We start from the raw sequence: 288,358 nt of genomic DNA on the forward strand, positions 1-288,358 counted from the left end.
GTGACCAGTGCTGGAGCCTAGCTCCACCTCTCACAGAAGGAACAACTCAGCTGATGAGCCCTTTTAATGGCTATGGTGTCAATAAGGGCTAGCAGCTGAGGCTGCAGGGCTGCAGCACGGGTGGCTTTGGAGGCTCTCACACTGTGTCTCACCTGTTTGTAGTTTACTGCCCGTTTCCATGGGCAGCAGCAGGATCTCATGTCTCCCCCCATCACTGCCACCAGACCCGAGGTGCCTCAGGCTTTGCAGAGGACCCAGGAGGGCACTGGGTAGAAGCTTTGCTGTTGGGATCAGGGGGCACAGCCTGACTTTGGAGCATGCAATTCCCCTTCATGCTACAGAGCATTTTGGACACACCAGGATGGCAGGAAACACCATGGCACGTGTTCAGGGCTTTTGATTCTCTTTCAGGTCTATTTTCAAAAGAGGTGTTTACCACCATTATTATCCAAGTGAACTCAAACCCTGGAAGCATGCAGGAGCATCTAGGAATGTGTGCCAGGAAGAAGGGACTTACAACAAAACTAGTTTCTTTTTAATCTCAGTTTTCTTCTCTTTGCACTCTGTGGATTTGTTTGACCCATTCCTGACAGAGGCATAAAGCCTGACATGAAGAGTATATGTTATGTCAGTATAACATGTCCAATCATCAAGACTGTGTGAGCACCAGCCCACATCTTTTCTCATGCTCAGGCTCCACAAAATGCCTGCTCCAATATTTTTATATGACCAGACTCAAGCACATATGCTGCACAGTTGCTCCTACATGACCAATAACCTGGAATTCAGGGCACATAAAATATAAGTCGAGTGGAGTAAGAAACTTCGGCCCTTCCACATCCAGAACAACTTGTTCATGGCTAGTCCTAAAGAAAAAGAAACAAAACCAGGCACAGCACCTACTTTTCTTACTTTTTATATAAAATAGACATTTACATACATTTTCTTCTGCAAAGACTTCGAGCATAACTCCTTGATGTGAAATCTAGCCATAAATCCCACCGTGAATAAAGCAAAGACTTTGCAAATTCCTGCATCACTGACATACATCCAGCTGCTGCTAAGAGTGAATTTATTTTGAAAATATTTCTAATCCACGGGCTGTTTTCTTGTGGTTTTGTTTTTGTTTGGTTGGTTTTTTTTCTTTCTTAAAAAGATATGCACAGCTAATTTAAAAAATTAGATACAGAAATAAGAACCATATGAACAACAAGCAATGCAAACAACTTCTGCATGAGAGGAACACGCACCGTGACATCCACTTCAGGCAGAGATTTCTACAGTAATACAGTTGTGTTACAGTTGTAACTTTTACAGAGGATACCACTGGGGGTATTTTCCAGAAGAAAAAATTCTCAGCAAGTCAGTACAAACATGGCAATGAACTTTTGCACAAAGTTATCAAGGTTACCTGAAGCAACTTTGCCACATTAAAACACCAGTGAATGCCAAGCGCTGTTTTTTTTCTTTTTCCATTATTTTTTTTTTCTCTTTTGCTGCTGGGTTTAAATGTACATGAAAGCAAAATGGTGCATTTTGAAATTGCTGCAAGAGACTGAAGGTTGGGGGAAAAGCCCTCTAAGGGCTAATTTTTTGAAAGATTGTGCATAATTGCATATATGAAAGATAGAAATTGAGCACTTGGTCAACTTAATCACATAAAGATTGAAGAGACTTAAGCATACACCAGCTGTTTCAATGAGCTGGAGGACAAGTGGGGCACAAGACCATATAATAATATTCTAAATTGCTCAATTAATAAATTAGACTGACCATTATCTTCTTTCACCAAATATTGTACACCGTATCTAGCCTGATTTCTGTAACTGTAGAGAAGCTTTCATAGTTTTTAGATCATTTTAGGGGCATCCAGCCTCCCCTGCAAGTTAGCCTCTTTATTTTGAATTTTTTTGATGTATACATCTTTCTACCCCCATGCATGCAAGCCCAGCCCCTTGTCCTCCTCGAGATCTCTGGAATGAAGGCCATTTGCACTGCTGCATTCACTTACTGTTTGGCCAAAAGAAATTGCCTGCACATTTGTAGGAAAATCTAGTCCAAGGAGTCCATGAGAGAAAGAAAATACCCCCCACTGCATCATTTATCCTGGGGAACAGAAAAGGGATGGAAGCAAAGAACACTGGAATTTAAATAAGCAATAAAATAAAATGCATCAGCTGCAAATATTATCCATGGGGAAAGGAAAAAGCAACACAATTATTATGTTTCTCATTTAGGATTAAAATGTACAGTGAGTACATGAGAGTCCTGTCTAACCAGCTTTCCATTAATTCTCTGCTTTAAAATTAGTGAGCACTGAGGTTTATCCAATGCAACTTGCAGAGAGCATGAACTCTCCTCCACCAGGCAGATCTGCAGCCATTTATTAATCTGCACTCTCTTCTAGCCATGCTGAGCACTGGAACTGGTAGAAAACAATGTATTTATAACTCTTTGTTTTAGAAGCTGTGTGATGCTGGAGGAAGAGAACATTTCCTATGATTAATTAAGATAATATAAAGTTATCACAAGGTAAGTTGCTTGATTTACCTTGCACAATAGCATTCCATTTTGGTGGAGGTAACCCATTTCATATCATACTCCATTCTTTCCCTGCAATAAACCTTTGACATGATTGATGCCCTGAACAAACACAGGGCTTCAGCATGGGTGCCAACAGGACAGGGAGTCAGTTCAGAGCTTCACAGGGGTTTAACTGCTTTGGTAGCCCATGGTCTGAGCCATTCTCCCAATCTGCTGCCAGTTTGCAGACTCTCATCCTGCATAGATGGGGTATAAAGTGCTGGTTCAGGAACGTGGGGTTCATTATTGAGCTCTCCTCACTCCAGAAGTACAAACCCAGCTCCAAGATGTGGAGAGCCAGCCCTATGGCATGGAAATGTAAACTCCTGCAACTGGCAGTAAAATCCCTGGCTATGTTATCAGCCTGGTTCAGGCAAGTGGATATGCCTTGCTTTCCAACCAAACCACCTCCCTTACTGGGGCATTTTTCTCAGTTTTCTGTAAGTAACACAGTGTTGCACACATGGTAATCAATCCTTCTCCAGGATCTGGGAGGGGAGCATCCAAAGCTGTATTACACTTCTACACATACATGAGTTTTAGGAGGTCAAGATGGCTTTGATCAGGTTTTAGGACAAGCAGGAGACAGTAATTTCTACCAGGTCTCTCAGGAAAGACAAACTAAGATTTATGCTGAAGTTAAAAACATAAAACTAAGTCTTCTCCCTCACAAAGCATTACTATAAAAAATACAACTTCTGTATTTGAAAAAATATGTTTCATTGGCCACTATTTAAAGCCACAAACTGCAGTGAGGCCTGTATAATATATAGTATTTATTTAATATATCTCTTGAGGCAAAGTTTATAGTTGATACACATTTTTAAAGGAGGCACATCTACCCCCACACTACCCACTGACCTTCAGCTGGCTGCTGGAGCACTCTGCAGATGTCTCCTCCCTGGGGGGCTTTGCATGGTACCACTGTCAGGGCAGCCCCAAACACTGCTCTGCCAGCCCCCAAATTCACTGCACCATGGCCAGCCTGGACACACAGGCCTTTGGGAAGCTGTCCCAAAGACAGGCTCACCTTGGGGACAGGCACAGAGCTTTCTGGTCCAGGTACCTCTGAATATCCCAGCAAGAAACCATCTATGACCTTGCAATGCATGTTGGGGATCTGAATGCTGTCAGAGGTCACTTAAGCTTTGGTGTCCCCATCCCATGGGACTGTGCTGGCACGATGCCACCTCCTCCAGGCCATCCTGGCAGCCCAGGGGTGTGCAGATCTACCATATGCATGGCAGCCAGCAGAGCAGCTGCACTGGGGACCTGCAGAAAGGTCATTTCAGCCAGTCCACAGCCAAAACAGCTGAGTGAGAAAACAAGAGAGGGGTGCTGACCCAGCCCCAGGAGCTCAAACCTGCCCCTGGCCCCATGAAGTGAAGTAGGCTGCTTGGGCTGGGAGCAGAAAACTCAACAGTGAAGCAACTTGCTTATTCTGATCCCAGGGTTCCCCTGGAAGCTGGGTTGGAGGGAGAGCCCAAACACTCGTGGTACCACCTCTTGCCCCCAACAGTCTTTCATTTCTGTAGCTGTAGCTGTAGCTGGCTGGTCTCCTTGGCCAGTGGGGACCATCTAGCTCAGTCTCAGTGGATGCACAGCCATGGTTCTGGCAGGACCATAAACCCTGGCAGGGCAGACAACTGCACCTGTGAGCTCCAAACACAGTTGGAGTCACATCAATAATTCCTCAGTAACCTGACCATCACCTGTGCAGACAGACACCAGGCCTTTCAAAGGAAGCCAGCAAAACCTCCAGCACATAGCTGAGCCATCCCACTGAGGGAACTTGGAGAGTGCTGAAGTGCCATGGCCAGCTAAATCTGGGCACCACAGTGGTGCCAGGCTTTTCCTGACAGATGGTTTTTTGGGCATTGTACACCTACCTGAACTGTACTAACAATGCCAAACCCTGGGCTGCTGGCCACAGTCAAGCTCAAACAAAACAACTTTTCTAGCAGTTTAGTGCTGCAAGAGGAACAAACTTATGACCGACCCTGGTGTCCAAACCCAAAGGCAGGAAGCAGATCCCATTAATGCTCCCTGGGAAACTGGTGCAAACCCCGTTGGAAGCAGCAGAAGTGCTGCTCTAGCAAGGCCAGTATGGTCCAAAGTGCTCTGCAGCCACTTGACTTAGGATCATGAGAGGGAATTATTTCAGCACGCCTCACTGGTACTCCCTTTTTCTAACTTCAGACAATATGAGTCACAATGCCCAACCATGTGGCCAGCTGTGAGGGATATTGCCCAATTCATATAAACCAGAGAAAATATATTAATTATTTGATTATTATAAGTTAAATAAATAAAGCTCAAAAATAAAACCCCCAGTTCTGAAGAGAATTTGTTTTCCCACAACAGTATTTAAAAATATAGATTTATGACTGATCAGCTATAGGTCATTTTCTGTATCTCTCAGGGGAGTGGTGAGAACACTTTGACCAAGTATTTTGTCAGTGTTATCACCATGATAAATGGGCTTTGTCCCTGTACACCCATAAAAGAGCCTCCTTCGTACCTTTCGAGGCTAGGAAATGTTCCCTTATCTCCCTGTGGTTTTACTTTACCTCCTATATTGATTAGATAGGTTGTTTTTTTTCCATACTGGGGACTGAGCAGGAGGACAAGTAATCCTAGAGCTTCCCATTACCTTTAGATGCTTCAGTTTTTTTCAGAGTAATAATTATTTGGCCTGGAGGGAGAGGGCAAAGGTTAAAGCTATATGATATTTGACAAAAGTGACATCATGAACCTGAATTACTACAAAATTATTGTCTAATGAATAAAACATTCAGGCTAGGTTTTCCCTCAAAGGATCATCTGTCCTACTTGTAGAATCATCCTTCTGATTCTGATAATTAAATAGTTTCCCCTTTCTTTAGAATAATTTTCAAGTCCCATTTAGAGCTGTAAAAGCGACCACCATTTCCTCAGCATTAACCCCTTGGAACCTTTTTATGTGACCATTATGACCATCTTTCCTGTCTGCAGCACTTGCAATGAAGCCCATCATGGTGGGCTCTACATGGATGAGGTGAGCCTGTGTGGAGGAACAGGAGGTGCTACTTCACCCCTGCTGCAATGGATGAGTGCTTTGTCTCCATGGTTTCCCTGGTGACAGCCACAATACTGAAGGTACATGTCCCACCCACACTCCTGGTGTGACTAGAACAGGTTCAGCCCAGATGTAAATCTTGATTAAAGGAAGGTTTTCATTCATGCTCCAGCACGTCCCACAGGACCCAAGGATCCCATTACCCCACAGGATCCTGTAACTTTGATTGAACCTAAGCATGCGTTTGAATTTTGCCTTCCGTAATTCTGAGTCCTGTCAAAGCTCTTTCAGCATCCCTTTGAGCAACAGGCTTCCACCACACTCTTCTCCAAGGGGCACGAGTGTCCTTCTGCTGGTGACTGATTGCTATGTTTGGTCTTTCTCCTGGACTTCTTGAAACCGTTTCTCCAAGCGATCCAGTTTGGCCAGATTCTCCTTCAGCAGCTTGCTGTTTGGAACCAGCTGCAAGGCTTTCTCGTAGTAGTCACGGGCAGTGATGTAGCTCCCCTGCAAAGAAAATGAGTGGCAGGTCTCATTCACATTCTACACAGAAACTTCGTTCCAAGGGTGAAGTGAAAAACAAGATACAGGGGAAACAGAGTTTAAAAAACCTGACATTGCTGGGTTACAAAAATACTTCTTCTTTATGAAATAGATCACCAGGTGCTGTTGACCTAAATTTGACGAAACTCACACAGAAAGAAATAGATTTACATTCTTCCGTTATGTTGCACCAGAAGAGTTAATTTTACTCAGCAACAGATAGCTTAAGGACACCACACAATGTGACTCCTTAAGACTCAAATCATAATGATATGCTAAAGTATTCAAAAGAATAAGCAACCACAGGGTAGGCTGTCTATTTCCATAATTTTATGCCAGCATTCTGCATTAGACATCTTTATTAAATTAATTAGATAGAGAAGAACCTTAAAAGTCAACTCACGGTGACATTTTTCTAAGGTAGGTCAACAACTGAAGCAGGAAAGCTTTTGAGAGGAGCAGGTTGCTCCTTGCAGCCTGCACTCTAAAAATATGAGATTTCTTTTACCAAGAAACCTGTTTGGGAACTCTAGCTGGGTGAAGAGACTTCCCTCTTTTTTGGATAAAATATGTCAAGGGACTTGCTGTTCACAAACATACAACTCTTGGCAGTCTGAAACCAATTTAGCTCCTGTGCAGTAGTGTCTGCACCTGGCAGCATAAGGAAAACAAAACTGTCATACCTTGATGTGCTCAATGCCTCCCATATTCATCCAGGCCTGTGCTTGGTCTGGGTTGAGCTCCACAGCCCGTTTATAGCTCTACAGAAACAGGAAACATTTCTAGGTTAGGAGTCTGACTCTTCAAACAAAACCAGTGCTGGAGGGGAAAGAGAAACTCAGTTTGCTCTCCTGAAGCCATTCGGAATGGAATTCCAATTCTTCTCATATACAACGCACAAAGTGAATTTCAGGTTTCTTGCAGAAGAGGCACAGAATGTGCTGCTCCATGGCTCAGTTCATCTCACAGGTTTTCCCTGCCAATGTGTGCTTTTCCTGCACTCTGAGAGGAGCCACACGTGCCACGCTGTCCCTGCTCCCTGCACCACTGGGGTCTCCTGCACATCAAGGTGATTTCCTTAGGCAGTGCCAAGCACAATCCCTGCCAACTACAATCCACGTGTGTGATTGCTCTTTATCTGCAAGGCTTTAATTTGGAGCTGGCAGCAGACTCTGGTAGAGCCACTTGTGTGGAGGTTTCACAAGGACCTGAGGGCAGTGCTTTCCTTTCCCACTGACACTGAGAGTGGGAGAAGCAGCAATTAGGACCTTCTGGAGTCTGTCAAGCAGCACTGTTTTTACATTGTCACAACAGGAAAGGATTTTCAAATCAGGATTAAACATCTTCAGGGATATTGAGAATATGCAGAACAGTCCAATTAATATTTTCTGAATCAGAAAATAATTGAATGGTTTGGGTTGGGAGGGACTTCAAAGATTATCTACTTCCAGCTGCCCTCCTAGAGGTAGTGACACCTTCCACTAGACCAGGTTGCTTCTGTACTATTATTAATGCTGACATAATTTCTGGGCTATCAAGCATCCTTCTTCACAGGATAAGCCAACCTCTAGTTATTAGCTTCTGAGGTGAGATATAACAACATGGTGAGCTCTCACAGGTCCCCAAGCTTCCATGTGAGCTACCTGGAGCTGGTCACTGACAGCAGGAGGGGCTGGAACTGGATAGAGCAAAAGTGAATCCCACCACAATTCTGTACTTAACCTCTCAGAGCAGGGAGTGGTATTTCCATACAGGAATAAGGAAAAATTTGCAATTGAGTCTGGTAAAGTTAGCTTCCTCATAGCTTTCTCTGTACCAGTGATAGACTGAGCTCCTAAGGCCAACAGCAGCCAGGGTGCATGCACCAGGGAGTTTCACACACAAGGAGCAAACTCCATCTTTTAGCCTATAAAACCACCACTAGGTCTTAGAGCAGTCATACCTCAAAAGCCTTGTCAAGGAGATTCTGTTCTCTTAGCTGGTTTCCTTTAGTGAAAAAGAGCTCTGATATGACTTTTGGATCCTTTGGTTTTAGCTGAAGCGCTTTTTCTATAGCTTCAAGTGCCTGTGAAAAAGCAAGAGGACATTGTGTGCCTTCCATTCAGTGCCTTCCCACTTCCCATTCTTTCCTAACCACTATGGACTACCAGCATAAGAATCATCTTCCTCCATCCCTTGTTTGCCCCACATCTTTAACACACAGGGAAATGAGATTTTTAAGTGCCTGGGGCTGATGGGCACTGGGGCTGACAGCAGCAGGAGGTATAAGTGATAAGAAAACCACACTGCTTAGCTTCAGTCTTAATACATAGATAAACTGAAGGTTTTAGTGAAGAAATAATCTACTCAATGTGCGCTGAGGCACGTGACTTGTCCCCAGAGAGATGGAGTGTAAAACTCAACCTGAGCTCTGTGTGTGAGCCCTTGGGACAAGGCTATCCCATGCCACGGTACCTTGGCATAGAGCTCCTGCTTGCTGTAGATGGCTGACAGGAGGCGGTAGCACTCCAGGCACTCTGCATCCTCATTAAGGATGTGGTTCGTCATCTTCTCGGCTTCCTTCGTCCGCCCCATCATCGCCAGAACCTGAGCCTGTAACAGAGCCATGTTACCAAGTGTTACACTCTTCACCAGCTGTCCCAGGGTGGTGTTATGATGCCTGTATCCCTGATGCAGTTCCTTTAGGAGACCCCTGGGGAGTCCCCAGGAGGCCCCCTAAGCTGTGCGTTCGCTGGTAGCAGCAAGCAGGCAAGGAGACTCCACACAGCTTCTGAGGGTGCTAATTAGGTGTGGGTTTACTGGGGGTGCCACCCCTGGGAGCAGCATGGTTTCTGAGGGAGAAGGGGGAAGAGGAGAGGGAGAGAGGAAGAGCATAGGAAGGAAAGGGCCAAAAGAACAAAGGGCTAAGAGAGATTCTCGTCTCCCCCACACAGCTTAACAGGGAGATTCAAAGTGGGTGTGGAATAAGCCTTGGGCCAACGGGATTACAGGTACACGATACTCCAGGGGAGGATTACAAACTTAGAATAAATTGTACATTTTCAAGGGATGAGACAGAGCATACCATTTAACTAAAATGTAACTCCACATATCCCCAATCAGGTGTTCTGTTTATGCTGGATATTATATTCTGTGTCTTCAAGACTGGCTGAGAGCGAAGGAAGGGAGAAGAAGAGCACAGAATTTTATTATCAGGGACTGAACTCACTCCTCCACAGTCTGCTGGCACACTGTTGTTGTCTGAGCACGGACAGGGCAGAACACCATGCTCCTTTTGCTTTTTAGTTAGTTCATTAGGTTAGCTAACTGAGGCAGTCCGAGCTTTCCCTGGACTGTTTTTCTTTCCCTTTTCTTGGAACCATTTGAACTTGCTCCAGACTGGGACCCCAGGAAACACCGAGAACACTTTGCAGCCTGCCAGGGCCTGCTCTGCAGCCTTTCCCAGGGCCAGAGGGACTGACAACAGAGCGACCACCCACTGGAGAGACTTTCTGATTTTGTCATCTCTTCAAAGCAGCAAATGAGTTTTGTCATCAAGTATTGATCATTTTGTGCGCTGGGAAGTGCTGTTAAATAAACAGGTTATTTCAATTCTCTACAAGGAAATTTTTCCTGAACCAGGTGGGGAAAGGGGATGCGTGGGTTGGCTTTCTGGAGGGGCCCCTTTTGGAGGTTTTCTCCCAGATTTTCCCTAAGCCAGGACACCAGCTCAGCCCTCTGCCACTGCCCTGACCCTTGCTCACCAGTGCCAATCGAGTGTCCTTGCTGGAAGGCTGCAGCGCCGCCGCCTCCCGGTACACCTGCAGCGCCTCCTCGTACCGCCCCGTGTTGTAATACAGAGCCCCCAGCGGGGACAGGATCTCCGCCTTCCGCGACACCTTCAGCGCCCTGCGGGTGGGGAAAAAGGCAAGCTTCAGGGTCGTGCAGGAGCAAAGGGCAAGAGCGAGGTGGGCTTGTGCTGGGCTGGAGAACCAGAGCTCTGCACCATTCCAGCCTGGGAAGTTCCAATTCCCTGGGGAGGGATCAATGTGCTCACAGCAGTAATCCCACTAGCCAGCAGAGAAGGAGAAGGAGAAGGAGAAGGAGAAGGAGAAGGAGAAGGAGAAGGAGAAGGAGAAGGAGAAGGAGAAGGAGAAGGAGAAGGAGAAGGAGAAGGAGAAGGAGAAGGAGAAGGAGAAGGAGAAGGAGAAGGAGAAGGAGAAGGAGAAGGAGGAGAAGAAGGAGCCACCTTCAAAGTGCCCATGAGCCTGCAGCAAGGGTGGGCATGGTTGACAGCAATGAAACATGGGCAATGTGAGCACAAATCTATATGCCAAAAAGAAGGCAAAAATACTCCCCCCCAACCCATCCTGCTGCATATCTGGAGTCAGAGCCTGACTGCTGGAATGCTGCTGGGAAGGGCCATAGTTCCTAATGGTGCCAAAGGTTTGCTGCTGAGCTGTGCAGCATTTTTGGCTGTTCCTGGTGCAGCAACCACAGACCACCTTCAAGCAGGCTGGGAACTGTGGTAATACAGCCTGCTCCTGCCACCAAGAAACCTCCAACGTTATCATCAGAGCATCCCCCATCCCAAAGCAGCAGTGTCCATCCTGGGGGCTTGGGAATAGTCCAGGGAAATCAACACTGCCTGAGCCCATGCTGCGTTTCCAAGCACTCCCCAAAACCAGCCACATCTATTTCAAAAAGACGGAGAATGAAGGGAGGAAACCTCATGCATGCACTGACAGAAACTCATAACAGAAACACTTTAGCAGAGACAAGGCATACAGGGGCAGGGGGAAACCCTCTGTCTCCCACCCCAAATCCTCACCTCTTGTACCACACTTCAGCCTCTTTGTTCTGCCCCAGGGAGCGGTGAAGCCTTCCAAGGTTCACCATGGCCACATGGTGAGCAGGGCTCAGGAGGATGGCCTGCCTGTAGTGGGACATGGCTCTCTCAGGAGACCCTGGAGAGGAAAACAGCCATTAAACCAGAAAAAAGCCCAGTGCAGCAGAAAAAACCTGTCTCAAACTCAGCACCCGGTAATGTTCTGGCTTTCTTTCTTGTATTGCTCTATGCATGTGTCCTGGGTGACTTTATGATGCTGGTATTATCCCCATTCGTCTGTTTAGCCCAGAGGTAAGTTTTGCATCTTTAAGACCTTCTGAGAGTGAAGGGGGAGAGAGAAGAGGTGCAGAGTTTGTTATAAGGAGCTGCACTTGCTCACCTGCATCCCTCTCACAGACTGTGTTGTCTGCAGATGGCAGGACAGAGCTCTCCTTTGCTTTTAATAAGTTTTTAGCTAGCTGAGGCAGAGAAGTTCCCTGGACTGTGGTTTTTCTTTTTCTTGGAACTGTTTAAACCAGCAGAACACTGGCAGCTCGCACCTGTGATCACTGGGCCGGGCCTGGGCCATGGCATTTCCAGCACTGGAGGGAGTGATAACAGATGGGGTGAGCTGAGCTACAGCCCACCAAGGGGACTTGCTGAGTTTGTCATCTCTTCAGATTGGCAAGAGGTTTTATTGTTTAATATTGTTCATTTTTCGTGCTGCTGAATGCTTTGACTGCTAAATAAACAGTTTTTTTCCACTTTTCTCCAAGGAAATCTTTTCCCAAACCATTTGGGGGAGGGGCCATTTAAATCTGCTTTCTAGAGGAACCCCTTTGGAGTTTTTCTCCCAAATCTGCCCTAAACCAAGACATCATGGAAACATTTTGAGAAAGAAATCCTGCCTCAGCATGCTGAATCTAAGCATAAGAGAAACTGCTATCCAAACTAAGATTTAGTCCCCAATACTCAGAGACAATCCTCAGAAATAGATTTTCTAGGGGTGAGTTTTTTGCAAGTTAAGGATCCAGTCTCAACAAGATGACTCCTGACTGAAAGCACCCTCTTAGTCATGCAGCAGTGGGAACACAAACCCTGTGCTAAGGACAGAGCCCACCTCAGGGAAGGGGCTGGGGCACATGAGCCATCTCCTGGTGGAGCATCCTTTTCACCCTGGCCCACTGGAGAAATGGGCAATGAAGAATGAAGAACAAGCCCCCCAGTATTCCCCACACCACCACCAGAACTGCAAATAGTTTTAGCTCTCTCCAAACAGAGATTATTCCCTCCACCTCTGCTGTGCTGCTGCTCTGAGCTCCAGCTCAGTCTCTGTGTATTGCTCAACAGGACTGGGAGTAGCCGCCAGGGAGCAGCTAATTCCCACTCTGGGCAATAAATCCCAGAGCAGAGGTGTCCAGGTGGTTATTTTGGAGTATGTAGGCACCATCTCCGTGCTGCACAGGAGCCATTGGGTGGCACTGCTTCGCTGTGTGAAAATGTGCAAGGCTCTGCAGCCCATGACATCACCAAGACCACAACAAAACACAAGAAAAAAGAGAGGTGCAAGATCACTACCCCAATGCATAAAGTTCTACTTTTAATAATGTGTTTTTATTTAGCTAAATAATGGTAGAAGTATAAAGTTCCAGCATTACAGCAATGCAAATACTGCGTTTTTAATCCCAGGGCTCATTTCATTGGCTTGCAAACTCCAGACCAGATAATCTCCTGACGAAAACCAATACTAAAAGAGCTTTGTCCACCAACAAAGCTTTTCAGTGAGGGCATTTTTTTAAACTGATACACTTCACAATATATTTAATTCCATTTCAAGCTGGAAAACAGATCTCAAAAACAGCCGGTGCATGTTGGGGCACTAAACATGCTTCTGCGGGAAGTTTGTTTTCATACCTTCACAGATCTAGTTTGGTTTTTTTTGAGACCATCTATGCAACTTAAAATACACACGGGCACATCTCAGCATCTCCTTTAGGAGTGAGGGGAACATCTGTGGAGAGGTTTAGAAGTGCTGAAGAATCACCCAAGGCTGAGGACATGTCATTCAAGGTACGACTTTTTCAAAACATCCAGCAGCAGCCTCAATCTTTCCCCACCACTGAGCAGGCAGATGTTTTTGAAAATTATATCTACAAAACATCCTGGGAAGCAGCTGGGCACGTACTGCAGTCCCTCAGCCAGGCAGCACCTCCCCTGCCCAGCACACTGGGGTAATGTGCATCATTAAGGGAGACACACTCGGTGTCTGTGACCACTGCAGAGCTGTCTGGAGCTGTGGCTCCCCAGAGCTGGCACTTGCTGGAGGCTTTCTGCACAGAGCCCTGTGTTAATTGGCGTGGAGCTCCACAGCATCTCCCTGTGCTGCTGGCACAGAGCACAGCCGGTGACAGGCTCAGCAGCAGCCGCTGCCTTCACGCCTTGTCATGTCTCTAGGAGGGTTATTGACACATCATGCCCCACGTAGCAAGAGTCACTGGGATTTTTTTTCCCAGTTGTTTGTCGGTGGGGAAGCGTAGGAGTAAACCAGGAAATGATAGTTTTGACTTTGGCAGAGTACAAAAGTGCAAAAAACCAGAAAGTGCTCTGCACTACATTTGAACCACAAATTTTGGCAGGAATAGGACAGTTTATCTGGGTTGGCAAGCAAAGATGAGTACAATATGAGAGGGAAATTACTTATGAATTTTTATTATTTACAAGCTTGAATTTTGCCAGGGCCCAAGTTCAGAACCTGAACTCTTTTGCTAATGCCACAATGCCTCTTATGATTATGAATACTGCTTCTGGTTTTGTATTTGTTTCACACTGGTTCTACAGAGGGGTGATGGCCAATGTCAGCTCAGGGGCAGAACAGCCAGTTGCATACTGACAGACACCATCATCCCTTCTTCCCAAGCACCACTGGAACTGGGCACATGTGATGGGGAAAGAAGGGGTGGCAACCACACACTTCAAGCCTACACTGTTTCATCATTGAGTCTTGGCTCTGCTCTGGAGGGACCACAGTGAGACAACAGTCCTTTTCCACTAGTCATTTGCCAAACTTAGCTTTGCTTATAAAGCTGTCAATAAAAGGTGGCAATTAAAGTGACGTTTCTGTTGTTGTTATGTGAATGCCAGAAAGTGCCAAGGAAGTTGGACGGGAACCAGGAGCCCAGGGAAAAAAGGATGCCATTACAGAGCTCCTCAAAAATCAATTCACCTTCACAGTGTATAAGTGTATAAGGTTTTGTGTTCACAGATGATTGTGGTTTAAAAGCCATGTTCCTTTCTATAGTGGTGGCACTCAAGCCTTACAGTCAAAGAGCTGCTTTGTCACAAAGTAGGGCTGCACGTGCTCCAGAGACCATAATGATCCATTTGTGTGCCTGTGATCTGATTTGATGTGGCCATGTCTTGCTGGGAAAAAGGCAGTACTGTCAGGGTGCTGCCCAGCTCACACTGAAGAGGCCAAGTGCCTGTGTGAAGATGGTGACAAACACTGAAGGGAGCAGCAGGGCTGAATGAATGCTCCTGCTGCACAGTGCCTGCACTCATTACAAATTCCAGTGTGCTGTGCCCTCTCAGCAGAACAGGGATATTTATTTCCAAGCTACCATGGAGGCACATCTATTGCCTTGGAAGCTTTTGACACCCTTTTAGATGTGTACTGCTGAATAAAATAAATCAAAGCAAAGCAGACAGAGAGGGAAAAATCCCGTGCTCCCTCTCACTTACCGGTATCAACCAGGAAAACACCGTAGTTGTTGTGCAGATCAGAGCTCTCTGGACAATTCTCTATGCCAGCCTTATAGACCTCCTCAGCCTCCTTGAGCCGTTCCTTGAAAGAGAAGGAGGAGCCATGGCAGAAAGTTTGTCAGCACCTTTTGCTGCACACCTGCATTCTGTGACAGCTCCCTCACTGCAGGGGAAGCTTGGGGAGTCCACACCCACACCACCTTCCAAGAGGCCAAAATTTTACCCCATAGCATGGATGTGTTACAGCTGCCATCTGGTATCCCAGAGCAGTTCAGTCAGCTTTCCCCCATGTCTTTGCTACCCGTGAAACACCTGGAAAAAGTGGTGCCTGTGCAATGACATTGAGTCCCCAGCTGGGTAGGTACTCAGCCAGGAAAAACACAACAACAGGGACGGGGTTGGTTATTTTGAGAAGTATCTGTCATCTGGGAGTGGATATGTTCTAATTTATTTATTTAATGAGCATCTCACTGGCTAACTTTTCCCCTCTGGAGCTCTGCTGTTCTTTCCTTAATCAGTGATTCCTTAATCAGTGAGGAAAATACAAGGAATGAAAGCTTGCTGTATGTGATGGCTAGGGAGCGAGTGCAGGGGGATAAAGGAAGCTAAAGAGAGAGGGTGGTGAAAGAGCAGGGAAATGTGACAGATTCAGATTAAAACCAGCTATTCTCAGTGTGTGAGGTGGAGTTCACTGGGACTGATGGGACATGCCACCATGCTGATTCCCCAGACGCACTGAGTTCCATTTTGCATGGATTTTCAGGGAGGTTTGCTGGCTCTGAACATTTCTAGAAAATATAGATCTTTTCTTTAGGAACACCCTGCCTACAGACAGCATCCTACTGGCTGGGTTCTGTCTAGCCTGAGCTACGGGCAGCCTGGTTCTGAAACAACAATCAGATTTCTCCTGTGGATCAAAGAGCAACTTAAAAAGGTTTCCACTTCCCTCCACAGTCAGACCACGTGTGCCCATTGCCTGCATGCCCACCAGCAAGGGTGCCTTCCTTCCCCCCTACTCTCAGAGCCTGGCTGCCAGCTGTGTTTGTGGAAGGAGGCTGTGAACAGAAGAGACAAGCACAGTGCAGAGGGGTGTCAGGCGAGCCTCCAGCACCAAGGATGCTTCTCTCAATTCTTCCCCTTCCACGGAGCAGCACAGCCCTACAGCAACAAACTCCACAGCCTCCCAAGAAAGCAAAATCTGCCAAGTGGCTCTTCACTGAGGAGAGCCTGCAGCTCCCACGCTTGGGACTGAATCCACGCTGAAGTAAGAGGCTGGTCCGCTCCCAGCTATGGACTGTCCTCAAAGCCTGCAAATGCCTGAGCCTCCTGGGCTTTCCCTGGATTTAAAATCTGTACCTGACAGCAGCTTTTGCTCCACAGCTGCTTAATGTGAGGACTCTTTTCTCACCTCTTATTTCAGAACTGGAGAGCTGGAATAAATTGCACTGAAAGAGGATGACTTGATCAGAGAATCATACAGCCTGCCACAGTTAAGTCCCTTCACATTTACATGATAAAGGTCAGCCAGCAAAAAAGATAAGTGTGCAATAAAGCACAGAAACACATTTTTAAAAAGTGCTTAACTTTGGAAGTTTTGGATAAATTGATGTGAATTTGACAACATTATCCTGCAGAGTCAGGAAAAGTGTAGTGATCATCAGAATTGACTAAATTGAAGAGCAATTTTTTGTGCATATTTTCTAAGATTTATATCTTACTTTCTTTTCCTCTGCTTTTAATTTTCAGCCAATGAAAGCAACTTTGTATGCATGTATGTCAGCTTATTTTATTTACTGATCATAAACCAAATTTTTAAAGCAAGGGAGGGCTGTGTTAAACTAGATTAGAGTGTTCCATGTCAAAATATTCACCAATATTGAGCATTCTAGCACTTTTATGGTGGTTGCATTGCTTTTTTGGCACCTAACATCCTGACCCTGCATGCCTCAGGCTCATTGCCCAGTCTAACAAAGTGTTTGCATTAAGAACAGTCAGAAAGTGGCAAGGGTGGAACCTGCTATTCCTGCCAGAGCTTTCCCTCCTCACAGCCTCTCCTCTTCTTAGCAGAAATAGAGCTCCAAGTTCATCAAGGCTAGATTCTCATTAACACTTAATAATGCCACTCCCAGACTTTCATGAAACATTCATCAACCTCACAAAACTCAAAAGACTGGCATAAAAAATGTATGAGATTTTTATGATATTAAAAAAATTATGCATATGAGAATCTTTCAGTTGAACTCCAGGGTTTTAGGTCTGTTTTTTTGTAAGGCTCAGTTTTTCAGTTTGGTCATGCCTGAGTAGGCTCTCCTCTGCAGCTAAGTGGGTTATAAAGTTTCTCTTTCTAAGAAACACACACACAAAATCAGTTGAAGCTAGGGCCCAAGTAGCACAACATGATGGATGAAACTGAAGCTGGGAAGATGGGAAACTGTGGGGAACCAGTGTTAGAATGTTGTGAAAAAAGGCAGCAAAAAAGTTTGATTTCTGTTACCAGCACCACTGCAGTGATCATAGAAATCAAGGAAAACTGCAATACATTGCAGCTGAGTTATAGTTCCAAGCAGAAAGAACAGCCAGAAAGGCAAGCATTTATAAAAGGCACAAACAAGCCAAGCTGTTCCATACAATACAGCAGTGGTTTTTTGTCAGCTCTGGCTTCAGAATCAGCTATCAAGGAGAGAAAAGGGCAATTACATCAAGTTACAGGTTAATTCCTAGGCATCTGAACCATTCCTCTTTGCAGCACTTTTAACAGGCATAGGAGGCAAGGAACCATAAAGCCTATTTCAGATTCACCCCCTTTAATATGGGGGGAACGTGCTGTGCGTGGCTGTGCACCCACCAAGACAATCCTGGTGCTATTCTCTGTGTCCCTTTTAGCCTTAGAGCAAAGCTGGAGAAGCAGAAGTTGTCATGGGCACCTCATGCAAGTTATTTTAACATGGCATTTAACATTATTATTTAACCCCCTTTCTATCACATCCCAGCAAGAGGGATTGTCACCATGATATTTTCTGAAAAATCTCTTTGCCAGGATTTCTTCTCTTGGCAAGATAAGAAGCCTCAGCTTCTCCCTGTTTTGCTCCTTTGGAATGTGATTTGGAGAACTGTTCACCCAGCATGTGAATTGTTTTGACTTAATGGCCAATCCCAGTCCAGCTGTGTTGGGACTCTGGTCAGTCAGGAGTTTTTATTATTCATTCTTGTCTAGCCTTCTGATGTCTCCTTTCTCCTTCTATAGTACAGTTTTAGTATGTCATTTCTTTTAATATAATATCATATCATATCATCATATCATATCATAATAAATCAGCCTTCTGAGAAACATGGAGTCAAATTCTCATCTCTCACCTCATCCTGGGGACCCAACACCACAACAAGGGACCCAATGGTGCCTTCTCCAAAGCTCCACTGTGATGCCATCCTGTAATGCCTGGCCTCACAGAAACCCCTACAGCTGTCACACAGGCTCTGGGCCACAAGGAGACACAAATATACTCCTTGGAACTTTTAGCCGTTTTGAGCTAAAAGTTTTTATTGCTCAGACAAAGAGGAAAATACAAAACTGAAAGAAATGAGCTCCTGTCATCATCCTTTGGGCTGAAGATGCCAAAAGTTCTGCCTGTAGCCCTGGAGGGTGTGATGCTGCAGCTTCCAGCCACGGGCAGCAGCAGCAGTACTGTAGGACAGATCCTGGATGGATGTGTGAGGCAGGAGGTACACAATCAAGTAGGCATCTGCTGTGGCTGAACATGAGAAAGCGTTAGAAGTCTGCAGAAAAATTGCTGTTTTCTGAGAAAATTGTACTAACTATCTTTTTTGCTTACCACTTACTCAAGTCACAAGAGGATGAACAATCCATATGTAAGAGAGATGAATTATTGCTGGACTTACTAATGGCATTTGCTTTGGGCAGGAGGTCTCGGGACTCTATAATGGTTTTATTGCTCTGCTGACCTTGCAATCAATCATTCTAATTAATAATTTCAATTAATATTAAAACCTGGCAATAGTGCAGAGGACTCATTTCCTATACTTGCAGGAGACTCTTCACTGATGGGCTTATTCAAAGCAGGGCTACCATTCAACAAGGCTTGTCTTTAAATTCATACACCGTATTTCGAGATCCCTGCAGGTAATATTGATAATATTTAAAATTCTCTTAAAAGGGAAAATAAAATAGAACATCTTCCAGTAATTCACATACATCATAGGTGAGTTTTGCAGAGTGCCTGCATCCTCGAAGAAGATTAAACAAGACCTCTGCCTATAGTTTTGCTGAAACTCATCCCCTTCCCTTACACAGAGAAGATTTCACTAACCAGAATAATGGAGAACTGCAAACAATACCATTTTGCTTCGTCTGTACTTATAAGAAAGCTTCAGCCCCCTATGCTATGGAACAATTTGATCTGAAAAATGAAGGAGGAAAAAAAAAAAAACAGTTTTCAAAAGGTTTGCAGAGGTGTGCTGGAGCTGTGCAGTTACAGGGACCTTGTCATCCACCCCAGAGCCCCAGCGTGGGACCACAGCACAAAGCACAGCATCCCTCACCTGCTGCTACAGGTGTGGAGGGAAGGAGAGCTCAGTGCTCCCAGCACCTCCATGGCTCCTTCTGAACTCAAGGATTTTGTGCCTCAAGTTCTCTTTCCCTCTGTGGGGACAGTATTTCACCTCACAGGGATGTTGTAGAAATAAATTATCTAACTAGAGCGAGTAGGGAGAGCCTGAGTAATGAGCGTGGGGAACAGGCCTGGGATGAAGTGAGTAATCCTGCCTCCAGAGCACAGCCTGGGCCGTGCACAGCAAACAAGGCCTGGAGGCACCTCAACCACGAGGTTAAATAAAATATTGAGCAGCCACTCATTAAGAGCAACATAAAGCCAGGCAGCCTTCCCACCTCCCTGCTCGTGATCATCTGCCATGGTAATCAGGGGCTGTACCCTGTCTGTATGTGTGTATGTGTGTGTGTGTGTGTGTGTGTGTGTGTGTGTGCAAGGGGCAGAATCTGGGCTGCAGAGGCCACCTGGTGTCTGACAATCCCCAGGTCTGGAATGATTTATTATGCAATCTCCAGGCTATCTGTGTAGGCGTGTGTGTGTGAGGGGAAGCTCGCCTCTCCTGCTGTCACAACATCCAAGGTGCAATGGATGAAGACTTCTCCACAGAGGCAGGGAGGGGATTTACTCACAACTTCAGCAGTGATTTAATTCAGAGCCACACCATGTGGGTGTAATTACTCACTGAGTATGAGCTGCCTCCCATCCTGGAAAAGCCATCTGTAGAGCAGCCTGAGAGCTCTGTGCAGACAGCATGGACCCACGCTTGCCACCATGGGCGAGTTAGGCAGAGTGGGAGGTGCAGGATGGGCTGTGGCAGCAGTGCAGGGCTGGGAGGGGCAGGAGGGGCTGTGGCAGCAGTGCAGGGTGGGAGGTGCAGGAGGGGCTGTGCCTGTGGCAGCAGTGCAGGGTGGGAAGCGCAGGAGGGGCTGTGGCAGCAGTGCAGGGCTGGGAGGTGCAGGAGGGGCTGTGCCTGTGGCAGGAGTGCAGGGCTGGGAGGGGCAGGAGGGGCTGTGCCTGTGGCAGCAGTGCAGGGCTGGGAGGTGCAGGAGGGGCTGTGCCTGTGGCAGGAGTGCAGGGCTGGGAGGGGCAGGAGGGGCTGTGGCAGGAGTGCAGAGCTGGGAGGTGCAGGAGGGGCTGTGGCAGGAGTGCAGGGCTGGGAGGGGCAGGAGGGGCTGTGGCTGTGGCAGCAGTGCATGCACACCAAGGCAGAGGACCCGAACCATCCCTGTTACCTGTTCAGCCAACAGTGAGGCCAGGCTTGAGTAAGCATCTGCAAACTCTGGGCCGTACTTAATGGAGTCCCGCAGCAAGATTACAGCTTCCTCCTTCTTCCCTTGGGACCTGCAGGAAGGAGAGAAAAAACCCAGAAAGGAATATTCCTGTAAGCACTTGTTTAGGTTATCCCACTGATTAACTACTTTAAAGAGAGTAGAAGTGCCCGGCTTGCCCTTTTCAACAAAGACTAAATGATTCATTCACGCCTCCTCTTCACAGTGTGAGCACCCAGCATTTCCTCAGTCTCCAGCAGCTGGGAAGACAGAGACTTTAATGAATCGGTACAGTTAAGTACCTGAAGGGAGGGCACCGAGAGGATGGAGGCACTATGATCAGGGAACAGGACATTCCCTCTCACTTCAGTAGGCTGGAGACACTGAAATCCTTCGCTTCCTTTACTAAAACCTTGAAGAGTCTCTGGAGTTCCTAGGCAAGTGCTTACAGATCCACTTGCAACTCCATTATTTTAAAATTAAAATATCTCTAAGTTAAATCTGCCTGGGATCTCTAAATAATTCCTTAGCAAGTCGATGATTAGGCCAGAGTTCTGTCCTTCAGATCCTAAGGATTATGAACAGAGACAGCTGAAAGATGGCTGTGCTGATGAGCTAGTTTTTTTCCTAGCATTGGTCTGCATTTATTGCTATGGAAAATGGAAAAGGTTTCCCTACCAAAATTCTTGGGATGTTTATTTATTTGAGCTACAATTTCTCCCCTTTGAAAAATGAGAAGGTTTCCTGAACAAACATCTAAGGATGTTTAGCTGGGCTGAAACAACATTTTCCTTGTGCTGGGCGTACCAAGAATACGAACAGGAGGGCTTAGAAAAAGAAACAAAGGGCTCTGGGGAAACAGAAAATATGTGAACACCTTGCTGCTTTGGCCTTAGATTTCATCTGAGTGGCATGGTCAAGTAACCAGATCTTGTTTATAAGGTGCAAATTTCAGCTGATAATATATGTGGCTTTGCAGATATTTTCCCTTTCTAGTTGTGTAGCTGGAAGAATATTTTGCCTGTGCATTAAGCTAAGTAAAACCAGTTGTGCTAGTCTTTTTCTTCTTCCAGTGCTGTTCCACATAAATTACACGAATGAAGCAAAAACAAATAAAGAACCACTTTTCTCCTACACTAATTAAAGTCTAGCTAGCTTGTCAATTTATAAAACTTTGGGATCCCTTGGCTGGAGTATCATGCCACATTTTTATAAATCAAAACCAGATGACTGCTTAATAAAGGTATTGATGTTTGGCAGAAAATGTAGGAAAGGCCCACTACAGAAATAAAAGGATGAAGTGATCCACTCAACAGCAGTAAAAGTTCCCATTAACCACAAGCATTCACTCTGAACATGGGGCAGCCCTCTTAATTATTCTTTTATTCCAAAATGGCCTCTTTTTTTTCTCCATTTGATCCAAGAAAAATGTTTGTCTCCTGAAAGAGGGGGTAAAGAGGGAAAGATTATGGCATCTTTTTATGTGACTGACTGAATCACATTAAAAAAAGCAGATCCAGTAGTTTCTCAGAGGGCTTAGGCCTGCAAGATACCAAGTGCTCTGGCCAAGCACTTAAATGTGTACTTAACTTTTATGCATGCAAGTTGAAAATTAATTACTGGTTGAAGTGCTTTCCTGGCTCAAGGCCAACACTTTGCAGGATCAAGGCCATCTCATATAAAAATCTCCTGCAATTTGGGAGAGCACTGAGCATTGAAGGAGCAGTCCAATACACTAATTTACCATAAACTGGGGATCTGGAGCAGGAATAGTTAGGTAATGTACATCTCCACTGTGATAGAGAGAAGAACAAATTCAACTGACAGGAGCAATCTGTGACCATTTAGTCCAACTTTTTACCCAAATTACTCTGTTTTACAATGCCCTCTATTGACTCCCCCTCCCACCTGAGCTCACAGCCTTGCCTCTACAAACAGCATGCTCAAGCTGAAAACAAGGAACAGCTCTTTCCACTGAGAGCATCTCTCCCATATTTTTGCAAGTTGGAGAAGCACCAGGTTAAACCACCCTGCCAAAGCCTGGCAATGCACAGGGCTGCTAGCACTGGAGCAAATTTCATGTGCAACAGAGAGCAACCTAGGAATTAGCACTCTAAAGGACTTGGTAACTTTCATATTTATCTTGAGAAGTTATTGAGACTGTACTGAAGCCAGAAACACAGAAATCAACAAAGGCTCCACAACTGTTCTGAACAAAATTTTACAAGGATACAGCAAAGCCAGAGCCAAACTCTTGCAGAGGTGCCCAATGACAGGACAAGAGGCAACAGATGCCAGAGTAGGAACATGGGACATCATAATTAGATACCAGGAAAAGTATTTCTCACCACAAGGGTGGTCAAACACTGGAACAGGTCACACAGAAAGATTGTGGCATCTCTGTCCTTGGAGGGATATAAGATTGATCTGGGCACAGCCCTGAACAACCTGATCCAATCAGACTTGCTCTGAGCAGCTAACCTGATCTCCAAATGATCTCCAGAGACCCAAGGTTATAATAAAAACCTAAGTTATTTTTTCAATCTACTACAAAAATTAGACTGCCAGAGTTCGTGAGGATTTTTAACCAGAGTCTCCAATGTGTATCGTGATACTGAGGGATAAGTGCAGCACTTCATGAGACACAGAGTATCCTGCAGAGACCATTCAGTTTCACTGAACATCACCACTCAGTTTGCTTCTGAAGGAAAGGAAGGAACATTTCACTAGCTAAAAGGTCTTAAATCTCAATACATGTCATTTCTATCTGACCATTTTCAGCTAGAAAAACAACTGTCCATCTATCTATCTATCTGTCCCAGACAGTTCCACAAGGCTGTGTCAGCCCACTCACATCCAAAAGCCTGTATCAGAGAGGGCAGACAGTCCTTCCTCTTCTGAATAAATGGCTTTGCTCAACTGGGACTAAATCACAACAACAAACACTCAGGACACGTTGTGTGTTTCTCCACATCCAGAAGAAAATCAGACCTTTGAGTAAACTCAAGATTCAGTGGAGATTGTTTCTAGGCATTTCATTTTCCCCTTGAAAATGAAGCCATAACACTCTCAAAGCATGTGAGGCCTTTCTTCATAAGGAGCAGTGTACTGGATATTGCAGTGCTTTAGGTGTGGATTGATACAGTACCACAAATAAGAAGGTCTTGTCCATTATTCCTGCAACAGAAAGCTGAGATTGATATTTATTTCAAACGTTCATAATATATTATTTCTTGTCTCTTTACAGAAATACCCACAGCCTATAATTCATGAGGTATTCTGAACAATATTTATCTGTATCTCAACGAACCTGAATTTATACAGAGGGGTCAAATACTCAAAGCACAAGCCAGCAGCATCAGGCTGCTCTGTGTCACTGATCACACAGACCATGAAAGCAGAGAGATTTCTTACTTTTAGGTAGACCATCTTCTAGGTCTATTTTAAGTAAGAAATCTGCCAGCATTGTTTAATTATCTGCTCTCCAATATTTATATTAGGCACAAAAATGATGACATACAACTTTATTTTAGGATAAGTAAACAAAACCAGAGGTTTATTCAGCCATTACCCTGCAATACTTCCTGAGAACATTCATCTTCTGGCACATAGCTGTCTTCTTTATGTGCAAACAGAAAATGGAAACATCATTTTTCATCTACGACTTCCACAGAAAATGACTTATAAATCCCACCCTGTGTCCTCAAAACAGTTTCAACTCAAGTTTAAATCACAAGCAATGGATGCTTAAATAGCTTATTTGCATGGAATAATGAAAGGCAGATTCCTACATGGCAATGACAAGCCCATCCTTCCAAAATCCTGGACTTCCCTTCTCCCAGCACTCCAGAAGAGATGAAATCTAGGCTCTGCCATCAGAATTGCACACTGTGAGCAGGGATGGGTACAAGGAACTCAGCAGAATTCAACTGGGAGTTCCCCACGCCAGACAATTTCATTCCATGTCCCAGTAGAAGCAGTGCTGTTACTGGACATGTCTTAAGTGCTGCACGTCTGTCCTCTCCTGATCTGCCCCATGCTCTGAAGCCTTTGTAAAGAGGACAGAAAATGCTTTCATTGCTTGACCATTTATCTTCTCTCTGATGTATGTTTAAAAATCAAAACACTCTTCATAATGTTTCATAACACAGCCAGAAAGTAATATCTGTCTGTAATATTCTGCAGATTTCCATTTTATTTCATTTGTTACCCATATTATACTAGCATTTAGTGTCTGCAGAATACTGGCTGCCATATATAGGTACATTAGTATATATATGAAAGTATATATATATATTGTAAACACAGGTAGAAAACATAAATAAAGACATTGTTGTAGGAAGGGAAAATGTGAAATCCCTGCCTTGTACCTGTCTGGTCACCTCACAAGGTACCTGATGCTCCAGCATGGCTGATGTTCTTTGCTAAGCTGCTGGATCATCTAGGAAAGGTGCTGGCCAAAGGGTTTGGGATCCTATTTTAGAGGAGACATTCATACAGGATCTGCCCATGCAGCACCTGCCTTACAAATGTACTAAATCCTGCACTGTGATCTCCACCTATTTTTTAGAAGGTTTTTTAAAACTGAGCAGGGAGATGAGGGCACTCAGCTTCCAATACAATTAACACCACTGCTGTGTCAAGATGCACTACATTGTTTTGGAAGCCTAAAGGATGTTTAGACAATGGGAGCACATGGATGTGGGGAAAGGGCAGGAGGATCCTGAGTGCTTGCTTTTGACAAGTTTAGCACAAGCGTCACACACATTTAACATACTGCAAAATGTGGCACCACAGAAAGATGCAGAGCACATACAATCCATCAGGACACACAATATCTTAGGCATCACAAAGTGAAAAACATGACATATTGCACAGAAAACAAACAGCATTTCTAAGACATTTTCCCTACATGTCTCCTTTGTGCTTTTCCAGTGCAACGAGTCCAGTTTTTATCCATCTGCTGGGTCATAAGAGCCCTTTGACAGGCCAGATTTAAGCATAATTGACATGAAATGTCCCAGTGCTTCTTCTGGCTCAGATCCTTTGTATTAGTATTTTATATTTTAAAAAAACCCAAAAAGTAACAAAGAATAATAACTAAAGTACACATGATGGATTTAAAAGACAATATGTATTTTTAAACACCATTGCCACCTAAAATTAATTTTAATCAACTAAATTTGATAAATAATACAAAGACCTTTCTTTTCTCTTGTAACAAGACTGTACCACTTTCATTCCTTGTATTTCCAGTAAAGCACTTACCTACTTTCTATTTAAGATTACTCCTTTCCCATATTCTAACCTCAAACCAATAGGTTTACTTGTAATATTATTCTGATAATTTCTCTGCTTCTAGATAGACCAGGGAGTTCAGCAGCCCACCTAACATCATTTATACAAATCCACACACAAAGTTACATTTCAGGACCAGAAATACCAAGTTTTAATGACACAGTGCCACTTTAAAACCAGTCCCACACTAAGCCTGTCACAGTTTAACCAGCACTGTCTGCTTTAAAAGATTTACCAAGACCTATTATCAGCAAAATAAGGGCAGTTCATATCAGAAAAAATGTACTTTTACTGCTGTAGTTTATGCACTTCTGTCAGCAAATACACTGCAATATCCTCACAAAACCAAGGACCTTTTTGCTGGTGCTGAACAGAGGTTATTTTACTTTTTTTAATTCGACCCTTTACAGATCTTATCATACTGGCTTCTTGTACAGATCTAAGTTTAGTCTTTAGATGTGGTTAGTCAAATTAATTTGCATGATTATCATTGTCTGCTATTCTCCTTGCTACAGGCTGACACTCTAAATAACGAGTGAAGTAATGAGCTCACCAACTTGTTTTTAACCATCCAGGGATGTAAACCAGCCTTCTCCTCAAATCCAGACCTACCTGCTCTGCAAGGAAATGAACTCTGCTGCTCTGAACATCTCAGCACAAAGTGCTTATGCCTAAACTATACATATACAGCTAATGAGGAGAAGTGGGAACTTGAAGAGAGGGATTTTTTGGATATGTGTTATTTATTAGCTCAGCATCTGATGCCTCTTTGAACAATACAGCTTCCTCTCCTGGAAATGTTCACACATCTCCACCAGGATGGGGATCTCAGGTGCCTAGCTGGGTTTAAGCAACTCATTTCTCATGCCTGGAACAAATGAATTTCCTACAACTGGAACACGCTTGTGAACAGCACCTGGAGTGATATGGCACAACGCAGAGATATGGATATCCACAGTAAACCTCACCTTTGTGCCAGCACTTTTGGATGGCACTAAGAAATGACAACGTTTCTTCACAAGCTGGCAGAAAAAAACTACTTTGGTGATGTGTGCAGGGGCAACGTGAATTTTCTTGGAGCCACACCTGCACTCAACTTACTTGAGCAGGTTGCCAAGGTTGAAGAGAGCTCGGTTGTGCTGGGGGTTGAGCTGAAGGGCCCGTCTGTAGTAGTCCTTGGCCTCCACCACGTCTTTGGTCAATGTCCCCAGGTTGTTGAGAGCACTTGCGTGACGAGGGTACAGCCTGGCAAAATATGGAACAGCAATGAAAGTTACAGATGCTCATTCATCTACAAATAAAGCTGATGTGGCTGACTCTGCCACCGATGCTGTCTGGCACTCAATAGAGGGAAGAATGTCAGCCAAAAAACCCTGTTTTCCCTTAATTTGCTGCAGGTCAGATGGGATCCTGAGGACCCTTTTCAACTCCCAATCAGATTTCCTATGGTTCCTACATATCTCCAGGGCAAAATGGAACATTTGGAAACAAATGCTTGAAATTGAACAAATTGAAAACCTATTGTACCCTTCAAGCAAAAGGCATAGTGAATAAAGCAGCCTGGATGTTTTTATTCAAAATGCTTTTGCAACAGGCAAGAACTGCCTTGTCAAAAAATGTTTCTATTGGAAATATGTTTTGATATACACAAAATCCAACACAACACTGTTTAAAATTATTTGTTGGGTTTTTGAATTTTTTTTTCACAGTAAAACTGATAAAAAGTGCAAAAGGAAACCTGAAATCAGCTGTTGAACAACGCTTTCAGGACCAAGCAAAATGATAAAAGAATCTGGAACCAGACTGCTTAAGAGTATGATTTCTCTAAGCTTCTTGTAGCATTTGGTTCAGTACAGTTCTCCTTTTATCTGACCTGTTGATCTTCACATCTGCCTGTTTCAGTTACATCACTGAGCCCAAAGAATCTCTGTTAAAATCCTCCATTAATTAGGCAGCAGGTCATGGTCCATTCAGCAGTTTAAATTCTCAAAGTTCTGCTCCAACATTAATATTTTAGTTTGTAGGTCTTTTACCAGAAAACTCCAGAGGTGGAAGTGATCCAGGGCTTGATGAAAGCCTCCAGGACCCTTTGTGTGATAGGTAGGTGAAAACTGAGGGTCATTATGATAAGGAAATAAACTTTTGACAGATGTCCACAGAGATCCCTGGAGACCAGCTGTGTGAGAAGGTCTGAGGCTCTGAGACCAAGGCATCTGACAGTTCTTTGCCTTGGGTCCCTGATCATGGGAAAGTGATGTGGAAAATTACATTAAAAGTAGTTGGCCATGAAAGCACAGGGTGAGAAGCATGAGAAGGGGCATTTAAAGGTAGAAGGGATTAAGATTCTACAGTATAGCCTGACTAAAGTTTGCAATTGTTTTTAATCCAAAACTTTCCACTGTGGGTTTTTGGATTTTTTTTGCCTGAAGTTTTTCACTATGTCAGTTCAGCCCTAGGATTTTCTGTGCTTAAGTACCATGAATAATTTAGCATTTTATACACTGCTGCAACATTTGTATCAGTCACATTTTCACTCCACAGCTCATAAATTATTTTGGCAAGGTCTTATTTGGGGGTGAAGCTGGAAGCATTCAGGGGAACTCGGGGAGAAATGGGCATGAACCACTAACAAAACCAGGATGTTTCCTACCATTAAATAAGAGAAAAGCCTGAAGTCCTTTTTTCACCTAGCAAACAAGGACTGCAAAGCCACACATTTGAGGAGAAATTGTTCAGGGATGCAGCCATGTGTTTTTCAAAAACTGGCCTGTTACAATAACAGGCAATAAATGTAATGACCATCACTCATAGCAAATAATGACTGTGGAGCGCCAACATCCCTCTCACACAGGGGAGCATCCTGCCTCTCAGAGGTCACCACTTGGGCTACAAGCCCTCAGGTGCACTGCCCAGTGTCCACACTCACCCCCACCACCTGCATTCACTGCTCCAGTGACTTGGGAAGAGACCCCTAGCTGAACTTGTCACAGAGAAGCAAAGAGGAGTGAATTTGTGGTGAGTTGCAGTTAACATAGAAACAGGATCACTTTCCTTCAGTGTGCCTGATGCATTTTGGGGTCACAGAGGCTTCCTGTGCTTGGAGAAGCACCAGCAAAAGAAAAGATGATGATGAGAGTGTAGTGTGGAGTCTTGATCTTGGCCCTCAAAAACATTTGTCATCTAGTCTAAGTCTCCCCAGGTATAGCAGGCTGGGAGAAATGCTTTCCAGAGCAACAGCAGGGGAGGAATGGAAAGGGCCAAGCTGGCTTGCTCTTCAACGCTTGGGATGCAGCTCTGTGATACCTTGACCAGAATCTTGAACATCTTAGGGCAAATGACCATGGGCTCAGTCTTGTTTCCCATTTCCTCCAAGGGATTTTGACATTGTTTTGGACCAAGAAAAAGGTCTGGGAGTTACATTTTTCAGCCTTTTTTACCAGATGGCTATGATAAAAGTGTGCACTACTTCTGTCAGTACTCACACATAAAACAGCTCCAATATTTGACATGAAGTCACTTGAGTTACGAGTGGGCAAAAGGATTTCAAACAATTCTTGGTAAAGTCAGAAACAGATTAACATTTTACAGCCCTAAACCTGATGGTTTTTCTCTCAAATGTCCAGAAATTAATTCTGCTCTTGGCCTTTAGTGCTCCTGTGGCATTTTAGGCCCAGGAGATTTGCTTGCACCAATCTGGAGTGGAATGAAAACTCAAGATTAAAAAAGGGAACAGATTTCACCTTTAAATTGCACAGTTCTGACCAGCAGCTCCATAAATACACTTTTGAGCTCAGTGCTAAAACCTCTCAACAGCAAATCACAGGATGCAAACCCGTCTCCCATGTATCCTGGGCTCTATTTCTTGTGTTTTACATTTATTCATTACATCTCATTGCCCTTTCCAAGAAATGTAAGTGAAAACTCAGAACCTCAGTAAGCACAAATTACCTGCTTAGCATCTGGCCTGAAGAACTTACGACATCTGCAATTTTACATGTCTGAACAAAAGTTAAGAGAAATTCTGACCACTGCAAGATAAGATGGTGGTGTTGGGCTTTGCTGCTAGGGTTTAGCTCTCTTATTTCTCTCCAGATATTTTATTTGGAATATTGCTTTGTTATGGTGGCAGATCAAGCTGCCATTTAACTGAGTTCAGCAGAACAATCAAGCCTAAGAGAGCATTACCTCTGGTAAGGTAACCAGCGCCCATGACCATCCACATGCTCTTACAGAATCATTGAATCATTGCATGTTTTGGGAAGTGAAGGACCTTAAAGACCATCTGTTCCAATGCCCATCCAATATGGGCAGGGACTCCAACCAGACCAGGTTATTCAAAGCCCCATCCAACGAGGCCTTGGACATTTTCAGGAATGGGGCATCCACAGCTTCTATGAACAATGTACTCCAGAGCCTCAACGTTCTTGCAGTAAAGAATTTCTTCCTAAAATCCCATCTAAACCTGCTCTCTTTCTGTTTATGCTGCTTTCACACCACTCTCAAATAGTTCCCAGGAGTGGTCCAGGCCTGAGCCCAGATCAGGGCTTGGTCCCAAAAGCCAACTTGGACTTGGCCACTGTCTCTCAGAGGATACAAACATTTACTGAACACTTCCAGGTCAATTTATGCCAGTTCACCTCAGGGCTAGAGAATGTGGACCAGATCATTTTTTTATTTATTAATATGGATGTTGAATAAAGGACTGACAGCCCTATTTAAACTGCCCTTTGTTCAGGCAGACCCATTGCTGTTAATAACAGTTCCCTGGGAATGAAAACACAGCAGAGCAGTCTTGTGGCAGGATTGACACAGGAGCATAAAACTTGACCACAAGTTACCAAATGAAGCAACATTCACTCAAGAACTTTCAAAGTGGCTCTGCAAGACTTGCAGATACACCAAGCTTGTTTGCTTTTGCTGCAGGTGATTTGTTGTTGCAATGGAGGGAGACACTTGTACTTCTCCTGTTGTGAAGTTATCAGGAGATTGCTGCTGTTTATCAAGACTTCTGGAATTGATCTCCACGAATCCTGATATTCAGCTTTACCTTGTTTTGGTTGCAAGTTCTCTAATGCAAACATTGTCTCTTCCCTATTTTTCACTCATATGAAGAATGTATTTACTTAGAAGGGTTAGCAACACATACCAAGGCAGGAAGGTTTCCAATTAACCTGGAGTCTCTTCGTGCCACAATAATGACAATACTCAGAATCCAGACTGTATTTTATAAACCATCACTCTGAAGACACTGGGATGCAAGAGATCAATTGTTGGAACATATCTAGCTTGTTTTGCAACTTCTCTCAAGAAACAAAGCTTTCTATCTGGACATATATAGGGCTGTGTTTTCCCTGCCACTACCACTGATAATAGTAACAGTCTGCAAGCAATATCCTTCTTGCTATGCATCTGATTAGGTAGAAATTCCTCTAGGCTTCACCTAATCAAATGCAAGTGCTGCATTATTTATGAAAGAAAGCTGAATTTCATTAAACTTATTCTACAAGTAGCAGTTCATGTAAGAAATCAGTTTATCCTTTCCTTTAGAAATCAGAATAATTTTCTTTAAAAATCTACATTCAAGGATAATTATAATAGAAGTCTTGAAACAGCAAAATTATGGGAAAGCAACTCATAAAAGTATATTTTAAAGCAGATGGAGATTTCATTTCTAAAGAGAAGACAAGTGGGTTGTTTCCTTGCTGTAGAATGAATAATTCAAATGGTTCCTCCAATGCTGTATCTGCAATTGTCAGAATAAATTTCAGCAGCCTTCCCTTTAACTATTACAGGTATAGACTGCACAAGAACTCCTGTTAGTAATTATCCCCACTTCTTTTAGATTAGCAAAATTCCCTCTAATACCACTGAAAAAAAGCCCTGCTGACTTGCACAGTCAAGAGATTTCCAGTTTCCCAAGACAAAACCAGGTATAAAACATATGCAGTTAACAAAATGCTGATGACCATTTATTCTGCTTTTTCATTTAATGCCACTATTCCCTGAAACATGAGGGTTTTTGAAAAAAATTGGAAGGGCTTTGTTTGGCTCCATATCTGAATTACAAGACAATTACAGAAAGAAGAGAAAGGGATGAAATTTGTTGTCATGACTGCAACCTATGATCCACCAGGAATTTTAATTCTTTTAATTCAGATCGAGAGAGACCACTTAAACAACTGGCAAGCTCTGCTCACAGTCCTGCCTGGTCTGGTGCCAGGGGTATTCAGGGGGAGGAAGGCATTAGTGTGACAACTACCCACTTGCTCTTAAGAGCATTATGTGTTTTTTGTACAGCCACTGCTGTGTGGATAGCAAGCAGCAGGGGATGGGGCCAGACTAGCATGCAATTAGCCTGGAAAACTACCATGGACAGCACAGAAAAAGCTGCAATGTCATCTTTCAGGGGTCTGGGCAGCCCCCTACAACCACTGCATGATAAAAAAGGGTATTGAAAGCAGCCCAGAGATGCTTCTCAGAGCTGGGACAGCCCTGACATGTCACATGAGGGTGACTCTTCCTAATGCCCCAGCCCTTCATCACTCTCCAAGGGTAGACAATAAGCCTGTTGAAAGCACATTCCCAGTGACTTACAACATGAGTTCTTATAACCATTATAAAACTTGTAAGCAACTCTGGTCATCATTAACTCAACAGCCATGCCATGGCAGCAGCAGGAGAAAGACAAAAAAACTGCCTGCACCATCTTGCATAATATTCAAAGGGAGTCCAAGCATATTAATTTCTTCTATAAATTAAAATAATATGTGAAAAATAATAAAAAAAAAAAACATTCAGTTGGAGAGATCTAGTGTGCCTGGTTTTTGTTAACACATCTTTTGATTAAATAATGCATTTAAACTTAGCACTCACAGAGACCACACCACCATGGAGGCAGCTGTGGTAAGTCAGACCCCTGTGCTGCCCTGACAAAACAGGCTGTGTTACCTCTCTGTGGCAGGAGGAGAGGAGAGCCTGAAGAGCTCTGGGCCACAGCTCTCACCACTCCTCCTCCATAACAAGAGGACATTTCCCTGACAGCCACTCTTGGCTCTCCTGGTGCCCCTCCAGCCCTACCACAAAGCTCAGCATCCATGGGGCTCCCTGCAGCCACATGAAGCACAGGGACTCAGGCCTTAATTACCCAGGCTCAATTAGTTGCTGGCAGCATGGCAATTTGCTTTTAAGGCACATTTTGCCCATTCCAATATATACTGTAATTATTGGCATTGTTTTGCCAACTAAAGTAAGAATGTTATATGAATAACGTTTCTATCTGTGCCAAGTTTTAATACTGCCCATTTTATATTTACTCCGGCATACTATTACAAGCCAATTTTCCAATTTTAATATTACATCACACTCATTTTCATGTATTTATGTAAGTTCTCAATAAAGTTCTATGTCAGGCTGAATTAAAACATGATCTGATGTAATTCTGAGACCAGTCATCCTTCTGGGAACAATTCAGCACTGGCAACAACTCAGGTCATGGCCTCACGATGGTACACCTTGTTTCAAGAGCTGCTCTACATGATGTGGAGATGTGGATGGCAGATCCTGTGTCTTCCTCAAAAAGGTTTTCAATTTGCAACATTTTAATTTCTTTCAAGGAAGGAGAGGTGATCCTGCAATATCAAACAGCAGCCGTTTTTTTTTTGAAGAGTTCTAGTAGTTGCATCAATGTTTCCTCAAAGGCAACACCCTTCAGCTTGGCAGAAGATTTGTGGCAGGCTGGTATTTTTTGTATTTAAAAAAGCACCGGGAAATCCTGTTGAAAATCAGGCAAGTGAGAGATCTAATGCTTTCAGGTTCCTTTGAAAGCCTCAGGCATAATCTTCTTCAGTGAAAGCGTGACAGAGCAGCGAGACTGGCGGCTGTACACAGCACAGCCCGGAGCTGGGAATTACATCACACCCATTTCCACACACTCAGCTGCCAGGGGGTCCTCACACAGTGCCAGGCATAAAACAGGGAGTGACCCCATCCCAGCCTGGTGCTGGGGGCTCACAGGGCATCCCTGAGCAGCACTGTGGGTCCTGCTGCGTGGGCCAGCTCAGCTCCTGAGCGAGGGAGGTCCTGCCCAAGAAGTCAGTGCAGGGTCATCCCCAACCAGCAGCGCCTCCAGCAAGACCTTGATCTAACCCGGGATCTCCAGCGGCTGACTGGTATAAATAGCAAGTGCTGAATCACAGCCAGGGATCAGTGGAAGGAAGGAAGGTCCTGGCTCCATGGCTTTGATGCCTTGTGAAGGCTGACCTTGAACAGAAACTAGGCAGAGCTAAAGAATAAAGCAGGTATTTATTAGAAGGCTCAATGGATACACCTTGGGCAGCACAAGAGCCCAGCCAGGGCTACACCCAAGATGAACCCCAAATGGTCACCAAAAATGGATGACCGGTCACGGGGTCTCACACTTTTATCAGCTCTGGTCCATTTGCATATTGGAGTTAATTGTCCAATTATAGCTTAGGCTTAAGAAGTCCCATCTTTCTTGTTTTCCTCTCTTCAGTCCACGTTGTTTCTGCTCTTGGGCCTGAAATCTGGATCATTTGTCCTTGGTCCCCCGCTAGAGAAGGAATTGCTTTGTCTCCCTACTCTGTGAAGAGAGCTCACCATCCCCCAACATGAAGCTCAGAACTACACACTAAAGCAGCACAACATCTGAAAAATATAAAAGCTAAAACATCAGCTTCTCCCCCTGCCCATCAGCCAGGAAGGTGCCCTGCCACCAGCAAACCCTCTCAGGGTGAGCCTCCCAGGCTAAATTGCAGAGCACCCTGATTTTGAGAGAAACCTCTCCAGGACAGAAATGGGGAAATAAAAGAGAGAAGCTGAATAGATTTAATCTGTACATTGACAAAAGGCTAGTGAATTCTTGACATCCATTAAAGAAAAAATACCCCCAAACCTACAGCAATATCCAAAAGCATGCCATTCAAATAACCAACCAGTAGCACACGAAACAATATTATAACTTATAACTTTTCATTAGATTTTCAAACTTGGGCAGGGGTAAAGCCTGAGAATTAGAGTTGAGGAGAAAAAACAGGATTTTAAGTCAAACAACATCAGTGCTAAATATAAATAAATAAAATCCCTCCTGCTAAACTTCCATGTTTCCTGAACTGATGAGGCAAAACAACAGGGATGAGGTTATCCAACAGGGCTGTCTGCTTATCCTCTCACATAAAGAATTTATGCAGGATCCACGTAAGTCCTGAAAATCCCAGAAATCTCAGCACTCCCAAAGCCCAGCAAAGGACTAATAATTCACAACATGCCTGACTTATAGACAGTGTGAACAATGCAAGCACCTCCACAGAGCCCACAGAATCTTCAGGGACCCCACAGCAAACAAGAGACCATCAGGTGAGCCCTTCAATCAAACCTGGCATGAGGGGATACAATAACAACACACTCTCACCAAAGCAGATGGGGATGGAATCACCCAGGTGCCACGGGAAGCTGCACAGCCCCACACTGAACAGTTTTCATCAAAACAAGGACAGCAGGCTAAGAAAAAAGCAGTGGCTGTGGGAATGAGTAATCAACCCTTGGATTTGAGGTTATCATTAGCCAAAAGTGAAAGGTAGACTTGAACACGTGCAAAATACAGTCACAAGTTTCTCTCTGCACATCCCACAGGAGAATCAAAATAGATGCCTTGTCCCAATAAGAAAACATTTTTAATTAGGGGAGCAGTTTTCATTACCCAGATTATTTTTTATCAGTCCCCAATACATAAGAAGGCAGAGCTTTGATGCAGTTCTGAGGAAGGCTATGGAGTTGTCATCCTCAGAGATGATGGGGGCTTTTTCCTAAGATGATGTGTTTGAAAAGCCAGCAAGTCCTTGAAGGGCAGCACGAAAGGACCTGCATCCACAAGACCCCAGGTGTAGGAAGGGACTCCACCACCTGTAACCATCAGTGTTCAGGGCTGACACATCCATCTGTCCATCCCAGCAGGCACACCCAGCTCCTATGGCTCTAAATGCACACACACAGTGTCTGCATCAGAGCTCATGGTTGCACTTATACCAGTTCTGTTTCCAAGTAAATAAAAGCCTGTGCTTTGATCATTATTTTGTCAATAAAAAGCAGAAAAACTGAGCAGAGCTGGAGCAGCCCTCAAAACAGGCAGGGATTCGCACGTTATAGAGAACAGGTTCAAAAGTAAATTACACTCACTGAAGTAATTTGGCCATTGTCCCATGCAATGTGTTGTAAAGGTCATTAAGTCTCTGATTCAAATTACAAGGCAGCCCTTTCGGCCATCAATCACCATTAAAACACTCAACAATTCTGCCCAGCTTCAGGACAGTCACCACATCCCTACACAGTACTTCTCAAGCCCACTGTCAAAGCTCAAATCAGAACACCACAAAGATATTCCCAACTGCTTGGACATGAATCACCTCCAGCCCATAATACCCACTAACACAGAGTATTACATGAAATCTCTATGAAGATGTTCCAGGTTTGCTCCAAGGGCCCAACCTAAGTAACATCAGAGTGTCAGAAGGGCACTCATGGTTTTGGGAGCAAAAGCAGCCACAGCAAAGCAGCAAATGCACATTTTTTACTCACTGTAAAAACAGGCTAACAAATGGTGCTGGTATTTTAATTCTTCCCAGAAATAAATCACAGATGGTATCCAAGGCCACCTGCAGTCCACACTGAGAGGCATTTTAAAGGCAAATACATTGACACACACACATAAAGGGCTGTAAGAACACAATTTTTTTTACTGCATGGAGAGTGCAATTTAACAGAATTTAAACAACCCCAGATACCGTTGATTTAAGACATATAAAAACCCAGCAGGAGGGTATGTGGGAAAGGTTAGGAAGAAACCTGAGTCTCCCTTACAGCATTAGGGCTTTATTTCTAAAGTGTAGTGAGGTGAAAGAACAGCCTTGCTCTTTTTCTTTTCTACCCATTCCAGCAATGCTATGAACCAATTTTGTTCCCTCAAATGAGGGATACAGATAAGCTGCTTACACTGTTTTCCCTTCTCCATCTAGCCTGTGTTTGAGTACTAACCATGATTTCCAGATCTTTACTGATGCCACAAACCAGCATTCCCCATTTCCAGGCTGTATGCAATGCCCTAAGACGTATTACTTGCAAGCTCCGCGAGAGCCAGACCACACAAGCTACAGGACCAAGTGTTTCCATAATGGTTTCCCTGCCTCCTGGCCCACTCTCTCCTCTCTCTCATGCCTGAACAGCAGAACAGCTCCCTGAACTACAAAGAAAACCAGTCTAAGAGTTCCTACTTCCCTCCACCAGAAGATGCCACAAGGGGGAATGAAAGTTTCTGCATGGCAGGCGGGTGCCCTTCCCGCTCTGTTTGGTCAGCAGCCTTTGGCAGGGGAAGTCCAAGGGGAGCTTGTGGCTAGGAACCTGTTGATGGATGTGCACACACAGAGGTAACACTGCAGCACTCTCAGGTACACACACCAGTGCATTTATGTAAATAAATCCACAGTATCACATTGCACAAGGTGAACACCTCCCGGTGGACTCTGTACTGTCAGGTATGTTTTAACATCCAGAAGGCAAACATGAATTTTTAGATGATGACCTTTTTCCAGACACAGAGATGGAGCACAGAACTACTATTAGCATGTTTATTCACCCAACTCCAGCAAGGAACTCAGCAACTTCTTTCAGCCCCACCCGCTGATGCTCACATTGATCTGCCTTCCATGGGAAGCACTGCCCTGGAAACAAACACAGAGGGAAAATGCTTTGGGAATTAAAATGTTGAATGAGTGCAATTAAAGGAGGTAAGGTGAATCATTTTTCTCCCCTCCATTGTTAAAAGGAGATTGATTTAATTGATGATGAACGTTCACCAATCGGGTTTTAAGGCTCTGCTGTTTTTCTCTCTCTGCATGTCAGCCCATGTGCATTGCTGAAGGGCAATATGACAGTCTCAACAGTAACATCAAGCACATAAGGCTGGGGAAAAGCAGGACAAAAGCTTGGTAACTCCAAACACAGCAAAAACGTCTTCATTAGCACATCAGTGGCTGTGGGACAACATCAGAGTTGTTCTTCATATTTGAGTGAGGTACAACCTCATATTCTCACTCACAAATGGGAGGCAAGTGGTGAGATAAATTTCAGATAAGATCAGCCCTGTTTGATGTCCAGGAGCAGAGGTTCTCCAGAATTCCTAACAACAGCCACAAATCTGCAGCAGAAGCAGCAGCAAGAACGTTAAGGCCAGCTTTCAGAATAGCCGTCTCACATCTCAGATGGGCTATTTCTGGCCTTTACTTTCTGAAGGAAAAAACCCCAAGGATCTCCTGGAGTCACTACCATATGTCAGGCAAACCAGTGAAGCAGTCTAATCCAGCAGTGTGTTTTTCTTGTTTTACTGTAGGTAAGCTGAAAGGTTTATAACCCACTGTACAATTGCTGAACACCAGCTGTTTGTCGGGGCTGTTTTACGGGTAACTCACCTCTGAAGGGCTCCATTTCCATTCCCCTTTTAGGAGTTACTTATAGGAAGAGCTTTTCCTTCATATAAAGAATTTTTGTTCTTTTCATTCTCCCCATTCTCCAATTCATCGTTCTCCGTTTTTGCATTTCATTTCAGTGTTCATTTCCCCCACTCTTGGAGAACATAATTAGATTGCACTAATTACCCAAGTCCGGCTAGGTCAGGGTGTTGTGTCACTGGCCTCTGGGCTGGGCTAGGGAATGAGTTTTCTGATGGGCCACCTGCAGTTGTGGTTGCTGGAACTGATTTCCAAGTCTGCCTTGGAAACCTGCCCTGCAGTTCCACTGTCAGAGAAAACACATTATTCTCCTCCACCACTTTTCTGCCCTGAAGCTAACAGAGGTACACCAACATTTGCCAGCAGCCAATCCCACCTGTCTCTGAAAGCAGGAAAGGGAGCAGTTAAAGCACTGGGGATCAACTTTTCCAGGATTTAGTACCAATTGCTAGTATTTCACGAGGTAACCTGTGTGCACTTCAGCATCCTTTCCCACAGTTACAGCTTCCCAGGAGGAAGGTGTTGCTTTGCTGAGCAGATACTTGGCACCCAGAACTGCTGGCAGAGCAGGGGCTCATGGAAGTGTCTCTTCTCCTTGGTGGAGCTGCTGGAATGGCAAAGTGCTCACAGTTCAAGCAGCAGCGCGCAGACTGACAGGATCACTTTTTGTTTACTAAACAATTAAACTCATTCACCAGAGATCAAGCAGAGCTGCACTGTCATTTGGCACCAAGCTGGAATAGTGGATGAGCCATTACCCACTGAGGCAATGCAGCTCTCCCTTTCCTATCTCCCAGGAGCTCCCAGGCAGCAAGCCATGTTCTTATCGACTCCATTTCCTTATTAATTCCCTATTGATCTGCTCACTGAGCACTAGGCAGAAATAATATTTTTATCTTCTGTACTCTTGGCTGTGCTGCCATTGGATTGAGAAGCCTCCTGAGTAGCTTGGGTTTTCTGTAACCTGGGGAGGATGGATCCACCCACACTCACTGGAAGAGCAGGCACTCAGCGAGGGATACCTGTGGGAAATCATGAAAGCTTGTTGTGAGAATACCTCAGCTGCTGGTCTGCCTACTCCCTGACATGGAAATTTACTGAGTGGTAATTCATCTTTCCAGGTCAAGCCAGTGGCCAAAAATACCCTGAATCATCAAATTCTGCTCAGGATATTACAGCTACTACTTCCTTCTCTCTAACGATGGAGACTGGTCTACATCAGTCTGTGAGGATGGGGAAACAGCTCAGACACAGAAGCTGTCTTCTGTGATACCTGGGTATGCTCTGCCACAGTATCCATCTGAGGCTGCCTGTCCACACCCAGCAGCTTCTCCACTGCTTTAACACAGCCACCAAATGCAGGCACCAGCTAAGAGAGGCTGCAGGGCTCACACACAAACCCTGGCACTGCAGAAAGGGTCTGACCGTCTGAGGGGAAAGCACAGACATCACAGAATGTAATTCTCAACAGAAGAACAGAACAGTGCACTTTTAACTTACACTGTTCTGTTGCTCATTACACCGACCTCAGATAATTTCCCTGTGTCAGAGGGGGGAAGAAGGAGTAAATATAAGGAAAATGTAAGTGCAGAGATACACTGTGACAGGAAAAGTAGTGCAGCTTCCCAGTGATGGAGACTTCCAACTCCTGGCCTGCGCTTTTGGGTCAAAAAGAGAATGTGCAAGGTGAGTTTCACTTTTCCAAACTGCCAGCTAATGCTGAAATTACTGAAGCAAGTTGAGTGGTAGCACCAGTGAGACACCAAGCACCTAGAGAAGTGCAGGGGCTCTGTGGGGCTCCCAGCCCCAACAAGGCTTCAGATGCTCTATAAACACCATCACCATGAACAGTGCCCTGTAATACAGTGGAGAAAATGTTTGCAATCAGTTCTCAAAACAGACTCTTTCATAATTGAAATACTGCAGAGCAGAAAACAGCATTATAGTTACAATAAATGGGTGCTGCTGAGTTAGAGAAGATCTTTTGTCTGCAAATCCCATTTACACAAGCAGAGGCAATGGTGGTAGGAGCAGTTCCGTTACTCTGTGCACTCCACCACAGGGCTTGGGTAATTTTTGTCAGTCCCTTTTCTTTTTAACTTGCAATGGGCTTTACCAGTAACTTGGAAGAAGTTCAGAGACTAGATACAGGAATACCTGGAGGACTCCAAAACCTTGTGATGCTGAAAAAACCAGCACCTATCAAGCAGCAGGTTAAGGGAGGAGTTCATCACTCTACAGAAAACAGAATTTTGGTAAAGGAATCTTCAGTGTGGCATTGAAAGGTGTAAACAAATTCAATGACTGGAAGCTGGTGTCAAACAAATCAGTCTAAAAATAAGGGAGGACATTTTCAACAGCCAATGTAATTAACCTTCAGTACCATTTACTGGTGGTTGCGCTGGATTTTCCATTGCTGGAAACTTTAAAAAAATAGAAGGCTTTTCTAAATGACTTCCTAAATGCCCAGCATGGCAAAACAGAACAGGATGTTGCTCAAAAAAGCTGAAAATCACCTTCACCCAGGTTCAGTCCCTCCTCAGTGACAATGAACTCCTGTCCTCACAGGTCAGCCTGGGTGGGCTAGGAGCCCTTGGAGAGCTTTTATCATAACCCTGTCAGCTGGCCAAGAGACAAAACATACATGTAATTTCTGGAGTTTTCTGTCACATCACATGTCAGGAAAGAACATTTCTTCCACCTCCTGGCATGCCCTATGGAGCTGAGCTCTGCCCTTGCTGTCCATCAGAGCCACTCTTCATCTTGCCTGTCCTTCCCAAACATGCTTCTATTCCTGAAAACACTATCTGTGCACTCCATGCTTGCCTTCCCTTGCCACCATGCCATCCCCCCAGCCCTTTTCCTTGCATTCACTCCCCAGAGGGGCTTGTCCGTTCTCCCAGGTCCCAAGAACCAGAGGGGAGAGGTTTGGGGATCTGGGGCGAGCTGCTTGATGCACTGAGCACTGCCTGGGGAGCAGCTGAGCTGCATGAATGGGAGTGGGAGGAGGAGGAAGGGGAGGGAAGCTGCCCACAGGGAGTGACCCCCTCTGTGGGTAAAGGGAGGGTCCTCCACAGGTACCACAGGACGTGTCCCAAATTACAACCCAGCCCTGGGCCCTGATTTACCATTCATCTACAAGCAAGGCAATTCATCCTGCTGCCTCAGCCTCCCCCTGAGCAGAACCTCAGCAATGATATCTGCCCAGTTACTGCACAGGAGCATTTTCAGGATCAATTAGTTTAGCATTCATGCAAAGCTCTGTGGACAGAAGCCTCAACACAAGTAGTAAGTACCATTATTGTTACTGCACTTCAGATGGCTACTGCACTGACATTTTCCAGGCATGCACCATTAACAATTTACAAAGATAAATGGGCCAGGAACCTGAAAATGCATTTAGGACAACTACCTCCTGCTTACCAGCATACATTCAGCTGTGTAAATGACACCTCATCGCTCAACGTGTAGCTATGGTAACATTTCTATCTCATGTACTGAAGTGCACACACACACACGTGGAGCTGGAGGGAAGCCAGGCTACCTCATTTCATGGCACACAAACACCGAGCCAGGGAACTTTCCCAGGCTTCCAAAGCCAAGCTGCTCCCCAGGAGCCAGGGATGAGGAGCAGCCAACTCGCCCCATGCCTGCCAGGAAGGAGAAGGGTTAACAGCAGCAGCCCCCCCAGGCCCCTGAGGGACTTACTTGAGAGCAGTTTTGTAGTGGTAGATTGCTTCAACACTACGGCCCTGGTCTTTCAGAAAATTGGCATAGTTGTAGTGCACCTTGGCGTTGTGGGGCAGGGTTTTCACTCCTGAGCTGTGAAGAGGAACAGAAGCAGGACACCATGAGCAGCCAGGTTACCCCACCCTCCCCTGGGTCCACCTTCTTCTCACAGTCCCTCCCTTCTCCTGAAAAACTTGCTGGCAATCCGAACACCTCATCAACTCCTGTGCATTTGTACCAGCACAGCTCATGTTTTAACTCCCAGCTTGTCCCCTGTGCCAAGTGCCCCAGGCAGACATAAATGTGTGGCAGCAATTCAACTCATCCTGGTCGCTGTCACTGCAGGCACTTCCAGCAGCAACACTGCAACGCTCCCTGTGGCCAGAGGCTGCTGTATTCTAAAATCTGAATTACTGAACCGAAAGACCAAAACCTAAAGGGTTAATATTTAGAGGTAAAACATGTAGTGCTTTCTAAAAACAGGGTCCCTGCCTAAACCTGCATGTCATGAAGCATCTTACAAAAATCTTGATTTAAACCTGGCACTGCAGATACCAGAAAGAGGGTATCTTTTCCATGTTCATCAGCCACTAGATGGAATGCATGGCATACTCCAAGTACCAGCACATGTGTACTGCTAAAGGCTGAACAGAGTGTGCCCAGGAGGTGAGGGCTAATGGGGACTCTAACCCTTAGGTGGCAAAATAACACTCTGGCATTATAATACATGACTGAGGATATCTGGATACACAGCCACCCCATCCCTCCCCTCTGTCTCCCCTGCCACGTGTAGACTGAACTCAACACTTGGAATTAATAATGAGGGCACAAAGACAAAAGCAAGCATATGCTTATTCACTTAATTGAGAGCACAGAAAGCAAGGTACACCTTACACAGCCAGAGGAAATGCTGTTTCAAGGTTAAACAGAGAAAGAAATCACAGGAGCACGTACACTGTGGAAACATTTGCCCTGCAAGAATCCAGAGAAGCCAGTGCTCCGTTTAATGGGGGAATCCTTTCCAGCACATAAACAGGGGCTCTCTGAGGTAACAGGAAATAAGGATGGATGAATCTGTTCATGTAAAAGCAGACAAAGTGTTCTTTCTTGCTCACAAGCAGATTCCTGACAGCTGCTCTCTTTTCTACTCCCAGCATCTCCAACCCTTCTACCTCAGGTAGGAAAAGCAAGGACTAGAAAACTCCCAAAAGTTGCTGCTTTGCCTTGTCTGCCTCTCCTGTTTAACTTTGGTTAGCATGGAAGTTAATTGTAATGCGACAGGGTCACAGGCAGCCCCTGCTGTGGGGTGCACACCCTTTTCAAGGGAAAAATGCTCCCAGAGCTGGAGAAACCCTTTGAGGGGGATTTCACTGCAGAACAGCACTGAGGAATTGCTGTGGCAATTATGGTATTCTTTTGGTTATCTGCAGCCAGTGGCATCCAGCATCACTAACATCACTAACACCTACTTGTGAGAGCTTCCAAAGCTTCACCCACAACTGCCTTGCAGAGTTCAGCTCAACACAGCCACGGTTTGCCTTCTAAAATTAAAAGTACACCTTGCATTTGGCTTCCTAATCATCAGGAATTTCCAAATTACTTACTGGGAGCACTACAGGAATAAGACATTTTGTGACTAATCGCTGAATTAAATCAGTTAATTGATGCTATTCTTAAGAGAATGATTTTCTATATTAGTTTTCACAAAGATATACTGCACCAGCAGCAAGTAATGTGTGACTGCTATGGCTGTGTTAATTTCCATTGGCCTTGGGAGCTATTAACTACACACTTAGAACCTCTGGGCATTACTGGAATATTAATTCTTATACAGAGAGGGTTTCATTACATCAGCATCAGTGTTACAGGCAGAGACATGGCACTTGAAACTGCTGCTCTCTGAGAGCTACGTGCAAGGAGCTGCTCTGCCTACAGCCTCTGCAGAAACAGAGCAGACTGAGCTAACAGTGAGGAGTACATTACACATGCACCAGCACTTCAGTTCTAATGAGATACAGTTTTAACAGCAAGAGACATACGTTTAAGTATTTTAATTCTGGACTGTTTTCCTTTAAGTAGAATTTATCACTAATTCCGCTGGTCCTATTTATTAGAACATCACTAATAAAGCTTTTTGCATCTGTGTGCTTCTGCTGGTGGCAGGGGTGACAGAGGAAAGCCAGAAATGGGTTTGGGTTCTTAAGATGCTCTCTTCTGCATCACACTGACCTATTTATTCTCCTCACACGGGTAGGAAGGGGGAATGTTTAATTTTGCAAATGCACGTAGCAATGACTGAAGCTGCTTGGAGCCTCTGCACTGGGGGAGGCAGCAAACATGGCACTGGAACCAGTGGGGAATTTTCAGGAGAGTTTAGGAGTTAACACTCCTGCCAACTGGTTCCTGACCAGTCAAGAACGCTGTTTGCTCATTGACAGAGGAAACAATGATGTCCACAGAGAAAGCCAAGAAGGAAAGGGTGGAGTATAAATAACAAAGCAGAACACAATGTTTTTCCATTTCTGCTTCCCACAAGCTCTCAGTCTCTCACAATTTCAATATAATTTTCCAGTGTGCTTTTCCAAACTCTCCTGTTTCCCTGTTCCCCAGCCTGTCACACACATGCCCTTCTGAAAACCTACAGCACCGATCTGGCCCCAGCCAGAAACAAGCCCACTGACACTGGACGTCACTTCTCCAGAGGATTTCCTTCCCTTCTGATTTCTACGACAGCAGTAAGCAACAGAAATGGAAAATAAACAATAGGCAAACCTTTTTACGTAACACTTCCTCCCCAGGGAAAAACAAAAAGCCTATTAGCCATAAATCAGGGAAATTAAATGCCACTGGTATTTTCCAACCTCAAATACCAGCATCATCCAAATTCCACTTCAGTTGGAAAAAAGCCCTGTGATCCCCTCTCTTGTTTTCCTAAGTGTGTGTTCTGCTCTGCAAGGTGACTGGGTGCAGGGCTGAGGCTTCATTGATTTTCTGTGATATCCATATGAAAAGTGCTCAGTTTAGAAGAACATGAGACCACTCCTGCCTCAGCAGGAACCCCAGGAAATCGATGGTGTCTCCTCTGCTTTGGGAATCATTATCATCAACAAAGATTCTCTACAAATTATTCTCTGGATGACACAAACAACCACATTCCTTAGCCTCCTACCCTTGTACTGATTTCACAGATGTCTGTGTTGGGCCATGTTAAACTATCCTATAGAAGATGCCCAAAATGCAACAGGACTTGCTCTTTTCAGCTCAGCCAGCTTTCAGAATTAACAAAGTAACACAGCAGTAAATGCCACTTTGGGGCTGGAGCAGTTTTTGCAAATTCCTGAAGTCGGCAGACCTGGCTTGGGAAGGAGAGCGGCTGACTAAGAAAGCATCATTTTTGTACAGTTCCTTTGCTGGTTACAACTGGGTTTCCAGGACTGTCACAAACATGGGCAGCGCCTGCGGACGCTTTCCAGGAGCAACAGGAAACATGGCAGCTTGACAAGCCTGGAAAGGTCAGTACAGAGGATGCAGAGATCAGCCCACAGCTCTCCCCTCCCTCTCCCTGGCTTTGGACATTAACACTGACCACAGTTTGAGTCTGACCTTCTGGCCTGTGCATTCACTCTAGAGGGCAGTTCCTTAAATAATTAACAAGTGAGACCTCCCTGATCACCTGCCAACAAAGTAAGACAAACTGCTTGGGGCTTCTAGAGATGTCTTGGAATAATATGCCTCAAGTATCTCTCTATGTATTTGGCCACTTCTGATACTTGTGGTTTATTTGCTGCTCATTCAGTCCTTGCACACGTGCTTGTGCATACATGTGGGGATGCATCATTTCCTCAGACAGCAGCAGCCGCCCCCACACTGCTGCTTTCAGCCAGCACCCAGCAAGATTTCTGCACCCACAAAACTTGGTCCCTGGGCTGAAGACTGAGTGGCCACAGTGGTCCAGAGATGGAAACAACGTGACACAATGTCAAAATGGTGTCAGTTTTAAGAAAGGGATGGAATGGGGTACAAGCACAAAGCTAGGAACACACGGAGTACACAAACATCTCCTGGACCAGCATAGAAAAAGCATATTTAATAGAACAGGCCTGTTAAAGCCAAGGGAATCAAGACAGATCAATCCTGCAGAAACAAGCAAACAGAGGCACAAAAAGTAGAGGTGAAAGGAAAAAAAAAAACTGAGAGGAGGGAAGAAGTAGTAATTAATTAAAGCAGCAACTGGAGAAAGAAGAATGAGGAACTACGATTGTGAGTAAAGATTCTCCCAGCACACACTTCTTAAAAAAAATTCAACACACAGAGAATACCAAGTAGGTTGATAATGTCTCCTTTCCCACATCTGTAGATTTGCTCTGTATCCTCCTCCTGTTCTGGCCATTAAAATTTATTGTTGTTTCACATACCTCCATCCACTTCTCCCTCCTCTCCTCATCAGCCTCCTCCTTCTTCCCCACAGGGGAGATCTCTCACTCCTGGAATGACATTATCTTCTTGCTATACTATTCTTCTTTTGCATTTCCTTCCCATCAACAAGGAGGGTCTTACCACATTACAGACTTGTGAGAGATGTGTAACACCTATCAAAGAAGATCTTAAAAGGACAACAAAAAGACCAATAAGGGTAAACAGCACAGTGAAGACAGCTATGAGAAATGAATACCACTCTTTAAAAAGGAACAGCTACAGAAGGAAAAAGGAAAAGGGCATAAACGTCAGCCAGTTAAACATAAACCATAATTAGGCAGACCAAAAGAGATTTAAAGAAAAACTTGCTAAAGCTATCAAAGCTAATAATGGAATACATCAGATAGAGGAAACCTGCCAAAGATCCCCTAAGGCAAATAGATGATGGAGGTCTAAAAGTAGTGCTTAAAGAAGAAAAGACCACAGCAGAAAAGCTAAATGGATTCTCTGCACCAGTGCTGCTACAGGGAAACTGAAGGAGCTGCCAGATAGGAGCCTCTCCTCACAGGGCAAGACCCAAGCACTGTCTCTGACTGAAGTGGCAGTAAAAGAGGCTTTAAAACAAATCAACACCCAGAACAGTTATGAATCCATTGGGCCTGGTAGAATGCATCCAGAGGAAATCAAACAGGCAGCTATTAGCTGTGGTAGGTAGCCTGTAATTTAAATGAGACGGGCACTAGGGGAATGGAAGCTGATGAACATGACTTCATTTGGCTCCAGGGAAGGGATCTTGAGGGGGAAACAGACCAGAAAGTGTGATTTTCACTTCAGGTAATGTGGGGAAAACCATAATAAATCGTAATTCTAGCACATTTCTTGATAACTACAGTCCAACAAATAATTAGCCTTGCACACTGCAGAAAAAGTTATTTGGGAAGCTCTATTGGTGTTTTATAGACTCAACAGGTATGTACATGGTATTAAAACTATGGAAAGCCTTTATAAATATCTAAACATAGCCCAGTCAAAATCACATACGCCAAAGTTGAGCGCCTAAATGCTCAAAAGGGGTTTTTTTAATATTAAATCCCTCACTAAAGACTTCCAATTTCTTCAAGGCATCATGGAGTACGAGGGGAAGATCCTCTCATGAATCAATACTGAGCTGAAAGGCAGCAAGCAAAGAGCATGACTGTGTGAACAGTTTTTACAGCTAGAGAAGAGCACAAGCAGAGTTCCAGGAGACATGCAATGGCACCCGAGCTACTTCAGGTGCTCACAAAGGATCTTGAAAGGGGAGCAAACAGGAGGGGACACGTTTGCTGATGACACCAATGCGAATCATACTGCAGGAATTAACTACACCTTGTTGCAGAAGGATCTCACAGTGTTTCAATACTGGGGAAAAAGATGGCACAAGAAACGAAGCATTGGTACAGACACAAGCATCAGAGAGTGTGTACACACACCCTCTAAATCTGCACACAGATTGATGGCTAAAAACCTGGTGTTTCCAGTCACAGTAGGTGTCATGGAATTTGCATTGAAAGTGCTGTGAAATTATCAGTCACTGCTTAGGAGAGGTCATAAAAGGCGAGCAGAGTATTATGAACCAGTAGAAGAAGAGAACAAAAACCAGAAAACAGTCCTATGTTACTGTGCTGCAAAGGTGGTTCTGGCCCCTTTCTCAAAAGGATGGATTAGAGTATGAAAGTATCCAGAGAAGACTGACAAGAGGAATCAAAAATGCAGAACAGTTTCCATGTGAGGGGAGTAAAGACAGCTGACTTCAGCATGGAAAGGAGGCAGCCTTAGGTGAGGGCATGGGGCTTTGAGGCATGGAAGTGCCTTTATCTAAGTGACAAGCTGATGGCTACTCACAACTCATTCAGCACACCAGAACTAGGGGACACCAAACCAGATAATCGGGCAGAAGGCTCACAGCACACAGAGGGAAATCTTAGTGTGCACACTCTGTAATTTAACGGCAGAGCCCAGCGCACAGGATGCTGTAGAAGCCAAAACTATAAATAGATTTGAAAAAGCAGTCAGAGACATTATGGAAGAAAAGTCCATCAGTGGCTGTTAAGAGCAAAAATAGCAAGTAACTCCTGACTCAGGAAGTCTTTAAACTGCAGATTACTGCAAGCTGGGAAAGAACTGGAGAGAAGCATTATTGTTGCTGGCCCCGTTCTTACAGTCCTTTTTTCAGCAGCTGCTACTGATTGCTCCCAGGGGCAGGCCAAAATACGAGGTGACCCAGCAGGAATTTAAGAGCACTGCCATCCCCTCCATAGCCTGGGGCAGACCTCTCTCCTGGTACTGTCCCCAAAAGTCCTGAGCTGAAGAGGAAACAGCTCAAGCTAAGGCGCTGAGCCCTGAGTACTGCCCTGGGCTACCCCAAGTCCCTCCCTGGAGGTAAAGGTGTGCTAGCTCCAGCGCAGAGCTGCACTGCAGCAGTGGCATGACCTTGGAACTGGCAGTAAACAGTCACCCTGCTTTGAATGGAGGCTGGAAGGACAAAATTCCATTTGTACCCAATTAAGCAGACATAACCTCATCCCTCTCTTCTGCCACAGACCTCATAGCACTCCATATTGTCCCTAGAATGCTCCTTAGTAGAAGGAAATGTCCTCCTGTCACCCGCTACAGTTTGACACCATCATTCTCAAACCTGGGTGACCACAGCTGTTCCCAGCACAACACCATATGATGCCTGCAAGCCTGCAAATGGAATTGTCAGATTCCCACCTCCCCTTCAGTAAGAGAGTGGTCCAACCTGGAAACCCTCCTGCTTTCCTCCAAGTGGCCAGGTTTGGACTGGAGGTGTGTCCCACGGGGATTGCTGTGTGAGTCCAGGCCAGTCACCCCTGCTTGAACAGCAACCACTGTTTGAGGGAGCCAGCAGGGAGCTGAGATTGGCTCAGTGGGTCAGAGTGTGCAGTTCATAGTGCCCAGGTTGTGAGTCTGATCCCATCCCTCTAAGGGCCATTCACTTAAGAGCTGGGCTCAATGGTCCTTGTGGGTCCCTTCCAACTCAGAATATTCCATGAATCATGCCGAGGGGAGAAACCCCAACTCCAGATTTTTTAAAAAACAGCCCCACTACTTCAGTAGTGTTTGCTGAAGACCAAAGGGTACACATAAAATAAAAAAAAAAATCATACTTTCAGTGCTGCATAAATTAAACTTTGCTCTGGCCAATAAGTTAGGAAATAAAGCTCAACCTGTGTGCAGATCACCTGCGTTTCTGCAATTACTTCACAATTAGACAACTGCTGAAAGCAGCTGGAGGCCAATGCAATACATTTTCTAGCAAAACACAAAATGAAACAGTCTGTTTCAATGCAAGAAAATACATAAATGAGGCTGTTAACAGAGCTGTTTGGAAAAGAGTAATCAAATAAAATGAAATATGGTACATTAAGTTTGGCACTTTGTGGCATTTTATTTTTGTCATTAGAACATTGCTAAAGAAATTTCAGTATATTCAGCAGCGTTACTATGGCATTCTGGAGTGCTGCAAAAAACTTTTGCTATGTCTTTAGAAACTAAAGCGCAACGCTATCAATAAATCTACAGAATCAAAGTTATTTAAAACCAGCATGTCTTAAAAATGTGATTGTCAGAACCAAAGTTTGTCCATCAGCACGTAAACTGCTGACACCAGTTTTTGCACAGTTATCACACCACAGAAAGTGCTATTTTACGATAATAAAAATGTTAATTAGATCAATGCATCAATAGCACAACTTTTTCTAAAGAAAACTATTCCATGCAACAAACCTACTTTAAATAATATAAAAATGCAAGGATTCTCCTGTGGCCACTCCTACCTGAAAAGGGATTCTCGTGACAGCCAGATTTCATTCTGTTTCACGGTCTTCCAGGAGAAGAGCAGCAGCAGCAAAGCAAAGAGGGTTGGAACAGTATTTCTCCATTTATTTAGCCACGTAGACAGCTTTTTTAGACCATGGACAAAAAGGATGCAGTACCCCATACTGTGGGGAAAAAAAAAAAAGGAAAGGCAAAATGCACCTAAAGTTATATTTCAAGTGTCTGGTTTATATGCAAGACCATCCACTATTGCATTTATTACACAATTACAGGGGATTTTTGGACTAATGATATTTTCTGGGCTAACAAACTTCAATTCAACAGCAGTTTTCCTCAAGTCACTACACAATTTCCAAATTAATCTAAATGATAGACCCGGATGCCAAAAGTACAGTCACATACATAATATAACCCAGCATAATGGTAGCTTACACTAGCCACAGAAGGCAGCTGCTTTTCTGAACAGCAAGCTAGGAAAGCACCATGTAATAACAGTAATACTGAGCACTACTGGAGCAGTGTGGAAATGACAGGCATTTTAACAGGGGGAAGTCTCCAAACAATCCCAGTGGTGGCTGCTATTAATTCCAGTTTACAAATTGTGAAGCTGGGGCAGGAGAGCAAGAGCTGTAGTCAATGCTGCTGCAGGAGCAGGTGACAGAGACCACCAAAAGGCAGAAGTGCCTCTCTGGGTCTTGCACTTTTACATCAAGGCCAGCCCAGAAGATCTGAGATGTGCTGGCAGATCTTCCTTGCTGCCCTCCCATGAACTGACACACAGTCATCTCCAGCCCCCAGCACTTCCATGGCTCTCCATGCATAAGTACTGTGGCATTTTCACAAGCCAAATTTGGACTGAAGTCTTACTCCTGAATAAATTTACATCAATTCAGTAATTATTTACCTTGATTCAAGGGTTATGTTAATTCCTCCAATGTCCCTCTGAGTTGGAAATTCCGTGCTTTTGCTTGCTGTACTTTGTAATTGCTAATTCTACTTGTAATTTTTCACAAGGAATTTAATTTCTATTGCTCAACAAATTTCATTAGCTTATCTAGAACTCTTCAGGTTTCTCAGCAGCTGATTTAGTGTTAGACTTAAAGCCTATCTTAGTCCAGACAGCTCTCCCTGATGAAATAAGGGAGCAGAAGGCTCTCAAATTACACTTGTGGACAATCACTAAACAGGGACAAAAGCCCTTCCCAAACACTGGCACCCCTTGAACCCCAGCTGAATCCACATTTAAAAGCAGGCAGGCTGGAGGTAGAGAGATCATTGCAGCTGCCCACACTCTGGCCAGACCTTTACGGGCTTTCCTGGTCTGTACAGAGATGTTGGAGCAACTTCCCGGTGAGAATGCTACGAGGTAAGAAAAACTAGGAACAAAATTCCCCTGTCAGAGGTGACCTTGCAGGCAAGCATGCAATATGGTGAAAGTCAAGAGATCAGAAAAAGGAAAATTATCCATATTTGAGGAGCTCTGTGTGTGTTTCTTGGCATGGTTTCTCTGCCCTCCTGGAGAGCTGGAAACATTGCTATCGCTTAGGCTTCCAAAGGATGGAGAAGGACAAGAATTCTTCCTGTCATTGAGGAAAAACCTGCCTTTGTTGCATGTACTGATTTGCACCACTGCATTGCCTCTGGCACAGTACAGGTGCCTTACAGAACACTGAGAGAAGTACAGACATATGGGGCAAACCCAGAGACAACATCAGATCTGCTGATCATTCAGAACTCCTTCACTGCTGTTTTTGAGTTCTCCCATTCTTCAGAAGTGGTTACCTGATATTTATGTCAATTATGCTTGCATTTTGCTGTAACATATTTCTTGTTGTACTTGTGCTGTTTTTTCATTAACTCTTTTGGACATATTTATTGCACCTACTACAACCAACATTTAGAACTATAGAGAGGTTGATGCCAAACAATCCAGCCTTTATAGTTATTGAACCCTACTTTAAAACCTCTGAAAAGCTAATCTCAGTAATAATCCCTCCCTTTCCAACAAGAAATGCCTCAAAAGCCTGCAGAGGGTTTTCACTCTGCTATTTTGCCTTTCCTCAATTTTGTCCTTCCCTAGGAATTAATTATCTGAAATAAATATTATTTAATTGCTTTAGCACAAGGCATTTTCAAAGTAATTTCCATATTCCTTCACGTATTCAAGAACAGACTCTTCCTACAGAAACAAAAATGCAAAAGTCAATGTCTTGGTATTTATGTCAAATCCTGTCCCAGCTGTTGGGAATTTCTGCCTTAGCAGCAGTACTCGGTCTGAGGCACAGTCAGCATCACATTACACCTCCTCCACATCCCAGGATCTGCTCTAAACAAAAGAGAGTATCCACACCAATGCATTAAAGCATCTGTACAAAAAACATAATGATATTACTATTGTTTCCTAGTTCCTAGCTCCAAATCTGTCATACCTTACTTCACTTGTTTCACACTTTCTGTTCACAATTTCTGTGCTGGGACTGTTGTAGACCCAACAGTCCCAGCACAGAAATTACCTTTATCACAGTGACCATGACATTTTGAACCAGTGAAGCACCAAACTCGTGAAGATGGAGCTGCTGCAGCAGCAACCTGCCCTGACGGTCACTGGACCTGGAGAGCCACCCCCACCCCACCACAGGCTCATCCCCAGGTGCAAGTTCATCCCTCTTCCCTTGATCCCGACCTCACCAGGCTTCAGAGGAGCCCTTTGAAGCTGCTCTGACTTTTATCCAGCCAGCAGCAGCCCAAGCAGTTGTACCCTGGTGGAAAGAGCCCGTGCAGGTGAGGCTGCACTTGAATGATGAAGGCAACTTGCCAGGTAATGCCTCCTATGTGGTTAATTCTGCTGTGACCCTGCCACTGCCTACAAACACAGAGAACATTTCAAACAGATTTGCTTTCCTTCTCAGAGTGATGGGGGACTTGACTCCATATCAAATCTTACCACTGCCCCACCAGGAAATCAGGTTTTACTCACACACACAGGAGAAAAAAAAATAAAAAAGAAAATGTCTCAAAAGAACCTTTCATCAAAGACTTGTTTGCTGCTTGAAAAACTTACCCTTAAGTACTACATTCCAGACATCTGTGTAGCTAACTGCATATGTATTGAGGCTGCAGAGCTTTGGGTTTGGGGGTTGTTTGGTTTCTTAGTTACCTCTAGCATTTGCTAGGGAGGGAACCATTTCTCCTGAAGAGCTTTTCTCTCAGCCTTGCCACACAAGCACTTTTCTGAAATACTGTGTAGCAAAACCAAAACAATAGGAAACAAGCAAAATCCCCAAACCACTTTCCTAAATCCATTTTCCACATTTTCCACTGGATTATTGTAAAACTGCTAGGCTTTTTTTTTTTTGGCTTTGTAGGATAAGCAACTGCCTGCTACAGCAGCAAGAAGTCCATGCCACCTTGGTCCCTGGGGTCCTGAGAAACAGCCTACCAAGTTCACATGGTAGTAGATTTCATGTGGGCTCAAAATGAGCATGCATAACAGGAGAACCTGTAACGCCAGGAATGCCATGAGGCAGCAGAAAAGCTGGGCAAATGGACAAACAAGCCAATGGTTTCATGATTGCTCACGGTTTCAGACTCCTGCAGTATTAAAGTGGCACTTTAGGCATGTCCTAAATCACAGCAAGGGCTGAGGGGCAGGCAGCCCAGCAGGGAAACCCTCTGTGCTACTGCCATGTGATGCTGGCAGACTGCACACAGGGAGCTGGGTAATGGCACGTTTTTGTCTATCATTTCTGTGGTTTGTTAATATTGTTCCACCTGTAAGGAAGCAAAGTGATAGGAGGCACAAGCAGATGGGAATGCAGTGGCACATAGACCTTATTTCCCATGGTGCTCTGTATGTACTGCCCTATCAAAGCTAGAGCCAAAACAGCATATATTTAATATTTGCAAACACATACTGGGTAATTAGATTGCAAATTCAACCTTTCCTTTGGCCATTACAGCTCCTTTCCCAAGGCAAGGCTGTTCCTGATGCTTGCACACAGCTCTGCTCTCTGTGGATCAGGTTTCTCCCTTTTTAGTAAAAGTCAGGAATGGTTTCACTGCATTTGGCTCTTGTGGTGATGGCATTTTATCAAAGCCACATGTGCCACAGCCCTGGATTATCAGGATGCTCTGCTATAGCAATCTGCCTGCAGCAGAAACCATTCTACCTCCTTCAGAAATTGCTTGGAGACCTGCTGCTGTGGAAAACCCCTGAAGAGCAAGGCATGTTCTAGTCATGCTTTCTGCTGCATTTTCCAAGTTGTGGCTCTGCACAGTGCACAGTCAGAGCAGGCTGAGAACTGAAGTTCTGAGAGAACCAGCCTGGACACCAGCAGCTGCAGTTCCAGCCTCTTCCAACTCAGCCAGGTAGAGCTGTAAAAAGGAGTTTAAAAAGGGTGGGAGAAACTATGCAGAAAAGATGCTTTCCTCACACTTTTGAATGGTAATTTTGTGGATGTCAAATCTTGTGAGCTATCTACTTGGGGTTTTTTAAAAACTGATTTAATCTCAACTGCACAAATGTAAACTTGGAGTATATCCACTGATTTCATCAAAGCAGTTACTCCAGATTTCATAGCTCAGCCTAGATAAGAATCCAGATGCATCCATGCATACATATCAGTTTGGGAAAGAGTTGCCTATAAGCAGCCTGTGGAAGCATGGAAGAAACACTGCCATGTTCAGGGGCTGCTAATGCAACAAAAGGGATTATATCAAAAGTATACTGAGACCAGAAAATGCACTTGGCTTCAACATTTCACCCAGGAGGCTCCTTCTGGGCTGCAAAACTCCTTCTTGATTTCCAGCACTTATTTAAGATGACTCCCTTACCCTCCATAAAAATCAACCCTCACTTCCAAGCTGCTCTGAGGCAAGTTTAACCCTTGTGCTCTTGACTAAATGCACTCTGCTCTGCTGCTGCCCTTCAGAGAACAGCAAGCACAGCCCTCCAGAAAGGCTCTGTCTGCTGCCAGCTCCAAATGCTGAACACAAACATTCAGATTCTCTCATTATTATAGCTCCCCACAAGTTTCTAAGCCTCAGTACCTCACATATATGACCTGGCACAACACACTTCACATGCTCCTAGTCCCAGCTAGTCCAGCTCTGCAGCCTGAGCAGAGCAAAGGCACTGAGAGGAAGAGGCAAAGCCAGCTGAAATGCAGCTTGCAGGCAGGGCTGTTGCTGCAGGGGAAAAGACAGTTCATCCCTGGAAACTCATGGGCTCTGCTCACACTTCTCTAATGGAGAGTAATTGATTGCAAAAAGCACACTTGGCATGCCCTGGGGGCTGCTCCTGCCTCACTACAGCAGTCACATGTGGAAAGGAGTGCTGGCAAAAATGAGTGTAGCCACGATGGTTCTTTCTGCCCCAAAAAGCACTCTCAGGCACACAGCTCCAGTGATGAGCTGTGCTGGCAGAGTAGCAAAGAAGCTGCTGTACGAAAAATGTCAAGTTTTTCAAGGTTGAGGCTGTTCGGGCCAGAATGAATTCTGGCCTTTTTAAAAGAATGTTTCCATCTGGAAATAAAGTGCACTTGTATGTGCATGCTAGGTTGCACTTGGGTCATAAAACCATAGGAACATTAAGGCTGGAAAAGACCTTCAAGATCATCAAGCCCAATCTTAGACAAAAAAAGACGAAACAAACAAACAAACAAAAAATTTTTGGATCACCCAAAAGATCCAGAAACTCAGAAGCTGTGGCACTTCCTGCAAACTGGATCACCTGGATTGAAAGCACTGTGCTGGGTCAGTCTCAGACCTGGGGATGCAGATGGGTGCACATGTAGGGTTTTGAGTCCTCAAAATCCCCCAGCCATGAGAGCCCATGTGCTGATCTGGAATAACCACACTGCACTGGCCCAGGTTTTCCAGAAATTCAGAGAAGTTTACCTGGCACTGCCAAGTTTGCTGCTGGATTGAGATTTTGCCTCGCAGCTGCTACAAGGATAGCCTAAACCCAGCAAGTTACAGGCTAGAAAATGTAACAGAAGTGCAAGGATGGCCTAGGTCAGGTCTAGTTAAACTGCCACCATCAAGTGCTTTAGCAGGGTTTAGATCAGCACTATTTATCCCAAAAAGATGCTGGGATGGAGAAGATAACCAGTTTTATGGCAGATAAACCTTGATGTCCCAACTCTCAGATGGGTGTCCCCTTCCAAAGGGGCACTTCTAGGCTGCTCTCCCCAGCCATCCTTTTTGTTGTCCATCTCCTTTTGACTGTAAACTTCATCTTGTGTTGGAGAAGTCTTTTTGTTTCTAATATTTTTGTGCTGAATGTAGTTTGTTCACTACATTCAGCACACCTTGGGTTAACTATAACAAGGTATTTTTCACAGGATAATGTGAGTATCAAAGTACCAAAACTTGCTCAACCAGATGGTAGTAGAAGGGAAAAAATCTGTTTAACACTCATGTTTTGGACTAAATGTCCAAAGATAAGGAGGATGTGGGGGTGTGCCTCTGTGCCACAGAGTAAGCCAGCAGCATTCACTGGCGCTGAGTTTTGGCAACAATGGGAAAAGCATTGTTCAAACTGCCTCTCTCTCACTAAGGCTGACACGGAATTGATATACAATTTTCTTCATCACTAGAGGTTTTAAAAGACTTCAGGAAGACCATCAAGATACAATAAAAATCCCACTGGAAAAAAAAAATCTCTACAGCTCAGAAGTATCAGTGTGACAACCAAGAACCAGCAAGATACTTAACTTATTCTGAGCCTGCTGAATAAAATACCAAATTTTCACAGGAATTATGTAGGCTTTTCCTGGAATAAAGTCTGCAGGTCATAATACAAAGACGTAGCAAACTATAAACACTGGAAGAATATATCTAACTTGGAAAGGTACCTTATGAGTTAGTGCTAAGACTTTGTCACTGGCTCTAAATTAAAAGCTATGTAGGCCTGTATTAAAGCTACTTAGACATGATCAGCTAAGTAATCAAAATGATTTACCTATACTAGCAACATGATCCTCTAGGCAGAACGTGATGTAATTAGAGAAAATGCAGGAACTTTTCCTTATTAGAGAGAAAATATGGACTAGAAATTAATGATTTCACTAACCCTTGAATAGCTATTCAACATTTGGATGCATTTCCCCTTCCTTCCAAAAAGTCACGTGATAAACAAACCCCCTTCATTAGAGTGTTTGAGTCCAAGATTTCACATCCAACAGATTTCTACCTGAAATATTTACCAGTAATACAGAAACCTTCCAGGTTTCTCATTCTATATGAAATTTGGAAAGAAAACTATTTATAAATGAAAAATCTGATATAATTCCATGTGGATTCCACAGAAATTTCCCTACATATTATATACTTCAGTGGAGATGGGTCTGTATGCTACAGTTTTAATTTAAATACTGTCATAACTTCTGGAATTCCATAATAGGAAATAATTTCCCATACAGCTCTATCACAAGTCTCCAAAAACTCCAATAATATAAGAATATTATCTATTAAATTTCACAAGGCATCATCTTAAGGCCAATGTATTACCTTGTAAATAGGAATTACACTTTTAATCAGCATGCCCAAGTAGATTACTTCCACAAGATGACATTAACCTATTATTTTTCAAACCAGTATCTTTACCTATCTCTATTATTTTCAAGAGCAGAATAAATGCATTTGAAGGTTTTCCTTTAGGTTAATCTATCACAACAAAACCAGAAATCTTTCCACTATAGCCATTAGTGCCCATAACTCCACAAAAATACAGCTTTTTCCTGTACATGCCCAAAACACAACACATTTCTCAAAAGCATGTTTTAAATTTAGTTAAAATAACACAATAACAGCAGCCTAGACCAAACATGCCATGAGCTCATCTTTTTCAGCTTTGCAGAACCATTTCAGTTTTTATTCCTACATCTTTACTGCCTTTTGCCAAAATATATGGCACTGGCATCTCAGCATTTCTTGCCTGCATTAACAGAGGCTGGCTGCTTTGATTTCTCCTTGAAGGGTTTTAATAGGGACAGGGCAAGCCTCCAAAGGCAGGAGCTGAAGTTCGGACATGCATCTGCAAGGTAGCTGCTCACAGCATTCAGCCTTTAGAAAGGAGTTATCCCTCATTAACTAATGAGAATTCTCTGCCCCTTTTGAAGGGCAGAGTGCAGTTATTATCCCCGTTTCACAGATGGGGAAGCAGCACTGGGGTCATTTGCCCCAGCTGAAGTCCCAAGCACCTCGCCTCCAGCCACAAGCCATTTTTGAGTGCTGCTCAAACTGACACCCTGCAGGGGGACAGAGGCATCCCTCACAGCTGGGGCTGCACTCTGGCCTATTGCCATCACATAATGGTCTCCCATTTCACTCCCAGTGCCCTCAGGTCTGCACCTGAATTACAGGGAATATAATCCAGTTCACTTCTTTTGAACTTTGGCTGCCCCGTGGCCCCCACAAGAACGGCAGCAACAGAGCAGGCAGTGAAATCATGTCTGTTTCAAGTAAATGGAACAGGTGTAATTTGGATTCCATATACAAATCCCAAATGACTTGTGGACTTAACGTGAAAACTGGCAAAATGCTTAATTGTGTCATTGAATTGAGATCAGGGAGAAGATAAACTGGCTCCACGGAGCCAATGAGACTTTCACTGCTGACTTCACTGGGTCAGTGTTTGACTCCAAATAAAAAGAGAAGCTTCTGCTGTAAATCAGATGATCCTTTAGAGGATCTGATCTAATACTGAAGGAATTTGGAAAGGCAAACAGAAATTCAGCTCCTGGTGAACTTGTAGCTTCAAATGACAATAAAGAAAGGAGTGGCACAGGAAACTGAAACCCCACTGGTCTTTAGGAAAATGAAGATAATATGGAGTACATGACATGCTCCCAGGAGAGAAGCACCACTGAGTCCCATCCTCAAGTGGCTGCCTTGTAAGCACTGGGCACTTCTGCTCAGAAATTATCAGGTTCATAAAAGTTACAGATGATTCCACCACGTACCAGGTTCCTTTTTTTCCCCCCTCCAATTACATAAGTTACTAATGTTTGGGATTACACCAGCTGGAAAAAATGCTTTAGCACAAAGGATTAAAACATGGTATGTTTTATGCCTATGCAGAGGCAAAAATTCATATGGTCTCTGCTTTGCTACAGCATGAGGAAAACTTTACCATGATGTGTTAATTTCTTGAAAAATACAAGTGTGCTTTTTCCTGGGTGATGGCTTTCTTGCAGATTTTTAAGATAGATGGTGAAGCAAATGCCATCCTGTATACAGCAGTGATCTCATCTCCCAGTATTGTCAATTAGGGTTGCAACATCAACTCCTGATATAGTGAGGAGCTGGCAAAAAAACCTGACAGCAGCCTGTAATTGCCTGTGCTGGGAAAGAGTAACTGTGCACCCTGCAACCCACTCACTGCAGTATCCACCACGAACAAGTGGCCATAAAAGTGGGGCAGGCACCACTGGATTGCCTATTGCTTTCAGCAAATTGGAAATAACCCATGGAGTGATGTTTTGGTTGATTTGCTGGTTCATATGAGGCTCTGAAAACAGCTAAAGTTGTCCAGCTATGACACAACAGCTCAGGCAGGGGCCACCGCTATCAGGGTAGCACTGAAAGATGAGGCAAACACAGAAATTGCTCTGGTAGGAGAGGTCTGATCCCATGAGGTGAGGGCAAGCCCAGCTCTGTGGGAATGTCAGTAGAGCAGGCAGCTCCTGGACAGCCCAAGAGTTTGTACTGCTGCTCCTGTTCCTGCACACTAAAGGGCTACACAGAGGAAGAGCTGCTGCTCCTGCATGACTACAAATTGCTCAGGACTCAGAACAACTGCCTGCCCTCAGCCATCCTGCAGTTCCAAACAATTATACTGTCTGTGGGGTTCAGAGCAGATTTGCATTGACATTTTCAGGAGGGGAGAAAGCTGTAATTTAAGTCTTTCACTGACTCAGCTTTTTAAGTGATGCCACTCTGTAAAACTGGCATAGAGAGCTGTATCCTGTTCATCACTCCCTAAGTATTTTGCACCTTTTGCCCTCCTGAAAACAAGTTTTCTCATCTTACACACAAGAAAGAACAAAAACCAAACAAAATTAAAAGACAATAAATTGTTTTCCAATAGAGTTTTTCAACTTAAAGTAATACTATTATTAAAAATTCCTAATTTATACAAGTAAGTGTTTGTAACATTCAAATGAAAAATAAATACAAGAAATATTTTCTCCAAATACTTCTGTTTAGCTGAACACAATTAAAGAAAACATTCAACCATTCTGACATAGTTTGTATGCTTCTCCCCTGAGGCAGGGCTGCAGACAGAAGAGGAATTGTTCCAAATACCCATCAATCCCCAGAAGGCAAGGCCCAGCCATATAATTAGACACTGAACAAAAGGCTTATTTCTTTCTTCTTTCTATTTATAATATCTTTTACATAAATCCTTGGGTCCTTACTTAACTTTTATTGAAAAGAAAATGCTTGACATTTTCCCCAGGTACCTGCTGAGCACCACTGAATTAGGACTTCAGGTTGTGACACACATACTCCACTGTCCCATCTGTAAAAATGCAAGTGCCACATCCATAAATATCAATAAAAGGCTATTGCTTGAAACAGAGAGAGGAAAGTGCCTTCCAGCATAAGCCCAAAACCATAGATCACCAAATCCTCTGAATCTCTTTGAGGACTTTTGTCTAAATAAAACTGCATGGCAACCTCTGCCTTGCTCAGTTTTAGAGACTGAAGGGCAAAGGATAGGAAAACCCCTTTTCAAGATGTAACTTGAGAAAACTGCTACAGGCTGTTCTAAATAAAGAACACGAGCACTTCCTTAGCCATCCTTACTAAATTGCCATCCTCCCGAGGGAAAAAGCAAAACAAAACAGAATCACATTGTTTCTGTGTTGCCATAGTCATGAATGTTAGCAGATCTCCCCCTCACCACCTCTGCAATTTTGGACCTGGAGGATGCAAGAGATGCTCAGCTCTTTCCAGATCATTTGGCATGGGAGTCCCCACCTTTGCCATGCACTTCCAGGGTCTGCCTTCCCTTTTCATGCCAGCTACCTGCCAGCCTGGGCCAAGAGCAAAAACCAAATGTTGCAAAGCAGGACAGGAGTGATCTGAGCCAAATGTGAGATCCAGGGACTCTGACACAGACTTACTCCAGATTTAATCCTTCTACCTCAGTCTAATTGAAAAAAAGAAAAAGCAGCAACTATCAATCACCTACTTTGTAGGTCATATATTTGCAAAGCCCTCAGGGAGATGAAAAGCATTATACAAACTATATGCACACATGTTAACGCTGATTAATTTTCTCTGTGCAAACATACCCTTTTTTCTTCTTCATTGCCCCTCCTCTCATTATAATCAGCAGCCTCATCTGGAGGAGGATGAGGAACTGCTGACAGCTGAAGTATTTTCTGCAGTTGTTCTTTTGAGATTCAGATACACAACCACTCAACAGCCCTGTGTTCAGCTGACTGTTTCCTTAATAGCTTTGCTCTTTCATGTGTTTCCTCATTTTCTGTTACATGAATTTAAAGCAATCTGATTTCCAAGTTAATTTGAAATGATGCAGGATCCATTAGTTGAGGGTATCATTTGCAAAATAACTCTGAGAGAAAACTTTCACTCACTATACTTTCAGGTGTACCCTCAGCTAACAAAGGCAGGGCTAGTGATGTGAACCAAGTCAGCAGAATTTAACCTAAAAAGCCTGTCTGTGTACAGAGGCACAGGGATACAGCCTAACTGCATAAGAGCCTTATAACACATGCAATAGCTCCTCCACAGCCTGAGGTTTACACCAATGAGCAGCCTTTTTATGACAGTGCTTACACCAATGACAATCAGAATATACATAGCTTTTCAAAAGACTATCTGTAAGCGTTTTTCTTAGGATGTTTGGATGTACAATTCCTGAGGAATAGAATTTAAATGTTTTGTGGAATAAAACTTCTGTTTCAGTTGTCACAAAGTAACCCGGGGTGAAACTGAGGACTTCTGTTTTGTCATCAGCTCTGCAATGGCAATTCCCATGTGATATAACAGAGGCTGGCCCCCTGCACCAAGGGTATAATTGGGATTTCTAACTTGCAGCATCCAAGACACAGCATTCACTTATGGAACAAACTATACTGGCAGGAGTTTCCCAGAGCTGCTGGGGAATCTCCCTCTTTGGACTCCAAGCTGTTTGCACCTGGTCCCAGACAACTGGTGCTGCTTGCCCAGGGGATTAGGACCAGATGACCTCCCAGGTCCTTTCCAGCCTCAACCAGCCTGTGTTTCTGTCAAATGGGCAATGGCCTGGTGCTTCTTGGATGAATGGCCTCTGAGTGCCACTGCAGCCTCTGGTGTGGACACTGTGGAGGTGCCACAAGTGACACCTCAAAGCTGTCCCTGCATAAAAGCAATCGGAAGAACCCAGACAGCTGAAGTGACTATTGTTAGAGGCTGGAAGCTGAGGGGAAATTCAGAGCACTGGCTGAGGGATGGAGAAGTGGCTGGATTTTCCTCCTCCTGTTCACCAAGAGCAAATCTCCAATCTCAGATGTGTATGCAATCAGTAGCTTACAGGCAGGAGCCCATGTGCACATCCCACAACTGAATCCAGGAGCCTTTTGAGACAGCAGAAGTCTCCCTTGTATTTACTGACCACCTAATGGAGTGGGAAAGCTGAACAAGAACCCAATAAAAACATGACAGGCTAACTTTCCAGCTGCTGTCTTGAAGATAAAGTCATTAAGGAATTTAATTTGATAATGCTACCAAGAAAAAGAGTCTTGGAGGACAACCCTCAAGAAACAACACCTCGTCTCTGTATTGAGCTGTGTCAAGCACACAAAAAAACCCCCCTGTGTTTAAATAGAAAAGCAAGGATTTGGAGTAGCTTTGCTCCTGCCAAGCAATCTGCTCTCAGCTGACTATAAAATCTCTCATGCTGTAACACCAAAACTCCCAGGCAGAGAACACACTGACTGGCAATATAACGTTTGAAGTACTTAAAAGGGAAGAAGCAATCATGCCTGCTTTCAGAAAATGAGATGGTGGTCTCATTAGCAAAAAAATTCAATTGCAATAGTTACCTCGGCATGTAAAGGACTCGCTCTGCCACCACAAATCCCACCCTGAAGAAGAGGTTGCTGGCTGGGATGAATGGGAAAACCAGGAACAACAAGCCAACCAAAACTTCTTTGTGTTCCAGTTTCTGCAATAATACAAAATTAAACAATATCAACTAAAAAAATCCAACTTGATTCACCTCTAACTTTTTTGAGGGTCATAAAAAAAGCAACTTAGATTAACATTTGGCATGTTTTTCCATTTAAAAGAAATTTTTACAAGACACTAATCTTTGATATTTATGCACTCCTGGTGCATCTAATATGCCCAGAAAGTGCACAAACACTACCCACTGTGTCTATTATTACCCTAGGTATCTTTCCCAAGGTCAGCTCTACCATATGCATGGCAGAGCTATCACCTAAGATATAACCCATACTGGTAATATGTAAGTATAGAGCAGTGTGAATGTATACATTAGCATGTCTATGACAGTGTGACTGTATGTAAATACACAAATGCATATCACATACACACAGACTGCTGTGCTCAATCCTAAATGTTTATAGCAGAGAAAAAGCTGTCCAATCAGTCACATTTTGTGTAAAGAAAACCAGCCCCAAGTGACACATTAATGCAGTCATTTTATCTCTTTCAAGGAAAATATCTACACTTGAAATGATACTTTTGCACACAAGGTCTCCACAGTCATACAGAGTCAGAAATCTGAGACATGCTGTACGCTAAAATTAATGTTTTTCACTTGAGCTCAGTTAATGCCCTCCACTTGTACTCCCTTTAATGCTAGCTGACTCCTTGAGGAGGAATGGAATTACCACGTGCAATTCAAACCAAGCGTGACCGGTGGGGCCAACCCGGGGATGCCCTGGCCACTCGTCCTGCCATGCAGAGACCCAGTTCTCCTGAGCAAGCTGAGTTTCAGGTTCAGCTCCACCCCAAGAGGGTAAATCAGCTCTTGCCTCTCAAAGGATGACACCAGGATAGAAGTGTAGCTTTAGGCCTGTTCAATCACCCAGGCAGACATCTGTGCCCCCCTGGCTCAGATACTGCTTCTCACTGTCTGCAGACACCCCGAGAAGCTTTGTCATGCTCAGAAACAGATGCAACCAAAATCACTTAATGGTTGCAGCACTTTCTAATTGTTGTGGGCAATTTCTCGGTTTTGGAGAGCAAATTGACTTCTCTTTGCCAGAGGGAGCTACATTTAGAAATGTTGAACAAGATTTTTGAGTAGAGAAATGGAGTCCAAGCAATGATGAGGGGCCAAGTAGTTCAAATTGTCTTGCTTTTGCACAGTCTGCAGCAGCAGTTGCCACTGGTCCAGAGAGTGGCTGAAATTCAGGAGTCCTACTACTGAAATATATTCATCCTGTTCTGTGGGAAAGACAACAAGTGTTTTCTGTGGGTACCAAAAGCAAGGGTACAAGTCAGGAGGCTCTGATGTAGCTTTAGAGGAGCAGAACCACAGGATCACATATAAGTGCATGGATTTCTCCTGGCTCAAAGAGGAATCATGAGGCAGAGAGAGGAGCAGAATTCATATCTCCAGACTTCTTTACCAATATGTATTTTAAATAGCACCACAGTTATCTATAGTACTCCTATTATCCACTTTTTCAGTATCTTGGATTCACAGTTACTAGTGCCTACATGCAGTCACAACAGCATCTGAAGTACGTTATTCTCAGAGCTGAAGGAGACATCAATCCATAAAGATGATGAGCAGAGGTGCCTGGTAATTACAGCAGAAAATTGAATTTGGGGAAAAAAAAAAAAAGGATTAAAAATTTCTTCTCAACTCTGAATCAAAATTACCAATTCTAGCTCAACTTCAACTTCCCTCCCCACCCAGAAATGGAAATATACTCCATTTTTCTCCTGACACGTGGCTCTCCCTTCCCACTTTGGCTGACCTGATCATGGTGCCCATCTTCTGCTACCACTCTACCCCAGGGGTTTGACACTAAGGACCAGGAGGCACAGCAAGGTGTGTTGGGCCTAAGGGAGTGCCCTGCTAGCAAATGCAACATTCTCAGCCCCCAAGATACACATCTGCTTTCGAACCAACCAGCTAACAATATTCCTCTAGTTGTTGATCATTAAATCAATAACTGGGAAAACAATCTCTAGTTAAACATCTCTAGGAAGGACATGGTGTTATTCAAGGCTGCAGCACTGCAGATAAGCAAAGGAAACTGAATGCTAGAGAAAGACAAATAAAACTTGTACATAAAATGACAAAGAGGAAAATGTGGGAATTAGCTCAGCTGAAGGATCAAATGGTTCTGCATGCCCTTTTTCTCCTCAGAACAAGTCACAACTCCATGCTAATGCCATTGAGGGCTGCCAGCTCAGTCCCTTGGGCAGGGCTCAGAGACTGGGAGCCAGCACACACAAACCAGCCTCATGGAGCAGCAGGTCCCTCCATAGTGCTCCTTATTTCTGAAACAAAAAACACCTGGCAATGCCCTTTTTAAAGCATTCCATTAAGGCAGAGGCCTTTGGGAAGAGCTGGTCCTCAAAGGCCAGGCTTCAGCTGGTTTTGTGCCACGTGGGGCTGTGCCTGTGAGCCACTCGTGGGGCTGCAGGAGCAGAGGGCAGCAGCATCCCCCATGCAACACAAGCCACGGGAAATCCCCTCCCGGTGTTTTTTTAATAAAACAAATCCAACCTATACATAACCTGTTACATTTTCCTGGCAAAGAAATAAAAAGAAATATTAGGACCATTTCTTTGGTTTAGCTACTTTGGTCATATGATCCCACTTGAGATAGCTGAGGTAAAGGTGTCAGAATCAGCATCTTCCAGGTGCCCAGAGCAGTAGTAAAAGCTTTTAAAGAGTAATAGGCAATTTGGTTTGTCTTCCTTTCTCCTTAAAATAAAATAGCTAGGACTAGAAATTATAGATCACTGCATTCAGAGAGACAATTCCTTTCCTCTTAAAGACAGTGCTTTCTTTTGGAAATACAAAGCTTGTCTTTCTGTCACTGTAGTCTCTGGTGGGGGGGAATCAACAAACACATTTGAATTAACTTCACAATGATTTCTCTTGTCAAAGACAAACAAATTTCAAATCAAAATACCATTAATTACAGTAAATAGCTTGGTGGGAGGGAGGAGGTTTGAAATTCACATCTAACTCATTACAATTAGGCCTTCATTATACTGTAGCAAAAAGCCCCACCAATAAAACAACAAACCAAACCCAAACTGATTTTAAAAAGAGCTTTCTTTCTTTTCACAAACTTATCAAAGCACTAAAGAAAACTATTTCTCCCAAGGGCAATGCAAAAAAAGTGTCCCACTGTCTCAAACAGAATATCAAAGAATCACTCCAAGGTCAAACATGATCAATACAGCAACAAATCTCAAAAACTGTTTCCTTAGCAATTTGGGGGAAAAGGAAGAAACTCTAGAATTTATAACTGAAGAGATCTTTCCATTTTACATGTCAGACATATTCCATATGCCACTAAAGCACAAGTCTTCTATAAGGCAGAGCCCTCTAAGTGTGAGTGCAGGAGGTGCACAGATCACTTCAGCATAACTGCCATAACTGTGGGCTTGCATAAGTGAATTCCTTACTTGTTCCCTGGAGGAGGCATGGTCTGAGGTGCCAGATCCATGAAATCTGCACTGTGCTGACAGGACTGATGTTCACATTGCCTGGCACCTCCAAGGACTGAGGCACTGGAAAGCAGAGCTGTGAGCACAGCATTTCTCCTGGCTGGACTAAGCTGCACCTCAGGGAAGACAGCAGCTGGGCAAACAAATCCAAGTAAATTCCATTCTGTTCTACCTCAGAATATTCTGAAGGTGTTTATACATGCTTGCCTGTTTGATGGAAAGGCAATCAAATGGGTTTAATTCCTTCCTCTGCTTTTTTTTTTTTTTTTTGAGAATGAGACAAGTGTCACCTCTCCACCATTTAGATCCAACAGCTCCATGGAGTAAAGATCTCCTTCCTACCAAAGGCATCAATCCCTGTGACAGTGAGCTCTGGATGGCCCATTGCAGACAGTGAGATGTTCAGCTTGGAACACCTGACTGCATGTGCAGAAAAGCTGCATCCAGGAAAGCTGGTAGTGCACAGCTGTACAAAAGCAATGCTTGCTCTTACACATTTTCACATGCTTCCAGGCCTGGGAGGTAAGTGCATTATCCATCCAAAGAGACACAGAGACTCAGAGAAGCTGCATGACTCTCTGCAGACCACAGACAGAGGATGACCCTTCTTCAGCTTATTCCTAACATCCATTTGTAGAAACCTTTAGTGCAGACTGCACACATCCCTGCCTCATCTATTCCTGCTGTTCCACTCTCTCATGAAGCCACAAGTGGCTCAGCAATGGGACTCCTCACCAGCCTGCATCAAACCACTGGCAGCATCTCACCTGGCAAGAGGTCAGCATCTGCAAACACCCACTCTTGCACTTTCCACATACACAGCATTAAAGATAAAAGGGATGGTGTAGAAGCATGTCAAATTCACTCTCCATTCATGCATAAGGTGATAAAAAGAAAGCATTAAGCTAATCAGGAATTAACCCTAGGGATTGATTCCTTCAAAGGGAAAAAACCATAAATCTCTGTGGTTGTAAAGCTGACAGGAGCTGTGGGTGTTTCCAAGTCTCACCTGAGTGGAGCACACACAGATGGGCCATGGCAGAGCTGTACCATGCTCCGTGCACCATCAGCATGCTCTCCTTCAGGACAGCAGCAGAAACCTGGATGGGACACACACATCTTTACCTACTGTGACCAAACAGCAGGGCACTGTGGAGCTGTGGTTATTTCACTCAGCTGCCTGTGCCACTTCTTCCAAGTGAATGATGCCAAAAGTTGGGGGTGTCAACAGATGGTCCGAAAAACTCAAGCATTTGGTAAGCAAAAGGTAATTTAGCAGCTTCAAAACTGGCTCAGACACCTGTCTTAATCAGCTTGCTCCTAGAAAAAGAGCTACCAATTCTGTAATCACTACACTTTAATAGGAGTTTTATTTTCTCATCTCATTAAAAAAAAAAAAAATTAAAAACCAGCATCTTCAGTAGCACCAGCAACTTGAATGCCAGGCTTAGTAACTCACTCATTTCCTAAAATAACTAAATTTTTCTTGGTGATCATCTAGTTTTGATAGAAATAGCCATGGATTTCTAATGCTATTTTGATAATCACTGCTGACTGTGTATTAACTGCCTGACACACTGACACTGACACTATTTCAAGTATTTGGCAGCAACAGAAACTACTTTCCAGTTCACCAGCTGCAGCACCTCTTCAGGAACTGGTGCACAGGCAAACATACACCAGAAAGTGAAACATGCAGTCAGAATCTGAAACCAAAACCCTAGAAAGGAGCACTGGCTCCCTCACCCAGGATTATCTGAAGAGAAATCCTCAGCACACATCTCAGACCACCCTAACAAGATCATTCCCTCTGTTTCCAGAAGGAAAAAAGTCCTGGTCTGTGCCAGGTAAAACAGCACGGATTTCAGAAATGCTGAAAATGCCTAAAAACTTTACCTGCACGAGAATTGTGAGTGCTCAACACCTCTGGAAATCTGACTTTCAATTATGGAATTAAAGCAGAAAGCAGTCCTTTCCCATTCCCATAACAGGGCACAGAAACATATCCCATAATATTTCATATTTTATATTAGCATCTCAGAGTAAAATTTTGATATCTATTATTTTCTTTTTCCCTGTAGAAGTCAGCTACCCATCCATTCAGCTGTGTGTTTATGGTCTTTCTCACCCAGGTTTCTGAAATTCCCTTAAGATATAAACTCATTTTCCCAATCCTTAATCTCTGCAACCTCTAATTCCACTTGACAAGCCCATTTGAGCAGGATGAAGAAGCACACAAATCTTTGAAAGCGAAGTGAAACATTCCAAAAGGAAATAGGAAAATCAACAAATTGCTCCAGGAATTAGAATAATCCTTTTCACCTTGTGGTTGCTTTTCCCTCTTCCCTTTCATTCTGTGACTGCAGGCTGCTTGACTAGGTGAGGAAAAACAAAAAACCAAAACAGGTAAAATTCAATGCACAAATTTGCAGTACTTAAAAGCACAACCTTTGGAAAAGCAACTTGGTTCATGGTGAATTTGCTCTTGAGAAGGTACCACGGAACAAGAGGAGCCTAACAAAAAACAAAACCCACACAGTACCTTGGCACCCCAACGTTTAACTGAGGCCAAGTAGCCACAATGAACAACCATTACCCCTCCCAGCTGTAAATTTCTTACTCCTCATTTCACCTACACTCTCCTGCTCACCCCCACTACTGTGCCATTTCAAAACCTTTCAGCTCTGAGTGGGCCTTGAAATACTAACTCAAGTCAGAAGAAGAAAATGGCAGAATAAAAGGAGTAATTCAGCCTTAATATGCTGAAAATGGCAGACCTCCCTGCCCCCGTGATAATTACCTAGACCACGCTGCAGGCAGTAAGAGCCCATTTGGTGAGATGCTGAATATATTCCTAGGGAGCCAAATCAGAACTGCTTCAAGCTGTGGTTCTATTTACTCTGAGCACCACGCTCCAAACCTGCTATTTCCAAACATCTACCGAGCAAAAGAAAATCCGACGCACGAGGTATTTGACAGTTCTTGTGGCTGCTTTTTTAATCCAAAACAGCAGCCACACACAGACTAAGGCAGCTTTTCCCTTTAGCTTGAGTCTGTCAGCTGGCACAGAGAGCTCCCTGGGAAGACTCCCCTGCTCCTGCCAGCCCCACCAGGGACCCGCACACCGCGGATGCAGCACTCGACAGAGCAGAAAAGCGGTGCTCAGTGAGCTTGGGGTGCCTGCAAGGGGCTCCCCCTTCCTCCAGATTTCACTAAACACTCTTTCTGGCTTATTACTCTCTCCCTGCAGCAAATATTAACAACAGAAGCAGCACAGGAAGAAACTCGCTGCAAAGGATTAAGAACATCAGTCCTGACCTTCTCTCTGTGTGGAAGGAATTCAAGTGGCCCTCAGGAAAATGAAAGCAGGATTTATTTTAAATGGACCTTTTATGGAAATGACTGTGGTTTCCAGCTCGTCAGATAGACTCCATCAATAAATAGCCTTATTCACCTTGCTGTGCCTTTGAAGCAGGTATTGTTCTGGAAGTGTTGTGGCATATAAATTTTGCTAGGCATACTTTCTAACTATGCTGGTACTGCTGTAGAATATTATAAAAGGCAATTGTTCCCCAGAAAGGTCCATAAGCTGTGATTTATTAATGAAATGCCAAACCTGGGAAACGAGGCAAAGGTCTCATGAGTGCAGGGTAAAGTAAATAGCATGACAAAATACACATAATGAGTGCTAGCAAAAACAACAGAAACATGCACACAAAGAGAAGATGCAAATGCATTCCTCTCCTGGATGGTACTGAACGTTGTCAGCCAAGAAATTTAGTCTGAAAGTCACTGAAGAATATGCTCAGATGCTATCCACACATATAATCCACCAGATAAATGGCAGTATGATGCCAATTACAGCACGAAATAAAGTCATCACAATATGGTATGAAATGCCTTGTCTTGGCTAAAAGCACCATGCAGGGAAATTCAAAGAGGCAGCATCACCTTTAAAATTAGATCTGAAATAAAAAACAACCAACTGTAGCATATGAGAGATCAGGATAATACATATGTCAGTCACATGCCATGAATATAACCTGAAAACCATCACAATTCCCTGTACCATATGTAACCACATCACATAGAACAGCCAAGCACGTTCTCTAAAATGTTATAGAGCACACTAGATGTATTTTTATTTAACTGATGTGAAATGTTAGTAGCATTCCCTCCTCGGACATGAGCAAACTGCTGCTCACCATTATGTGCTCCTGCTGAAGGAGCAGAAGGTGCTGTGAACCACCAGAAGGCACGTTTACAATGCTGGTCACGAGTACAAATGTGTCAGGGCTGTCAGTATGAGGTGCAATACACTCCCACACTCCCCCAGATTGCCCAGGTGCAAAAGCCACTGCTTCAAGGCAGTTTTCCAGATCACCCTGCTGAATTAGCCCATTACACACATGAGTTTTCCCACTATCAGCCCTCCATATGTCAGGTTCCACAGAGAAAATGGAATCCCACCCATCTTGTGCTCTGTACACATACATTCACAGCTAAAACTATGGACAAGCTGCTAATTAGGCAGCGACCTAAAAATGCCATGCAGACTGGAGCTTCAAACATCTGAAGGGTCTTCCTTTCATGCTCATTGAATTATTATGACATGTCAAAGAAATAACTGTCATCCTGATGATAATGCCAAGAACTGTCCTCCCTCCAGTTCACCAGGTGCTCCCTGGATCTTCCAGCAAAGAAAGGCAGTGCCATGGGCCCTTGGCTACCCCAGTGGCCTTCTGAAGCACCAGATTATTTTTCTGACCTTGTGACTGGCATGCTTGACATCCACTGAGAGAATGCCTCATCCATTTCCTGGCACCTTTGTAATCCATCTGGAAGTCACACCACAACCACTCCTGACAGCCAAGGCTATCTCTGACAATGAACAATAAATAAATGTCATCCTCTTTTCCCAACTATTAAAATTCCTCCAGGATGCAGGCATTTTCAATAGCACCCCCAGCCTTTGTCACATTCCCAGCACACTGCTTCAAGGCTGTGTGAGGACGTTCACTGCAAAGAGTTGAGCAGAACAAGTCCTGCTTGGGGAGTTGTCCACAGGGAGCTCTCCAGCTGGTAAGTGAAAGGGATTCACGCTACACAGGAGAAACAACCCAGAGAATGGAAGTTATATCCAGTTAACAAAGCCAATTTTTTAAGTGACCTCCTCATTTAGTAAAGAGGAAGACAACCGTGAAGGTGCACAAGCAGGATGAGAAGGGAGGCCTCTCTCTCCAAAGAGATTGGATGTCGCTACAGAACACGAAAGAACACAGGCGCACACCACTGCTCCAAGGTGAAGAACAAAAAGGAAGTTTATTTCCTGACTCCAACATTTATAGCTTTCTAAAAGTGACAGTGGATTGGAGGGTGACAGTGCCACCTCTCCAATGCCACTGGACAAACTAACAGTCTATCAAGTCTCTCTTCCTCCACAAAGGAATGCAAAACAATGTGTTATCTACAGAAAGTGTGTGAGAAAGTTCTCCACAAGAATGTCAACATCAGAAGGCTTAGAAAATCCTAGAAAATCAGGGTGACAATTGGAGAGCTGCCTTCTCTTGTTTCTGCAGTTTTCATCAGTAAATTCCCATCTAGTAACAGACATGTTCCAAGGAAAGCACCCATGGGTAGAAATCTTCCACTGTTTCTTCTCTTTCTGAGGTATAACAACATTCACAAAATGAAACAAGAAAGCTTTGTGCCTTAGATGTCCTTTATCAGCACCACACATACACACCCAACAGAGTTATTACCCTAATCACAAACGCCAACAAATTAGCCCTGGTTAAAATTCAACGACAACAAAGGCAGAAATCCAATCCATGCATTCTCCAATTACAGTCCACACAAAACATTCTGTGAGTCTCCTGTGAGTTTGTGTTGTGGATGCACACACATCACCTCTTGCCACTGAAAATCAGTTCAATGTTCACTGGACCAATGTCTTCACTGCTGCCAAAACAATTTCTAGCATTTCCATTCTTTGTGCTGCAGAAAGGAAAGCAATGGTGCCACTGAGAATGAATATGAGGTTTCATTCTCTCTTACCCCTGCACACCTACACTCCAAAGAGAGAGGCACACAGACTGCATGCCTGTTCACTCTACAATCATTCCTTAGGAAATTGCAAGCTACCTCTTCCAGGTGAGACCTTGCAATGAAAAAGGAGAGAAAAATGGCTGCTAAGACTGTTCTGTGTGCTTCCAAAAGAAAGCAGAACATCTTACACTTTACCAAATGTGAGAAATCAACTGATATATCTTGTGCTGCCTCTAAGTTGTAAAGCACTGAGTAATAGCTTGTCTGGGGCTTGACTGAAGGATGGTCCTTCCTGGGGGAAGCAATGCCCTATAAAAGGCCACTGCTGCTGCATTTGGAAAGATGCTTTCCTAAGACCCTAATACAATGAATTGTGCCTGCAGTTCAATGCCCTGAACTCCCCTCTCCTTGTTATAAAAGGCACTGTTTGAAGTCAAATGGCATCATTTATTTCCAGGAAAAGTGCTGCTTCCTGTTTGCTTTACTCAGTAATTCATACCACTCAGCCCAACACAACCATCTTCATACCACTGAATGGCAGTACCACAATTCAGAAATCGTGGGAGTTGTTAAAAATAAAACAGAAAATAGCATCAGAAATGTAGGATTTCCTGAAAAGCAAAATATTTCCAATTATACTTCTAATTATGTATGCACATATGCACCATCCCTCAAAGTGCTCAAGTACAGGCTGGATGGGGTTCTGAGCCACCTGGTCCAGTGAAAGGTGTCCCTGCCCATAGCAGAGAGGTTGGAACTGGATGGTCTTTGAGGTCCCTTCCAGCCAAACCCTTCTGTGACTCTGTACCAAGGGCTATGGGGAACACATCCAAGGTGGTCCCCAGGAACCATCACCATGGTTTGCTGGTTCACAGCAGGTTTGCTGCAGGCTGCAAGTGCTCACGAGAGCACTTTGTCAAGATGGATCCAGTTTTACTGGATTAGATACAAAAGCAGATCACTTCAGATCCAATTAATTCAGTGTTTGGGGTTTTCAAGGATAAGCACAAAGGAATCTTTAAGATGAATTTCAAAGCCCAAATTCAGTGCCCAAATTTCAGTGCCCAAAGAGTAAAATTCATGTTGTTTGACATTAACAGTGGTCAAGAGCAAAACTGAACTTCTCACAAAAAAATTACAACTTGCAGTTTCAAATCAAACAGTGGTATTCATAAATCCAGACTGAATTGTTTTTTTAAAAAAGTAATAAAAATACGATAAAATCTTTAAAGAAAACCAACAATATTAATCCTACATATAGTTCTGACAGCAGGAGAAGAAATAAAAAGCAAACAAAACTTCAATGAACATGGAATAAGATTTTTCAGAAGTCTTCAATACTGGGCTAATGAGAATTTTATCATTAACTTTCCTGAGAACAGGATTAGGTCTAATACAAACAGTTCTGAATATTTCTAGCAGTGAGTAATGAAGGCAGGATGAATATGAGATGATGTACAACTTGCAGGTAGAACTGGTGAATACCTAATAGGGTGTTTTCCCATATTTCCCATACAGCATCTGTGAATGTATTATCTAAATTAATAATTCTGCAGTCTCAAACTGTTTTGGTTCATTTTCTGTCTCTTATCAGGAACACAGGGAAGACTGCCAGAGTAGGCTGAAAATGTACATGACCTGCACATTTTAGCATAACAGGTATTAAAACCTGACACCCTTCAACTATGCTTTTCAGCCATACACACATTTAAGGAAGAGAAACTCTTGTACTATTTCTAAAGTGACTACTGACACCTCTCTTAAAGAACCCTCCACAACTCAACTGAAAGAGAAACAGCTTGTAATTCCCTATGATCCACAAAAAAACCCTTCCATGGAAGTGCATATCTGACTTCTGACAAGGCTTATACAACCTCACTCACTTTGTTGCAATATGATTAATGGTACCTCTGAAATGCTGAATTGGGAAGTATGGCTTACCAACTGTATTATTTACGCTAAAGAACAATTTCCAGGTCATTTCCGATTTCCCACATTCCATTACTCTGCTGACAAAAAAAAAAATCTCCTCATCAAGATGTATCCAATGTTTAGGGTTTAGAAGCATAGCAAAAGTGTAAACAGAGGAATCGATTTTATTTTCAAAAGGCTCTGCAAATGACAGTTCCCAGTCCTGTTTGAAGTAAGTGACAAAAAGCTTAATGATTATGGGAGAGGCAGAGATGCTTAAAAACTTCAGTGGGGTTTGGATCATTAACAATAATTGAATGCGGGAGTCCGGGCCAAGTTCTGCCCTCAAATCAGACCAATTAAAGACTGAGACATTCAGCTACAGAGACATTTTCATCAGTTGAGCTTGCCTGCATTAGTTATTACTGGAATGATTTTTCACCTCACTCCAATGCATTCCAGAGGAAAACATGCGCTTACCAACCATCTCATCTGAAGACTGGGAAACAAAAGACTTTTTTATTTTCTTTTTAGGTTGTATTGCACGGCTTTTGGTGTTACCTTGAACGCAGCAAAGCAGTGTAGGCTGAGTAATGTCATCACCAGCAGCAGGAACAGCGTGGCTAAGTTCCTGACATCCCAGATGGACTCGACCAAAGGGATGCTGCCCACCTGCCAGTCGTAGCACAGGGTGATGGGTGCCAGCAGCAGCCACGCATTGAAGGCCAGAAGGTAGGAATAAGTTAAAAACCTGCAAATGAAAACAGGTCATGTAATACATGGAATGACTGCCAGCACAGGGAACATCGTCCTTTGGCATTTACCACATGCCACATGGGAGGAGGAAACAACAACAACAACAAAAAAAAAAAACAATCAACAACACTGCACCACGAGGCAGCGCCACACCTCTCTGTCAACAGAGATGCTGCCATAGGTGAGGGCCACTTTAACAAGTCATTTGAAGAAATAACATCAGATCAGTAATTATTTACATGGTTTCTATGCACCAGACTTTGGAAAACTAACAAAACTTCAACTCCCATTTGAACGTTAGATTTTTGAAGTGACTTTCTGCCAGTTTAAACAATAAATGAATAACTACACAGGTACATACATATATATTGAACTTCTACACACTTCACTGCATCACTGCTGCAATACAAAATATCCCTTTAGCTGGGTTTAACTTAAAATTTAGGATTTCTTCTATCTGCACAACATGGAACAATTAAAGTCAGACCATTTTCTCTTTGCAAATCAAGGAACAGGGGGAAAATACAGAAGAAAGGAGGGACAGAGTGATTCTTAGCTGATGCCATCACAGTCTCTTAGGGCTGGGGCCAGATTGCACGAGATGTGCCACAGAAGTGATGGGGAAGTAGGGATTTCAAGTTGTTGTAATCTTCAATAATTGTTATTCTCAATAGAGAGGAAATTAATGGGGAATGGAAATGGGGAAAGTGCTGCCCTCTGGGAAGCAGGGCTTTCAAAGGACTAAAAAAGAACAGCATGTGTGCCACTGGGTTAAAGAAAACAAGAAAAAAACCAAATCAAACCAACATCCCTCTCTGCCCCAGGCTTTTGCTTCTTGGCATCTACTTGCCAAAAAGTGCATCTAAAGTTGAAACAGTTTTAAGTACAAGAGACTGTAGATTGATTATTCCAGTAATTGTGAAGTCAACCAAGTAAAACTGTGACAGCATTCAAAGAGACAAACCCATCCTTTCTTGCAAATGGAATAGTCCACATTGTACACAGCACCAAAAATGGCAAATACTCAAAAAAAGGGAAAAATTACATTCTATCCTGCATAGGATTTCTTCCATCTGAGCCTGCTTTGGCAGCTGTTATCACACCCAGTTGCCATGGCACCTTGCAGGTTTATTAAAATGGTAACAAAGGATGGCAGAAATGTCAAGGCATGTAGACAGAGGACTGTCTCACTTGCCACTTACAAACATGGCCCTTTGTGGTCAAAATGCAGCCCCTTACAACAGCACTTACAACATCAGATTTGTGGCAGGATGGTAGGACACTGAAGCTAAGTGTGACTCCAGGCAGGAAGTTCCCAGATGGGTGTTGGGCCCTGAATTTCTGTGAAAACATATTTAAATAACTACAAAGTGAGGGTATCAGTTTCTCTTCTCATCCAAAAAGCAAATGTCTCCAGCAGCACAGTGACCCAAAAGCAAGGAGGCTTACTGAGCTGGAATGTGTCACTGCAAACAGTCACAGAGGCACATTCTCATTTTCCCACAGATCCTTCTAAACTCCCCATTCTGGGAAGTGGAATATTCCCACATTTTTAAGGCTTTCAGCCATTTGATACACTTCTCTTCCATCCCCTGCACTTTCCTCACCTTCCCACCCTGAGGTACTAAACAAAAGGGAAAGAAAGAAAATCAATCTTCTCTTAACAGAGGCAGCAATTAAAAAGCCAGTTTCTATTTAAGAGAGCATCCCTCAAAAACATAACCTAATTTTGCTCAAACGATTCTTAAAATTTTGATTGTTCACTCTTCCTAAAGAAACAAATGCGTTTTTTAGTCACCAACCCTTCAGGCACACATTAAAGAGAAACACAGCAACACAAAATCCTCTGAGACTTAATCACACCGAGGCACTCACTCGTGACATTATGTGTGGCCTGACCCACCTCTGCTCAGCCACAATAAAACAGACTTCTCCATCACCCTCAACACATCAGCTCAGAAAAGGCTGCCAGCATTTATTTACAGCTCCTTACTTCAAAGCCAAACTGAGATCCATTTCTGGCTTTATTGTTAAACAAAAGCAAGTCTATTTAGATGAATGTGGATAATGTCATGGCATATGATATTGTTACTACAAGTATGTACATGTGACAGGATTTCCAGAAGCACTGAGTTAGTTTGGCACTTGATGCTTTAGGAGAGCCCAGGTTTTGGAGGGAGTGTCCTTTTATGCCCTGGCATATATTAACATTTTCAATAGGCATCACAATATTCATACAAGTTCATATGCAAACCACAACACACACTAGAAAACCCTTCCCTGCTTCCTCAGACTGGGCTGCTGAGTAGGAAGGAACAAGATGACATTTGGGATCTTTGCAAACTGCAGCACTGCAGTTAAGGACAGACTAGCTGCTTTTCTGCATCTTCACTGATAAGGCAGGAGCTGATAGATCCTTACACAGCACAGAATAAATAAACAGTTTGCTGCCATAACAAATTGAGTCCATTTAATTTCAGAGGTATTCAGAATAGCCAGATCAGTGTGAGTTAATGCATTTCTGCTGGAAAGGTAGGACAAGCTGCTGTTGAAGATGGGAAGACAACTCCCGGCCACGGACTGAGGAGGACAGGTTTGTAAACAAGTGTCTATTTCCAAGTGCTTGGGAGGTTTCAGTCTTCCTCGGGAGCCATGTGCACAGCTTGCTCCCAGAGGCAGCTCCCAAAGGAGAACAATCACTCCATTCCACCACGGCAATAATTAGCCTTTAAATACTCTCTTCCAACAGCAGGGAAACATTTTAAAGCCTGTGACAATCATCAGCACCAGTGCACAGTCAGGTGGCTGGCCTCTGCAGACACCCTCCTGGAGAACCCTTGGCCACCTCTCCTGGCCGAGCCCGAGCTCCCTCTCTGAAGGTGCACGCGACATCAGCAGTCACGGTACCCGAGAGCCATGGAGGCACTGCCTGACTCTTGGAGGCATCCAAACAAAGCCTTCAGCAGGCTCTGAGTCAAGCAAAAGTTTGGATATGCCTTCAGCATTGGTAGCCTGTCCTTGAACATGATGGATGGCTGTATAAAAGAAAGCATTTATAAACTATCACTATTCTATGTACTAGGAACAGAAAAATAACAAGATGCTAATAATAGTTACTGACAATCCAGGGCTGCTTTTTATTTATGGCTCTCCAAAGCATATGATATTCCTTCACATCTCTGTGGTTCTCGTATCACAAGACTAAGGAGAAAGCTAAACACAGGAGAAAGTTTGAAAGAAACCTCTTACCAAAGCCAACACCTCAAGGAACTAATTTGCAAATTTTGAAAAGACTTGAAGATTCTGAAATCACTCCAGGAGCTAATTACATTTCAGCAGCCTACCTGCAAATGGCAACAAGAGTATTTTCTTCTAATTAGTTGACTGAGTGAATTACATTTTAAATTAATGATCTTCTTGATATTGCTTCTGTGTGTCTGCTAGAATTCCAAGGGAGAAAAATTCCTGCCTGCCTCCCACTCTCTCAGTTAATCCCATGAAAATCAGAGTATTACTGGTGAGGTGACTGCAAGATTCTGCCTCCTAACTGGCAAACAGTTTTCCCCCAGGCCAGGTAACAGCATTTCCATTGCAGCAAATTTTTTATTTGCAAATTGAACATGGAAATCCACATTTCAGTAGGTTTCAAGTGTTCTTTTCAATTCTCATCGTCTCTGGCAGGCTCAGAAAACCACAGTTCCTCCTGAAGGTAGCCAGTGTTGTCATGGCAATCCAGTTTGTTTAGTTGTAATTTTTTTTAGTTTAAGTGTTCTGTTGCATGCTTTGAGATAAATACAGGATGACTCATATCTAGAACTTGTTGCAGAAAACAACTATCTGAACTGATTGTTTCTGCTGCAAAAATGAATGCAAAAGGGTACTACTCAAAGCCATAGCAACATGACAGGAAAATACTTGAGAAATTGTCTGTTACCCATTGCTGTAATAGAGACTAAGGAGCTTGGAAAAGCCTTCATCTCAGCTCTGCCAAACCCAGGCAATCAGAGCACAAGGAATGTGAGACTAGGTAAAAAAAAAAAAAAAATACAAGATTTATATAAATTTATGAGGAGTTTCCTGTCTTTTCTGATTTTGGAGCAGTTCAAGCTTTCTCCCCACAGCACCCAGGGATTACAGATTTCTTTCTAAAACTGTGCTACAAGAGTGATCACAAAGCTCTGACCATGTCCCACCACAGCTGCATGGAAAAGTGGGAGCCTATATGATAACAGTGATTTTATTTTATTTATTTATTTATTTATATTATACATATAATTATAGACACATATGTTATAGATTACATGTATATATATAATAGTGATACTATTTTTTCTATGTGAATACTGTGCTGCAACCTACCAGCCACTCAGACCTGGGCCAACCCATCCCATTCCTGGCAGACAACCCAACCCACCAGGACCATCAGGGTACCCACCTGCAAGTGAAACATTTCCCAGCAGTGGATTTTAGCAAAGCAAAGGCAAACCATTCTCCTGGGTGGGGAAAAATGGACCTGTCTAGAAGGCAGGTAATAAGTGCACTTAACTAGTACTTGGGGAAAAAAGAAGGGGAGGATCTTTCTTTATGGGGGGGGGGGGGGAAAGGTGGGGATCTGAAAAAGAAGCAGGAATACAGGTTTTGCCCTTTCAGAAGTCACAGAACCTGTGGTTATGCTCTTCTGACACGACCTGCACACTGCCAGGCACTCAGGGAGATTTCAGTTCACTATAAGGGTAAGAAGAGCTTTTTTATTAGGGAAAAGAGCTTCTCATTTGTATTAACAGCTGAACTGATTTTGGCTCAAGGCTCTCTTCATCCTCTTACAAAGCCCTAAACCCAAGTGTGTTTGACAAGTCAGTTCACAATAATGCCCTCCTAGGACACATGTGGCTGCAATTATAACCAGGTGGTGGTATTTCAGATATTGCCTTCAAATTGTAATATTTACACTCCCCCTAGGGAGCTCCCAGTCCAGTCATACCTTCCCACACGAGTTTATTTTTCTGCTCTGTATATTGTCAGCCTTAAGATTTTCTTTTGAGAGCCGTAGAAGAAAAAAATTCCCACTCTGTCTATCCAGCTCATTCAGAGATAGTGGAGTAAACTACACAAACAAGCACCAGACAGACAAATTCCATTTAACATCCAAATGGGAGTATGAGACAGAAAATTCTTGTAACTAGAAAAGTACCTGTGTATTCCCTTTCATCAAACCTTCTGCATTTAGGGAAAAGAGCTGCCAATCAGTAGAGGACAGGAGTAGGAAAGACAGATAGGGATAAAGAGAGAGCTGCAGCTTGATGAATAGCAAGGTAATTCCTCTGAAAGGTGGGCTTGTGTGCACCAGGGACATGGGGAAAAGCAGACATGCTGTCTTCTGTAGCTACACAGCCTGAAGAGCTTTACTCTGCTGAATGTCTCTCTCCCATTTGTTTCAACTCTGGGGCTAAGAATCTGAAAAATACTGAATTCTCTAGGAGAATTTGAAACAGCCTGTGAGTTTCCAGTGAAACCCAAGCCTCCTGTCAGAACCTCAGTGCTGGAAAACCTGGGACTGACCTCACAGTGTTTTCCCTGTGTGCTGTGGGTGAGGACATGCCTTGTGATCACACCTGACCCTCAGCTCCTCACCAACAGCAGCACATTCCAGAGTCATGCAAATTCACCAGCAGAGCCCAGCAGTGGGCAACTGCTTCAGAAGAGGATCACTGAGGCAGCAGCAGATAGAGGGTTCTGAGATCCTCAAGAAATTAAAAAAACCAGACCTCATAAACCCACTGGGATAATGTTTCTGAAAATGGCTCACTGTATCCAGAGCATTGCCCACCCAGTGCTGGTAGGAGCCAAAGGGATGTTCTGGGCACGCTGCCTTGCCTCAGAGCCTGGCCACTCTCTACCCCTTCTGTGTGGAAGTATTTTGGAAAGCAAATTCAGATGCAGACTCTGGCAGGGAAGGCTTGTTGTGTAACCAGCACTTGCAGCAAGCACCACAGCCTATTGAAATGCCTATCAAATCCCAGAGCAGCACTGCCAGGGTCTGCTCATCACACCAAGAACACCTGGATGAGAGAGATGCTGAAAACTTTCCTGTGGCTCTGGGAGCACCACCTTCTCTGCAGGGTGGCCTTAGCTTTGGAGCACCATCTTCCAGCCAGGCCTTGCCCAGCTCTCAACACCCACTGGAATAAAGACTGCAGTTTACACTTCATGCATGTGCTGTCTGGCCCCTGGGTAGGCATGAGAGCAATTTTTACCAACATTGCTGCTGTCCCTTTTGCTAGAAGTGATCCCTGACTGCTGGGTGCCTGCAGGTACTACACGTAGGGCTGAGCTTAAGCACCTTTGAGCACATGACAGAAAGCACTGACAAACCAGGCAGAACCTCACCACCCAGCCAGCGTGTGCAAGCCTGGCTGATTAAGAGCTGATATGTCACAGGGGTCTATTTTAATGCTATTTTCTCGCCTAAGGTCCATGAAAACTCCATATCAAAGTAGTTGCTACACTTGACTTCTATTTCCTTGGCAGAACTGGCTGGCACAGGGACCCATTTTCCCAGCACAGGTCCATGGTTTCCCTCGTGGTAGTTCATTGCCTTTGAAGTTACAACTGGGATGATTAAATGCATTGCTCAGAAAACAGTCATAAATCTCTGTGAAAAGGATTATGTGCCAGTTTTTATGTATAAGCACTTCTTCAGCTTTCTGCAGCACTGAATTCTCATTTACCTGATTGAAACAGCAAAGCAATACAGAAAGCCAGCTTACAGAGAGAACAGTTCAACCACAGGACAATGTTATCTCAAGGCAGTCCTAGCAGAAATGCATTAACTATTTAAGGAAGCACCACAAATAACCTGCTTCACGCCCAGGGTGATCAGCCACCAGAGATCACAAGGCAAATGCCAGCAGAAATTAATATAACTTGATTCCCAAAGACATAGATTTTTTAAAAAAACCAGACTTTTAATTAGAAATTACAGGCAAAATTCAATCTGTTTCACACAGGTTGAGACATGCTGCACAAAGGATTTTTCCCTTGTCTTGCCACAGTATTGGTAATAAAATCTGTTTATCCAGAGGCCTCCTACTTCTTTCCCCTCAAGAAAGGCAGAAGAAAAAAACATTGTGCAAAACTTCTGAAGCATGTCAGCCCTCCACTCAACACCCTCCTGACTCTGGAGCTGCACTTTTGGTACACTGTTTACATAAAGCTGGGTAGCCCTCAAAACCTTTCTAGTTGCATTCTCCCTCAAATTCTGTCTGATACAAGGAAGAATGTTTGAACAGAGGTTTGGGATTGGTTTTTCTATCACAAATATTGCTTACCCATTGTAGATTTTGAGATCAAAGTTTGTGTTCTTTAAGGTAAGGCCACTGGAGACAGTAAATCCTGCAGTGCAAAACAGCCAGGATGGACAGGCTTCCATGGCAGGGCTTAGGAATAGCAGAATTCTTCATTTCTGCCTCCACTGAGAAAGGCAATGACAGACACATCCCATCTTCTCAGACCGCCTTTGCCAAGCAACACATTGAAGGCCATGGAAATGTGGCTCTCATTTCTGCCTCTAAGCTTTGAGGTATTTGGGAATATCACTGGTAATTTTAACAATAGTAATTTAGTGAGCATGCTGAACAGATGACTGTTTCTGAAGACTGAAAAACTGTCATTATTTCAGCATATTATGCCCTTTAATTGTTAAATAAATCATTATCTGTCTACTTTATACATTTGTGTTGTCCAAGAATGGAGACAAGTTACATAGAACACAGAGGCATTTTCTAGGGCCAAACTGAGCCACATCAAAGGTCTATTCAGCAGTGACCAGAAGTCCATGCCAAGTAAAGCATAAAATATGATAATTTTCCCCCAGTTCCTAGCTGGGGAGTTGGATGAGTTGGAGTTTCTGAGTTGGATGTGGTCTCTCCATATTTAGTAGCCTGGATTTCTTATTTCAATTTGGCAAATCTCTCTTTGACCCTGCACAAATGTTCAGCACGCTCCTGGTGTGCTGCAGGAAGAAGCTCCCAGCCCAGCTACCTGTTGTGTGTCACTTCCTTGGCTTGCTTGGAACCTGTCTCCTCTCAGATTCCTTTGATACACCCTAAGTCCTACATGCCCCCCTCCACCCCACAGTCATGGATGCACAGACCTCTCACACCCCCAGTCCTGTACTGTAGGCTGTATCAGCTCTAAGGGATCACAGATTCTGACCTCACAAGTCACTGCTTTTTCAACCCCCTAACTGCCACCTAGTCCTAATGGTGGCCCCAATAAACCCTGCCAAAGTTACAGTGCTCCACTGGGTTCATCCTGTGCCAGCCCAGACCCCAGCTCCACATCTAACTTCATGACTTTCACAAAGGCTGCCACACATTTCCAAACTACTGTTTTTCTTTTTTATTCCACTGTTATCAGCCTTCCTTCTAGCTCCACAGAGCTGGCCAAGTCTCAGCATAATTTTCAACTCTGTTGAAAAGCATAACATTTACCCTGGCGAGACATGCACAAAAACCACATTTCCAGCTCAAATAAAGACAACTCTTTGAAAACAGAAAACTCCCATTTGTGACCTAAATAATCTTCAGAGTTACAAAACAAGTTGCCCACTGCCTGAGACTAACTCTTGCTTCAACTACAGTAATGATATTACTAATCACTTCAAGAGCCCTACCCAAAACTGATCTTTCTTTTAGTTTCTGGTCTCAACACCAAACTTAGCTCTTCCACTGCCTTCCTCCCAGTACAACCCAACTTGCAGTTAACATCTTGGCTTCAGTGCTGTATCCTAATTACTGCCTTTAAAACCTTGTTAAAAGCTTCCCACACCAGTCTTCACATGCTGCTGCCACTGTAGCTGTCCCAGTTGAGGAACACACCCTGCTTAGGAGCTTCTCTGAAGTTGGACCACAAACACAAATCCTCCTGCAGTATAGTAGCAGGACATCCTCCAACTGGAGAATAACCTTCAATGAATCAGTGATTTCAGCAGGCTGAACAATTGCTTTGTTAAGCCATACTATATTAGACTACATAGTAATACTATACTATACTCTATACTAAAGAAAAACCCGTGACCCCTTTCAGACAGTCACGATACAGCTTTGAACTAAATGGTCAATCAGTCCAAACAACCATCACCAGAGTCCAATTAACAATTCACTTTTGGTAAACAATCTCCATAACACATTCCACATGTGCCAAACAACAGGAGCAGCAAATAGAGATAAGAATTGTTTTCTCTTCTTTCTCTGAGCTTTCTCACTGCCTTCCCCAGGAAAAATCCTGGGGAAGTGGTGCTGCTGCTCTCTGTGAAGAGAGCTGCAACCACACCTGCAGCCCTCCTCTGGACTCATTCCAACAGGTCCATGTATTTCCTGTGCTAAGGACCCTGGAGCCAGATGCAGTGTGCCAGGAGGGATCTCACAAGAGCAGAGTAGAGGGACAGAACCATTTTCCTAGACCTTCCTGGAAACCACACCTATGCCACCTGAACCTTGCTAGCTCCACCTGACATGCCAGTCCTGCATTTGGCATGTGTGGCACAATGCCAGCTGGGCAGCAAGAGCTCCAGCTTTGACCACAGCAAATCTCAGATGAGAGTTTGAGTCTGACAGAGGAGGAAGGACAAGGTTTGCTGCCAATACAAGGGTCAGAAGGTGCATCATGGGCTGTCAGTTCCGAGATGGTCACTGGGTCTCAGTGCACCTGCAGAACTGACACTGAGACCTGCTGAAGGGACAGGTTTCCTGAATGGAAGATAAAGCCTTCTGGGTAAATTGGCTAAAATGAGGATTAAGATCAAGCTCAACAGAAATGGAAGAGCTGGGATAATTAAAGGCTTTTAGAACCCCTTCAGAACAGTAATACTGCTTTTTACTGGAATGGATTTCCTTAATTAGGTTTGGAGTGGGTAGGTGTTGCTGGACTGCAGGTGAAGCCGGGGCTGCTGCTGGGGCCAAGGGAGGACCTCAGCCAGCAGCACTCTGACTTGTTTTTCCTAAGGCTGTTAATAAAATCCACAGTGCCAGTGGTAAAAATAGTCACTGTTTCATACTCCGAGAATGACTTAGCTTTTGGGTTTAGAAAACCCTCCCCGGTCATTACAAGAGGCAAAGAGACAAACACGCAAAAAGAACATGTGCAGCACAGAAGAGGTAACTGAAATTAGGCCAGGCTCATTTGTGACCTGGTGACCCCCATCTCAGCATAAACATATCAAAAAGAGACAGCAGCAAATCCTTCATGCTGTGCTGCACTGAGTCTGGGATTAATAACTCCACCAGAAACAAACACGTCAGAGCTTTCCAAAGAAGACAATGTGCTTCCTGCAAGCACTTTTAGCCTTGATGGCAATAGGAGCTGTTGCCACGTTATCATAAAAGTTCCCCAAATGAGATCCAGTCCAATTCTGCAGCAGATATTAAATAAGGATTGCTTGATCTTAACCTGTGTCTGAGCTGCAATTTCACTGCTGGAATGAGGATCCAGCAAGCCAGAACTGACACATAGGAGGACTGCTCCCTTTTTAATCTGAGACATCAGGAAATTCCTCCAGAAGGCTCCAAAGTGTCTTTCAGTAGCTAAACAGAGCAAACACTTGTGGCCCATCCACCTTCACTGCTCAGTCACTGGTATTACACCAAGAAGCATGGTCACCCCCTTTTTATACAAACTTCAACTGAAGCCAAAACTCTGCATGCTTCCATCCCACATCTCAGGAGCAGTCAGTTTTAAAATTTAAGACTATGCCTCAGTTACTGGGCTTTCCAGCCCTGTTATCAGGCAACTAAACTTCTTTGGGCTAATAAAACTTCTTTTATTTTTTATAAAAATAAGCACATATTTTTCAGTAAGAAAGCACCTGTAATACAACCCTACAGGACCTGCAATGTGCTTTAGGGCTCAAATAGTTTTGGTTGCTTGCTATTCCAATAGAGAGAGAGCAATAAAAACAACTAAGTTAAGGCAATACAACAGATTTTTTTCATTGTCATCTGCAAACCATTTTAGTGTAGGAAAATGTAACATCAAGATCACAGTTTTGAAAACTTTTGTTTGACTGCTGTCATCATACCTCGTCAGTAAATACGGTGAGAATGAGGCTGGATTGTCCTGCTCTGAAAACATTGGCATGGAACCTCCCATTATCCAGAGGCGGAAATAAAGCACGAGGATCACCTTCAAAGAAGAACACCTCAGTTAGCAATGCACCACTAAGGAGAGCTAAGGCCTCCAGCAAATGTTTTGTTGTGATAGCTCTCCACGCTGCGCAGAGCCAGTCAGCTCAGCACTTTAGGCAAAATTCAAGTTTGCCACCTTACACAGGGTGAGAAACCTGCCAACCCTCAGCACAGAGCACACTGTGACTTAGTGTGTCCCTCCTTCTGTCTGCCTTACTGACAGCAACTCACACATCTCAGTACCCACCACAAGGGCAGCATTCTCAAGGACAAATCTGTCACTCTGCTGCAGTGTAGACTGCAGAATTTTGCTATTGACCTCTACCTAAATGCAGAGGGGAAAATCATGGGTGATGTCTTAAAAGTTCTTATCATTTATCCATGCTGGCTTAGGTGTAAGGAGAAGCTCCATCAGTGCTTCTCATGCTGCACAATCCTAATTCCTAGAAGGATTTCTGCAAGCTGCCACTCCTTTACCTTTCTGGTAACCACTTGTCAAAGGACAAGCAAGGGGATCTGGCTCCTGGAGCAGCACAGGGAGCTGCACACCCAGAACATTCCCATGGAAGTGCTTGTTTTCTCCTCTGCAACATGTTGAGTCCTGTGTGGAGCACATCGAGCAGCAGTTTTTCTTACGACTCTTACCTGCACTGGCATTAACAGCATGTCACTGACAGGGCAGCCCAGGGCCACAGAGTCCAATGTATTTAGGGCAGGAAATAACTGCAGATGATTACATGGTTGCAAGGGCAACCGCTATAAATCAAAAGGTTTGAAGTGGAAACACAGTAATATTCTTGTTTCTGCGCAGCTGAAGTTTTCTAGACTAATTCCCAAACCTAACTTTGTATTAAGATCTACCACGTGAGCTTTCTGAGTCTTTTGGGGCACCACTATGCATTGTTATTCCCACCAAAGACTTGGAGAAGTCCATTCATACTTACATAGCTTATGACCAAGGCAGCTCTCTTCAAAAAAGGCCTTGCAGTATACAAGAAATTCTGGTTGTTATTTGCAGTCAGGTAGCTGAAATACAAGAAAATAAATGTTTGTTGAAGTACTTTGGAACACTAACTCATTTTTCAAATGGAGAAAAATGTGTACATTGATTTAACTACCCTAAATACAATAACAATGACATCACTCCTACTCTTCAAAGGTCTTTCCACATAAGTAAAATATTGAGACTAGTTCAAGTAATCCACCCTATAATACATTGCAGTTTTGCCATCAAAATCTGGTTTTGGTGTGTTTTCTTGGTTTGGTTTTTGTTTGTTTGTTTTTAAATCTTAAATTAACCCCTTAATCCTCAGAAAAATCCCAGGTGTGTCTCAGTGAGATTGCTGTCTTCAGACTCCCAGAAGACTAGACAGAGACATATTTTTAAAAGGTCGCCCAAACAGAGCAATTCAATTTTAGACTATGATAAAAATGCAAAAACTCCTTGTTCCCAGCTCTCTGCTCAGTCTCTAGAGAGGAGAATAACTATCTAGCAGAACTGATTCTAAGCATTTTTGGGAATGTATTCTGCACGCTTAAATTTCATCACAAGCCTGCTGACAAAGTGCTATGATAATTAATTGCACAAACACACACGTGGCATACTGTTGTAGGAATGTTCATAAAACCCTTCCTGTTTCTCAATGAGTAAAATGAAACTGTATTTGGAGCCAAAACTATGCATTTATTTTAATACAGAGTAGAAGCACTTGCCAAAGTCTAAGGAACTTTCTTACTATAACAAACAGTGCCACATCCATGGCATTAATTTCATGATAATTCTTTGTCTATTGAACCTTACAGATGCTCCATCATTGTAATAAAGCAATGGCGAAAAGAAATACAGAAGAGACAACAGGAATATTTTAAGAATATGGTAGGTAAAAAACTATTGAAAAAAAATGACAACTTATTTTAAGAAGTTATAAATATCAAGTCAAAATAAATACAGAAGGAAAACCTTTGCAGGTTCTTCTGTATAACATACAGTCAGTATCAGGATACTCTATTTAAATGATTTACAAAAACTGTAGTTTGTATTGCAACACCTTCAAGCAAGCTACCTTTCCAAGCATGAAATCCTCATATGTTTCTCCTGTGAACATGGAGCATATAAAACACATCTTATTTCCTCTCCAAATTCCTTAAGACAGTCTATCACCTGATTGCTTCCACCCTTCAAGTCTTTGAAAAAACAAGAGTGAAGCACTTCCTAATGCAGCCAAGAGTCTTTAATACCTGGGGTTTTGTTCAAATTTTCTAAAGTAGGAAGTTTGCAAGCCTGGTCACCATGGCAAGATGAAGAAAAGATTACACTGCAGACAAAAAGCACCAAGGCAAAGCCAGCAAGAAACAGAGGCAGCATTTACCAAGATGAAAGAAGTACATCTGGATGCTCTGTACAAAGGAACTGCTCTTCAGAAAGCTTTCCCTAAGTGCCATGCCTAAAACTAAGGAACTAAACCACACAGCATAAAGCAAGCCAGACAACTTTCAGTCTTTGGAGTCTACTTACTGTGAAATTTTGACATTTAAGCACCAAACCTGACTTAAATGTCAGACTAGTCTACAAGGGCTGAACGCCTCAAAGTGCAAAGTTTCTGGAGTTCCCACTGATTTTAATCAGGCTGCAGCAAGTACAAGGGAGATGAAACTAAGCCTTCAGCTTTGTCTCCCCATGAAAGGTCAGGTTGGCCTTCAAGTGCTCACCATGGCCCAGCTCCAAAGCCCACCGGAACCAAAGGGAAAGCCTCTCACTGACTTTAACAGCATTTGGACCAAACCCCAGGCTTTTGTCCCCTACTGGAACCCTTTATGAAACTCAACCCCCCTGTGATTTGCAGCAGGAAGTGTTTGGTTGCATTTTGTTTACATTTTTATGCGTGGAGAGAGGAGAGCCCTCTATTCATCACACTGCCTGACTCTTCCAGAACCTGTTTTCACTCGCTTTTACTTTTAACTCTCTGCAACACTTCAGGCAGGAATTTTCCATTACAAATGTTTGCTTTAGGTAGAATTATTCTGGGAGAAGATCAAGCAAAACAGTTCAGCTCTTTCTCCAAGGCTTCAGTTACAGACAGAGGAGCACTTTTATCAGTGACAAGAAGTCTGCCAACTTCATCCTTGAGAAGCAGCATCACCTCGCACCAGTGACCCAAAACTTGTGAGGTGGCCCTCACCTCCAGGCTGTGGGTTTGCTCTCCTCTAGAGAGGACACCTGTGGTCACATAATGAGCAATTCAATTAAAAAGTGAAACTTTTCCATTTTGAGAAAGCTGCTGTCCTGAAGCCTGTCTGGAAACCACAGAAGATAGCATGGTTCAATGCTCAGCAAGCCTGCTCTCCACCCACCAGATCGACCCGCAGGAGTGGCATGAAGGGACAGGTCACACTCAGTGCCTCAAAGCTTTAGAAGAACCACGTGGTTCCCAGAGCACCTTACTGGGCTACCACTTGTGTCAGGGAAGGTAGCTAGTGACACATCTCACATCTGGTTCAGGTGAAAGAACACACAGTTTGTGTAATGCAACCAAATGAACTGCAAACGAGACCTGGATGAGGAAGTTTGTTAAATGTCAGTGACACACAGCATGGAAAATGCAGGAGCTTTTTATATGCAAAATTGCAGCAGCTTTTTCCACGTAAAACCTCAGCTTGCAAGCATATCTGAGGTTACACTGAACTTTGCTCAGACAACCTTAAGATCAGCCAAATCTCTTAATTTTGTATTTAGCTAGGAGAAGCAAAGAAATTACTGTTTTAACAGTTAAACCATTTTATACCCTTTTTTACAGCTGTCTTGTAAAAAGTCATTTACCGGTCACATTTCCATACATTTGCCAACCTCTCCAGACTGCCAAATATCCCTCTGTTCATGGGAACCACTCCCTACCACCTGCTCCACCCCAACCAGCACAACTGTGGTGCCAAAAACATGCCAAAACACACACACACACGTGCATTCACTCCCACATGAGAGCGGGTGTGGGACACAGTTAGGGAAAGCGTGCTGATGGCAGCACCACACAGCAACCTGCTGCCTCATGAGTGTGTGAACATTTCAAGGTGTGGGTCTTCCAGCTCTTCCTAAAAAATTAAAAAATTAGAGGAGAAAATCCAGCTCATCAGGTTCACTAAACAAGTGCAAGAAGAGCCCATTTGGGCAGAGGTTCCGCTTCCTCTTCATGCCAGCTTTCCCACAAAGCAACCCAGCTTGTAATTGCCTGCTTGCTCTCTTTAAAAAGCCTTTCAGGAATACTTCCCAAAGCAACCAGAATCACAACAAACAATAAATCCAAGAAAAGCTTAATAGTGCAGGGACTTCTCTCGTGCAGTTCGAGCAGAGGCCAAGACAGATATTTGGCAGTCCCAGCTTCCTGAAAAGCACAGCTCATCCTGGAATCAGTTACATCATCAGTGCCCTCTGAGGCTTTATAATTGAAGACAGCAGGGTAGGTGGCCCAGTAAAATTTAATATGGTGCAGTTTATAGGAACATACACTTTGCTGGTACCAGATGGACTCTGGGTTAATCAAAACAAACTCCTCTAAGAAGCAGGCAGCTTTTTTAATTTGCCTGTGCCATTGGAGGCACCTCGAGCTTACAGAACAGTGAGAGGCAGCTCCTCAGCTGCTGTTCATTGCCACGGCTCTGGGAGCTACTGCAGACCACTATTGGAAACAGGTTTATCCCACACTGCAGCTGACTCAGCCCTGGCATAAAACGTCAGCTTGCTCTGTGCTCTCTTTGAAGGCTTTCTCAAGGGAAGCGAATAAACAATCAAGATCTGTGATGGACTCTCCATCAGGAATGTCTAAAAGACCAATATAAGTTTGCAGCAGAACAAGTATTGGTGTATCAAGAGATTGTTTTGGCCAGGTCACTTCACTCTGAGAGGATCATTGCTCTCATTTATACTCTGCTTAGGAAACAAATCTACTTCCCAGCAATGGCCAGAGTTTTGAACTAGCACTTTCAAACCCCAAATAGTACAGGAAGATATTGGAAGGATGAATAAAAAAGCAAGGCTGTTCTCTTATTCCTAATTCTTGATAACAATAAGAAACCTCTAATCAAGAACATTTTTAAACTTAGAAGGGGGTATTTTAAGTGCATGTCAAAGCTTTAGGTCATTGACAGATGCACACCTAATCCTAAATCAGCTTGACAGACTCCCCTGCTGAGAATAAGCAAGTTTTGCAGGAGCCACATTCTGTCTACAGAGACCACCTTACCTTTCCTACTTAAAGAGAACTTCCTTATCATCTGTCCAGACAGCTGCATCTTTTATTGGAGAAGCATCTTTTCCACCTAGATCAGCCTATAGTCCTCCTTGAGGACAGCCCTTGAAGAGAAAGTGTGTGTGTGTATGCGATATCCCAGGGAGAAAACAAGAATAAAAAATCCATCATGGAATAAAAAGAACTGAATTAAAAAAAAAAAAAAATCAATATATTCTACCACGTCTGGATATTTAACTTGCTTAAAGTACTTGTCAATTCAGGGAAATAAAATACCAGTCATAGCTGCAGGTTTTGCAAGGGAGAAGAAAAGCCCTCCTGCTTCCTTCTTTATGGGTAGTCTTGACCTTGCCCACAGCATGTGTGTGGCATCCTTGCTCCTGATCTCCCTGGAGAGCCTTAAACCCCAGCTACCACTGCCCACGCAGACCTAGATGCATAAACACACACAAACAGCAGCAGTTTTACTGACTCTTTGGGGAGCCATGGAGAGGTTTTATGAAAGTCACAACTGTTTTAACTCATTTTCACTGATAATGTCATGTTTTCTTTGTGTACATTTTCGATTGTGACCGTATTTGGAATTCTTGCTGTTTATTGGGTTTTTGGGGAAGGCAAGGCCAGGGCATACACAGCAGAGAAGGTGATCCCACTCATGGCTTTTCCTTATTCTTTTAGGCAGTACATACTTCATTCTGTGTGGGATGAAAGTAGAGGAAGAAAACTGGGAGGAACAGGGAGAGGAGGAGAGAGAGGCACAGTGAGGGATCAGGAATAGAAAGAGAAAAAAGGAAAGTAGCAAAATGCACTTAACAGATCAAAGATGTGACTGAGAACATGAAAAAGGGTTTCTCCTCATACCAGACATTCCATCCATGCAAGGAGGAGACGAAGCGGAGGAGGGCTAACAGGAAAAATAAGACCTCATCAAAGTATGGCCACCAGATCTACTAGATCCTGGGAAACCAAAGCACCAAGCCTGCAGTTCCAAGTTTTCATTGATTTCAGCCATTTTATTTCCTCTGCACCACACACACCTGAGGCATAGGCTCATTTTTACCCCTCCTAACCCAGTGAAGGGCTCCTATTGACATATTTCAAGTAACTACACTATAAGCAGCACTGATAGCAGCTTTGGCTGCTCCCCACATTGAGCTACAAATCCCTATTTCCAGCTGCTTGTGATTTAGACAAGCTTTATTCATTCAGGCTTAAAATTTTCTCTTCCAGTAGTTTATGTTAAGCTGAAACTGTTTTCTTTCTCACAAGTATCAGGAAAAACAGTTTGGCTTTTCCTGAAAAAACAACTGGGGAGATCTGCCCATGTTGACCAAGTTCTGAAACCACTTTTTTGGGAAAACTCAGTGATTCCAGTTTGGAGCAGGGATTTTTTTTGTTTAGTAGAGGGACTGCAGAGATGCTGCTGGTTTTGATTTCAGTGACAACTGACTGTTTCTGGGCACATGACAAGCCATGGGAAAAGATCTCTACTTGCAATGCTCACTTGAGACCTGCAGCAATTCCCCAGGCTCTCCAGCCCTACCAAACACCATGTAGAAGGAGCAGCATCAGACTCTCCTGGCATTGCTCCTGCAGAGCCATTGAGGTAGGAGACTCACTCCTGCAATGCCTGTATCTGGCCTGGAGACCATTTGCTTGGACTGCAGAGGGCTGAAAATGTGTCTGAAGAAGAGGCTATGTGAGTATGTGTTACAAGGAAGAGAGGGGATAAAAGGAGAAGAAAGAAAGGTGGGCACAAATGGAGGGGTCACAGACATATTTTATGAAAAACCCTTTCCTCAGGATTTTTTCTCCTGAGAAGCTGAGAGGCCTCAGAAACAAAATGTAAACAATGATTATTTGCTGCAGTGGAATGCTACAGGTGGATCTGTGATTGGTCTCATGTGGTTGTTTTTAATTAATGGCCAATCGCAGTCCAGCTGTCTCAGACTCTCTGGTCAGTCACAAGATTTTATTATCATTCCATTCCTTTTTTCTATTACTTACTAGCCTTCTGAAATCCTTTCTTCTATTTGTTTAGTACAGTTTTAATATAGCATTTTCTTTAATATAATATATATAATAAAATAATAAATCAGTCTTCTGAAACATGGAGTCAAGATTCTCATCTCTTCCCTCGTCCTGGGACCCCTGCAAACACCACCACAGAGGGGAAAACAGATGAGTCAGGAAAACATATATGGCAATATTCAGACCTTTGCTGCTGTCAGAGATCCAGTGCCAGTATCCAAAAAACCTGCTACCACTGGAGCTCCATTCCCTGGTGTCCCCAGTGAGCACCCAGGAGCTGCACTGAAGCACAGGGAACAGGAGAACCCCTGCTTTCCCCAGAGCAGCTCCACTTGCAAAAGCAGCTGTGCCTTCCCTGAACCAGCCAAGCAGGAGCAGATGAACCCAAAGCCACAGAGGACTCCAAGAGCCTGACTGCTGCCTTTGTGGCTGCACAGGGAAGGTCTGGCAGCACTGGAATACAGCTACCCCCAAAGCACAGCACCACGTCCATGGATCACACTCACTCTGCATGCCCAGGCTCAGGAAAGGGGCTGCTGGCACAGGCAGGGAGCACAAGGCCTGCAGGTACCTAAAACACTCCCTAATCACAAAAAACTCTCTTACCTGACAGCTTTTATGGGAAGAAAGGAGGAGGTTATCCTCCTCTCATGCACAAGGCTCAGTTATCCTGAGTGTAAATTATTGAGGCGTCCGTGGGAATCAAGTGTCCCAGTAAAAATTTACAAACAAGCCATAAAAGATGTGGCAGCCTGCTGCCTTGCTTTGATGCTCTCTGTAAAGGGTTTCATGTCACTAAACACACACTGATCCAGCTAGTTGTTAATCTACAGAAGGAACCATGGTAGCTTTAACATTATATGTGTCAATTAGGGAATTAAGGATATAACTTTTTTGCTGTTGTCTTTGACAAGGATGCCAATAAGCAAACATTAAAAAGGAAAACAACCAACCAACAAACAAACAAAAAATGCAGAGAAAGGGCACAGAAATCAATGTCTGTGAGACTGTCACTGGTTTTGGTGATCTCCTTTCTACTCCATGCATCATCCCTAAAAATGGGATAGGCACTGATGAGAAGCATAGGGGTAGGTAAGAGTCAGCTGGTCCCAATCCCAAACCTGAAACAACTTTTAAAGGAATTTAAAACATTTTACTGGCACAGAGTTTGACTTGAGGAAGGAGGGGAAGAAAGAAAATGTTTACAGGCAAAGCTGCTCTCAATCAGGGCAAATGTTCAGTTGTGGGTTGTTGGTTTTTTTTCTTAAGTATCTTTGCTCAACTGAATTATAAATCATCAATTTGGGTTGGGTCATCCCCCAAAGAAACCTTTTGAAAATGCTTGCAGAGGCACATAATGTTTTAGCTGTGAGAATTTCTGGTAAATCAAGTAGAAGGGGTAAGCAAAAGTCTGGTTTCAGAAGGAAATATGGGCACAATTTGCAAAGAAATGCAGGGAGAAGATCACCTGGAACCACTGGGAAATGTAGCCTGAAGAGCATCACTTTATTTCAAAACCTACTTGTTTGGAATTTTTTAAAATTCTTACATAATTTACTTGTAATCTGAAACTACATGTAAAATGCAATTTAAATCCGTATTTTGCACTAAATCAAGGACGGGGGGAATCAGGCTTTCACAATTTGAATCCTTGACTTTGAGATACCAGGATGAAAAGAGGAGCACCCATCAGACTGCTTTGATGGGGGAGGAGGAACTGTGGACCTTTAGGACACTAAAACAAATGTGTATGGGGATATTGGTCCCTTTTCCAAAAACTTTTCCCATCCTTGAGCTACCTTAAACACAGCTTGCTGCATGGCAGTACTAAATACTTCAGAAGGAAGGTATTTCCCTTCTGGAAAACTCCTAATCTGACATTTTCTCTACTCTGTCCCTTTGCTTCTGTCAGATTAAGTAAAGCAATCTGTAAATATGCCAAAGCCGTCTTTAAATACAAAATATACGGTAAAAAACTCCAACCTTCCTCACTCTTTTCTCTTAGGAAAAAGTCTGCTATTTTTAACATCCTCAAAAATAGCTTGTTCTTTTTAAACACGAATGACTTGAGTCTGTTAGCAATATAGTGAGAATCAAAATAACATTCTTCTGAGCTGATATCCCTTCAGAGAAACTTTTTGATGTTTGCAATCAAATGCAACTCGATGCCAAAGTTTTACTGCAACACAGAGAGAATCTGAAAGAAAACAATTCAAACATTGGCAGCCAATTACTTCTTTTGTCAGCAGCCCAGTAAGTAAATTGTGCCTGTGCTATTCCTGTTGGCATGAAATACCAAACACTGTACTTCTAACAACTTTTATCTCTGTTGCTTTTCCGTACAAACATCTACAAATCCTTCCATTCTTCAAGTTAAAAATGGACTGGTTCTTTCATCACATACATTTGTGGTTCAGTTATGACAGGGTTCATCTGTGAAAAATAAAAATTAAAATCTGCAATAGCCGGTAAAGATTAGTGGCTCACTTTAAATGGATTTCCTCTGCAAAGCTATTCTTTATATCTCATCTAAACAGATAATAAATGGTAAAAGCCAAAAAGCACATCAATAAAAAAATAATTCTGAAACTTGGCAGAATTATAAAAAATAATTACATTTTATCCCATTTTGACCATGATTCAGTCTCATCTATTGCCAGAAAAATAAAACCACAAACGTTCCAGTCTTCTTTAAGTCGCTAAGATATATTCACTTTGAACTGCCTTGGCAACTTCCAAAAAATAAGTAGTAGCAAGAAAACAACAAGATTTTGTAGTCTCCATTTCCACAGAAGTGGGCTTAAATTCTGAAATTTAAAAGCCTGGCAAGCATGAAGGATCCTGCACAGTTTCTCACGAAAGTTTATGGAATATTGCACTCAGCCAAAAATACAAGCAGCTTCTGCCTTGGGGATTTTGCCACAGCCTGTAACACACCCCCAGCCTTTTGCAGGATGGGCTGGAGCTGACAGTAAGATCACCTTCCCACCTGGCTGAGAGCCTCTGCTCCAGACACCCCCTGCCAGAAGCACATCACCCACCTGGCTAGAGGGAAAACACACTGGGAACTTTGTTCAAGGCTTGTTACCTTCCAATGCTGCAGCAAAACCAGTCCAGAGACTCCTGTTTGATTCACTCAGAGGAAACAGGAATTTGCATAAAACTAGGAGATTATTTTTCTTCCCTTATTCTTCTTTAAGATTTGCACTGCATATGTTAGATCCTATTATTAAACACAAAAAAAAAAAAAAATAGCCCTTTTTGAATAACTAAGTGAAAAGTACCAGCCAGCATGGATAAAACTGCCAACCAAGAAAGACAGAGAGCTGCTGTTATTTCTGTTTTTGAGTTATTGATTAAATGTAACATCCATAAAGCAGCCATCAGAATTGCTATTCCACATGCATTCCTAGAGAAATAAAGACTTATTCCAAGTGCCAATCACATACACTCCTGTGGTTAAAATGCAATTAAACAAGTAAAGGACCTAATTTACCTACAAGCCAGACAAAAACAAATAATGGGAAGCTGAACTGGGGAGTAAAAACAAAGGTAAGATTTTTAAAACATAATCAAAATTTGGGAAGTGTCAATACAGACTGGTCTTTGTAAGTCATTGAAAAAACTTTCAGGTTACACATATATGTATTATTTATACTCAGGCAAAAGGGCCCTTTTGCAAAACATGTCTCAGGGCAGGAGGTTGCTGCAGTGTTTTCTGAGGAACAGAGAAGCACTGGAGTGGAGTTTACCTAAGTGGCTGCTGCCTGCCAGGGCTTACTCCAGAAAGCAGCAGCTCACCCAAGTGCACTCTGCTTGAGCAAAGCTATTTTGCCTGCTTCAGTTTAGCTTCCTCCAATTGATAGCTCAGGGCTATGATGGGGAAGACACAAAAGGGCACTTCTCACAAGGGCCAGAAAGAAACTGATTTTACAAGATGGATGGAGTGAAACAAGGGAAAGCCTTGATGAACATATTGTGCTTCAGGCAACTTCCTGAAACTCACATTACAAAAATCACTGTAAATCACCTGCATGAGTTTAAACTCTTGCCCAAACCACACGTGCTGCTTCACCCCATGGGCTGCTCACCTCAAAGAACACCTCTGCCCAACTCAGCAGTACCTCTTACAGAGCAATAAAGCCCTGCTCCCTTTCTCTTTGGTTCTTGAGGGTTTTTTAACCCTAATGATCTCGTTTTAGAGCCCTGAGCAGATCCAGGAGCCCCTCCCTTTGCAAACAGCCACCTGACGGCACAGCAGAGCAGCTGTCTCCAGAATGAGGACAGAGACATCGAAACACACAGAGGCAAATTGATCCCATCGATCTCTCAGAGAGTTGAGAAGCACACAGTCCTCAGAGACCTTTATTATTTCACTCTGCACTGAAAGGGCCTGGCAGTAAACTACAGAGAGCCAGTTTTATAAGCTAGGAGGGAAATGATTATAGAACATTATAGAACTGTAGCAGTTCAGGGATCTTCCAGCTGGTTTAAATTATTTGGCCTCCTTACAAACATATTGAAAGGGGGAAAAAAAAAGGAAAACTTCTGAAGGTCAGCCATGAGTGCTGTAGGTACCCCATGAAGCAGAGTTACCAATTTATTCTCAAGTACTTAATGTAGAGATGGGAAAGGGGAGGAAGGAAGAATACAGAGGGAGAAAGGAGGTTACTGCAACCATTTGCAAATATGGATTAAGGAATACCTTACACAAATGAGCAAAATAAAGAGAGGGACTAGAGAGCAACACAGCTCCCTGACCCCTCTGAGCTCCACTGACCACAGCAGGCAAATGCTCAGGTATAATTTGTATTTCCAGGGAAAGTTCTGAACTGACCCCACTCTGCCCTGGCTCTTGCTGCTGAGGGAAATACCAGCAATTCCCAGCAACTCCCAAAGAGAACAGGAGCTGATTCGTTGCCTCCTTCATTTGGTTTTCCTGTTTATTACACAAGCTTAGCTATTATATGTGCCATACTGACAGTTTTGCAGGGTAGCAGTAACATATCTAAAATGCCTGGAGAGGAAAGAAGTGTTTGCTTCAGTTGAAACTTTTTGATTATTTCAAGCCAGATTTGCAAATACTTTTGCCAGCCCCACACTGCACATGTGTAAGCTCCACAAGAAAAGTGGAGCTGCACTGACCAGCCTTCAGCAACCCAGGCTGGTGGGAACAAGAAGGAACATTTTAACAGCTTCCTTTTTCTATTCCACCCCTGGGAGGAGTGTGACTGTTACTGAATCTAGCTCTTTTTCCACATTTCTTATTTAGACAATGTCCAAAATACAAACAAAACATGTTGTTCACTAAGAAATTATTTCTTTTCCTTTTCCATTTTGGGACAGGAGTGATGGTGACATGTTGCAGATGATTAGGGCTAAAAACCAGTGTCATTTAAGCAAAGACTTCTAGGATGTCCAGGTTGGTTTTTTTCATGGGGATAAATCTAATAAATTACTTTTCACTGTGCTGGGAGTCAGCAGGAGCTTGCTCATGTTCCCTCCCTCCTCCAGGGTAAGCAGGCTACCCTCTGCTTTGGTTCCTTTGTGCCCTGTGCCTGGCACAGAGCGAGGCTGATGGCCAGCTGTGGGGCTGGACCTGATGCAAACTTGATCAGGATCCTGTGTCTGCCCCTCAGTAACATCTGCAGGACAGGGACTGTGCTGTACCTCATCACACCCCTCACCTCCACCAACCATCTCCCAGCTGTTCACACAAGCTCACTTTAAAAATCAAACCTGCCAGACACCTCATTTATTTCAATTTCTCTTTCTCTCTTGGTGATCTGTCTTCCTGACTCTGCAAGGCCAGATCTGATAAAAATAATATCAGCATCCAGCAAGTTATGGTAAAGGAAGTCAAAACCCTACAGACCCAATTCCACTCTCACTTCTGTCAACAGCTAGCCCTTGCTGACCTCACAGCAGGAACCATAACTTCTTTCCCCTTCTTTATGATTATTTTTTAGAGCAACTCTTGGTAGAGAGCCAGCACTTGATGAAGAATGAGACAATCCCACCGGGTGCTATCCATCCTTGTCCTGCCAGCCTTCCTGGCACAGACCAACCCAGCATTCAGGATTTACAATGCTTGGTGAGCACATCGCGGCTCACAGCCCCACCCAGGAGGGGATGCTCCCTCTCCTGCCCTCTCTGCTCTGCCTTGGACAGTGCTCAGTGGGGATCTGACAGACCCATCTACTCTCACAAAACAAACACCCCGAGGCACACACTAAAATCCTAGTGAAAGCTGCTCCAAACCCCTGCAAGAACAGTGGCAGCAGAGGGGGTAAAGGCTGACTTTAGCCAGGGGAAATGGGCACCCCATGCACCCGTGTCAATCAGCAGTGCATGGGGAGGATGGCTCTCCTCTGAGTCATCTTCTGGGGACCCTCTTTCTCCCCATCAGCAACAGAGAGCTCATCTCCTGTGGACTCAGTTCCCCCAAACCCCACACTGTCCAAATGCAGCTCAGGCTTGATAAAAATAATTAGAGTGAGTACTGGAGAAAAACACCTTTTGGATCTGGTATTTCTTGCGTACAAGAGTGCAAGATACTTTCACCTTTCTGGCTCACCTGCCTTTGAGTTCACAGCAACTGATGCCAGCTTTGATGGAAAAATATCCTGCTGAGCCTCAAAAAGCTCAGGGCTAGCTTTCCCTTTGCTGCTCTGTGGGTCAGTCAAAGAGACAGATTCATAAAAGGAAAAGCTTCTGTCATCTCACAATACCAGCACATAGGCTGCCTTCTGACAGGGGAAAAAAAAAATGACTACAAATAACGTTGATATGGTAACACATGTTTAAAATCAATAATGAGAAGGCCAGAGGAGAGCTTATCCAGAATCCCAAGTGCCAGCCTGTCTTCCAGCACTTTGGCAGAGGCAGCTCTGGAAAAACAAGGTGGCCATACTTGCTTTATGGCCTGCAGCCTGTCTGTGTCAATGCAATCCCACCTCAGCCATCTGCTTCAGACAAAACCCAGGGACCAAACAGTTCCTGAGATACAGAACTGGGGCAGGCTCTTTGGGACCAGGTGTTGAGGGGGAGCACCTGGCTCCCTCACAGCCCCTGAATCCTTCCAGAGCATCCCCCCCTCAATCACTGCCAAGTTCAGCATGAGCTGCACTTCTGGGCTTCTCCTCAGACACAGATTTTGGTAACTATCACCTCTGTCTCTGTGCATGCAGGCAAGATGTCCAGCCCACAGCCTACCACACCTATCCCAGGGCTCTCCAGGAATGTACAGACCATGGTCATAATTCCCAGCAGAAGTTTCAAGGATTTCACCTCCAGAATAGCAGAATGAATTAAATCAAACAACCCACAGCAGTGCCTAGCACAAAAAAAAATGGCAACATCACTGGAAATTAAATGGGAGGACATAGCACACAAAATCCTTGTGCTCTCTAGAGGAGGAGCCAGTGTGTGTGCTTGCTACAACACACCTTCAGCAGCAAGCAAACATTTTGTAACAAGCAGCTTTTCATCCCAAATGGCTTCCCTGCAATTTCCAGAAGCACCAGTTATCCAGCCTCCCAGATGTCCTCAAGCTGCTTCATGGACACTTTTAAAAGCAAGCATGTGGAAAATGCAGAGCTGTTCCCATGATGAAGCCAACCATTTCAGAGGAACCACAGATGTGACTCCTAACATTCCTAAGACTGGTTTCCATACCTGTATTTTGAAATCAGGTCAACCATGCCAAAAAAATCCCCAAACACTGCAGACACCTTTCTAACATCTGGGTCAACACTGAGAAGTGGATGAGCTCTTCACCAGTTTTGCCCTGCTGCTGATTTACATTCTCAGCACTGTGGTAACAACCTCAAACAGAGACCTGCTTCAAAGCTTTCCTAATGGAGACTGGGGAAAAGGGCATTCCCAGTCAGCCTGATCTGCCATAGTTTATACAGGACACACTCAGCATCTTTACCCTACTGTGGACTGAAAGCAATCCAGAAGGTTTTGTGGCTTCCATTCCTTGCTTAAAAAGGGGATGTGCTCTGTCTTTTAAGAGAACAGCTGACACATTTCAAAGTTTCCTTTTAATCTCTATCATGAGAATATAGAGAATGGGAAGGCTGTGTAAGGAAATAGTGTTCTGGAAATAAACTAGTGCAATATGAACATTGTTCCTAAGATTTCAATAGGGATGGCTCCCACCTTCAGGAAGAAAGACACCCAACTCCACTACCTAAAAAAAAAAAAAAAAATGTTTTTATCAGATTAAAGTTTCAGATTATGTGAGTTTAAAAAAAAACAGGGGTTTTTATCCCACCAAATTTGGGCTTTCTACCTGTCTTTTTCTAAACCTAAAAACCTGTTAGATTATTTTTTTTCCTAGACTCCAAGGCATACACTTTTCTCCAGGAGACTGAACCACTGCCAAAACCACACTGCTATTCAAGGATCTGAACACACTTTGCAAAAACATTAATTAAAACTCACACAGCAAGAAGAAGGGAGTAAGGCAGGATCTTTGATTTCACAGCAAGGAAAACTTCACTACCAAAAAAAAGGGACAAAAAGATTTGACAACATACCAACTGCCTCAGAGAAAATTGTGCTGCAGAGAACAGCTAAGGGGATGCTGGGAGGGCAGAGAAGTGCAGGAAGAAGAGGAAAACCCTGCATTTTATCTCTTGGCAGTGCTTTTGCTAGACTGCGCTCCTATTACGCAACATTAAGTTGGCTGAGATTGAAAATAGCGATTCAAGAGTCGGTTTCCTTTCTTCTGGCCCTCCTCTGCTTTCTCACCACACCTACACAATTGCTGCATCCAAACACGGCATCCACACCACGCCAAACAAAGCAGTTGCTAATTATCGTCTCTCATTACAAGGACGTCTCATCTGCACTTCTTTTGAGATTTATCACGCAGCCATTATTCCTCTCTGCAGCATGATTTCCCACTCAAGTGTGGCAAAACAAGGCAACAGCTATTTAAATGCAATTTGCAACATGGTCTGCCCGTATCAATTTCTTAGTGTCTTCTGGGAAGATGGTACCTAATCCATAAATACACATCCATTTGCTTAACAAATTTGTGGACAAAAGAAAAGTAGAACTAAAGGGACAATTTCATTTCTACCGAATTTTACACACTCATTACTTCATAATTCACCAGTACCATTCCATCAAAGTGAACTAAGGTTAGGAAAGCCCTTAATGCATCCTTACCACCATGGCAGGGCTAGAAAGGAAAATGAAGGGGCTCATTCACATAATTTGCTGCTTTTGTAATTATTTCTCTTAAAGAAAGCCCCAAAAGCAGGTTCTTGGTGACTGCTCAGTACTCCTGCAGGCAGAAAAGACAACCTGCAAAGCTGTGAGTTCAGCAAAACAACAATGCTTTCCTGAAGGCAGCAGGTCAGAGAACCCTGTGATTCTCTACCCAGGAGGCTGGCACACATCCTAAGCAAAGGTTCCATCCCCTGGAGCCTCCCAGAGAAAGCACAGCACGTGGGCAGGAAGGAGCAATAAAGCAGGTGAAACTGGGGAGCAGGGCTGCTTGGGTTCTGTTTCTTAACATAAATAGCTCCATATAATACATTTTAGCAAACCAGAATACCAGAGGAGCAAAGGAGGAATCTGTAACCCCTCACACTTGTACCTTTTCACTCTTTGGGCCTCAGTACATAACTGACACCATGGCTGTTAGAGCAGAGAGTGTGGCATCCATGCATGAAGTCATCTCCTGCCTGACACCAAAGCTCCTCCTCACAACAGAAGTGCTCAGTCTTCACATCAGGTCGAGAGACTGTACCACAGAGTCTATTTTTGTTACAGAAAAGAATGTTTTCAGATCAAATTTGTTTCCAAAACAAAGGAATTCACCTCCCAACGCCTGCCAGGGAGAGGGAAGGACAACATTCCATCCTCTGCTCTCAGGAAATTACTTATCCAACTGCTGGGAGGTGTTAAGACGACTGAGTCTCTTCCTGATGCCAATACTGGAAGGTGTCAAATGCCTTCATGTCACTCTGCTGTCAGAGCAGGGCGAGGGAGCCGAGCACCACACATCCAAGCTAATGCAGAAAGTTTATTTTGTCTCCTCTGATCCAGAAACACTTCAGACCACTAATATATGCAGCTCTGAGTTATTTCCCCTCTGGTTTTTTTTCCTTTAGCTAGGAAGGAGCTGGTACCATTGCTGAGTGATGGGTGCCTCTTAGTCAGAGCTGGGGAGCCTGAAGCTGATGCTCAGCAGCTGAGGGACAGAACAACCCAGCCCACAGAGGATTTCCCTCACCCTGCAGCAACCTGAGCTCCAGCCCAACCAAGAGCAGCTGCTGCATTGTCTCACATGTCCATGGAGGGCAGCTGCAGCCAAGGAAAGGCCCCAGCTTCACCTCATGGCTGAAGAAAAGTCAGTCAGCCCTGGGGCTGGGCTGAGCCTGGGGATGGCTGTGTCTACACATCTTCCAGGGGGGACAGAGATTAAAGAAGTGCACACCCTGCTTCCCCTGGAGATTTAGCATCCCTTTCAGACAGTCCAGCTAAAAAGGAGCAAATCTCTCTTGTCCTGTAACAGGCAATCTTTCTGTGGGACTTCATGGATAGAAATCCATGGCAAAGACAGAACAAAGATGTCTCTCTGGGAAGAAAACCCTCTGGGACCCAGAAGTACACTGCTACCAGGAAGGGAAAGAATCATCCTTTTCTTAAACCATGAAAATGTTATCTCTGCTTACAGGCTAAATCATCTTCACAACCCTTCAGACTCTGACATGACAGGCAAGCAGCACCCCCTTGGCATGGCAAAGGCAGCCTATCCAACACTCATGGAGAGGGAACTGGGGTCTCCAAAAGGCCTGACACAATGAGAGCTAAACCCTCTGGGAGACCAGAAGAAAACAAGAAGCAGCAAGTTTCTTCACTAACATGTGGGGAAAGTGTTGGTATTTACATTTTGGTCCAGTTTTAAGTTTCAGTTCTCATCTCACTCAGACATGTTTTGCACTAGTGTACAAAAAGGCATAAGCACGAGCCACTATACAAAACAGTTCAACTTCATTTTTCCTGCAAGCTAGTTACCAAGATAAAGCAGGAGGCTCTCTCTAGTACTTCACTCACCTATAAAATTACCTTAAACATATCTGGTGGGGATCCTTTTAGCATTTTTTTTCATCCCTTACATTTGCAGTTGATGTTTTTTGTTCTGGACTTTCTCAAAATGGTTGCAAGTCAGAATGAAAAGCTTAAGTTTCTGAAACTGCTAAGATTCTCATGGCACTAGACCAAAAGACACAAAAAAAAATGAAAATATGCACTCCAAACATACACTTCTCTTTGGCAAAAGCAAAGGCAAGTTCTCTGGAGAGTCTCAGCCATCATCACTGCACAAAACCTACCTAGACAAAGCCAGTAAGAAGGTTAGTATGTTATTTAGTAACAAGAAATGACAATCCTGTGTCCCCTCCCCAGAAACACTTGGGAAATAAAGAGCTGTTGCTGGATTCTCAGACTTTAACCCCAGTTTTGTACCTCGACAGTCTCTCTAGTTCAGTGTGCCCACACATCAACACATGGCAGAAAAGGAAGGAGGATAAAAGAGATACACAAACATAAGGATTAAGTGGGCAAAAATTGGTTATTGAGGCCTTTGGGCAAGGAAAAGAAAGCTTTCCAGGCAAGCTTGTCAGACAAACAGCCTTCCAAGGGGAGCCTTGGAGACAATCCAACTGGACACACAGAGCACTGAGCTAGTCTGTGAAAGGAATTACATAACTGGCTGTGCATGATAAGAGGTTCTATAAGCCAAATAGTCCCTTACCACCTGATGTTCATTTGACAAAAGTTACCACTTGCAGATTATCTCTTGGATCATGCTGGTTTCCATAGGTTTGGGGCTTTTTTTCTTTTACTGAATCAGAGAGTGTATCTCCCTTCTTGCTAAAGCCACAGCAAGTCCCATCAGAAAAGTGGTCCCAGAAAATTAGCATTAACCAATTGGGAAAGGCCTTTAAAACCAATGATCTAAAATTCACCAAGCCCAGTTTAAGAAGGTGAGAAGAATCTCCAGAGGGAGGTTCAGCAAGCTGGAGAGATCTGCACTGCCAACCATCCCATTCCCTAAGCTTGCAAGCCTTACCATGAGGATAGTGGAGATGTGGAAACCTCATCTGAGCTGAACACAAACAGAACTACAGCAATCTACACCAGCTGTTCTGCTGCCCTGACCCAGTAATCATCATGATTATGTGTCCCACTTACTGGGGGACTCTGCTAGAGGGATTAGCAGATTGTGATCATCACACTAAGCTCTGCTCACAAAAGCATTAAATGGAAGGACCTAAACGTGCAAAATAATTTCCTGCTTAAGTACCTCAGTGTTTGGGGTGCCCAAGAGAAGACAATTCCTAACTGGCAGAGAGCATTACCCTGCAAGTGATTGCACAGGGAATCCCACATCTCAAAAGCTGGCCCTGGGAGCACCATCTGGACTCCCTCAAGAGCCCTGCAACATTATCCAGTTGAAAAGGCTTTGCTAAATCCTTTGACACTGTCTCCCCAGAGCATTTCTCTGGAGATACTGGCAGCCTATGGTCTGGACAGGTGCAGTGTTCGTGGGGTAAAAATCTGGCTGATGGCCAGACCCAGAGTGGTGGTGAATGGAGTTATGTCCAGCTGGGGAATGGTCACTGGTGGTGCTCCCAGGGCTCAGTGCTGGGGCCAGCTCTGTTTAATACCTTTATCTATGATCTGGACAAGATCAAGGGATTGAGTGCTCCCTCTACCAGTTTACAGACAACACCAAGCTAGGAGGGAGTGTTGAGCCACAAGGGCAGGAAGGATCAGGACAGGCTGGATCAACGGGCTGAGGCCACCTGTGTGAGATGCAACAAGTGCAAGGGCTGGGTCACAAGAAGCCCTGCAGTGATGACAGCAGGTTGTATTGAGCTGGGGGTCAGTCTCTTCTCCCAGGTAACAAGTGATAAGACAACAGGAAGTGCCTTCGAGTTGTGCCAGAAAAGGTTTAGATTGAATATTAGGAAAAATTTCTCCACGGAAAGTGCAGTCAGACATTGGAACAGGCTGCCAAGGAAGTGTTCAGAAACACTTTGGGGTTATAGTTCAGTGGTGAACACTAAACCACTAGTTTAGTGGTGGTTCTTGGTCAATGGTTGGACTCCATGACCTTGAGGGTCCTTTTCAACCTTAACGATTCTATGGAAACTAAAGTTGTCTTCAAACATAACCAGGGGGATGACCACTCCATACTGAATTCCCAGGACTCCAGCCTTCCCTAAAGCTTCCTTTCATGTCCTGACAGGATCACCAGGGGGACAAGAACACACTGAATCACCACACTAAATCAACATCAGCAATCACAAACTCTCCTGTCCTCCCATGGCAGGGAGACATCTTTTGTCAGAACACCTGCCCTCAGTCTGATATGGAAACAGCTCCCTTTTCCAAGCTCTCACACGTTTTTTCTTCCTTAATACTTTTTTTAAGTAAGATACTAGATATAAGATCTACCACATACTAAAATATAAGCTTTGAAGGCAGAAAACACTTCCAGAAATTATCTTAAGAATCTTAGTGAACTTTATCAAATCTTGAGTTATCTTTCTTTTCATACAAGTGTGCACTTCATTACTTGGTAATGGAACAGTAATTGCTCTTCAGTTATGCAAGATGCACCTCTAATTTGTAAGGGGTTTCTGGAGAGGTAATGACAGATGCTTAAAAAAAAAATCAAATATGAGAATAGGAAAAGTGGTTATGTAAAAGATAATGGTAACCACAGAGTAGTCTGACAGCTGGGTCACAGTCTCAGTGGGTATAAAGGCACAATGCAGATATTCTGGTCTTATGCATTCTTAAACACTGAACCTGAAGCCAAATTATTCATATTACTTTGCACTTTAATCTCACTGAATCTCACAAATAAAGTATCATCTGTGTGGGTCAACACCTGACAGCCCTGCTCTCCTGACAGCTTCCTACACACTCTAGGTAAGGCTGCCAGCAACTCAGCAAAAGGCATTTTTCCCCTCTGAAATTCCCCTCTGCTTCCTGATTATAAAACATGTTGGATATAAAATAAAGGGATCAATCTACCTATTTTCTGGTTTCTAAAAGTAAATTCAATTTAAAACCTGCTAGGAACTTCATTATGAAGGACAATCTTGTATTAAAAGGGACAATCATTCCAAATTTCCTCCACTCCCTTTCCTCCAACTTTACCCCTGTGAGCAGGGGCTCTGTGCAGCATTTCAAAGACCATGTGTTGGCTCACAGCCCTTCCAGACAAAATGTCAGCTCCAGAATTGGAGCACTTGCATTTGCTGATGCGTGGCAGCGCTCCTAAGATCAGGAGCAGCACACCATCCAAATGTCATCTGTGTGTGCAGATGCAAGATCAAGTGCATCTCCTCATATGACTAATTTTCCAATTAAGATTGAAACACTTTTGTGCTAAAAACACAACAAGCACATGGGAAGAGCTTGTTCTTGCTCCACAGGGATTTGTTATCAAAGATACTCTGGTTTTACCCGAATCTAGTTGGTTTTACTCAAAGCTTTTACAATGTGCCAGTTTTGCACTGCAAAACATGATTGCATTTTACTGCTTTCAAACAGCTTAGCATGACATCCAAATAAAAAATTCTAAAAAACAAACAAAACAAAGATTGGCAAATGTTCAGAAAGCTTGCTTCACCCACTCTGATCTCCATGCCAGTGCAGACACATTATTAGCAAGACCCAGCTATCTAATGCGAGACTTGTTCCAATCCAAATACATAAACGGCATCACAACAGCAACTGCCGAGTAGATGTACCCAGAGGAAGCCCAGCCTCTGTCTGTCTGGAAGAACAATAAAACAACAATCACAGACTACAAAACTTTCAGCAAGGAGAGCCCTGTTTAATCTCCTGGAAAAAGACATAATGAGATGCAGTGCTTGGCAGCTGAAATTAGACAGATCAAACCAGAAATAGGGACTTTTTTAACAGTGAGAATAGCATACTGCTGCAACCATCCAACCTAAGGATTATTTCAAATACTCCCTCACATCAAGTCTTTAAAGTCAGGGCTGTTGACAGATGTGTGACACAGCTCACAGAGAAATGCAGGCTTCCTGCAGTAATCCTTACATGGAGTTCTGTCTCTTGCACCAGGCTCTAGTTCAGATTAGATGATCATAAAATGGTCCCTCTTGACCTTAAAAATCTACCATGATGCTCAAGTAATGGTAAAAATTACTTCAAGGAGTTACAGCTCTGCATAAGCCAGAGAGATCACCAATTGTGTGACATTTCTGCACCAATGGCCTGTGTCATTCCCATCCCACACAAACAGGCTGAGAGCCACAGACAGAGCTGGGCTGGATAGCTGGCAGTTCAGGAATCAAATTCAGTCCCTTGCTCTTGGCTTAGCAAAAGCTGGAAGAACTGTAAAAGAACCACCATGTACCTTGAAGAATCACTTCCCCCCTAAAACATCAACTGCCTGAAGTGTCTTTCTTTGAAAAGAAATGAATAAAGAAAAACTGGTCTAATTCACATTTCCCAGCAGAGGGTTGCTACAGTGTGCTCTTTATAAAAATGGCACAGGAAGAACGACAAAAAATTCTCTCTTCCCCAAATAACTGAGCAAATCTAAAATAGTTAATCCTGGAAACATTCTCAAAAGATTAGCCATGGCTCAACTAACTTTAACGATGATAATTTTTAATTTAATTTAAAGTTGAATATCCTTGTGCAGTAATGGCAGAGATGAAGGACTATTAGGGAATAATCTTGTTTACGGATCAGTGAACTCAGAAAATTGCCAAGGCACTGTGAAACATATTCCTTATTCACACCTCATAATTAACTGAGTGTTCTGCTGCAATATTAAAGCCATCTCCACTATGAAAGAGCTGCTCATTTGGGCTGGTAGGCCACTGAGGGAGTCTCATTCTGTTCTGGCATTTCCAAACTTCCAGGAAAAAGCACCTTCAATCCATAAGAACACCAGACTCCCAAAGAGTAAGGGAAGGCAGAGAAAGCCTTTGGTCCACGACAAAAGCACAGCCTGTGCAGAGAGAAAACCCACTTCTCTCCTTCCTTAGTGCCACCTGGGAGCATTTCTCTTTTAAAGGCAATTGAAAGAAGACAATACAGGTCTCTTAATTAATTCACATTGAAAGGCACTTTTGATGGAGTCAAGAGGCCAAATCAGATCAAAGTAAATAATGCAACAAACAGTGACATGAAAGCCATGGGACAGCAGCTCTCATGGTTTGCACTGTCTAGATCTCAGTACTCAAACACAACAAATGCTGAAGCTTTCAGCTTCCAGGAAAGCAGAGGATGATAGGGGGGCTCCATCCTTTCAGCAAATTTGAAGAAAAAAATTGTCAATTTACTGGGAGGAAGACTTTTGTTAAGGTAGATCTGCTTAAGATTTGGGAAATCCTGGATTAAGTCTCTGCTTTAAGTGGGATTTTTATGTTTGTGAATTTGGGCAAGTGCTCAAACTTTCTGTCCTTTGTTTTAGAGAGGTAATGCTGCTCCCTGAGTGATAAGAGCATAGACACGAGGGGATTCTGCCCTTCTACTCAGCCCACAAGCCTTGCCCAAGCCTTCTTTGAGATATTACTGATCCCCAAAGAGCACTTAAGAAGAGATGGATATATTGTAAACCCACATCTAGGTAACTGAGATCCAGATACAGCAACTACAAACTTCAATGGTGTAATCTCTGGCCCCAGAATCAGCCTGGCTCATCTCAGCTTAGTTCAGCATCTCACTGCAGCCCTTCCCTTGTAATGGGGAACAGGCCAGGCAGATGCAGCCAAAGCCAGTACACACAATAGAAAACATAGTAATAAAATATACTCAGATTTTTCCATTCTGATTTTTATTGTACATATTTCCTAAACAGACTCCAGTCAAAACAAAATAAACAATAAATAAAAAAGTAATGCTGTAAATCAGCACAAAAAAAAAAAAAAGAAGGTTGTGAAAAACAGAAGAATAACACAATGAATAAAAATCCAAGTCCCAGCATCTGGAGTACTGCATGATATTCTGAGACCTTCCCTTCCTCTGCCCATTTCCCAAAGGATCTAATAGAGATCAAAGAGGTACAGGAAAGGGTAATAAGGCTCATCAGACACATGGAATGGTGTCTGCGTGAGGAGAGAGTCAAGAGAACAGGGCTCTCCACCCTGGGAAGGGAGTACTCACAGAGGTACTATAAAATTATGAAGGGCCTGAGGAAGGGAACCAGCAAAATTACTTTCTACTTCTTATCACACAAAGTCAAAGGGCTCCCAATGAAATTATCAGGTTTCAAGCAAACAAAAAGATTCCTTTATACGGTGTGTAATTAAAATCACAGAACTCACAGCAACAAGAGGCCCTCAAAGTCAGAGGAGAGAAGGGTTCTAAAAAGGAAATTAGGCAACTCCACAGAGGACAGGTCCATGGAGAGTCTTAAACACAGTGCTCCAGATACAGCATCCAGATCCATGGACTCTAAATCAATGCTTGGCACATGTTCAGCAGCCACAGTAAGGAAAGATAACCCTGTCCTGGCCCCACTCCCATTCTTCTCTTCTCTGTAAGCACCCAGTAATGACCATGGTGAGAACAGAGAGCTAGATGGATCCCTGGTTTGATATGGTGTTCCCACGGTGGTCTTCTGTTTTGTTAAATATACTAATAGGAGTTCAACAGACAAATCCTAACTTAAACAAATTCTTTGTTGGGTTGGTTTTCTTCCCTTGAAGAAGCACCATGCAAAAATTCCTCTATTTACATTAATGCATGGCACTAGACCAAAGGCATGAACAAATGCCCTCTGGCTGGAAAGCTGTCCATCAGCTCCAATGAATGAGGGAATTTCATTTTCCATAGTGAGTAATTCCATGATGGAGATACCACTCAGGACCACAGGCAGGGTCATGACAGTGAATCCACAGTATCCCAGCCAAGGTCAGCCAAGGAATGCTGATCATCACAGACTGATTGGAAGGACCAGCATTAGCAGACATTTAGACCACAGACCAGGTGACAGCTTTCTAAAATGAAAATTCCTGATGTTTTTACCAAAAACATTTGTATTGCAAGCAACTCATCTGCTGAAATGAATGTTTGACATAATTAACAGTGGAGAGAGCTGGGGACAAGAGGGAGAACAACAAGAAATTAACTGAGTTTACTACCAGAAAACAAACAACAAAAAAATCTCTGCTTCCAACTTTGACAGATAACTCACGACTGCAGAGATAGAAGCTGCTGTCATGAGATTAGGCAGAGATTATGGTAAATGCAATTAAATCAGCTAATACCAAAATATTCCAAGAGAACCCAAGGCCATCATTTTTACACCAGCTTGGTCTCTGCAGAAATTCCTAGCATGGCCTTGAAGGAACTGTATGTGTAACAGTGGTGTATGAGGGGATAAAGCTGTGTTTTATGGAGGGATATAAAGGTAATGTTCCATCTCCCTTCCACCTCTAACTGATAATTACTCTTTGCCTGAACTTTATTGTGAACAATCAGTGGAAAAGTTTCTTGTCAAGCTTCTCCTCCTAATTTTCCTCTTTGGAATAACACCCAGAGGATTTGTTGGCATCTTTCACAGATTAAATGGAACAGCTCTTTATTCCATACTTTTTATACTAGCACAACCAAAGTGCAACCACAGTTAGTTTCAAAGTAATAATTTCATGTTTAATATCTCCTTATGCCAGAGCTGATTTGCAAAACCAAGGGATTTCACAGGTCACAAAAGGAGAGATTTGAGCAGACTTCAGCCCCCAGCCTGAGCAGAGGATCTAGAGCAAACATGCTGCCAACCAAAGCTTTAAACAGAGGGAACAACTGCATTACCCACATGACAAAAGAATGATAATTCCTGAAGAGAACAGAACCTAACTTTTAGAAAGGAGGTGAAAAAAAAGAAATCAAAACAATCACCACAGCATATTCCAGTAGAAGATTATCATTTAAACCACTCCATGATCAGCTGTGGCAGGCAATGAGAACTCATAAGGCAAAGCAGGGTGTCACCAGATGCTGTGAGACCTGTCAGACCTGGAAAGCAAACACTCAACAGCAGCATTCCAACAGCCCAAGCACAAACCTCGCCTTTCTCAGCTTACTTTGGCCAATATCTGAATTTTAACACGGATGTTTGGGAATGTGGAATGCATTTTACAAGAGTCCCTTCTGCACTGCAGTTTCCTGGATATTCACATTCTGGAAATTGCTTAAAAGAATAGAAACAGAAAATCTGCATTTCAAAGATCAAGAGAGAAAAGTGTGTTCCAGCCTTTCCAAGCCAAGCAGAAGATTAAGGTTTCTAATGCACTCGCTGGAAAAGAATATTGGGATAACTGCATTAGAAATGGGAAAGAGGATTTAATACTCTACTTTAGATTAAGTTGAAGATTAAGTTTCTAGTCAGGGAAGAATCTGTTCATCTTGGAAAGCATACAGGGAGGATGGGAGAAGCATTTCACGTGCTAGCAGATTATTTTTTTAGACTTTTTAACCAAATATTAAATCTCAACAGCTACTTCATATTAAAAAAATCAAAGTAACCCTTATCACACAATCTAAACCATCCACCTAAAGTTGCACTTGATGAGATTGGGGTCCTTGTTTTGAGCAAATGATTGCTTGTATCAGCCTGTGAACACTTAAAGCCAAGTAACTTAGTCCTGAGAGTCTGCTGTCCCTCCCTTAACACATGCTGTGATTACCAGGTTCAGAGAGGAAACGTGGACCAGCTTGGAAAGCGTCAGTCATTAATGAGGTAGGTAGGTCCAGCTGAGTCCTTTACTCCTGGAAGTTTCCAAAAAGCTAGAAGTTTCCAAAAAGATGTCAAAAAATGTGCCTGGAAGTCAAAGTGTAAGAGAGAAATTGTTCAATTAGATTTACTATCCAGGGAAACACCTGCAATAATCTCAGTATCATCCATCTTCAGGTGTGGTGGTTGGGTAGTTTTTTTATTTCCTGGGTGACTGAAATACTGTCATGTGCCAAACTAACCCAGATTTACTGCAAGGAAAATGACCTTGCAAGCCATTAGGGTTTGTTCCTGTTTCTCAGCTGCTGTTAATTCTTTGACAGTGGTTTACAGGGCTTTCAGAGAAAGCCAATGGACACGGGCATGCTGCTGCTTCAAACGCTGGTTTAATGAGACTGCCAGGAACTGTGAATAGAAAGGCAGTCCTGTGAAGCAAAGGGAATGAACAGAGACTCCTGTGAGTCAGCTCTGGGACACACAGGCTGCACCTACAAATTGGGGATTTCCAATTAGCAACACAGGGAACAGAAGAGGCTGATGTACAATGAAGTGACTGCAACTGCAGGGCTTATACTCAATTCCCATTAATGAGAGAGAAAACCTTCTCCCTCTGCACACGAATGAATAAGCCATCAGCATCTTTCAGAAGATGGGGAAAAAGAAACCCAAAACCAGTCATTAACTTTTCCTCCTGATTCTGTTTTGCACAGCACCATTCTTTATCCCAGGCACAGTTTCCACAAAAATGGATTTTCATGAACTAAATCAAGGTCTAAAGAATCTTTAAAAGACTAAATCATCTTCTCCAGAAAAAAACAACCAAACAAGCTAGATCATGTTAAGTCATCATCAGCTAAGAAAAGTAACATTAGCCTCAGTCTCATCCCTTTTTTCTGACATTCAATGTACATGAAGGCAAACTGCTTCAGTTTATTTGCTGCTTACTGAAATAAACAGGGCCTCTTGGTACTGTCAATATAAATAGTCCAGTAGAAATTATTTACTTTCCTCTTCCTTCTAGGAAGTACTTAAAAAGAGGGAGAGAGGTGTTTTTCTGTACTGCAAGAAAAGTGCTATCCAGAACAGTGGCTGAAACAGATCCAACAAAGGGTGTCAAATTTAAAACCAACCCTCCTCTATTCAAACAACTGCATGCACAAGTGCCTACTTTTCCAGCCACAGGGAAGCCAAGAGTGAGATCAACTGTGGCTCCATGCCACCCCAAGCACCAGAGCAGAGCAGGCTCCTGGCTTCTGCCTGGCTCTCCACGCTCCCTCCTCCTCAAACCCAGGCAGTGAGCACAGGGAAAACTCCCAAGTAAAAAAACAGTGTATTAGCTCTAGGGCTGAGGAGAGCTGAACCCCAAAGCTGGAGAGATGAGGTCAAAAAGAAACTGGGGTTTGCAGCTCATAGAGCAGAAACCCATGCAGAGGGGAAGAGGAGATAAGCAAAGACAGTGAGTGCTAAAAGCTGAAAGAATCCAGAGGGACCTCACCCCCATGCTGGGCAGAGCTCCCATGGCAGAAGACTGAACTGGAGAGATGGGAGGAGTGGGGAGCACAGGGAGGATGCAAAAGGCAGTACAAAAATACAGATCAGGGCCCCTGAATTGGCTTGGCAAGGACTTTGGGGACAGGAGAACAGGAGGGACCTTGGGAGTGAGACTAACACAATAGCTCTCGAGGGAAGCAGCAAGATCCAAAAGGCAAAGCCTGAGGAGCAAAGACTGGAAGCAATTAAATGGCTAAGGAAAAGCAAACGAGAAGAGATGAGGAGAAGCTGCAGCAGGTGAGGCAGGGCAACTAACTGGGGAGAGAGGAAGGAAAGGGCTGCCAGAAGAAGCTGCACATGCTGGGCTGGGTTCATTCCTCTCCGAGTCTGGAAGTGCCCCCTCGGTCTGCAAATGGCTAAAGGAAGAGGTCCCTCATTTCTAAAGACTGACTCCTATAGAGCACAGTCTCCTGCTGCCACCAGACAGTCTGCTTGCTCAACCAGCAGATGTCCATGAAGTAAATACAAAGGTGAATCCAACTCTTAAAATCCATGTGGCTCCCCACTACAAAATTTCTGGCTATTCACTTTACTTGTTCTGAACAGCAAGGAAGTTACACATCCAGAAACTATGCCAAAAGTACTTTAGAAGATTGCAGACCTAAGTAACAAACTGCAAGGAAATACCAGCACTTGGTAGTGTGTACACAGAGGAATTACTGAGAAGTTGTAAATCTGTCTCAGAGAAGGACTCCAATAACACAAAGTAAATAGGGCATAGGGCAATGCTCTGGGCCAAGAAGAAACAAAATATCAAATAGTTACTCATTAACTGATCACCATCCATTCTGGGCAATGACTCCAGCAGGGATTGTGCAAAAAAGAAAAAGCTATGTGACAGTGTAATTAAAGACTGTCACAATAAAAACACACAAGGAGGCCAAAATTAAAGCAGATCTTTCTTATCTGGCTAGTGCATATTTTTGCAGCACAATGAGGTATAAACAAGTCTTTTTCTGCATTCATGCAACCTTAGTCATCACCATATCAAAGCAGTGCTGTTCCTAACTGAACTTCAGTCTGCAAGCAATGAGTTCAGTTACTTGCACTGAAACAGCACTTGAAGATCTCAAAAATTAAGAGACATAATGGCACAAGCATGCCTAAGAGAGAATCCTTGGCTTTGTTTCTCTTTTGGGAGGGGGACAGAAGTCAACCAGCACATCACACAAATGGAAGTAGAAAAGCAGCACACATTACTCTGCCTCATCTTCCAGCACATGCCATGGGAACAGAGAGATGTAATTATTTTCCCAAGATTACACAAGGGTTCTCTGGAAGACAGTTTCAGGGCAGAGCATGTAAATCCTTGGCGGAATCCATGTCTGTAAGCATAGGGGCACCCACATCTTACACATTTCTAGACCCTAGCAGAACCTTCTGGTGGCCTCAGGTGCCATCTGCGCACAACAATAAATACTGTCACTGACTGCAGGGGAATTCCTGACCTTCAGAAAGATTCACTCAACATTTCCTACACAGACTGTACAGACACAGCAAGAGAGAGAGCTATTGCTCAAACTCACAATGGAAAAACCATCTTAAGAACTGAGCTCAGAGAAGAATAAACCACAGGCCAAATCCACCTCTGCAATCCACCTCCCCAGAGACAGCCAAACTTCATTCATAACTTAAGCTTACTAAACAGCAAGAATGACAGAGGCTTAGCAAACCTGCTAGAATTAAAAAAACTTGCAACACCAGAAGCAGCATCCCACAGATCCCAGCATAGCAATGACACTTACCTAATCTGCCATCTTTCAGCACACTGAAAGATGGCAGATTAGGTAAGTGTCCCTGCCTCCCCAGCCCTTGGGACTCAGGGCCCTACTTGCCTTTTGGAGCAAACTTGTGTTGTCCTAGTCTCAATTCAATTTTAAATATAAATTAATGGAAAAAAAAAAGAAATCAGCCTATAGCCAGTGACAATGCAGCACTTCCTCTTCTCTGCTTTCACACAGAGGCAATTCATACCAACTTTTGCTCAGAGCATCACAGACTAGGAGCTTGATCCTTGATTTGTAACATCTTGCAACCCTGAGGACATCACCAGTGAGAGAGGAAGGAAAAAGCCTGGGCTGGCTCTACTGCTTAATGTTCCAGATTACTCGTTTTGCTTTCCTAAAGAAGAAAAGCATATTGGCTGCTAGGCTCCCAGATGTTGCAGTAAGGTAGAAAAATCATAAAGAAAGGCTTCATAAAAGCAAGCCTGTTCTCCTAACATCAATGGCTGGCCTTGTCAGGCTAGCATTTTGCAAGTTCCCATGTGAAAGCAACTCTGGCTTGAGCAGTTCATTAGCATAACAATCTATTCCTGGGTGAAAAACAACTTGCACCTGTATAAACTGTTTTTACATAGAAAAATGAAAACTATCTCTCACAAGCAACTTTTCCTGCCTGTACACAAGGAGGATTTGAATGACCAATCAATCAATATAGGGTGACAACTTGTTACACACCAATAAGTAATTGGCAAGAAAACTACTGAGCAATTGGAGTCACGCACAAGGTCTGTAAAACTGTATAAAAAGGAGTTATGTGACTATACAGGGGTTTTTTTTTCCACCATGAAGGAAATGGAGTCCATGTGATTTATTCCCATACCCAGACCTTTTTCACCACAGACAATCTCAAACTGCCCTGGAATTTCTCCACCAGCTTTTGCACTGCTGTTTGCAAAGCCCTTTAACACCTCCGTGCTATTTCCTTGTTGCAGGGCAAGGAACTTTCAGGCCAGAGACAAGTACCCAGGTTTCCTGCCCCATTTTAGTCAGGGGCAAACACACAACATAAACAATAGTTATCTCCCTGCTGCTTTTCTCAGAGACACACATTGCTTTTTGCTGCTGTGCTTTGCATATGAAAGCGACCACCACTGACCTCCAGGGTGGGTAAGTGCAACTAGGAACAACTCACTAAAATTAAAGAAAGTTTGTACCCCATCTAACAGAAAGTGGTTTCCTCTCACTTTTATAACCTAACCCTCGAACAAATCCAAGAAAAGGTGAAGTTTGCACACATGAAAGCCCATATCTGGGAAAGTGGTCACACTGTTCTGTCTTTATCAGTTACAAATCTAGGACGTAGCATTGCACTGTGTGGCGTGGGGAAGGAACAGAAATTCAGCTGACACTTCTGCTTTTCGAACAGTAATTTCATGTTTAGGCAGAAATGTGCTATACTATCATACTAGTCAAAAAAGGAAAAAAAAATTAAAAATCATTGCTACCACAAGGACTGGAAATAGAAGCAGGCAGTGAGGAAAAGCCAAGCAATTGCTGCACAGTCCCACACTGTGTGTGCCAGTGCCTTCCCTCCACCTCTCCCTCTGCTCTTCCCTCATGCTGAAGGACAGCATCTGTTTCAGCTCAACCCCTGACCATGCACACTGCACAGGGACTCAGGGAAGATATGCTATGACCTCAACATATTTTTCCTTATAGTCTGTCAAACTTAGGGCCAGCACAGACATCCCTGGAATGCACCACATTCTGAAGAGCATTTCCATCTCCTTTCCCTTGCTACTGTGAGAGGAAACAACAGCGCCGCCAGTTTAGTCATCAGATCATCAGATCACATTTATCCCTGCTAGAGCCCTTAGGATTTCATTGGATTTTGGATCAATGGGGTTTTGGGCCTGGTTCCCACAATGCTAATGAGTAGTGAGCTCCCACACTCTCTTTTACACACACATCACAGATTTGAAGTGATGCTGTTGGGAACAGCTCCAGGTACACCTGCTTTTTCTGTAACCTGGCAAAAAAAATTAAAATAAAATACATAAATAAAAATAACCTACAAAAACCACCATGCAACCATTCATACACATGGAAAACAGCAGCATTAATTTCAGTCTGTGGTCCACTCCAAGGGAAGAGTCTCACCACCAGCAGACACAAAAAAAATGAGCTTCTAGGACACCAAAGAGAAACAGAGATTTCAGTTTCAAAAGTATGCAAGCTATTGTGGAGTCTTGTTTTTCAAGAAGCGGAGACTACAGTCCCCAGCTACTCATACAGCTCAAACCTGCAGAGTGATTAGGTGGCTTGGAGGTGTTCATGGGCTGGATCACATTTAGCAACACAGAGTGTGAGGCACATAGAACATGGCACAACCAAAACCAATTCAGAAAAGAAAAAAAGGTAAAAAAATAGATCCCAGTTCTCAGTGGCTTCAACAAGTCATGAAAAAGAGAATGAGTGATGACTGCCATTGACAGTGATTTTCAACAGGACACATACCACACCAGAGTGAAAGCTCTGAGGCCTTACCCCAACTACAAGTACAAGCCTGACATGAAAGTTCCTGTCTGTCCTTCCCCATTTATATCATATGGAATTGCACATACACTCACAAGCCTCCTTCAGGTTTTAAAACTCAGGGAGATGGATCAAACCCACAAGAGATTCTAGTTAGCTCATCTCAGTAGCATATGCCAGCATTCCCCAAAATTGCAATAAATTGTGGCGATAAAACCTACAACTTCCTCCAGACTAACTCATTCCTTACTCCTAAAGGCAACTGGGACTGCAACCCACATATTCACTGGATAGCTGAAGATAAGAGCAAGTGACAATAAAGAACAAAAATATCTCTGCACCAAGAATTTACATAACTAGCTCCAGTTACTGCTAATTAGACCAATTCCCTTAATTCCTCCATTACATCTTCCTGCATTTCAGTTAGCTCTAGTAAGAAGAGGTATAATAAATTATTATTAAATAGAAACCTACTTGATCACATTACAAGTACTTAAAAGTACAGATTAGTGCCCTACTACTTTATTCTAATTAAAACCTTACAAGTAGTAATCAGGTAGACTAAATAAGATACCTGAAGCTACTTCACTGTGCCAAGTCTGTCCACCAATTTTGGAGCTTCTGAAATATTTAAAGCTTTTTTCCCCCCCATCCTTTTGCAATGCAAGAAGACCTACACAAGTCAGACAAATGTGAATTACAAGGAAAAATTGCATAATGAATCTTACAGATTCAACAGCAACTTCATCTTTTCTTTCTTTTTTCTTCTATAGCAAGGATTTATTTTTTTAATATAGAATATATTTTGATAGAGAAATTGTATTGAGTTCCTCCTGCTTCATACCATATAATATGTCAACAGCACAACTCTCACAGGCACGCTTCCCTCTCAGCCACTGGGACCAGGCCAGCTCCACTCTGGGCATCCCACAGCTAACCCTCACACAGCAAGTCATTGCAAGTGTGTTGTACACAGTCAGTCACTTGAGAAGAGAGCAGCTGAGCAGCTCACACCACCATGAGAGCCCCTTTTCAAACAGAAAGCAGCTATGTACATGCAGGGCTTGATTTGCCATGTGCAGAAATCCTTCACAACACTTGAAGAGGCAGCTGCCAAAAAGCAAATGCCAATTGGCAGCGTGGAGGAGCTCACTCTGGAGCCATCCCACGTGCACAGGCTCTCCAACTCAGCTTCTGCAGCCTCTCCTGAAGAGGCTGGGAGGCGAGAGGCTTCCCCTTTGTGTAAGAAAGGGATGTTCCCAAAAGCGGGGGCAGAGGGAGGGTGTCTGGAAAAAAGTACAAAGCAAAGGAGGGGAGACAGGAGCAGTACAAAGAAACAGCAGTAAAAGAAACAAGGAACAAGATAATGGAACAAGACAGAAGATGTTTTTTATATTAACCTCCTGCCCCCTGTAGTGGGCATCAGTCTCTCCCTAGCAGCAAGCACCACGACAAGAGGAAATGGCCTCAAGACACGCCAGGGAAGTTTAAAATTGGGTATTAGGAACATTTTCTACACTGCAAGGCAGACTGCCCAGGGAAGCAGTGGAGTCACCATCAATGAAAGTGTTTAAAAGATGTGCAGATGTGGCATTAGGGACATGGTTTAGAAGCAGGCTTGGCAGTGCTGAGGTAATGGGGAGACTTTGATAATCTTAGACGTCTTTTCCAACCTGAACAATTCTATGATGCTATCCATCAGGGAAAACAGAGACAAATACATGGACCAAGGAGAACAAAAACACTAACGTCCTCAGATATTTGTGGAATTCACATTCTCTGAAGCTGAGGAAAGCAGAGGAAAGAATGATCAAAACAATTCTTATCTCATTCATTGCTCGTGCGTTGTGCCAAAGTAGAATGCAATATGGAGATTATTTACCCAAAGTGATGGTGGTTGGTTTCCTTGGCCTATCAGACTGTTATAGATGGATAATGAGATGACTGGATCTCGCAATCAAGGGATAACTATTGTGTGAATATTAAGAAAAGCTTTAGTGATGTATAGTTATATTATTGTAGTTTAAATGCCCTCTGTTCTCCGCACAGCTCCTTTTCCCCCCTGTATGGTTGCCATCAGACAGCCAGGGCTGTCTAGGACAGGTAGAAAGGAGGCTGCACATGTGTCCCTTTACCTGGGGCAGCTGGGGATGGAAAAGCTCAGGGGGTGCTCAGGGGGTGCAGCATGGCAACACCTGACCTCCAATACAGTGACAAGAAAGCAGTCTCCACTGATAAATGGCAAAGAAGAGCTGACTGACAGACTCTGGGAGGGGCCAGGGCTGGCTGATGCAACCCCCAGGGGTATAAAAGGCTGAGCATCCAGCTTGAAGATGAACTGGCCATGTGGAATCCATGAGGGCAGTTCCCAGTGCTGCAGCTTTTTCCTTATGTAGTCCTCATTGTATTTTTGTTAAGGTTTAATAAACCTTTTTAAATTTTCAAAGTGAGCAGTTGTTTCTCACAAGGGCCAAGTGTGAGTGCAGACTGTCTGTCAGCAGTCACGGGATTCTGTGCAGTTGGGTGCTTGGGCAGATTCAGGCTCAGATGTAATGTAATATAGTATAGTAATACAGAATAATAAAGTAATTAATTAGCCTTTTAATGCAGCCTCAGCCAGGTTTCAGGGTATCCCCCACAGGCTGCTACAGGTCCGGACAGCACAATCCTGTCCAGCACAGCCTGTCCGAGTTCCCAAGCAGCTCCCAGCCACAGGCTACCTTAGCAAGTTTAGGAAATATCAACTCTTTCCTGATTATCAGCTCATCTTGTGATTTCAGCTCTTTAGCTGGCTAAGTGCCTTTGGCAGACACAGGGAGAGAGAGGAGAAGGCTGTGTAAGGTTCCACAGGGGTGTCTTTATTAAATCTTCTGCAAAGGTTCTCGGGGAGAGCTCCTCTGCCGAGCAAGGCAAAAGCAGCCCTTCATATAGGGCACAGGTGTTTTAGGAGTTGACCAATAGTAAGGGTCAAAGGAAAGTGACCTACAGTCTTACAGAGAGGTAAGAGCAAGGGTCTGGAGGCAGAAAAAGGGGCTTCTTAGGTCCAGCCATCATGACTCAGCATTTCCTACCTTAGTCTGCTGACCGCCAGGGAGGCCTTGCAGGCCCTGCGCCTGCTACACCTTCACGGAGTCAGATGCATCATTCTCTCCCCATCGACCGGGTTGCCCTGATTTCCAATAGATATTCTCCTCCTTTCTCCCTTAACCCTCCTTTCACCTCCTCCTACCTTCCCTCTTTAGTAACACAAGAAAACTACAGCAATTTCAGGATAAAAACGGCTAAAACAAGGTGAAGGGAGCAGGAGTGGGCGGCGGTACCTGCGGATGGCCCAGATGGCCCTGCTGGGCACGGGCAGGCTGGGCTGCTCCCGGGGGGCAGGAGGGTGGCAGGAGCTCCAGGCGCCGCGCTGGGCACAGCGCTGCTGCTGCTTCCCGTTCTCCCGGCCGGACGGCGGCGAGCCCCATGGAGCGGGCACGGGCGGCCGGGAGGGCCTCTGGGGAATGCCCCCGTTCCTCCTGAGAAAAGGCAGGAAAAGGAGGGAAAGGGGAAAGAAAAGGATGTGAGGACTTGTTTCCTTGGCACTTTTACTCAGCAAAAGGTTGAACGCTGTGAAATCGGCGCAACGCGGTATCGAAGTGTTAAAAACGGGAGCAGGCTCCCGGTACTAAAGCGATTTCAGTATTTATTATAAGACAAAGAAAGGCCTAAAGCAAGGGGGGCACGGGCCGAGCAGGAGCGCTCCGGCCGAGGATGCTGCAGCGCCGCCGCTGGGGATGTCCCCGATGGAGCAGCACAGATTCAGTGGGTCAGAAGCCCCTTTTATCCTGTTTTTTGTCCCTTTGGACTGGTTTCTTTTTGGATCCTTCATTTGCATGAAGGTTTAAGGGGCTGGATTGGCCCATAACAGCTCTGTCCAGGCTGGCTCGTTCCCTTGGGGGGTGGTGCACTTTACTGAGGTGTGCTATGGTACCTTGAGTACCGTATTTCTTATAACTACCCTTTTAAACCCCTTTTACAATATAACAACCAAACTAACAGTACATGTTTAACAATTATCAACTACTTTACAACAGTTTCCAACCTATTTGTAACAAAACTACAACAGACAATACTGCTTTAATCCATAAAAAAAGCCTTTGTGTGCTGAGAGGACAGTATTATTAGTTCCTAACTAGAGCTAGAGGCCTGACAGCAAGAGAAGATGAGCACTCCTGTATCAAGCTGTTCTCTGGACCTCCGTTAAGATGGGAAGCACTGTGCTGTCACTCCTAATTTTTTGCTCCAGAAAACAAATGATGTTCCACCACTTTTAAACAGGAAACAAATCTGGAGAGGTTGGAAGAAGGAGCAGATGAGTTTTCAGCAGCACATAGAAGGCTGCTTGTTTTCTGCTGCCCCTTAAAGTCAAATGCAGTTGTAAAATCTTGAGCATCACAAAGAGATAAATGCACAATACATGCAACCAGAGGAGAAATGAAAATACAGCACATCTGGTCTAAAGAGCTGCATTCCTACAAGCTAAATAGTGCCACATCTGGGCAACTGGCCACCACTGAAACAAAAAAATATCTTGAAGAGACCCCCTGGAATGTGGGCCTATGGGAGGGGGGAGGCTGAGGAAAGGAGGGAGGAGGAAGGCACAGATTTTCCTCCAGTTAATTAACAGTTGTGTTCCCTTTAGCCAGGCAGTCCCTGAAACAGCCTGTCAGGGTGCAAATGCAAGTGTTAACAAGCAAGCTGGCTGTCAGCCCCCAGAAATCTCCCTGGCTACTTGCCCACCAGTCACACCATTAGGAACTACTTATCCAGTGAAAGGAGGAGGAATCCCCTGCCATCCTTTGTACCTGCCTGCTGATTGCTAGTGCTGCCAGAGGGCAGGTCTGAAACTGGTCTGTCCCCATGAGGGCCTAGAGCAAGGGCCACAAAGGGAGGGAAGCCAGGATGCTCCGGAGAGTCCCCCTTCACCTCCCTGCAGCTGCTGCTCTCACCTTGTGCCAGCTCTGTTCATTTAATTCACTGCAGAAACACAAATTCAGTGTCCTTTTTATAACCCAGATGCACACAAGCTCATGTAGGGTGTGACAGGTTCCAGGGCTGGGGCAGCACCAGTGGAAACACAAGAAATGATATGAGGAGTGAGACCTCCCATTCTCAGGAGCAGTGAGCTCTTACACTCACTCATAGATCTGCACCAAGGATGTTTTGGGAGAAAAACGGATAAAAACCATATGTAATGGTTAATATAAAAATATTCTAATAAACCAAGACTCCTGACTTTGAATGGAGATGGAAAACATCATAGTTATTTGCGACACTAAGTGAGTGAGGGGTATGAATTTCAAAGTATTTAATTTTTCTCCAGCAATTTCTGAGAGCTGCTAATTATTCCAACCAGAATTGGATGGCTATTTTTCCTCTTTTCCCATTCTGAAAGGACAGAAAAAATGTCAAACCTGGTTTTACTACTAAACATCATATAACATTTCTAAATCCGTGGCATTGTGCCAGAATAATCAAGCAGACATTGTGAATGGAAGGAGTTAAACCAGAGAAACTTTAGGATGTTGATGCTTCAGTCAGAACTCCCACACTTAAAATAAATGTTAGACTAGCCAGGGTGAATTCAGCATTTTAGGGATCAGTTCTTCACATCTGGTCAATTTACCAAACAAAAGTAATCAGGCAGCAAAAGAGAAACAAAAAATTTAAAATAAAAAATAATAATAAAAAAAACGCCCACCACCACAGAATGCACTTGTGGGTCCCTCCAAATTTGTCAAATGCCCATCTAATTCAGCAGGGCAAGTCCATCACCCCCAGTGCTGCATACCATAATAACACATATTTTAGACTAACAGGTGAAAACACCTGAAAAGCACCATAAGCCTAACAAGTTACTTACAATTTGAGTCCATTGTAGGAGAGGGAAAAGAAGTCATAAACCAAGCACACACCAAACACAGTGACTCCAGTTTCTTTCACCAGCATTGCACACGTCCCAAGGAATAAACTAAGCAGCAAAAAGAATGGGGAGGCAGTGGGAGGGAAATGTTCCCCAACATAAAGCTGATCCACACTCCTGAAAAACAGAATTGACAAAAAATATCTTAACTTCTCTGCTTTCCATGTTTACTACAGTCACACAAATACTGAGACACTTTTCCTTAATGCCTTAGGAGGGCTGACACAAACATGTCAAGACATGAACAATCTAAAATGAGAAAAGGCTTAGCCATAGGACAGGAAGGGAAGATAAAAATATGGGGAGCTGCTGCAATTCTTGGTGCACAAGAGGTGAAACAAAGATAAGCAAAAAAATAAAGTAGACTTGAAACAATCAGAGAAAGGCAAAGTACAGAGAAGGCAGGAAAACACCTGCTTTCTGTCATGTGGAACACACATGCTTAATTCTCCTTCTGGGACAAAAAGCACTAGGCTAGCAAAAATTCCTCCATCCCACCCACAGTCCCTTGAGTCAGAGATGTATCCTAATCACTAACAGACTGGGCAGAAAGCCCCTATCACATGGGAGAGGGTAGGAAAGAACTGAAATCAAACAGGCAGATTCCTGTGGGGTCACTGTGCTTCACACCTTCTGAAGAAACCAGCACTGTGGTTTTGCAGACAGCCCCAGAGGGATATCAGCAGTTTTTCCCTGTGGCTGTGATGACATGGTGCTATTTCTGAATGCAAACAATGTTATTTCAAACTGCAAATAACGCAAAAGGTGCAGAAACCCCATCCAAGTAAGCTATTTCTGTACCTATACTTGTTCAGTTACAGATTTAGAACACAGAGCAGCAAGCAGTGCCAAGTTTTCACCTGAAAAGGATGACTAATGGTCCAGACACACTCCTTAACTCTCAGACCAGGAGTTCCAGAGTCCCACAGGCACAGCATGCATTTGAAAGGCAAGCATGTGTCTGTCTGCTCTTCTCTCTACACACAGACAATTTGCCTTCCATTGAAAACGTTTTTTACCATCTTTACAAGCCCTCCTCTGTTGCATGGTCAGCAGCAATGTCAGTGGAAGAGGGATTGTCAATGTTGACTCCTGGTTTTGTGGTTTTTTTGTTCTCATAAGCATCACCATGGCTGCAAGCAGGGGCCAGGACACTTCTATACATCAGAGCTGTGGGAAGCACCTCTGACAACAACCATGAAACACTGACAGCTGCCTCTGGTCCCCTCCTCAGAATAAAGAATCCCATGATGTTACCACGTACCTATTATAGGAGAGAAAAGCCAACAGAAAGAGTAGACAGGCGAGGACATCTGCTCTGCCTACTATACCTGTTACCTGAAAGGAAAGGAGACACACAGGTGTAAAACACATCTAAAAAGGGAAAAACACTCAGTGACTGCCTCAATAATCCATGCTCAAAGCTACTATTTTAAGCTTTTGATCTTTGAGTGTTATCCTCCCTCAGCATACCAAAATGTTACTTGGACAGTGTAGGGTATGCTCAGTTTTGTCTGCTGCATTTCTAGCTTGGCAAAACAAATGAGTAAGCCAACAGTAAAGTCATTCCTTACTTAATAAAATATTAATTAAGCTATATAGAAAATGCCAATTTTAAGGATTTGTTTTAATTTTGTATAATAGGCTTAGATGAGAAATGCATCCAACCGCCAGTACTGAAATTTGTTAAAGAAAATTACTTACTAAATAAGTAACATTGGAATGAACTTTATCACCAAAAAGGGATAGGATAGAATTTATAGAATTTATTCCTCCTGAACAATCTGAGTTTGCAAGAGTTTCTTCCTACAGAGTAATGAACAAAATCGTTTTATAAAAAAGGGAATACTGAAGAAGAACAGATAAACACTTTTTTACAGTTATTTGAATATCCTATTTCATAAGTATCTAAAAATCACCCATAAAGCAAATAAAAGGCCCTTTGAAATCTTGCCCCTTTTGAGATTACATAATTAAGTTATATTCAGAGCTCTGGCATTTATTTTAACCTTTTAAAGTTCTGATCCAGACAAAAATAAATTCCAAGAGCGCCTCATCTAAAACCTCCCTTAAAATATAAAGCTGCATTATCAAAAGGAGCCTAGCTGATTAGTTCACACAACACAGCACAGGGAGTAACTCCAAAGCTTGTGGCTTTTTGTTATTAAGGTAATCTCTCCTCAAAAGTTTTCAGCCACAGGGGCTGTTTCCCTCCCCCATTTACAAAGGCTTGGAATGAGAGCAGAGTGATGTCAGTGGTATCTCAGTTAATGAGAGCATTTCTCTTTTACAGTGTGGAGAGCTGGACATTAGCTCTCCTTCTCCAAGACAGCAAGGCTCCTTTTAGCTATACAAGAGTCTCCTTGTGCTAGCAGACTGAAGTTTTGGAATGATTATGTCTTTAAATGTTTCCTTATAAGAAACAGAAATATTTCCAACATGAGCTGTTGTTCTGTAAACTTATGCTGGTGTTCATGAACAACTTTTTTTCTGAAAAGGATTCTCCTAGCTTTTAATTGAAACAAATATAAATTAATCCATGGGTCACACCACCTCTGTCTGAGAGAGCTCCTCCAGAATACACATCAATACATGCTGCCTTCACTTTTCCTCCCTGAAACTGATGGCTACAGGAGACGACTGAAGGCATGCAACAATATCCCAGCAGGAGAGCACAGCCTCACTGAGGTCCTTCGTTTCAAAAAACTCCTGACTGTCCATTTATTCCCAGCATGGCTGATTAGGACCACCATTTAGAATTCAGTTCCAGAGCACAAAGACTGCAAGTATGAATGCGCTTTTTTTCTTAATGACTCCTACAAAACTATTTTAAATAGAGTACATTCTCACCTTTGCTCCCCCACAGCAAAAAAAATCACAAGTACAACATTCTGTATGACTCAGAGGTTTCCTTAAAAAAAAAAAAATTAGAATTTTGAAGAATTAGTTTATTTTCAGGTTTGGTGGCACATACTTACAGCCTCGGTGTGAATGGGATGCACAGCAAAGAAGAGCGCCGTGACAAAAGCAAGCCGACAGTCCTTGAACACAGCTTTGTCACAAGTGTACATCAGCACAAGAGTCACCAGACAGTGTAAAATTACATTCACTGCGTGGAAATACAAGGGGTTCATGCCAGCCAGCAATATGTTTAACCTGCAAGGAAACAAACAAAACCACTGCTAGATTTGAGAGATCTTCTAATAACAAGGCAGCTTTCAAATACTCTAAATCATGCCTTTTGCCCCATTTGCAGTCATCCAATGTTAGTGCTGTTAAACTAATTACTGCAAACTGCTCTAAACTTTGGTTTATTTGATTAAAGAGAAACCATTTCCCCATTTTTCTATTATGTGGTTGTGTTTGGCAGCCTTTTTGACAGAGATGAGAGTCCTGTGCCCTCCCAGCAGAATTTACTGCAGTGAGACCACGCCTGCACTTCCTTAGCAGCAAAGCACCTTGGCCAGCATCATGACACTTGTCCTATTTCCCTGTTGGCACCTTCTGTGGTTCTGTTGGCCACGTGGGTAGTTATTTTCTGCTCTAGAATAGATTCTTTTGCCCAGGAACAGCCAAGACAAGGACTCGGTAAGGTGCTGGAGCATCTGCTTAGCATAACAGGGGCATTTATTGCCATTTAACTTTCAAAACAGTGTCACACACTGAAGGTTAAGCCTTTATTTAAATGCTTTACTGGCATAAAGACGCTTGTCTAATAGTTCACATCATTTTTATAAGGACATTGATGGCAAAGATAAGTTAGCTAACATCACCCTAGACTCAGTGACACAATTAGGGTTCATTATTTGTGTCGATCATAAAAAAAAATAAAATGTAACAAGCTGTTATGACATTTGTTTGACAGCATGTATTAATACATTCTTCTGGTTACTGTTTTTTTACAGCCAGCTTGCTTAACAGCTGCTGACAAGCCTTGCCTTACACACAGTTGAAGATAATTCTCTTAAGTATTAACAACATCTGCACATTTGGACAAACATATATATGTATATATATATATGTATGTATCTACACAAATATACACACATACACATGGTGTATGTGTGTATATACACCATGTGTATATACACTCCATATATGAAGTGTATATACACCATGTGTATATGCACTCCATATATGAACAAGGGATATGGAAAAATGTCTAACTAATGTTGAAGGATTTTTTTTTTCTAAACAAAAGACAAGATAACCAGTGAAAAGAAGACTCAATCTAAATATTTTACATGCAGCTGTAAATATGCTATGGGGTCAATAATCCTTTCTGTTGTTACTAAAAGACTCTGGGTCTCCCATGACAAGCATGATGTGACAGCAAGGCCACTGAGCTGTTGCTACTGTAAAAAAACACCTTAGGTGTTTTTGTGAGACAGAGGAGGTGTGAAGAGGTCTGTGAGAGCCAGACAACCTTTTTTCTTTTTTTTCTTTTTTTAATAAATAACTCTCTACATTTCTTATTCATAAGCAAGGAAGTGCTAGGTGTCCTGGGTTCAATTTTCCAGGCCAATCCAATTTTACCAGACCAGGAGTCTTACTTGTGCATTCCTGCTGTGCTCCTACTGGAGAGTTTGTGGAGGCAACAGATGAAACCCAGAGAGTTTGTGAAAAAGTGAGATTTTGGCATGACTTGACCTTTCCCTTTGAAGTATGGGTTGATGCAGTTACATTTTGACAAGACATCAGTCTGTGTGATTCAAGAATACACAAAGAGTTTGGAGGTTTTTCTTTTTTTATCCCATTTCTCCTGCAAGCCACTTCAGGGCAGCAACATCCATCACTTTCCCTTATTTCTACCAGCACTGAATGACAAACCACAACAAATGGCAGTAACACACACCCAGCCAGAGCTTCAGCTGCAAATACACTGCAGCAGCAGGAACCCCCAGGCCAGAATCATGTTTTCAGCACAGGGCTGAGGGGAACAAGGGGCAGCACGGGGCCACCCTGCCCCTAAAGGAGCCACAGTTCACTCCAAGACACCTGCAGATGTGCACAATGACAGGGACCCTCTACAGGAGACATTCTTTATACAAATAATTAATTTCTGGCTGTGTATCAGCTGAAGCAGCGTCCACTGGTCCCCCTCAAATGCCAAAGTGTGATCTGGGAACCTGATTTCTGGAGAAGGCAGATGCAGGCAGGTGAGGACAAGTGCTCAGGATATCAGGTGATATGAACTCATGCACCAAAAGGGAAGAAATTCTCATTTAGTTGGCCAAGTTGTGAGAACCAATCACTAAACTCATGACATCTGGCAATACTCTTGAAAAATCCATCATCAGTCTCCACAGATCATATCAGATCACTTCCCATCCTGCAAAACAGGTCTGCTGGCAGGAGAGGCAGAACTTTACAGGTAAGGGATCTTCCTATCCCAAAGGTGGGGTGAGTCCTTGACACCCCTTCTTAGGGTGAGCATCAAGTCAGTGAGGCTTGTAAGCTGGGAGTTACCTGATGTAAATTATTGAGAACAGCTCTGTAAAAGCATCAGCCTCGCAGCCTGGCTGTTCCCCTGTGTGTTCTTTAAATAAATAAAGAACAGCAGAACAAAATACAAACATAATACCATGTTTTTCAGGTAACTCTTTCACTAAACAGCAAAATCAGACTGCAGGTGTGTTTTAAATACCATCTTTGGTGGTCCATGAACACTAAACATGAGCGTGTGCAGGTGCTAAATTCACACCAGTGCTTTTTGCTGCTAAAGCTCTTTGTCATAAGAAATTAGGCCACATGGCAATGAAGGAAACATTCTTTCATCCTGAAACAATCCCAGCAGAACGATGTTGAAATGTTAGCAGTGGTTAAATTTATTGTATGTCAAAAATCTGGGTCTTCAAACAGCTCTAATCCAAGTCACAAGAACTCTGCAAAGCTGCCCAGCTCACACAGCCATGGGGGAAAAAAGGCAGCCTGCTATGGAATGCCAAATTTGCTCCACTGCAAGGGAACTGTGGAGGAACTTCTGGGCAAGGGAGCCAAGAAGGGGATGGGTAAATAAAAAATTACTTCTCTCCTCTTAATCTTTAATACCCTAACAGAGAGAGTCAGTCTTGTTTACTGGCAGCAGCATGCAGCAATTACACACAATAGATGGTTCAGCAAACTAAGGAAGTAAAACAGAGATATGAATCTCAAAATTAGGGAAGAAGTGGTCTTTCTCCAACATAATGTTCATAAACAGAAATTCAGGCAAACAAAAATTGCACTACACTGGAGGGAGGTAAGGGTGGTGTTTTCCATGTATTTCCATACTTATACTGCTCCACAAATGGGGAAAATCGTATCATGTAGCCATTTCTGTATGAAGATCATAACCTCTGCCTGAGCTACAGCATAACTTGTAAGACACATCTTATACAGAGATTCCACCATGCACTGAAAGCGGGTATCACTTTGCATAAACTTTGCCATATTTAACACACAATTTGAACAGGAAAAGATCATCACAGGAAACTTAATCCATCCTTATGTATTAAATTAATTTATATAAATCTGCATGTGAACCTTCCTTATAAAAACTGTGGGGGTTTTATGAGGTATGGGATGCTGTGAGACTTTCCATTAAGTGTTATTTCCACATCTTGTGGCCTTGGTAGAGCACACAGTGAGGAGAGGAGGTGCTCTGGGCTGTATGAACAGGCTGCTCCTCAAAACAGAGATGTGCTTGCAAACAGCATCCTAAAGATCTGGGGCTGAACACAGCAAGTGATAACTGCTAGGAATAGAGACCCTCAAGAGAGGAGACACAACCATCTCAGACTGGAGGTCATTCCTCAGAGGAGCCACTGACTACACACTTGGAGAAGGGTTTTTACTGCTTTAACATCTCTGCTGGAAGAGTCCCTGGAAGCAAAGATTCTGCCAAACCTCCTGCAAAATGGCAAAGGGCAGTTCAAATGCAAAGGGCCTCAGAAGACCCAGGGAAAGGAGAAGAGCACCAAAGTGCAGTCTCTCAATACCAGGTGACATTGACAGGTATCTTCTAATAGAGCTGACCTGCATCAACCCTGCCACCACCAAAACAAAAAACTGAGTACAGAAATCTCAGCACTGATCACATGTCCCACCAGGGCAGACAGGCTGCACTGAAACATGTATTCAAGCCAAGACTCAGCACTGTTTTTGTGCCCAAGTGTTGCAGCCTGTGTGGCTCAGCACGTCACATCCAAGGCAGAGCACTGCCCAAAATACACACCCATGCAGGAGGTACACCAAAATAAGAAATCCCTTGATTTTGTTAAGGCTGATAGATGTTTTCCAGGAACAGTGGAAGAGTATAGCTTGCTTGGCCACGTGCAGCAGTTTTCTACCATTCCTCCACCATCCACTCTCAGAAAAGGAATTACACAGCTTCACTCTCAGAAAGAAAGACTTCCACAGGCAGCAGCCTTCTGTTGAAGGTTCACTGAATAGTGGCTGTACAGCAGCTCTCCAGAAGAAAGCAAGTCATTCCTATAACCTCCATCAGTACCATCAGATGTCCTGCAGAGAAGCTGTCAGGGACACATCAGTTCTGGGTAAGCAATTCCCCACAGAGAGGTCCTGGAAATGAAGTGGGACTCTGTGGCTTCATCCTCACAGACTCAGAATCAGAGGGGTCTGTGCTGCAAGAGCACAGGCTCACAGACAAATTCCATATACACCCAGTTATTTACGGTATATAATCACCAACACCTCCACCCAGCTCTAATATAGTGCTTTTCATCCACTTGTACACATGAAGATTCATTCAACCTTTTTTAAGGCCTCTTATGATTTAATAATACTGCATACCGTAATTGGAGAGTTTCTCTTTTTATAGACTTTGTTATTATCCCTGGGTAGCTCTTGTTTAGTTTAATCTGTTTTATTATTTTCAGAAGACTAACAATGAAACACAACATGTTATGAAACAGAAATGCACAGGATAATAATGGTAATTTGTTATAGCAAGTAACACTTAATGGAAAGTCTCACAGCATACCATACCTCATAAAACCCCCACAGTTTTTATAAGGAAGGCTCACATGCAGATTTATATAAATTAATTTAATACGTAAGGATGGATTAAGTTTCCTGTGATGATCTTTTCCTGTTCAAATTGTGTGTTAAATATGGCAAAGTTTATGCAAAGTAACACCCGCTTTCAGTGCATGGTGGAATCTCCTTATAAACTCCACAGATGCATGGACTTCGTGCCAGGAAAATGAGCATTTGCACTCCAAAAGAGGTGCAGCTGCATCAGTGGCAATAATGGCTAAGGCTCTATGTGGAAACAGCTCAAAGATTAATGAAAAACCTGTAGCAGTAAACAAAATAAACCCCTTTGCACTGGTGTTCCTGCAATGGCCAGTTTCCACCACGAAGTGCAAGAGCACTTGGTGCTGATTTGTGCTGATAATCTTCCCACAGTACAGTGCAATGCCTGAGAATTAAATGGACAATAAGGCTTAAAAGGCTTGGTCCCTGATTTGCTGTAATGGGACGAGTGACAAGACAGAGGCTGTATCAATTCCCACCCACAGCCTTTGCCTCAGAGCACAGGAGTCATCACTTCCAAGAGTTAAGTGCAGGCATTCAGAGCAGGTTATTGCCTCCCAGCAGGGGCAAGGAAAGAAAAAAGAAATCACAATTAGACTGGGAAGAAGCAGTACCTTGAAGGTGGCAAATGTGCCAGGGCAGAATTTTCTGGTAAAACCACAGCAAGTGCGGTTTGGTGATCATTCCTGTGGCAAGTAACAAGGGCACCACTCACACAGCTTTAGGATTACCCCCACAAGGGGCCTTGGTAAACTAGAGAAGAAGAAAATCCAGATGATGATGGCAAGCAACAAAATTACAAACCAGGTGTCATTTTATCTAGATAGTGAACAAAATGCAGTTTGTCTTAAAAAATATTCTTAAGTAGCATCTCAGCAAGAACTGAGGAAATGAACATCTCATGAAAATCTTCAGCAGCCATCCATCAAAGTGGGGAGAGAAAAAGGGATGGATGAACAAAAACCAAGCTAGGACAGTCACTCCTCAAGAAGAGAAAGTAACAGAAACCAAAATCTAGTATAAAGTTATTCGTCCTAAAGACAGTATTTCAAACTGGATCTAACAGTTCTTCACCAAATATGAAGTAAGTTTGAAATAAGTTGAAGACCATGAAGGAAATGCCATTCTAACTTACAAAGAAGCAAAGAAAAAAGGTATAGTGAGTGAAAAGAGAACACACTATTTTCTTTTCCCTTTCTTTCTTTCTTTAAGGCTGTGAGACAATAAAGAGAAAGCCCAGGAAAGCAGTCAGAAACAGAGCAAGGAAATGCAGAGAAATGCCTTTAGGTAACCAGCAGCAGGCAGAGTACTTTATTTTCATGGACTCTAAAGAGTATTGACAAGGATGCTCCTGTGGGCAAAAAGGCTGGTCGAAAGCTGAGACTTTTAGGTAAAAGAAGGGCAAAGAAAATTAATGGTGACACAGGTGCAAGAGGAACAGAATGCCCAATGAGAGAAAATCTCCAGGAATTGGTAGGTGTTAAATAGAGACAAGACACCACTGAAGCAAGCAGCAAAGATAAGCGTGACTGCATCCACCTCAGCCAAGTCATTCAGGAGAATTAGAGAGCTCTTTCTCTCATAAAAGGCTTTAAATTCAAGAGACAGGCAAATTTTATTCAGGACTGACAAAATGTGAAGGCAGACTCCTACATGCTTTGTACATACCTCTCCTACTGGGCTTGGCTGCAAGCAGCATGACAGCACGGACCCCAGCCAGGTCTGCACCCCCCATCCCTGGGCAGGGAGCCTCCCCTCACCCTCCACAGGAGCCCTGTCCTCCTTCCAGGGAGTGCAAGCAACCCCAGAGAAACACAGCCCAAACTTACATCCACAAACATCAGACACCTGCTACAGAAATTACATTTGTGAGGGAGACTTTCTGTGCACCTGAAATTGGGGGGAAAACCTAAGCTTTGAGGTACCAAGCTTTGGAAGACACCAAAAATCACAGCAAGGCATTCTGCTCTGGGTCAAAAGAAATGCTTATGTGCTTAGAGATGTGTCTGTATATTCCAGCTATAAGACAAGCAGTTTTACAAAAGTATCTGCTTTTCTTCACCAAGCCCACCTCATCCAGTGTGGCTACACCAGCACTACATCAATTTCCTGGCAGGTATCACAGTAGCAGTGCGGAGAGTGACTGCCACAGCATGAGTAGAAATAGTAGACTAAGCTGTACAAGAGAAATACTGACACAATCTTAAACATTGTGATGTTCAGAGTGAAGAAAACACTTGTGCACTGTGTATTTAACCTGACACATTATAGCTCCACTATATTACCCTGTACTGTCAAGCTGTAATATAGCATTAAATCAATAACAAAGAAAATGTAAGGTCCTTTTTCCTTCCCCAGGTTGTTCTGGTTCTCTTAAGCTCCCCGTCCTTGAAACTTATGCCACTGATACAGCTGAAAAAACAGAAGGATCAGCTGTAAACAACCAGATAGATCAGAAGGCTGACAGTGAGTTATAGAATCAGTTCTCTCTTTGGCTATGTATTTACCTCTAACCCAAGCTCACATTCACTTAAGGCTTTGATCCAAAGCCACTGGAGCCTCACATGAGGCTCTCAATGCCAACCCAGAATACTGAGCCTCTGCTGAAGGGCCCTATTTACTTCCCAGGCAGGTACATACCCAAGCCATCACTGGCCAGCAGCCTTGGTGGGCAGACCTGGAAGGATACCCATTCTGCAGTCAGCACCTGAGCACAGCCCAGACTTTTTAATTTATCTTTTTCCTCTTTTTTTTTTTCTTCCCCCCAGCTAGAGCACTAGTAGGATGGTTCTCTGCACAAACTGGGTCTTTTCTTCTCTTTTCAAATTCCCTTTTGCAGCTTACTCCCCCTCCAGCTCCTCTCCTCCAAGGAGTGGAGTGGACACTCTGACACCCTCCCCAGAGAGCCGGGCACATTCCCAGTGAACAGTCACTCCCAGCTCCTTTGAGGAAGACCAGGTATCTGCTGTGCTTCCCTGCCATGCCATCCTCCCAAGTCTTTGTCACAGACACATGTCCTAGATGTGTCACCACCTTTTTCGTCTGTCTCTGGTGGGCTGTTCCTTGAGGCATCCCCTCACCAGCATCTGCCTTGGCACCACCACCAAGGCTGAGCACACAGGGCCTTCACTTCTCAGCCACCTGCAAACCAGGAGGCTCACACCTGATTAAATGTCTTTACATCTTGGCATACAGGGGATTTGAAAGGCTTCATTCTCACCATTTTCTATCACTGTGTACCTTCACTGTGCTGCTGACTACCCCCAAATCTTCATCACCTGTGTTTCTGGGTTGGAGAATCTATCTAAATAGGGATTTGGCAGACAGAAAGAGGAAGGGAGACAGCATTGAGGATTGCACCTTCTGCTTCAGCAGCTGAGAAACATTTCTGCAAAACCACTGGAAACAAGGAGTAACTGAAGTGCTACTGAGGGAATAAATGATTCAGTGAACTTCTGTTAGTGGAGGCAAGGTGTAAGACAGAAAGCACCCAGTTTAAATATAATTCCTGATTGAATTACAGAACTGGCAGTTCTCTTTTTTCTCCTTTTTTTTTTTTTCTACTTTTCATCTTAACATTTTACAGGGAAGACACCAAAAGATAGTATGTTCTGAGCCCAAGAAGTTGCCTCTTTAGAAAGAAGTATATTGAATCGCTTCTTAGAGAAGAAAACACCTGCAGGTAACTAAGTCAAAGTGATAGCAGCTGGAGAAGAGAGAATGAAGTAAGTTTTTCTGAAGGACTAAGCAAAACAACTGCCTACCATCTCAACTTCTGTGAAGATGAAGAGTTCTGCTAGACCTGTCACCTAACAGTTAACCATGTGTAATAGGAATGCTTCTGAACCAGCTCATTCAGCATTTTATGGAAGTCAAGAGAAAAGGTAAGAGAAGTTCAAAGACACAAAACAGACACTATTTAATTCAACAGTCCATATGGAAGCTTTTTCCCCCCCTTCTGATGTTAACCCGCACAAAACAGTGCAGCAATTCTGTGAATATTTCAAGTTTTGCTTAATGGTTCCAGTGGGCCACTCTTTTTTTCCTCTGATCATTCATACTGTCAGATCCAGTGTGAATAATGTCAAGTACTTGAGCTCTTTTCACTGTTTGGCTCCAGAGCATTAGTGTATGGGAATGAGGACTGTCACTTATGATTTCCAATTCATCAGGGACACTGAACTACTGTTACACAATTTCAGCAATGTCTGCTTCAGACTTTTCTGACAGATGGGTGATAAATTTTTTTAATTGAGATCATTTCAGGAATATGTAGCTTATATGTAGGATATGTTCAGCCTAATGAGAAGTCCACAGGGCATTTTGAGTCCTGCCTCTTACTTTCACAGCCACAAAAGGCAGAAAATAGACTGAGATAAAGTTTCAGTAGATTGATGGATCTGTAGATACAAATTTCAGCCCACCCTTCACATCTGTTCTGTACAGGCAGTTTGGAGATCTCCCAGATTCTTTAATCTTAACACAGCAAGATGCAAAACAAGCCTTTACAGATGAAAGTTTCATGCAAGAGAAGTAGAGCCACTAGGCTGATAGAAAGATTCATGCTGCTATTGAAATGCCTTGGATTTGACCAACAACAAGAAGATAAATTAAATAAAACAAGCAAATCTCAAACAATAAAGATAGGACCAGAATACTTTGGTCCTCTCTTCCCTCCTTCCTGCACACATCACACAATTTTCTTGAGTATCTTAAGCGGGTGGAGTAAATTCTAACAAAAGTATTAGCAACATTTCATTTCCATTCTGTTACCTATCAGTTTCTGCTAAGCTTTTGACAAGAATCAGGGCAAATCCTTTTTTTCCTTCTGCAGGAAGACAGAGAGCAAGCAGCAACCTCCTGCTGGGCAAGGCAGGGGTGGATGCCTCAGGCAGGCAGAGCACGGCTCAGCCACAGGTTCAGCGCTGCTTGGCAAAAGCTGCCCGAGGCTTCTTTGGAAGCGCTGGGTTTCACTGAGGATTCACTCCACCCCATTCTCAACATCTTCCTCTGACACTCTACTGGTAGCAATGAAATAGGAAGAATGTGGAAACTGAAAGGATAATTGGGACACAGTGGATATAATCTCCCTCTGCAGCCAGGGAAGATAAACGATTCCTTCCGTATTCCAAATGCAATGACAAGTGGTGAACAAATGACTCTGCCTTTGACCCAGTGTCTTGGCTGTATGGTTATTAGAAGCATAGAGGATTAAATCTTGTTCACAAAATTAGTGTCACTTCCCTTCCAGAAAGGACCAGGTAGAGACAGCACTTCATCCTTTTTTGACACATACCCCTTTAAACAGCAAAGGCAAAACCAGTTTAAATACATACAAATGGGAACTAGAACATTTAGTTTCCATCTCATTAAAGTTTAAGTTCCTTTTGCTCATTAGCATCACAATCTCAATCCTGCAACCTGATCTAGGAGGCCAAGTCCAGCACTCCAGCGCTAATATTGCGTGCAGTGAGGTCAGTGGTGATACACACACGTTCACTCTTGCCTCCAATTACCCCCAGGTGTACTGCTGGAGGAATGGATTAATTACATGGATCCCCAAACTACAAGGGTTTGGTTGGTCACACGATGGAGAGAGAAGGCACTCTGTGTGCACACAGCCAGCTCTGCCACCAACTACCTACTCCCACCTCGCTCTTTACAGAAATGTGCTGAAATGCTCTTCAAGGAGAAGGTACAAAACCTGTTCTAAAAAATCCAGTTTACAAGGGTCTGGGCTATTCAGCTTTCCTTTGTGAGGAGCATGCCAACCTGTGCCCAGACAGCCAATACTGATGGCTCTTGGCTCCAAGTCCACCTTTACAACCGAAGAGCAGCAAGTGCTCTGCGGGAGTGCCAAAGGGACATTCCATTTCCCAAAACTGCTCCCGCTTCACAGAAACACTCAATTTCCACATATTCATGAAATTCTATTTATATATCCAGTGTGCTAATGAGTTCATCAGCAGAGTGAACCAGGAACCGGTAACACATCCCCCTGGCAGACTTGCCAATGCCCATACCCTTTATTCCCAACACCTGATGTAGTTTGTAATGAGCATCTACGGATCACCCAGCACTACACAATACTCAGCCACACCACCAGCTCTTCAGAACCGCTCTCTGCAAACACATGTATCATTTCTAAATGCTGAAATGTGCTAAATATTCATCATCGCTAATGTTCCATCAGAATAAATTAAATAGAGAACAAGCTAATGGAAAGAATGACAAACTGTATGGATTGTAACTGAGCTGATTTGCCACAAATTCTTCTCCTGGGGGAGATAAGCCAGGGAAGGTTTTCTTTCTAGGATTACCGAAGGTAGCTGTCACTTTACTGCTGCTCAACTTCCCTTTATTCCTATAAAACCGAAACTCCTCCTCAACAACTTTGCCCGGTACACGGGGAAGGAAGATCTAAAGCAGGGAGGCTGCAACTCCGCGACTGACAAGGGAGGCTGGCAGCTGCCAGGAGGGATGCACGGAACGGCGCGGTACCCGCGGGGCTGACCCCTCCACTTATCGCTAAGATCAAAAAGAAGCGATAACTACGGGTCTGTTTCAAAACACAACGCGGGAAGTTTCTGGCACGATCACTCAATTGCGGAAAAAAGGTACTCGAGATAAAGCACAGGAGGAACTCACGAGCGAGCACCTTCCCCAGCCAAAAGCGATTTTTGAAACACTCCGTTTTCCCTTTTATCCCTCCCGCAGCCCGGGGAAGAGGCGCCACCTGCTCCCAAACGACCGGCAAAGAGAGACACTTGCCGGGAGAGCGGCGGACTCCTCCGGAGCGTCGCCTCATCGCTTCCCTTTCTCCGGCAAACTTGCCCCGGGCCGGGCCGCGGGACCGCACCGGCGGCCAAGCCCCCGCCCGCCCCCCGTCCCGCAGGACGCGGGCAGAAATGCTGAATCACGAAGCCGAGGGCGCGGGACCGGGGGGCTCTCCCTGACCCCCACCGGGGCCGGCCGCCCCCGGCCGCCCGGACACGGAGCCGGGAGAGGGTCTGTGCGGAGGGGAGACCCCCGCCCGCCCCGCCGACACTCACTTGAAGGTGAGGATGCAGAGGGGCCGGTAGGACTTGTGGCTGGTGTTCTCGGCCATGCGCTTGCCCCAGAAGTCGTTGGCGAAGGCGGCGGACACGGGGGTGGCCGCCCGCACGTCGGGGTTGTTCACGATGGCCCAGACGTCGTCGTGCACGAACTCGCCCCGCAGGGAGTTGCCGTAGCAGAGGGCGCACAGCCCCGCCAGCACCGCCGCCGCCGCCGCCCCGCCGCGCCGCCCGCCCGCCGACGGGCAGGGGGCCGGCGCGGCTCGGTCCCGGCTGCGGGAGCCCCGCGCCGAGCCCGTCACCATGGCGCGGGGCGCCGCGCCGGCTGCCCCGGCTCCGCCGCCGCCGCGGCGCGGGGAGGCAGCGGCGCCCGCATGGTGCGGGGCGGGCAGCGGGACCGCCGCCGGCCACTCGCGCTCTGCTGAGCCGCAGCCCGCCCGGCTGCAAATAAACAGCGGCCGCCTCCCCGCGCCATCCCTTCTCCTCCTCTTCCTCCTCCTCCTCCTCCCCCCCCCGCGCCCCCTCCCGCACGCATGCTCCTTGCCGCGCTGTCACACCGCCGCCACCTCCTCAGCCCGTCGGCGCGGTGCGCTCTGCCCGCCCGGGGCTCTGCCCGCGGTGGCGCGGGGGGCTCTGCCCGCCCGGGGCTCTGCCCGCGGTGGCACCACCGCACAGCGCGGAGAGGACGCGCCCGGCACGGCCCGCGGGCTGGGAGCGCAGTCCCGCTGCAGCGCTAGGGTCGCCGCTGTCCCTGCTCTCTCAGGAGACGCGTGCAGGGCTGTCCTGCCGCCTGGGGCCTGCGCCTCCTCCGACCCCCCCCACGGGCAGCCCCCTCAGCAGCCCCCCTGGGGACCATCCTCACCTGGCCAGCGGCAGCATCCCAGCCGGCTCCACGGCACCCACAGCGTGCATGCTGATCCGCTATTGATGCTGCTGCATCGCATCCACGCTGCTCCACGGCATCAGTGCTGGGCCACATCCTCCACGCTGCGGCGTCGGCTGTGCCAAACAGTTCTCCACTGTGTCCTGCTGGAGGAAAAGTCATTCTCGTGCCACAGAACTTGTTTTCTCTACTCTGGTTCATTTCCTGTCTTTATTCCAAAATCGTTTGAGAGCTGCTATGTGTCCATACCCTCCCACGGATGACCTTTCTTGTGTTAGTGATAAGCCTCAATAACTTAAGGAAAGGCCATGGTCAGATCATCTATTCACTCATTTATGAAAACTACATAGTCACAGATTTTTCAAAAAAACAGAAAAACAAGGACTCTATTAATGGGGTTTTACTCTTTTAAGAAAATCTTCTGCTTATAACCAAACAAAGCAATAACACTGCTTGGCAAAGAGGCTTCGATTCAATTAGGTGAATAACAAACTGGACACACTTTAAATTTGTTCTTGAGAAAAGATGCACTGAGCAGGGCTCAGCAGCAGCCTGAGCAGTTCCCAGCTGCTCTCCGTGTGAGCGTGCCTGCTCTCCTATGGGAAAGAGAGAGGAGCGGAAGCCATGGAAAGTTCATGCAGGCTGTCCAGGGCAAGCCCGCTCCAGGAATGCGTTTTCCCCCAGCCTGTTTGGCACTTGGAGTGATCTGGTATTTTCCAAGTGCAACAGAACAGGCTTTTCAGATGCACTTTTGTTATAGCTAAAAATAACAGTTAACTCTGTCTAGGACAGTGTGTTTATATCCGGGACAGAAGGAAACTCCACCACAATTAGAGCCATTAATTCAAACTTTCTCTTTAAGCAGCTGATGAGATTTAGGCAGTTGGCTGCATGGAGTTTTCATCAACAGTGGGAGACCACTCATGATAATGTATTCATTTTCACCAAAGTTTGAAAGCCTAGGCATGCAAAGCTAGACTCCAAAGTCAATGCATAGGCACAGGAAGAGAAACAGCCTGGTGTCCAGAGGCACTCAAGTACCAGAGCCCACAAGGACCCAGCTTCCTGGAAACAACCTCATTATTGCACACATGCCTAAGAGGCGGGATCGGGACTTTTTGTTGACATAAATTAAAGTAGTGTTTGGGGGGGGATGGTAGAGAGGAATAGACTGTCATGTTGATGAAAGCAAAAACAATGTGTAAGATTTAAAGGCTGAAATTGCCTTACAGTAGACTGCAGGTCATATTTGAAATTCTAAGTTACTCAGCTGAACAAAATCTGCAATCCTCTAGCCCGGCTGAGCCTTAGCAGGCTGTCCCTCCCAACAAGACCCCCGTACCTCTGGTCCTTCACCTCCAGGGATCAGAGTCCTCACAGCCTTTCTCATCAATGTCTTGCACCCTGCTGTCCTTCTCCATCATCGCAGGATGGGGGCAGCCCACTGACAGCCTGCTCCTGCCACAGAACAGGGCCCAGGGCTGCCACCAGGCAGCTTGGCACAGGGGCAGGGACAGGTCTCTCCATTTGTTATCCAAGGCTGTGGGACATGTCCCTGCTGTATCACAAACTCTGCTGTCCACTCCTTCAGCTTAATTAGTTCTTTACAAAAAGCTCACCAAAAATGCAGAGTTCTAAACCAGCAAATTATGAAGAGGTGATAGAAAATAATTTTCCCATCAAGGAATTTGCTGACAATATCTTCTGACAGTATCATACACAGCCATCTAACATCACGTAGTACAACAGGCACGCTCTATGGAATAACTAACATTGCTTCTCATTCAGAGCTACAATATCCTGCTCTCTTCCATAACCCACCATGCTTGATTAACACCGAAAAGAGAGAGATGGCAGTCCTGACCCACTCAAAAAGAGAGAGATGGCAGTCCTGAACCCTCAGGACTCCTTCCCCTCACACTCTTTAGGAGGGCACCTACACAGACCATTGGCTTTTATCTGGCACAGACCTAGACTTTACAATGGAGAAAAACTCAGTGTTTTTAAACTGTTTCTTATGTGCTTATTGAAATGTTATGCATAACATGTAGTCAACACTGATTTGCCAAGTCCTTATATGACAAAAAAATCTATTCTCACTTCTCCAAGACAGTCCAGTTCTTTCTTCCCTCAAGCAAACATATGAAAGAGACAAAGCAATGCTCCAGCCAGCCAGTGAGGAAGATCTCCTGTTCTTCACACCAAGACCGACTGAAATATATCATCTACTTTCTCCACAAAGGGAAGCATTATCTCTTCATGCAGCAGTCACCATCACAGATTGAATTCAAGGTGTTGTCTGTTGCTAGAAGTCCTGTCCACCTATAAAGAAAGTAATAGCAAAAAGAATTCAGAGAGCAGAAGAAATACTGAACACTGCTGTGTTCTGGATGTCAGATCTATACAGATATATGCAGTCATAGACACAGAGGCGGATGAAAGAGAAAAGAAAGAAGAGAATACAGAGATGGGATTATTTGCTCTGAAGTTGCTTTGTCACTTCCAAAAACATGTTATCTAATAAGATGTATTTCCTTCTTCTGTGAGCCTTGGTTCTTTCTCTACCCAAAGTAGCCATGCCATTGCTTCTGAAATGTGAAGCCAAATTGCTTCTCAGAAAAGCCGAGCTGGCTTCTGGAATTGTGTATAGTTGAAGTACTCCTGCTTCCTTGTATTTGAATCACAAGTTTTGTGCCAGCTATATAAAAAAGATTTTAAAATGGCTGTTAAAACTAGAGACCTTGAAACTAATTATGTGTGATGCTCAAAAAGTCCTTGCTCTGCTAATTGAGCAGAGCTCGTTACTTCCAAAGCAGGAAAGTTTTGCCTCCGCTTGGTGTAAAACATACGGCAGCCAATGCAAGGCAGAAGACACTTTTGAGCAGATACACTTCAAAGGGTTGAGCACTGATTGATCTGCTATTATCTGACAATTGCAACTGCTCAAAGGCAGAGAGAAACTGCAAATGTTTTGAGTTTCGAGCTTAAACACGGAGTTCTAAGAGTCAAGCTTTGCATTGACTGATTAAAGTATAAGAATGCAGTAAATACAATTTAAAAGTTAAATTACCATATGGTCATAGCTAGAGGTAAATTTCAAAAGTAGCACATGTAAATAGTTTCTTGCTGTCTGAGCAAATAATTTTACATTTAAATGAAGTCATTTGGTAACTGGTCCAATTGATTTCTGCTTGTACTCAGTTACTGCAATTCATTTCAGTTGCCCCAGGATGAAACTCTGTATCTGCCACGCGGGGAATCTTCAGTGGATTCAGATTGTGTTGGTATGGTTAAAAACCAACAAGGTTTGGAATCCTAAATCCAGTGTGCTGCCTGTGCTCAAAGAGCTTTGGAGAGACAGAGAGCAATCCATGTGGGCCTGAACCCCTCCAAGGGGTTCAGTGCGGGAATAATTCAGTTTAGTCAAGTAGAATTTGCATTTTGGAGTTACTGGGAGCACTGCAACAGTGAAAGGCTGTACTGAGATTTGCTGGGAAAATCCTAATTATAATCCTTTTTCCTTGTTACCAAATTGCTTCTAAGTCTATTCAGGCAACAGAAAGTTTCTCTTTGGTGAATTCATCCTAAAGCCCAGTGAAAGTTCCTATGTTTTTGCTTTCACTTTCAGCTGTGGCCAAGAGCCAGAACAAGCAGGAGAGGAAAGCTTAGTACCTTGGTCCTGTGATCCTTAGGAGACAAAGAGATCCAGTATCCTCAGGATGAGCTATCCTTTTCAAAGGGGATATCGTATTTCAAGTTCAGCCCACAACGCCCTAGTAAGCCTTCTCACCATGGCAGCCGCGGACTGTGCTAAATATCAGCCCTGAAAATTCCACCCCCTCAGTATTTACCAAGGGATATCAACAAGAAGATATCACATGGTAAGCACTGCTTGGTGGATCCTCATGGATGCTCATTTCCCACCCCTGACACAGATGGCAAATAACAAAGACTCCTCTGTGACCCATTTTCACATCCATTTGTCACCTGTTTCATATGCTTGCACAAAATGAGAGATTTCAAGCTTGCCATAGTTGTTACTGGATTAGAGGGAATCTTTTTCAGCTCATACAACAAATGCATTTTTTGCCTTTGAAGAGACCTGAGTTAAGCCTTGGTCTATGGGCAGGATTGTTCAGCCTCTTTGAGCGCCCGCAGTAGAGGGAACATTCATGATTTGACACTCTACCAGCAAATGGTAGAGTGACTTGGGTCATGTAATCTCAAAGGTCAGGGACAATACAAAGGTGGGACAAGCCCCAGTAATGAGAATAATTGGATTCTTCACCTACTGAGAGGAGGCAGACAATGGCATAGGCAGATGAGATTCCCCACTCCAGCAGGTTCACCCATCAGCTGAGGAGATCAGCACTTTGCATTTCTGTGTGCATGATTTGGGTGCTCAGAAACCCATGAAACAGAGAGTGGAGGAGCAAAAGCATTTTTCTTTTCTTACTGAGAATGTATCTGCACTTTTCCTCTGCTGGAATCATTGAAGAAGTTTCCCAAAGCCAAAGAAAGTCCTCAGCCTTGCCCTTGCCTGACAGATCTTTTTTATTGCAGCAGAGCAGGGGAAAAGTACAGGCAATAGGGTTTGAGTCATAAAGAGTTATCATTTGCAACAGTCATCTATTTATTGCTGATTAACTATGAGACAGTATTATAAGAATTTTTATGCACTTCATGGAAATCAGTTAATGACTCAGAACCACAAAAATTAAAAATGGAAAACCCAAGATAGGCCACCCTCTAGATAAGCAAATGAGGGATTCTTATATGACCCAACATTTTTTTCACTTACATTGCATAGCGCTGGATGACATTTTCACTCTTCCTGGAGCATTGTTTCCAAGCAGACTGTGTGTAAGGCTGTTTAAAGAAAATCCTGCTAGAGAGAAGTTGTTTCAAAAGGATAGCTTTCCCAAGAAATGGACATTAGTAACTCAGACACCACATGCTTCCCACGAGGCTGTGCAAGGACACGTGTATATTGTCATGGGGCATATTGTCATTATGCCTGCACTGGATGCTGAGGTCAAGTGCAGGGTAAGAAACTCTGATCAATATTTAGTGGCTGGGATTCATATTGCTCCTGTAGGAAGACATTGGATTTGGAAGATAAACCTGATTTTGGTGAGATAAAGGAGGCATTTTGGACTGTACTGAAACAGTTAATTTGACCCTATAATCAGTCTTCGGAGTTAGCTGTAGGTTCCCCAGTAAAACTGTCTCTTGAAAGTTCATATGTCAAAATAAAAGCAGAGGTTAAAGCCCCTGAGTCTGTTCCCCATTCAGATTCAGTTAGTTTTGTTTTCTGTGAATCTCTGAGCTGGAATGCAGCAGGAGTTCTCTCCTAAAAGTAGCTGATTTATACAAAAGATCTTCTGGCATCCCTACATTTGATTGAATTGCATTCACTGCAAAAGGTCTGATAAAATCAGACTGTTGGATAAAATCAGGAAATCTCTACATTTATTCTCTGATTACCAGGCAAGCTCAATTTCATCATGGTGAAGTAGAAGCCAGTGGTTGCAATTACCTCTCTTTCTTTCATACATTTTTTAATATTTGGGTTTAGGATGGAAAAATTACAAATTAATAAATCTGCACCAAGTCCAGTCAAGACTCTCTGTAATATTATTATTCATATCTCTATTATTAGCAACAGCTGGAATAAATTTTAGCACAAATATTAAAATCTATATTGTAGAATAAGCCACATGGAGTCACTGTAATTTGAGGAGGGTGAAAGTTTCCATAAAAGCTACTGTGAAAGGAATATGAGATTATCTTTTTTCAGGTGACTTCGTTGGATTTTATTATTGCAAGCAGCTACAGTTTTATTTTGAAATAAATTAACTACAAATAAGCTTAACTTTCTAGTGTTTATGTCGAACAAACACTCCAGATAAAACAATGCATCAAGCATTTATTCTGGGCTCTGCTTCTGCTTGCTGGTTCTCTTCCACTGAGGTGTCGGGACCAGCTCTGGCTGTGTTAAAGCAAAGGTAAGTCCTCAAGCACAATCACAACACCCTAAGCCAGCTATGCTGGCTGGGGAGCTATCCCACCAGCTGGCTTTTGACTGGTTCTGTCCCTGCTCTTTTCCCAAGGCATTTGAGCAAGTATCAGCCAACCAATAAATCAGTTAAAAATCAAAGCAGTAAAACCCTGCACAGCTTGTCAGAGGAAACAATTTGAAAGCCTGGTTGAGGGGGGGCAGTATCAGGAGGAAGCAGGATGGAGAAGGAGGCAGCTGGGAATGATTGGAGGAGCTTTTCTGTGTTCCCTTTTCCTTCTCCATTGTTTCCACAGCCCATGCATCTAAGTGACCCTCAAATTGGTAGTAGGATAAAAGAATCACTCCCAAGTGATCCCTGATGTTCAGCACTTGTCTGCATTCTTGTGAGTCTGCTGCAGACAGGTAAAATATATTGTAATACTCAAGGAATTTTTAATAAAAATATTAAGCCCATTCTGAATGGAAGTGATTATTTAGATGTGGAAGCACCAGAAAGACCAGTGGAAGTGCTGTGAGAATGGAAGGTGCAGATGACACCTGGGGCATCAAGATGCCAGCACATCTATGTGCAGACTATCAGGACCTCCCTAAACTGCAAACAGGGTGAAACAGAGGACAGACTATAAAGCCCTAAAGTAGTGATGAGAGGCAGAAAAGAGCAGGCTTGGAGCCATCAAACACCCAGACAAGGAGAGAAAAATAAATCATAACGCATGGATGAAACTGGATGAAGAAAACATGAGGGTGTGAGAACATGTCCAAGTCCTGTTTTGTTTTGGCTAAAATCCCCTTTCCCTCTTCCATTAGCTCACGCTGAGATTTGTTACACAGTTACTGCACAATTCTGGGGCTAGAAATATGGCAATGAAAAGAATTATGAGCCATATACTCTAACAATACTTACACACCTTTTATGCAAGTGAATACAAACTCTTGGCTCTCCTGAAATGCTTTAGTGAGACATATGTGTGACTTTCTCCAGCTTTCCCTAAGACAAGTGCACACTTATGAGCTCAGGGTTTCCAGCTCCTCCTGCTAATGGGGACTGAAAAACTCCCTCCTTTCAGTCTCTCCAAGGAGGTGAGTCTCACTTGCTTTCTTATGGCCACTCACACTCCCTGCAATGTTTCAGATCATTTCTTCTACCTGATTCCATTCCAGTTTTCTTCTCAGTCAGTAGAACTTCTAACCTTTGCATTTCTATTGCTCAACATTTTAAAAAACAAGGTACTGAGCTTTGCCTAGTTAAGAGCTTACAAAATTTCCCAAGGCTTCAGCCCAAAGCCATCTGCAGTTCAGCTGAAACACTCCTAGGATCCCTCAACAGGAGCCTGGAAGCTTTCTGGACAGCATGTGGAGCCTGGAAGGCACAGAAACCAAAACAAGTCACAGTTTGGGAGCAAATCTAGCAAACTCAGCCTTGCTGAACCTGCTTGGCAACACCTCTCTGCAGGATTTGCTGTCACCTCTAGAAGACCACTCCTAGCACATTACATCTGCCCCTTCCTTCCATCCTTGAGACACCACATCAAATTCAGGGGGCCATCTCAGGCTCCTCTGACCTCCCCAGGTCCTTCTTAGTTTTTCCTGTGTGCTGTCCAGAGGCTTCCAGAGATGCTCCATGACCCAGCATATATTAACTACTGCCAAGTTCATGCCACAGCTCTGTTCCTCGGGCACAAGGCAACCTTTTCTTCTGTAGATTAGAGGTCATGTACACTGAGACAGAGCTTCTCTGGAAGCTGCTTCAGGAATAATGAGTGAATTCTGTGCAAGACCTAAGGATTTTTGTGACTCTCATCAATATCACCTTCTCAGGGCAGAAAGGCCAACACTCTCCACTATAAACAAAAAAGATAATAGCAAACAAACCATTCTGCCAAACCACACTACACCCTCTGCACTCTTCATCCTTCCTTGGGAAAAGACAGAGAAATAAATTAATTACCTGAGAGCCAATTTCATTTGTATCACTGCTGCTTAAATGGACCTATTGGTAAAAGGGTAAAAACACAAGAAAATGAATACTTTTGTAAGGGAAAGGACTGGAGAGGAGCCTAAAGGAAAACTCAGGCACAGCCCAACTTCAAAGAAGCACTGCAGAGATCCACGCTTTGTAATTTGGGCCTATTTCTTGTTATCTCTGTACTTACATAGATTGACAATTGTGAAGAGAAAAATCATGAAGATGGGGGTTAGTCTTTTTTTGGCATGAGGCTGGCATCTGCCATGGGAAATTAATCCATGCTAAGCTGCAGTAAGCTGAGCTGCTGAGCTTGAATTTGTATTAGACTACTTGTACTCATGGCTGGTCTATAAACTCTTATTAGTCAGACATGACAGTGGGTGACATCTTGATGAAAGGAAGAGCCTATGGATCACCACCCACTCACTAACAGTTTATAAGAGTAATTTTAAATGAGCCATTATCCCAAAGACCACATATCAAAATATTTTGGGGAGATAGATTAAGCTATACTGGGGGATTTTTTTTTTTTTTTTTTTTTTTTTTTTTTTTTTTTTTTTTTTTTTTTTTGAGAAAGGGATTAGAAGGTCCCAGAGTTCTTTGTCACTGAAGTAACCACACGTGTCAGCCAAATTGGCAGAGCTATTATATTTAGATTCTAGAAATGGTTCCTTAGATGTTGAGGTCTTGGATACCTCCCAAAAGATTTGCTCTCTGGACAGTTGAAGCAAAATAAAATTAGAGGGGAAAAGTAGTCCACAGCCACAGCTAGTGTTTTCACTTTTTCTGAATATCACATGGTATGAGATGTTGATGAGAAAAGACGGACTTATGAGGGGTGACTTGACAGGAATCACATTTTCATTTCCTTCATAAAATTTTGCAAGGTTTTCTCTCTCTCTCCAGTGGCCACCTTGATGTTGTTGCCTTTTGGAGGCCAATATGATCCTCCCTATGAGAAAAAGATATCCCAAGGCATTTCCTTTTTTCTTTCTCAAGATGCAGACAGAGGATTCCATTAAATTTTTAAATTTGTTTAACTGGCTTCTAATTTTCCAGACTCCTGTCATGCCATAAAACTGCCTGATGAATGACAGGGCCCTGCTAGGTTTAGCTGGGGTGTAATGTGAGCTCCCAGGGATGGAAACAATAAAACAGAATTTTTTGAGAACCAGGGTTTTGCTAGCTCTGACTTCACCACACCCTTTCATTTTGTTAGCTCCAGTTTAGCAGTTGCTGCTGGATTTTGTTACATTTTCTATCATTATGAGCCCTCGGGTTCACAAAAAAAGTAGGAGAGAATCCTCCAGACAGCTCAAGGTCATTTAGGAAGATGGCTGATAAGTGCCATGCCAGGGACTTGCTCTGCATGTATGGGAGCCAGAGGATGGTCTGTGGAATGGCAGGGCCAAGGCTCACACAGCCTGGTTCCTAAAAGAGCATTTCTGAGGAATCCAAAGGCAGCCTCTCACCTCCCATACTCCACACTGACCTTCTTTAGAGCTGCCCTACTCTGAAATTCCTTTTTTTTTTTTTTTTTTTCAGTTATCTATACATTTTCATGGATTGAAAAGAAGAAAGAAACAAACAGTAGATTTCATCTTCCAGCGGTTACTGCCACATGCTGGTTTTGGAAACCAAGTGACAAGATGATCACGACACAATTCAGTTCACTGTCACTAACACAGTCAAGTTGTCCTGGAAGAGAAGCTTCCTCAGAACTCAAAACTGATTCCTTGGCTTTCTACAGGAACCCAATCAGATCTGACTCATTCCTGCAGAATATCCTCCTCAACATCCAGACAAAGGCAGCAATAACTATTTTTGCCCTGTCAGGCTGCCTGCAAGTAATCTGGTCAGATCTGGAACATTATCATTCATAATGAATTGGTCCATCTAGCTGAAAGTGTCACTAAGCAACTGCAACAGCAAGCCTCCAACTTGGGGCACCACCCTGCCAGCTGTACCAGCAGCAGCACAGACACCAACCTCTCAACAGGACTGTTGTTACAGGTCCCAGGAGTGCCAGCTATTTCTCTGCCCTGGCCAAGCACAGCCACAGTGAATGGCAGAGGCTGGAACAAGGCTTTCCCCAGCCTTTCTGGAGTTTTCATACAGACTTTTCTAGGCTTTGCATCCCCGGATTTTGAGATGGGAGTGAGACAGGACTTGCTTGGGAGGGAAAATCCTGAGCCATTCCCACTAAAATCCTGTGCCCTCCTGCTGCTGACCTCAGGACAAGATTAAATGCAAATCAACCCCCCCCAGCAAAATCCCTGTGGGAAGAGAATAGGACTGTTACTTGTCTCTAGCATCTTGCAGCAGCCTGTGCTTGTGTCAGAGTCTGCAAAGCAGGAATGCATATGCCCTTACAGTGACAGCATAGGGGATTCTGTTTTGGTTTTTAATAAGAGATTGATAGGGTAAAGGCAACTGTGGGGACAGGTCAAACACAGCTAATGAAAAAAAGTAGACCCAGTCTTCATCCTGTTTTATTGCTTGCTAATAGAGTAGTGTTTGGCAATAGCTTGTGTGTTGTAAGGCTTAAGGTTATCAGCAGACTGACTGCAGAGAGCTAGTTAGAATTCATCCTGCATCTGGGACTGTAATCTGGCAATTTAAATGAAAACATGTACTCTGCATAGGTGCATGACATAGACTATTACTATCATTAATACAGCAATAGTCATAATAAATCACATATTGAGTGTGTTTGTTATTGCAAGGAAAACTTAATTATAATTTCCAAGCTGGCAGCATTTGATTTACTTTTTGCTATCTGTGTAATTAGTTTCCAAGTTACCACTGCAAAATCTGTCTTGGTGGGGGTAGGAGGTGTGGAGTTACAGCTGCAGCCATCGCTCTGGCAAAGACAGCTTTCCCTTGAGAATATTAATTTTTAACACAATAGTAAAACCCAAGTAAAATTCCCCTAGAAAGGGGGGGGGACTGCTTGAAAGGCGCCTCTCAGAGAGCCTCCCCTTGCACTGCTGAGCTGTTTTTGGTACAAGGAGCTCTCTAGTGTCCAGCTGTAATAGTGCAGCTCGGGACAAGGATGCTGTGAGCACACAACCTGATCCAACCTGTGTGCAGCAAAAGGCCTGGGTCTCTTTTAGGTCCCTGGTGCTAATGTACAAGGCAAAAAAGTTCTAATTAACATCACTATTGTCCAAACCAATACAGTACCCAAAAGTTTTAAGGCACAGCACAGAGGTCTCTCTCATTCCCACCTGTCTTTCTCCACCTGCGCTTAAAGGAGCTTCTGTTGCACTGCTGAACTGGGTCCTGCTCAGTCTGTGGGGAGAGGATGTGTGTAGATGTCTGTCTGCATCCAGGCCATGGAAAAAAGGTTTAAACTTCTACTTTGCTCCTGTCCAGGGACAGCAAAATGCCTGCCATTTGTGCGCTCATGCTGCCTAGAGGCAGCCTGTTTGGTATGAGTGAATGCCTAATTGCAACCCCTGACTTTTCATTTGTGCACTTGATTATGTGAAATTGTCTCATGCCAGACAAAATATGCTCATGATCACTAACCATAGAAATAAAATACCAAAATATGTGTGGACAGTAGTGTCCAAAGGCAGATCACTTCCCTTTGTTTCTAAAGTGAAGACCTGAACATTTTAATTTGCAGTTGTGCAGGTTTGAGCCCATGCTAGAATAACAATATATTGTCTTCACACTGAGTTTAATGCTTGCATTTTGTTTTTTCAAAGTATTTGTGATGAACTAATGTTGATAAAAATGGATTAAAAATCTCTTTGGTTATCACTGGGTATCACAGATGGAGAATAATGACTTGACAAATTGGCAAACTGAGATTATCTGCAAATATTATGAGAGGCGCTTGAAGCCCTTATAAAATACATCATCACTTTTAACAGCATTTTGCTATTATGGCACCTCCCTTGTGGATTCTGTGGTTTAACATTGCAAAAAAAAATGATGCCAGAGTTGAAGCCTTGCCACTGAAAAGCACCGTCTTGTGCTTCCTATGCTCTGCTGCCCACAGCAAGGTTTATTCCACAGTAGAAAATAAATTGGGCTGTAATAATTAACTAAATGCATTTCAAAGGCAAGAAATCCCACACAGGGCTAAGATGCTCACCTTAAATCATGCAAACAAAACGAGGGTGGCTTTCCTGTAAGTTGCTCTGAGCCAGAGGTCCCAACCTTTTGCCTTCAGATGGGTTTGCAGCAGGTTTTCCTTTCCTGCTATCGACCTTCCTTGTCTGAGCTCAGCTTGCAGAGAATCCATAGTTGTAGAAGCTGGAAAACTATTTCAATGATATAAGCCACATGCAACAAAGAATCCTGCCAGATTTAGGCCAGTTGTGACAACAATAGTTTCTTCTCCACTTAGCATTTTAGCTCAGTATTAAGGCGATCATTCTTGATAAATGCAAAACCTATCACTACATTATTATGTCCAAACACCCTGTGGAATATCTGGGATGTGGCAGCCCATTTTCCCTTAATTTTTGCAAACCTGCAGGCATGGTGGCAATGGTTTTTTACCATTTTCAAGGCTCCTTTTCTTTGTTTCTTTTTTAAAGGAAACAAAACAAGACAAAAAAAAAAAAAAAAACAAACCAAACCCTGCTGATATTTTCAGACCAGATAATTAAAGCAGGGGTCTGTCTCCTCCAAAAACTTTTTGTAAAAACATTCTCTGATGGTTAATCTCAAAAATGTAGGTTCCTTTTTCCTCAAGAATTAGGCTAAAAGTGACTTTTAAGATCTTATTGGAACTCCTGCATAATGCAGGGTGTCTGCAAAGTCCATGACTAATTTCAGTTTTATTTGAAGTGTTGCGGCACACAGAGCCCTCGCTCCCTGCTGATTGAATTCAGTCCCCCTCAACTGAATTCAATTGCTATTGAATTCAAGAGAGCTGGACCAGAGCCTCAGAAAAAAAGAGCAGTTCCTGGACTCCCAGCACCATTTATCAGGTAGGACTTGGTGTTTTACACTCTGTCACATTTGAAAATGATAAACTAGAAGATGTGTCAGATGTGTTTTAACAAGAAGAATAAAATCCTTAATTCAGGCCAGCATAGAAAGCACCTGGTTTTATGCTTCATTTCCATTTTAAAAAACCAGAAGAGGCTCAGAGAAGCATCTGCTGAGCTTCTGAATGGGTTTGGATCAGCTGCAAGTGCCTGTCTGCCAAAGGCACGTCCACCTCAGACATGAAACCAGGCAAATCTCAGTGATGCTGGGTGAGTTTCACATTTACATCTCAAACACATAGCAAATCTGGATTGGTGGCAAATGGATCTGATCAAACAACAACAACAACAACAACAAAAAGGCAGAGGCTTTGCATGTCCTTCACAAAATGAGATTCCTAAATATCAGACAGTTATAGAAAGCACTTAACCATTTGGGGATTCATGTCTGTCCTTCTCTGTATTTATGGACACAGAATTATGGAAATCTCCATCTGATAAAGATTTTCAAGTGGAGAAGAATATTATTGTTCCATGAATAGTTCCAGTCCTGTAAGATAAGTACATTGCTAATGTAAAACTTCAGACTCTGGAGTACCCACAGCAGCTACCTGAGCTCACTTAGTTACAGCCTGAGGGCACAGCAATTTCACTGGAAACTCCAAGAGCAAATCAGTTTTTGGACTGCCGCTGACTGTATAGATGAAATGTCTTAATTTGGTTGGTGTAGAAGCCCTCCTGAAAACAAAACAAACAAAAAAAAAGTTACTCACAGTAAAGAAATAATAAAGTGTTTGCCTTGGTCTCAAGCTCAGCTGTGAGATTTTACTCAGCAGGGAGCCGTGGCAAACAGATGTGGTAAGTCTGCAATCACTTCTGATCTGCCACAACCAGCACAGATCAGCCAGACCTGGCAAAGCCAAGTTATTTGCCATTGCCCAGGGAATAATAAGAAGACATCCACCTGTAGCACCCATAGACACCAGCAGAGTCCAGGCAGGGTCCCAAGGCCCAAATCTGAAGGGAACCACTGCAAGTAAAACCATCACGAGGAGCAGGAGCCTTGTGGGCTTGGGTTGACATTGCTAAATGCATCTCCTGCTGCCCTGAACTCACCATGGCTGGTTAGTGAAGGCACTGAATGGTGCAGCCCCAGCTTCAGAGCTGGCTTGGTCTCTGCTGCTGCTGTCTTGCAAGGTGCTTCTGCCCAACACTTCCCACAGCTTCTCTTCCCAGGGTGACAAATCTCTGCAGATCCCCAACAACTGCCACTGCCCTGAGTGACAGTGATGCTTTTGAAACAGTCTCTAAGCTCCTTTTACACTCTCATCCCCATAGGGCTGTGCATGTAACACATAAACAACATTAGCAAATCCTGAAACGAGTGCAGAGGCTTTGTCATCTTCAATAGCTAGGAAGCTGTGGTGGTGTTTGCAGGGGTCCCAGGACAAGGGAAGAGATGAGAATCTTAACTCCATGTTTCAGAAGGCTGATTTATTATTTTATGATAATATATTATATTAAAAGAAAACTATATACTAAAAGAATTGAAGAAAGGATTTCATCAGAAGGCTTGAAAGGAAAGGAATGAATAATAAAAGCTGGTGACTCTCAGAGAGTCTGAGCCAGCTGACTGTGATTGACCATTAATTAGAAACAACCAGCATGGACCAATCAAAGATGCACCTATTGCATTCCACAGCAGCAGATAATTATTGTTTTTCTTTTCCTATGAGGCTTCTCTGTTTCTCAGGAGAAAAATCCTGGCAAAAGGATTTTTCATAAAATATCATGGCAACAGGAAGCCACTTCACAGAACAAGATAAATGGAATTGGCCTGCTTAAACCAGAACTTTGGAGAAGAGGCTCACAGGTTTAAAAACTTAATTTCTGCTTAAAAACTAAATAACCATAGTAATTTATTTTAAATATCTATATATAATCCAACTAACTAGTTGACAAGTTCTCTAAAGAATTGTGAAGGCTTTATTTTGCCAACAGGCTAGACACAACAGCACATCCTTTAAAGCTTCTGCCCACCACCTAGCAAGCTTGCTGAGATTTTCATGCACTCTCTGGGAGCTGGTAGGATTAGTGTGGGCATCACATCTGAATCCTTGGCAGACCTCCTCCAGCCAGCAGCACGGTGGTGGCACAGTAAGTGTCCAGGGTGGGAGACTCCAAAAGGCAAAGGATCTGGTCCTGTTGCCAGTGTGTCATTCAGCTGCTTCTGCTGAAAATTAGTCTCTCTATCTCTCTCTCTCCCCCCAGTTCTGATGAATATTGATGAGCTTCACAGCATCAAAAGAAGCAAAGGCAGGACAGCTGTTTGAAGGGACAAACACTTCAGTTCTGGATTGCAAGGAAAAGAGACAGAGACAGCAGAGTGCTTGTGATGAGCCAGGCCTTCTCCCTCGCTTGTCAAAATGTGATTTACAGACACACTTCCACTCACCCTGTGGCTGCCAGTTCCCACATCCTATGTCCACAAATCTCTCTTGTTAATTGGATAGGCAATATGTGGGCTGCCTCCTCTATAAAAAGCTTCTTTAAACTGGGACGCTTCCCAGCTCATTTTAATAAATCATGTCTATAATTACATTCTTTTGCTGCATATTTCTGCAATAAAAGCTGAAACATTCACTTACTGGCCTTCTTTACTGTCCAGCCATCATTTTGTCTTGTTTTTGAAGCTGCTTTTCTTGCCTGGTCATTCAAAGACTGCCATTTGCTTTGAAGCCCTTATCCAATTCAGCTGCTTTTTCCTTCTCTTCAGAGCCTCTCCTCATCCTGTCCATCCCAACAATCCCACTTGTGCCTCCAGTGACCACTGCAACTCCCTCCTGGTAGTTGTGCTCACTAAGGCTGTCCCGCTGCCTCAAGAGCCATTCCACCAGCATGCCAAGTGCATCTGAAGCTGCCTCTTCCCAGTGGCCAGCTGGCAAAAGCTCTTTACATAACAAACCCCTTTGTGATGGAATTTGCTTCTCTTCTTTTGGGGAAGTGGCTGTTCTCCCTTAAGGACTTTAACACACGATCAGCTCAGCGTTACAGCAAAGCCAACAGAGTAATCACCACCCCGTCCAAGTGAAAGAGCTTTGCCAGGCTCTACAAGGAAGTGCAATCTGGAACTGCATTGCCCTCGGGGATGTTCAGGGAGGGGAACCAGAGCCGCTGAAACATCTGTGCTGGTTGCTATGAGAAGGAAGTAAAGAGGTTCAGTTTGCTGAAGTTCCTCGTAGCTGTAATTCGCCTTTTACACAGCCAGAACACGGGGAGGATGCCCTGAACCAGGAAATCATGCTCCTTTTGGCTTTGGGGTGCAGTCTGGAAAAGTAGCCAGGAGCCCTGTTATAGATGGATAATGAGATGATTGGATCTCGCAATTAAAAGATAGCTATTGTGTGAATATTAAGAAAAGCTTCAGTGATGTTATTGTAGTTTAGATGTCCTCTGTTCTCCCCACAGTTCCTTTTCCCCCCTGTATTGTTGCCATCAGACAGCCAGGGCTGTCTAGGACAGGTAGAAAGGAGGCTGCACATGTGTCCCTTGCATGGGGCAGCTGGGAATGGAAAAGCTCAGGGGGTGCAGCATGGCAGCACCTGACCTCCAATCCAATCCAATTACAAGCAAGCAGTCTCCATCGATAAATGGCAAAGAAGAGCTGACTGACAGACTTTGGGAGGGGCCAGGGCTGGCTGATGCAACCCCAAGGGTATAAAGGCTGAGCATCCAGCTTGAAGATGAACTGGCCATGTGGAATCCATGAGGGCAGTTCCCAGTGCTGCAGCTTTTTCCTTATGTAGTCCTTTGTTGTATTTTTGTTAAGGTTCATTAAACCTTTTTAAATTTTCCAAGTGAGCAGTTGTCTCTCACAGCCCCATCTCTCAGCTTTAAATCTCAATCAATCATCACAAAGCTTCTCTTGGTTTTCCTTTTCCTAAAGGTCCTGTCAGTTCTAATGTCTGGAGGTGACAGGGCTCATCTTAGGAACCATGTTTTGAAAAAAGATGCAAAAAAAATTGCAAAGAAGGAAAAAAAGAGCAGACAAGTTGGATGGGATGTGGGTCAGATAAAACAGTGTAAACTTTCAGTCTTTGCTTTGAAACAACCAGAGCCTGAGACATGAATATGTGAGGGAACATCTTGTCCTATAGTCCTTAAAAGAACTTATCAATTTCTTTTTTTAAGACAGAATAATCTTTGAAAGTGAAAACTTTGTCATTTGCCATCTCAAAAGTACAATGTAAAAATTTTTAATGTGTAAAGATATAATGTGGGGCTGGTTTTATACTGACACTCAATTTCAGATTCAAAACAGATCGAGATAGGCCTCTTTTTTGCATAACTCCAAGCTCAGCTTCAAGCGTCTAAGTGGGAAAATTAACATTAAAATGAATCCTTAAACTGCAATTACTTGGAAGATGCAGAGCATGAAGCATTCAAATGGCTCTCACTCAGTGACCCAGTTAAAATATACAGATCACTACTGCAATTTGGTTGCAAACATTTCAGAGACTTGAGGATGTGGGGGCTCTATCCTGCTCCCAACTTTACTCTACTCTTGGTGCTCTAATGCAGCCCAAAGAAACAAATACCTGTCCAAAACACTTTTGCCTTGAATGCATTTCCATTCGGTTGAGATCTTCCTCAAGCTTTATAAGGGAACACCAAAATACTCAAAAGAGCAGGTGAGCTTTAGAGATGTGTCAGTGTCATGTAATCATTTGTAATATGAGGCAGGAACTATTTACACTGGCACTGAAAATTCAACTGCTGCACCGCAATATTGTGAATTAAAATGTATTAGATTACAGGGAAATAAAATCTCAGTATTTGCTATTACACAAGAATGGCTTTGCTGAAGGAGGCACTGGTCAAAGTATCATCTAGATTCTGAAAGAAAATTAATTTCCCTATTTAGTAGAAGAGGCATATTCAAGATACACCAAGAAGTAGAGTGAGATAGTAGAGTTGTTAGTTTGAAAACAGAGTCTCCTCCTGCAAAAGGGTAGCAGAGCACACAATCAGTCTGAAGGACCTCATGAAACTTTGCCCTCAAGAACCCCAAGTTGCTTGACTTCCTCCTAAAAAAATTCTCACACCATTACCAAGGAAGCAGAAGTGACCAAGCTGAAATTATTTTTTTCCTCTCTCTCCTTCATCTCCTTGTCACCAACCTTCCTATTTTTAAGGGGAAACGCAAATGAAGGAAGCTTACAGCCACTATAACACCCCTGGCAACACAAGGTACTACAAACAAGAAGGGACTCCAGGAACTCCAGCCCCAGACTCCTCAGAGGGAACCAAAGGAATAACTTAATCAGCTGACAGCAACAGCAAGGCTTGTTTTCCCTGTGGTTTATCTGCTAGTGGAAAAGGAGCAGGATGTATTTGGCAAACACTGCATTCCCAGTGCAGTAACACGGCTGTGCCTGCATTCCCCTTCTCTCCAAGACTGGCTTTGGGGTTAATTTCTTTTTTTATCCTTCCATATCCACTGGCAGCCGCTGGGCGGGGTCTGAAGGAAGCCTGATGCAGCAGTGAGGAGTGTGACCTTTCTCACAGCTCGGCAGGGCTGGGCTGCAAACGAAATCAGCAGCCTGTTGTTCTCCAGGCACCTCCGTGCAGCTCTCCCGCTGACATCATTCGGGGACCGATGCCAGCACCTGTGACAGCTCCTGGTCACACTCATCTCACAGAGCCTGCGCTCTCCCCCCCGCTCAGCCGAGCAGGCTCTTGTGGTGCACTTTTTAATGGCCTTTGCGAATGGCAGATTGTCTGATAGCGAGGAGAGCTGTGAGACAGTAACCTGCCTGCTGATGCCCAGGTCGGAAGGAATCCATCAGCTTCTCCTTTGCTGGTAGCTTGAAGGTGTTCCCACCTCTCCTCCAGCCATCTACACCAGCCCTCCCCACAGGGCTTTGCCCTTCTGCTTGTACCAGACAAATGAATAATCTGAAGTCTGGGGTGGGTGAGGTGATGAGAGGGTTCTTCAAGGAGCAGGGGCACATGGTGGGGCACAGGGACTCACAGAGAATTGGCCAGAGAAGTTCCACTGCCCCACTCCTTTCCAGCTGCTTCTGACGTTCTCAGTAGACACGTACCACAGGCCTGTCACCATCATATTTTCTGGAAAAATCTCCTTGCCCAGGATTCTTCTCCTGGGAAGCCTCAGAGAAAAAAAAAGAAAACAATATTATATGATTTGCTTCTCCTGTGTTTTGCTGCTTTGGAATGTGTTTGGAGATTGTTTATTCAACAGGTGGTTGTTTCATTGGTTTCATGTGAATTATTTTGACTTAGTGACCAATCAGTGCCAAGCTGTGTCAGGACTCTGGAGAGAGTCACCAGTTTTCATTATTATCTTTTTAGCATTCAGTAAGGAACCTTTCTGTATTCTTTAGTATAGTATTATTTAATATAATATAGTATCATAAAATAATAAATTCACCTTCTGAGAACATGGAGTCAGATCCATCATTCCTCCCTTCATCTGGCAACCCCACAAATACAATACAGTCCTGTCTACTATCCCAGGGACTGGGAGACAAGTAAAGGAGTGGGAACCACTAGTGAGGGGACTGGAACTGTACAAGGGTATTTTTTTCCCCAAAATCCATTTTGGGAATCCAATGGTAATTATGATTACAAGGCAAAATTAACACACCTCCTATGAAATGTGTATTTAAGAAGCAGCCATTCAATATTAAGCAAGAGGTAATGTCTGAAATCATTCATTTCTGTGAAGAATTAACTTTTTAATTTATAAGAAAGCCCTAATGACATTAATTAAATATAAAGATTAAGAGTGATAGAGCCAACCTCTCTGAACAGAGCACTTGCATTTGGGGAGGGCAGGGTCAGACAATGCACAGCACCAAGACACACCCAGGTGTTCACAGGCTTAGGTCTATACCTATGTTGCAAAAGTTGTAGGGCGCACATATCTATTTTGTAAGAGACCATGAACAGCTGTAACTTGAATAGCTAAACAGTCTGATAGAGAAAGCTCATACACTGGGAGAAGATTTAATACAGGGGCACTAATAAAAAAGGGCAACAGAGAATAATAGAGAGAACAGTTAGTCCATCCATTCCATTAAAAGCAGGACTACCTTCAACATTTTCTCAGGGTCTTGCAGAGTCTAGTTCTGGTAATATTCAGGGCCTCCAGTCTCTCTGTGTGCCTCTGCATCTCTCTCAGGTGAAAAACTTTTTTCTCAGACACAATAGGAATTTCCCCTGGTTCAAGTTTTGCCTGGTACCTTTTGTCATTTCTCTCCAGGCACCTTTCAGCAGCTCTGGTGTCTCTGCAACCCCCATTATGCAGCTCAAGGTAACCATAAAGTTCCACCTGAGTCTTCTTAAAGCTGAACAAACCCATCTCCCTCAGCCTTCCTTGAATATTGGAACTCCTGCCTACTGACCACATTAGTGGCCACTCACTAACATTGCTCCAGTTTATCAGTGCTTTTATCAATACTTTTTAGGATCCAGAACCAGGTGCATTACACTAGGTGTGGTCTCACCAGTTCTTAACAGGGAACAATTCCTGCCCAGGCCTGTCAGCTGTGCTGGCATCATTGCACCTCGTGTCAGGTGTGGTTGGCTCTCCTTGTGGAAATGGCACATTTTTGACTCATGTTCAGCTTCATGTCCATCAAGACCTCCAAGTGCTTTTAGTTTAAGCTGATTGCCAGCCAACCATTCCACAGCTTGTACTGTTGCATGAGGTTATTATTTCACAGCTGCAGGACTTTGCCTTCTTATATTTCATGCCTCTATCATCCAGTTTGTTCACGTCCCTCTGAATGACAGCAGCCTTGCCCTCTAGCATATAGTACTCCCAATATACAAAATAACTGGAAGCAACATCATGGAAGAGATGATAGCAGCTTAATGGTACTGTATAAACTCAGAAAGTGCAGGACTGACAGCTCTGTTCTATTCATCCTTCTGCTGGAAAACAGCCTGTGCTGCTGTCCTTCACGGAGTAGTTGATGCCCTTACTTTTCAAGATGAAACCAAAGGATGATGCAGTTTATAGAAGAAGCTTAGAGAATTCCTGTGAGAAGCTTTAGCAAGGACTAGTAGAATTAAGGTGCCTTTTTATCTCTACCTTCTATCCCAGAAATCAAAATTATTAGCATAGCCCAAAGCATGAAGCACATCATGCAATCTGGGAAAAAAGATGCACTTTCCTGTGACCTTAACTAAGTCACATAGGTCAGGCAGCAAAAATGAGCTGCTTAAAATAACAACAAAGCAGAGCTTCCTTGCATTTGTCCACAGGGAAAAAACCAAACAGCTATATTTCCTCTTCAGAGCTGCTTATTCATTCAAATAAAAAGACAACACCCAAGTAACAACAAGCAAGAATTAAGGAGAAGATAATACTCCATTCTTAGTCATGCAAAACCTAAATACCTATTGCTTAGGGCAAAGGAGAAAGTGGCTCCTCTCCACGAGCTGTGCTGACAACTCTATCTACACCTTCCCCTTGCATGCACAGCAGTGGTTTTGACTCAGCCCTTTTGGATTGCCTCTCACATTGTCTTGACACACCTTGCAGGAAATCAATACAAATCAATTATTAAACCCATCAGAAAGAGTTGAGTGCATGCTTAGAAAAATCCAAAGAAAATTGGAAGAAACTTACCAGCTCAAAGAGAAACTGTGCAACTTCCAGTGCTGAGACCCAGCAGGCAGGAAGAACGACTGGGAGGGCTCACCCACCTGAAGGCTGACAGCTTTATTGAGCAGCCAGAAATCACCTGGAGGGGCAGCAGCTGTGGATCACCCTCCTCTCTCCACCTGCCCAGCCTTCCTGCTCTCACAGCTGTTGAGCTGAATAGATAAGGAAAATCCCACTACTTTCAAAGCAAAATCACAGTTTTCCCTGAGGCTCTTTGGATCTGGGTTCTGCTGCTATGAGAGACCTGGCAGCACTGCATCAGCTCCACTGGGTACCTGCCTCCACAAATGGCAGGAACAACCAACTGTGGTGCTCAGGAATCTGGGATACCCTGAAAACTGTGTCAGAAACCCTTTGCATCCACCCAAGGTAGGTCTCATCTCTGCAAGAAACAGGTTTCTGACATGTGTCTCCCACCAATTTCAGGATTCAGCAGATTCCTCTCTCCCATGGCATCTCTGCTCTGAGGAGAAGCTGCTTTTGGCTGCCTGCTCCTGAGAGTGTTCCCTGCTGAGTCTGCAGCCCTCTCCAAGGCTCCTCATGCCAGAAGCACTGTACAAATGCAGGGTAGGATGCAATGAATATTTTTGCTAATAAAAAAGCAATTTCAATTTCCTTGAAACCCCAGGATGTCTGCAAGCAGTTTTCTCCAAGGAAAGAAACCATGACCATAAGTTTAATCTTCATCAAAATTAACCTCTTCCTTTAGAGGGCCTCCACTTGCAGCAGCACTTGCCAGCCCAAAGAAAAGAAATGCTGCCACAGACCACTTCAGTAACCAAGTTTTTGGCAGCCAGGTGGGATATCAGCGATTCCCTTCCCTAAATAAGGGCTGGGCTGACTGACTCCAATGCCCTTCCAGTACCCCGCCAGGTAAATGGGGAGGCTTTGGAATCTCTCTGTTTTGTAGGACAGGCTGCTGACACAAAGCCCCATGAGCTCCTGTCCTGAGAATTAATAAACAGGTCTGGAAGGTTTCTGCTGACTTTCCAGAGTCTTTGATATTCAGTTGCAGGGAATCATTCCTACAGGAGAAAACAGGCCTTCTGTTGGAGTCAGGATCAAGTAGTTTTGCTCCACTATTTACCCTACAGTGTTTCTTCAGAATAATCATTTATTACATGGCAATTTCCTTGGGGTTCCTGCCTCCTTGACTCTTTCTTGTTTGCATGTAATCAGAGCATCTACCTTGCTGTCCAAAGAGCCTTTCTTTCTCTCCAGAGGGAAGGCTAACCTTCTCATTTCTCCAATTTCACTCAGTGGGCCATCAAACCCAGGGAACAACGTCTGTGTAGTAGAAGTGCTGGCAGCTAGACCTGCTTGAAGGATTTTTTTTTTGGTCCCAGTTTAGCTGCTGGGCCCACTTTACTCTTTGGATGAAAAGTACACCATGCAAGTGCTGTTGGCTTGTTGTTCCTGGGACAGAAAAATAATCAGCCTGACCAATGAGAAATTACAGACATTGGCTTGTCAGGCATTTCCTCTCCTCAACTCCACATCTCCTTTTGTTAAAAAAAAACAAAAAAAAAAAAAAAAGAAAGAGAAAATGGGAAAGCAAGCCCTTGTTCATCTTTCGTGCACAGTGAACCTGAGCTCCCTTACCTGCCAAATCCATAAAGACACCCATGTGTTGCTCCCTCCAGAGCGCAAAGCCACTGACTCTGCTTGGTCTCTTCCCCACAGCCACCCAAAAGGATCCAGAGGAAGTGGCAGAGGCTCAATAAAATAGATGTGCCCCACTCTGAAACAGATATGACAAGATAAGCTGGGGAGGAAGAAGGAGCCAATTTGTCTCTGGTCCCTGTAAAATCCCAGACTGTGTTCTCAGTAATGTGATCAGATTTGGGGCTAGATGATCAGATTTGGCAGTTCTAATAGAGTCCATCTGCCAGCACTGTAATTGTAAACACAACCAACATCTGAATATAATAGTAATAATAATGATAAAAAGTAATGTTACCATGGCCCACACCCACTGGGACATCTCATTTTTGCTTTGGCTTTAGGATGAAGGATGATGAGGATGTTTGGACCTACAGCTTCATTTCAGCCAGTGTTTCTGATAAGTCTGTCACCACATTTGTCTCTGGAAAATATTAAGCATAACATAGGGCTCATTCCTAGATGAGATACAAGCAGCTTGTTTTTCTCATTTCACCACAAATCTTATTTATATATACATTGCAAATAGATTCATACCACACACAGAGCACATCCATAGAGCCTGATTTTCCAATGTTATACTAGGTTTATGATCTTGTAATTCCACATACTTAGATGAGTTTTACCAGAAAAAATCTGGTTCCTAAAAACAAAGGATATATTATGGACTTGCACATAGTACTTATGCATCCAACCAGAAATGTTAGTATAGGCAGACACCTGGCACAGATGAAATAACTAATTCTGCCTCCTACTCCCTTCCACAAGACCCTGATTTCAGTTGCTTGCAATTGTCAAGCATTCAGTGTTCAGGCAGGAATGTTCCCTGTAATAAGCTTGTCTAAGGCTAAATATTTTTAAGAGAGTTCCAGCAAAATCAGCCCAGCCATTTGGAGGATGAATTTAGGGAAAACCACAGTGTTTCACTAATATTAAGAAAGGCTCTGCCTGCTTTATTTAGAAGTCCTGAAGCTTCGAAGCTAGGCTTTCAAACACTGAAAGGAAGCACTGAGCTGTATCCCAGGAGTGGATGTGCTGCTGCCTTGGAAATCTGTCTACATTCCAATCCTGCCCAAACCCAGCAGGTCACACTCAGCTGTGTGACCAGGCCCTCAGCCACGTGTGGAGAGGAGATCTCTGCTCTCACACAAGGCATCATCACACAGCAAACCCCCAGGGGGTGTTTATAGCACCATTTACAAGGAGTGATCAGTGCTGAAAGCGTTCTGGGACACAAGCACGTGGTGTTTGCTCTGCAGCCTGCAGTGAACACAGGCTGCTGAGTTCAGAAGGCCAGAGCTGGCAGCTGGGCAATATGGACAACCAGCAGACCTTGGAGGACAGAAAAGGGGAGTGAGAAAACTGCTGTGTGGATGTGTGTTTTTTTGTTTGCCTGTGGTTTTTTCATTTGGTTTGGGTTTTGTTGTTCTGGTTTTTCGAATAAATAACTACCAGCAATGCCCTGGTTAGCACTGCCAAAAAATCCCTTCTATTGTCTTTGCTTAGGCAGAGCTACATTAATTTCAGCTGCTCTTCTCTAAGGAAATACAGAAAATCCTGCAGAACTATGTACTTGGTACATGAGCAGTCTTCAGACAACAAAGAAATAGTAAAGTTTTGCCTGAATCAGGCCTCTGGAGTTAAAATCTCTAAAAGCCCACCACCAATTTAAAGCAGAACCAAGGGCCAAGCAAGGATTTTCTGTAATTCTCTGCTTCTGGGGGTCACTGTGGCATAAGACAAAGCAGCATGCACAGGTGGCACACCTCTCTTGGTGACAGCACCTAAAGAGTGCAGGTAGAGGGAGGCGACGGCCTTCACCAGAGAGAGAATGATGGACAGGAGCTGAGACAGGAGGGATGTCTGTGGATCCACTCTTTCACAGCAACTGGAATCAAAGCTCATGCTCTCCAGAAGAGCTCTGGAGAACTGATCTGAAGAAATCCCTAGCAAAGAAGGTGACCCACCTTCTTCTATCAGTTGGCCTCAATGACCAGCAGCTCCCAAACCTTGCAGCCCAGTGATTCACAGCAAACCCACAGCACACCCTCTCTTCTTCAAAGAGGATATTCCATCTTTAACATATATTTAATTTGATGTTTAACACATCTCTTGCAGATGAGCTGCTGACCACTCACTACAGCCACTGACAGTCGTGGGCTGCAGACCACCCTGCCAGAGAAAACAACTTTTCAGTGCTCTGGCTGTACACCCTTAACTCAAGTGGAGGTCTCTGCTAGATAGTCTAAATAGCTCAGCCATTCTGCTGGCCCCTGTGAGGATACATATGCTTCCATATGCTGGGAAAGCTGTTTTTTCCAATTTGCTCCTAAAACAAAGTATATGAATTTATACACAAACCAATGTTAAAAAAATATTAAGGTTGCAGAATCAAGCAGTTAAAAGCCAGGAACTGGCTGACAATGTCTTGGTCCCACAAAAGAGAGATCTAAATAAATGTGATTTGAGAGCCAAAAAGTGCTCTCTGGAAGACAAGCTAGATAAATAGAAATAAAAGAATGAGGCCATTTTGTTTGAGAACAGCTTATTACACCATGATCATCTTTCCAGGCCATTTCATTCTCTCCTCCCTAAACTTTTGCCAAACTGCAGGTAGGTTTGACACTAAGATTTCACAAAAGGTTAATCTTAGCACTTAAGAAGTAAGCAGAGTTTGAGGTGTTCAGAGGTGTTTTTCTTTGATCATTTTGAAGAGTTATAATGGGTGTAAATTGAGTACCTTAAATTTACCACACCGGAAAGCTGCAGCAAATCATTCTTCCTGCAATTTTTCTTCCTCTACAAAGATGACATAAATCCTTGTGGTGGGTCTGCTACAGTGCTGGACTTATCAAGCTGAAATCTGATTTCAGCAGAAAGAGGAAAAAAGATTTCAGAAGGAATGTCTTTAGGGTTCTGCAAACAACCCCATGCCCCACTCCTGCCCCCTCTCCTCTGTCATCAGACACACTCCAGATAAGTAAAAGATACCTCTAAAGGCTCTGCTGAGAACCCATCAGAGCCCAGCCTACAGGAGACACCAGCCAAAAGGCTTTGAACAGTAGGAAGTACATGGGAGGCTAAAAAATTTAAAACCTCCCAAAAACCACAACCCCAAGCCCATCCCCCACACCCCCAAAATTTTAAGATGTGGTAAAAACCACAAAGAATTCATATGAAATCAAAACAAGTTCAAACCTTTTTCCCTGAGAAGAACTCCTACAAGCCTTGCAGCAGCCTGTCTCTAGCAGGCTTCACAGAGGCTTATCTGCAGGTCAGAATGGGCCACTGAAGCAAACTACCTTGAAATCTTGTGACACTGCTCACAAAGATCCTCTTGGGGGGCTGAGCAGGTTTCCCAAATCCCAGCCTGGTTGGAAACTTGTAGGGGAAAGGAGTACAGGAGTAGAACAGGCTGCCAAAGGCTAAACATTAAAGGACCAAATTGTAGGACAGCCCCAGCCTGAGGCAGGGGTGGGAGTAGAAAGGAAAGGGTGATGAGTAAAGGAAGGCCCATTAAAAATGGGAACAAGTCTCAGTCCTACCTGTAAAGTTCTGTCTTTCACCAGTTAAGGCTGTGGTTTTTTCCTCAGGAGCGTTTTCACTAAACCCCCAAAACATGCAGACATCAGTGCAAGCAAGATGATAGCTCTGGAGAAGGGCCAGCAGAGTTCAAAGCCCCTAGCTGGAAACCTAAGCAACACTGACAGGCATTGAGGGATAATTTATGAGGTCCTGATTGCTAAAAGCATATGTTTGGGATCTAAAAAAGTAACAATTATGCCACCCACGCTGCTTATTCTTTTCTTGTCTGAGGAGTTTTGGGCTAACATGTCGAAATGTAAAACAACCTGAGATAGGATTTATGGCATTCCCAGACTGACATTTAGAATCATGGCTTGCAGTTGAGCATACTATTCAACAAGTCACCTGCCTCTATAAATGTCACTATTTGGGCTCAAAATTGGTTTTAAATATAACTCAAAGCAACTCCAGTTCTTTCAGCTCCTGCATGTTTATAGCGATGTTTCATGGCATACAGCACTGAAAAAGACAATTTGTAGAAGATAAAGGTAAAAGTCTTGTGTGATTTATCTGGTTTGAAAGCAGTTGAAAGGGGCATGTGAAACCTGCATGCCAGTAAAGATGCAGGACTGACCCCTGAATTAATTGGTGCTGGCTTGTGCAACCAGCAACCCTGTGGGGAACCCAGGGAAAAACCCACTCAGAGAAGAGCAGTGGAACACCAGGTGGGGTGACAGGTGGCATTAGCTTTTCATGCCTGGAGATACCTGAGCCTTTCACAAAACACCAGGGGTACCCAATGGGGCTCTGTTGGGCTGCATGGATTCCTCTCCAGAGTAAGTCCTGGCACAAAGCAGCCATCCAGCCACATCCATGGGAGCATGCAGTGAACCAAGCATGGGATGCAGGGAGGCAGAGGCATGTCAGGACTACAGTGTGCTGGAGTGCTCAGATTGCAAAATCCCTGCACACCACACCACAGTCTCCAAAAACTTTCTCTCTGGAGTGCCTCCATACTCCTCAGAATAAAGGAAGGCAGCACTTGGAGACAAACTTCTGCCCAAGGGCAGCTGCAGCAGCAATGGCTCCAGCACTGCTTGCACAAAGCACCTTTGATTCTGGCTACATGCTCAGGGACCTTTATTGGAATCCTGGAATAATTTAAGACAGAAAGGGAGGTCTGCAGGTCATCTAGGCCAATGTTCTGCTGCAAGTGGGGCCAACTACATTAGGAAGGTCTTGCCTTTGTGCATTAGGATGAACGCTCTACCACAGCGAATCTGTTGACTCTGAAGATCACAGAGACGTCACCTAGACATGTTCTCTAAAACCAGAACATTTAGTACACAGCCTTAGGGTGTGGATTCTGCTGGGCAGCAGAATCTATTGGCAAATTTACTGCATAACTGTACCACAGTGAAGCACAGAGAGAGCTCACCAACAAGCTCTCATTCCTTTGATAGTGCACAACTGGCAATTTCCTGCTCTGCATGGAAGAAAAAGCACATAAGATGTTTCTCTGCAGTCTAGGCACACCAGAGACCAGTGAAATTAGGTGGTGAATAGCTCTGGAAAAGGAGTGATATGTTGAAAACTATTGTCTCTCTCTAAAATCTCCATATGAATAATCAGGTCAGAAAACTGGTATTTCATAACAGAGACATAGCAGATATTGCTCTGCTTTAACAAAGCTTTCTTCCACTTGACAGAATATGCTTGCCAGACAATCATATCTTACTTCATTTAAACATTGTGGTGTCTGAAAGTATCAGGTATTTTCCTGCAACCACCATCAACAAGGCTTTGAATACTGCAAAGAAGAGGGAAAATAAACCTGTGTCTATCATCACATGCAATCAAACCTAATAAAAAAAAATAGTCATTTGGGACTGAAAAATTGACACATTGGTGACATTCAGAGTGAAAATCATCTTGATAGCTAGCTGAGATCTGCCTGACCTGATCTTCCTAACAGGATCACTATTTAAAAAACCCCAAAAAATCACGTGTACATAATTCTTGAAGATCACAGGATGAAAAATTACACATTAGGCATCCTCAGGCTCAACTTTTAATGGGAAACATGTTTTTCATTTTGTCACAGGTTTATTAATGGCTGTACTCCACTCTTGGAGCTTTTCCTCTGCAGTTGACTCTCCCTATGCAGAACAGAGTCCTGCAGGCAAAGACTGGGTGATGGCACATCAATTGCTGAAATGAGTTCTTGCTTGACACAGGCGAGATGAGTAGCCTCCCTTGTACAGCCATTACTTGAACATGTGGGGAAAATGAAGCAGAGATTTCTAGAATCACATGAAATCTAATATATAACACAAAAACATCCCATGCTAACAATACTCCTGAGGACAAGCCCTTATGCTGAAAGTAATATTGTTGTAGATGAAACATCACCTCCTTCCTGCAAGTGCAAGGAACAACACACACAGAAATAAAGCTATTATACATCAAAGGCTGCAAATCAACATTGTGACTTTGCCATTCTGAATTCTGAAAGGCATTCTGTCATTCCCTGAATTAAACTGAAACAGGACCCAATGCAAGATAAACATAGGAACAGAAGGGAAAAGTGTCCTAGACCACTAACAAAGGCTTTTCAGAAAGATGTCAAAAGGGATTAACAGAAGTTACAGCATCAGAAAGCATATGTTTAGAGATCTAGCATCTTCTCCTTTCACATACTCCTTCCTTGGATTCTCAGCTGGCCCAGGAAATCAAGGTGATGCTGGGTGTTGAGACTGTGAGGCTGACTGCCACACATACTCTGTCAGAAGAAATCCAAGGACACATTCAGGTGAAAAATAAATCTATCTTATTTTAAAAAGTTTAAATCTCTAAATGCTGTGCACCTATAGAATGGTACAACTGAGTCCTACAGGGAGCACCATGACAGAAGTATGTAATAAAACCAATAGAACTGTTTTTTGCTATCAGCTTTCCTAGGAACTGCTGGACTCAAAGCAGCACTTCAACACCATCAGAGAGATTGCACCCATTTAAACAATTGCACCTCACAAAGAGCTTTCAGTACTACGAAACTTTGAACTCTAAAAAATTTCAACATGTTAAATAATGAGGAAGACTCTTCCTTTCAATGTCACTCCTGACTGTCTCTCTGCTGCTTTCTGGCTCCTGTAGCAAGTCAGAGACATGGTGAAAAAAATTTTTCAAGCCAGTGGGTGGAACTCAGTACTGTATGCTGGATGTGTTGCTGATAGTTTGAATATATCAGATATTTTTAGGTACTGTGAGCAGTTCTAGGCAATCAAGTATTGTAATCAAGAGCATACAAAAGCTCAGCTACATCAGTTCAGTCAGGATTTGAAGGATTCAGGTTTTGCAACTCTGTCAGCTGATGTGCTGGGATGGTAGGAGAGGAGTTGCTCCTTGCTGTGGTGCAGACATTTTCAGCAGAATTTCACTGAATTTCACAGGCATGTGCAGAAGAATCATCTTCCTGAGAACTCCCCACTGTGCTCAGCTTAGCAGTTATTTCCATAATAGCAGCTTTCTGTGAGGAAATAGGAAATGTGGCTCTAGGTGGAGATATTCAGAGTTACCTGCCACGGGGAAAATCCCTGGGTTCCAGCGGGCCACACCATTTGTGAAATGACACAGAGATGTTATAGGCAGGAAGATTATAGAGCAGCTCATCCTCAGACGATGCAAGAAGCCAACAGTGGCAGCCCCGGCACGGCGCGCTCAGCACCGCGGACAGCGGCACAGCCGCTCCCGCGCTGCCCACCGTGCCCGCACTCCCCTGCCCTCTCCCTCCCTCCCTCCCTCCCTCCCTCCCTCTGTCCCTCCCTAAACTTGCCTATATCTGTGTATCCCCTCTTCCTCAATGCCACATTGTTATCTAGACCCTCCCACAGCCCAGTCTCTCCTATCTGGCTTTTCAATACATCCACAGAGAGGCAATACATTGTACAAATAAACTTTATACCAATTACATAAGTATATTCAGTATGTACCTACACCTCTCCTGGAGGGATCATTGCAAAGTGAAGTCCGATAGAGAAACTGGAGACTGGGAAGACACAGTTGTGCTGCCTGTGCATCTCTATGCTACATTTTGAGCAGTTTCAGGGTCAGCAATATGCCTATGCTTTCCCTGACAGTAACACAAAGTAAATGCCAGCAGGTACCTTTCACAACTCTCAAAAGACAGTATTTCCCTGTCTAGCCTTTTCTCCTTCACCAATTTGCTCTGTCTCCTTGGAAAAGAACATGGGGGTCACAACCCATCTCCTTGAAACCTCTGGAGGTCCCTCCATCGATCTGGTTCTCCCATGCTTAGATCTTTTGTCAGAGAGATACTTCTTTTCTCCTGTGAACAATAAGCCTCCTGCTTCCCTCAGCAAGAATGTACCAGACACCTGCTGACACTTGGCAGTCCAAAGAGCCACTGGTTTCTCATGCAGATTCTCCCTTTACACCTTCCCTTCCCCTGCAGCTCTATAGTTTGTGATGCCACAGAACTCTACAGTTCAGGCTTCAGCTTTTGGCCTGCTCTGAGGAAGTGACATACCCTTGTGATTGAAGCCAACACTTCTGAAGCGAGCTGTGGTTACCAGAGTTGGAAACTGCATGGTAGTGGGACTCTTGCCTAATGCTTATTGCTTTTCCTGATCATTTCCTTTCAAATGCAAAGGCTAATTATCCTCTGCTGGAAGCAGAGCCACTTCATTCAAGATTATTGCCATTATCACATTTTGAACAAGTCAAGCACCTGCTCTCCTAATGATCTCTGCCCACACAGGCCAACCAAGCTATTCTGCTACCCTCAAATTCCCCCTGCCCATCCCACAGAAAGAGCAGAAAGACTGGCTATATAAAATTCTGAGCCATCTTTGATCTCCGAGCTGGCTGCGCAGCAGGTTGACTAGGAACCTCCTAAGCTCCCTTCTAACCTGAACTAAGTTCTGGTTCTAAGTCTTCAAGAAAGGATAGCAATAGAAATTGACAGAAAATTAATCTCTGTAACATATTCCTTCAAGGGCTCTGTTTCCTTTCTTTAGGGCTTTCACCTATTTCTAAAAGACAGATCAGGACACCATTGGCCCATGGGCTCAACACCTTCAGTAACTCAGAATCAGAACCTCACATACCTTTAGGTTCTTCTGTCCCGCAGAGTTCCAAGCTCTTTATTCCAATGGCCTTTTTTCAAGGTCCTGCAACTTTGGAGTTCATAGATTATCTTTCAGAGTGTTGATGAAGTGCTGGCTTGAATGCCCTCCAAGTTTCCTGAATGCTGTAGTATCATTTACTCAGGTTAGAGAATCCACAGTAAAAAGCAAAATAAAAAAGCACCAAAAAGTCATGATAAATGGTGCAATTACGGCAACATAACACACTTTAAATCAAGAAGAGCTACAACTCAGCTCCAGGATATGGAAAGGTTCTAATTTACCATGGCAAGACAAAGCATATGCATCAAATTAGTAATGTTTCAGAATCTCTCTTATGCACAAACATCAGCAAAACTGACTATCCACTTGCACACTACCAGCAAACAAGATGTGGAGACTTTTCTCCTCTAATTACTATAGGTCATAAACCTTCTGAGTGTTTCTCTTTCCCCTCAAAAAAAACCCCACCACAGGTGGTGCACTCACAGTACCACCCAACATGGATGGTACATTTCCCTGAGCTTGCTTTATGAGAAGGAAGCAGGTTTTGCCAGAGGGTGACTTCAAGCATCTGATGCCTTAGGAACATAACTCTGGCTAGCCCTCACCCTCCTAACAAAAACCTAACAAGATAAGCCTCCTAATCTAAATTAGATGCCTAAAATTAGGTAGTGTGCTTATTTTTTTCCCTTGTCTACCTACTAGCATTCCATATCCTAGTGCTCATCTGTATATCTTCAAAGGTCCAGAGTTGCTGACTTTTGCCCTCTATTTTTTCCTCAACCAAAAGGGGGATATTTTTTAAAAAGTAAGAAAATGTTACTATACAAAGTTTTGTTGTGAAATGGAAACCATTCAGAGATGGATAAAATGCTTCCCTGTGCTTTAATATAGCTTCAAAAATTCTTTAGATTATGAACTGTTAGTGTACTTCTAGGCAATCTCCTGCAGCAGAATAAATCTTGGACTCAGGTGTCCCATGACACAAGTGACCTTGGATGAAAGCCACAAAAATGGCAACAAAATAAACTGCACACATCTTTTGACATTAACTAGCTGGTGCTATATTTTCCTGCAGCAATACTGTCATAAAGTAAAATCCAGAGTTAAAACTCAACTACAGCTCCATACCCAAAGAAAAAGTAGAAGCAAATTAAATCTTCCCCTGCCCAAAACTGGAACAAAGCAAAAATATGGAGGTATTTGAAATATAAATACTAAGATAAATACTAACTATGTACAGTTTATTAGCAAAGCAATACTCTCTTTTTCTTCTCATAGTTAATCTTGGATGTGTTTGCTGTATATTTTCTGTATCTTCCCCAACCTGCAGTACAGTTACAGAATTTCATCATATAAGGATTTGGGCCTTGATTCAGTAATTTGATCCTGAAACACTGAAAAAAAATTGCACAAAATCTATTTGAAAACATTTCACATTAAACTGTATCTAAAGAAAGAAAGAGAACAGTAAGAGAATCTCATGACCCACGCTTTATGGGAGTATCTATTGACAGAAAAATATAGCACCACTCCACAGTTAGCTTTCTTAATTCAGCAGATCACAGTCAAAAACCCCAAAGAGGTGCACGTGTGAGAAGAGGACAGAGGAATCCAGAATCACAATGAAGTGAGAAAATTTCTGTGTTTTCAAAAAGCAGAAGCTGAAGATCTAAGACAACATCCTGATGCCCTGGAAGATCACTGCATTGTGAAGATACAGACCAGACAGCAAAGTGAGAGGGTAACAAAGCCTAATCAGAGCAGACAGAGACTAACACAAGCACTCCTTCTGTGACAGGCAGCCAGGAATGATTTGCACACCAAAACCAGCTGCTACTTCAGCCACACAGTGACAGTGGTTTGTGTATTTTATTAGGAGAATATCAATCACCAATAGAAAATCCCATTAAACAAAAAATCAAAAGAGCCTTCACCAGACTTAAGAAGGAACCACAATAACAGAGGCAGCCTGAGACTGTGCAGAATTCTCTCTTATTGACACAACAACCTTTGGCAGGCAGGGAAGTTCCTTTAGAGCCTCCAGCCTGGTGGCTCAGACAGCCCCAGTTCCAAAGTACTTACAAATCAGAGAAGTACAATAGGAAGGTATCTACAACCTCTTTACCTTAGATCTACCTTCATGTAATCAGTAAATCAGATTAACAATGCATTGGGATAACTATTCTGTAACTGAACATCTGGAATAGTTGCTCTTTTTCACAGTGATTTCCATGCTTACTGTTCCAGTGAAATCAATGTTTAGGCTATTCCTTGTGCATGGATTCCCTCCTGGCCAGGCTGGCTTTTTGTTTTCCCTCCATCACAATGGTGCAGACAGATCCTTGTCAGTTTTTCTTCAAAACAGTAATAGAAACAGAGCTAATCATGCTGTTCACCCCAACTGAGTTGATTCTTGTTTGGCAGAATTATGATCCTTGCCACACTGAGGAACCAGACTCCATGTCTCTGTTTAATCTCACCTCACACTGACACATTTCTGAGTGGTCTATACATAGCAAAGGATGGTGATAACTGGTTCAGTTCAGTGCACAGTCAGACGCACTGCGGTGCTCTCCGATTATTCTTGTTGCAGTTTTGTTTAACCCCCTGCATCCTCCAGGAAGATCCTTATGGTAGGAGGAACATGAGACACAGGACGTGCTCTCCCTGTAAGGATACAACTCTTGCAGAACACAGCCACAACTGCTGCTGAGAGCCCAGTGCCAGCCCCATGGCTGTGCTCAAATCCCTACACAAAGGTGCAGACATTTGGCCCCATTACCACACTTAGCACAACACCTCTCAGGGCAGGCAAGGTATGTTGTGTAAAAAGGACAGTAGGGAGTATTTCTATTTAATAGAAACTGCTTCAGGCATCCTTCGTTGTTGTAGTTGCATATTCTGCTCTACAAGGTGCTGAGAGATAGAAGGCCATTGCATTTAATAAAAAAGGAAAAAAAATCCATTATTCATATACTGATATGACCTTTCCATACTCTGTATTTTGCTCAGAATCTCATTCATGTGAGTATGGAGAGTTTTCCTGATGTGCACACAATAGCTCAAGCTCATGTAGCTTGAGCTCTGCCAGAAAAAAAAATCAGCAGGAATGACATTGTATGATGACATTGGGTGAAGTCCCAGTAATTTAATCAAACGGATAATTAAATTATTTAAATTGTTCATTTAACATACCTGGCAACAAGAGAAAGTAAACACTGATCCTATTTCACCCTTGCTGGGGACCAAATGGAACAAGTTACTATTTTAAGAGACTGGGAGTTAGAATTCAGGTTAAGAATGTGTTTCTAGTCCAAAAAAGATCAACACTGTCAGAGGGCAGGAAGCAGCATAGGAGCCAAATATTTACTTTGGTAACAAATGCACTCTTCAGAGCTTGTTAGACGTGGCAATCACAACCTGCAGCCTCACAACCAATCCAGGATGTTTGTTAATACCTGCAGAGGGGCTTCCCAGCCTGCACCCTCACACATGGCACAGATGATACCGCCAGTCATCCGGAGTTCTGCTTCCAATCCATCAGGTTCACTTCAAAGCCTCAAGGGGAATTAGCAATTGGGATGTCATTCATCACCTTGTTGAGAATGATTTTTTCTCCAGGAGAGCTTGTCATACCAAGCAACCCACACAAAATACAATTAAACAGTGTCACTGCTAGACAGATTAAAATTGCAGTTCAATAGTGGAACTCGCTGTTGCTGAGCAATTTCATAAATTAAGTATGTTCTGGCAGAGCTTCTGTGGGAGGTATCAGTAGTAATCCAAACACCAGGACCTAGCAAATTGCATGGGTAAAATCCTAGCTCCATTAGAACCAATAGCAAAACTCCCAGGCACTTATACAGAGCCAGAATTTTAATTTCTCATGTCAGCTGCAACACGTTGCTATGGCTTTGGGCAAACCACACTAATTCGGCCTCCCTAGTTCAAAAACATAGACCACTAAGCACTGCTTTTAGAGAGACAGACTGTGGAGGACACACAGAAGTGGTCCATACAATAAAGGGCAAGCATTATCCATCAATGCAATTTAACAAACAGGCTACTTCAGCAACTCACCACCAGTGAAATACTCCACTGATATGAATACCAGGATTGCAGTTCCTGCCTGGAAAATTCATTTCTTGTCCTGTGGGAGGCTGGTAACAGTCTCTTTTTTATGAACTGTATGCACAGCAGACTGGCCAAAGCTCTGGTGCAGATGACTGTCTTCACTAGTTTGATATTTTGAAGATTGTGTTTGGGTGTTCTGCATCAAACACCAGTTATGTTTTCTCACAGCCAACATGTGTAAGTGAACAGCTGCCTTCACAGGTCAGAGATTAACAAACTCTGCTACAAAAATGCACATATTAACTCTGGATAACACACACATTTGTTTAAAATTAATTCTCGGGTGTTCTTGCAAAAAAGTTTTATGGCTGTATGAAAAGCAGCTATAAAATGAGATTTGGCTCCTTGGTAGGTGGCATGTTACAATTTTTTAAGAAATATTATTCTTCCCATATAAATGCACAACAGATGTAACATTTGACCTAAGCAATAAGATTTATTACTGTTTTTAAAGCAAATTCAGCAGAGCTTAAGAGAACACTGTACAGAATTCTTTAAGCTAGGGAGAGGTCTTCATGTCATCAATGCATGCTTTGCATTTGTCAGTTCTTGCCCTCAAAGCCAACCCACAGTTTAGTATTTCAGGCTTTTTACAAAGGTGATGATCCTGCAATTCAATCTGCTAATGTAGCACATAGCAGGCTCCCTCTAGTCACAGCAGTCCTGGGCTCATCTCCTTGCTTTTAGTATCAAAAGAAATGTGCATGGCCTCTTTGGTCTCTTTTTGAGCCCCCAAAACATTTCATGTGATTTATGTTAGGCGTTATTCCAACAGCACATGCAATCAAAAGTAAGTGTCACACATTGTTTGGCAATGAAAAATAAACATTACAGCTGTGATCAAAGAACATGTCTTACTCATGTTGTCTTACATTAATTTCTTTACCTCATGCACTTTTGTATTAATATTGACGGTTTCATATTTTCTTCAGAAGCCACCGTTCTTCTGTTTTCTAAAAATAACCTGCTTATGCAAAATCTTCTCTTTTCAAAGCACTGTTCTTCCTTTTGTCAAGTTCATTTCCAAGATCTCTGTGCATGAAAAGTGGTGAAAGATGCATATGTGCAACTTCACTAACAAACATGTTGAAAATACCTACAAATGAAGAACAGTTCCTGGATAAACACCTTCAATGGTAAACAGTTCTGTGGGAAATGAACAGGCCTCTATGTTATGCAATAATTTTACATTTTGTATAAGGGCACAAAACATGAAAATTAAAACATACCTGAGAATAATATTAAAATCTCATTTCAAGAAAATTTTTGTTGCTCAACAGCTTTAACTATCAAGTAGTTTCACAGTTTTTGCATTTTACTCCATGTAACATAATCCAGGTGGTCCAACAGGCAGCCCCTGATCAACACTCTCTCAGGTGAATCCTGCAGCTGACACTGCTGTATTCACATTTGAGAAATCCAGGTATCTGGAACTTCAACTCCTACCCCACCATGAACAGAGCCAAGTTCTTAAACTGTGAACCTCTATACAGCCTGAAAAGAGAATTCTAGCATTAATATACTACTTCCACCTCATTTTTCTGTTGTGAACAACTTGTAATCAAAATTGTTTTCTGATCTGAAGTTCAAAGCACTGCACCAAATCTGGGGCTGCCCAAGCACATTCTCTTCCCAAAGGCAGGCATGGGACAAAGTTCTTGGACGCTGCTCTAGAAGACCCAGGCAACATAGGGAATGCTGCAGATCTCAGATCATATCAAAAGCATCCCCTCGATTTAGATTGATCCTTTCCCAATTCATCACAACCACATATGCCTGCAGATTCCCTCTGAATTGGTGTTCTCCAAAACTCTTCTAGTCCAAGAGCAGTTCATCTGCCAGCTCCCTAGACAAAGAGCACTTTCAGTAGCCCTTTAGGAGGTATGCTGATCATCTTTAAGAAAAACTGTAATCCCACTGAGTGCTTCATGGTGGTGATTGCATATCAGGACAAGCAGTTTCCAGACTTTTTAAAGGGATGCATCTGATTTCTGCCAGAGAAAAATCACATTAAGTCTTCACCTCTCATGCATGGCTGTCAGTCAGGGTACTGACCTCCATACAGATGATGCATATTGTATTTGAAGAGTATCTGTGTGTATTTGCAGTGAGTATCAGAAACAGGTCCACAGGCCAGGAAAGTTTCGGCCTGTCCAGTGCCCAAGCACTGCTTTAATTTTCTTTCACTTTTCACTGTTTTTTCCCTGATTGGTTTAACAAAAGTAGTAGCAGTGGAAGAGATGTCCAAAGCAAGCAGCCTGGCTTCCTCACACATCCCCTTTACAATATGGTTTTATGCTGAGACTTTTTGGTATCTGGAATAGTGTCTGGCTTCCTTTAACACAATGGGAACATGCACCTCTACTGTATCCCACCCACCTGGGTTAAAACCTGATATCCCAGAAAAAAGAATGCTATTTTCACTCCTGAGATCAAGAAGTTCAAAGCCATGCCTGCTGTATGCTTTTCTGCAGTGAGGGAAAATCAATTCTCTGCCTACCTGCAGAGACAGCCTCTTGGACTTGAAGAATGTCCTCAATCAGAGACAGAGATCCTTGAGGAACTGACCACCAGACTGCCCAATATTAACAAAAGATTGACTGGGGCATATCTCAGAATGAGGAGTGGGTACTCCATTACATAGTGCATTTTTGCCTATCCTTCGAGCAAATTTCAGTACAAGGTATGGGGATTTCAAAGTGCCCATATTAAGGAGTAAATCACAGAAAGGCTCATCAAACCACAGGCACAAGTGAGGGGCTCTTGAAGTTCTGTATCATCTGTGTATGTCAAATGACAGACTGTTCTACAGAGAGAAATGCAACTGATAAATTGCATTGCTTCAAGAAAAAGATTTTATAAAAATTGCTTAAGGTTTACCTATTCAGATCTTTTGAAAACTCCCTGAAATATCCAATAACATTGCGGCTGACAAAAGAAGAAAAGGAGGAAAGAAAAAGACAGGAAAGCATTCTGGAAACAGGACAGTTAATCATTCATGTTGTCTATAATTCCTTTGGCTCAAGACAGATTCTGGCTTTGTAGTAAGAAAAAAAAAAATCTCTACTGTCCTACCATCTCTCAATGTATGATGGAATCCAGAGCCACAAACTGCCAGGGCTTCACAGGCAAAGCAGAGTATTTCATGGCTCCCTCACACCCCACAGGCAGCCTTTTTCCCTAAAGCAAAGAATCTCACAATACCATTTTGTGTGACATTCTTTAAATATTTTAACTTAACACTCCCAAAGTACATTCATTTTAGTCAGATTGTGCACATGTGGGTTTTGGGGGATTGTTGAGGTTTGGGGTTTTCCAACCTTTTCCTCAGCTTGATATTCTGCACTCTTCCTGGAGCTGGCCATTGTGATTAAAGGTTCTGCTTTGTAATGAAAGCAAGCAATGTACTTTAATGCTGAAAGAGAGACAGCAAAAAGAGGCAGCCAAAACATGTGGTGATTCTTATTTTCCTTTCACAAGTGACAAAACAGCATATGCAGTTCAACACCCAGGATCAGTTAATTTTATCTGGAAAAGTAGCTTATGTAAGTTCCCATTTGCTATGATTATAACCCCCATAACACTAATTTCCTATGTAAAGCCACTGTGGTGCCCACACGGATCATCTTTGCACTTTGGGATTATGGGCATGGGGCAACATAAGTCACCAGTTATCAGCCTTTGTTTTATTTTGCAATACATTCATGATTCCCTATCCTTCCAATGGCAAATACATCATGCTTGGCTGGCAGTGCTGGTATCTGATATTCCACAATTACCTCGGCTTCAAAGTGAGACAGTAAATGCACATTTGTGTTACTCTCCCTTTAATGCAGTACAAAGCTGGACACAGCTCAGAAAGAAACACCTAAAATCCATTACCTATTTATGATCATGTACAAATGGGTATTTATCATGTTAAAAGAGAACCATATGTTAAAGTGGAGGTCAGAGCCCAATAAATCTTTTTGGATGAAAACCCTTTTCAAAAAAAAGGAATAAAATAATTAACATTTGCTTTTGCCAGTAGAAACATTTACTCATGAATCTTCTGGGAAGGGAAAGGCATTTAACCTTTTTACATGCCATTCCCTCAGACATCTCTGACCCCAATGCAAAATAGACAACAAAGATTCCCAACTCCACAATGTTGATTAAACTCTTGTATGAAACATCTGGATGAAATTTTCTTGGCAGCTGACTTGAAAAGTATACAAGAAGCAGAACTACGGAGCAGCCATAGTTCAGCTTAGTGACACCAAGATGATGCTATGCAAAAGCAGATTTTACCTTGAACACATCAACTCCTAAATATTAGCCTGTGACTGCGCAAGCAACCTCATCAGCAGAAGAAAAATAAATCCATCTTTTACCCTGCACACCAGTACAGAGAAGCCAAACAGGCTTTGAAAGAAACCCAACTTGACAATCCTGTTTCTTTTAATAAAATGATAAAGGGCTTAAACAGTTTACCTGCCTAATACCTAACTTCAATTGACAGGTAAGAGAGAAGTCACCAGGGCCCTTAACTTCCAAAAACCATTTCTCAAATTCGTGAATGATTTCAAAACTTCTGTGGTTTCTGATAAACTCCCCAACAAACCGGATGTATGGCTTTCCTACTTACTGTCTTAGTCAGTACACCCACAGGCCTAAATTAGGAAGTGACCTGTCATTTTCATAACCTGACATTCAAAATAAAGGATATCCTGGCCCTCTTCTGCTTGACCTTAAAGAGCCTGTCCAGTGTACCTCAGCAGACTGTTCCTTTTTAGAAATACAGATCCCAGAATTTCCACCATTCCACATATACAACAGGCTTAAAAACGAGACATTTTCACTGTTGCTATTAACTAAGCAGCATCAGTTAAAAACCTCCATGAACCAGGCCAACTTTACTCTGTAGCTGCTGGGGAAAGGAAGGCAAAAAAAAGAAAGAGGAAGCAGCAGCACAGAAACAGCCCTAGGGTCTGACAAAAAGGTGCAGGAAACAGGAAAGTGTAGGGAACATTCTGCCCCACAGCCACCAGGCCAGGAAAATTCCAGAAGGAACGGGCAGAGATCCTCAGGCCTTTTCCAGAAGCCAAGGCACAGAGTGCTTCAGATTTATCAGACTCACCCAGAATAACAAAATGAAAGTTTCAGCACTTCACAGAGCCAGCAGTCTGTAATTTACTGTAGTTGTGGAAAATTTGATGGGGTATGGAAAAGGTTTTGACTTTTTATTTGGGACACTGCTGTAAAGAAATAATTATTAGTATGTGTTTAAAATTGATTGGTGAATATTTTTAAATCATAAAGAAATTAACACAGAGACAAAATCTGGTCTAAACATTTTATCTCCAATCCAAAGTTCACATTCTAAAGCACCCCTACTGCTTTTTGCTACACCACTGTGATCCCAGTAGACCAGAGGGGCACCTATTCAAATTAGTACTGCTATCACTTCCTCTCTAAATGAACTTCCCCACAAACACTTTGTCCTATAGAACCCTTTAGGTTGGAAAAGACCTCTAAGGTCATTAAGTACAACTGTTAACTCCATGTTCACTGCAAAACCCTGTCCCTAAGTGCCACATCTACGTGTTACTTAAACACTTCCAGGGATGTTGATTCTTCCCACTTCTCTGGACAACCTGTCCCAATGTGTGACCACCTTTCCCATGAGGAAGTTTTTCCTAATATCTGGTCTAAACCTCCAGTGGTGACACCAGTCTTCAAAATTCAGGAAAAAAATCTGTCAGAAGAAATTTTAGCATGGAACAAGAATAATCAACTGCAATGCAGACCAGAAATACAATCACAGAGTGTAACAGTAAGAAGTAAGTTTGAAGCTGTTCTTCTTTTATCAAAATAAATAAAATATTGCAAATATTTTGTACCACAATTTTCAGTACTACCACTGGAATGGTAATGAATGAAAAGAAACCAGGAGAGATTATCCCACATATAATCCAATATTCATCAATAATAGCAGAAATAAGCTGTCATGTAGAACATCTACATGAGAGGGCCACAACATTTGTCCAGGCAGGAGCTAATATTGATGTAGATTTAGGGTAGCCATCTGCCAGGCAAGCTACTGTAACTCAAGCAATTGAATTCATGGCTAAGAGAAATAATTTAAGACTACTGCATCAAGGGAAAATCTGCCATTTTCTTAAGACCCTTTGACATAACCAGTGTGTGCTCTGCAACTCCAACAGACACTTCCCTCTACACATTTGGTCTGCACCAAATAGGGAAGGTGAGCTAGTATTCTGAATCCAGCAATTTGTACGCAACCAACAAACAATTAAACCGAGCAGTAAAAAGCAGGTGATTGGAAAACATGGAACCAAGGCTTACAGTGTATCAAGAAATGTCCTTACACTTAAAAAATTATAATGCACTCCAAAATCCATTTGTTCAGGCAATCCATGTACAACAGAAGGCACTGTTATCCATATGAATCTATCAATTCTGCACAGCAAAAACCTGAGAAGTGCAACTCAATTAGATGCAGCCTGGCCCCTCCCGGTCATCCAGGTTCCTTGAGGACGAACATTTCCTTTCAGTCCATCAAATTATAAAAACACCACAAGAATTTGTACATTACAGTAGCTGGTTAGAAAGAGCATTCTGGTGGGGGAAGCACACTGCTATTTCCCAGAAAACCTTCAGCAGCATTAAATTACCCTCCCCTATCACTCAGAAGTCACGATGATTTCAAGAAAATGTAATGATGAGACCCTTCCCATTGACCTTTGTAGCCGATCCTTCAGTTGCCACCGGGAGTATTTCCAGCAAAATTAAATGCTGTGATCAGTCCTTTGTTGTCAAATGTGTAGCCACTTTGTTGTTCTATTGTCTTATTCTCTAGAATTCAAAGAAAAAGGATATGAAAAATAGTCTACAGAGAACACCTTTGTCAGAGACAATACATCTCAACTATGAATGCAAAGTTATGGAAAAAACTCTTAGCTGAGTCAAAATTTCATTCCCTAAATGCAATGACAGGAATAAATTACACTCAGGTTTTCTCTGAAGGCATAAATGTGCACACCTCTACAACCGAGTTGAGAAATTAATCCTTTACCAAATCAGTCTATGCTACACTATTCTTTTCGATTAAATCTGAATTTATTTTCCATGATGCAAGCTTTCTACACATCTAAAACCTCACACTAACTGCAAGGCAACATAAGTAGTTAAAAAGTTAGAAAACTCTTGAACACATAATAACTGATAGTAATCTTCATCAAATGCCCAGCTCCTGATAGATATTGCCTTAATTTGCTCTTCATTTCAAATGTCAGATTGTGTAAAACTAGGTCATACCCTGTTGAAAAAAAACCAGCAGCACAAGTCAATGAGAAGGCAATTAATTAGAAACAACAGTAAACTTACTCTGAATAACACACTTCCAGGCAAGGAATAATGTAATCATGATATCCTGCTCGCGCTTCCTAGAAAACGTTAATTAGCACAGAGGTGGTTGTTACAGATTAGAAGCAGTTCCAACATTTCTGCAAGAGCTGAAAGGGGCCCAGGGAAGTGACTCACCTGCAGCAGTTCTCCGGTGCTCTGCTAATGTGTAGATCTCCTGCAGCTGTTTCTTCTGATCCTCACTCAGTGGTGCAGTCAGGGAATGGTACCAGGCTGCATCCCGGCTCTGCACCGCTGTCAGGGCAGCAATGGAGGAAAAGTGACCATCAGCTTACATACAAGTTCATTTCAGAATAACAAACTGAAACACATGGAAATTCTAGCTAGATTTAAAACAGAATCTGCACTGCAAAACAAGATCAGTATTCCTGTCGATTTTCTTTGCACAGAATTCCCACTCTAATAGAGGCAATCCATTTTGGGGAACTTAATTACATCCTCTGCTTTCTGAAACAGAACGTTAACCATGTGGCCATTATTCATGGACAATATGAATTCTTCTCGTTTAAAACTCATATGAAAACTAAAAGCAACAGGATTAGTGAAACAGGAAAGGGAGAAAATAATTTCTCCATTAACATCAAGAAGGTGACAAATATTTCTCTATATACGAGTCCCTCTAGTGACCAAGCCCCACTTCTTTAGGCTGTGATTGAAAAATTCTGAGGGAGAATGCGAAGAGAATTAATCTCTGGCTCTATTTGCTACTATTTTTTTTTGCAGCACTAGTAAGCCAAAAAATTGTAGGACTAACATTAGAAAGTGAGATCACATTTTACTATTTTAGTTATCTAAACCATTGCCCATAACAAAGAAAAGGGCTTTCCCCAGTGATGACCATAAACATCTCCAAATTAAAACATGATTTCATCATGTTATATCATTCTGCCAACCAGCAAACACATACTCAGAAGTGCTTGTGTAAAAAACTGATATTCATCAACACCATTTTCAAGGTCAAGAGGTGTGCTGAACCCTTCAAGAGCAGTCTCCTCCAATGCATCTTCATCCCAGTCATCATCATCATCATCATCTTCATCCTCTTCCTCTGCACCTCCAGCACTGCCACCTCCTCCTCCACTGTGGTTCTCTTGCATTGCCTGGCTCACTTCATTGGTCTCATCCTCATCGCTCGGTATCTCTTCTGCAAAAGCATTGATATGTTTTGTCAAACAAAGTTTAAAATTATAAGGAAACAATGACTGATGAATTAAAAACAATTAGTAAATCTAGGTTTTGGCTGGAAAGGGGACCATCTGTTAACACCCCTTCCCTACAATCTTTAATAGTCTTATGTTAAATGTTAAAAGGTTTCCTACATTTAAGATCAATTAAACTTCTGTTTCTATGCAGACCCAAAGAATGTGGAACTGCCATCTTTATTCTTCTTTCATTTATGCAGTCATTGTGCAATTATAGGGTCCAAAATTTTTGAGAAAATGTCTTCCAATAAATGGTCCATCACTCTGCTTTTTAAATTATAGAGACTTGCACTGAATTCACAAATGCACATAAAACCATGAGAAATCCATCTGTAGACCAACTGGATGCCTTCTCTTCTTGAGTGTTGCCTTATTCGAACACCTTGAGTTGATGTTACCTTCCATTCTGCTTATGAAACTATGACCCCCTGAAATAAATGCAACTACAACCTGCAATTCTAAATACTGCTTTTTCTTACTTAAGGAAAAGTATTTCTGACTTTTAATCAAGATTTTTAAAAACCAAAACCTTCATTTCCAAACCTGAAGCTCTTCCTCTGTTAACAGTTTAGAAAGAATAAAGATGACTATAGATGCAGCAAGTAGGAACTGAATCATAGGACAGATTTGAACATTCCTGTGCTGTTTCCCTACTGTATTCCTATGTATTGAGAAATATTCTGTGATTCCATTATAGAACAATTATGGGAGAAATGTGAATGGATTACATAATCTGCTTATATCCAATCTGATTTTCAGACCTCAAATCATCTACTTGTCAAACACATTTGCCTGCAATGCTGTGGATAATTCCCTCCCCTCAGTTCCCTCTGTAAGACATTCCTTGATATTTTTTCTCTTCTGGCAGACACAGAGGTTAGAGGCCTGTGCGCTCAAGGAATCTCAGCTGTCTCAAACTCTACTCTGCAAACAACCTTCCATTTGGACAAAGAAGACCTGCCAGGATCTCCTTCAAAATTCAGTCAAAAAGGTCTTTCAAACAGCTGGGTAGAGGAACAGATTCTTTCCAGGAAGTAAGAATATACCTAGTGGAGTCCTGGCAAACTCCTGCTGCCTATATGAACATTCACAAACCAGAAGAGTACACCTGCAAGTTACTCTTGAACCAATACGACCCTTTCAGAAAATGCTAGCTGTTACACCTTGAAACATTTTGATCACACTTTTGAGAGGAAAAATCAACTCCTAAGATGGTATTTCAAGCACCCAGTAAGCAGCTATTTTCAGCCGACTAATGAGTCTTAAAAATGAACTGCAATTTCTTACCCCCTTTAAATTAAATCCAGACAAAATCCACAATGTGAAAAGGGGAGATTTTACCATTATCTTCTGCAAAGTGTTTTTCATCTTTAGCATGATCCTCGTGTTCTGTGAGCTCTCGTGAGGCGCAAACTTGTTTTAAGCCCAAGAAGAGGAGGAGGATTGAAGGAACAATCTGGGCAGCCACAGCATCCACTGCAGGTGGTCGGTTCTGCAATTCCATTAGGATGCTCAGTCCTATTATACACATCTTTCTGTCATGGAGTCTGAAACAAGACACAATTGTTAGACAAAACCAGATTTTCTGCAAGGATATATAGAGAATATTAAAATCCTGCTGCTTGACGGCAGAAGACAACGTCTCAGAGGCTATGTTCAAAGATCCTGCACAAACTATTTTCTTCATTCTGAATGCAAGTTTCCCACTGAAAAGTACTAGACCAAGAACAATTAAATATCTTTCAAGCACTGGTCAAATTCCTGGAGCAACTTTTTCTGATTACCAAATGCAAAATTTGTAATGCTAAATAAATACTGCTTAATAATTATGTAGACTATCTTGTCTTTAATAAAGCATTTGACACAGATTATCATTATTAAATAGGATGGAAAATTAATTTGCCTTGGCTTTGATAGCAGCACTGTTTCAGGGATGGAAATTGGCAAAAACTATTAGTGAAGAGCAATGATAAGCAGGAATTCATTGAATCACAGGGTGCATTTATGGAATGCCCCAGGGATAGCTGAAGTTAAATTATGAGAAGTCCATCAGAATGGCTGTCTTATACATATTTCAATATACAATTTCTAATGCTAACTCGAGAGACATTGCTAACTCTGGTGAAAGCAGGGAAATAATTCCATCTTATCAAGAGTAACTGGCAGTATACTCAAACTGGGAACTTACAAGTGAGTAGCCCTCCAGTGAAACAAACTGAAGACAATTGAAAGGAAAGAAATTAATTGAATTAGTAGCAGAAAGATTTTTATGGGACCACAGTCAGGAAACTAGGTAAGAACCTATGCTCTTAAACATGCAAATTTATTTTCACTTCCAGAAACAGGAATTTCTGCAAACAAGATGGTAAAAAAAATCTCTAAATGCCTCTGCAGATACTCTCTGGTTCTCCTTTACTGGAAACATCAGAAGTATTCAACTTGGAGCTAACATTACAGTATTCTGCTATTATGGGCTTGAGAATAACTTTTTTGTTAGAACTATTCAATTTGATGCTGACAGCTTCTGTGCAAGCCTTCTGCAGCAAAACCTAGAGAAACCAAGGAAACCTCCAGAGCTGGGAGAAAATGGCCATCCTCTAAACTCTTGGGATACTTCCATTACTGAACTGGTTTTACTTTGGAATGAAGAGAATACAAAGTGAGAGAGAAGAAATAAGATGGGCACGGACTGCAATAAAGCTAACAGGGGGACTACCAGCTCAATCCACCACTCCAAAAATTACTACAGAGATACAGCTTTTCAGTGCTTAGGTAATTTCATTACCTAAGAACCTATATAACATGCTACTGAACTATTATATCCTTTAAGTAACACAAGTGACCCTGTATTGCAGCTTTCTAAACTTTACTTGTGCTTAAACAAGGTTAGAGATCTGGAGGGATTTCATGACACCTCCCATGTTGTTAGTCCTGTTAGGACTAACTGAAGTGATTCATTCTCAAGAGTAGCTGACAACAGAAATAAATTATATATGACCATGCAGAACATTATGATCCCAGCAGACCTTCCAAGAACAACAAAGTCAACCAGCATATCAAATGACACACTTTGTCACATTGGGTTTGGCTGCTTGGTTACACGCGTTGAAAAACGCATCAAAGCGTAAGCAGGAATGCAGCATTCCTTTAACCATACTCCTCTCTTTTCAGATAGCATGGGTCACAAAAGAGAGCATACAAACCAGGGAAATTGAGATAGAGGAACAGGGTCTGCTTTCATGAAAAAAAAAAACAAAACATAAATCCCCTACTCCTCTCAGCTGAAATGACTTACTCCTGCATGTTAAAAACAAGCCGTTTGCGCTCATGCTGACACTTTGTAGACCAAAAGCCAAGCTAAAGATTATGTTACCTATAAATGAAGGATAGCTGCTATTTGGAGAGTTATCCTTAGTGCAAGTACAAATGGAAAAAACTTTCTCTACCTCCTGTTTTTGTCAGCACTGTCATCCAAGTGTGACCAAAACTCTGTAATCTATGCACAAGATTTCTATCCTGCATCTTGACACTGGAAAGCCATGAAATTTCTTCAAGACCCAAATGTACAAAGAAGCAATTTCAGCCACATGCACTAGAGTAAACTAACAACTCTTAGCACTACTTTTTATCATACATTTGAAAAAGCTAGCATTGCACAACACAAATTGCAAAATGCAACAGTAAAATGTAAAAAAAAAAACTTAGTAATTAATGGCTTAGCTTCATATGAAATAATCATTTTGGGACAGCAAATCGAAGTACAAGAATGAAGCCCTGCTGTTTGAAAGGGAGTCATCACTGGGAAGCAGCCCAAATGACCAAAACCCACAGCATATTTGTCATGCTCCACTTTAAAGCTGCTAAAGAGAGAAGTTGCAAGAATGAACACATGTCTTCAGAATATGCATGTTATTAGAAGGCCCTGGAGGACAGCAGAAATTCAGGCATTGAGCCATCTTTAGTGAACCTGAGCCAGAAGTAGACTTTTCTTTCACCTGCCAGCAAAGAGAAACAGCAGGAAAAGCATCTGCCTTGCCTCAAGTTCAGTATTCTACTATACCCCAGCTGTATTAAGGACCGAACAAGCAAAATGGAGTTTTATATATTTTCATAATAGCAAAGAATGGCTTCAGGACCATTCAGTTGCTATCAAAAGGCTCATTATTTCAGCACCCTTCCATCTGCTCAAGGGAGCCTGGATATGATTCTCCTTAGTAATTTGTGCTTTGAGATCTGTACTTATTCGCTCAGAAGCACACAATAGCCCTCCCAAACAATCAGGGACTCTGCTTATTCCTCAATGGTTTATCAAGCCTGGAGTGTTAAACACACAACACACAGCACTGCAATGCACGACTCCAAGCCACGTCTATTTTAAACAAGCTGTGTGTGGTCCTCATAATCTGCAGGACCTCTTCTTGCTAACATATATTCCTCAAATACAGCACAAAGGATTTTAAAATCTTTTGTATTTTAAACCAAGCTGAAAGTATTTCAGAGAAAAATCGCTAAGCCTTTCCTTTTACTGTGAAAATCAAGTTTCTTTCTATTACATCAACCCAGTTCCTGGACAAACGGCAAAAAATTAGCCATTTCCTTCTAGCTGCAAAGTTGGAACCAACATAAGACTGGGATTTTTATATACAACTCTGAGAAACCAAGGATTTTTAACTACTCAAACTCCTATCAAATATATAACCCAATTCAGCTTCACAAAACCCAAAAGCACTTACTGAGGGTTTTTTTGAAGCAAGTGAGATTTTCCTCTCACCCTAGTTACCATAGAAGAATTTTTAGTATGAGAATAAGCATAAGTCATGCAGATGTTTGACCCAAACCTCAGCTGTCAGTAAAAAGGTACAGAGTGGTAACGAGCAAATGCTTCTGCAAAAGGCTTTCCAGTGTGAAGTTATTGCAGAAAGCATTTAGAAATACATACAATATCCTGTGCCATATAGGCACTATCACTACACAACCATAGAGATGTGACTTCCACTATGACATACTGAATTTATGCACAGTCTTACGAGGAATTCTGAGTTCTCCTTGTCTGGCTAATTTTTAATATGCCAACTTTTTAAACAGTTTTTCAATAGTTTCCATTGTTTTAATAACATGGAAGAACAGCTACTTATCTTACCATAACTGCTTTTCCCCTGCCTTTTTTCCATGGATTCCATCTCATGTGTTCACACATGCTGCTCCAGAAATACTGCATTCTTTTGGCAAACACCAATGGCTCAAGCCTGAGCATGTGCAGCCATGCACAACCCTACTGCTGGCAGAGCACAATCTATGGGGACTAAGACCTCACAGGAACAGAAGAAAGACATAGAATCACAGAATGGTTTGGGTTGGAAGGGACCCTCAAGGTCATCTAGTTACAACTCATCTGTCATGGGCAGGGACACCTTCCACTAGATCAGGTTGCTCAAAACCCCATCCAGCCTGACCTTGAACACTTCCAAGGATGGAGTGTCTATGCAAAAGAGTGTGAGATTTATGTGGACAAGGCATCTTGAACAGCCACTGACATCCCCACGTTCCAGATTTCCTGCATGGCTGACAAAGAAATAACAGCAAGATTCAGCTGGTCCTCCACATCTGGAGGTAGATCTACTTTGATCTTGTTCAGTTTCTCTAGGATCTGTGAGTTTACCAAATGATTTGAATCTGGACCTAAAACTGCCTCTTAATGGAAAGTAAGTTAAGTGCAAACCAAAGCAACAAAAGGCAGCTGATGACAAAAGGGGATGTACAAATAAAGGTGCCCACTGCTCTCTGATGAAGACGTGAACTTTTTAGGAGGGGACCCAAGAAAGGGTTTCAAGAACACCAAATTTTTTTTTGAACTTCTGTCTTTTCCTGTTCAGTTAGGCCTCTGAATCTGAGTCTCCTTTAATACTCCTAAGAAAACAAATGGTCTGCTAGAAGCAGTGCTCTCCTGAGGGAAAGGGAGGAAGTCCCTTACAGCACATCACAGTGCCTCACCAGCAGTACTACAGCAAAAGTCCTACCCTTCACCTGGAAGCCACAAAGTGAGGAGACAGCACAGAAGGAAGAGTGACTTTTAGTTTTAAGCAATATTACAGATAATTATTTCTCTGCTGGTAGCAGCAGCAGATCAAAGAGAGATTTCTAACCCTCTGCCATTCAAGTGCAGTCTGGGTAGAATGACGGGCATGACAACCACGTGTTTAACTTTTCATTTTCACAGGCTTTGTTAACCTCTGTCTCAGCTCCAAATACAAGTTTATTTGAACAGCAGTTTCAGTAGCTGATGCTATTTGATGAGCAACACAGAAGAACTGAAAATTTAGCTGTAGCTCACAGTACTATTTGAGCTTGGAGCCGAGTCAGACCCTAACATTTTTCCTCTCTGAATCTGACTAGCTTCTCACTGAATGCTCCAGGATGAACTGTTTCAGACTATAAATCTCTTTCAGTTTACCATCTGTAAGGAATATCTTCTTTCCTGCAGTCTCTGTATTTGCTCAGCATGTGATATGTAGTAGAAAAAAATGAAAGCATAAAGAGATGAAGCTCAAGAACTTTGCCTCAGCCATAAAAGAAAACCGGTACACGGAAATCCTAAAATGTCTTGCCCTTTTCTAAAGCTGATAGATATAAAAATAAATTATCAATTAACAATAATATTACCACAAGGTGTGGAAGAAGCAACTGAAGGAAGACATCCATCTAAGCCTATCCGTGCACCTGCAGGCAGATGTCAGCCTCCAGTAACAAAACTCAAACAGGAAGGTGAGATATAGCTGTTAACTACATCTGTCTGCTTTGCCCTTAAGTGGATTTGAATCTCCCAGTTAAGACACCACATCTCAGCTGAGAGGCAAGCACTGGCCTTCACCTCTGCTCAGCATCAAGTGCAAGCTTTGCTAGGTGATGACAGGCTTTGCTCCCCTTCATTAACTTTACAAATGCTCAGCTCCTGCCTGAGTGCACAGCGGTGCAGCACACACACATTCAAGGGAGGTCACAATGACGTTTAAGTTCAGCAGTATGCTAAGAAGTCAATGGCACAATGATAAATATGCAAGTTGATTGTGAAATTCATTTAAAATCAGAACTGGGGTTCACAGCAAAGAGTAATTTTTTTTGTAATTAAATGGAGCAGTTAAAAATAACTTACAAAATACAGAACAGAAAGTATGTACACAGTGTTTCAGATAAAAAGTTAACATGTTGTTTCTTATAAATGGTAAATATAGTTACTGGCTTTTGCATCTATGTATTAGCTTTTGCAAGCTTATTACTGATCACAAAGATTCTGATATAATACAATTGGTAATTCCATTTAACTGCTTTTTGGTATAATATAACCAGTCAGTTTATGTATATGCCATATAGCTTATATAAATAATAATGTGATAAATATGTATTATATCTTACGCCTTAGTATAATATTAAAATGAAAACTAAAATTTAATGTATTAAAAGGCTTTTATTTGTGTAACTAGCCCAGATAATGGTGTGAAATAGCTAGGTTGTTTCTCATATTTGTGGACCATCTTATCTGAATGATAACAGTGACAAGAACCAGGAAACCAAGAGAAAAAAAAATTACTACTGACTCTCCAATTATCAAGAAGTGTCAAAACAAGAGAATAGAGCTTTAAGAAGAAATAAAATATATTGATTTAATCTACAAGATGGCATGCAGACAAGTCAAAGGTTAAAACCAAGCAAAAGAGTTCCTAGAACATGTAAACTCACAGGAATGTTTGAATATGTATAAACTCTTATGAATATGCATGTACCCCCTGTAACATAACAGTATATAGAGAACATTGTTTTAAGCTAACTGTGTGCTTTTGGCAGACTGCCAAGCACCCCAGTGCTGGATATTGTCCCTTTTATCCCTTATTAAACTTTTAAGTTTTCAAGAGTGATAGTAGTTTCTCATATCGCTGAAAACCAGCTGGTCAATATTAAACATTGTGGAAAAAAAACAAAAACTCTCAATACTTGCCCAAAAAAACAGTCTGTGTCATTCATCCACTGGTTTATGAACTGTGCAGTGATGGGCTCAGGATTGTGTGGAAATCTGATGTTCTCCAAGGTGTGCAAAAGTAGGTCAGGATTGTAGTAGAGGGCAGCTATGGCAACTTGAAGACACATGGTACGGAGCTCACTTGTTTTAACTCCTCGAGTCAAGCGCTCCAGAACAGCCTCCACAAAGAGGGGAATACACTGGGCACAAAAGAAAACAAAAAGAAAAGAAAAGGAAAAAAAAAAAAAAGCAAACAGTCGTTAGACATGTTGCCAGATTATACAAAATTTTGTAATACTTTTACCAGAATTATGTCCTGAGTTATCTGAAGTTCAGGTATAGAAGAAAGGAACACATTGCTTTCACTTTCTAGCCTCTGATCACACGCTTATAAATCTTCCCCAAAACAGCTCTTCTCTGAGCTAAAAATTGCAGTGTTATTCTGAGCACAGGGGAGAATATTTGGGGCCATTTGGTGGAGTTTGCTCTAGAATGTGGAAAAGATTTAGAAAAAAACTAAGACATTCTCATCTTTGAAGAAAGGTACTAAACTATTTCAAAACTAACAGGCATTAGAAATTAAACTACCTAAATTCATAACATAGTTAGAAGTTTTTCCTAATAAATGCAAAGTGATGTTAAATTTTTTATAGAAGTTTAAAACCAGTTTATTCAGATAAAAGCAAACATGCACAAATTTCTAAACAATGAAATAAGCATCATCTAAACACATATATGTTTCAATGGGCAAATTTATACTTTACAAAAATTTGGTAAGCATTATGAATTTTTTCATTTATGAGTTTCAGTTCAGTGTGCAACCATTTTAATTCACAAGTTGTACAGCTCAATTAAGCCTTCCACCACATATTTATTTCAATGCAAGTACATTGAACTCACTTTAAACTCTTCCAGATTTCCTTTAAAAAACCAAACCTTTCAGAGAATGTTTTTATCTTCAATTACTTCAGATTTACATCAGTGAAGTTATATCACTTTCAGTGAAATTAACTGAAAACTTATCACTGAAATCCATGGATTGTACTGTGGCAACATCAAAGACGATACTTCAAGGTAATTTAGGCTCATTACGTGAGTCCAGAATTTGGCCCTTAATAGGAAAAAGACTACTTTCTAAAAAGGTGTTCTAAGAAACTCTGGAAAAATTTCAAATGCACTTGTAATTTAAAACATCAAAAAGTTCCCATAGCTTGGAGAAACAACAGCAGCTGGATATGTACAGTTAACCTCTCAGCCACGGTAGTTTTAACTATGTGTTTTGCATCAAAAGAGAAATTCTATTAAGAGAAAGCAAAAAACAACAATCTTGCACAACATACTTATCCTTATAATTCAGCCCATATCCATTTTGTGGTCATGCTCTCTAACACCTTGTCTCAACACCAAAAAAACCCCACCTTAGAGTTAATTTACTTCTTTCTGTCTTTCTCCCCACTGTACATTTCCCTCAAATTCTCTAATTGCAGCTGTTTCTCTCAGGAGTTATGGATCATTAGAAAGCAATAAAAGAGAAAACCTGTTCAATATGAATCACCTGGTCAATACCCCGTCCTTTGCACTGCAGAACAATCACTTCTAGGAGTTTGGCTGCATGGCACTCTGCATCTTCTCCTGCATCTCCTGTCAGTACCTAACAGTCAGAGTAACAATTTAATTTATCAGTAATCACTGACAACACTGAAAGCAAGTGCTCCTGTACCTGCATACATCCAAAAATCTCTACACAGCATATACATATGAATTCATGTTAAATTTTGTGAGGAATTAAGACACATAATTCATCTCTACAGGACATAAACAAGGATAAGTGGCTAAAGCTGAACTTTAACAACTAGAAGAAATTACTGTAGTTCTTAAAGAATATTATATTATTTATATGTCCTCAGTTTCCCTTTTTTAGAAAGAAATGTCACTATAAGAATCATTGATGTTTTCCACATGGTGTTTCCATTTTTTCACTTCAATTCTAATAGTCACTAGCAGATTAACAGCGTGGCAAAGTGAAGTGCTATGTCTAGGCTAGTTTCTGATTAAGAACAAGATGAATGCAATCATTCTGTGTGTAGGCACATACAAATGAAACTGAGTGCTTCATCTCAATACATTTCAACCCCATGGTCACTATCAGTCAAACCTGACAAAAGAAGCAAAATTTTCACAGTCAAATAAATATTCCAAGTTTCTTAAAAATAAGCAGGTAGCTAGATGCCTAACACTCTCTAATGCCCCAAATCAGAGGAGGACTGCAGCATGATCTCATACATGAGAGACTCAGCATGAAAGAGAAACAAGATAAATGTAGGAAGAACTTCAAATGAGTTTGCACCTTAGCTGACAACCAGAGAGTCCAACTGCAAGATACACAACCCAAGGAAATCAGGCTTCATTAATTCCCTACCTACCAAAATAGCTCTCCATGGAAGACAGTCAAGATTAACAGCAACTTTCTCCCACACAGCTTTTTGCATGTAATTTTCTTAAAGCATGTCACTTAAAAAGTGTGAAGGTGCTGCGTGTGCTCAGAACTGAGTCAAGACCAAAATTCACTTAGTTCTGAAATGCTTGGCCACCACATGGCATGTTCAGGTCACTCACCTCCTCTAACTGTTATGTACCAGTGATAAGAACAACAGAATCAGAATCAGAAGCCTTACCTTTTTACACATAGAGTAAATGATTTCTAAATGCTTTGGGTTAGACAGTAAAGTATCGGTGTCAATAGTCACATAATTATGCAAGAGAGGCATCATATCTGCAGAACAGGGAGAGCAAAAGAGAAAAAAGTTACAAAAAGTGCTACCAGAGAGGTAGTCCTAAAGGGGAATTCATTAGCTGATGTTCTTCAATAGGGTTGGAAATTCAAACTCTGTGAAAGTCTTTTCTGGAAGAATTCTTCATAAAATGCACTATGCATGGTGCATTCTTGGAACTAGAGTAGGACCACATTCTAATTAATCAATTTGCAGTTTCACATTAACTTTGAATATTCAACTTTCTTTGGGTTCAGGACCCCTACAACAACTGATCACACTGACAGATTTGCTTCCCCTACTGAAATATCTCCTGTTACACGCCCACACTAAGCAGACGGGCAGGGCATGACTCAAATACATGATCATTTTAAACCATGACACTAAATGGAAGAGACCCTGATCTGCTAGAGATGAATTCTCAGGCAGTAAAAATATCAGTAGAACAGAAGTGACTTTACCTGCAAAGTATTCAAAGCAATCCTGCTGGAAAACCTCGTACAGAACACCTAAAAGCTGCCACATCTGAGGTGAAATCATCTGGCATGTTAAGCTGAAGGCCAAGGACAGAATTTCTTCATAAAACTCTGCAAAAGACAATTTGAAGCAGGGCGCTTTACAAAATGAATTTAACTTGCAAATACCTTGAAATCTGAAAGCAAGTCCTGAGTCATGTAACAACTAGAAGACAGAAATTAGAAACTAAATCAGGCAGAGAAAAATAAAACAATTTGTAAAAGATTCTTTCAGACAGGCCTTATGTTAGCTATAGTTACAATGATATGCATAGTTTTCCACTATAAATACACACCAAAAAAATACATCAGCAGCACATTAAGGACAATGCTTCTAATTGATTTACTGAAAAATATTTTTTTTCCTCAGTCTTTGTTTTTTCTGAAAGGCTTTATCACAAAAGTGTAACTTTTAGTGCAGCATACTGATGAAGTAGTAATTTAATTGCAGACCATGTCCATAAGAGACTAATGTAATTTAGACATTGTCCTTTAACACAATTAGCCAGAATTATAATCAGAACAGCATCTTCAGCTTTTGACCTCCAAAACACAATAGCTAATCTGACTAATGTACAAGAGTACATCAGGAGAAATAAATTACAATGGCAAATTAATGACTTATTCTTTAAAGCAACACACACAAAAAAGATTAAATTCTGTTCTGGAAGATAAAAATAATTAATTTACATAATTTTACATATCTCTGAAACATACCTATAACATGTTTCTGCAAAACAAGGCCAATGATCTGTAAACAAATGCTCTCGAGCTGTTGAGTGATCTGAAATAAAAATATAAAGCAGTTTATTAAAAAAATTAGAAATACAGCAATCAAATAAATGTATTTCACTAATTCAGTTTGAGAAGTTCTTCAAAGCAAAAAGGCTTTTACCATTTTTTAAATGCTGCATTAACAATCATAATATTATGAAATAAGGTCTCCCTGATGCCTAAAGAACCTCTTTACCCTGAATATGTGATTTGTGGCCATGCATTGCACCACAACTGGGAGACCAATTCCTAGGAATTCTATCCAACATATTGCTGGGTAAACTAAAGATATGGGTCATCACTGTAACAAACTAGGCTTATGTAAAATATTTCTTTTTAAATTCTACTTTAACACTCTGTAATACAACTAGCCACTGTGAAGAAAATTAACTCTACCCCAACCAAAACCAGCACATTCCAATGAAGTGTTTACCAAGTAAGGGCTAAGAATTTTACCCTTGGGACATAAATTCCCTTGAAGTTGAAAGCTAAACAATTAATAAATCACAAAAGTAAACTTGGCTTTAGATTCAAATCTGTCAGAGATGGCTTGGTACCATCCCACTGCAGAGTAAATGCATGTTCATGTCAAGTGATGCAACATACACAGAAGTGCTTCTTGCCATGCATGAAAGCAGGAAAGTACCAAGGAAAATCTCACCTCCTTGTGATCTTCCACAACTGTCAGGATTGTGTCAATTGTGTGCAAGATACCCATGGCCATAACTGTTTTGTCCTCTACTTCCTCATATTCCTCACTCTGAAGTACTTTACCAAATATTTCAGCCTGTGAACAAAACCAACCAACTTGACATTCAAGAGCAAACCCATGTTTCTAATTTGTCATTCAAAACCAAGGCAGTTAATGCAGCAGCAGCAATGCCTTATCTCTAAGAGCTGTCAGTACTGAAAAATATGCTTCCTGCTTTTGAAAGGGGATCATAGCAAATTAAAATCTCCCTTTTTTTCAGAACTCTTACGTTAAGTAATTTGAAATGCTAAATAGTTAGACCTTGGCTCATTAAAACCAGTGACACAAATCAGTGTCTTTGAAAAATCTATAGGTTTTAAAGATGCTTCATATAGAAAAAAACCCACAAATACTGCAAATACTATGGATGGACTCTTATAAAGATTACTTTAAACAGTGTGTACTTCAAGCAGAGTTCATTAAATGTTCACCAAACTAGGACATGCTTCTGACTGGAGTGGTCATTTACTATTGCTCTCACCAGGTGCTGAGTCATGTCCACAGCAATAGTAGCGACTTCCTGGCTGTACTCATAGATCATCTTCTGGATTACATTCGTGAGATCATCGTTCTCTGTCTCTCTGACAATGTGCAGGAGTTCATGCATCACTGGCCTTACATAAGGCTTCACATATTCCTTGGCTAAAAGATGAATAGAAAGCAGGTGAAATCAGCTATCCATAAACACAAATACACAGCATCTCCAAACTGCCAGATAGCTGACTACTCTTGAACAAAATAAGTTTTCTAAATTTGAATTTACTAAAGAAATAAAAAAGCCAAAAACATTCCCAAGGCAATTTTACAGTCCATAACTAGTAGACAGAGTAAATAAATTGTGTAATATTGAAATGCCACCTACAGCTAAAATCCACTTTTGAGGGAACATTTGCTCTGATACATAAAGCAGTGCTCATTTTTAAACATACACACTGCTTAAGTTCACTAAAAAACCCCAAAGATAGGTGATACTTACTTTACTAAAACATGCTGATTCTAACTTCTTTTGCATCATAAAAACTTAAAGTCAGAATTTTGGGATGTAATGAGCAAGTCAAATCTGTCTAAACATGATAAAATATTTCAATATCTATGTCTTCAAATGACAAAAATGTTTAGATAAATCTGTACCAACCTCCTTGTCTTGACAAAAAAATCAATAGATCAGTGTATAGAGCTGATGAATCACTGTCACATACCTTGCTCTTGGTTGCTTATTAGGGTCTGAAGGGCTATGGCTGCTTCTACTTTGACAGGCATCTCCTTATCATCAATCAGGCTCTTCTTTGTCAGCTCTACTGCATTCCTCAAGTTTAGCTCATTGTGAAATTTCAAAGCACTGAATGAATGAAGTACCCAACAGGACTGCAAGGCAAAAAGAGAAGCAAGTTAGGGACTATGGCAATTTTAAGCATTTTTAACTGAGTCAAAAACAATGCTAACTATCTCCCTGTTTGCATGCATTGCTTTTTTTCCCCCTACTTAATTATGGTGTATTCTTTCATTAAATGTAGCACAGGTATTGCACTCAAGCAGTCCTTTATTATACTTTCCCAAATTCCAATAAATTCAGTGTGCACATAATTTGCATTCATTGCTTTGGTCCTTCTGGGGGAAACAAAATCAGAAAAAAAACCAATGAAAACTGTTTGTCCATGACTGATATTGGCACTTAGGGATCTTCTTCAAGCAACACTCAAATTGATGTTACCTACTTGTGGAAATCATGCCTACTCTTCACAGCCATCTCTGTTAATAAAAATGGCCACAATTGCTGCTCAAATTCTCAAGTTTGATTGAAGAGGTGAACATAATACAACACAGAGCCTACATCAATTCCTTTAACCAAAAAATCATCTTTTAAAAACAAAATTATGAAAAAAACCAGCACAAGAATGTTATTTCAAGTTTTACTACGTATTTACCTAATTTCTTTCAGTAACATTCAGAATGAAATCAAACTGCAAAGGAAGGAACTATGGCAAATACTGGAATTGATGTAACAGGTGAACTTACTCGAGCTCTGAGGTATCCCAGGTTAGACATGAACAAGGGAAACACGTGATTCTGTAACATCAGCTCCATTTGATCCTTGAAGACACTCTTCTGTTGGAGTAAGGAAAAATTAATTTAGGAGACCATTCATTTTACATATTTCTTTCTAGCTCATAATGCATTTCAAATATCAACCATGGGAAACACAATAATTTGTCTATATAATAAAGGTATCCTCCCACAAAGAGAAGTGGATCCCTTACCTTGAATAGAACCAACTCAAGTTCAAAACCAGTGAAAAGTGGAAGAACTGTACATATAATATTTTACTTGGCATTATTCATTACAACATGTAAACTGGAATTTTCATGTTATTTAATGCAATTAATACCAGCTGATTTTTCTTAAAAACTAACAAGGATGAATAACCTAGTAATTCCATTCTTCCTGCAAAGGAGTACATATATACTTGAAGATAAATATGGGCTTTGTGTGGAACAGATCTGAGTTTCAAAAGAACTACTGTTACTCTAAGTATCAAAACTTACTATCTTGGACACTACAGCAACAAATCCCATCTTTTTTCGTGTTTATTAAAGCATAAAGATAATTCCTTTGTGACAGAAATTTCCTCAGCTGGAGAAGGATACTGGATGAGAGTTATTCTTCATTATTCCAACCTTAGCAAATCCCAAGACACTCACAGGAAGCTAGAACCAGCATGGAGATTTGAGACTTTCCTTATACTCCGAGAATAATAGATAAGATACATGCTAGGGATGCTGTTACCATCCAAAGGAATGATTTAGTGGCTAAGACAGAAAAGGGTGAAAGGGGACGCTCAATACAACACGTGTCTTACATGATCACACTTTATTTCACCAATGCACACAGCATTTTTTCCACACTCATTCCCCAGCCTTCACAGAGCTGGATGAAGGACTGAGCAGAGAAAAAACAGAGAGAAAGGAAAATATTGCTCTTTTGTGCACACTGGCCAGAAGTTTGTAGGCATTGAACTGGAGCTGCTGTGGGGAGGCAGGTGCTCAGGCAGGCCCACTGTGTCTATAAGCTCCTTAGACTCAGGATCTCAGCTCAAAAGCCAGAAAGCACTTACAAATCCAGGATTTGATATGGAAACAGCTGATGGAATGTGTCAATTTGTCAAATTCCAAACACAAGAAATTCAAATTTTAAAGGGGTCTGTGGTGTTCGGGGTTATTACTCTTTTAAAAAGTACAATATAACCTCATGTTTCAGGACTGAAAATTTCAAATAGGAGCAGAATACTGGAATAAATCCCCTTTTTTCCCCACAGGACAGAGATAAATATGTTAATATGAAAGTCTCCTCACAATACAAACAATGTCGTCCTTGTTCACCGTTATACTCCTGCATGAGGAAGGGCATTTAGAATCCAAAATAATCTACAATAATTCTGCAAAAGTTACTGATGTTTCAGGATTTAAGATCAGAAAGTAGATTGGTAAAAAAACAGATGGTCAATGTTGGTAAGATGTTGCTCGTAATATGAAGACACATCCTGCACAGTGAGACAATTCAGATAAAATATAATAAATCACTTTTTAAAAGAAGCCTCCAGCACAAGATCACCATTCTCATGCTTAAAGTAATAATGCTTTGTCAATTCTGACATGGAGCAAAGGCATATTTTGGACTCCACCATCTACAAAAGCACCAGGCAAACTGTAATCAATTTCAATTAGAGAGCAACAGTGTGCATTAAATTTGCATTCAGATTCCAGAAATACACCCAAAATTCTGAAGATGCTTTCTATAAAAAATGGAGGAAGGCACCATTCGCTTTTCAGCCTTTTTCAAAACTGGCAGATGAAACGAGACTTAAAGTCACTTATTGAAGAGTGAAAAAGTTGGAAAGCTAGACAGAACATCCCTGTAACATGTTAAGTAAGCCTTTTCCAGGAACCAGAAGAAGCCCATAACAGTGCAGGCTGTTGGGAAATTTCATAAAGAATCATAGGCCATGTCGCTGATGGAATGCATGTTTGCTTTCTTAACATTTCCATTTTCCTAGTAAAGCAGGAGGGGACCAAGGGACTGTTGTGTAACAAACAAAAAGAGCTTTGGAAAAATGTGAGATGGAAAAACCTGTGTATAAAATTGTGAAATAAAAACCAGGAAAGAATGTTAATATTTTTAAATAAACAGTCTCTCATATTCTGATTGCAATCAAAGTGCAATCTCTCTACAGATTTTTATAAATATGACTAAGGGCTAGTCATATTTTATAAAGTAAGACTATTTCAAATCACAGCTGAGAGTAGGAATTGCAAACTTCTTTCATTTCTTTACCCACTTACCTTCAGTAAAATATCTGCTAGAGATCCTATAACATGCAAAGCTCCATCTTTTTTCCTTGGATCAATGTTTGGCTCTGTCAGAATCTGGTAGCAATATGCCATCATTTTTGGTAATACCTGTGCAGCACAGCAAACACACAATCCCCTTCAGTCAAGTTATTTTAACAGCATTGTTTAAAAAATTCCTATGACATTTTCAAGAAGAAATTTTGTCTTGGCCAGAGCAATGTGAGGTATTAAAGCTAGCATCTTTCAATAGTTAAAGTGTAAAACTTTGGAATTTTGAACTTTTCAGCAAAACTGGTCAAAATTAGATTAATCTCCACGAAATTTCTTATTACTAATAGCAAGTAAGGTATTTTTGTCACTGTCTTGAAGCAAATAAAAAAAGTGATGAAAAGGCAAAAGGCTCAAACAGCACCTCGCCCACTCTTTCTCTTCTTTTCTGGCTTGTCTCACACATAAATATAAATGCATATGTGTGTGCATATATCTATGAAAATATATACATATATTTTCAAGGAGAGCTTGGACTAAAATCTCATAAACTTAATTTGATCTACTGATTTTGAGAGTAGTTTCTAAAGTTGACTAGACTTCGAAAAGTTTCTTGGCAAAACCAATTGAATGTGATTTCCACACCCATTATGTCCTTTCCAACATGCCACTGGGATGGTCTAAATACAAATTATGAAAATGAGAAGGAAGATCAGTGGACAAGAGCTGTTTTGACAACAAAAAAGGAGAAAGGTCATATTCCACCTATTCCACCTAATGTAAAGACTGTGTTCTCCTCTGAAAATCCATCTGGAAATTGAGCTCCATCTGGAAATGATTACTGGATGTTAAAATGGAATCTAGAAAAACATTTGCCATTTTGGCCAACTGCACTTTCTAGGGGGCCTGCCTGGATATTTTTGTACAGGTCACTGGAAATAGAGAAAGATCAACAGAAAAGTTATGTCCTCATTTAAAGAGTAACTATATGGAATGGGTTTTGTCCTTGCTAACTTCATTGTTGTTAAGAAGGATTTTAAATACCATCAGTGAAAATTAATAAGGATCAGATCCACTTTCCCTCCTGCTACAATTTGTGATGCTGAGAACAGCTGTGACAGAGGATGTTTGTAAACCTGGGAAAATCTATTCCAATATATCTATTCCAACCCATTTTGTATTTGGCAGATGCATTTTAAACCTGCAAGAAGAATCCACTTAGTATTTATACACACCATATTTTAACTGTCCCCAAATTGACAGCATTCAGCCAGGAAACATTTAACTGTAGCAGCAAGTTAACATTTAACATGTAGCAGCAAGTATATTTTTCAAGACTAGCTTCCTGCAGCATCTTCAAATATACGGGGAAAATAACTTTATTAAGGAAAATTCAAATAATTGAAAGCCACAGGTTTCATACCTCTTTTCTCTTCTTTGCAGCAGTGTAAAGGAGATTCTGTGCTGCTGTTGTTGTGGATGCATAGTCCTCAAATACATCTAAGAAATGGGGAGAAAAGAGCACAAAAACATTTCTTTTCTGAATAATAAATTTTTTATAAACCATCTTGTTTTTGGGATATCATAAAACCTGGATGAATATATAACCTCAAAATTATTGACATGATTGTCTTCACTTCCTGGTTAAAGAGTCAGACCCAAGCTTATGTCACACACCTTACTTCTGGTCTTCCAAATCCACTGCCACTCTTCCTTCCCTTAATGAAGAATACTCTATTTATTCATTAGCTCTTTTGAGACCATATACAAGGGATGAAAAATCCTGTCTCTTTTTTTAATTAAAACTCCTATAGGAAGAACAACAATACACTCCAGTACCATCTGTATACCACATGTACACATTTTCGACTTGATTTTATTAAAACCTCATGGGAAACTTTTTGTACATAAAATCTACTTAGATCTGGAGTAGTTTTAAATCTGTTGAAAGGTCAAGTTTTTCAGTTTCATTCACTGCAACTAAGCCTCTGCTGTTCATATTTAAAGTATAATTTATATCTTGAAAAAAAAGATCTGTGCTGGAAACATGTTCTAATCCAAACATCCCCACACAAATTAAATCAAACTAAAAGATCTTAAAACACTGTCTTAAAATGTGACTCAAATTACACACCAACTTTTCCTGAAAACCTTTAGATAAAACATCATTAGGAAATACTACCAGACCACTGGAATTCTTGTTCCAAACAAAAAAGTGCCTCAAAGAAAATTCCATTTTGATACATGAGTGTAATGTACTTTGAGTGGTTTTTTACCTACCATGATACAATCTGAATCTGTATTTAACTGCCTCAGCTACACATAAAAATAAGATTCACTACTTACACAGAAAGAACTGAATTCACACTCCGAATATCAAGGATGTATTTATACCCTAGTGATCAACATTATATTGTAATTAATTTGTTGCATAACAACTCTCCAAGCTTTTAAATTATTCTATGAATATTTAACTTCTCTTTTCACATACACTAATCCCAAATCAACTAATTAAAATTTCCCAAATGCTGCATATATATCTCTGTGGTGCCTGGCTCGCAGGAGTTTTCCAGCTAAAATTGCTGTACTTTTAAAGTACCTTTCTCTTTTTCAATGACATGAATCTTTTAATAAATGTAATTATTCATAATATGGGTCTATGTGTTATTCCCAAGATTTTGCACCGTGTCTTTTGAAGGAATATATATATCTAATTATCTTACAATTGAGTAGTAATAAGTGGCAGAAGAACGCTGAAGGCACTGACAGTTTTCAACAGGGAAAGAGTAAGTCAGGCCTCTTCTGGTCAAAGTGAGAGGTGCAGGAACCTGCAGACAGCTGGCACATCTGCAAGCCAGGATTCTGAAACGGGCACTAACAAGGGAGCAAGCCAGTCTGTCTGGGCTTCTCTGAGCACAAGTGAAGTAGAAAAAAACTCTGAGAGAATCATTTAGATCAAAGCTACCAGCCACATAACCCAAACTCACCTGATCTGCCACCTGCTTCTAACTACAGATTGGTGAGATTTAAGAAAAAAGTTTTCTTCTTCCCATTGTTCAGGTGAAGAGAGACATAACAGTAGCCATGCTGATCACTGGAACTACAGGGTACAGTTATGATGAAAGCAAAAAATAAAGCCAAATTACCAAATTTCATGCGGATATATTCATATGGATCCTCTTGCCAGAGCTCCTCATCCTCATCTTTGTAGCACATTAGAGAGAATATCACCTCTTCTGTTATGGTCTAATTTTAGAAAAGCCAAATACAGATAAGTACACATAAAATCCAATTCCAGTACAGCTGCCCTCCACCATGCACTAATTTATTAGACTTATTTTTCTGGAGAGTTACATTCCTTTAAGCAGAACTCTTTTATTTTGTCTACCAAAAACAAATTCACAGTGTTACAGGTACTTTCCTTTTGAAACACTCCCAGACAGCAGCAGCAGTAGTTACACAATCTATCTTTATAATATTACATTACCATGCACAAAATACACTTTAGGACCTAGTCTGTACACAGCAGAATATTACATTCTGCAGAAGGATGTCACCAATGCAATGCTTAACATGAGATAGGATTTCAGAGTCCTTCCCCTTAAAAGTAATGGAATTAACTAACTACAAAGGGGATCTTATGATGTTAAAAAATAAAAGAGCAGGAAGATAACTTTTCATTTGTTCTTTAGTTCACTTATAAAACATGTCCTTAACAGAGGGTTTGGCTCCTCTTAGATGAATGTTCTCTTAGTGCACTATCTTTGCACTACGATCAAAACCGATGACAATTCTGAACACCAGTAACTAATAAAAGCCAGAACACTATGACTTTCTAGCAGACTGTAAAAATTCAGATAAAGAACTTATGGAACAGAATCTTTGCTTGAGTTAACATTATCTGCAATAAAAGGTAGTCATATATTGCAAAACACAACCGCATTTGTGTAGAAATGTTATTTTATTTTCCAGATCAATTGCTGAACGATTAGTGAAACCTTCTTTAAAAACACAAAACTTGGGGGGCCGGGGGATGGTTTTTAACCCCTCTGATGACATGCATTGTTTATGACTGGGTTTTAAGCACTGACCTGTATGTGTGGCTTCATTTGCTTCCATGTGATAGAATGAATCACTCCTTGGTTCAGATAATTCAATGTTTGCTGAAGAACACGTGGTGCAACATAGTCTTTTTGCCTGTACTGGTCTAAGATTCTTAAGAGAACCTAAAGAAGTGACAAATTGGTATTTTTAAATGAAGACTGAAAATTTTGCCTCATGCATAAACATGCAGTGCACTTCCTCAGTGAATATACATGAACAGATAAAGTAGTTTTACAGCAGATGTTCTAGCATTAGAAATCATTATAATGCCTTTGATCCAAAAATCATAAATAATTTAAATATCAAGGTTCTAATCCTGCAAACATTTATGCAGATGTCCACCTTTACTACTAGCCCTACCATGTGATCACTTGTGATTATAAACCAGATATACTTCAATAGTGAGAGGCTCACAGTTTACAGAGGCCTCAGCAAAATCTGGAATAGGTAAGGAAAAGGCACAGTGAGATTTTCAAACTGGTGGCTTCTATATCTGCTAAGTGATGTCTGCATTCATATTTAATGACAGGTCCCTAAAGAAGACAAATTACTTTGGAAGAACAGTGAAGAGAGCAGAAATACTAAACCAGGAAAGAAAAATAGGTTCACCTAAGCCTCTGAATCAGAAGAGCTGCAAACCCCTTAACTTCAATTTACCTATTGTAGCCATCAGATAGCATTACCTGGCATGCTATTACAAACTCTATCACACAAAAGATTCCTTGGTATAAAAGTCTTCTCTACTAAGAAAAAAACACAGTACAAAGCTACTAATCTGCACCAATGGCAGGTGAATTATTAGTAAGTGTAAAGAAGTGACATATACTTGAATAACAATAAAAGTCAAGGGCAATGCATAACAAAATTTTGAGTCATATGCTTTCAGCAGAACAATTCTGCTTTGTAATTCTTCAGAACATTATAATAAATTTTATTTTGAATATAGCTCCTTCATTAGGAATACTAAGTTTGATGTTAAGTGTTATATTAAATGCTCCAAGGACAAGAACTGTCTATATCTTATACAGACTCTAGCACAATGTCAGCACTTATCAACTGATTAATAAGTAACAAAGGCTTAGTCATGTAATATTCACAACAGAATTCTTACTAACTCTGCAAGGAATAATGATAAATCACTATTTAAGAGCCAGAAATTGAAGAAATGTGCAGATCATCCAGTACTTTTATCTTGAAAGCTAAACTGTCCCCTCTGCAACATAGCTTAATACCTTAACAGACAAACTTTAAGTATTCCAAATTATAACTGCCCGTGGGAGTCCATTTTTCTGCTCAGAAGTTATACACTGCAAGGCATTTAGAAAAGATATTCGGCTATTTCCCTTTTCATTTAATTTACAGCCTTACCACAACCATTCCCCTCCTTAGTTCTTCCTGATAGATAAACTATTCTGTTGTCAGACTGGATGAAGAAGAGTAATTTTGTTTAGCAACTTTATCAGAACTGAACTGTCTCCACACACCCTGTTAAACACAAATAATTAGCATTCGTAACAAAAAATAATTTCCTTGCAAACGGTGAATTTAGCTTGTATTTTCAAATAATACACTTTCCAGGAATAAAATAATGCTCATTGCTGTTGTCCAGACATCTTCTAATCTACTTGTATCTTCCTGAAATAAAACACTATCATTGGACTAGTGTGCCTAAGTTTGCAGCAAAAAGCACTTGAGAAAGACAGGCCTGAGAATACACCCTTCTGTGAAATAAGGCCTCTGCACCAGAGGTGTTCCTCTCAGTTGTATCTAGAGTGCTTATACCTGACAATAATACCACTTTATCAGCACTCACCTTTTCTGAGAGTTTTCCTGCAGTGTTTTTTGAGTTGCTGAAAAATTGTGTTATTATACCTCAACTGTATGGCACTGAGTTCTAAAGAACTTCTCAGTCACTACAAGGAAAACCTGCCAGACTCATCATTTTTGTTCAATAAATGAACCTCAACACAAGCGCTGTTAAAAAGTAATATATTTCTTCAGTCAAAATAATGCAATTGATAAAAAATAAGTGTGCTTACCTGTTGTATGCCCACAGCATAGGTTTTTAAAAAGAAGTCTGAGAATTCAAAGTATTCTTTAGTTACATTTCCAGGACTTCCATATCTTTAAAAGGAAAAGGACACAAATATTTACACTGTGAGAAGTCTATGGTGTCAGGAAAATACAGTACTTCCTAAACCATACAGGACCCTGAGTAGTCTTGCATCAACAGGGGAAAAATTTACCACATATACAGGTTCCTTCTAAGCCATCCTCTCCCATGTAACACCTCACTTCCCTTTTCTTAAATGATCCCAAGGTAAGGTATTATACTGAAGTAAACATGGCTTTTTGTCACAAGCTCTGTAACTTCTATGTTTATGGATTTCTTTTCAAATCTTCCCCTGCCTTTATGTTTGAGAATATAAACACTTGCAGCTGAGGGTATTAAAATACATATGTAGTTAGACAGATTTACTTTTCCTGTGGGACAAGTTTCTTGCCATCTTAAGGGAGTCAAATCATTTCATTAAGAGCTGAGACCAGCAGTTATGCCAGTACAAGGCAGAGGACAGCAGCAGAAAAACCTGTTCAGTGACCAGGAGCTGTTAAACTGATCAAACTGTCTTCTCTACTTGCATGCCAAGTAATGGTACAGACTTGTAACCCAAACTGAGTTTTTAATCAGTTACCGTTCAAAGAGACGAGCTACAATATGCAATGCCCACTTCTTGCATTTCCACCACACCAGCTCTGGTCTATCATCTTCATCAATTTGCAAAGTCTCCTACAAACAAATACATTTACTTTAAATTAGTTATGTCATCTCTTGAGAAGCAATTATGCTTTAAAAATTCCTTGCTAAGTAAACTAACATAAACACACGGCATGGACTAAAGCTTTGATTCTGTTAAGTTATATGAGACTCAGGAATTTTCAGTTATCTTAATTAGGCAGTATGATGTGTATGTGCAATACTTGCACAATGTTTGTACTTTAATTTCACAATTATACATATTTTAAAAATACAAATTCTCAGATACACTTGAACAATACATCACTCTGGCTCAAAAATCCAAGGATAAGAATCTTAAGAAAAGCACACTTAGAAAATCTTTAGACTGACTGTTCCTCAAATGCCAACACACAAGTTTCAGAGGTCTTTACAAAGCTAGAACTTACCAGTGGTACGTTTCTATCAATGATGGTCCGGAAGATCTCCATCCACTGAGTCATAGTCTGGTTATTCACCAACTGGAGGGGCAATGCATACTGTAATAAGGGAAAAAAAACAGGTATGAAATACTATTTTTCTCTGTAAAAGGCAGATCTTTGTGCAGCAGTTACATTCTAAGGAAGATGAGGTTTTAAGTAAAATTAAAACCAATTAGGGTACATATCAACACTACTCTAATTGCATCTCTCTTGGTACAATTTGAAAAGGAATTTTTGAGCAGACATAATTTGAGGAAAGTTCCTCGGTCTAAGAACTTGCCAACTGTCTTTGTTTTTCTTCTTCACAACAGCCCAGATACTTTTTAGAATTACAGAAGTATCAGTATTACAGGGCTCTGGCAAACTAATAGCATTTTAGCAAGCAAAATGTACTCACTACTGACAGAACCAGAGGACACAGTCTTAAGCTGCACCAAGGGAAATATAGGTTGGATATTAAGAAGAAGTTTTTTATGGAAAGAGTGATAAAGTACTGGAATAGCCTGCCCAGGGAGGGGGTGGAGTCACCATCCCTGGATGCGCTTAAAAAAAGATTGGACATGGCACTCAGTGCCATGGTTTAGTAGAGGTTTAGGGCATGGGCTGTACTCAATGATCTTCAAAGTCTCTTCCAACCTGGTCATTCTGTGATTCACTACTACTACCTAGCTACTATCCCATAAACCTCACTTCTCTACAAAATCCAAAGAAAAGTAATGATATTCAGCCAAGTTATTGAAAAGAAAAATAGGATCTTGGTATTTTTTAAATTCTCCATCCATTTAGTAACAAACTATTTCAGCTTTTCAACACACACTAAGGATTTTCAGGCTGTTCCTTATGAAGCACCTGGTTTGGTTTCTGATTCTAAGTACTCCTTCACAAAACTCATCTCAGTAAAAGCCAAACTCATCTCTCTGAAGTGCATGTGCCTTAATACATAGTATCTGCCAGATTTTCAGCAGGTAATGAGAAATGTCTCCTAGTGAAGTGCAACATTTGACAATTACACTAACATATTCATTCCTGACACTTTCAGAGACCAACCATATGGTCGAGATATCTAGTTTGTATCAGGCTATGTGCAACTTTATAAAAATAGGAACACTTCTCTAGTGAGCTTACAGATACAATGTGCAGAAGCACCCTTCATTCATTAAAAATTTAATCTGGGCGATGATGTGACCAGCTTCAAAGCAGAAAAATCTATAAATATCCTATTTCTATAACAGCTGTTTTTTGTACATGACTTTTCCCATCCAAAAGGGTATTCTTATTCAATCACACCTCTGACTGTAGTGAAGGAGGTCACTGTGCCCAGCAAAGTAAAAGTTTGGTTTTCCTCTACACAGATGCTAACCTGAACAAGAGCATAGAAGATTTTTAAGATTTGTTTCTGAAGCAGTACAGAGTAATGGGAGTTATCAGGCAGAAGCTGAATCATCTGCTGCTGAATCCGAGGCAAAAATATTTGCATGGCTGCTATGAGGGGATCTCGTTCCTCTGCCTTTTTGTACCTGCAATGGAAACAAAAATGTTGGTCCAGGATCTACACACTGGCGAGTCTAATGCCTATTTCCCACCAACAATTTAATTCTGGTGCCCTAAAAAAACAAAAAAAAGAACATCAATCACCCTCCCCTCCTCTAACCCCCATCTGAACTCTTTGTGCAAATTCACTAAAAATACCTATAAATAAAAAAATGGAAAACAATAAACATTGCTTAACACAAAGGCAGTTACTGAGGGGAAGCACTACTTTTCTTTATTACTGAATTGTCACCTCACAGGAGCCGGGACTTGAATTTCTCTGCTGTTCCCACCAAGGCTAAACCCAAGCTGGGTGCTGAACAAATGGGAGTGAAGAGCCATTGAAAGAGAAAGACAATTCCTTGCTTTGAAAATGATTCTTTTTCTCCATATACATTCCTTTTGTGTGGTTTATGCATATGTTTCTAATAAGAGGCAATTGAAAAAAAAATATGAGTGATAAGCACCACTACACTGCTCCTAATTTATGCTTTGTGGATTTAGACTTCTTGTCAGGAAGATGCTACAGGTAACAATATGCAATAGCAGTATGTGATAATGACAGCACTGTATTCATGACATAAAAGCAGAAAATAATTTGCATTCATACATCTAGAATTTGGGGTATCTTCAAACAAAGAAAGTTATAATCCTAAGGATTTTTTTTACAGCCAGATCGAAGATATAAAATCTCAAGAAAAAAGTTGCAGTAAATTCATTCAGATTATTGCTGGCAGCTCTGCTTTCAATTCACTGATGATACAAAGATGATGAATATTTCTCATTTATTTGCAGGAAAGGAAGCATATGATAATTATTAATTCCCATTTTCTATCTGAATTCCCTTGTAGAACTGCCAGCGCTATTAAGAATGTCATTTTCAATAATCAACTTAGACTGAAAGTACCAATTCCTCATCTACTTACTCATAAGTCTTCACCAGCTGATAGAGGCACAGGAGGCTCCCAAGCCAGCTCCCACTGTTTGGAGACTGCAGGTAGTATCCTATCTTGTCTACCACAGCTGTCCAATGGCCAGGGAAGTCATGTTTGATGATAGCACGGAGGCACATTGTCAGCTGGGCTCTAGTGAAGGGAGGGAAAAAAATATAAGTGAATAAGGTCATGGCACAGTGTTTAAATTAAAGGATAAATCCCAAATCTTGGTTTATTGGCTACAATACCTGTATTATGTTATAAGCATCAAACATATTTTGACAGCACTGAAGAGTTCTGGGAAGTAGCAGAGGAAAAGCAAGGAAAAAATCTGACTGGATTTAACTTAAAAGAATAATCTAATTTCAGAATATTTTAGCTACTTTTCTCCCTCCTTCTTCACAGGTATCACGCAGTATTTTAAAATAATTACTTGCTCATGGAACCAGCTAGCTATGTGCTTCGACAATGAATGTTTATACTTGCTTATCAAGCTGAAAGCAATCACAAAAACACAAATTCCTATGTTTTCATTAAAGAATAATGGCCTGTGTTATGATCCAAGCCACAGGCTCCTCAAAAAATTACAATTTTCCTGGGACCTTCTAGAACAGCACTTTCTTAACCTCTAAAGCATATGGCAGAGCCAATTAGTTAAACAGCATCTTACTGTTTCTCCCCTGCCACACATTTTTAGATGCCACTCACAACGGGGAGGCAAGGCAGAACTGTTGATTGACTAAACTGAGGTGTGACTAAAAAAGCTGAGCAGCACTGAACTAGAACCTGTGGAAAAATACTTCTAGTTTTGTTAAGTAATGTAAAAACAAAGCCTGCAGAAAATTATCAGTTCCCATCCTATCAGCCTCATTTTAATTAAAGGGGTGAAAAATCATAACTGTAGTATGTCTGTGATTCTTAACTATTCTTTCAGCAAAAGCAGAACCACAATTCTTCATTCTTTAAAAACCTTAAAGCCAAGAACACTAATACATAGTTAAATACTGGGGTTACAGATAAAAATTAGTAAAGTAATTAAGGAAAGGGGCTACTAAAAAAAAGGAATCCTGGACAGTATTTCCCCGAGTGGTTAATTCTATATTGCAGACAGCCCTGTACATACAATCTGCCTTGAATCAGCCAAACAGACAGGCTGTTACTACAGCAAGGGTTACAAGATACTTTGAACACCCTCAGAGGATAAACCACATCACAGGGCTCGCTGCCAGGTTACTACTTTTCTGAAAAACACACATGAATAAGTGTAAACAGATTATTATTACTTTCCCTAAAAAAGTACTTGTCTCATCTTCCAAAACATCGAGATTCTCATGTTAACAACATCAGACTGGCAAGTCTGAAAACCTAAACAACAGAACCATCTCAGTGCAATGTAAGGTACCTCACTAAGTCAGGAGAACGAATGATTCCTTCTACAATGTTATCCCGAATCTGCTGCCGATCGTTTTCATGGATATTAAATGGGAAAACCGCTTCTCCAGGGGGTGGCTCACGGTCTGGCCAGTACTGGGTCACCATGTTCTTCAGGTAAATGGCAGCTAAGGACAGACAGCAGGAAAAGAATAGTTTAATTCTACACACTGCCCAGTGCTCAACATGCAGAATGGCTAAAAGTAGAATTGAAAAGGCAACTGAAAACCACCACCTGAATTCTTAACAATTATGGGCACTGAGCACAGCTGAATCAGAAAAACATTTTTCTTATGATTTCACACAAGATCAGGCTCAAGCATCTGATCAGAACAGACCAGGATAATACTTCCATCAGCATCTATCAAGGTACATTTTTACTACAGGACTCTTCCATATGAAAATAATATCCCATCATTCTAAACAGGCCAACAAAAATCTACTTATGTGTGTTTTCACTCATTCCTAAAACAACTCAAGCTCAGTAAGTGAAGTTTTGGAAGGCTCGTGTAAACAAATCACTGCACACACAGACGGGACACTCTGCTTGGAGAAATGCCCAGTATGAAACTGGCACATGGCCTACCTTCTATTCAGACAGAAATGCTTGTTGTGAATTCCCTAAGCTTTATTTCACTATTAGGATTTCCCATAATACCTTCAAATTGTTCCCTTCTGTCTCACATGAAAAAAACAAGAAAAATAAAGTTAATCTTCAACAGAAAATAAAGCAGCATTAATGCATCAGTACTAAAATGCCTGAAGGCATTCTTCAGGAAACATAAGAAATATGGTATGAGGCATTAAAGGAATGTTCTTAATAAACTCTTATGCCTGGACACCGTTTTGGTTGATTACTAGCTAGGGTTTTAAAGTAGAAATAAGATATTCTTGGGTACAATCATTTCTTTTGGTGATAAGAAATTGCAAAGCATGAAAACATGTAGTCTGTAAAATATTTTATAGGAGCAAGAGGAAAAAAAGCTCTTTGTCTATGACATGCCAGACTAGTCAGACAAGAAACAGGTCCTGAAAAACCAGCCCAAGACTTTAATCAATTTCCTCCATAGATCTTGTTGTTATACAAATTTTTGGCTTTTAAAAAATTCCCAGGGAAATCTGTTGGCTTGCAAAGATGACTTAAATGTGCTTTTCCATTTTACATCCCTATTCTGTAAAAAAAAAAAAAAAAAAACAAAAAAACAAATTACATTGTACATAGTTGTTTTTTTCCCTGAATGGTACTGAAATGAGAGATTAATTTATAAAAATGACCTTATGGAGTTTAGATTAAGCCTCAAACTTTACTACAGAATGGACTAACAACACCATTCAAAGTTGGATTATCTTTGAAAAAATAAAGGCCAGCATGACAAACAGAATATGTCAGCATGCTCCAAAGCACTCAGGGGATTAATGGGATCTGTACAAAAAAAACCCCAACAGTGCTTCTATGGGAAATGCTGTTCCACAGGATAAAAACAAAGCTGTGAATGAAACAGTATTAATTAATTCACTGAAAGACCTGAACAGTCTCTGTATCTGACAAACATATCACACAGGAGTAGTTAAAATGGATTATGAGAATTTAGAATCTGATCTTCCACAAATGCATACACGAAAGTTAACTGCACCACTATACCTGAACTCACACACACAGCTGAGCAATCCTTCCAGACATGCTCAGACTATAGCTGTGCAACTTACCAGTGATGTGACCTTCCTTCATATCTACTTATTTAAGTCACCAAGATACTGATTAAATGTATGTGGCTACCCTTAATCTGTGAATTAAGGAGTGGTTTCCCTTTTACAGAAATTTTCACTTTTCCAGAGAAAAGAGATTCAAATAGAAAAACATGCACTCAAATGTGATATCCTTTTCTATTTTTAAATTCACACTTGTCTTGGCATCATTACTTCTGTACCAGCAGGAGAAATAATACCTAAGGGTTCTCAGTTTTGAATAGAAATCATGCTTTTTTCCTATCAGTATCACAGCAATCCAGTAGGGATCACTATACACACAGGGAAAGCTGAAGTAGGACTCTATCCTACACCCATGGTTTCATGTGACCCTTACGATGGAAAAAAACAGCAAAGACAGATCCTTTTCATTTCCTCCCCAGAGCAAACCTGAACTGACTTGCATTGCAACAGTTCAAGAGTCTGTTCAAGGAACAGACTGACTGAAAGAAAATGGAACAAGAGATTTCATCTCACCTGCTTGACGCACCGGAAATTCAATCTGATCAGACACTATGATTTGCAGCAGACTTGGAGCAAAGTTGATGATCTTATAGGACTGAAAAACACAGACAACACAGTTAGTAAGTCACTGTGTTTAAAGTAGTCTGCATTAGCAAATACTCAATGAGGAATACAAACTAAGGATTTTGCACTGCTTTTGCATCCTCCTCATGATGTACGAAAGGTTTCAGGACTTGAATTTACCCCAACCTGCAGAAATCCAAATAATTCCTTGCAAAAGCAAAGCATGTAACTGCACACGGGCAGAATAAGTAACGTGAAAAGGTTCTCAATTACAGATTAGTGATAATGAATAGTTAAATAGTTCTAAGAATACATAGCGAAAAGCTCCAGATATCTGTCTTTGAATTACTCAATTTAGCCCCATAAGTCAAACAGACATTGACAAGTTTCACCAATACAAGCCATTTATTAGCAAAATAGTTTGTGGTATAACAGCAAGAGTGAAGAGATTTTAAAAAAAATCATTTAGAATTGTTTTCAAGTATAAACAGCATCTGCAGTAGCCATATACAATTGTATTTTAGCAAACTAGATGTATAGTGCATCTCAATAAAAACTGGAGAAACAGTGGAACAAACATTTTCAATTAAAATCAAGCGTAGGCAGATTACACTTCAAAACCCACAGCCTTCATGGGAACTTTTCAAATGCTACATCAGCCATGCAGCTGAAGAATTTCAAAGAGAAAACAATGCTTTGCTCAGTGAACTTCTGAGCAAAGCACACCAGATTTAAAAGATGTGACAATCTGATAGCTTTATCCTGCTGCCATCCGCCAGGGCTCCTCCAGTGAGGAAGCGCTGACTCAGCGTGGTGCAGTTACTACTAAGCCTTGGTGGATCAGTACTGGTAGGTCAGATCTTTCATCCCTTGGATCCATGTGTTTTATGTTCAAAGAGAGAGGTTTCTTGGGGCTAGATGGCAGCAGCTTTCTGTATTTCACCTTTTATAGTGTTTCTTCCCATTAGATTACGCCTGGCATTTCTGTGGTTGCTCCCAGAGTCATGCTTAAAGGACAACATCCTCCTATAGAACTCTGCCTCATTCAAAAGCTGTGAAATAAAAGATACTTTCTGCCCTTCATGTCCCCAGTTCTTTGATCTACCATATCCATAACAAGGTAAAATTACACTGCTTTCATGATGTCTAAGTGTCCCAGCTGCATTGCGACACTATCATTCAATAATTTCACCAAATCACTTAACTTTCTGGCCCTCATTTTATTCACTATAATGATAGTGTAATTCTAACTCATTTGATGTTTATAGAGTAATCTGAGATCTGAGATAAAAGCAGTAGTGGCAAATCAAAAGCATACTCTCCTCCAATTTCCTTCTCTATAAACTTTAATTATCCCTAAGAAATGTTCCAAATAAAGTAAAAGCTCTAACATCCAGTACAGGAACTCTATTTACCTACAGACATGCTGAATTTGTTGAAGCATACCGGATTCCAAAGATCACCTTTTAATCCAGTAGCCTGGAGTACAAAGCTTGCCTTTCAGTCACTACTGGACAACACTGGTGTGTTCTGACAGGGCCACAGTCGACTGCAGCATCCTCCAGCACTCAACACCCAAGTTACACAGAGATAAGGAAAGCACAAGAAATCACAGCAGCACAGAAACACCCCAAACCATGCACGAACTCTAACTGTCCTTTTTGTTCTCAACAGTGTCTGTACACTGCTCTCAGACCCAATCTACAAAGCTTTTACTACTATAAACACACCAATTAAAAATGCAGCTTTGGGGGTTGTTTTGTTGGTGGTGGTTTCCAGCTGCAATCCTACCAGTACCACATTTAGGCTGGACACAGTGGTAACAATACTATTTCCCTTTCCCTATCCTAACAGTTTTGACTGAATCTCCATTGAAACCACTGCTAGTTCAGGAAGCTTTATGAGTACTACTTGTGCTGGTGTACAACTGCTCTCCCTGAAGTTTTGCCAGGATCTACACAAATATGGTTATTTGCCTCCGTGCCAGATCGGCTCAGCAAGCACCCGGAGTGACAAAAGCCCTGTGGCGCAGGCGGAAGGCACAGTGTCCCCGAGGGGTCCCATCCCCACCAGCACAGTGCTATGTGCGTGTCTTTACACTTCACACATCACCACCCCTACAGAGATCGCCAGGCCCATTAAATCCTTCTGTTCCCTTCTATTGTCGTGCCCGGAATTTACATTTTCACATAGCTCTGTTTACTACTCGTTATCAGAAACAAGAAGACTGTAGAGATCAACAGAGACTGTGAGCCCACGTTAGAAACAAGACACACGATTCTGTTGTATTTGTGAAGCTCAAATTACATCCTGCTCATTTGTGCAGCAACAAACCCGGGTCAGGAAAACTACATGCTGCTTGCAGTTTTTAGAACAGAGGACTTTTTAAAAAGCTGCATGCAGCAACATTTTTCCTATACCAGCACATTCTTGTCTGTTTAGTTGTCATGCTAATTGTGATCTTGGGATGTGTCCCTTCCCTGCGTTGCTCCGGACATCAGCAAACAAAGCTGGACCTACCACAGGAGCAGGTGCAAAGCAATTGTCAGGTGTATACTGTGACATGGAAATGGACAAGGAAGAGACCTTGGAGCTGGATGAGTTCAACAAGACAGATCTTTATATCACTGCAGCTGCACCTTAACAAAAGGAGAGCAGGAATATTGTCAGTGCCACAGAAGAAACACAAAACTATCTGCTGATTTGGAAGAGCCATGCCCAGGAGCCGCAGGGAGGCACCAGATGGCTGAAATAGACCTTCAGCACAACTCCCACAACACAGCATGGTGCTTTGTGCACTTGGTGAATAATTACACTGCCCTGAACCCACATTGCTGGGATCTGGTAAAACTTCTTATGAAAGTGCCGATCCACTGGGGCATATGTCTATTTTGAAAGAGAAAGTGAAAGTTTTTGAAAAGCAAACTTTCACTGAGTACTTACAAAGAGCAATTATTTCAAAGCTGTGTAAAACACATACAGGCTGTTCTTGTATGAATCCCAGGTCAGAACATTTATCTTAAAAGAGAATCTCACCTAATTTCCACTGGGATTAAGAGGATGGGATACAGCAGTGTGCAAGGCTAGCAGCTACACTGGGAAAAGCATACAGCATTGGGAAGGCATAACTGGGTACATTTACAGCAGTGGAGAAAAAATGCATATGACCCCTGCACGTTGTTCCATCTGTGTCTGCTCTCTCAGGATCTGTGCACTGCAGCTGCACAGCTTTCTGCACTCTGTTCCTTCACCTTTGGCCTGATGTATCCTTCCCTGCGTCACCATCACAGCTCCAGGCTTCAAAAGATCAGAGAACACATCTTTTTCTGCCTATCTCCTCTTCCATTTGATTAGGTACAGAACATATGACAGACAAGTGAGCCTCAGATGGGCCGCTGAAAAACATCAAGATGAAGACCATCACTTGTAAAGGGCCAGAATACAAGGAGAAATAAACAGCAAAAAATACATTAAAATCTCCCCAAATTGATCCTACTGAAACAAATACTTCTCACATCTAATGTTCATATTTGGTCCCCAGATTCTCACACATCATACACTGCTAAACTCATTTCATGAAGCATTATTCTTGTATCTTGCTTGCTGTCACATTCAAAGACCATAACTGTTCCAGAACCACAAGAGTCAGTAACCTTCCCACTGCACTGATGGCAACCACAGTGCCTGAGTGCAGAATAGCACTGAAAGGTGCTTCTTCCCCTGCAAAACACCAGGACACTCTAGGACAATGGATATGGGAAATCTGGAAGCCCTTCTTCCCATTCTACAAGCCCAGATCATCCTTCTCCATCAGTAGTAAACATTTTTATACCTCTGAATACAAGTATGGCACATAAAAATCACTGAAAAAACAAAGCACTGCATCTATGTTTGCAAAAACAAGCACACAGAAGAAATTTGTACCTTGAATTAATGAGAAATGAACTTTTTACAAAGATAATTTGAAGGCTTAAATACATCTGATCCACACGTGCAGCTACCTGGTTTACCAAGTCTTATTTTCTTTTTCTGTGTACTGAAAACGTGTACTTAGAAATTCCATTGGCAAACTTACAAGTATTTCTGCAGTTGTTAATAGCATTTTCACTCTTGTTTTTTTACACTGTCAGTCAGAGACAGTTGTTAAAACAAACCAGAACTTCAAAAGATACTTTTTTCTTTCCCTGTCTATATGCAAAGATACTATGTAGGTTAGGGGTATGTATGTTTTCATACAGACTACTGAAAATAAGCTTGTGTAAGAACCTACCTGAATTTCTTTCCTGTATGGGTTCTGCTGCCAAAGTCATTCAGTATCAAAGAAACTTCACTTTCCACATAGCTTTTAATTATCCAAGTCAACTTCCTCATCAAATTGGTCTCAGATTTCTCCCTCTAGGTATCATGAAGTGCTCACTGGCACTTACAGAGTGGCCTTAAGATTCCTGCCTACTATAGCAGCCAGCTCAACAAAGATGTGGAAAGATATGGAAGGAAGCCAAACTTTATTCTGGATTCTTCTGCTTTTGGGTAATCTTTTCACACTTCTTCCAGCACTGCTACTCAGTTGCTGTCAAAGCCAAATTATGTAACTCCTACTCAATATTTAAAAAGCCCAACTGTATTTCTGCAATTGAGTTCTTGTTTTATCCTTTGCTACAGGCCAAAGGAATGTGTTACAGCATGTTGGGCCACTGAACATTAATGTATAAAACCTGTATGGGAATCCTATCTGAACTGGAATTAGAATGACTCTGTACATCCACAGCACTCCAAGAACTGGCACATGAAAGCAGTATACTGGCACATGAAAGCAGTATATAACCGTAATATAAATAAATAAATGAATCCAGCAAAAGTCCTTGAAGTCCACAAGACAGATGTAACAAGAGTAATAGCCTGGAACAGATACAGACAAATGATGCACAGAAACTGAGTCTATTTCTTGGTACGATAACTAACCATTCTACTAAGTGTGAGTGATAAAGATCTTCATCAAGTGCACTCTAATTACATTACAGAGCTGAACTAGAATAAGGCAGGGCAGGGAGGCAAAAGAAAAAGAGGGGGAAGGAAAGACATGTACACTTACAAACCCAAAAGGCTAAAAGGGAAATGGCAGCAATTACACGAGATAGACACTGACTTGGCAGGAAACTGCTCTAGTTTAGCAAGAATCAGAATTCAAATAAATCCCACACTTAGAGCTGTGTTCAGATCACAGAGAGAAGTGAAGTTTTTTAATGATTTCGAAGTAGCATCAACCAAGGAGAAAGATCAGAAAAATCCTACTAAGAACTGAATGATCTATAGAACTACTGCACTGACACAAATAGAGTTGGGTAAGAGGCCAAAGTACACGGTCAGGGTCTCAAGGATTACAGAACTTCTCCTAAAAACTGGAGGTTTGTGAGTGAAGAACAACAACAGAATAAAAGGATCAAGGGACTTTGGTATATTGAGTGATAAGAAGCATGTAGATGTTGGACACAAAGAAGATAATTGTAGATTTAGTATTTAATGATGCATTCGCAGCTTTGAGCACAAGACTTTCTGGAACACTGCAAACACAAATGACCAGACTTCACAAGAAGGATTATTTCAATGGGAAACCAGTGCAGAGAAGAGCTGTGCTCCTATTACTAGATTTCATAAATTCAGTTTTATGATATGGCAAAGGAAACATAGCCTGCTGAGGCTAGAAAAACAGGTTTCTAGGGGATCAGCCTTTGACAAAGCTGTCAGAGAAGGTACCAAGAAACCTGAAGTAAGATTGGCACAAATGGATATAAATGGACCATAAACCAATTCTGGCTGAAAACCAACACTTGTTTCTAGCTGCAAGAGGAAGAAAATTCACAAGCACCCTTCGAATAGATAAAAAACTGACAAAAAAAAAAAAAAAAAGGAATCCTGATTCCATTTCTGAATGCAGTTAGGTGATAATCCAGGAGGCAGACAGCAAATTCATTGATTTGGGTGTATCTTTACGCAGGTGAAGGAACATACAGAGGAGAAAGAAGCATTTTCAAACATGTTGGGACTTCTTACACGTAGAAAAGCTTTCATTCATGTCAACTCTATTCCCCATGCTCTCCACTGCAAGGAAACTATTAGGATATTGCTCTAAAGGACTCTGTTCTGGTACAGCACTGAGGTGCCTACAGACAGGCACTGTCTGGGTGCACTAGGAGGATTTGCAGCGTCTGGGAAGCTCATGGCACTGCCTGGACTCAAAGCTGAATGCCAGTGTACACTGCAGATGAGCTAACACAGGCAAGTTTTACCTCAGCACCCCTGAAGCTGTCTCAAGAGCAGCATCCCTGTAACTATGACACAAAACAAAGGTGACTCCTGTGCTGTGCTGTTCAGCCAAGGGCTCCATCACCACTTCAGGTACTTATTGACAGAGAATTTTCTGTTTGGTTGGTGGATTGGTCCCTTTGCTAGAACAAGATAAATGCTAGAGCAGCACCTGGATTCCAGCCCTTGCAGGAACACAGGGACATGTCAACACTACCATCAGATACACGGGAGGGGAATCTGACACATTGCTTTGAAGCCTTGCTTTAAAAGCACTAAAAAGCTTCAAGATGTCAAAGTCCCACGTTGAGCAACATTGCTCAGGAGCACTTTGGTTTCTCTCATCCAGAATCACGTCAAACCCAGCACTGCATCAGCACATTATGTCAGACACATCATGCTTCACCTAGTAACAGGAAGCCTGCACAAAAAAAGGTATGTCTCGATTCCAGGATTCCTTCTTCATAATAGTTAGAAAAAAGAAAATGCATCAAGCATTTCAAAAGAAAATTCTGCATCTCAGCCTTACTGTTCTCAGTAAGTCAGCTTGCACTCTTGAATCTATAACCTGTGTCTTTCATGAGAATGGCACTATCCATCACTTAAACTTAGATTTTACAGCTCTCAGTCTTAAAATGCTTTCAAGACTGTTCCTGAGCTTCACAGTACTTACTGGTGATGACAGCGCTAGGAGCAGGACCCAGGAACCCAGGAGCTGCCTCTTTGTTCTGAACAGAACACCGTAGTAGCAGTAGTTTGTATTGCTGTTTGGACTGCTGTGCAACAGGCTGCTGACAAATATTTGTCATTTCCCTCTCAGTAGGGAGAAAAACAGATACTGATGCATTTTTAAAGTAACTATGCCAAAAAGAGGAAAAAAGCCTTGCATCCTTATCTAAATATTCACAAGAGCATTTTCAGTGTCCAGCACTTAATCCACTCATTTACTAAAGGAATTTACCAACTGCTAAAGCAAGGATTAGCTATATCTAATTCAGAAGGAGTTTTAAGTTGCCTAAATATAAAACTAAGCTGGAGGAGCAATCCTGAATGGCATAATTCCTGACAACCAATTCTCATTGACTATTTTGTTAACACACCAACACAACCAAAAAATCCCAAGTCCTCAAAGAGAATTGATCAAATATTCCATCAAAGCATAGAAATGAAAGTTTCACTAATGCTGTGCAAGGGAACTTTCTCTTTTCTCAAACGTTTAAAGGTTGGAGTCACAGTTTCATTCAGTGCATACTGCCGCCACTCTAGGAAAAGGTTTTTCCCCCCGAGGGTGTTGGGCACTGGAACAGGCTCCTCGAGGAAGCGGTCACAGCCTGACAGAGTTCAAGAAGTGTTTGGACAACACTCTCAGGCTCATGGTGGGATTCTAGGGGATGGTGCAGGGCAGCAGGGCCAGGAGTTGGACTCGATGATCCTGATGTGTCCCTTCCAACTCTGCATATTCTGTAACTCTATGATTAACTGTAGGATGCCACGACATATACTGCCCACGAAACCTAAGGCGCCTTCCTCCAACTTCCACTTGCCGTGCGGCCGGACGGGACAGAACGCGCCCCCGAGCGTCACTGCCGCCCGTCCCGTGAGCGCCAGGGCGCGACCCGCGCAGGGCCACAGCAATGTCATCCCTTCCAGCGCCGAGCAGCAGCGCCCCGGCCACGCCGGGCGCCGGGCTGCCGCACTCGGGAGTGGAGTCCCAGCACCGCGGTCACCGCCGATCGAGGGCAGCGACCCGCCCGTCCCCGGCCCGGCCCCGGCCCCGCTGCGGGCGGGCGGTCCCGGCGCCGAGCAGTGGTCGCCCCCCGCCCCTGCCGGCGGGGCCGGACGCCCCCGTGGCGCGCGTGGGGCGGGCCGCCCGCGGGTCCCCCCTCACCTGGTTGAGCTCGTTCTCGGCGGCGACGCGCAGCTTGGGGTCTATGGTGCCCTTCAGCGCCTGGATGATCCTGTTGGGATCCATCTTGGCCTTCGCCCGCCGGCGGGCAGCGCTTTCCCAGGGCAGCAGGACGCGGAGGAGCCGCCGCTAGCGCCGCCGCCCCCCCGTGCCACCAGCGCGGGCCCGCGTCCCCCACCCCCCCCGGCCCCTCTCCACAGCCATTCACCGGTTTGCGACAGCTGGATATCGGGAAACGGGCGCTGCTTTACGGCCGCGGCGCCGCCTTCTGGCTTCGGGAAGGGGTCGGCGAGAGGTGGCCGCCATCTTGTTGTACGGACAGGAGTCCGCCGGGAGGGCTGCAGGGGGCGCGGCTTGCGGGCCGGGGCTCCATGGGGGCGGCCATGTCGCCGTACGGAACGGCGGGGGCGGCTCCTGCCGCGCCCTGCATAGATTATTTTTAAATTAGGATTTTAAAATCCCATGTTTCTTTCTTAACAGTTTACTCTGTTTTTCTAGGTAGCCTTTCAGCTTTCATGGCGGGCTTAGGTGCTCTGTATTTGTTATCCCGCGAGTCGTTGGGACAAGAATGAAGAGTGAGAACACGGGGACTGAAGGAGGTGATGAGGTCAGGTCCATGGAGGAGAACTGACGCTGGTCACACTTATCCTGGTGCGTCAGGGATGTGCCCTGCGCAAGAACGCCTGACAATATCCAGGAAGGCAGAAATTTGCTGCAAGGTGTTTACTAAAACACTTGGTTGGGTCACACGTCTTAATTCCTACTCTGCTTCTGAGCAGGTTTCTGTGTGATACTTGTCCTCATCATCATGTAGATAAGTAGAACCTGAAAAGGGTTCGCTATCTTAATGCTGTTTGTGTGTGAGAGGGGGTGGGAGATGCTTACCCCTCAGGCTGGCAGGAATATACAAACACCACCTCAAACGCTTCAAAACTCCTGCCCCACCCTGATTCTCCATCTCTTGCCTATTATTTCCTCCATTAAATCCCAGAACATGCTAGTGAACCAAAGGAAGATTTAAGCATCTTAAGAAAGATGTCTGTCAAAGGTGTAACTCTCAGGTAAACAGACCAGAAAAACCTCTGACTAATGTGGTTTTGGTGAGCTAAATCCTTTGGTTACTTCTGCAGGTGATGTTTCACATAATGTATACAAACCAGAGACATCTGATTAACTGGTTGGAAGAACAGAAACACTATCTGCTGTGCTCAGGAGGAGTGAAACACAACAGCAATTACAAGACCATCCCATTATATAGGTGTCTTAATAATACAGTTGGACAATATGTCATTTGTTCATTGTAATTGCAGTATAAACCAAAACGTTAAAGCAGCTGGCACTATAGTGATTTACTAATAATTTTTAAAATGTCCCTCAGTAATGTTGCCTCTAATTAAAAAGGAATCCAGCTGTCACAATAAATTGCACCTACCTGGCACGGGGAGATGGTGCATTCCCTCTCTTGTGGTTTTCATCACCTTTTGAAGTGTTGCAGAACACCTGATCATTATCTTTCCTTTCTCCTGGGATGCAGCTCTACAGCACCTAGCAAGAAATCTTAGGCACTTCCATTGACCTTTCCCTTTCTTCTTAAAAGCAGATGAGAGTATGCTCAGTAATCATAACATTCAAAGAAAAACAATCTTAGTGTAAAAAGTTAGTGTATATATTATTAACTAGGGTAATTCTTTGTTGCTGTCCCATTTTGATTAAGGTAATAAATTGTCCAGGGAAAACAGCCCACTTAAAAAAATCTTGGATTCCATATCATAGCAAATCCAAATTGCTTTAAAGGATTTGTAGTGGTGTATCTCTATTCCCTTTTCCCAAATTACCATGTTGTGGACTGTTTAAGAGCAGTTCTGTTTCATTCCATTTCTGTGTATTCATCCGTGGTAGGTGAACTTAAAAGTTATTAAATTTATTTATTGCAGGACTTCTGTAGAACTAGTGATATAAAACATACCAATAAAGAAGAGAAAATCCTTAAAGGGTATTATAACATCTTCCTAAAATGAATTTTATTGCACTTACCACTTGCATTTAAAGTGGTACTTTCAGTGTTGCAAGCATTGTAGTCTGCCTGTTGCCTGGGTTTTCTGGATGCCCAATACTTCTTTCTGCACAACATGAACCTTCATAGATACCAGTGACTATGTTAGTCTAAAAATAAGTTTAGTCATTAATTGTAATATTTTTATATGACTTCATAAACTTCAGGATGAAAGTAACTGCTTGTAAGCAAGAACTCATATGCCTTTTTGTCAGAGCAAAGATTCTGTTAATATTTGGGGTTTCATCTACTTACAATGAATGGTTGAGTTTGGATTTTTAAATCGGTTCTGCTACTCTGCAAATAAAAAATCTGAGGTAAAATTCAGAGATTTTTCCTGTCAGCTCTCTAACTGCTGGTGACAGAAGATCCAATGTGAAGGGACAAATGAGATATTAAAAAACTAAAACAAATTAAATCAAAGTTGCATCAGTATGCAAGTAGGTAAAAAAAAAAAAAAAAAAAAAAAAGATAGTACCAGGGAGATAAGGAGATAACGCAAAGATGTGGGTTTTTTAAAGCTCCTAATCTTTCCAGGTGTGCTGTAACAACAGTTTTGTAAAGTTAGAACAAACAAGTTTTTAAATTTATAACAAACTTATTTACTCAGTTGTGAAACCAAGGATTTTCAAAGTAACCAGTTTGACCAGAACAAAAATTAGACCTGGTTCTTTACAGAGTTGCCATCAAGATAACTGTATTAAATTCAAGACCTTTGGAGAAAACTTGAAAAGCCCTACATCATGCAGGTTAGTTTGCAGTTAGTCTTTTGCTTGCAGTTAGTCCTTTGACTTTTGGTGGCTTAGAAGCACACTGGTGAGGTCTCAGCTGCACATACCCCACTTTCTGTGGCATGGAACAACCCCTCTCTTTTCATGCCAACCAAGTGCCTTTAGGACAGCACCTGGTTCTAAGTTGTAGTTAATAACAGACACTCCTGAAAAAGCATGAGAAAGAAAACAGCATTCCTCTGTGTGATGTGCTACAGGCTAAAAGCAAACCACTGTTCTCAAAGCAGGCTTTATTTCATTGCAGTGAACTAATGACTAAATAACTAATGATCACTACAGTGATTGGATGTGTACTTAGCATAAAACCTTCATTCCATACCAACCACATCTCAAACCTTACTCTAGGGCCCAAAATTTTTAGGAAGTGCCAGCTGTGGAAAAGCTGTGAACTAATAGTTTCCAGCCAGATTAGTACTTCACAATATTATTTTTTCAAGTACAACACTGCCAGGAAACATTCAATCCACAAATACATATGCCTAAGGTTTCTTGCATTCTTTATAGAATTATTTATAGTTGGGTGAAAATTAAGTTGATCAGAGACTTGTGAACAAGTGTGTGACTAAAGTTAATTCATTTTTACCTGGTTATGGTACTGCATCTCTCTAATTATAATACAGAACAGACTTTTCATAACCTTCACAAGATATTTGTAGGTTGAATAAAGAGCTAGCAGATAAATGTATTCCAATCCTCCAGACATAAGCCCTTGATCAGAGTTAAAATGCCAAAGCATCTCCCTCTCTGACTGGTTTGTTGGAGTAGCTGTAGAGAACAAAGCAGTCAGGGAGGAAGAGGTACCTAATCTTAACCAGCAGGACAGGGCAGTGACACCACCACTGCAGCCTGCAGGATGGAGGTTTCCTTAGCTGCAGGAAGTCAGCCATGGCAGTGGTGGGAGATTATTCATTGTCTCCCCTCACTTCCACGACCTGGGGAAAACCCCACAAAAGTCACAAGTCCGTTAGAATTTTGAAAACTTTAAGAAAGCCTTTGTCACAGTTGAACCCCTCTGAGCTAGCAGCTCAGCCCTACACAGCCATTCCCCTCCACTGGGACAGGGAAAAGAACTGGAAAGGCCAAAGTGAGAAAGCCTGTGGGTTCAGATAAAGACAGTAAAGCAGAAACTCAAGCAAAGCCAAGCAAGAAATTAATTCCCCACTTCCTATGGGCAGGCAGGTGTTCAGCCATTTCCAGGAAAGCCGAGCTCCATCACATGGAAAGGTGACTTTGGGTGTCAGACACCATAACTCAAAAGTCCCACTCTCCTCCTTCTTCCCCCAGATTGTATTGCTAAGTACATCATCATCATCATCATCATGTGGGCTGGGGTATCCCTTGGGTCAGTTGGGATCAGCTGTCCTGGCTTTAAACCCTCCCAAATCCTTGTGCTCCCCAGCCCACTCACTGGTGGGGCAGTGTCAGAGGCAGAAAAGGCCTTGACTCTGTGCAAGGCCTGCTCTGCAATAACCAAAACATCCATCCCTGAGTTATCAACACTGTTTTGGTCACAAATCCAAATACAGCCCCATACCAGTTACTTTGATTAAAATTAACTCTCCCCCAGCCAAACCATTACACTCTCCCATTTCAGGGTAGTCCCAATATTCCACTGATGCCAAGAGAAGAAACACAGAAATTTTCTCACTATGAAAACAATGCTTCTTACCTTTAAAGTTTATCTTTAGCAGGCTGTGTGAGAGAAGTAAATCAGAGAGAATTTAGGTGGTATCCAATTTGCACAGCAGACAGCAATAGGAAATTTAGCAGAATGTTGATGCCTTTTTGTATATTTTAATTAGACCCAATTATAATCCTTATATAGTGAAAGCATTTTTCCTAATGAAATGATTCAATCAACTTCATTTAACAACTACTGAGGAAAAAAAGTGTAAATACAACTTACACTGTCAGACGGTATTTACATGAAAACTACACAGTAAAGTATTTCCAGCTTGTGAAACTGACCTGTTAAATGCTTTGCCCAGAAGCAGAATAAAGAAATAGGTCATTGTTCTGGACATCCTGACTAGACTAAAACTGTGTCAGTAGAAAATGTACTGAAATAGTCAGAAGTCCTTTGAGAAGCTTTCTAAAACAATTAGTCTAGAAGCATAATGAGATATCCCTACCCTAGTGTTTATCATAATGGAAAAATTATATAAAATTTTTAGGTATTTTGGAGATGAGAATAGCAATTTTCTACTAGTGATTTTGGCCAGCTATGTGTATGGAAAAAAGGTGCTTGGCTTGGTCTTCTGTAGTGTTTTTTTAAACAGTCTTAGCGTTTAAGGTTGTTACAGCCTTTTGGGTTGCTTCTAGTCTGAAACCTTCCTTAGGACAGTACCTGTTCAGTTGTACTTACCCTCCTTTTGGTAACAGAAGCCAGCAAAACCTGCATCCACAGCTGGCTAAAAACACAGTGAACACCTACAGTACTAGCTTAAAAAGTTGTATGAAATCTACAAGTCAATAATATTTTTTAGCTATTCTAAGGGATGAGACTTCTCCAAGTTGTGTATTCTTCTCAAATAAAAATAGCAGGACAAAGCCAGATATTTTATTTTAAAGTAGCTACAACTGTAAAGATTATTGTGATTCAGGCTAAAGCCTGAAAGCGTTCACTTTTTTAAAAAAACATCCATTATATAACCTATGGTCAAGGAATTGTATAATTAAATTTTCTATTTCATCTTACCTGCACAATTCTGGCTGTAACTGTGTACTCTTTTTAGCTAGGAATGTAAAAATGCATTTTAAACAAGACACAGCTCTGAAACTGGAATATTTACCTCTTATCAAGTTAAACTGCCACTTATTCTGTAGTGGGTGTTCTAGAAATAAGCCTCTTTGCCTAAAGTCAGAACTATCATGTTTTAAATACAAAATACAGGCTTAATGTACAATAGTTAAGGCTTGACATTTTTGTAGTGGAAAAACTACATTTCCCAAAGCTTGTCCTACCTCAACTTCTCTCAAAATTTGCTAAACCCATGCTTGAAATATGAGCACCCTCAAACTCCATATGAAAAAGAAAGCTGAGCTTGGAACAAGATCAAGATCTTTATGCCAGTAACTTTATGAAGCCATGCCAGACTTGTTTTGGCATCTGCATGATAGCAAGGGCAAACTGAAGTTGGACACTGTGAAACCACTTAGCTAGAAACAGCAGCTTTATACCAGGTCTGAAGTTTATTCAGTTTAGGCTCTTACTTTCATTTAAATAAGCAGATAGCTGCTTTCACTCTGCATAGTACTGCTTTAGCCTAGATATACCAGTCAGGCTTGTGCACTGGCTAATTTAGTACACAGATCAAGTGCTTTCTACTGTTAAAACAATTTACTGAAGCTTTTGAAAGAAGAGAGAGCTACTGACCTACCTTCTTACTAGTTCATATTACCATTTTAAACATTGAAACTATTTATAGTATTTGACACAGCAGCTTAGACAAGGACATACATCATGGCTGTTCAGTTCTCAGGCTACAGGGGTGGAGAATCTCTTAAGAAAGGGATTTTAGAAACACTTCCTAGCATTTGTATTCAGGTTTGATGTAAAATGCAAGCACCAGGCTTCAACTACAAATACCAGGTTCCTCAGCAGTTCTCTGAATTGAGAAAATAATCTGTATTAAAATCTGATGCAAGTCTTATACAGGGGGGAAGCCATACACATTTATGCTTCATAAAGTTGAATTTAACTTTAAAATATATTGCAGCTGAGTAACAGTGTAAGCCAATCCCTTTAGTGACTGTTTGCAGGTTTAAGAATTTCAACTACATTTCTGAAGGACTGATGCTATGATGACCATGCTAGATTTTGACAGGGTATGTATTTCAAAGAAGTAGTTCTAATGAAGAATGTAGCATTGCACCTGTAATTTCTTGACCTTTCAGGTAATTTCTTGACCTTTAGAAAGAAAAAAGGTAGCTAAATCTTCATTTTGATCAAGGTAACACTCTTGAGAATGGCATTAATCAGGAACTAAAACAATCCCAGTTAAATACAAATTACCCTAAATTATTGAAACTTGGAGGCCAGTTCTATGTAATATTCATGTACACCCCACATCAGGAAAAATGTCAGTGATGCATCTTAAAATTAAAACCACAGGCAAGATTAATACTAAAATGCATATTAACTTGTTTTATTGAGGCACAACAAGGCATTGTGAATAGCCCATACTTGAGGCAATCAATAGTGTAGTAAGCTGGACATTAATACAGTTTAGGGTAAGTGCAAACAATATACATTCACAGCTTTATTAGCAAGGCTACATCACAACTGATAAAGTGCCAAATTAGTGCTGATTCAGTACCCCAACTCCATGATTTCACCTTGCAAAACAGGACCACCATTTCCCACCAATAATGGAACCACATATCCTCTATAAAGTCAGTAATAAGTGCAAAGCTAGTCCCACCCCCCTCACCAAGGTGTTCGGAGCAGCTCTTTTGTAAACATTGCACTGGATTTTAGTCCTGATAAAGGAGGTATCCCGAAAAGGTGGAGTATTTCCAGCTACTTCCATAGATGGCTCCCCGATGCAGCCGTAGCCAGATCTGATCTCCCTGGAAGAGCTGCAGGACCGCGTGGTTACTGGCTGTCTCATGGTCAGGAGCTCCATCATTCGCATATGCTGACACAAGGACCTCTTCATTCTTCATGAGATTCACATACAGAGGGACATTGACAGCCAGTTTCAGCATGTGGAAGATGAAGACGTAGGTACCATTCACTGGACAGTTGAACCTACCAAGCTGGATATCAAAAGTTTCTCCAAGGTTATTCAGCAGCAGGTCAAACACAATGGGCTGGTCCAGAGTTCCAGGGGCCAGGTTGGATGTTCGAGCGGCAGAGAAGGCAACCCTCATCTGCTGTGGCAGCGGGTAGACATGCACTGGCAGGATGGTGGCGGCCTGGCTGGTCACTGGCATGTCCACAGGGGTGATGCTGCGCGAGTCTCCCTGCCCAGAGTCCCCACTGTTAAAGGTCTCATTGTCTCGTTCTGGGCTGCTCACCTGAGAGGAGTCACTCCACCCTGCTGTTAAAAACCATTAGCAGCAGTAAGTATTGAACAGAAGGATACCCTTAAGCCTGTGGGCATAATCTTAAGCAGCAAGTGTGCAGGCTTTGCAGCAGGTTGATCTCTGAGCCACAGCAAATTGTCAAAAGGACCCCAGTGAAAACAGAACTTTGAAGCTGGCTTACATTCATCACACTTGCATTGAGCAGGATGAGACATAGCTCAACTATGAACAATTACTTCTTACACTTCCAAGTAGGAGAGGGTAGCAGGCTGTAATTGTTTTTGCTTTAGTATATCATATGTCAACTTAAAAAGCAGATGCTAACTTCTGAGAAGAAATAAAATGTAATTGCTGAAAACACTGACAAAGTTAGAGGCAAGTTATCTTCAAGATCTCAATTTTCACTTCATTTTACTCAACACCGTTCTTCTGCAGTTGCATTTCTCGTAGACCTTGTCAACTTACGATGCTAGAATATCTTAAGTCTGACAAACTAGTGTTGCTTCTAAGTCTTCTGCACCTCACTCCCCAAAATAAAGCTGTTAATCTTTCCAAATATCCAAGTTAAAAGGGTCTAGAATGAAAACCTTATTAGACCTGAGAAACTTACAACAGTCACAGTCAAGCTGCAAACCATTATTATTTCCACTGGAAAACAACACCTAAAGACAGACATTAAAATAAGTGAAGTTGCTGTGAGATCCTAATGCTAATGAGTACTTTCATCAGCTGTTAATTCACCATAATCTCCTATTTAGTGCTCTTCTGAAATATATTCTATTCCTCAAGCTAGGATATGACCTGCACTAGCCTAAAACAGCTTCTACAATACACTATAATTTCTCTTTAGTCTCTAAAATAGTGATCCACAGCTACTCTTCATCTCACTCCTCACCTGTAGCACTGGAAGTCCATATTTTCCCAGCACATACAGTAGAAACAATCTTGTTTCCAACTCATCAAAACACATGCTATTCATGCTTGGATACAACTATCCTTATTTATTTCTTTAGGTTTTATACTCCACTATGGAAATAGAAAGTACACCTCTATTACCAAATACATTTTCATAGAAAAAATTATTTTACAAAGTCTCTGTGATCTGATAACCTACCCAGAATAAGGGAGGACTACACACTTAAGGGGAAAAACCTGGTGCTTCTTCCCTGAAGACAGGGAACTGCTGTTTTTTCCTAGTCAGGTTATTTGTGAAGTTCAATAAGGTACCATTGTGTCACAATTTTGACATGAAGACTCCAGACTAAAAATAGTGAAATTAAATCCTCTGCTGTGCAATGCTGTGGAAGAACAGCACTCAAGCCTCCAGCTAAGCTTGGTTAAATTACACCAAGCTCGATTTGTTAGGTGAGGGATCCTATTCTGCTTTTCCATTGCTCCCAGTGACACCCCAGCTGCAATGCCTGAGCACTCACTGGACCACTGGGGGCCTGGTGTTGGCCTTACCTCTTGAATTTGCTCGAGGACCACTACTTATCCCACCTCGTTTATAGCACTGCTGGTAATTAGCATCCTGAAAGAGAAGTATTAGGAAGATGGCTATAAGCAAATCTGAACTCAGTTGAGGCAATACACTTTTTTCACAATGAATTCCATCTCTAAAATACAATGACAGTTCAGAAACAAGATGCAGATAAACAACTTTACTCACAGAAAATTTACTTATTATAATAGCTTGAATGAAATTCAAGATCTATTTTGATGCCAGTTGTAGCAAGTTAGCTTCTGAACAGCTGAGGTTACTGAGCAATACTCTTAAATCTCAAGTTCAAAGTCCATGAGCCTGCACAGAAGACATTGACAGACCCACCTCACACCAGGAACCTTTGCCTCCTTAAGTTTTCTTTTAATTATTTTTTGGGGTTTTGGCCTAGCCACATTCTCAGCCAGTCCATTTAGGAGTTGATTATTTTACATTACAGAGGCATTTTAGAGAACCAACTCTTTTAAAATAATAGACTGAACCCATAGAATATGTTATTTACCATCTGTTTGCATTTCAAAGATTCATTTCAGGCTAAAAATCAACCTGCCATACAGAGATGTTACCAGTCTGAACTGACTTACTTCAGTTGCTGTCTACCATTCCACAAAAGGGTTTGTCTGTGAAACCAAACTAACCTCTAGCTTGTAAGTAATAGTTCACCTGTTAAGGCAATGAAAAACTACCATGTTAGAAGATTTGGCTCCTATACAGTGGAAGGCTACTGGAAATAAGGCAATACCTACCCTCTGAGAATATGGCATTCCAGCATAATCTCTACCAGGAAACTGTAGCTGGCCATAGTTGCCATTGGTTAATGAAGGTGAACCTCTGTAAGCATCAAAACCTGTTCAAACAAAGTTGATTATTCAGTATCATTTACTGTTTGATTTACAGCACAAGTCCAGAATTTAACTACAGATTTTTTTTGGCAATTATGTACATTAAATTATACAGTAATGGAGCTATTCCTTAATTTGGAATTGAATAGGAACCTTGCTACTCCTATAACAAATGCATTTCATTAGCTACTCATAACTTACACACTATGGCTATATCAAAATTGTGTATTTGAAAATATTAACATCAGGCCCTATTCATTGCCTGTGATACTAATGGGATGTCACAGAACAGCTGAAAAGCTTCCTAAATCCAGCAATGGGATTAAGAAGCACTTTCTTTTCTGTTACATACACTGAGCTATTACTGGTATACATTTAGGGGCTACTATAATATTTTGCCTCTTCAGCTATTAACTTAAGCTATTATTTAACTACCAAAGCAGAGCTGCAAGTAATTTCATACCAGACACTACCAAACCCAGGATTGCTTTTAAATCAGAACTATAAAACTCATCATCTGGTACATGTTCCTACAAGGTACTGAGCAGGCTCAGCCCAATTGAAGCACCTATCACAGACTAAGTGCCCTTCACTTCCAAGGGGAATAGACCACAGCCTGCAGCTGGTAGCTATCAACAACCTTAATTTAGTAACTGCCTAAACTCTGCTGAAACTTTCTATAGTACTTCAGGTGGCAGCCAAAGAATAACTGCTCTGCAGAGACCAAATAAGCTTCCTCAAAAAACTCTTCAGTTTGTTATTTGTCTAGAAGGGCTCTTCACTACTGGGAGCCTCTCCCCAATCCTGGTTTCTGGTGGCAATATTAAAGTGAGCAGTACTAAGCAAAAAAAACCTTATTTTGCACACACACAGTAAGTGGTATGTGAAGAGGAAACCGGCCAATCTCGCAGTTTGTCAGCAAGATGCCAAGAGAAAGAATTAAGTTGGTAAAAAGTTTAGAACAGCAAATGAAATTGCCAACAGAAAAGTCCATATGAGTAATCTAATAACCTATTAGTGAAAGTTTCAATCTTCATATTTAGGAAAGCTGTGAAATTGCTCTGTCATTTGGCCTGACATCTCAAATACAGGGACCACAAAGGAAAGTTAGAATGAACTTCCTTAAATTCTATAACAGAGGGCCCCATTCTCTGCACAATGCCCTTAAAGTCTTGTTTTGAGACATTTCACATACACAACATGATTTTAATACTGCATTGTGTTAAATCACATTCTACTGGCAGGACATCAGATCTTCTTCAGGATGATCGTAAATACAGACATACCTTTGTACCCACCAGGGGGGCGATAGGAATTGGCCAGCGACCTTCCACCTCTAGCAGACCCTCTGACAGACCCACGACTGTTCAGGTAAGGCTGAGGGGGTCTGGGAATAACATTAGCCTGTGCTGGATAAAAGGCAAGGCTACCATTGCTAACAGGAACAGCTCCATCAGGTTGATAGTTCACTGCTTAAAACAGAAGGCACAGATAAGTCAAAGCTTTTTATAACTGCAATAAGTTACCACACACAGAAGCAAGGGCAGTATTAGGACATTCAGAGACCAATCAAGCTGCTCTTAGTCTGTTCTTCTGTCCCTTCATTACTTCATGTAAGTGATTGGATCCTTCCCTTTGTTTTGTAAAGTGTAGTGCTTGTTAAAATCTACTGTAGACAGCACAGGCCCTGACTGCAAGCCCCTAATGCATTCAACAGGAGTCAGTTGCACAGGCGAGAACAAGCTTGCCAGCAGCATGAAAACACCCAATCTAGGTTAAAATCAAGTAACATTTGATTAAGAATTTTCACTGATAAACTAGGTCACTTCAGTATTGACATCCCTTGAAACAGTAAGACAAACTCCATCACACCTAGATAGTAATAAGATAACTATGGAAAGCAGATATTTGGGTTCAGTCTCTTCAATAGACATTCCTACCATATACTAGGCCCTTCAACTCCAAGCAAAAATTATTAAAGAATGCATTTCACTCACAAGGGTGAGTGAGTGGTTAGCTTTAAACACAAACCTTGCAACCATGAATGCATTTCCACAAGATCATGCTTTATTTCATTCTAAAAAGCTTAAAATTGATCTAGAACAACAGTATAAACCCCTGTGTGAAGTGTGTGCAGAGCCATTGCACAAGGCTATTAAAAAATTATGATTTTCCACAAAAAAAAAAATCCAGAAGGCTTATCACCCATAGTCTCAGTGATGAGAAGGAACATTGAAGCTAAACATGCTTTCCTGACTGCTACACTTACACTGTTCTTTAGGTCTCATTGACTTCACATACTATCAGTCTGTTTCTAGTCTAAGACCTGTGAAAATCACTCTGGCAGAACAACACCAGTTGTAAATGACCTTAAGCCATTTCATTAGATGGCCTTATAAATACAGATCCCTAGTTGCCACTTTCTTTCATCCTAAAACCTTAAGACATTTAAGGGCCAGTTTCATGTCAAATTTAGTGTAAGCTATACAAACCCACCTCTTGCACTACCTCAAGTAAGTCAGGTTTGTGAAGACCACTTACTAGCTCAGTATTTCTCAGGTCAGACTGAAAACTTATCCCAGCTTTCCTACTTAGCATTCAGCAGCTCCCAGCACTGACAGCACTATTACCAGATACCAAATTAATGGTTCCAATTAAGAGTATTTCATCACTGCTACTATTCCAAGAAAATCATTGTTTGACTGGCAAGTATCACCACATATTTGAATTTCTCACCTCTGCTGGGAAATTCAGGCATGTAAGTGACAACAGTCTGTTCATCTCATATAGAAACAAGTTTGAACCAGCCTTTCATCCTGCTAGCAGTTTTGAAATTAAGTTTACATACCATCAACTACATTAGAGTTGATGTATGCCTAATATTAGACATTTATGTAGCACCTGTTAAGAATTTCACTGGGTTAGAAGTATTCACAGCACATGATAGTGAATTTAAATACTACTATAAACTGAACATATTGAAAGACTACTTGAAATACAGATGCAAGTGCAGTTCTTACCTGAAGACAGAGATTCTTGTGAAAGAGAGGTTTGTTCTGCAACATGAGAAGACTGCAACTGGCATTGAGGAGGAGTCTGTGTACTTGCTGTGGAGAAACTCTGGTTATATCCCGCTGAATATGAAGAATCCTCTTTTATTTCCTGGTCTTTACGTGGAGGCAGTGGTGCATTCACTTTAAACACCTACAACATATTTGAAAACAAGTGCTTAACACTACCAGCTAACATCTCTACCTAACGCCATCACCCCGCCATGCTGTAGTTTGCATCCATATGCTTTTCTAGCATATTTCTAGAACACCAGCTGTTTCTTAGAAATAATCGAAAACATCATACATCAACCCATCCTTTTCCCTCCCTGTAAACTTACAGAACACACTCCTGTTTATGGAGCTACTACCCAAGGAACAGCTTGATTGACCACAGCTCCTGTACTCTGTCAGCAGAACAATTACCACACAACAAGCTATTGTCCTTCTATGGGAAATTCTCTGTGAAATCCACTGACTACCTGTCCTACAGCTCAAGCTGAAGCTGGGACAGCCTATTCTGAGATTAGACATTCACATTTGGGAAAAATCTGGGTCTTTCTACATGTCTTGGAACCTGATGTAACACTGCTATCCACTCAAACACCATACCAGACATCATTTGCCCCTTCAGTAAATGGAGCTTCATCTCTCCTACTCATTTAACATTATCCAAGAGTAAACACTTAACCTAAGTAAGTCTTGTCATTCAAATGTTATAGTCTGGGCAGTACAATGATGAACAGATACTACTGCTAGTTAAATATAATACCCAGACTCCAGTCACTCTAATGACTGTATTTATAGCCAATAAAACAATTACCAGCAATAATGCTGTCAAAAGTGACAGCTAGTATCAACATCAAATAGGCAAGATCTGTTTTGATTTAAAGGATCTAAATTTCACATAAAGAGCTGTCGGCAGTACTGGCACTGAGTCTACAGGTATATCTAACAGGACTATAAACTCTCTGAAGACAGACTTGGGCAATAGCCACAGCTACATGATGCAAGAAACAGCTTCACAGTTCTTGCCATTTGTAGATGCCCCAATAATTAAAAAAAAAAAAAAGAAAAAATACTTTTTCCAGGGTCAAGAAACCCAGCATTGCCTCTAAGAGACAGTAGAAATGCCTCATGATACTGAAGTGTCAAGCATAATTTTGAACCATTGTAAAGTAAAACTGATTTATTTTTAATTTTTGACCACTTCATCTGGTAAATAAAGTGATCCAAACCTATCCTTTTCCTAAAAGGATTTTGAGAAGGCAGGGCAGTGAGGCTGTCAACACTCACACCCTGAAGAATTTGTAGCAAGTGGTCAGCTTTTTCCTGCAGTGATGGTTATAGGTGGAATTCAAATCAAGGACTAGGGCTACAGGTCAAGCCTGCCTTTAAGCTTCCATAAGCACAATAGCAGCAAATGGGACGTCTGAGGACCTGTAATCAGACACTTCCATTACTGTCACTGTGATACCACTATTTGGCAGGGAGTCATCCTGGCTTATCTACTCAAGTCCAATGGCTGTGCTTTCATGGCAGTAATGAGAATCTAAGCAATGTAGGGAAGAAGAAAACCCTGCACTGTGAAGTTCAGGATTTCTACCACTACAAGAGGAATTAACATCCTTGTGACTTCATGACAGGTGTTTGCCAGGTTTACCCAGAAATTGCAAGAGCAATCTCAGACATTTAACATCTCTGAAAACAAGTAATAGTTCAAGTTAACTTTCAGTGGTATTGTTATGATCAAGCAAATTCAGACATAACCAGAATGACTGAGACCAGGACTCTACATTTATACCATGACAGATGCTTCTCTTATAGACTGGGTCCCTAAAAGACTCTGGATTCCTTAATCACAGCATGCTGCTGCTTCTCCACTTTCAGAAAAATCACCACCCAACCACTTAGCATATTCTAAACACATCCAGCTTAGGAAAAATCACCTCCCCCACCACGAGTTGCTTCATTTGTAATGTGTATCACAATTCTGTGCCTCTGAGGTAGGTTTGACTTGAGCCTCTTCTACAAATCCAGAAAACCAAGCAGAAAAAGTCAACACAGTGATTTTACTACAGACCACACCAGGATGTCACAGAAGTTTTACTTGTTAGCTCCTGTGATTTGAAAGGCTATTAGACACCTTCCTCCACCAGTTCCTGCCACATATGTCTCAGTACTGCAAGACAGAGGCCAGCAAGTTGTGAACTACACTAGTACTTCTGTTAAAATGGAGAATGCCTTTGGAGAATCTAAAGCTTGCTTTTGAGAAAAACATTAAATCAGTGTTTCCATCATCTTCTGAAGAATGTACCAGAGGAGTAAATAATGTTGCCTTCCCTGTACTTAAAGAAGACCCTTCCTCTGAACCTCTCTAAACCTGCACTGCAGATTACCAGGAAGCAGCAATGTTTGACACTATTTTTTCAGGCCATATACCATTACTGATGGTTTATATTTGCAGTGACCATCTCAGACTGTGTGGTATATTTCCTAGATATGTACACTGACTACTTGTTAACAACATAGGATAATGAGCAACACCAGTTTTCCAAAACCACATTTTCCAGGATTCCAGTGGACTGAATTTTACCCCACTGAAGCAAACAGTATAACAAAACAAACTCAGGCTTCTGAAAGAATTTTGGCCTAATATCTATATTCAGGATTCCCTTTCTCCAACAAAGTCTGTTGTATTTAAAATCTTTTCCCACGAACAGTGTAAGTAAGTGCAGTTCACCTTACTCTAGGGCACCACTATCAATCTTATTTCAGGCCTGACTTCTCCCTCTCAGTCCCTTACGGCTACTAAGACATCCTAGTATTAGTTTTTTGGCAGTATACAGAGCAAAACCAGGATCTTTGTTCTTGGATGATCTGTTTTAAGTTCTGAAGAGAATCAGAGGACTAATCTAGATTTTACTGTGAAAACAAAATGACCTATCAAGTTCTGTACTGTTCCAAGAGGAGCCAGTTCCTCAGTGCTACTCCCAAGTTACTCGCATGGTTGTCAGTTCTGTGTGTTGCATACTTACAGTCTGCATAGCCTGAAAGGGAGCTGCTGTTATTGTGACAGAGCTGCTGCTTGCTGGAGGAGACTGAAAGCTTTGTGCTGGTGGCACTGATGGCACAGAGGTGCTTGAAGTAGGCAATGGCGACTGTGGCTCACTTGGGAGGGGAATAGTTGCCTGGGGGAAGAACAAATGTAATGAAAGGTCACTTGATAATTATCAGGCAGTAACAGAAGCAGTTAATTTGTTCTAAAGCCTAGACTGACAGAAGTCAGCAGTTTCTACAGGATGACATTTGGACATGGTAGAGCTACAAAATAGCTTTTGCTTACAATTTCAAATCTTGCTGTGCATCCTCAGCAAACAGTACTTCTATTGCAGTCTCTGCTGATTAAGTGAAATGTGCCTATGAGCTACTATACATACCATTCTTTGGAATAATATCACAATAAAGAGACATTAGGTATTTTTCCCTACCACTAAGGACACACAGAATGCTTTCTGTTCTATTTAGTAAAAGATTCTTTGGCTAATATTATAAATTATTTCTCTTTTCTGGAGCAACTTAGGAAATTTAGGGGGTCTGATTTTTTTCCCTTTCCAACTTAATTATGTTTCAGATTAGAAACAATGCTGAGTTGTCCAGACAAAGTATTAACCAGCATTAGGCCTCAGCTGAGCAGATGGCAAAATGAAGTGTTGATTTAGAACACCAATATTTACACAAAACAGGAGTCAAAAGGGACATGTCTAGAGCCTTACTATTTCAACAACAAATATTTACATTACTTGTGATGGCTCACCTGGGCAATTTCCATCTTTTTAGGTATCAGTGGCTCAGACATACGTGAACTTGTCTGATACAGAGGCTGGGAAGTATATTTCTCATTCTCTTGAGAAAGCGATGTTGATGCCTACAAGAAGCCATAATGCACCTGCTATTATGAGTAGTACTACAGAATTCTGGTAAAGCTATGAAACACCAGTGCTAAAGTTGAAACAAATGGATTTTGAAAGACCAGGACAAACATTAATTCCAAAACCAAAGTATTAAACAGTCATCTTAACCAAAGCTTCAAGTAATTAGCTTTAGAGATTCAGATTTAGATTATTCTTCTTACACAACTGGTTGCACAACTAGCCCTGCAAAGTCAGATCATTTTAAGAACAGTAGATTGCTTCAAGCACTTACAGTGAAGTCTGCAACACACACCTGTCTCACTGAATTAAATGGAAAAAAAATTGTAAGCTCTGTTGAACAAGGCTTTGCAAAGCCTGTGTGTCCTAGAGTTAGCTCACACCTGTAATGCTACATATAGGAGTTGCTTAATGCTTAAATACAGAGCCTAGGGCTAGAGACTACCAGCCCTGTGCTCATAACGTACACATCACAGTGCCTCAGACAGCACTGGGGTGTATCTGCACACCAGGAGGAGCACTGCCACCATGGAGCGTATTCCCTGGTTCTGCTGGGACCAAAATTTTACTGCTTTTCCTGGAAAACAAAGACAAAAGCTGAAGGGACCAGAGACAGGCTGGGCACAAGCAATCCTAATTCCAAACAATAAGTTTGCATTCTACAAAATAAAAAAAAAATCAGATGATCCACTTTATAGCACAGCACAGGCCTTCTGGAATCAAATTGAACAGCAGAATTATTGAATTCTTGTCAGCACAAGGAGTGTCATGGCACTGTAGAAATGATAGAAAGTGTCAAGAATTGGGACAAAACTGCTGATTCAAGAGGCTGTAAGACTAATAGCCCTATCAGTATATAGTATATTAAAAAATAGAGTGCTACATACACAGTATGCTGATAACATATACATCAGCAAAACAAATGTAAAAAGCAAGAACACTTCCCATTATAATCTATACACTCTGAATTATAGAGTCCAACAGGAAAGAGCCAGCTGTGTTCTTGAACACAGCAACACAATTCACAAGAGACCTTTAAGACACTGGTATGCATAAAGTGAAACTTTTCAACTCTGAACAGTATCTGAATGTTATTTAAATGCTTATCTGCACATAAATACAATTAAGCAAGCAAAGTTTTAGGTCTTAGCACAACATCAGGAAGTGAGATTCCCAGTATTTCTTCAGTTAGTGTTTGAGAGAAAATCTCAGTCTTCAGGTTACACACAGACACTGCTATTTCATGACAATACCCATCTCAATTTGTGCAACCTCTTTGTCATCATTAGAGGGAATATTCTGCACTGTAACCAAAGCAAATACTTATGCTGCTCCCATGTTCCCACAAGAATGTGCATCACACTTTTTAGTGAGCGCTTTTCATCCCACGCCCTTCCAGTGTCAAGAAGCAGACTGTTCACTTTGCACTCATGCAGTATTAGCAAGAATTTGCCACCCATCTTTAAGTACTCCAGACAGTAGGCAGTACTACTGCAGTTACTTGTATGTTGTTCCAGTACAGTTATTCAGGAGAGCCCCAGCTGAGTTTTCTGTTAGGGCTGGCTGTCACACAGATCTGAATGCCAGTGAGCCCTGGGGTATGGTACCTGTGTTGTCACTAAGTCTTCAGTTTCAGAGCTAGAAAGAGCATGATCAGCAGATGCTAGGGAAGTGTTTGAACCATGCAGCACCATTGATGAAGCAGCAGCCTTACAAGGAGAGAAAACAGACATAAGGCTTTGAACATACCAAAACATAAATGTTAGGTTTCACTAAAACTCACACCCTCAGCATGTCCAAGTAAACCTCAGAATAATTCAGGGACTGAAGTGTCTTAACCAGTCAGTCAGTCTTTTAGGAATTCTTGTTCATGGTAAGGAAACACATTTAAAAGCAAAAGTCACAAGACATGCAAGCACAGTGACTGAATTCAAGGCTCATTTAACCACAACTACCAAAGCTTGAGATACAGTCTTTGGTGTAAGGATCTTGAAAATGAAAACACTATCTAGGAAAGAAACTAGCTGATCTTCTGCACATGACTACTGGCTATGATCTGAATCTAAAGGGAAAATATGCAAACTATTTCAGTGTGTCTTCAACATACTTCAAGAAACTTCAAGCATTTATTGCCCCTTTTCAAGCAGAACAGCCAGCTTTGTCAGTATTTGAGTGAGCTTAGACTCACAAGCTACTACATTGTATGAAACACAGAACTACTGGCAAGAAAAACAACTCTAGTACAAGTCCATGCTGGTAAATAACCTCTACCTGCCTCTACAGGGCAGTCCTCATTTCAACTTACTTGAAGGGGCTGTTGAAGAAAATCACTCTGACTTGGCAGTTTCTGCTCTTTTGAAGCTGTAAAAATAGAATGCATTAAGCAATATTTACTTTTAAATTCAAACACTACACATAGTTTTGGTGTGCAGTTCTATTTTTTTAAAGCATTTGGTATGTGAAGATGCAAACTATTTTTAACATGTGGAATTCAAATATTTAAACCTAGCATCAGCAAACTACACCCAATTGAAGACTTCAAGTTTTTGGTAAAAGAGGATGGGTATTCAATGACAAAAATATTTTTACCACAGAAAAGATATCCAAATTAAGAGAGACTTATCAGATTAAGAAAGAAAATTAATAAACTGGGTAATTGAGTTCTACAGCCCAAAATCCAGCCAGTCTTTTAGCATGACCTGTTTTTTATATTTAAAGAAGTTATCTTCAGCAGGCCTACTCATCTACAGCCCAAGCAAACCCTGTTAGTGCTTGCAAAATTGTACATACCATTTACACTTATAGGATCACCTACCTACGGGACTGCTTGCTGGAGTAACTGAAGGAGGTTGGGATGAACCAATGGCACTTGGTGAAGCTTTATCAAAATCCAGAATGGACTCCTTTCAAAAAAAGATCACCAGTGGGAAGAAAAAAAATGAAACTTTAGATACAAATGAAACATTTTCACTTGACAATATGCTTTTAGCTAATTCGGGCTAAAGTCATTCATTCAGTGCCAACACACATTGTCAGCACTGTTTTCCCTAACCCCATAGGAACAGGAGCTTTGTGCTACAGCAGCAGAGAAAAACATACTTGCATGAAGTTGTAAGTCCCTTGTATCTGAGTCATCAGATCCTGAAGTTTTTCCCTTCTCAATACTGGATCTTTTGGAAGAGTTGAAGTAGAGCAAAATTCTGCAGCTGGCTGATGTACAGGTTTAGGCACCTAATAAGGAGAAGTTACATTAAATCTAATACTGGAAGCAAGACAAGCTGCCTAATCCAATATACTTCCTGAGTAACCTAGAGGTGTCAGGCACTGTGGGCCAAGGAATTCTGTGCTCTTATTGATATTTCCTGAATCACGTTTTCACTTTATTAGAAAAAAAAAAATCAGCTTCCTGTTGCTACAACTAGTTAAGACACAAATTCATAGAATGGTTTGGACTGGAAGACAGCCTGAAGATTACCTAGTTCAACCCCCCCTGCCATGGGCAGGAACAGCTTTCACTAGATTAATTCCTGCACTAGTTGCCTGCATCTAGTGCAAAATTAGGCACTTCCATCTAAGCAAACTCACATTTCAGTTGAAGGCCAGAACAAACTTAAAAATCAAAGCTACATCACTCAAGGTTTACTTTTCCCAGTGGCACCTACACCAATAAGTACAGATCTTTTATTAGGAGGGCATTTTCAGACATTCTGAAGAAATTGCACCTAAGAGATCTATTTCAAGCAACTAACTCAGGATGAGACCCAAGTGTTTCTACTAAAAAGCCAGATAATCTCAATGCACCACCTCCTGCAGAAAGTGTTATATCCCAGTCTGGCATAAATACACCCGTGCTCCCACACAAGGGCCTAACATGGACTTCTGCAGAGCTTTATTACTCCTTGATTATTTCAGCTGGTTCCTTAAGAATTCATCCCAACTGGTTCTCACTCCACTTTAAGAGAGGCAAATGTTTTGTCAGGGAACAAGTCAGTCTAAGGTAACAGAAAAATCACTATAGTAAGCTCCTTAAGCAGCAGAAGCCCTGTTATTTATAAGGTGGCAATAATATTAGACTGTCTAGATGGTCTAACATGTATTTTGAAAGCAGCATGGAGAAGAGGTATGCTCATTAGAAGTATTTTAAACCACTAACTTTTTGTGGTTCTCCAAAGTTTTACTTTTCTTATGTTGGTCTGTGCAGCTAGAGGGAAGCAAATCTGAAGACATTTAGTTGCATTATTTCAACTGGCCCAAATGTTGAGATATGCAGGAACATGTGAAAGCCTTTTTTCCCTACAGGACAAACAGCTGTGTTTCTAACAGGAAGTTAGAACTTCAATATATTGTACAGCAGTGTTATTATTTTCATAAAGTCATTGGAAAATATATGGCAGAAGGGTATTTGTGCTATGATGACAATTGTCACACTAAATCCACCACAAACTGATGAAGTGCTCTTTGTGCACTTTTAGGACAAGCCTAAAAACACTCTTGCATTTCCTTTCAACAGTTTTCTGAAACTAATCTCTGGCCTTTGCAGAAATTCCAATGCCATGCACAGGCAAGAAGCTTATAGCACATTACTAACACTGCAGGACTCAGTTTCTAGTATCTATGTGGCCCACGTGATAACTGCTTGATGAGCTGTGAGAAGTTTTACTTTATTCTATAGTTAAAAGAGAGCATCTTTGTACAGCTCGATCTTAATGAGAAATTCTGCTGCACAAGCACTATCTTTACCAGCTAAATACAAGTTTGTATTGCTATAGTTTCCAATAATGAACAGTAACCGCAGTTTTTAAGGATATAAGTGTAGGACAAAAGATAGAGTTGAATTAAGATAATCTCAGTGAGTTATAGACTAGGTTACTGGTAATCTGGATCTTTCTGTCCATCACTTTTAGTCCTCACTTACAAAAAGTCTTAATTTTACAACACTCCCTGCCATAGTAAATCCATTCTGGGTTAAACTGATTAATGCTTTTGTTCTCCTCTTCCTCCTCCACTGCTATTTCAAGATCCAGGGACATGATCAAACTGGTTCTGTGATTTTGAAAATGGGTAACAGAAGCTTTTCACCTTTAGGTGACCTAACTAGGTCAAGTCTGGTAGGGTATAAGGCTCTTAAGATAGTCCACTAGCTACGTGAGTGAGACTTGTACATTAAACACACAAAAGAAAGTTTAAAAAGCCCCAAGGGCATGAAAGCAGAAAAGACTTGTCACTTTTATTTCCAAATATGATAAAATTCCTGTATGCTTGTACAATTTGTCAGAGCTTCTATCTCCTTCCCCAGCTCATACTCTCTGTATTCTGTTGGTAGCATTCTTCACTTCAACAAGTACAAGAATGCAGGGTTACATATATGATATCAGGGCTTTAGGCTAGGACTGAAACACAGACTTTCCATTCCATGGAAGTTATTTTCTAGTTCATATAGATATTAAAACACGCCAGCCAGAAGAAGCCGCAGTGAAGCTACCTCATATTGATCAGCTGGTTTGCTGATACCTAGGGATTCAAAACTACAATATTTATGTGCAATATAAGATTATATAGAGAAAAGTATCAGGAAATTAAAGTATTTCCGTTTTTATGCTTTTTCATAAAAAGATGCTTTAAAGAAGAGCAGGTATTTGACATTAAGATGTTTTCTTTCTAGCCTACAACAGATGCTGTTTCTGGTAGTCATTAAAAGCTAGCAGCAGACTCTGACCTATTAGTCTGGCTCAGATCAAACCTGCACATGCTAAGATCACTTAACATGAACCTGAATGTTGTTTGAACCACTACAGTTGAACAGCACTGGTAAATTCAGAGTTTAATTTGTCATAAAAAATGCTTCTGAAACCTAACTTCAACACTACTCATACATTCAGCAAAATGTATCTTGACTTACATCCAGAGAACTGACTAACTAAAAGTAGAGGTGAAACACCTAGAATTTTTTCTAGGACCAGTTAAGCCATTGCAAATAAACCAACAACCACTTTAGAATTTGGCTAGTCAGAATGCAAATTTACCAGGGACTCCTGTTAAAGCTGGATTTTTTAGAGACTGAAGGCCTGCTTACATGCAACAGTAACACACCACTTCAACCATCTCATTTACTAGTGAAGCTTCATTCTATGAGACAGGACTTGAATTCCTCTTTAGGTTTGTTAGTTATGAAGTACTAAATGAGGTGGAATGGTGATATCTAAGCTGTAAGTAGTGATTGCTAGGTAGATACACAATTAAAATCAGCTTTCTACTCAGAGCAGCATTCAGAGCAGGTATGAATCAAATGACACACTGGATGATAGCATAAGCCAAACTGTTTTGCTTTCCCATACCAGGCCACAAATTCAGCTCTAACCAAGCTTGCTGGTCCACAGGTTGCACAAATATTTAAACAGAACAACAGTCAAACAAGTTGCACATCAGTTCACCCTGCTGTCTTGGGCTCAGCTCCTTAGGTACTGCAATTTACAGTATATTAAGTTAAACAAGCATATTTTAATATCTCAATACATAGTCTTTTTAAAGACCTCAGAGCTCTAACAGCTAGATTCAGCTCAGAAGGCAGCAGCAGTGGCACAGGTCTTTTATCTGCCACGCCTACATCCCTGCACAAAAGAATTTATAGATTTTCTCAGAGTCAAACAGATCCAGCTACAGCACTGCATTGCCTCTCTTTTACATAAGCAAATGCAAAAGAAATTGTTATCTGAAAAGCTTGACATGATTTTAATTGTTCTTTGTATGCACCTCAAGTCAAAGACATCTCCTTTAAAAAACTCGTTATGGAAACTAGTTATGTTGAAAGTACATTGCTTTCTACTCATTCAATATACTTTTAGTATTAGGATTTCTCAACAAGTACTAAGTAAAAATAAAGGCAGCTGATGTTTTCCTATGGTCTATGTAAATCCAAGTTTGAATACTTTAAAATATGCTTTGTTTACTTAGTTCAGCTATCCCCCTTTCAGTGGCCTCACATTCCAGCAGTTAAATTTTGTCAGTATATTGCACACCTGCATGCTACTAGGGAGATTCTGAAGCATTTTGCAAGTTTCTCCAGATGACTGGAGACCCTCCTCTTTACTCACTGCAGCAGTTTTCTCAACCACTTAAGCCATCCATCTATCCATCCCATATGAAAATAAGAGGAAGCATCTTCTCATTAAAAACCATCTTGCATTTAAGGTAATCTGACACAGAAATTCCAAGGGACTTGACAAGTGCTCGATACTATTCCAGTACTTTGTTTCAGTTACAGGAGTACTGTGCATAGCTGGGTGCACAACACCTACTTGTGCTCAGAGTTACTTAGTGAGGCAAGGCCAGGTTTTCCACTTGTACCACCACCACCATTGGACAGAAGATTCTACTCAGCTTGAGTGTAAAGATGGCTCAAGCCAAAACACCTTAATCCCATGTGTTACCCAGTGCTGCATCATTACATACTTTTTTAATTTCATATTCAACCTTCGGTTTGCGGTCCCGCCTCTAGACACAAGAACATCCATTTTTTCAGTTTTGCCAAGTTTACTGACAAGATACAAGCTTAGTCATTTGCCATGAGTAACATGGGATATACTGGCTCCTGCTTTCTTGCAGGAAGACAGTTGTGGTTACAACACTGCGTACAGAGAACTGCTCAATTCCCCATATTTTCTTCCTGAAGCCGACCTTTAGATTAACATTTTTCTTAGTGACCTAAGGCAGACCTAGCAGAGCTCAGTTCTCTTTTGACAGTGACCAGTGTTGCTGCTACCCAGGCACAGGTGAGAAAGAAGGGTAGCAGCCCATTCAGCTGTAAGCCATGCAATGGCTTTTCTTTTGTATTTCTAACACTATGCTATTGTTAGACTCCCAGGACAGCAATATGGTTCATGCATTCATCTGGAAATACATATTTAAGCCCCCATATAGTTGGTATTGCTTGATCTAGACATTAGATCTCTCTTGAATCAGCAGCTATTTTAATCAAAAGCCTAAAAATTACTGAAGTGTTATTCACATGCAGCCACAAAGTATTTGATCTCTGGATGAGTCATACCTGCTTTGTACTGCTAACAGAGGCCAGAGCCAATAGCTACAGATGAACCAAGTTAATTCTTCTGTCTTATGCATAAAGCAGTTATTCAAGGTTCAAACACAGCAACACTGTGCTGATGTAAAAAGCAAAGCAGACCATCTTGCTATTCAAATATAAACTTTAGCCTCCAGAATTATTTCCCCCAAGAAAGAATTAAACAGGAGTCTATATAATGGCCTACAAAATACACCTTAGGTACCCTCTGCTAATAGGTGGCTTTATTCCAGTACACTAATGTCAAAAGCTTATGACAGATAATACTACATATGCCAACTCACTTCTTTGGGTTCCATATCAAACTTCTTTGGGCCCATCTGTTCCTTTGGCCCCATACTGGCAGCTGCCCAGGACTTCGGAGGGTTCTGTAACTGCGATGATGACACTTGCTGCTGCCTGTCAGCTTTTTCCCAAGCCTCTCGAGTCTCCTGCTTCTTTTGTTCTGGCTCCTCCCTAACACGTGCAGCCCAAGCCTTCACAGGCTCCTGCTTCTTTTGCTCTGGCTCTTCCCTAACAGGTACTTCCCATGTTTTCAAAGGGTCTGGCTTCTTTTGTTCTGGTTGGTCCCTAGTTTGGGTTACCCAAGGTTTTGGAGATTCCTGCTTTTCTTCTGGTTCTTCCTTAACTTTGGTTACCCAAGGTTTTGAGGCATCCTGCTTTTTCTGCTCCTGTTCTTCCCTAACTTTTGTTACCCATGGCTTAGGCGATTCCTGCTTCTTCTGGTCCTGCTCTTCCCTGACCTTTGCTACCCAGGGTTTGGGAGACTCCTGCTCCTCTTGGACACGTGCTACCCATGCCTTTGGAGCTTCTGGCTTCTTCTGCTGTTCCTCCTCCACATGGGTCTCCCAGGGCTTTGCAGATTCACGCTTCTGTTCCTCCTCTTTAACACGAGCTTCCCACGGCTTTGGAGAATCTGGTCTTTTGAGTTCTTGCTGTCTAACACGAGCTTCCCAAGGCTTTAAGATCTCTTGTTTCTGCTTCTGTTCCTGCTCTTTAATATCAACAAGCATCTCCCAGGACTTTGGAGGTTCTTGTTTTCTAGCACACTCAGCTTCCCAAGATCTGGGCTCTTCTGGCTTCTTCTTGACAGAGTATTCTGCTTCAGGCAAATAACGCCTGTTGAGAAACTATATAGACCAAAGAAACTTAATGGCTCCCAAGAACACATTTTGCTGCTACAGTTCAGGTCAGTTAAATAAGGTCACTCAGCTACTGGAAAACTGCTGACTAAAAGCAGAGCCTAGACAGTCTAAGCACTAGTCATAGAAACTATGTGGCCATGGCTTTATCCTACAACACTGCAGACTAGCTTTGCTTGTCATGCCACAGAGAAACAGGGAACAGTGCTGAACAGCACAAGTAAAACCCAGCCAAGTGAATCTACTGCCCTTATCCTCAATGCTACCTCATGTTCCTAGGCAGTGAAAATATCAAGTTCAATTGTGATTTTTATAAAGGTAGCTCTCCTCCTAAGCACATAAAAATCTCTGGTACTATATTGGCAGACATTCTGCTAAGCATCCCAAAATATTAGACCCAGTAACCAAGTATAACCCTCATTCTTTGTGGAGTTTTGATGCTAAAATGTCACCAGAGTCAGATTAACTACCACTGGACTTCACCTGCAGGCTGTGTTTAGTGTTAAATCTGGGAGTTCAATGATTATGTCCTAAGTTTTTCTAAGTTACCACTTGGTCATGAACAGGAAGTAAATGCATGAAGTGAAGAATGTACAAGGCTCACTGGCTGAGACATTTTTTCTGGCTAGATACCAGATGAGAGTCAGGTAACAGTGTTAGCAGTAAGTTACAAATACTTGTTCTAGAGTACACCCTCTAGTGGGATACCTGGGAAACAGGGATTCAGCATTTTAAGAAACATTATTTCCACTTGGAAAAAGACACCCTTCCCCACCTTTTGAACCAGTTAGAATCATTTGAACTAATGGTTTCTATGCTACTGACAGTCAAAGCTTAAGTTCAGGAGTCTGAAGAGCTGCTGAAACAGGTCTACACACCCCCACACACACAAGTCTGTCTTGGGTTTCCTACCTTCCTGACAAATCAGAGTAAGACCAACATCATTCTCAACCCCACCAATATCAAGCCTACTGCATTGCTAGGCTTTTACAGACAGCTTTAGTAGATGTCTATTTTCTCTATTCCACAGTACACAAAAGATCAGTGTTCCCATTCTAAAGGCAGATGCTTTGTTTTATTCAGGAAAGTGCCAGAGCATTAAAGTACTATACTGCTTCATGTAATCCTGCTCCATTCATCCCAAAATACAACACCAGATGCCATAAATTTGGGATTAAAAACAAATGCAACCAAGTCTTTAATGCTTCCTACATCAAGCAACACTTAAATTACTGTTCAGACTCTTTTTTTAAGTTTAAAAAAGGGCTGCAGAAGAGCATTATAAATGAGTGTCTGAAAAATCACAATACTAAAGGCAAGCAATTAACAGTAGAGTATCTTACCTCCTGTGGCTGTATTTCAGATTTCATAAGCTCCATAATGGATTCTAGAAAAAGGATGTTAATTTGTTTCAACTGATCAAATGCAGAAGGGCAGATCAAACAGTAGCAACTCTTTAAATCTATTTAAATAGTAGTACCAATTTGCTAAACCAGATATTCTGAAAGCTCAGCTTGCCACTCAACATGCTATTTCTAGACAAGCTTTTATTGTCTAAGTTTTACAGCTGCAGAAGTTTAGAGTTAAACAAGAAACATTTTATAGTAGTTATAAATTTTGTTATTCTAATATGTAACTTTCCCTACACACCAGACAATCCCCACATCTTCAACTTGCTCAGAAGGCAAAAGCATTCTATTACTATGATTTACTTTTTTTTTACATTACTAGCTGAAAGAGGGCTGCAAGCCTTGAAGGTTCCATTTCAGTTACTACCAGTTCAAGCCTTTCCCAACACTGATATAAAAATTGAATCCTGTAATTCCACCTGATTCTTTGGCAGTCTCTCCTTTGGACAGCTGTCTTGTTTTCTCAGGTTTTCTATTTATTTCTTCTTCCAATTCTTTCACTGGCACAGTGGTGCGAGGAGATGGGATGCTTTCAAAGTAGCCGGAGTCTAGAAGCTTGGACAACAGGTCCTTCATGTGTTTATCTAAAGAGTAAAAACTCAAAGTTAAAACAGCAAAATCTGAAATTAAGGGGTATTCAGATTACAGATGCAGTTACTCCAAGTTCACACATCTTACCAAGCTAGAGCAAAATGTTATAGTAAAGGAAATTATTTATTAGACTGCTTAATTTTATGCAGTTGAAAACATCTTCACAGTTTGTGTTTAAATGCCCACAAGGTAAACACAGAGCCACCTGGTCTCCCATATGCTTGGAAAGGGCTTTGTTTACCATGTATAAGCTAGCCAGCTTTGATATTAAGATCATGTGAAACTGCAACAGAGGTAAAGCTAAACAGTCACAATGGAACTACTCTACAAGACACCCTTGCTGATAACAGGATGGTCTCTCAGGAAGAAAAGCTAAGAACTGTAGAAACAAGCAGGGGAAATGCAAGGGAGTGATCCCAGAATGAACTTACTCCTCTGGAGCTGGAAAAGATTCAGAGCTGACATGGTTGAACAAAAGCTTAACTGTACTCTGAGAAGCACTGTCCAGTTTGCTCCTCTGTGCAAACAAGAGACAGCAGCTGAAAGTACAGAGTAAGACCTCAAAAGTAACAGTGATTCTAGCAATTGTTTCAGAGGAGCGGGAAACAGGGCAGCCTTGAGAACAGGAAGAACTTTCAGTGAAAGATGACTCCTACCAGTGACAACCACACAAACAAGAACTGTAGCTAGAATTTACTATGGCTATAAAAAACTGTCTTCCAAGGCAATGAATGGTAATAAAACAACCTAACAGCTTCATCTGAAGTCTAGCTTGCACACAAAGGATGCAAGACTGACACTAAAGGGATAGTGATACTGATAATCTATTCATGTCAACAGATAAAAGGCTAAGGTTACCAGCCTGTAGCAATCCAAGCCTGCAGTTTGCCCAGAACTACAAGGGAAGGCGTAACACCTAGTTGTCAGTTTAGGTACCTGTATGCGCAAGTTAAACAGGTCACGCTAATGCTCTGTTCTAACAGTTACTGACATTGTTGTCAGTAACAAATGAAAGATTCTTGCCACACAGCTGCTACAAGACTGGCATAAACAAAGCAAGCAGAGGCTGTTTGCAATAGAAAGACACTACAACTCAATTAAGGGCAGTTTCCTCACAAGCAAGTTGTAAATAGGAACACAATGTGTATGTTAGCTTACAACCAGGGATTTTGGAACTGTGCCACAAATGGAAGAAGATTTGTAGAGTCCAACAGATTTTGGTATGCTTGAAAAGTAAGGACTCTTCCATTACATCAAAGAAAGACTGCAACCCTGCATGATGAGAAATCCCAGCAAGTTCCATTAACAATTAGTGTGGTGTCCTGTACTGTAGGGAGACAACAGCAATGAGTCTAGAATTCCTACAAAGGAGACTCTTCAATGCTGTGGAACCTTCAGCCCAGGTCCAATGAAGTTTTGTAATACATCAGGGTACTCAACTAAGCATTTCATGGCTGGGAACTGTTCCAAGCTTAACCCATTTGCACATAACTAAACAAAAAGCTTCCCACTGTTCTGAAAGGTAATCATGCATCAGATTTTGAATTGCTACCATCAGTATTCCTCAAAAATATGCTGGTACACTGATTGAAGAGTAAGTCTTCACTGGAAAATGAAAGCACGTGGTATTGATTGACCTGTACTTAACTAGGAACAGCCATTCATCCTTGGATAATCAAGATACACACATCACTAAAAAGTAGTTCATTTAGTAGCCTTCCATGTGTATTCACTGGTTTTAAGACATTTAACAAGGACACAAATTTTAGATCTTTATTTTTCTAGATGAGACACTCACATGTTGTTCCAACCACAGGTTTCTCACTTCCTTCTAGAAGGTCCCAGAAGTAGAGAGATGATTGCTCCATCTGGTCTTCAACACTAAAACAAATGACAGTTTTACCAGGTAGAATCATATCCAAGATCAAGTGCTGCATTATCCCAATACCCCTCATTTTACAACATTCACTCAGGTCCAGCCTTCATACATGTCCTGCATACAGAGTGAATAGTAAGCCCTGAAATCACTGGAAGCAATTCAGCTGTCTCTGTCTGCACAGGATTTAACCTAGCAAACCTAACTTCTTTTGTTGGCCAACGTAGAGATCCTAAGCACTGTCCCACAAAACCACATGGCTGAATTTCATTACAAGCCAGGATTCCCAAAGAGGGCAACAACTGCTGTTTAATCAGCTGGTCACATTTACTGGATGAACTTGTACAGGTACAACCAACAATAGCTGCCATTCTCACTAACTAGCAGTTCCTGGGAAATTTTACTCTAGGTCCAAGATCCACCTCCTCCAGAAGATGGAATTTTCAGTCCACTGCAATGAAACACAGTATCCCAAAGGAAAGGATTATGCTTCTCGTAGAAGTAATATCATAAGAGTAAACTAGAAACAAAGTTACTTCATTGGGATGAGACACTCCTGTTGTGTAGCTTTTTATAAGAAGCTGATCTTTCAAAGCAGTTAACTAAAGAGCAAAGATTAGGCAAGTCTAGTGCATGACAAGTGACTAGAATTTTGAGGCACTTGAAGAATTAGTCCATAGTCAAACATGACTTGTCCATAAAGTGTCTCAATTTAACACCTAATAACTACTTACGCCATATGCTGCACTACCCTACCAGACAGGCTGTCACACTAAGCACGAGCCATCACAGCACCAGAGCAGTGCCACATGAGCACTGATACTGACATTACCTCTGTAACACCATGGTAACATGTATGACATTTAGTGCAGAGGTATCAAAAACTTCAGGCAATGGTTTTAAAACCACTTTGAAACTAACAGCAAGAGCACCATCTTACATTCCTCTGGAATAAAGAGGCACACCTGAATCATCAATGTAAATGGAATACAGAAAGAGTTCTGATTTTACTGCAGCCTTAGCACATCCCCAGCCTACCTGCTGAGGATGGTATTGGACTGTGTCCCCTCAGTCCCACGAGGAGACATAAAATGGCAAAGTTTGTCTGTAACCTGCACCTGAGGCTGTAATTACTGCAGCTTCCCTCTAAAGCTGAGTTAGTTAAATCTTCACATTCCTAATCTCAGACAAAAGCAAGTGTACTGAAGAGAATTTTAATTAAGGTTCCAAAACATGGTATTTAAAGACACAGCAGTGTCAAACAGAGGACATTTACCACAACAAATGAAGCATACTAATTAGACAAAAACCCTTGAACTTACCTCAAGTTCTCATTTCTTTCTGGACATGTCAGTTTTGCAAATCTTATGAGGTAGTCTAGTTCTTTAGAAGGCAAGTATATTGCACCATTCACACCACCTTTGAAATCTTTCTGAACATGCTCTTGAGTGAAGTTCTGCAGCACATACTGGACTTGAAGTATTGTACGCAGCTTCTTCTTCTCTGCTTCAAGCTTCAATAGGCTCTCTCTCCGCTGAGCCTTCTTCTGTGCTTTCAGCAGCTATTTTAATGCAAAATTCAACAATTAAACAATTTAGTGTACTTAATCCTGTTTAGTAACAAGATTCTAGGACAAAACATTGAGTTCTAGTATTGATTATCCTACAACAAGGAAACCAACTATTCATTTTGATTAGACAACAGAAGCTCCTAGTTCTTCAGATATCCAGAATCTTTTAAGCTCCTCCTTTGGAAGAGCTCCCCATTTATCTACTAATTATCTACACATCTAATTTTCAGTCAAACTGGATACTGGTAGCTTCACTTGTGATATGCCTTTGTGATATCTAGACCCTGATTATGCCTGCTAGTTGTTTTACTGTAACAGCTTTTAAAGAAATTGATAGAATTGATACCAATGCATCAATCCAGGCCTAGCTGATCTTTAACATCTACCACAGAGTTAGAGAGGCAGAAGTTGTCTCCCAGTAAGCTGTCTCAAGTTTCTCCTAGTAAGACAACTGCTCTTCACTTTTGAATACCCCAGCTTAAAGGATACAGCAGAATCCTACAATTATTTCTGTTGGGAGAAGGCTAAAACACTCATTAAATAAGCAACAACATGAAATTACACAACACATACAGAATATGCATTCAAGTCTCTCATCATGCACTAACAGAACTACCCAGCAGAACCTTTCCAAGTAACTGCAGAACTTAAAATGCCTCAATGTGTCAATCTATGAAAATTTTGTTCCCTACAACACACTGCAAAGGATGTAAGGATGCTGGTGCCAGAATGGCCCCTAGTGTTCCAGTAATGACTACTGACTGTAGAATCCATTTCAACAGAAGCAGAGCCACGTTAAAAATAAGGTGGGTTAGCCTTTAAATACAGCATAAGTTCAAGAACTGGTAGAATGCTGGATTACTTAAAACACCTGCACAAAGATACCCTGGGTCACAAGGTACCAGTCCTTCAGCATTCTATAGAAATAATGCCAGAGCAGTGACTAATCATGTTTAGCTTCCCTACCACTACCTTGGATCAAATCTTCTGTAAGTGTAGAATTTGCTTGAGCAAAGAGACCAGTTTCTCCAAAGATAAAACACTTGCTTGCATAAAAATAATGTATGAAGTGCCTTAAATCCTGAACAAAGACCTAAATAAAGCACTAAATCAGTGTCTTGCCACAATTAGAGACAACTACAGCAGATTGAGTAGCAAGCTCCACAAGCTTCAGTTAAATGTTACTGAGGGATGTACTTCTCATTGAAGTCAAAGTGATTTAAAACCAGCGCTTTCCCTCACCAGAAGCAGTAAAAATTTCATTTTGGAAGGGATCTTGGGACATAGTCAGCCCAGCTTCTAGAAAGGCTACAGGGAATCAAAACCAGATTGCTTGGAGCTTCATGCAGTCAAGTGTTGAAGAAATTCAAGGACAGATTTTACTAGTTCCTTAGGCATCCTGCTTCTAATGTTTAATCACCCACTGAGTGACCATTTCCTCCTACCTGGTTAGCATCTATTTCAAGTAATGATCATTGCTTCTCCTGCCAATTCTTTCAGCAAAAAATCCCAGCTCCACCCTTCGAGTATTTGCTGTCTGAAGGATAATAGTGCATCTCCTGGCAAGCCTTCACCTCACCAGGCCCAACAAGCCCAGTTGTTCCAGGCTCTCCTGAAAGGTCTCATTTTCCAGGCCCCAGCCATTCAGGGGCCCACCACTGGAGTCACTGAAGCTTCTTTAGCCTTTGCCTACCAAGTGATCAGAAACAGACAACTGGTTAACAAGCACCAAATAATCAGTTCTCCTTAATGAACTCTCCTCAGCCTATGCCTAAACTTCACTGTTGCAGAGAAACCAGACAGGAACTTCCTAGCAAGGGGTGTACTGGAATAGAAGTGTAGCCATTAAGGTAGTAGCACAAAGTTTTGCAGTTACCTCTTGTCAATAAAGAGACAAATAGTTATACTTACATCTTGGCTAAGCCCTGAAAAAGTCTTCTGAAGCTCCTTGGCAAATTCCAGGTTGTGCACTACTTCATCATATTTCTCTACTGCCTCCTACAAAGGAAGAGATAAAAATGTATTTTTCATGCCTAAGACTACTGATTGCAACTCTATTGCCTTGTACTTAAATTCTCATTGCGAAAAATTTAGTGTGTTCTTCTCTGAAACTGTAGCTTTTTAAAGATCCTGTGTCTGTGGCTGGTACTCTAATTGCAAATGCCATTCAGCTGTAACAGTCTGAGATGCAGTTCAAAGTCAGCTCATACCACCAGGCAGATGTCCTACAAGTTTGCCTATATAGGTCTTGGCAATCAGAGGTAAACAGCTATTTAAAATCAGACTGATCTAAAAGCCTGGAAGGAATACAGGAGAAATTCAGCACAGATCTTCTACCCTCATGCTTAACTGAACACCTTTAAAGAAAATTTGTTCAAACTTTAGAAATATACAATGCAAGTCATACTTCCAGAAATAAGTCTTTCCAATTTAGTTTCCTCAAAAGAAGCCATGTTCCTGTCTTCACTAATGACTTTAACCAATATTTTACTAGCTAGTCTTCAAAAATAATTGCAGTATATTAATTGCATTTTGATATACCCCATTTTTAATGCTTTAGTTAATTTCTCTAAGTTCCCTTGACAGCTCTGAAGATAGGAAAATGCTGTAGTCCAGACATGCTGCCCAGATCTTCACACCACAAGGCATGAAGTAACAAGTTGAATTCCAGTTGTTCACATGTGCTTTACACCCAATTTGGTTTATGCTCCTGACATGATATCACAGGTTTTTCTAGAACAGGCCCATCAGTCTAATATAAAGCTCTTTCACAGCAGTGTTAGTGTTTAGTGTTTCATCAGTGCAGTGACAAAAGCTTAATCTTCTGTCCCAATAAGATTTGGGACATCTGCAAATTCCATATGTGTTCCTAAGCAACTGGAAAACAAGTTATATGTTCATTTGTTCAGTTTGATTGCTCAGTTCCTTTTATTCCCTTTTGTTTGTAACATACTAGACACTACTTGGACTAAATGCTAGCCAACACAAAGTGCAAGCTCTCACCTGGTGGTTTAGGCTAGTCTTCACACAATTTACCAAGCAGCCTTGAAGTACTATTTAGCAATTCACTTAGCACTTGAGAGAATGACTTCTAAGAATCCAATGCCCACACATTTGAGGAAGACTCACAATTAACACCAACAATTTACTAGTCAGGTTACAGTAATTGTGCTTTTAACAACACAAATTGCAGAGTAAAAACGCTGCACCTGAAAACATCAAGAACAGCTACCACTGCTCTCATGTCAGGCTGTACCTCAGCCCACAGGAAAGCAATAGCTTTCTTCTGTCACACCTGTTATTAACATTCATTAACAGCATGTTGGAAGAACAGTACTGCGGAAAATCTGCTCAGCTTGCAAAACAGCAGAATAAGCTGCTGGAAGCTCTTCATTTTTGAAACAAAGGTTTCCTAATGTAAGGCTAGCACACACATTAGGTCTGGCAGGCATGCACCATAAGTAATTACAGCTTAATCCAAATTGCTTGCAAAACAAGTTCATCACCAGACATGCACTTCTTCCTCTGTGTGAGAAAATTAAAGCTATAGTTGACATCAAGTTATATTAGAACACCACTATAAGGCAGTTGGTTTCTTTAGGTGTTAAGATCTATCAAACTCTACTCCAGCAATTTGTATTTACACCACAAATTTCCATCTGAAAGTTACAAATGCAGTATTTCTATATCTTAACCACTGAAGCAGGGGACTTTACAAGATTATTAATTAAATATTGAGTGCATATGTGCTTCTACAATGGTCACCTTCACTATGAAGATTGAATCAAGTTCTTCATTTTAGTAGCTTAAGAAACTCCAGAAACTGAGATGAAGGCACTAAAGCTCAAAAAGTGAAACCCAGCTAGGAATACTAAAAACCAGTAACCAAGTTAATGCCATTTTTCCAAACACTGTCATCTAACAGCTTTTCACAGTCCAGGGCATATACCAAAGCAGTCAATACATTCAAGACTATTCCAACTTACAGAACATTGTTCAATTGTCTCACTGTTCACGGCAGGAAACAGATTGTGAAGAGCACTGATGATCTAAACACAAAAGTTTCTTGCCCACCTGATTAAAGATGGAGTTGAGAGGAATTGAAAGGTCATCAACCTACTCCAAACCATCAGATTTAATTAATTTACTTTTGCACTTGATATGGCATGAGACCACACCAGATTTTGCAGTTAAGTACTAAGTGACAATTTACTCCAAAAGGTTTATTCTGCTTCTAAGAAAGTACCATTTTCCCCCTCTTATCCCACTTATGTCTAACTCTTTTACAAATGATTCACAGTAAGAAAATAGAATTTGTGTTCTCAGACAGCTGCACTGTGATAAAGTTAGCAATAAGTGACATTTTTCCAGCTGCTTCATTAGCAGGATCAGCACTATCGCTGAAGTGTCAGTACTCCTCATAAGACAATTACTCTTTAGCATGTGTCCACTACATTGTAAAAATGTGACTCCTGGATTAGTAGAGCAATAAACTCTTCAGATTATGTGACACTCCTACTCAGCTCTGCTGAAGTTTTCATGTTACAGAAACTTGGTTTCAGATCTAAAATCCATTTCAGACCAAGACAAAAAAGAGCCAGCACTGTCAGTTATATTAACAGCTGCTTGTAACCAACAGCACTGTGCAGACAACAGGCAATTTCAAGTAAGAGCTGCTAATGAAGAAATCATGAGGATTAATTAGCCATCTCAGAATTCTTGAGGCTTGGGTTCTAACACTGCACTGCCATATAGATCAGCTGTACACAGATACCTCATTAAGAAACAGAGGTGCAGGAGCACTGAAGCTGAAAGCCTACAGAGCGAAGATAAACAGGGATCTTCTATTCCTTCAGGGAACACCATGAAGGTTAAAACAGGCAACAGAGCTTATGGGCTCAACATTCAGCCTGATTACCAATAATTTGTTAATTTGGTTTTGTGAAAAATACCTTTAGGTACTGCTTCTATAAAAACACCCTCATCTCCTTCAGCAACCCATCCTTCCTGCCAGATCAGACACTTTTGAGGCCTTCCAGTCCTGCATAAAAAGCAAACTTACCAATTGGTCTTGATTGAGGGCTTCCCCCTTCTTCAGACGATCTTTGTAGTCTTCTAGTTTGAGCTGCAGAAAATTCAAAGTAAACATTATACAGAAATCAATACAAAAATTAAGCAAGGGGTATGAGTGAAATACCCTAACATAGAACAGAAAATCTCCTTCTTCCTCTTGTTTCTGGAGAAAGGAACACAGAGTTTTGCTATGCCTTTGATTTGGCAATTTCAGTCTGCAGGACTGTCTACTTCCTTTCCCTATCAATGATCTTTCAGCTCTTACTTGCTACTTTTCTTTCATTTAAGAACTATTAATGCATTGATCCAAGATCTTTAAATGGCTTCAAATACATCCAGTGTCCTTGTTTAAGGTAGGCTTGCTTATCTTTCCCAAGTCAATGCTAGAATTTAGTTATATCATCCTTGAATAATCCTTGTTATGTTCTCCAAAAATTTGGCTTTAGTTACATCAAAAACTTATAGCCCTGTTCCCTAACAGAGTGAACAAGTGTATTCAGGGAGGAAATAAGATTTATTTCCAATATACCAAAGCAGTCTTTAAATGCTGATGTAAATAATACAAAACTAAACTATTTGGTATTGCAAAACTTCTTTAGGGAAAAGAAAGGTGACTTCACTGCCATGAAGTCAAATACTATTCCATGTGTGTATCTAGAACTTCACTGACACAGTACCTATAGGAGTATAAGACTGGGAATACTTTCTACTCATTTTAGTAAGTCACAGTTTTATTTGCTGATAAGGCCATATTGTCATACATGTGAAAATCAAAGGTACCAGAGAAATTCACAACAAGAAGCTTCCTTGGACAGAATTAGAATACAACACAAAGTTGCTTAATCACACAAAGGAAACATGCTTCTCTGATGTTATTCAAAATTACAGCATGATGCATGACATGAGACAGCAGTAATACTGCATCTCCTGCAGGAGGATCAAGTCCGCTAAGCACATGGCCAGATGTCTGATCTACTCTCTCTCCTTGCCCTAACTAAAAGCTTTTCAGACACTTCGAGTAGCACAACATACTCACACAAACTCTTTACTTGTAATCCTGATACAGCACTGAAAGCAACAGCACCTTTACATCTTTTATCCTACAGAAAATAAGATTCTCTCAACTCAAAACCAAGCACACAGTCACCTGCCAATCAGCTGAAAAGCCTTAGAATGCAGAAGTCTGACTAGCCACAGCTACAATGTTTTAGGTGTATAATTATCTCAGTTATTAATTCTTACTAACACTGTTCTGTCCCCCCAGCCTCAGGAAAGCAGAGGTCAAAACAAGAGATCAAGTTTTGAAGGATTTCTGTGTAAGTTTTCCAGTCAGTAACATCAGCCTGTATTTAAAATATGTAAGTCAAATATTTATGCAAAATAAAGGGCAATACATATTTAATATAATCTGACATTTCCACTATCAGAGGAAACACTTGTTCTAACTTCCAATTTTACAAACAATTTACATCCAAATTAATATCAGATGAATATAATTGATGAAAGATTTCTGCAAGACTATAATCACGTTTAAATCAGATGCAAGTTCGTTCTGAACTGATTTGGTCAAGAGAAGCATCTTCAGTTTTGATCAACATATATTGTCTCTCTATGTACACACATAACCTCATTGCAGCAGTTAAAAATAATGGAAATAACATGAAATATTATTTTAAAGGTAATGAGCTTTACTGCTTTATCGGCAGTTTAAGTAGGTGCCATGGGCAAGAAAACTAAGTTACCTTCTTTTTCTCGATGTTCCTGATCTTGTGTTTGAGGCAGATGAGCCCGTTGTCGATGTAGATCTCATAGGCCTGGGAAGGAGAGGCCGCCGTGCTCAGCGCGGACTGCAGGGGGCTGGCGGGAGCCGGGCTCTCCCCAGCCGGGGTCACCTGCTGCTTGGCCGCCTTCATCCTCTTCTCCTCCCCTTCCTCCGACCGGCCTGAAGGTGATGATGGACGATGGAAAGGGGCTTGGGAAAGCCGCACCATTGAAATGGATGGAGCTGCAAAAAAACTCCTTTATTTAGCTCTCTCACACCCCGCTCCCCTTTTTCAAGTTACGTCTTTTCCTGTCACATCACACATTCAAACGTTCACAAAACTGAGCCTCGGGAAGGACTGACCATAATTTTTCCACGCCTCTCCCTCCCTTTCAAAATATCTGTAGCAAGAATTTCAAAGCAGGGCAAACTTCGTACTGTTCGCAGCCTCCCCACCCATCCAGACACCAAAAATCCTTTACATAGGCAGAATTAGACAGCACAGGAGAGGATTCCAGAAACTCAATATAGTGACCATATAAAGCTAGGCAGGTTTCCTGAACGCATCACCCACAGGGGAAAAACTGCAAGCAAGCAACTGCAAATCACACCGCCAGCCTGGCATCCGGGCTGCAGCTTGAATGAAAATTTAGAATGGCCATGCCTGAAGGTAGAGCCCCTCTTCTTCTCAATCCTCTTGAATCAGTTTTACCCTTTCATCACCTCTGCAGCAATCCAACCGAGAAATTAAAGTCAATGCAATTAAAAAAAAAAATCCATACAGACGAAAAAAAAAAAAAAAAATTCGATAAAGCAAACTAAGCCAGCTTAGTTACAACAGCATCATTCTTCGTGAGGAACTGATTCCTGCCTACACCCATCCAAAAAACGTGCCTGTGCCATGGCAAGACACCAGCTTCCATCGTAGGGGCTGTAACCTTGAGCAGAGTTTCTGCAAGACATGCTCGGCCACCCTCATCTTCAACTACTTACGGACACCTGCTCCTGGAAAGCAATGACACCACAATTCTGCCTGCCCGCCGCCGGGGAGGCCGCACCACATCACCCCAGCGGGCAGCCAGGGCAAAACCCGCCTTTCCCCGGGACAGCCTCGGCCGCCGGGGGAGCCGAGGGGAGCCCTCCATCGCGTCCTTGCCGGGGATGGCCAGGGAGCTCCCCCCGGGGGAAGAAGGGCACGGCCGCCAAGGCTCCCCGAGCGGGGCGGTGGCGGAGGAGCGGGGAACAGAGGGTCCTTCCTGCCGGGGATTCACCTCCTCCGACTCCCGCGGCCGCCGCGCTGGGGGGCCCGCGGTCCGCCGGCCCCACACCGCCAGGCTGGCTCGCTCCCGCCTCCCCGCTCACCTCGGTGCCCGCACACGCTCAGGCCCGCCCCGCCGCCCGCCCCTCGCCTCATATAGCGGCGGGGCGGGGCGGCTCCGCGCCGGTCACCGCCCGCTCCCAATGGCCGGCGCCGCCTCACCTGCCCGCCCGCCCTGCGCTGGGCCTGGAGGGCGGGGCCGCGGGGCGGCTCCCCTGAAGGTCGGGGCGTCCGCCCGGCAGCTCTGTGGGATGTCCTGGGCTCCCCAGGAGCGGGAGGACAGTCTCTCGGGTGGGATCTGGTGCTCCTGCAGGGCCCTCAGGGACGGCCCTGGCGGAGCACGGAGCATCCGGGGGAAGTGGCCCTGTCTCCGGCTTCGTGGGGAAGGGAGGTCAGGTGTGACATTCCGCCATGTGCCGTCCGTGAGGGCGAGGTTTGGCACGGGGCCCTGGCAAAGCCACGGTGCGCTGTCGCATCGCGTGTATCGCAGCAGCCTCTAGCACAGTGAGCCCGGGGCAGGCGGGCAGCGCTCACCAAGCAGCCCCGCGCAAGGGCTCCATCCTCCCAGTGCATGGGGATCCCCTCGGCCTCTGCCCCTTCACAGCCCACTGTCCAGTCACACCCTGTTCCTGGTGCGGTCATGACACGGGAAAAGTGTTGGTCTGTGCCTGTAAACCAGCTGAAGGGCTCCTCTGGGCCCGTAAAAAGTCCTGGAGGAGACCTGCAGGACTGTGGGTCACCTTACGTAGGAAAAAAAGTGAATGTCTCTAATAATCACAGAATCAATTAGATTGGAGTCCAGCCTATGACTGAATTGTACACTAGGCCAAAGCACTGAGTGCCACACCCAGCCCTTCCTTAAACACCTTCAGGGACATTGACTGCACCACCTCCCGGGGCAGTCTATTCCAATGTCCAATTTCTTCAACCCTTCTGTGAAGAAATTCTTCCTAATGTCCAACCTAAACCTTCCCTGGCACAGTTTAGGACTAACCTCTCATCCTATCCCTTGTTACTGGGGACAAGAACCCAATTCCCCACATGGCTACAGCCTCCTTTCAGGTCCCCCCTGTTTCTCCTTTTCTCCAGGCTGAACACCCCCAGCTCCCTCAGCCACTCCTTGTAGGACAACCCAATGCCACCCAACCTTGAAAACTCTTAAAAACTCGTAAAAGCACTGGAAGTGAATTGAATATAAAGTATTTCACAAACAAACTTCTTTAAGCCCTAGCAATCAATGCTATGGAAGGTACAGAAGGCTGGAAGACTAGGGAAAACAGACCTTCCAAAGGTCAGAGGACTAAGCTGGGAATCTGTTTTCTGTGTTTCTGTTTTTATGGCCATTACCACAAAGAATAAATAAAGTATATGGCAAGTTCATAGCAATCCTGAAAGTTGCAAAAGTAATGAAAATAGAGACATTTTGAAAGAGAGAAAACTGACTTAGTGAGGAAGGATTGCAAAGACAGGTTTTACAGAACACAAAAAGTATTTATGCAGTACAATGGATGGATGAGAGAACAGGGGAGGTAAGGTTATATGTAAGAAAGACTGGTTTTTAAAATAAAACGAGCAAATGATACATGATTCAAACAATAAGGAGAATTCACAGAATATCACAGATACAGATTCAGTTGTATGCAACCACCTGTAGCATCCACAATCTTGCCACTTCTCAATGTGTCAAATTCTTTAATCACATGTCCCAAAAGTCTACATTTTTTTATAACCCTGGCTCCTAGAATGAGGTTGCTTTGTGAGGCAGTTCTCATGACTGAAAAGAATTGTTAATGAGTAAGACACAGCTTGTGTCTAGGATCAGCAGCGTGCTCTGAGAGTCCTTCCAGTAGATTTCTGTGGGGTTTTTTGCAAAGCTAACACCGATGGGCTAGATCCTTGAAAAGTAATTATGAAATGAATGATCAGTTAATGCATTTTTTAATAAGAAGTCATAATTAAGGTTCGTACACCTGGGACTATTCTGTAAGTCATAGTTAACTACTGACAAACTGCTTTATAGTGCACTTTTACAATTATTTGTATAAAAGAGGAAAAATCAAAAGAAAACTTCATACAAGCCAAATCCATATTTAAAATCAAAGAATATTTTATTTTCATTTTTTAAAAATAGAGAGTAGCTAGTTGAGACTAATGCTATATACATTTTTAATAAATCTGTGGTCTCCAGAGTACTGTAAAGAGTGTACTAATGTGGTGAGGTCAAGTCCAGTGAAGTTAGGAAATGCCAGGATTAAGCACAGCCTAAATTAATTAGTTTATTGCCATCTTGCAGATCCATTGTGAGATCATCTCTAAGATGATCATAGATAGTCAAGCCATGCATCACTCATAGTCATGGGGATCTGTGCCTTTTTCTCAAGGATCAGAAGGGAAATACACTCTAATAGCTGAAGACAATTGTTCTGTTCTTTTTGTCATGTTTGATGACTTCTCATGAAATGTCTTCTCATCCCCTCCCACTGGGACTGCCCTAATTTTTACAAGTCCCAGAAGTTTGTCTTGCTCTCATTTTTCTCAGATTCCAATTTCCAATCTTGAACCCCAGGCTCAGTCTTTCTCCCAAAGTCTGCATGCTGTCCAAGTCACAGACTCCTTTGAGAAGGAGGATCTCCTTTGCACACAATTCCAACCATTTGCCCAACCACTTCCAGTTTTCCCCACCTCTTTATCCAGCCCACTAAACCCCTCCCTAATGCCAGCAGCATTCAATGGCAGCTGTGTCCCTCCAGCTACAGTGGGCCAGCACACAGCCAGCTGTGGGGAACACTGAGACCAGGTTCCCATTTTCATTCCCTGCCGTCCCCTCTATTACTGCATTGTGAAACTCCAGCAAGTGGATGTGTAGAATAAGATCAGCTCCTTGTTAACTTCAGGAAAGAAAGAGAGACAGTGAAGATGTTGCAAGGATTATCCACCGATGGACTAGAGAACCTGTTTCGGTCATGGAACATATTTCAGACAGGAAAGCTAAGGAATTCTGGATCCAACATGAGATGAATACTTTAGGTCTCACAAAGAGGATTGTTAGTCAGAATTACACCCAATTTATTGGAAGGCCCTGGAGAGGAAATAATGTTGCTACAAGGCTGTTTTATGCTGCAAGGAGTTTTTTCCACATATAAACCCTGTGGCTGCCTGTCTGCTGTTCAGAACTCAGAGCCAAGAGGTCTGGAGAAAGTTTGTTCCACTCAGTGTCCACCATTGCCTTACACAAGCTGCTGCACCTCACAGTGATTTCTAACTTCGGAAATGCCTCTTAAACATACACTTCTCCCTTTACACTCCAGGTCATTGTCTTCTGTGTTTTCATCACAGGATCCTGATTGCAGTTTCCTTGTATAGAAACTTTTCCTCCTTTTTTGCCTCCATGTCCAATCCTGCCCAGCAAAGCGGTTCATGTTCCTGCTGTTTGCAGGGAACCAGTGCCAGGCATTTCCATTCAATTTCCTTTCCAATTCCCAGATGGTTTCAGTTGCCTGGCTCACTTCTCATCTCACCAGAATTCTAGATTCTATTGATTCTTTTCAATTCCTTTCCATTTTCTTTTCTTTTTTTTTTTTCCACTCACTTTCTGTGTTTTCATTAGAAAAATTCTCCCAAAATTTTCAAGGGAAAGAAGAAAAGGAGCAACAAAATTAAACAGAAATAGTTACTGTGCCTGGAAGCAGCCATTGCAAGCTTAGCCAAATTTCACCTACATAGCTCCAGGCCAAACAGCATGTGTTTAATTAAGGTCCATGTTAACACCCATAAGATCTGCAAGGGAATGGAGTTATGTTCCCTGGCAGAAGCTGAAATTCCTGTTTCCAGGCTGTGGGTTTCTGGAATTTCAGTGAAAGTGTAGAAAGGATCCTGTGACCTGCTTGTTTTTTCAGTCCCACTGGGAATCACCAAATGATTGGGGTTGGATAAGACATCTAAAAATCACTTAATCCAAACCCTAGTTCGTCTCAACTCAATTTGAAGCATTTGCCCAGAATGGAAGAGTTCATTTGGAAATGAAAAAGTCTTAAAGCAAAAACAAATTTTAAAAGTTCTGGGCAAACTTAGTAAAAAGAGGGCCCAGCTAAGCAGAAAGATTATGTGATCTGAGCAGTGGAAGCAGCAGCACCTGCCTCTGTTAATGTCTCTGTCCTTGCTTAGGAGTTAATCAAACCTCATTTGCAAAAGGGGAAGTGTTGCAGAGCAGGCTTTCCTATGGGATTTCTTTATTGTGTGTGCATGAGGGAAAAGTTTTTTTAAAAAATCACTAATTTGCAGCTGTGAGATTAAAGAGTCATGTGCCTGTAAATGGTTCAAAACAGGGACCAGTCCATGAAAGTGGATTTATTTGAGTCAGAGACGTTTCTTTTTGATACATTGATACATGAACACATATAGAGTGTTATTTTCTCCACAACACCTCTCCTATCCCCTTTTTCTGTGCCTGGCATGGATGTGGCCTTAGAACAAAGCCGGGCTGTGCATTCAAACAGTTGAGTTCAGGATACATTCCTAGGTTTTGCAGCATTTAGAAGATTTACAGTGAATGAGCAAAATAACTGCTGGAAAACATACTTTTATGGAAAATGCAAGTGAACATTTACTTTTAAGCCAAATTAAGCTATCTCTGCTACAGACTTCTGAGGAATTTTACATGGATGTGTTCTTAATTTTCTAGATGAATTAGGATGTGGTTGGAGGTACAGAGCATTCACAGCTGCAACTAGTATAAACAAAGGGGATGCTGTGAGCATAATATGGTCCTTTGAATACAAATATCCCAGAGATTATGTACTCAAAGTTAATAGCATCTGTGACTTTTGCCTGTAGAAAAAGGGGATAATCCCACCTCTACCATTCACAGGAATGCTGATTAAAAACTGCCCAGGTTATTTGTCCATTTGAAACCAACAGTGTCTCCAAAACAGATCTTTATTATTTCATTTTGTTAGTCTGTGGAAAAATGTTTTCTTTTTCCTAAAAGGAAAAGAGAGTTCTGTGGTGGAAAGAGTTTATTGGAAAGAGGAGCTATGGAACTGCACATGCTCACAGTTCTGCACAGGGATTAACCACATGTTACTGAGATACTGGGTGTGCTACCTTCATCTGATCCCCTGGCAGAACCTCCATAGTCCAGGGATTCTTTGGTTCCCAAGAAGTGCCTATGAATTGCTTGGTGTCCTTGTCCTTCCATCACAGCCCTAAGAGCCCTTGGATGCTGCAGCTCTCCATTAAAATATTACTCTTACCTTGTATTTTCCTGCTGCAGCACTATGTTTTTTTGCTAGGGTTTTCACTTCCATGAAAGTAGTTTTCCAGCTGTTTTTAAAAATCTTTCTCATTTAAAAAAAAAAAGATTTTAAAAATCTTTCTCTTTTCAGATTTCTGAGTTCTTATGTGATCACATTTTCTTCTCCCAGAATTTGGTTTTCTTGTCCACAGGCTCAGCTGCAGAATCCTTAATGGCTCAGAGCTCTGGTCTCTGTGTTACAGGGGATCTCCTGGCACCTCCCAAACATGAATCTCAGACTTCTGTCCCTTACAACCACAGTGCATGGGTCAGAAATATTTAAGTTAAATAGGTTTTAAAAATATAACAGCCTGACTTGCTTGGGATTTTGATAGTCATCCTAAGTTAGTCATCCTAAGTATGGTTTAGATAGTAATGAGTTCCATGTCTTTTACTCCACAACCAATAATCTGGCTCCTCCAGAGAAACTAATGGATTTTTATTATTCCCAGAGAAATGTTAATGACAGATTTATTTCCTTCTTATTGCCACCTAAACACCTTTGATCTCAGGCTTTTCAGGTGGACCAGTGAAAAATGCTTTCACTTGAATCCTACTGTGTCACCAATGCATTCTGGGACTCAATTAAACTTAATTTAAAAGTCTGATTTCAGACCATTGCAGATTATCTCTGCAATTTGGTAGCTTCCTCTGCATCATTACCCAATAAGTTGAGAGGAAAGGAAAAAATAGGCCCCACATTCTGATTTTTTTTCTCATTAGGAAGAAAGGATGAGTGGTAGACAATTGACATTCCTGAAATCTCTCTGTGACCTGAATTCAGGACTCAATTTCTGTGGCTCCATTTTTTTCTGCTTCAAGTTCTCAACATTTAATATGCAAAATGTTGTGCATCTGTATGTAATTGAATAAAAAGAGGGGCAAAATTTGGCAACTTCACAAACTGCTATTTTGAGATTCAGTCAGGAGGGAAAAAACTATCCAAAATTATTAGTGAACAAAGCTTGAAGACTGGAGAAATTTTTATTATCAGTTAACTTATGTCATTCATCTGTGTTCCTGTAAATACTTGCATTTTACATGAAATAACATGGTATTTATATGGGAAAAATGTTGACAAAAGTTTAACATACGTGGTAAATGGAAGTTATAGGGGAAAATCACAAAGCAGAGACCCAAAACGTCTCTCTGGTACTTTTATAAAACAGAGAAGGGTTTTTTAATATGTGCATGCATATGTGTAATTTTATTTTGGCCATTTTGTCACAATATAAAACAATACTGAACACATGAATGCAAATAAACCCAATCAAGATTTATAGAATAGGCCCTGTCTTTCTTGAAGGCTTCCAATGATTCCTTGTAGAATTCAAAGTACAAAAACCAATTTTGATAATAGTCCTTCATTTTTCTACTTTTTAATGAAATCCAAGCTCTTCATTCATTTATATTCTAAAAAGATCTTATCCTCCAACCATTATTTTCTTAGACTCACCAGCAAACAAATTGCTCCTAAATCTATCAGTATATTTATTTAAAAAGCCATCGATTTTTATGAGAAATAAAAATATCGTTGACAATTTTTAACAAGGCTGAAACCATCCCAACAGTTCCATAAAGCTCTCAGAGAGCAGCATGCCTTTGTCCAGGGATTCTGACAAGTTGTGTCTTAATATTTTTTTTATACTATTAAAATTGATTCAATATTGGCCATTGATTTAAACCCCTGCCTCCTCTAACTCCCATTTTCATTTATTCTCCATCTCTGTTACAAAGAAAGCTCCCTCCTAAAATGCCTGCATAGAAACTAATCTGGTTTTCTCTTACCTCATTTAGTTTTGCCACAAGAAGGAAGCTTTCACTTGAAGCAACTTGATAAGTAAAATCTAAGTATGCTTCATAGTTTTTGATTAAGCACTTAGCATTTTTTATGTTTGCTGTGTTGATGTAAGTGCAGTCATTCACATGAGTGTCAGAGCATGGAACCACAGGGAGTATAAACTGCAGCTGAATGTGCAAATTAATTTTTTTATTCAGGACCCTTATTAGCCATCTGCATAAGCCCATGTTTGACTCTGAGCAATTAACTAATCCCACTGACTTAATTAAGGCAATATGCAAGTTTCATTTTTATTAAAGATTAATATTGATAAACATGCAGTTTTTTGCCTTTTCTGTTTTTCCTGCTCACAAGAGTTGTGATCTTAGTGGGATAATTCATCTTCTCAAAGAGAAGTAGCAAGTGCTTCCTTGAGATAAAAAAATCTAGACAGCTTTTCAGGACAGTATTAGGATGCCAAGGAAAAAGTTACATGAAAGAACTTTACTTAGAGTGTTTATGAATAATTCTTAATTCTTGGTATTATTCCTTCATCTAATTCAGATACATATGTATTATTATGTTTTAAAGGTTATGAATAGTGGTCAATACAGACATCCTGTTTTTAAAAAAAATACATAAATAATATAAAACCTTAGTGTTTCTGCAGCCCTTAGAGCATGCAGACATGTAGTTAAAAAAAAGTAATGAATAATGTTGTCAAAAGCACACTGTTCTCGTACCTCCTAGAGCCACTGGAATACCAGGAACATTTTCTGGTAAAAAAAAATCAGAACCATTTCTGAAGCCTGACAGGATATAGAAGAATAATTGAATTTTCCTGGTTTTCAATGGGCTGCACATGAGATAAAAACCCTGTGAAATAATGAGAGCCTTCAGCCTCCAGACAAACTAACAGCAGCAGAGTGTCTTCAGATCCTCAGAAGAGCAGTCTTGCACCATCACTGCTGATAACAAAACAAAGAGCCAGGAGTAAGCTTGGGAAAAGTACAAAAACCACATCAGAGCACAGATCTTACAGTAAGGCTGAAAGGTAGCACGGACACATCTTCATGTTTCAATGATAAATAAATATGTATTCATTTCACTGAATAAAACACCCTGGATTGACTCAAGAGTCAACAGCATGATGTTACACAGGATTGTTAATATAAACTGGGAAAAAATTTCCCCTGTGTGACTGGTGAGTGGATCAGAGCTCGGATACAGAACCAGGAGCCATTCCATCTTAGCATCTCCAAGACCCTTGGGGTAGGTAGGACCCCAGGCAGCCCTAGACCCAGCAGACGGCATCTCAGCTAAAATCTCCACTTCCAGAAATGCTGAACCACCTAGAGCTCCCTCTGACATCAGAAGGAACCATAAAGGTCCAGCCACTCTGAAAACCCAACCAAAAGCCTCATGGTCTGTAAGTATTTGTTCACAGGTTTATGTTGAAGTACATAAGTAATCCTGTAAGACATCACCCAGACTTCATTGAAGGCATTGGGAATTTTGCTGGGGGCTTCTCACCAGTCAGTATTTTGCTCCCTCTGTATTTAGGTATTCAGTGAAGACCTAAATTTGAGTTCTATGCTCACAAAAAAGCACCAAACCAAAGCAAACAAACAAACAAACAAAAACAAAATAACAACAATAAAAAAATACCCTCACTGAATATTTGGAGATATTTTATGAGAAAGATTTTAAATTAAAAACGTCCACATTCCTTACTTTGCCATGATGCCTACACCTGATGCTGCTGTTAGTTTCACATTTCCAAAGGTTTATCAGTTTCAGGTTTGCATGTTGAAAGTTTTCTCCTGTTGAAAGTTTCTTTTGCTGTGCAGTTGAAGTTTCTTGTACCCTTACAAAAAAGTCCCCCAAGCAGTGCCTGACTGCAGTTAGGTGTATGCTTCTGCTCTCTGCAGGGAAACATACAGTAAAACCTCAGAGGATCTTGAAAATCCACTGGAAACTGCATTATTTACCCTGATTTTATAAAGATATTCAGGTGTGATTGTCATACAAAGTGCCAATATAATTTAGAACCGTTCTTTTGGTAGTTATTATTTGTCTTCCTTCAGTGGATCAAGGGCTGAGACTCTCTTACTGAAGAGCTGTGGGGTTTTTAAATGACACAGGGGATCCACAGACCTGGAACATCCCCAGGAATGGAATGGCTCTACACAAGGCAGTACAACACTGCTCAGCTCCTCTTCTGCCCTTGGTTTTACATGGTGGGATGTAGCAGAGAAAACTCAATATTACAACTACCAATGACCTTAGGGTGGAACCTAAATTAGTTGCCTAAATTTCCAAGGCAACTTAAAGAAAATATTTTTATGAAACTTCTGTCCCTTCAGCCTCACAGCAAATGACCCTTCTCACGGCCAAACAAATTTGTGATTATTTACACTGAAATTATATATACAGACCCAAGCAGAAAAATTATAGCAATTAATTGGGCTGCAAAACATTTCTAAATTTTTTTCTTGTTTAGCTGATGTTGCTCTTGCTTTTAGGAACTCATTCAAGGCAGCAGGTGCAGTTGAATAGAACTTCACATGGGAACTTCCCCTAAAAAGTGGCATCAAGGATAAAAAAAAAAATGTGTCAAGTAGCAGATTGAATTTCAGCAAATTGACTAGATTCTTTCTCTGCCTTCCAAAAAGCCTGCCCCTCCAAAAACACTGAGGAAGAAGAAGTTGCTGTACTTCTACACCACAATCATCAGGAGAGGAACATGTGCTTCACTCTGTGTGTGTAGGAAGAGGGGGTGTTTACATTTTGTAGATTGAGAAGAAATGGGAGTATTTCTAAGTAGATGCATTTTATATGATTAGTATGCTGCCAGTCCAGCAAAGCACAGGCTTAAGTGCAGAAGAAATTAATTTACTCCAATTTAATTTAGCACCATTATGTGATTTTTTTTTTTAGTTTCCTTAGGCTTTTAAAAACATACTGATTAGTTAATAAGTGGTTTGTTAAACTCATGTTAATTGCTGTGTTAGACTCATGTTAATTGTTGTACTGTAAGTGCAGCATTCAGACAGAGCTCAGTTAATTTTATCCAGTACCTTTTATGGGAATCTCATGGTTGTCTAGAAGTTTCCCATCCTAGGAGAGAACATCTGTGATGATGGATAACATTCTGATGAGGGAGGGAAGTTAAACTATGTTTTTTAATCATCTGTTGATTAGTTTCATCCTGTTTCTTTTTTTTAATCCATCCTCCAAATATTCCATGGTCCTTAGGGGCTATAAGACCTGTGTCCAACACTTCTTCATTGATGCTGCTTCTTTCTCATAGCCCCAGGCTACCTGCTTCCCTTCTCCATCAGCCAATTACCCATGATGAAATGTGCAGCATGAAGTGCTGGGAAGGAAAGGATGTCTTGAACTCATTATTTGGAGAGATGTGTAACAATGAACTGTTTGTGATGCTGTTGGAATAACATATGAAATAAATCAAGTGGAATCGACTTTGAAGTTTTGCATATGATAATGGAGAGTCTTAAAGCAATGCTTTAAAAAAATTATGAAGGTGATTGAAATTATTATACATTTGGGTTCTACCTCATACATTAATAAGAGAGTTGTGGCAGTGATTTCTAATTAGATAATAGAGAAGAGTGAACTCATACACATGCTGTAAAACTGTGACTTGAAAATTTGCCACATCATTGCATAGTCATGAGGCTTGTTACTTGCACATCTAATTTCCTTTGAATCCTTTTGGCCCAGTGAATGTTTATAATCATAAATGAATGTAATGAAGACTGAAGAATTTGTTATTTTTGATGCTATCTAGACACTAAGGCAGGTAGAAGTAATGATGAATGAGTAGGGTTTTTAAAAGCCAAACTTACTTATTCTGTTGGACATAACTTTTCAACTAACATGAAAATTTAAATGAATTTACGGTTTACAAGGGATGACAGAAAGACAGTGCTGAAAACAGAAATCTCATTTTCCTTAGTGTTTTTCAGTGGTTGCTCACAACAACTGCTGCATTTATAAGGGCTATGGCTGAAAACAAGCAGTTGTCAGCTAATAGCCACTATTAATTTGCATGTTGGTTTTGTTTGTCTGGCTTCAGAGGGGTTTTTTAGCTTGGTTTTTGTTTGTTTGTTGTGTTTATTTTTAAAAAAACAAACAAGCTTTTAGAAAACCTGAAGTTAAAAAATCTGTAATTGGGTGGAAATTCCAAGGGGAAGGGACAGCTTTATAACATTAGCAAGGAGCCTGGGTAAGCCCCCATCTCATGCACATACGCATGTAACTTGCACTATTGCTACATTATAAATGAGAGAAAAGACTAAAACAAAAAGATGCAGTTTTTACTTCTTTTGTTGAGACAAAAGCAGACCTGACAGCATAATTTTTGTACTGTCTTCTCACTAGGTTTAGCCAATAACTTGGCAGTGACTGGCCAAACTCCTCTAAACATGGAGACAGGCAATAATTTACACAGTTTAAAATACCATTTCCATACTCACTACAGAGCACAGAGCTGTGAGAGCACCCACCCTGGGTAATGGAGTGGGTTCATTCCCCTGCAGCACAGGCAGGCAGAAAGCATAATCCCTTACACAAACACTGCCTTTTTACTTTGGCCAGCTCATAGGTACGTAATCTCCACATCAGAAAATCAGGAGAAATCCACCTCATGGTTCACAGCTCACAGACATTGCTGCTTTTAACTAATTCGAGAGATGTAGGAAGTAGTAAAGCACTAATGTGAAAGGAGAAGGCATGACTTTCCCGACATTTCTGTCCTAGAAAATCAAAATCAAATCCCGCTATATACCCCAGCACCAGAATCGCCTTCCAAACCACACGGCAAAAATTTCACCTTCATAACTTCTCCCTAGCCCCTCAAAGCCTGCAAAGCTCTGCATTACACTTTCCTGAATGGATATTAAATCAGTCCCATTTAGTTTCAGCTTCCTCTCTGTGCAGCCTGCAGGTAAGGCTGGCTGTGAGGGATGCCCGCAGGTCCCCGCGGGTGGAGGTGTCGCCCGAGGGACGAAGCCAGAGCTGTCCCCGCGCTGCCATCGGCACATGGGCACAGCGGCACGGACAATAGCCCGGGCTTAGCCTGTGGAAAGCAGCAGAGGTGCTGCAGAGAGGCGCTCCGCACTCGCTGGCGCGGGGGATAAGGTGCCTGCCCAGCAAGCAGCCCGTCTGTCTGCCGCGAAAAGCTGCGGACACACCGCCGGGCAGGCTCCTGCCTCCCACTGCCGACAGGAGCCTTCCAGAAGCACGGCAGACAACAGATGGTTGCTGTGTGCGAGCACTACTGAAAAGCTGTTCAGGTGCTGATGCTTCTCAGCTCTCCTCCTATTCAGTATTCCCACATTATCTCCATATTCTCCCGGACCCTTCCTAAAAGGCACATTCCTCACCTGCAATAGGAGCATGCATGATACTACTGTTTACATTCAGAAAAAACCCATCTTTTCCTTCATTTAGAAAAAGTACTCTTTTCTGTTTCTTTTTAAGAGGCACATTTGCTTAGTCTTCCTATAAAATCCATGTGGATTCTCTGTTCCCACTTTCCACGTGATCTTTGTCTCAAACATTCAGCTAGTGCCAGGACTGCCATCTACCCCCAAAGTTGCAGAGTCAGCAGCAAACCCAGGATGATTAGTTATCACTCAGACTTCTAAAGTGTGTCCAACAGACTAGACAAAAATGACAGAAACATTAAAGGAGACAAAGCTGAGAGAAAGGGAGAAAAGGGGGGAACAGGATCAAACTAAATGGGTAATGTTACTTAGGAGAGTTAGTACACAACATGGTTAGATTTTACTTTCTCGGTTGCCTTGACCCCTATTCATGACTATTCTGAAATTTCTAGAAGCTATGTGAATTTGGAAGATGAAAATAGCAGAAAGGAAAAAAAAAAAAAAGGAGCAAACAGGTTCCGATTTTCCTGCTTTATTTCAGTGAGGCATAAAGGGGCACAATAGATTTGATGCCCCTTCAGGACATAAGATAACTGCAGGAGTGTCTATGCCACAGCAGCTTCAAGAACAATGCCTACCTTGTTTCCTCCCCTAGCATTTCTGTCCCTATGGCTAGCTCAGCAGGAGGCCATGGACTGGCTGTGTGGCAGCAGGGCACACATGCCACTGCTGTGCCCCAGGCACGTTGCTTTGTGCACACGGGGAGCATCCCTCTGCAGGCGCAGCCTGTCACACTGACACACGTGGCACTGCAGCCATCCTGCACAGCACTGCAACCCTGCCAGGGCCCCCAGCAGGGTTCCTTGGCACAGAGTCCCCTGAGCCCCAGGGAATTGTCTGCCCCGGGAGGTGGTGGAGTCACCATCCCTGGATGTGTTTTAAAAAAGACTGGATGTGGCGCTCAGTGCCATGATTTAATTGTGGTGTTAGGAGATGGGTTGGACTCGATGATCTTGAAGGTCTCTTCAAACCTAGTGATTCTGTGAAAGGGTTGAATCATGGGCATTTTGGTAAATCAGACATAAAGAGGCTGCATTCACTGTTAATAATTTACATAGATCTAATTAGGATCTCAGGAACTCTCCCTGTGCCAGGGAGAGTTGTTCTCCACCATTACCAGGTGGCAGCCTTTCTGTAAAGGCTGTGGTTTGCTCTCCAATTCCTCACAAGGTGGCCTGGCCATGAAAGCAAGGGGCCATTGGTGACTGACCTGTGATGCTTCACCTGGATTCAACCCACTGCATTTTCCCAATTACTTAGTGAGGTTTCTCAAGCAGGTGGAAGACCTCCTCCCACTAGATCAGAACTCTGCTGCAGTAACAGACTGCTGTGGAATGCAGTGGCCTAATTAAGGCAATGTTAATGAGCAGGAGGAGCACATGGATGTGAAATCTCACTGGAGTGGAACAGAAGCTGTTGGTTCTGGTTATGTAGTGTCTGAGAATCAGCTGTAAATTTCACAGCCATTTAATTTTCACCTGTTCTCAGATGAAAGAACAGGACCTTTTGACTGTAATTGGTGATTGCAGTGGCCTGCATCTTTGAGCAGGATTTGGCCCAGTGCTCTGCAAGTTATAGATGCCATGTGTGCCTCTTGCATGTCCTGCACTTCCATTTCTTGAAGAAAAAAAAATCACAGAAGGCATGCCAGCAGGTATGGGGCAATGTGAAATGCCAGAGCCTCTCAATGCAGCAGCAAAGCCCACCTACTGGTTTGTGACCAGATGTGTGCTCTCCCTAAAGCAGAATTGAAAAAAGCCTGTAGGTGGATGTAAGATCTATTTCTTTCACAGTTACAGGTGATGGGGAAGAGGTCACAGTCCTTGGTCATCTCATTTCAGGCAGAAGGGGAGCTCAGAGATCCATCACTTGGAGGCAAACACCCAGGATCCAGCTCCTTGATCAGACAGAGCCTTCAGGAAGAAGTTACTGCCTCATGTCAGAAGGTGAAACACTTAGAAGTTACTGCCTAGATGTCAGAAGGTGAAACACTTACTAGGTAAAATTCCTGGGAACAGACCTGGCAGCAGCGAAGTATCTCTAGCCCAGCTTCTTAGAAAATCGCCTGCCGTGTGTCTCAGCCTGCAGCAGTGCTGGGTCTGTGCCCTACTTTGCTGTGGAGGTCGGCCAAGTGGAGAGCTGCTTTTAGAACCTCGCAGGGAAGACACATCCTCGGAACAGCAGCTCCCAGGCCAGGATCACCGTGAGTGTGGCTGTGGCTCTCACATGATCACACTGGCTCCAGCAGCAACGAGAGCACACAGACTGTGCCTCATCCACCCAGCTGCTTTCCCTGCTAAGGGATCCTGCTGGCAGCAGCTCCTTTGCACCTCTCTTGTAGTCTCCAACTGCTTTTACCGGGCCAAATCTGGTGCCACCTGGGTTGGGTGACAAAATGACACTAATTTACTCAGACTGACAACCACGAACTTACGTAAAAACTTGTTCGTTATCTCCCTCTCTCTCTCTCTTTTTTTCTTTTTTTTTTTTTTTTTTAATGTGTGTCCAATAAGTCTTTGCCGAGATGAAATTAAGGCAATCAAAGCCCCAGTTTCCTGCGCCTGTGAGCAAGGAAGAGCAGCGCTGAGGTCTCTGCTCGGTTTCTGCGGCGGGAGAGCGGGGCCGGCCGTGCCGGTGCGGGGCGAAGAGCCGAGCGCTGCCGGCGATGCCCCAGCCTCGGCAGCTCCCAGCTCGATCCCGGGGCTCCGCCGGAACTGCAGCGGAAAAGGAACCTGGGACTGCAGCTGGGCACGGCAGGGATGCTGTACCCGCAGCCGGGAGTGCCCGGGACGCGGTGGCCGCAGCCGGGACCGTACGCTGTCGCTGTCGCCCAGCTCCGGGCCGGGCCGGGCTGGCGCCACCTGGCGGCCCCCGGGAGAGGCAGGGGCCGCGCCCCGTCCGCGGCACCAAGCGGCCCCGATGGCTCCCGCGGGGACTGAGGCTCTCCAACCTCCTCATAAACGCCCGCGATCTCCCTGGTATTGTCAGGCCGTGCTGTGGAGGTCGGCAGTGAGAGCCACCCCCTCCTCTGCAGCCCTTAAAGTGCCCGATTTCCCCATTCCTTTCCAAGTCTCAGCTACGGCGTGTTTTCCAGTCCATTTCCAGTGCTCTCCCATCCTCTGGCTTCTGTACGGATGCGAGGCCAAGGCTGCAGTTGAGGCATGAAACCATGTCTGTGGTGATGAGACATCAGCAGTAAGGGCAAGGGCTGAGCAGGATCATGAGCAGTCCCTTCCTACTCCCAGAACTGAGGGTTAGGACACCTGGGCAGTCTGTCCCTTTCCAGCCACTCTTCAGCTGGGCCAGAGGCAATGGCAAGGAATGTCCCACACTCCTGTAGTGATAACCTCTCTCTCAGATACAGTAGAAAGTATTTGCCAAATAAGTCTCATTAATAAATGTAAAAGAGATACAAAACCTAAGTCCACAATGATAGGGGGAGTGAAATGTTAGTGCCACATTCATTTCAAGCACATTCAGGATTTGGAGTACACAAGGGTTCTGCTCAACTTTCTTTTCTCAGAATGTGTAACTTCTCTATAGACACATAACTACTAACTTACCTGTTCTCCTTTAATGGAGTTCAAAGCTGCTGCTGGTCTACACAAACATGGAATTTCCAATAGAAATGCCACCAAAGAGCAAATGGGGTTTCCTGAAAAGGCTGGGTTGGCTACATGATGCCCATCATGAACAAGTAGCACCACAACAGCTTTACAAACCCTACATATAGTTATCCTGAAAAGGAGCACTGGTTTTGTGTTGCTTTACTGTAGACTGAAGCCAACATATCCCTGGTGCCACTTCCAGTGTCTGAGAATAAGGAGCTGGACAGAAGCTGGACACATGCTCCTCTTCATGGACAGATGTCCAGGGGAAAGAGACAGAAAACTAAAAAAAAGCCAAAAAGGAGTTAGTTGTTTCTCTGACATTGACACTTGCAGAACCAGGTCTGCAGAATACATGTCAGACTGCTCTTACCCCTGATCTGGACAACATAAAAAATTACATTAGGTGATACAAGAGCCATTTAGTTTCCCTTTTTCTTACATTATATTCAAATGAAGTTTGTATATGCCTTCAGAAGAGCTGTAACTTTTTGGTCACTGGGACTGGATGGGACCCAGTCATCTGCTCAAGAAAGCATGTCTCAGGTTCAGTGTTGTAGAAGTCACAGAGATTCAAAACTGTACAAATCAGAATAAGATTACTCTTCATGCAGCACCACACAAAAGCAAACAGAATTTTCCATTGCATGCTTCAGCAGCAGCACTGGATGCCCAGCTCAGGCTTCAGAAATCATGGTCCACTGGTGACCTCCAACAAAATCTTCTTGTCCCACGCAGTGTTTTTCTCATCTTTCAATACAATCCTCTGTAAAGCACCTTCACAGTGTGTGCACTGTGAAGTATTTCAGCAATGTCACACTTGTCATTGTGACAGCTGACCCAGGTGAAACACAGGAGGGCTTTACACCCAGGATTTTGTTTTCCCATTGCTCTGAAGATGCCTCCCCGATGCTCCCAGAGGAGCTTCCTCCTCCACAGCTGAAACCCTGTTGTGTTTTCTGCCCCACAAAGCCCTCTATCCATCAGCACAGATGTCCTGAGCGCCCAGAGGTTACCCTGACAGTAGCTGCAGTCACTGGTGTGCAGCAGCAGTCTAAGGGAGAGTGAGAAAAGGAACTAATTGTTTGAAACAGGGTGGAAAGTTGCAAATAATGGGCTACACAGTAGGTGACCTGCTTTAAACCACCTTTTGGTGCATCTACTTCTCTTCAGTGGCTTTACATAGACTTTACATTTTAGGTGAACTGAATTATGCCCAAGGTATGTTTAGCAGCAGATAATGCAAATATGTCCAATCCAGATGCCATTGTATGACAATCTGGCAGTCTAAGCAGAGCTTTCTGAAATGATTTCTACATGTATCTCTGAATATCATCATGCTCAATTTGTAAGAAAACAGCCAGCACATCAGTAGGAATAAATCAGCATCTCCACCAAAGTCCAAAATAGCCTCTTGCAACAAGCCATCGTGCTTGAGGTTGCAATGTTTTCTCCATTATCTTCTAAACTCTGTTACGTGACAGCTCCTACCAGAGACCTTGCTCCCACCAGTCTGCTGGAGCTCATCCAGCTGCCTGTGCCTGCCATGGGAAGGGACACACCAGGCTCCAGCCTCAACAGAGAAGCACAAGTCTCTTCCACAACTCCTCTGGATTTGGAAAGGGATGTTTCCAAATGCTGTCAGCACCAACCCTTCAATGCTGTTACTTCAGCTGGCCTTTGATGAATGCTGGTGAGCTAGACAGAGAGCAAGCCCCCTGGGAACACAAATGGAGTGCCAGCACCACCCACTGCCAGTAAAGGAATGCCTGACACACACGCAGTGCCAGGGGAAAGCTCTGTGACTCTGCCATGAGACAGCTGTCTGTCATAACAAACACCACCTCCTTCCCTTGCTCTGGTCTTCTTGCCAAATTAAATAGGAAGGGAATTGCCTCACACCCCCTCAAAAAGAGGCTTGGTCTGGTTCAAATAGAAACATGGGTTGCCTGGGCTAGCTCCAGCACTACATCTAATTAACAGAAGAACAGAGCTGAAATAAACACATGAGAAGTTGCTTATTTTCTAAATAAGACTAAATTTATTCATTACCCTAGTAAAAACAAAGTTTGGATTACAAGTGTCTGAACAGTATAAAAGTACAAAACAGGTTCCATAGATTTCTAATACATTAATACAAAGTGCATAACTACTCATTTTGCATTACTACCAGGAATGGAAGAGGTGGGAGGGAGTAGGGGAAGCAATTGGCAGTTGAAATCTAGCAATAAATAAATAAATACAGAAGAGATGATCCGTATCAGAGCACATCCTACCACCAACACTGCAGCCTTCTTAGGTGTACAGAATTACTGATGCTGAAAACACAAATTCACATGAAATAGGTGTCTGCAAACACAGTGAGGACTCTTGCTCAAGCCCTTATTAGACATGATCAAGCTAGTTATGCCTTTATACAATCAAGTATCCATTGTATGGCTGGACTCAATGGGCTTAGGTCTTTTCCAACCTGAATGATTCTATTTGGCTGAGAATAAAAGCAAGGTAAGCAGCTTTGTCCTCCCTTAAGAGCCCCAGAGTTTAGGAAAAGCAAAATGAGTCCAAGGAAAGCTCTAAGCTGTAAGGCTGTGATAAGTCAAAGCCCTGTTTCCCCTGATTTTCTTTCTCTCCAGAGATTGGATGACCCAAAAGGAGAGGAAAAAAGAAAGAAAAAAAAAAGCTTTGAGGGTAGAGGCTCCTCTTAAAACCTGCATATCTTTCCCTATCTATATTTTCATTTGCTAAGTATTCCCAGGAGGCTACATGGAAATCCAGTCCTAAACCCTACCCACCACAGTATTATGCCAATGACTCTCACAAAAAAGGAAAGCTTAGAATCATAGAATATGCTTAGTTGAGGGACCCATCAGGACCGACTCCAACTCCTGGCCCTACACAGGACACCACAAGAATCACACCATGTAGCAATCCATTGTAGGATATCCCAAGAGAGTAATAATAAAAAACCAACCCTCCCTCCCCTTAAAACCAGGAAAAAACCAACCAAACAAAAAGCAGAATTCCCAACTCACACAAGTAAAACCTTCATAAAAGGAACGTGAAGCAACTGGGAGCTAAAACTGCAGCACAACCTTCCAGGCAGCTGCTTCCAGCCTAGAGGCAAAGCAGAATTTGAAGGAGTGTCACAACGATTTGCACATGAGTTTGTCTGGGAATCTGTGCAGAAAGTATTATCTTTTGATCACATATGCAAACAGAGCTGCTGCCTTGATTCAGCACAGCACCATTCTTAGCAGAACTTTTCAGATTCAGTATTCATGAAAGTGTTGACCTGGCAGTTGCTTAAACAAACAAACAGTTATTGTGAATCCAAACCCCAGGCTGCAACCAGATTTTGTCCCTGGACCAGAGCCTAATTTGCTTAGCAAGGGGTTTAGTTCTTTGTCAGGTCCAAAACCAGGAGTTTTGTTTGTGGTCACATTTCAGCTGCACTGGGCCTACAGAGAGCAGTTAGTTTTGGCTGCCATCTACACCTGACTTGGGCATCAAGGGGTTTCTTGGTCCAGCCCTAAACCACCAGGGGTTACTACACCAAGCCCAGGGTACCTGCTGCTGGCTTTAGAAAAAGTAACCTCCCATTTTGCTATGTTCAGTTCTTAGGTAAGTCATAATCCTTAGCTGAGGTGGGGAGCTCTCCCACCCCTTCTCAAGAGCACTTTTATGCTGGAGGCCTTCTGAGATAGCTGCCACTTGAAGTAGGGATGTCTGCAGATTACCAGTCTGTGTCACATGGGAGGGATGGAATATTTGTCTTTGTTATGTCAGTAGTACAGGGTGAAATCGCCACACCTTTAAAAATATATATTTATATAACTAGAGAGGTGACTTATAACATTTCTATGTATTAGTTCATCTTATTGACTCATACATGTCTAAGAATGAAATATTTTCTTGGGAATTTAGGAAGTTTGCCAACCAATTTTTAAAGAAATAAAAAAAAAAAAAAAAAACCAAAAGGCTTACAACCACTGCTTCTTTCAGTACAGAAACATGAACTACATATACTTTAATATACAAACCCCATCCTCATATTCACTTGGGAAGTGAGTGTGGGGGAAAATTAGACAACCTTGCAGCAGCATTCAGCTTTGCCAAGTGTTCCATAGCATCTTAAATATTATGTACAGTCTTTCTGAAAGGATACAAACTGGCTTCAGAGTTTGTGGAATCGTAGCAGTAAAACCCAAAACAGTTCCAGGGAATAGTCTTTTGGCAGCATAGCAGGTGTCCAAAGTGAACAGTCACTTTTCTAGTATTTTTCCAGAGAATAAGAGGATCTGTATAACCTTCTGCAGCTATCCAAGGAAGTCACCACTCCTCTTGGGTGGAGATTGCTGGAGATTGGGGTCCTTCTTGTTCTGGCTTTTCAGTGGCAGACTTTTTATTGCTACAGCAAGGTTTGAAGAGATGAGTGTCTATGAGGACTTCTCCAAAACGCCCTTTGTAAATAATTCCACAGCAGACCTTTTGCCTGGAAGAAATGGCAGGGAGACAGATACTTTGTTTAGAATATACAGAATTCACAAACATGCAAAAAGCAAGCCTGACCCCAGACACTACTTTATTGAGCCTCCAGCCCAGAGGATAGGGGCAAAAAGACTGCTCACAAACAGAAAACAAGTCTGTGTCTAAATCCACAGCAGGTCTTTGGGGGAAGGCAGGGGGGAACAACAAAGAAAAAAAGAAAAAACCCAAACATGTCTGTACAAAAACCAAGTCTCCAACTTTGCTTCCCAGAGAAGTTTCAGACACAACCATCTGGTCTGAACTAACCTTGGCTACAATGCACTTGCAAATATTATTTGAGAGGAGGCAGCAAAGTCACAACAATTTCAATTGAGCAATTAGCTAAACAAGGGATTACTGTGTCACAACATGCAATAAAAGATAACAAGCTCGTCAGCTCCAGAAAACCTTGTGGTTTTCCTCCCACTCCAGAATTTTGTTGGTTTTTTTTTTTTTTTTCCTTCCACATGACTACCATCACAGGTCAACCAAATCAAATGCTATGTTTTGCTGGCATGCTGGGAGCAGTCTTGTATGTAGCAACACATCATATCTACAGGGCATAGTTTTAAGAAGAGATAATGACAGACAGGAACATAACCTGCTATTCCCAAAACCAGCAAAAATATTTGCCAGCAACTGTTTTAATGTTTAGGGAACTGAAGGGAGATAGGGGAAAATGTCTCAAACACAAGGCATTTCTTTCCAAGCATGAACAGACAGGTGTTGTAAATTATACCCTAACAGCAGATCAGGATGAAGAGGCAGAATCAAGCAGCATGTATGCAAAGTGAGCTTGCTGCCTGCACAGAGGGCAGGTTCTGCTGCTTTTTACCTTTTCCAGTAGGTGAGATCTAGGAAGGAGAACACCGGTGTTCTGCTGGCCCCAGTGCTCAGCTCCGTGTCAGAGCCATCGTCCGACTGGTTACTGTAACAGGGCGACTGAGCTGGGGAGGCACTTGAAGTTGTGCTGTGGGCATCAGAATCTGCAGGGCAAAGAGGAAATGCAAGGATCAGGACATGCATCCAACGACTTACCCTCCTCCTGACCTGTGGATTGGGAGCAGAGGCACAGATGTGCTTTAATTAACTAGAAAAACCCAACGATGACCCATTTATTTCACTTGCTCCTGCCTGTTTCAGCATAGAGAGTGTCAGGATTTGTGAAAGAGCCCTCTGAAGTGGAAGGAATCCTTGTACATGAGGGATTAGAAGGAGGTTCAGGATCAGGCTTCAGTTTCTGACTCTCAAACCTAGCCCACACAGGCCACGCTCTGAAATCACTAGGAGATCCCTCAACACAGTGAAGATCTGTGCTCCAGACTTTCTCTCTCACTGTACATTTTCTTTCTCACTCTTTCAGGTAAAGTGCTGCAAAGCTCTTCCCAATAGTGCATTATATATATATTCTATATTCTCATTATGTGCTAGGTAGTACTGAACTTTTGCTGGATCAGGACCAGGAACTACAGACCCAGTGCAGACACACACCTTAACAGGGTCTGCTCTCCCACCTTTCAGCTGCCATCTCTGGCAGCCACAGTGACAAAATTAAATTAACTGCAGTGCCTTGAATCAGGAGATAAAAGCTCATTGGGTCAGGGCCTTTACTGATTCTTTGGAGACTTCTCCTGACTAGGCAGGGTAATTGAAAGAGAGAGACCAAGCCAGCAACAGTGAAGAAGCTGGAAGGGTTGCTTTAGAAGAAAAGCCTTAAGTACTGACACACATTTAGAGCATGACTGGTAGATGGTTTTGTTGGAAAGCTATGAATCCAAATCTCTTTGGAGAGTCCTTGTACTACTGGAAAGAAATCACTGAGACTGGCAGAGGAAGGTATAAGGAAACATGGTAAGAATTTAAGGGGGGTGGGAGGTAAATCTATGCTTAAAAGTGGAAGAAAAAGACTGCAATGTTTTTGGGAAAAGAGAGCTGAAAATGGCCACAGCACATTACTGAAAGCAGGGAGGAGCCTCTTCCAGCTTCAGTTTCAACGAGATTTTTTCCCAAGATGTTCTTTTTAGGGATATTCATTTAAGTGTGGGACATAAGCTACAACTGCCTGCACTTTCAAGTCAGACTCCTCATGCCCCTTTGCCTCTTCCCCACCTCTGTCTTGCAGCCCACCCTGCACACAAGCTCTTCCTTCTCATTCCACACCCTCCCAAAACTCTCAGAGGATAAGAGGCAGTGAAAACAGGGAGAGCCCAAATGTGGGAGTGCACAACCAAATCCAGACAGTGATTCAGCTTGGCCAGTTCACAGTGAGCTGTGTTAGGGGAGGCTGAAGTTTACTGCCAGAACCTCTTT

The 288,358-nt window shown here is 42.2% G+C and overlaps 4 protein-coding genes across 9 annotated transcripts in view; all 4 read right to left on the reverse strand.

The window, feature by feature from the left end:
- Positions 1–900: 900 nt before the first annotated feature.
- Positions 901–141,173, reverse strand: TMTC1 (transmembrane O-mannosyltransferase targeting cadherins 1). Its single transcript, XM_059845880.1, has 20 exons — positions 140,866–141,173; positions 128,752–128,929; positions 127,038–127,111; positions 125,714–125,890; positions 123,129–123,326; positions 87,910–87,991; positions 86,860–86,963; positions 75,588–75,777; positions 63,443–63,564; positions 50,381–50,545; positions 42,105–42,218; positions 26,983–27,126; positions 20,548–20,656; positions 14,730–14,832; positions 10,995–11,130; positions 9,928–10,072; positions 8,639–8,776; positions 8,127–8,249; positions 6,868–6,945; positions 901–6,148 (listed from the first exon to the last, which is right to left on the reverse strand). The coding sequence occupies exons 1-20, from the start codon at positions 141,171–141,173 to the stop codon at positions 6,008–6,010; spliced, it is 2,829 nt and encodes a 942-aa protein (XP_059701863.1). The 3' UTR covers positions 901–6,007.
- A 40,356-nt stretch (positions 141,174–181,529) lies between these two features.
- IPO8 (importin 8) lies at positions 181,530–225,675 on the reverse strand. 4 transcript variants are annotated; one of them, XM_059845882.1, is made up of 26 exons: positions 225,331–225,506; positions 217,089–217,170; positions 214,837–214,993; positions 213,426–213,584; positions 212,330–212,486; positions 210,937–211,026; positions 210,447–210,541; positions 209,793–209,877; positions 207,741–207,875; positions 206,796–206,895; positions 205,073–205,149; positions 203,653–203,769; positions 201,332–201,421; positions 200,515–200,680; positions 199,797–199,957; positions 199,226–199,351; positions 198,508–198,574; positions 197,737–197,862; positions 197,180–197,277; positions 196,060–196,155; positions 194,484–194,704; positions 187,835–188,040; positions 186,199–186,435; positions 185,409–185,525; positions 185,253–185,311; positions 181,530–184,721 (listed from the first exon to the last, which is right to left on the reverse strand). In XM_059845882.1, exons 1-25 carry the CDS (start codon positions 225,412–225,414, stop codon positions 185,289–185,291), a joined length of 3,072 nt encoding a protein of 1,023 aa, XP_059701865.1. In that variant the 5' UTR covers positions 225,415–225,506; the 3' UTR covers positions 181,530–184,721; positions 185,253–185,288. The 4 variants fall into 4 exon arrangements, with proteins under 4 accessions (XP_059701865.1, XP_059701866.1, XP_059701864.1 ...); XM_059845883.1 differs by lacking the exons at positions 185,253–185,311; positions 225,331–225,506 and adding an exon at positions 225,557–225,675; XM_059845881.1 differs by lacking the exon at positions 185,253–185,311.
- Positions 225,676–232,319: 6,644 nt separating this feature from the next.
- Positions 232,320–265,433, reverse strand: CAPRIN2 (caprin family member 2). 3 transcript variants are annotated; one of them, XM_059845885.1, is made up of 20 exons: positions 265,411–265,433; positions 264,029–264,291; positions 262,276–262,338; positions 259,125–259,211; positions 256,966–257,204; positions 255,566–255,648; positions 253,596–253,760; positions 253,111–253,154; positions 250,910–251,755; positions 245,648–245,779; positions 245,364–245,451; positions 244,854–244,909; positions 244,156–244,257; positions 242,434–242,544; positions 241,655–241,807; positions 238,587–238,770; positions 236,853–237,038; positions 235,471–235,571; positions 234,688–234,754; positions 232,320–233,237 (listed from the first exon to the last, which is right to left on the reverse strand). In XM_059845885.1, exons 2-20 carry the CDS (start codon positions 264,275–264,277, stop codon positions 232,669–232,671), a joined length of 3,525 nt encoding a protein of 1,174 aa, XP_059701868.1. In that variant the 5' UTR covers positions 264,278–264,291; positions 265,411–265,433; the 3' UTR covers positions 232,320–232,668. The 3 variants fall into 3 exon arrangements, with proteins under 3 accessions (XP_059701868.1, XP_059701869.1, XP_059701870.1); XM_059845886.1 differs by lacking the exon at positions 265,411–265,433 and having other exon boundaries at positions 236,853–237,035; positions 264,029–265,343; XM_059845887.1 differs by lacking the exons at positions 250,910–251,755; positions 265,411–265,433 and having other exon boundaries at positions 264,029–265,343.
- An 18,106-nt stretch (positions 265,434–283,539) lies between these two features.
- SINHCAF (SIN3-HDAC complex associated factor) overlaps positions 283,540–288,358 on the reverse strand; it is a 17,873-nt gene continuing 13,054 nt past the window's right edge. Inside the window, exons 5-6 of the mRNA XM_059845888.1 lie at positions 286,884–287,034; positions 283,540–286,013 (exon numbers count right to left, since the gene is read on the reverse strand). Of these exons, the coding sequence (XP_059701871.1) occupies positions 285,851–286,013; positions 286,884–287,034 (314 nt within the window). The 3' untranslated portion in view covers positions 283,540–285,850. The remainder of the gene's footprint in view (positions 286,014–286,883; positions 287,035–288,358) is intronic.

This window comes from Haemorhous mexicanus, chromosome 5 (genome assembly GCF_027477595.1).
Source record: "Haemorhous mexicanus isolate bHaeMex1 chromosome 5, bHaeMex1.pri, whole genome shotgun sequence".
Lineage (NCBI taxonomy): Eukaryota > Metazoa > Chordata > Aves > Passeriformes > Fringillidae > Haemorhous > Haemorhous mexicanus.

Excerpts from the sequence above, each read along its gene's own strand:
- TMTC1 (XM_059845880.1), bottom strand. The coding sequence starts at position 141,173 with ATGGTGACGGGCTCGGCGCGGGGCTCCCGCAGCCGGGACCGAGCCGCG. Across the intron at positions 128,930-140,865 it reads CTCTGCATCCTCACCTTCAA|GTTAAACATATTGCTGGCTG; the intron begins GTGAGTGTCGGC and ends GTTTCCTTGCAG. Across the intron at positions 75,778-86,859 it reads TCACCGTATTTACTGACGAG|GTTTTTAACTTATTCCTACC; the intron begins GTATGATGACAG and ends TTTCATTTGCAG.
- IPO8 (XM_059845881.1), bottom strand. The coding sequence starts at position 225,414 with ATGGATCCCAACAGGATCATCCAGGCGCTGAAGGGCACCATAGACCCC. Across the intron at positions 197,278-197,736 it reads TTGCTTTGAATACTTTGCAG|ATATGATGCCTCTCTTGCAT; the intron begins GTAAAGTCACTT and ends CCTGTTCTGCAG. Across the intron at positions 196,156-197,179 it reads TTTACTCTATGTGTAAAAAG|GTACTGACAGGAGATGCAGG; the intron begins GTAAGGCTTCTG and ends TCTGACTGTTAG.
- CAPRIN2 (XM_059845885.1), bottom strand. The coding sequence starts at position 264,277 with ATGGTGCGGCTTTCCCAAGCCCCTTTCCATCGTCCATCATCACCTTCA. Across the intron at positions 259,212-262,275 it reads CCCTCAATCAAGACCAATTG|GAGGCAGTAGAGAAATATGA; the intron begins GTAAGTTTGCTT and ends CTTCCTTTGTAG. Across the intron at positions 255,649-256,965 it reads GAAAGAAATGAGAACTTGAG|TGTTGAAGACCAGATGGAGC; the intron begins GTAAGTTCAAGG and ends CATTTGTTTTAG.